The 283,880-nt window shown below is 34.7% G+C and overlaps 1 protein-coding gene and 1 pseudogene across 8 annotated transcripts; one reads left to right on the forward strand and one right to left on the reverse strand.

The window, feature by feature from the left end:
- Window positions 1-20,348: 20,348 nt before the first annotated feature.
- Window positions 20,349-227,432, reverse strand: GLRA3 (glycine receptor alpha 3). Of its 8 annotated transcripts, none has more exons than XM_077868608.1 (11): window positions 226,908-227,432; window positions 191,149-191,276; window positions 173,397-173,464; window positions 123,359-123,582; window positions 115,111-115,193; window positions 94,156-94,293; window positions 87,091-87,305; window positions 70,186-70,329; window positions 67,919-67,963; window positions 53,161-53,268; window positions 20,349-20,452 (listed from the first exon to the last, which is right to left on the reverse strand). In XM_077868608.1, exons 1-11 carry the CDS (start codon window positions 226,976-226,978, stop codon window positions 20,447-20,449), a joined length of 1,230 nt encoding a protein of 409 aa, XP_077724734.1. In that variant the 5' UTR covers window positions 226,979-227,432; the 3' UTR covers window positions 20,349-20,446. The 8 variants fall into 8 exon arrangements, with proteins under 8 accessions (XP_077724734.1, XP_077724735.1, XP_077724727.1 ...); XM_077868603.1 differs by lacking the exons at window positions 20,349-20,452; window positions 226,908-227,432 and adding exons at window positions 191,677-191,792; window positions 192,655-192,717 and having other exon boundaries at window positions 52,480-53,268; XM_077868604.1 differs by lacking the exons at window positions 20,349-20,452; window positions 226,908-227,432 and adding exons at window positions 191,677-191,792; window positions 192,382-192,646 and having other exon boundaries at window positions 52,480-53,268.
- Window positions 227,433-239,622: 12,190 nt separating this feature from the next.
- LOC144296621 (cytoskeleton-associated protein 2-like pseudogene) lies at window positions 239,623-250,215 on the forward strand (annotated as a pseudogene).
- Window positions 250,216-283,880: the final 33,665 nt, after the last annotated feature.

A 283,880-nucleotide genomic window follows, 5' to 3' on the forward strand; every position in this document is an offset into this window, starting at 1 on the left:
CTAAAGTGGAATCTTTCTGTCATTTCTTTTCTGTATTGCTAAGGTGGTATATGTGAGATGAAAAATGTTGGATCATTTTTGTTTGTTTGTTTTGTCTTAGCTGGTATGGCCAAAAAAAACCCCCAAAAAACAAATAAACAAAATATAAAACCCTTTATAGATATTGCCAAAAGTAAGAAGTGTAGTTATTTACAATCAGAGAAATTGATAATATCTGTTCGGGTCCTCTGCCCATTTTTATTTGCATTATTTGTGAGTTTTTTTTGATGGTGAGTTGTAAAAGTTCTTCAGATAGTTAAGATATTAACTCCTTATTGGATAAATCATTTGCAAATATCTTCTCCCATTCAGTAGGTTGCCTTTCAGTTTTGTTGATGGTTTCCTTTGCTCTGCAAAAGCTTTTTATTTTGATATACTCCCAACAGTTTAATTTTTATATTTGTTTCATGCCTGAGGAAATATATCTAGAAAAACATTTCTATGGCTGATGTTAGAGAAATTATGGCTTATGTTTTCATCTAGGAGGTTTATGGTTTCAGGTCTCACAGGTCTTTGAGTTTATTTTTGTGTGTGGTATAAGAAAGTGGTCCAGTTTCATACTTCTTTATGTTGCTGTTCAGTTTTCCCAACATCATTTACTGAAGAGACTGCCTTTCCCCCACTATACACTCTTGCTTCCTTTTTTGATATGGATTGCATTAAATCTGTAGATTTATCTGAATAGCATGAACATCTTAACAATATTGGTTCTTCCAATTCATGAGCATGGAATATCTTTCTATTTGTGTCATTCATCTTCAGTTACTTTTATCAATATTTTATAATTTCCAGAGTATAGGTCTTATAGCTCCTTGGTTAAATTTATTCCTAGGTATTTTATTCTTTTGGTGCAATTACAAATAGGATTGTTCACTTAATTTCTCTTTCTGCTACTTCATTATTGGTGAATAAAAATGCAACCGATTTCTATATATTAATTTTGTATCCTACAACTTTAATGAATTTATCAGTTCTAGTAGTTTTTTGTTGGGGTCTTTAGGGTTTTTTTTTATATATTATCATATCATATCATCTGCAAATAGTGAGTCTCACTTCTTCCTTATGGGACACATGAAAAGATGCCCAACATCATTAATTATCAGGTAAATGAAAATTAAGACCACAATGAAATACCACCTTACATCTGTCAGAATGGTTTGAATTAAAAAAAAAATACAAGGGATAACAAGTATTGGTGACAATGTAGGAAAAAAGGAACACTGTGCACTGTAGTAGGAATGCAAATTGGTACAGTCACTGTGGGAAACAGTATGGAAGTTTCTCAAAAAAATTAAAAATAGAAATATAAATAGCGAATGAACATACAGAAAAATGTTCACTCCATTAACAAATGTAAATTAAAACAATAATTTATCTCTGTAAAAATGTCAGCAAAAATTAAAAGATTGATTATCTATCTTATCGGTAATCTTGGTGAGGATGTTGGTCACTGGGTTTTCTCATACCATTGTTGCGAAGGTAGAGTGGTTGTGGTATTTCTGTTGGACATTTTGGCAATAGTTTCAAAAGTAAAAGTGTATGTTCCCTTTTATTCAGCAATCTCATTATTAGGTTTGTCTTTTTTTTTTTTTTTGCAATCCCTGGTTGCATCTTTATTTAGTTATTAATATTTAATAATAATTAATAATGGACATTTCTTTCTTTCATTGTTACAAACAATGTCAGGATGAACATTCTTATAAATACATCTTTGCATACTTAATGCTTATTTCCTTAGAAACAAATTACCCTAAGTGAAATTACTGAGTCTAATACTGATCAAAAAGCATATACATCTTAAAAGCTTTTGATGCACCCTAGAGCAAGAACATTTGTATTTAACAGTCTCCTATGTTTGTCAAAAAAAAAAAAAAAAAAAAGCCGGTAACCTGGCGACATAATCTATCTATAAAAATTCACATAAAGGACTGATTATATCTTGAAGGCTGGCTGTCTTCCTAACTATCTGCCAAAAACTCAATCAAAACTGAGATAGAGAGACTTGCTTCAGTTGGTCCAAATCAGACTTAGTGCTGTGTCTTTGGGCTTAGCTTTGCCTAGCACACTTTAGGTCTTTTTAAACACTATGAAATAAGAAGCAGCAAGAGATTAAAAGTTGAAAATTTAATTGAGAGACCCACTTGTCATTATTGCAGGATGATTGTGTTGATGAAATTGCCATCCAGAAAAGTTTTCAAACACACAAAGGCCTTTAATTTAATCTCTAGTGCTTAAGCTTTTAAGTTTACTATTAAGAATTTTTTTTGAGACAGAAAAAGGGCATCAGCAATTTGGTATGTCGGGGTTAGCATCACTGAAAAAAGTTGTGAATAGGCATTAAGCAATTTTTCCTGTGCTCATAAGTGGAGATGTCTTCCAGTGCACATGTAAACGATATTTGTTGAACAGAGTTTATTTAAAAATTAAAATGATAAGTAGAATTGTCCATCGGTGGTGAATGGGAAAATAAATTTAATCATTACATGTAGTAAGTAAAATGCTTTCCAGTCATTAAAAAGAAGGAAAAAAGTAGACCTAGATGTACTTATATATACACACATGTATGTAGATAAAATATATTCTCTTTCTGTATGGTGAGTGCTGGAACTATGCCTTAAGAATAAAAGATGTTGCAAATTGATGAGCATTGAACATCTCAGTCACCACTTTTCCAAGCCAATATTTGTAGGAAATAGCCTGGATGTTGTGAGCACCGCTGATATTCCACCCAGACTCCTTGGACATTCTTTCATATTTTCACTGAGGGGTGGCAGCGTGCCCTGAAATGTGCTGTTAGTGGCGGTGGCTCCTCTTCAGAGAACTGCCCTGGGACCATTGGGGCTGATGGGCCAGCAGATGCAGAGAGTGGAAGGGCCTGGAAGTTGACCACTCTGGTCCCTGATGCAGTCCGACAGTGACTGTGGGGTGAAAGAGTATGAATGCCCAGCTCCTCACCTCTTTCTTCCTTACCTTGGGGGTTGGAATATCTCTGAGGTGTAACTTACATCACAGTTTGTCAATGGGAGCAAGCTGAAGTTTATCCAGTTGTGGGACTCATGCCTGTGGTCACATCTTTGCTTGGTTTCCCCATTATGCTCTGACGCACCTCCTTCATTTCCTTACCCTCTCCCTTAGGAATCCTTCTTTACTAAATCATTCGCAAGTGAATCCTGATCTCAGCATCTACTTCTGGGGAAGCAGACTCTTATCCAACCACATGTTGTTACCGTACTTGTTGCTGTACTACCCTCCTTCAAATATGGCAGGGCCTTGGGCAATCTCAGATTTCTCAAATTATTTTATACGAGAAAACAGAAGTAGTTAATTCATTGGAGACAGAGCAATGTATTTAAAAAATACATGAACACTATTACCCTACTAAAACAAGTTACAACTTTAGACATGGGTTTTTTCATAAGGTAATGCCAAGTTCTCATGAAATGATGATATGATAGGGCTGTTCAAACCAGGATACTGGCTTCATTCCTTCCTTTCCAAACTGCTTAGGCAGTGTAGCGAAAACATAAATGCCTTAGGCTCTTTTTGTTTTTTTTTCTTTGGGGCTTTCTTGCCTTTCTCTGCCAATTACGGTTGGGTTTTGTACTACGCACCATTGTTCATCAGAAACAAGTTTAGGGCATTTAGTATCAAACAAGTGCCAACCAAACTGAAGTGGATAATGGAATTCTAGGCTCTGTCCCAGCTCCTCCCATTCTCTCCCCCTGCATGAGAGATGTGTAAGTAATAATCAATTTTGTAAGTAGCTCTTAAGCTCCGTCTGATAATTTTCGTAGTCACAACTTGAAATCATGAAATGAGACTGGATTTTAGGGAAATCACTTTTCGTTGCAGCAAGTTTGGTGGTCTCTGCTGACATTCCTTTAACTATTCCAACCAGGCTTATTGCAATCGTTTGATAGAATGCATGCTAGCACAAGAGCTTGCTGCATATAAAACACGCTTGAGACTAGGCCAAATATATAATTAAAGCATTTTTGGTGTTTTATGGTCAGTACACAAGCTGTAGTGTACACAAACTGTGCACTATAACACTTATTGCCAGTTCCCATCTATCCCTTCAGGAGAAGAAATTCCCAAAACATAAAAGCACACAATTTCATGAGTTTTGACAAATGTTTACACCCATGCAACCACCACCCCATCAAGCAATCCCAGCAACCTTATTGCTAGAAAATCCCCCCATACCTGTTCTCAGAGAGCTACCACCCTTCCTCACAAGCAGAGGCAACCACTGTTATGTTTTTGTTTCTGTTGTTGTTGTTAACCACAGATTAATTTTGCCTCTCCTGGAGCTACAAATGAATGGACTCATACACTGTGTACACTTTTTTTTTTTTTTTTTTTTTTTTTTTGCCTACCTTTCACTTAACATAATCGCTGGGAGAGTCTTCTATGCTAGTGACCATGCTAGTTCCTTTCTTTTTATTGTCGAAAAATTTTCCATTGAATGAACAGACCAAAATTTGTGCATTGTCTCATTGATGGGCATTGGGGTTGTTTACAGTTTTTGGCCATTATGACTAAAGCTGCTATGAACAGTCTTGTACCAGAGTTTGTGGTCATATGTTTTCATTTCTCTTGGGTAAACATGAGGGGGTGCAACAGCTCAATCATATCGTAAGTGTATATTTAATCATGTAAGAAACTGCCAAACCTTTTCCCAAGTTGATTGTACTGTTTTACATTCCTACCAGCAATGTATGTGTGCTCTGATTGCTCCTCAACATAGCATAAGGTAGTACCAATGTTTTATTTGAGCAATTCTTGTGTATATGTTACAGTATTTCACTGTGGTTTTAATTTGTAGTTCCCTGATAACTAATGATGTTGAATGCTTCTTAAAGTGCCTTTCAGACATTCATATATCCTTTCTGAAATATCTTTTGGCCTATTTTAAAAAACGGAACTGTCTTATTAATTATTGGGTTTTAAGATTTCTTTATATAGTCTGGATACAATTTTTTTTCCAGTTTGGGATGTTATGAACATGTTTACACATTCTGTGTCTTGCTTGATCATTTTTATCAACAGTCTTTTGTGAGAAGCTTTTCATTTTGATGAAGCCTTATTTTTTCTGTAATAATTGTTACTTTCTGTGTCATACTTAAACAATCTTTATCTACTTACAGATCAAGAAGATATTATCCTATGGTTTATTCCCAAATATTTATGGCTTTAGGCTTTATCTTAAGGTCTATGATCCACCCTGAATTAATATTTTGTGCATGGTATGAGGCAGGAGTTGAAGTTAATTCCTTTTCCTAGAGGATATCCTATTGTTTCAACACTGTTTGTTGATAAGAATTTCCTGGGATTTCAGGATAGCTGGAAATAACAGTAGCTGCTCTGGTTCCTGTCTCCCAATACTTCCTCCCTAATACTACAGAATAACAAGGAGGCTTAAAAAAAAAAAAAAAAAAACCTACCCCCAAATGATGGCCCCATGAAACTCAAAGACATAGAATGTTCAGATCTCAAAATAACTAGAAAATTTAAAAGCAAAGGCATAAAATGTTAGTGAACAATCCGTGACTCTCCTGTCTTGCTGTCAGGCTTTTGGGTGAGAAAAAGCAGGCTGAGAAATAATGTGAAGAGAGAAGAGAGAAAGTGGTGGCCCTAAAATTGATCCAAACTGCCACTGAAAGAAGTCTACCCTTCATCTAAAAACAGGAATAAAATCAACAACAATATAAAACAAAAAAAAAGTGCCCCAGTATACCAAAAAGAAGTGACATGTGGCAGTTCAGTGGTGGAAAAAAAAAAGAAAGGAAGAGATTTTAAAGAAATTCTGCAAGAAAAAAAAACTAACAAAATCAGTAAACAAATGATCCCTTTCTCCCTACCACCAGAAAAAATAACCCACTGAAGAATCTGGATTTTGCTATATTGAATGAAGTTCATGTCATTGAAGTGGGAATCTTTTAAAGCTCCCAATACCAAAAAACATGAGCAAAGAAAAAGAAATATATCCATACAGAGTTCTTCTAATTCCTATGAAAAATTAGAAAATGAATTTCAACATTCCTTAACCAGTGAAAAATCCTTCCCTCAGAAAGCGAAACCCAAAAAACATACCCATGAAGTAGACTCAGATGATGATCCCTAAAATACTTTATTGTATAATTTGCAGATTGAAAGGGTTTACTATTTAGTTCTGCTATGATCTGAATATTTGTCTCTTTCCCTCAAATTTATATGTTGAAATCCTAACTCCCAAAGGTAATGGTATTAGTAGATGAGGACTTTGGGGGGTGCCCTTCCCACTATGTGGGGGTACACACTGTCTGTGAACTGGCAGAGTGCCCTCATCCAGCCATGCTGATACTCTGGTCTTGGATTCCCATCTTCCAGAACTATGCAAAACAAATTTCTGTTGTTTATAAGCTGCCTGGTCTGTGGTATTTTGTTATAGCAATCTGGACAGACAAGAAAGGGTCTTCTTGGCTAGGACCAGCTCATAGTGATTCCAGAAGCCTCTGAGGGCCTACAGCCCACACAATGGCTAAAATATGGTATATTCTGGTAACTACTTACATTGGGTCAGGCTGGGCCACTAACCAAGACTGGTTATCCAAACTAATTGGAAGGTGGGAAATTGAGGCATGAGGCAGATACCTGGGTTTGGAGAGGAACAGATTTGACCCAGTCCCATATTAACCCTACCCCAAGTTGTGAAGCCTTCCTCTTGAAGGACTGAGGTGTGCAGTGGACAGAAGCCTAATGGCTTGGAGTGGGACATAGCTCATGCTCCTTTCAAGGTGTTTTTCCTCCCCCCATGTGTGAGGAGCCCCCTATGTTCTTTGGAGAACACTGTTCCAAGTAGTCAAGTCAATTGTTCCCATTCCACTGGCCTGGTTACATGGATTTTCATGGGGAAGGGGAGCCATACCCTACTCCTTTTTCATCTTTTTGAATTTGTAACTATTCTGTATTCTTAACAACTGCCAAGTTTGTCCATACTGGAAAGTTTTGGGGTTATTTTCTGAATTTTAATACTGCCCTTACTGTTTATTCTTTTAAGTACTTTTTACATACCTTATTTCTTAATTTTCCATTGGCTATTATGTCAAATTAATACAATATATGTTACATTATATATTCTGGGAAAGAATTATGTTTGACTATGTTGGTCTTTAGGGAAAGGTGAGAGGAACATGTCATTATCATTAGGCATTAAATGGTAAATATTTTAAAACAGTGATGTAATTTTAAGCCACTGGAAATCTGGTCCAAAGATTAGATTAAGGGTTGGAAAAGACGTTAATACTGGACCTGAAATCAAGGACTACAAGAGAAAATATGACACAAGTAAAGATAGGGTTTTACATAAAATAAACTGGGAAAATTTCTACCTCAGGGAATTTAGAGAATTGTGTAACTACTAGAATTTGAAAGATACTCATATTTCAAGAGGAAGATAAAAATTTAGGTTGAAAATAATAAGTAACTATGGATATAATATTGGAAATTTCAACATGGTATTTCCAAAGACAAAGAGTCATTTTCGTATGGTCTAGGAATACATAAATGTTTGCCAAGAATTTGTCAGTGTTACGTAATACTGACTCAACAACAGCCTTCTCCCTATATTTGGAGGACACAAATGCTCAAATCACTAAACAATGTACTCTTCAAGGAATAAGGACTATTTAATTCAGACTGTCATGTTGCCTAATTAATTATTACTCTTGCCTAAAAATTATACATTGTTTAAGACCACCCATCTTACTGTGCTGATTCAACATACACTTAACAACCAACACTGGGAACCTTCTAGAATGTAAGCACTTGGGGGTTGAATTTCTTTTATTTACCACTGTAACATCAGTGCCAAGACAATGTCTAGGAAACTAGGAGGCACTCAATAAAATTAGTTGAAGAAAACAAGGAAGACTTACATTTAAGTGCTATAGTTTACATCTTTCTAGCTCCATTACCTAGCACATACTAGGAAGTCAATGAAAGCTTATTGAATTAAGCTTCTGACCTACTTTCCTTGAAATGGTGAACCAGAAACTATAAAATTAAAATAGAAAGGTACCATCGAATGTCAGGGATTGCTGGACAAGGAAGTCATGTTTTTATGGGAGCCCTAGAATCTGACTTTATTTTGAATATTGCTCTAAAATCAACCTCCTGATTTTTAAAAATAATTATTGAATTTAATCTTTGTTTGTAAATGCATACTTAATCAGTATTCTGAAATTATTTTAGCAACATTTTCCCACCCTCACTTGTACACCTAGCAAAACTAATGTTTTTATACCTGATTTGCAAGATAATTTTAATAAGAAAAGAGATGTGGATTTTGAGAGATCCGTTCTACTCTCATGGCTTCACAGATTATCTACAAGCTAATTATTCTTCAATCTGTATCTTCAATTTCTTTTTTTTTTTGTATCTTCAATTTCCACATCTCTCAAGCTCCAGACTCATAAATAGACACATTCAGAAAAACACATGCAAAAAAAACACATTCAGAAAACACATTCAGACAGATGCAGAAAAAATAGACACATTCAGTTCCATCCTTGGGAAGACATAGCAGATGTGCCCCGTATGGAATTAGTGACCTTCCTGAACCTGCTCTCCAGGGTCTAGTGTCTCTATGCCAAGTCATGTTTCAAAAGTTTCCCCAAGTCAGCAATTTTCAGTGTCTTCTCAATGTTTCCCTCTGGATTCCCCTTCATTGGGCTTAGGGTAAAATATATTAACAAAGAATAATGTGGTATGAAGAAAGTAAAAAGACTCTTCCTGCTCCATCAATCACTATCTGCATAGCATAGCGCATATGCCCATCAGCTGCTCCTCAATTTATTTATCTGAAAATGTCAGGTGTTGGAATTAATGATTACGAGGACTCTTTCCAATTTAACATTGACTACTTCAATATCTCTCTGGGGAAGGATCAATATCTGACTTCCTGTAGCTGCCAAATGTAGTTGGTGGTGAAGACCCATGTTTAATAGTAAATTGTAAGATAGTTAACTTATTACCAAAGAGGACAATCTCTAAATTCTCTTCTGCTCTGTGGGTGTTGGATGATTTTTGCAGTTTCCTCTCATTTGAGTCCTCTCTTTTTGATGGCCACAACTTCTTTTCCCTAAGTATTGAAATCTGACCATTCCTGCAAGGCTTACTCAACCTCCATCACAAAGCCTTGCTTGATTATTCAAATCTTTCCCGGAACTTCTATGCCACAAGTCATCGCTATCATTTTAAAGGCACTGATCATATCCTGTTTTATATTAAAGTTATTTGTAAACATTCTTGGATGTTAGGCTTTTGAATACAAGGGTTATGAAGTATGTATCTGTGGATGTTCCACAGCAGCAGTAGAATAACTTACACAAAATGAGAATTTGTTCAATAAACAAATGACTGATTGCATAGTTTTTGTTTTTTGTTCTTTTCCAGGGATGGCTGGATGGTTTTGTTTTCTTGTGGTTATAACCATGTTTCCTAGGGGAAACATAAGGGGAATGGGACCCCTTATTCCTTTCTGCAAATCACAGCTTGGCTTGTTGGGGAACTTGCTGAGTGGTGTGTCACTTTGCTGCCGAATGGAGTGAAGCCTGCTGGTGAACATAGGATCTGAAACTGGACCTTAACCTAACTGATTTGTCCTCAAGCAGACGGAGCAATCATGTCATAGATAGAACTGTGACAAAGATTCTCTCCTTGACCAAACTCTAACATGGCTCCTAGAAGCCTAAGACTCTGTCCCTGTGATGGCCCAGCCCCCGTCGAGTTCCTGTCTGGAAAAGCTCAAAGCTGTCAAAAGAATTTACCATTTGTTCCAACTAACACCTGAAGATAGGGCCCCCGACCTCCCTGTCTTAGGGCACTTATGAACAAAAACAAACAAGCTTACTATTGTAAATTCTTCCTCTGTCCCTTTGAGATGTGTGTGTATCTTCCACAACGAAGTGGTCTCTTTTTCAAGAACTTGAAAGCCATTCTTTTGAAATGTAATCATCCGGAAGGATGGGGCCCCTGTCTTCAAGTCTACGTGGGAGAGTACAACCTAAGTTCAGTAAATGCTAGTTAGCAGGCACAGATGGCCTGAAGGCATTGACATTGACCTTTTCTCCCACTATTTATAATTTTTCACTTTCCTGACTCTGCAGGGGCCTCTGCTTACTGCCCCTCCCTACTCTCTCATTCTCCCTTTAAAACCAGTCATCTCTTTACATCTCCAGTCATCTCTTTACAAGTCTGAGAGCTCAGTTTACACTGAACTCTTCCCTACTGCAATAGGTATCACTAAAGAAAACGGGTCTTTGCAGCCTTTAGCTAGTACCCAGCTTTATCTTTGACAATAGTTATGTACCTCGTGGAAAACAACTTACTCTATTGCTCTTTAGGGTAAACTTTAAGATTTATTGAGAGATTATTTCATTTTTGCCCTCTTTTTCATTGTCCTTTGCACCTGCTAAGTGTCCATGATTATTATAGTTTTAGATCTGTCCTGTGGTCTAGACATTATTAGCTAGTTAACTGCCAGGTATGGATTTGCAGAACTTTGAAATATTGGATGTAAAAAATATTTTATCTCTCAATTAGAGATAATCAGGACCACCATCTGACATTAATTAACAAGTTGTTCTGTACCTGGTTTTAAGATCTGTAAATATTTCCTACCTTTGAAGTCAATTGCTTCCACGTTCATAAATGCAGGTCATTTGTTACAGTTATATGGTATTTAGGATTACTCATATCTATAATAGTAATATAGATAAAATATTAAAAATATTTCTACATCTAATAAACCTAGATTTGTTTTGTCAACATAAATATATGCATTTTTTCAATTTTTAATAGTATGGTCCAAGCAGAAAAGATATGTACATACTATATATTATACATATATACATATACATATATATGTATATATACATAGGTATATACTATTCATCTTAAAAATAAAACTACCAGTTACTTTTTACCACCAAAAATTATTTTATTCAGGAATAGCAAAGAATTGCAGTTCAGATCAAGCAAGCTTCAGCAAAACCATAAGCAAGTCCAACAAAAGAGAGGAATGTTATTTTGTGGAGAAGAAGGAGGACGTTAGGAGGGTTTGTTTTGAACAAAAGTCCATTAGAGAAAAACAAGAGTTCAGGGTGATACTACTCATTGACTGAGTTGCATGGGTGGTTGATTTCTCATAGGAGATGCAATATACATCTTTTCCTGTTGGGCCTTGCGGTTGATGATTCCTTCTTATTGAAGATGCTTCTGCTGGGGTGGGTGGTGGACACTTGTTGGGATCTGTAATTGACAATTTCCCCTATAATTGACATTGAGTGGTAGCCCTTTCTAACCTATCCACATTATTGACTATACCTCAGTGTGATTTCTCTTTATTCATTTTCACAATATATTTTGTTAATCATTTTTGTTTTGGCAAAGAAGTAAGCAGAATAGACTGTGTTGGAATTTACAATAATAACAGATACTATTTATTATTTACCAACTATGTGTCAAGGAGCTTTATGTACATTACATTTAAACCTTACAACAAAACTACAAGGTAGGCAATTACTTTCCCAATTGCGGAAAGAAGGAAATGAGACTCAGAAAGGCTTTGTAATATGGAGTTTCAACCTAAGTGTGTCATTCCTAAATCTGTACTCTTTTTACCATACCATGCATCATTTGGAAAGAAAAAATATTTTGCTGACCTATTCTCACAAATTTGCGAATAGAATCAGCAACAAATATAAAGGAAAACAAATGTAAAGGAAAATCTCCAACTCAAACTTAGAGACAAAATTTAAGTGCTTTCCTTAACAAACATAGCCAAAATAATTTCAAAAAAAACTTAACTAAATACTATGATGAATTTGTTTATTCCAAATTGAATTCCTTGGGACTATGGAGAAAGATGAAAACTTAGCTGTTTTGCACATAGAATGAATATATTGTATACTAGTTATTAAGGTTGCAAAGAGCTGCCCTAGGAGGTACATTAACATGACATAAACAAAGGAAAAGACAGCAGTACAAAAGGAAATTGGCAAGAAAACATAAAAAAAACAAAAATACCTTCCATAAAAGGAAGTTAACTATTCAATCTGTTAACTTATACCTTTTTTTATGGTTTGTAATTTGTTTTTATTTATCTTCTTGTCAGATTTACTGCTGAGGTAGAAATAACTGCCCTCTTTTTTCCCATCAGTGTGTTATTACTTATTTTGGTTTCTGCTACGTCTTCCAACTATTTGTAGTTAAACTGTACTAATCTATTGGAAATCACGAATATCCCACACTTAGTGAAACTATTTTGCCTATTTGGTAAAGTAATTTATCCCCATCCAAAGAACTTCTAGTCTTACAAATTAATGAAGTGTTGTATCAGGGTTTACTGTGTGGTCTATAAGGGTAACTGTGGCATAAGCATTTTTTCAAATCACAAACAGAATTTCATATTTTTGAGGGCTTCGGAAGAGCTTAATCTTGTAGATCAGATTACATTCAGAATCCATAGCTCTTTTCAACTTGGGAATTAAACATAATTCTGTGCAATTATGAAACCTTTCATTTTGCTTTTGTAGGGGAGGGAAAAAATTTTTTCCACTACACATTTTAGGATCATTGGCTGGGGTCCTATAAATCAGACTGGCAAAAGACAGATTACCAAGAGAAAAACAAACATTTTTATTAACATGTGCACCACACATGTACACATGGGAACACTCAGTGATGAGTAACCAGAAGGGTGGTGAGAACTTAGGTTTATCTACCATTTTTGGCTAAACAAAGGGAAAGGAGTTTGAGGGTTCTGAGTAGGGGACACAAGTTATGGGAAGGTGATTAGGAAAATTGTGGTAAAGAAGGGTAATTAAGTAATGTTTGTTATGTAGATTTATTTAAGTCAGTGCCTACTTCATAGGGCCTCAACCTGGAAAGAGTGTGGACTCTTGACCAAAAGGCAACTCTGAGGTTTCTATCTGGCCCCTGTGGTTTTGAAAGGGGTTTAGGGTAGTTAATCTGCAAAGGAAGTGCAGTGGCCTGCAACATTTCTTGATCACCTGCAGACTCCCCATGCCAGCTACAGACACTATCCCAGTGTGAGGAAGTCCTGCAAGGGAGTAAGGTTCTTGTTTCATAAAGTGTGTGAGTACTCCGTTCTTTCTGCAAAGGAAGGCCAGGTCTACAAATGCACAAAGAGAGGTCAGTAAAATCATTTGTGTGATCTAAAAAAGAAAAAAAACAATTTACTAAAAAAAAAATTTTCAGCCAATCGAAAGCTAAGGCAACTTCAAACTTGTTGGCTTCTGTGGCCTGGGAAAGTTCTGGTCCTTCACTCCTCAAGGCCCGTGGTCTGCAACCCTCAAAGAAAGTAAATTGGTTCTGTTACAGATCTAGGGAGTTAGGTCAACAAGTAAGGAATGTGTTAACCAGAAGTAAGTTAACCCTTAAGAGAAGCTGGAGTACTGTTACAGGAAGAGCCCTCTACCTGGTACTGGAGCAGAAGACATCTTTACAAATAGACATTCCCTTTATAAATAGAAGTTTCTTTTACTGAAGGAGAACTTGTGCCTTGTTTTTAGAGCTTGTCTCAGGTTTATTGGTCTTACTGACTTTTAGCTCAAAATAATCTGTATACTGAAGAGGCATATTTTGAGTTAGCATATCCTGGTAAATTTCAGTGTCTATTCTTTATGCTAATTTTTTAAAATCTATGATTTGTTTTTCAGCATTTGGTCCACAAAATGGTTTTAGTATCCCCAACTATGTAAGAATAAATCCCTAAATAGTTAAATTATTATTTTTTCCTTTGGACATAACAGAGTTTTATACTTTCAGAAACAAACAAAAAAAATTGTTAGGGAATAATCTTTTAAGATAATTCAGAAAATCAATTGTTGTATTGTCTTTCTGTGTATGGGGCCTAATGATGAGCCTTTTAGTACCTGTCAATGCTTCTTATTATAGTACTCATGGGGCTTTATTGTAGCTCAGATTTGGAATGTAGCTTTGATTTCAGACAAAAATACAACTGCATTTTTCCTTGTTATTTAAATATAATTTTAAAATTTTGTTGTTAATGACCTTCTGCTTAGTTTCAGAGATCTTCTTCTAAAGCTTTTTAATGTTTTTTATGCTTTTAATTTTAAAAATTTTAACATTTTGTATTTATAATTGAAGCATAGTTGACATATAATATTTGTTTCAGGTATACAGAATAATGATTTGACAATTATATATATTCTACAATGCTCACCATGGTAAGTGTAGTTACCATCTGTCACCATACAAAGTTATTACAATATTATTGACTAAATTCCTTATGCTGTATTTTCATCCCCATGATTTATTGATTTTATAACTGGAAGTTTGTGTATACTAATTCCCTTCACCTATTTTATCCATCCCCCATTCTCTTTCCTCACCTCTCCCTACCAGTCTCTGTATTAATGAGTCTGTTTTTCTGTTCATTTGTTTGTTTTTTAGATTCCACATACCTGACTTATGTTACTTAATATAATACCATCCAGGTCCAACCATGTAGTTGTGAATGGCAAGATTTTATACTTTTTTTTATAGCTAACATACCATGTGTGTATATATACAAACATGTATCTTCTTCATTCATCTATCAATAGACACTTAGGTTGCTTCCATATCTTGGCTGTTGTAAATAATGCTGCAATAAACATCGGGGTGCATATGTCTTTTTGAATCAGTGTTTTTATATTCCAGCAATGGAATTACTGGATTATATGGTATTTTTATTCTTAATTTTTAGAGGAACCTCCATACCATTTTCCACAAAGGCTGCACCAATTTGCATTCCCACCAACAGCACCTGAAGATCTCTTTTCTTCACATCTTCACCAACACTTGTTTTTTCTTTTCTTTTCTTTTTGATACTAGTCATTCTGATTGAAATGAGATGATATCTCATTGAGCTTCTGTTTGCATTTTCCTGATTAGTGATATTGAACATCTTTTCATGTGTGTTTTGGCCATCTGTGTATCTTCTTTGGAAAAATGTCTATACAGGTTCTCTGCCTGTTTTTAACATGTTAACAGATAATATGTTGTGTATGTGTTTGGTTGTTGTTGTTGTTTTGGTATTGAGTTGTATGAGTTCTTTATATATTTTGGATATTAACCCCTTATCAGATGTGTCATTTGCAAATATATTCTCCCATTTTTATTGTGCCGATGGTTTCCTTTGCTGTACGAAAGCTTTTTAGTTTGATATACTGCCAATTGTTTATTTTTGCTTTTTTTTCCTTTGCTGGTGGGACAGGTCTAGAAAACTATTACTAAAGCCAAAGTCTGAGAAATTACTACCATGCTTTCTGTTAGAAGTTTTATGATTTCAAGTGTTCTATTTGGGTCTTTAATCCATTTTGATTTGGTGCAAGAAAGTAGTCCAGTTTCATTCTTTTGCATGTAGCTGTCCAGTTTTCCCAACACCATTTATTAAAAAAAAAAATCTCTTTTCCTCGTTGTATATCCCGGCTTTCTTTGTTGTAGGTTAATAGTTCATATAAACATGAATTTATTTCTGGGGTCTCTATTCTGTTCCATTGATCTGTCTCTCTCTCTCTCTCTCTTTTAGCCAATATCATATGGCCAAAAATATTGTTTTGAATACTAAAGTTTTTAGTGTAGTTTGAAATCTGGGATTGTGACACCTTCAGTTATGTTCTATCCCAATATTCCTTTTGTTTTACAGGGTCTTTTGTTGTTCCATACGAATTTTACAATCATTTGTTCTAATATCGTGAAAAATACTATTGGTGTTTGGATAGGGATTGCATTAAATCTGTCAATTGCTTTGGATAGTATGAACATTTTAATGATATTAATTCTTTCAATCCACATGCATTGAATATCTCTCCATTTATTTGTTTTGTCTTTGATTTCTTTCATCAGTGTCTTATAGTTTTCATCATATAAGCCTTTCACATCCTTGGTTATATTTATTCTTAAATATTTTGTTCTTTTGATGTAATTGTAAATGGGTTTTCTCAATTTCTCTATCTTCTATTTCACAGAAACACAACAGAACTTTGTATATTAGTTTTGTATTCTGTAACTTTACTGAATTTATTAGTTCTAAATGTTTTTATGCTTTTTCTTTTCTTTTTTTATTCATGTCTAAAGTGAAATAAACCGTTCAAAATCTTTGGGATGCAGCAAAAGCAGTCCTAAGGGGGAAATACATCGCAATACAAGCATCCATTCAAAAACTGGAAAGAACTCAAATACAAAAGCTAACCTTACACATAAAGGAGCTAGAGAAAAAACAGCAAATAGATCCTACACCCAGGAGAAGAAAAGAGTTAATAAAGATTTGAGCAGAACTCAACGAAATCGAGACCAGAAGAACTGTGGAACAGATCAACAGAACCAGGAGTTGGTTCTTTGAAAGAATTAATAAGATAGATAAACCATTAGCCAGCCTTATTAAAAAGAAGAGAGAGAAGACTCAATAAAATCATGAATCAGAAAGGAGAGATCACTACCAACACCAAGGAAATACAAACGATTTTAAAAACGTATTATGAACAGCTATACGCCAATAAATTAAGCAATCTAGAAGAAATGGACGCATTCCTAGAAAGCCACAAACTACCAAAACTGGAACAGGAAGAAATAGAAAACCTTAACAGGCCAATAACCAGGGAGGAAATTGAAGCAGTCATCAAAAACCTCCCAAGACACAAGAGTCCAGGGCCAGATGGCTTCCCAGGGGAATTCTATCAAACGTTTAAAGAAGAAGTCATACCTATTCTACTAAAGCTGTTTGGAAAGATAGAAAGAGATGGAGTACTTCCAAATTCGTTCTATGAGGCCAGCATCACCTTAATTCCAAAACCAGACAAAGACCCCACCAAAAAGTAGAATTACAGACCAATATCCCTGATGAACATGGATGCAAAAATTCTCAACAAGATACTGGCCAATAGGAGTCAACAATACATTAAGAAAATTATTCACCATGACCAAGTAGGATTTATCCCTGGGACACAAGGCTGGTTCAACACCCGTAAAACAATCAATTTGATTCATCATATCAGCAAGAGAAAAACCAAGAACCATATGATCCTCTCATTAGATGCAGAGAAAGCATTTGACAAAATACAGCATCCATTCCTGATCAAAACTCTTCAGAGTGTAGGGATAGAGGGAACATTCCTCGACATCTTAAAAGCCATCTATGAAAAGCCCACAGCAAATATCATTCTCAATGGGGAAGCACTGGGAGCCTTTCCCCTAAGATCAGGAACAAGACAGGGATGTCCACTCTCACCACTGCTATTCAACATAGTACTGGAAGTCCTAGCCTCAGCAATCAGACAACAAAAAGACATTAAAGGCATTCAAATTGGCAAAGAAGAAGTCAAACTCTCCCTCTTCGCCGATGACATGATACTCTACATAGAAAACCCAAAAGTCTCCACCCCAAGATTGCTAGAACTCATACAGCAATTCGGTAGCGTGGCAGGATACAAAATCAATGCCCAGAAATCAGTGGCATTTCTATACACTAACAATGAGACTGAAGAAAGAGAAATTAAGGAGTCAATCCCATTTACAATTGCACCCAAAAGCATAAGATACCTAGGAATAAACCTAACCAAAGATGTAAAGGATCTATACCCTCAAAACTATAGAACACTTCTGAAAGAAATTGAGGAAAACACAAAGAGATGGAAAAATATTCCATGCTCATGGATTGGCAGAATTAATATTGTGAAAATGTCAATGTTACCCAGGGTAATACACACGTTTAATGCAATCCCTATCAAAATACCATGGGGAGGAGGGCGGGGGGTGGGAGTGAAAGGGTGACGGGCACTGGGGGTTATTCTGTATGTTAGTAAATTGAACACCAATAAAAAATAAATAAAAAAAAAAGAAAAAAAATACCATGGACTTTCTTCAGAGAGTTAGAACAAATTATTTTAAGATTTGTGTGGAATCAGAAAAGACCCCAAATAGCCAGGGGAATTGTAAAAAAGAAAACCAGAGCTGGGGACATCACAATGCCAGATTTCAGGTTGTACTACAAAGCTGTGGTCATCAAGACAGTGTGGTACTGGCACAAAAACAGACACATAGATCAATGGAACAGAATAGAGAATCCAGAAGTGGACCCTGAACTTTATGGGCAACTAATATTCGATAAAGGAGGAAAGACTATCCATTGGAAGAAAGACAGTCTCTTCAATAAATGGTGCTGGGAAAATTGGACATCCAGATGCAGAAGAATGAAACTAGACCACTCTCTTTCACCATACACAAAGATAAACTCAAAATGGATGAAAGATCTAAATGTGAGACAAGATTCCATCGCAATCCTAGAGGAGAACACAGGCAACACCCTTTTTGAACTCAGCCACAGTAACTTCTTGCAAGATACATCCACGAAGGCAAAAGAAACAAAAGCAAAAATGAACTATTGGGACTTCATCAAGATAAGAAGCTTTTGCACAGCAAAGGATACAGTCAACAAAACTAAAAGACAAACTACAGAATGGGAGAAGATATTTGCAAATGACGTATCAGATAAAGGGCTAGTTTCCAAGATCTATAAAGAACTTATTAAACTCAACACCAAAGAAACAAACAATCCAATCATGAAATGGGCAAAAGACATGAAGAGAAATCTCACAGAGGAAGACATAGACATGGCCAACACGCACATGAGAAAATGCTCTGCATCACTTGCCATCAGGGAAATACAAATCAAAACCACAATGAGATACCACCTCACACCAGTGAGAATGGGGAAAATCAACAAGGCAGGAAACAACAAATGTTGGAGAGGATGCGGAGAAAAGGGAACCCTCTTACACTGTTGGTGGGAATGTGAAGTGGTGCAGCCACTCTGGAAAACTGTGTGGAGGTTCCTCAGAGTTAAAAATAGACCTGCCCTATGACCCAGCAATTGCACTGTTGGGGATTTACCCCAAAGATACAGATGCAATGAAACGCCGGGACACCTGCACCCTGATGTTTATAGCAGCAATGGCCACGATAGCCAAACTCGGAAGGAGCCTTGGTGTCCATCGAAAGATGAGTGGATAAAGAAGATGTGTTTTATGTATACAATGGAATATTACTCAGCTATTAGAAACGACAAATACCCACCATTTGCTTCAACGTGGATGGAACTGGAGGGTATTATGCTGAGTGAAGTAAGTCAGTCGGAGAAGGACAAACATTATATGTTCTCATTCATTTGGGGAATATAAATAATAGTGAAAGGGAATATAAGGGAAGGGAGAAGAAATGTGTGGGAAATATCAGAAAGGGAGACAGAACGTAAAGACTGCTAACTCTGGGAAACGAACTAGGGGTGGTGGAAGGGGAGGGGGGGGTGGGAGAGAATGGGTGACGGGCACTGGGGGTTATTCTGTATGTTGGTAAATTGAACACCAATAAAAAATAAATAAAAATAAAAAATAAAAAAATAAATAAAATGAAATAAAATAGTTAATGCTTGAAAACTGAAAAGTTTAAATAATTTTTATTGCCAAGAAAATTGGTTTTCTTAGTCTTGTTTCTGCCTTCACTCTTTCTGTGTTTTCCTCTCTCTCCATCCTTCTTTTCATCCTCTTGTCCTCTTTCTTTCCATCCTTGATTCATTGTTTTCCACACCTTTTAAAATATATTTCAAATACATTAAATATTAGCAATTTTGGGCTTCTGATGCCTCCTAAAGGATCTAGTTTCATCCTGAAGACTTCTCCCTTTTCTTCTATTTCTTATCGTTCTGTTATTAAGCACACATTATAACTAAAAGAAATAAGAATTGGAATAGGAAAACAACAGAAATTGGCTCTTAGATACTTTGATATATATAAAAAGCTTAACTGATTAATGCTAATATGATTAGAAATTAGCTTGGCCCCCTAATTTGATATAAATATTCTCATTTATCTCTGCCTTGAAAAAATGTTCTCTTCTGACCTTTACCATATTCTACTTTTCTTGCTCTATAATGTTGAATATAAACATATTTAAATAATACAACCAGGTGTTATTGAAATCCAGATTATGAAACAATTATTTTAATGACCTTCCTCACTAGTGTGGTTTTTCAAACATGAAAACAAGTCCTGGTCCAAATGCCCACGTTTGACAGAATGAAGGCAGCAGATACCCAGGATTCTGGGGATACACAGAGGGAAAATGTTGTCAATCTGAAGAATCACCTTTCTTCTTTCTTTCTTCTTTCTTTTTCTTTCTTTCTTTCTTTCTTTCTTTCTTTCTTTCTTTCTTTCTTTCTTCTTTCTTTTTCTTTTTTTCTTCCTTTCTTCCTTTCTTCCTTCCTTTCTTCTTTTTCTTTTTTAGTTTCCATAGGAATATCTAATTAATTTCTACTCTATCCATTTCAGTTTGTGATGTCTTACACCTAATAGAACAGCAAAAAAAAAAAAAAGAATTAGACGTGAGGGAGACAGAAAGGAGAGTATTGATAAGAGTGATAAGGGGGTCAATTGAGTATTGAGAGGAGGATGTTGTGTGGAATTCAATAGTTTGAATGCTGTTTATCTAAATTCTATCGCTTACTTATTTCTTCTTTCTCAGACTTTGAGGAATGATGTTAATTTGTTTCCACTATGTTATATAAGGCTTCTTCAGGTACATATTTTATTTCTTATTTTCCCATTACTTGGTTTATTATTTCATTCAATGGGCCTTATTTGAATTTATAAGTTTACATATTTCATATAAGTATAGTTTTATAATCCACAAGGGAATAAATTAAATCAAATCAAGTTACTGTGCAGGAAGCAAATTCTTAGACACCTAACTGGGGCCTTTATGGACCTTCAAAATCTATTCAACACCAACCTGATCATCTTTTTGCCAAGTTACTTACGGAGAAACTTACTCTCTTTTTAAGGAGACGGATACAAATATAAGCAGAACATAGAGATTAATTTAACTCTGACGATAAAAAAGAAGTGATATATGAATTGGGCCTTAAAGGATGTCTAACATTTCAATAAATCTTGTTACCACATCAGATTCTTTTTTGTCATCATTAGAGCTACTAGCATACTAACTTAGGTACAACAGCTGTTCATACTTGTTGTGAGTTTGCCTGTGCTGTACTACTTTGTATTTAATCTTCCCTACATTTTATTATTTCAATATTACTTGAGAATCTACTCAGTTCAGGCACTAGAAATAAAACTAGGTAGAGAGAATATTTTTCCCCCATGAAATTTATGCTATTATAGAATAAGATTTCATTTTGCAACAACTTACTCCTACCACTAATGTAGTCACTTTGTACTATATACAAAAAAGAAAGAAAGAAGAAAATAAAGAAAGAAAGAAAGAAAGAAAGAAAGAAAAAGAAGAAAGAAAGAAAGAAGAAAGAAAGAAAGAAAGAGAAAGAAAGAAAGAAAGAAAGAAAGAAAGAAAGAAAGAAAGAAAGAAAGAAAGAAAGAAAAAAAGAAAAGAAATTCTGGAATGCATGCTATGAAATTCCAATAAACTTGAACCTTAACTGAGGTTTTTATATGAAGGACAATATAAGAGAGTTCGATTGTATTATTATTATTTTTAAAAATGTATTTCCTGCCTTCATTACGTAGATTTCAGATCTTTTAGGCTACTATACAAGTATTCAGTGATACTGCTTTTGCAATCTCATAGACATGGAATTCTTACGGCTTTTATTAACCAAGCCTTAAAATGATATAAACAAGAGTATTTGCCAGCTCTAATTCTGCGTTAAGTTCTCCTTATTCTAGATGCTACTTTAACATATATATGTTGCTTTTAAAGCATGTTTATATGAATTTATGCATATACATATATTATATTGCATCTTTATTATTTGCTATTTTATCTTTAAATTATAAGCTTCTTGAGAACAAGGATTCTGTTATAAAAAATTGAGTTTTCTGAATAATATCACATTTGAAGTGGATTGTTGCTTTCTCTAGTAGTTGATAAGGAAAGATAACAGAAAACTTATTTTGTCTTATTTTAGAATCTATATTTAGCTCTGTAGATTGGAGTAAGGAACATGAAGATGAGTATGAATGTTTATTCTAAAATATATATTTCTTGTCGTTCATTTGGATTCTAAAGTCTTAAGGTTACAAATCTCATTTATTGTATTATGTTTCTATATATTTGCAGAAATTCAAAGAGCAAATCAAAATTGTTTAAATTTGGGTAACAAGAAGGTGAACTCATTCTCTAATTTTTAATAAAAGAGGGAAAATTAATCTTTATCTTTTTTTTAACAGGTTGTGATACAGAGAACTGAACTTTGAAAAAAATCTCATTATATGGTTCTATTAATGTCTCTCTTTCCTCCACTTACCTCTACACGAATCCAAATCAGAGCAATATTTTGACACTTAAATTGTATTTTTTAATACAAGTATAATGAAAATCTCCAAGAAAGAATAGTGGTTAGTTGTTTTAAATGATAACAGGGTATATACATCTTCTGACACTTGGCATAAATACCAATTTTTCTGTAAGCAAGTTAACCTATGACTATATTTGAAAACTATTAAAATACCAAACACCTGTTTAAATACTTTGAAAAAAGAACATAATATTTTTAAAAAGAAACCTTTTAACTGAGCTTCCAAAATTATATATAAATGTACGTATGTATGTATCTATCTATATAATCTTTATATTTCTTTTGTGATCTGTTCTATGATTTTCACTGGAACCTGAAATAAATTCTAGAACCCTGATCTTAGGAGAAGTTACAAAAGTCATACAGATTAAGAAATTTGTAAAACTAATATTTAACATCCGTGATAACGAGCTCAAGATGGTTAATTGAAAAAAAATTGACTAGCAAGGAAGATGAAAGTAGATCAGGGGCACCTGAGTGGCTCAGTTGATTAAGCATCTGACTCTTGGTTTCATCTCAGGTCATGTCCTTGGGATCATGAGATAGAGCCCTGTGCTGGGCTCCATGTTCAGTGGGGAGTCTGCTTGAGCTTCTCTTTCCTCCTGCCCATCTCCACTTGCACACGGGCTCTCTCTCTTTCTCAAATAAATAAATAAATCTTTAAAGAAAGAAAGTAGGTAAATATTTTGAATATTCAATTATTATCTTCTTGATTTTTCTATTTTGCTTGGGAAAGAAAGAAAAGAAGCATGGAATTATAGGACAGAAAAGCCATATAAAACAGAAATCTCTAAACTTATATGAAAAAGCCCTTTTTTATCAAACAGATTTCTATAAATCCAACTATATCTGAAAGGCTTAAGGCAGCAAAATGTATTTTCAATAGTGGAGATGGATAAAATTTATCAGACCTATTTGTAATAAGAAGAAATGAAGTTTTTTCCCCCCAGTGAGTAGGACAGACGCCTGAATTATACTAAACACATCAGTAAGTAATTATTTTTGAAAAGACACTAACTTATTCTTGGATGTTAAGGTAGCTATAAACCACATGTATTATATAACACAGTTTCAAACAAAAAGTGGATATTTAGAAACTTTTAATTTTATGTTACTAAAAAGAATTACAAATAAAAAATTTAGAGCTCTAAGACCTATTTTCCACCTCCACTTCCCAAGAAAAAATCTACTCTCATTTCCATATTATTGCCATAATATGGCAATAATAATTCAGCTGGCTTGCTTACTTCCTTGTGTGCCTTCTTTTATTCTTCCTTCAAGAAGTAATTATTGAGTGTAACTGAGTGCCAGGCAGTATGTTAGATGCTAGTACTTAGAGATAAAAGATTCTTCCATTCAGGGAGATCAATCCAGGGCAGACAGACAAGAAAACATGCAATGACAATGCACGAACATAAGTTCTAGAAGTACTGAGGATATTTGCAGGAATTTGAAAAACCCAGGTGAGAGAAATACAGTCTTTAGGTTGAGGATGCAGACTGCGTGTGGGTGTGTTGTGGCAGTCATCTGGTAGGAGGTGGTGCCTGAGCAGAGTTTAAAGAATGAGAATGTCTGGCTGGATGAGAAAGGGTATGAATTTTCAGAAAATGGAGAGACATACAAATACAAGGTGGCATGAAGAGTATGGCGCATTCAAAAATTGTTAAGAACGACTAGAGCCAAAGGCACCTGAGTGGCTCAGTAAGTGTCTGCAACCAGACACTTGGTTGCAAGTGCTAGGTGACCCCACGTCATAGATGACAATATCCCACTCAGAATTTTTTGTCAAGAATAGGACTAACACCCTTTTAATTGCAGCTCTCCCTCTAACCTTTACATCCTCTTTGAGAATTCATTCCAGAGGGGACATGAATCTTTCACTCTGTGTCTGTCCCTATCTCTCTGCCTCCCCAAAACTTTCATACTTCCCTGATTGAGGAAGGGATGACTTTTTCCCTTTTCCCTTATGGCAAGGATTTCCCTTCTGTCATATCTTTGTTTTTATATATCCCTGGTTTATTGAAATCTTAACAGTCGATTTGACCAGATACTGGGCCTTATTGTATTATTTAGCAAATCCTGTTGGTAAAGTTTTTTATTTAAGTCTATAGGCTTATTTCAGTCTTAAAAATGTTATTTTGTATCTCAAAATCTGAATATTGACTCTTTATCTTTAAATTCTTTATTAGCAATTCTAGACCATCTTGAGGCAAAGCACACCTTTGGTAGAATAGAGATGAGGTGGGTAAAAGGAAATGCAAAGGAGAAAAGGCACGTTCAAATCATTCTACAAATAATGCCATGCTCCATTGGTGAGGCTTGGATTCTGGAAGGAACAAAGCAATGTCTCAGGAGCCTAATCTTTTGATAATAGAGATCGAAATTCACAGAGAACAATGGAGTAGAATTTTGGCGGGAAACCTTCAAAACCAGTAAGTGTTTGGTGGTGCTACCATAAAGCAGAGTAACAAAACCCACTACAAAAATGGAAACACTAAATAGAGCATAGAAAGAAAGGAAGTATGTTAAACAGAAGTATTGTAGGAAGCCCACAACTTCTCTGAATATTTTAGCTTCCATTTTAAACTATGACATTACTCGTTGATTCTCTAGATTTCATCTGAGAAGTGATTAATCAGAGAAAGTAATTAGATAATATGGCATTCCTTCCATATGGTAGAATGCAAGGTATACCTTGTTAATTTGGATGATATTTCTTGAGGTCTTTTCTTTTCTTTTCTTTTTTTCTTTTCTTTTTCTAGATTCTATTCATTTGAGAGAGAGAGAGAGAGAGAGTACAAGCAGGGGGAGCTGCAGCAGGAGAGGGAGAAGCAGACTTCCCACTGAGCAGGGAGCCTGACTCAGGGTTCATCCCGAGGGTCATGACCTGAGCCGAAGACAGATGCCCAACTGATTGAGCCACCCAGGAGACCCTCATGTGGGTTTTTCTATAAAAAGGAGGCATATCTAGAAAATTGAATTTAGATCTTGACCATATTAAGCAAATGATATAGAATGAAAGCAAAACCAATCATATAACCCAAGGTCCACAAGGTTAGATCTATGGAGAGAAGGTACAATGACGATTGCTTTGCAAACTTTAAGTTGAATATGTATCACCTGGAGATTTTGTTAAAATGTAGATTCTGATTTGGTAGGTCTGGGACACAGTGTGAGATTCTGCATTAAATCCACAAGCCCTTGGGTCACTCCAAGACCCCAGTCACAGATCCTTCTTTGAGCAAGATACTAGAAAAGAACACTCTGACTTGATTGGCTTACCTAGGTTTCATAATTATCTTTTTTTTTTGGATTTTTATTTTTCCAAATGAATTTTAGAATTAATTTATGTAGTGAAAGGTGAGGGACTATGCCATCTCCAAATATACCATTTAGCATAAACTGTATTTTTATCCAGAGGTACCTGACAGACACAGAAAGGATACCCATGATCTCCTCTTTTCTTCCTAAAAGCAGGAAAAAAAATTCCCATATGAAATATACTCTCTCTGTACCAGAAAAAAAGGAGCATTCTACTACCAGAGACAGGGAATTGAGGCCAGAAAAATCCATACAAATAGACCTTGTTAAAATAACTCTGATCTTCCTTTAATCTCCCTATACATTTTAGTTACTTCTTTTTTTACAACTGTCTTTCTGTCTGTTGAGTGTAGCACTGGGGTCTTGCTACTTCTTTGGGTCTTCATTTTCCTATGGAGGCTCCCATGTAAGAATAAATTTCTGTATGCTTTTCCCCTGTTAATCTGTTTTATGTCAACTTGATTCTCATGCCTAGTCATGGACTCTAAGAGGGTAGTGGTAAAGTTTTATCTTTCTTATAGTAGCTTCATAAAAAATTCCCTGAGTGTTTTAATTGCAATTACATTAGACTTGTAGATAAATTTGAGGAGAATTTGAAATATATATAATGTTGAACTTCCTTCAATTCTCCAAATGGTATTTTATGTCCATCTATAATAAATTTGCAATTTTTCTGTGTTGCAGTTTCGCTTATCTTTTATTAATTTTGTTCATAGAAACACAATGTTTATGCTGCTATCACAAATAGAATATTTTTATATTATTACATTTTCTAATAGGTTATTGCTGATGTATATAAACATCACTCACTTCTTTGTATTGATCTTTTCCTCATGATTCCTGCAGAACTCTCTTATTTGTTCTAACAGGGTGTATGTGTGTGTATTTTAAAATTTTCTATAAAGACATATATTTACAGATGTCTCCTCCTTTCTTATCCCATAATACTTTATTTCTGTTACTTCCTTCTTTTATTGGCAAGGCACTCCAGTAAGATGTTGATTTATATCAATGATGGTAGGTATTATTGTATTATCTTCTCTTACTAGGTGATAAAACTATTAGCTTCTAGAACATGCTATAGAATTATTTCCTTTCTTAGGAAGTTTTCACATCCTGTTTTCTCTCTGCCTGTGATGCTGCTCCATATTCTTCACAATTGTTTCATTTATATCATTCATGCCAAAGCTTAAATCTCACCTATGAATAATTAATTCATGGACCTTTCATGAATAATGGTATAGGAATCAATGACAATCCAACAAGCAACTTAGGAGGAACTTATTGGCCCCAGACTGAAATATGCCAAGGTGGATTGTGGCTTTAGTCACAACTCTGTTTGTTAAGCTCTCCCTCTCTCTTTCTCTTTCGTTTCTTAGACAGATTCCCTCTAAGTTGTCACTATGATGCAGCTAACTTCTCACAAGCTTAGCACCTCCACTGTAGTGGTAATGTTTTCCTTATTAAAGTATCAGATTCTGGTTGTCCTCCGTTGAGTTATGTGCTTGTCCCCAAACAAATCACTGTTGGGAGGGAAAGAAGCCATGATTCTACCTCTATGGTAGGTGGAGCAGGCACCTTGGCCGATGGTCTGTTCACAATTTCTCAATGCTGAGAACAAATAGTTCACTAATCACTGAGATACAGGCTGGATAGACCAGAACATCTGAAGTCCACTAAACTTGATCCCAGATAACCTTTCTAACACCTCCAACCCTTTTGTTCTCTATGTCAGCTGTCAGTAACTTTATATCACTGATCCCGATTGGAAATTATTTCATTTATCTGTGTTTCCTGAACTAGAATGTCAGCTCGGCTACAGAAGGGATGCTGGCTTCCTCGCTTACTGTTGCAGCTCCAGGGTATGTGATGATGTATGCCACATGGGTGGAATTCAATATATGGTTAAAAAGAATAAATAAGCAAAACTGTAAATATCAGGAATCCATAATTGTAAAAGTTAACATTCTAATATTTATTAAGAGATGATTATACTCAATATTATTGTTCTCTTAACTTTTTTTGAGAAAAGTTGGCGAGAACATTGGCTTTTTTACTTCTCTTTTTAAAGAAAGTCTTTGTCAGAGTCCTACTTACTGCCATGCAGATCTATTAATCTCACCCTGAAGTGGAATGAATGAAATATTTAGGCTGATGTATATGCATAATTTAAAAATTTTCCTTTTTTCATAACTATCCCTTGCCTTGTACATATGTGATTATTAATGTATTTTCATATATGTCCTTGCTATGTTATCTTAGGCATTTTAATTTTCTAAAAGTTTTCATTTTCTTCTCAGTAAAATTGGAGTCTTAATATCTACCTCATAGTGTAACATGAAGATTAAATAATGTATTTTTAAAAGCTAGCACAATACTGGGGTGCCTGGGTGATTCAGTCAGTTAGGCATCTGACTCTTGGTTTCGGCTCAGGTCATGATCTCAGCTGAGGTCGGGAGATTGAGCCCCAGTTCAGACTCCACGCTTAGCGGGGAGTCTGCTTGTCACCCTCTCCCTGTGCCCCTCCCCTCACCATGCACATTCTCTCTCTCAACTAGGGGTGGTGGAAGGGGAGGAGGACGGGGGTGGGGGTGAATGGGTGATGGGCACTGAGGGGGGCACTTGACGGGATGAGCACTGGGTGTTATTCTGTATGTTGGCAAATTGAACACCAATAAAAAATAAATTTAAAATAAATAAATAAATAAATAAATAAATAAATAAATCTTTAAAAAAACAAACCTAGCACATTGTTTGCAATAGTAAGAATTAAAAATGATAATTATTATTTCAATTGTTTTTTGCCTTTAGGTGTAGGATATCTTTTTTGGCAGAATATATGTCAACCATAATAGAGGTATCTGAATCCCCTTATAAACCATCCCTCATAAAGTCATGTTTGATAACTAGAGAATATGTACATATACATATGTACATATAAAATTCCTGGCAACTTCTGTCTTTAGGTTAGTAGTTTCATTTTTTTTTTCAGTTCTCTAAAAATCATATTTCAGAGGCCAAAGTGAATAAAGAGAAAGAAAATAAAATTGGTTGGGGCCATTTTCTCATAAGATGTCAGTGTCCATGGCAGGCAGCTAGGTCTTACAAATTCACTGATGTTCACATCATTGGTAGAATGGTGTAAGCAAGGAACACTGAGATTTGAACTTCATTCATGTTTTCTGCTATCTTCAAGTCATTCCTTTCAACTGGCTTATGAAATATTTTCTAGGGTTATTATACATCAATATATCAGATGGGTTTACCATTAAAGACATAGATTTACATGTAAAGTAGTCTAAAGTATACCAACTAAACAAACAAGCAAAAAAGGAAATAAGTGCACATTATCCCAGGCAGCAGGGTCTGAGCTGTCTAGATCTGTTTGATGGAAGTTTTCCTTTTGGCAGGTACACTCCTTCATCTGAGCCAGGTGTCTCACAGTCTTGCTCCCAAATTCATGACTTAGATTTGTCTCTCTAGAACTTTCCAAGTGAAGATATTAGAAGCGGGGTAAAAGGCTGAGCTCAGCCAGTGGGGGGCTGCAGGAACTCACTCTTGCTGGGAGAACTTCATGCCAAGTCAAAGATCAGTAAAGGTGAAAGACAGCTGGAACCAAAGAGCGGGGAGAAGCAAATATTGAAAGCTTGGGTTCAGAGCCAAGAATTGCAGGGCAAAAGAAACAATAAGAGAGGCAAATTAAGGTGTTCCAGTCTATTTCTTGGAACAGGTTTTGTTGTTTTATTACTTCCTTTTATGTGTAAGCCATCATAGGGTGTGTGTATGTGTGGAGGGGGTATTAAGCGTGGGTGTGTGCATTAGAACCATGGAGGAGATAGACACTTATCCCAGCAGAAATCAAATAGGGCAAGTGAGATCAAAGCAGACAGCCATCTCAATCATTAAGCTCTCAATACTGGTGCTATGTGCTTATTTGCTTTTCCACATTTTGTGGATTTCCTATTTTTCTTTTTATGCATTTAGTTTTTATTTCTATCTGCTTAGATACTTTACTACTGCATGTCTGCATGTTTGACGTATCTTCCAGGGATCAGTTTCACTTCACATTTTCTCTTGGCCTATCCTTATCCATTCATACTCTTGCCTACTTTTCTGTTTAGTAGGTTTTCTCAGTTTCTTTTGTTCCCGTGTTTATCCAGGTGTTGATTTCCTGTTCATCCTGACTTTAGATGCTGGTTTCAGCCTGTAAGTTTTGCCTGAGCAATGACTCACTTCCTGGATCATGGGACAGGATTGGGTGGATTTTTCAAACCCTGCAGTGGGCAGCCCTAAAAAGTTAAGAAGTAGTATATGTCTAGTCTATGAGTGGGAAGAAGGGAGAAGGTCCCTAAATGAGTACCACCTCTACACATCTTTGGTTCTGGTATAGTTTTATTCAAATCCAGCCCAACTGAGTATAGTTTGTTTTAACATCTATAATTTCTTTTTAAGTGGCCTCTGTGTTATCACTGTTTCCAGTTCACCTATATTTCACAAATAAGCTTTGATTATCTTTCTTAAAGGAAAGCAAGTTATGGTGCTCTGCTACTAATGAGTTCTCCTTGATTCCCATTACCTAAAAGAAAACCTTATAGCCAAGTTTGATTAGTAGGAGTTTCACAATTTTACAAAAACACCACTGTCTTTCAAGCCTTATCTCCCACTACCTTTCACTCTTCTCTCTACACCAGGAACCAATCCTCTATTCCAGCAGTACTTCGTCAAATCATTGGTGTCATCTTATGATTTTTCTTTTTTTAAAAATATTTGATTTATTTATTTGAGAGAGAGAGCAAGGGAGACGACAAGCAGGGAGGAGAGGGAGAAGATTTGTCTCTGAGCAGGGAGCCCGATGTGGTCCTTGATCCCAGGACCCTGGGATCATGACCAGAGATGAAGGCAGACACTTAACCAACTGAGCCACCCAGGTACCCCATGTCATGATTTTTCAACGTTATACATATTCCTTCCCCTGAAATAATATGCTTCCATTTATTTACCTCCTTTTTTAAAACTCACTTTCAAATATCATCTCTTCTTTTCAGGCTGACTCTTTGAAATGTTCATTCATTTTTAATGCATTTTCTTTATATCTGTGTTACGTATATTTAGTCTGTCTTTATAGCTACCACACAAACAAAAACGTGAACAGCACTACCATTTGGGCACTGGACAAAACTCAGCATGTGCAGGATATCATTTATGCTTCACAACTCCCTCAGAAAGTTCCTCTGTCCCTGTTTTGAAGCCAAAGAAACTAAGGCGTGGAAGGGTTACTCACAGAGCTACTACACAAGAGGTACAGCTCAGACCTGTACCAATCTTGATGAACTTTAACACCTGAGTTCTTAATCATTTAAGAACTTAATCATCCTCTCCTCTGTCTCCAGTTCCAATCTTCTGGTCTCTGTTAACCATTGGAAATGTAATAAAAGGAGTGTTGTCATTTTGATTTTAGTTATCTATATACAGTAAAACTCAAGTGGCTTAATGTTCATTCAGTATATCAGCATTTTTATGAAAGAGAAGGTGTCCTATCTCAAAACCAAAAACAAAAAAAGGAGAATGGGAAGTTATAGTACCGAACATACACATTTAATTTTAAATACTGAAAATAAGAGCATGCCCTAGGTTCCTCTAAGGTATACACCAAAGTGATTGTTTGCTTAAGACTTTCTTAACTTGGTACATAATATTTCTACTTTATTTATTTATTTATTTTTTAAATATTTCTACTTTAAAATTCAAACAGGATCGCAAGGAATTTCACAATCAGTTGTCAGTGTGCTTAAAATAATGAGCTTCTGGAGGTTTACCCCATAGGCCATGTCCTAATGACAACAAAATGACTAATGAAAATAAAATAGAATTCTACCAAGAGAGATTGGGTGTTGTAGACATTCCGTCATGGAGAGATTGATTTTATAATTCATTTTGTTATTATTTTCTCTTTAGATTTGGTCTCCATTTTGCTAGACAGGCAAATAGAGGCATTTTTCCCCCTCAATCATAGAATTTCATTGAAGTTGCTAGTTGTGTTTCTTGTTGAGTTCAGCCCTTGTTTATCTCCATGAAATATTCAACTGAGAGCCATAACTGTGTTGAAGCCTTAAATTAACTTATGCTGTTCATTTTTTTCTGATTTTGTAATCCTTTAGTGTCAAGCATATATTTTCTTAATTGCCTTTAACTTGCTGTTTTCATGCAAATTCTAATATTCTCATTCAATGTCCAATACATTTAGACTCTTTCATCACTTATTTGTCCTACCTTTTCTGATTTTGAACATTATCCCTGAGCAGTTACATAAAACATATATCTCACAGAAAAAAAAAACCTTTATAGTTGCTATATTATGAGTAGCATGGCAAGAAAAGTCAAGGAGATTAAAAACAAACTGAAAGATCCCATCCAAAAAACTTAAATTATAAAGTTCATAAATACATTAATCTATATTAACAATATTAACATAATGTAAAACCTAAATTAACCAATAACCAAGTAATAAGAAGGCTTAATTAATGGGGTATATGGATTTACTTTCCTGATTTAAAATTCAAAAGGAAACATAAATTAATCATGTGTTTGCTAACTATGTACTTCTGTATCTCTATTTTCATACAATTTAAGTTGTTGATAAATGATTATCTTTTGACAAATTTTCATCTTTTCAGACAACACAATGTTGCACTCTGACTGGATTATACTTACTATAGCTGAAAAGCAAAGTACCGAGTCTTTGAAAAAATTTCTATAGCAGTGCTCAAATTACATAGGTTCTTATAGAGCAGGCTGGGTTGCTCAGTGGTTTAGCACCACCTTCAGCCCAGGGCGTGATCCTGGAGACCCTGAATCTCATCCCACATCAGGCTCCCTACATGGAAACTGCTTCTCCCTCTGCCTGTGTCTCTGCTTCTCTCTCTCTCTCTCTCTCTCTCTCTCTCTCTCTCTGTCTCTCATGAATAAATAAATAAAATCTTTTAAAAAAATAAATAGGTTCTTATATTAATACTCAATTTAATAAAGAATACCCATTCTCCAAGCATATAGGTTCACTGCAGGTAAACTACATCATGTTTATAGAGTACTTAGTAAATTATGTCATAATTCTAATACATGGCAATCATATGTTACTGCCTTAGAATGGTCTTACTAAGTAGCAGAAATGTATTTACATCATGGACAATGTTTAGGACATCTCTGGTATATGATAAATATATTTTAAAATATATATTACAATCCTGTGATTTGACTAATAATGCAGATATGACTCAATCCCAAAGAATCTGAAGAGCATGATGCCTGGATTCTTTCCATATTACAGTTGGTAACAATGTGTGATCTACAATATCTTACATTATCTTCTTATCAACTAAAAGATTCTGTTTAACAAGGAAAACAAAATAGGATATAATTCTCAAAGATATGAAGGGATAAAAAATCAACTATTATTTTTTACATTTGAATACTTGTATTGAGTACTTTTCTGAGATAAGTGTTCAGTTAAATCAAATTTTGAGTTGATACTTTTAGATTCTTATAAAATGAATTGATTGACCATTTTAGCCCAAACAGTTGAAGCATATTTGCTTGTTGATAGCATTTTTACCTATCTTTTCTTGCCCAGAAGGGTGCTCTGCACAATGTTATCTCAGCAATTCTGTTCATTGTATTTCTAAATGCTATAACAAAACTCTACAAGATCTGTTATGTTCATACAGTGGGCTATTATTCTGCTGTGAAAATGAATAAAATATTGATTCATGCTACAACATGGATGAACCTTGAAAATAGTATGCTAAGTGAAAAAAGCCAGAAACAAAAGCCACATACTGTAGAATTTAATTTACGTCAAGTATTCAGTATAAGCAAATCCATAGAAATAGTGGTTGCCAATGGATAGGAGAAAGATAGGAGGAAATGGGAGAGTAAGTGATAATGGGTAGAGAGTTTCTTTTCAAGGTGATAGAATGTTCTGGAATTAGTGATGGTGGTTACATAACTATGATTAACTAAAAACTACTGAGTTGCACATTTTAATTATGATATGTGAGTGACATCTCAAAGATGTTATAAAATTTAGTTAGAGCTTTAAATCTTCAACTTTTATTAAGCACTGATTAATACAATGTGTATCTTTTACCTTTTCTGCAATTTATTCATTTTTTAAATGCTTTTTATTTTAAGATTTTATTTATTTATTCATGAGAGACACAGAGAGGCTGAGACATAGGCAGAGGAAGAAGTAGGCTCCCCGCAGGGATCCTGATGTGGGACCCAATCCAGGACCCCAAGTTCATGACTTGAGTCAAAGGCAGAGGCTCAACCTCTGAGCCACCCAGGTGCCCCAGCAATTTTTTCTTAAGAATGTGTTTTATGTATTCAATAGGATATTGCTCAGCCATTAGAAATGACAAATACCCATCATTTGCTTCAATGTGGATAGAACTGGAGGGTATTAGGCTGAATGAAGTAAGTCAATCAGAGGACAAACATTATATGGTCTCATTCATTTGGGGAATTTAAAATAGTGAAAGGAAATAAAGGGGAAAGGAGAGAAAATGGGTGGGAAATATCAGAAAGGGAGACAGAACATGAGAGACTCCTAACTCTGGGAAATGAACAAGGGGTGGTGGCAAGGGAGGTGGGTGGGAGGTTGGAGTGACTGGGTGACGGACACTGAGGGGGCCACCTGACGGGATGCACTTGGTGTTTTGCTATATGTTGGCAAATTGAACTCCAATAAAAAATATACGAAAAAATGAAAAAAAAAGAATGTGTTTTTCTTAGAGGAAAATATGTGACATGGTACATGAGTTAATTAACTTGATTGTGGGAATCATTTCACAATGAAATGATTATATCAAATCAGTACATTGTACACACCACATTGTACCTCTTTTTTTTTTTTTTTTTTTTTTTGCTGCTGCAGGCCTTTATTCACATTATATACTTTATTTTTTTTTTTAAGATTTCATTTATCTATTCATGAGAGACACACACACAGAGAGGCAGAGAGAGAAGCAGGCTCCGTGTAAGGAGCCCGGTGTGGGACTCGATCCTGGGACTCCAGGATCATGCCCTGAGTCAAAGACAGATGCTCAACCACTGAGTTACCCAGGCACCTCCACATTATATACTTTAAATGTTAAATATATCTCTAAGACAAGAAGAAAAATGAAAGGCTTAGAAAACTGCAGTTGGAGAAGAGAGCATTGGCAAAGTACAGATACATGGCTAGGAAACAGCTTAGTAAGAAGGAGTATGAAGGCAAGAGGAAGATTTTGGGGGAATTTCTCCATGCCTCTAAAATGCCATCTTAGCTTTTGGAACATAGACATCTTTTCTCATGTTAGAACCTCTCTGCTCAAATAAGAAAGGTCCAGGGCACAATAAAAACAAACCAAAACAAAACCAAAAAATGTGTTTTCTTGTGCCAATCATTGTGCTAAAGAGTTATCAACTGAAAACACTTTAATAAGCTATAATTGAAGTAGTTGGAGAAAAAACTTGAACTTCAGATATATCCCAGCAATGATAGTGGTGGTAGTTTTGAGTTATAATGACCTGTTTTAATAAATTAAAGATATGATGTTTTGTAAAGTAATTTATGGGCATGTGCAAAATAAAATAGATGTGCTATATTTAAATAGCCATGGGAGGAGTTGTAATAGATGAATATATGCCCTAGTGGGACCTAGTTTGTGTTCAATGTCTACAGAAATACAACCCCTCATACTGCAACTGGCTTTGTTTCAAGGATCTTCATATGTACAAGAATGGATTGGCAAAAGGACAGGCAGCCCTTGACATCTAAAGCTCTTTCCATATTTTTTTACCCAGTCCCATTGTGTTTTGGTGGCATGACTGGTGAATAAAGGGATAAGTCCTTCTGCATCCCTCCTACAATTACTCCTGCTGGATGAGCTATTCATAAACTATTCCTTTGCATATAAGTGGTCGCATCTCACCGATAACATTATTATTTAATATACCTGTGGGTTTTCCTTCTTTCCCAAATGAAAACATAACATTTTATGAATTTGCTTGGATAGGACAAGTAAACGTTTTTACTGTTTACATAGTCCCTTTCTTGGAAACCTCTAAATGAGTGCTCTTCTACCAGTCTTCTTGATAGTTTCTCACACAGATTGCATGCCATACCGATACTAGCTCTGTACTAGATGATTCTCTTATCTTATCACAGCTCATGAAACCAGTATTGGTTGCCTAAACCAAATCAGGACCACTTATAAAGTGGCTAACAGAGTAAGAGGTAACCTAAATGTAAAAGTCTCTCCAATAGAAGCAGACTATAGTGGCTGAACCTATTAAATTCTTGCTTTGGAGGGTTGACTAGAGGACTCATGGGGAGATTAGCAGTTGGTAATGGGAGTCGGAGCTGAAAGACAGTAGGAAATGACAAGTCCAGAGAAGTCATTATACTTAGAAAAAGCTAGGGAAGACTCAGGTGTTATTCATAGGAGCAGTTGGAAGTAAAGACACAATATGTTTGAGGCCGGCAGCCATGAAACCATGAGCCGTGGTGCATAGGAAGAAGTATATGCCTGCTGCGAGCATATGACCAAATAGTTAGTTATTGCTAGTGTTTTGGCATATACTGTGAATAACTTTCCAATGTCTATAAATATTGGCTTTGTGATGTTATTCATTCCACAAATACTTATCAAGTGTCTATGTACCAAGTGAATATTCTAAGTGGGGGATTCATTAATGAACAGGAGAGCTCTCATCGTGTGGAGTTTATATTCCAGTGCCCAAGATTATTTTCATAATTTTCTCTATCTCTTTATAATAAACCTGTATTACCTAAATTAATACAAGTGTTCCTTTGTTCCTTGCAGCCTGAAGAAGTCTAATAAAAATGCTGTTCCTATATCTTTCTGCAGGCATTATATATATATATATATATATATATATATATATATATATATATAATTTATGAATTTAAATATCAATTCATTAAATTTTCACAATTCTGGAATTTTACAGAAGATGGAATGAAGGCAAAAAAAAAAAGACAAAAAACAATTTGCCTAAGTAGATGGTGCTGTTAGTAGCATCTACTACTAGTAGATGGTGCAATGAAGTTTTTAAGTCAGGTAGCCTGGTTTCAATGTTCATGTTCTTCATCACTTTTATATGCTGCCTTTTAAATACTTGTAGAATTCCCTTTGTGTTCTGTGGAGTTACATTTATATGGATATGATTCTTCTAATCTAGGACTCCTCTTGCATCTCCTAATTAATTGTATTTTTCTTAAGGACAGAGTTTCTATTCAATGTTTAATACATATCATTACAAGGATCTATGGCGAAGGGACTATAAATATTATGGATGATGAAGTGATAATGCTACTGGTTATGTTGGTCACCACTTATATCAGAAAACAATCATTGTTCTTCCTTGAAATCTTCCCAGAATCATCAATCATGAGTAAAGCACATATTATCACATACAGTAACATCATGGTGAATCACGGTGATTCTCAGAGGGATGTGTATATTAACATATCGCTTATATATATATAAGGTCTGAGTCACAGGGGTGACCTCACTTAACATAACTAGCCTCCAGGTACTATGGTAATTCTTCTGAAAGGTGACTTATGTTGTTTGTTATATAACATCAGTGGGAAAGCTTTCCATATTATACTTGCCTCTGTTACATGGTAAATCTGTATTGGTTTAGGGACTTTTTTTTTTTTTTGCATTTTCTTTAGGTTATTTTATTATGTGGAATTGTGTGATATAGTTGAAAATGGTAGATACTTAAAATCCATTCACAGCATCCAGTTGACCTTACTCTGGTTTCCTCAATTTATTAATAGTGGTAGATACCAAGCACAAAGTATTATATTCACACTAAATTACTTACACACATATATTGAATATGACCTATCTCCTGATTTTTGTTTCAACATATTGAATTTTGATGTAATTCATAAAGATCCCCAAATCTACCACAGATGTTTTTTATATTTACCAAATAGCACCATCGGAGCAGCTTGTTAAAATTCACAGTTGAACATACTTCATTGAAATTCCCTAGTGCAAAAGGATCAAAATGTTCAAGATGCTGCAGGTGGCTTTCAAATTTATTCCCTGAGGTATGAATCTGTTACCAAGGAAACATTTTGCAAATGTTAGTAAAGCTCTCACTTATTTTGACTTTTCACACATCCCTGTAGTTTGTGTGTGTGCTGAGCCCATTTCACAGAGTGCTGCTGGCATCTACCATCCTCACTATAAATACATTATAGCCCCACAAAGAACTAAGCAGAATTATCTGGGAGAAAATTCTTCTGTTTTTTTTTTTTTTTCCAGTGGGAAAGCAAAAAATAGAGGATAATACTGATTAGAGATGGTTTTACCAACTCAAAAAATCCTGAGTGATATGGTTGGAGAGAATTTGGAGAAAACAAAAACAAAAACAAACAAACAAACAAAAACCCTCAGCAAATGTAATGGTCATAGTAATTTTTTAAAAAGATTTTATTTATTCAGAAGAGACACAGAGAGGCAGAAACACAGGCAGAGAGACAAGGCTGCCTGTGGGGAACCCAGTGTGGGACTCAATACCAGGACCCTGGGATCACTTCCTCAGCTGAAGGCAGTTGCTAAAACACTGAACCCCCAGGTGTCCCATAGTTCACAATATTTAAATGAAATCATACTAAATAATCTGGATAATTGTAAATTTGAATGCTGATAATTCTAGGAACAGGATAGATACAAAGTTTGGCTTATAATAATATCATTTTCTGGGACAAATAAAATACCATTTGATATTTTTAAATGATCTTCTTAACCACATTAATTGTTCACTAAAAAAAGTACTAATTACCTTGTGATCCAAATTTTATTCTACTCTCAAATTCTCAACTTCATTGCATGAACAGACATACATTCTGAATATTAGAGGTCTCTGGTGTACTAAATGCATTGTTTTGTCTATTTTGAAAAGGTAATTTAACTCCATCTAATAAAGTCTGATAAAGCAAATTTTTAAGGAAGCTAAGCTATGGGCACACTAACAATCCATTATATGACTCAATTTCTACAATAGCCAATATTTGGTAATTTTCTATAATTCAATAATTTATAAAACAACAATGCATTAATTGATCACTTGCCAGGTAAGTGTTTGATGTCAAACTTATAAAACTAACATATATCTTCTACCCTCAAAAATGCATCTAGTTCTAATATTAACATGATGAATGATAGTCATGTGGTATTAGGGATGAATTAGGGAGAACACGTGGGTCTTTTATTGATCCTGATACTTATTACTAAACTTTTAACTCTATCAATAGGGAGATTGTATAAAATATGAATCTTGGTGCATATGAAGAACAGCTTATTCATGATTTCATGCCTGGAGTGATATTTATATGCTTTAAGAAAAGGTCTAGTGACTGAACAGGTCTAGTACTAGGTAGAAGGCTATGACTTTCAGCATTTATAACAAAGGAGAATGCACTTAGTTTTGGCCTTGAGCCCTCTTTTTTCACTCTTGAATTTTTCCCCACAGATGACCAGAGAAAATTAATCTGCCACAGAGGTCATTGAACTACTCTTAGGTCATCTCCAAGGTTTAGATTGATTTTACATGGACAATTTGCCTCATTTAGTGATGAGACACACTAATGATACACATTGAGTAGAGACTCTGAACTAAATTAATATCCCTTAAATTCTAAAATATGACGATGACATAGGGCAGGTATGAATTTAAAAGTGGTACAAGAAGATAACATATTTATCTTGGAACATTCCAATTAAACTCTACTGGATGTTATTGTAATAGTTTCTAAATTTCCAGAGTCATATAAGAATTATTTTATTCATTGAAAAATCCTTGGGATTTATTTCAACGATGATTATCCCTTGATTTATGTACTTGCTTCTCAGTTTTTAAAAATGTCCACTTAAGAAGAGTTTATAAACTACACAAACATCTTAAGGAAATTTTATTATTAATAAATATCCAGAAACTGAATGTAAACTCATAGTTTCAACATTTATACTCTACATTAAACAAGCAACAAAAATATCATAAATTTATTGAAGAATAAATACACACTTAAAGAACTTAAAGAGATAAGGGTGAATAATGAAGAGCACAGAGGTATCCAAAGAACTTTAAACAGTTTAATTCAAAAAATTTCATGTTAACTTTCTCTAATACATGTTTCTCTGTATTACAATTTTAGCAGATTCAGCATAATTTTCAGGGCTGATGCCAATTCCTGTGTTTTTCAATTATTATGATAGGAGGGATGGATTATTGATGATTTTTCTTCCTAGATTATAATTTTGCCATGCACAAAAAATGTTGGTTCAGAATATATTTTATTTTCCTTTGAATGACATAGGACAGAGATGAATCAAATAATTTTATACAAATGTTTTCAAAATTAGAGATTCAAGCATAAAAGTTTTTAATGTCTAATTAATTAAAATATTCTTTTTTATTATTAAATAGAAATGGAGTAATAGTCCATTGTATATATACACCACATGATAAAGAAGATGTGGGGTGTGTGTATATATGAATATTTCTCAGCCATAAAGAAGAAGGAAATCCTGCCATTCACAATGACATGGATGGAGCTAGAGAGTATTATACTAAGTGAAATAAGTCAGTCAGAGAGAGACAAATACCATATGATTTCACTCACATATAGAATTTAAGAAACAAGACAAAGTAGCAAAGAAAAGAAAAAAAGAGGGGGAGAGAGAGAGAGAGAGACAAACCAAGAAACAGGTTCTTAACGATAGAGAGCAAACTGATGGTCTCCAGAGGGGAGGTTGGTGGGTAGATGGGTGAAATAGGTGATGGGGATTAAGGAGGCTACTTGTGATGAGCACCAGGTGTCATCTGGAATTGTTGAATCACTATATTGTACACTTAACACTGATATAACACTGTATGTTAACTAACTGGAATTTAAATAAAAAAACAAAACAAAAAAGAATATTGTTTATTCCTTTAGCTTCAAAATTATTCAATTTTTATGTGATTGGGAATTTGTGAATTTATGCAAATGACATCATTGAGGTGAATTTATTCAGTTGACTAAAAAAGCTAGAAAATGATAATGTTAAGAAATATCTGAAAGTAGCAATTTGAGTTCTCTTACCATGCTATAGCTGAGTGATTATGATATTGTGGTTGTAAATAAATATTATAATATCACAGTGTTCAGATTATCCCAATGCTGGCTAGTGTTATTTCATTTTAAAAATCCCAAATTTTGTTTCGTGGAATATACATAATTTCTTAAATTTGATGAAAAACATGGTGCTAATTTGAAGCTGTTCTGTCTCTGAATAGAAGTTGTCAAGTTTATTAAATTTGAATTAATTGGAAATTCTGTGGCTTTGTAGCGAGATAAGGCACTAATTAGACCCCTACATTTAATTTGGAAACATGTATGTGTTTTGGCCTTGGAGAAGAGAAACAAGAAAGGAGATAACAAAAAAAGTAATATGATAGAAAATAGAGCGAGAGAGAGAAAAAGAGAGAGAGAGACAGGAAGAAAGAGAGTGGTGTGGAGAGAAAAAGCACTGATAGCATTCCTTATTTTTTAATTCTATTTTTTTTAGCATGTTATTGTGATTGTGTACTAGTACGTTGCCTGAAGAGGACATTTAAACAAGGTTTACAATGTTGTGTGTTTCCATTCCTGGATATTTTGTGTACTGAATTTTTTTTTCGTATTAAAGATTTTGATGAACTCTTTAAAAAATAAATAGAAATTGAAATTAAAATGAAATAGCCATATACTGAAAGACAGAAAGAATAGTAAAAGGAAACATCTGAGGCAACAAACTTTGCTGTCATGGTTTAAATAACACAATTAACAGAATTGCTACTTTGAAGGTAGAGATTTTAAACCATATGTTGAAATAGGCAAACTATAGGGTACAATTGAACTTGGTCATCCTGACAACATATTTTAATTTCCCATGGATTATTTTCCCTTAAATATTTGACGTGCTGGGGCCATGTCTTCTACAGTATTATTGGCCAGTTAACTCAGTCAAGAAATTAAGCTTAGTTATTTCATTGTTTTAAGATGGAGGACTTTTATGTGCTCAGAAGAAAGAGACACTAAGTAAGAACGTTTCTTATCTCTTCTCCTTTCCTTTCATGAAAAGTTGTCTCTACATCTTGCCTTCCCAGCCTTTGACATCCATTTAGGTGGGGAAGAGTATGTTGACATAAAATGAAGCACAGGGAGGAGGAACATGAACTTAGTGTTAGGAGGTAAATAGTGATGAGAATCCCTGGATGTTTTCTTGACTTCAAAATTAATACCTATCCTCTGTAGTGGCGACCCTATATTTATACTTTTTATATTAGCTCAAAGAAGGACTGCATGATTCCCAGTGATGGCTAAACATTTCCAACAAAAACCCTTCATGAAATTGGAATGGAATTGGAAAACAAAATGGTACCTGTAGCAGATTTTCTTCTAGAATATCAAAATTTCTTTTCTATTTCTGCTTCATATTTTACAATCATTTTCATTTTAGATTTATTTCATCATATAGGTTTCTTGAAATGTTATAGTAAAGTTGTCAATCTAGGAAGACACTAATGTTTTGCTTGTAGCTTCTGATCACAGCAATCTAGGGCCCTCTTACCTTAGCTTAAAGATCAAGAACAAGGATCACCTGGGATGGTAGTAGTAGCTCTGGCTTCGATAGTTACTAGCTCTACAATACCAGAGCTTCAATAGTAGTAGCTCTGACTTCAGTAGTGGTGTTGGCTTCCATAGTTCAACAGTGACATTAAGCACAATTGCCTTATATTTTTAGGCTCCATTTTATCACTGGTATAATAATGGTTAGGAGGAGGTTATCCCTCAAAACCCTATTTAAAGATGTTAAACAGAAGAATTACACTGACTTGTATAATTTCTTAAAACTGTAATATACTTCTTATGCCTAAATATTGCCCTCAATCATTAGTGAAATCAGCCTTATCATTTTAAATGACATTTGAAATATTCTGACCAATGAGAGGGAGCCATCTTGTGGTTTAGGCCCAGAGTGGCTTACATTTATTAGAAAAGAATGTATAATCTGTGAAAATATAATAGCCTTAGATACCTTATGAATGTGATCTAAAATTTTAACTTATAGGTAATTGAAAAAACTCCAATTATGAGTATGAATAATGGTTCTTTAGGCAATTTGAGGGATTTGCTGGAAACTAAGGGTATGTAGCGTATAGCATATTACTGCTTGTGATTTATTTTGTGAAAATCTTTCAGTATGTACTGAGTTAGTAGTTAAAATGCTTACTGAAGGTACCAAAGGGATTTGTGCCGTCTCACTTAGGAAATAACAGAATAATTATATTAAAATAGATAATTGTATATTACTTTTTATATTTTGTAATTATATTTCTGAGTCATAAGATCTAACTTTTTAATAATTTAGGGATTTAAACATGCTAATAATGGCATATGAGCTCATCAGACTTTGTTGCTTAAGAATGTAAAATATAACACATACTAAAATGTATGCACGTTTAACATAAAAATACCAATGTAACAGTCCATGAAAATATGCTCACAATGTTAAATGCTATCACATTAATATTACTTTTTAAAGTTTTAGAAAATAAATTACATTTTCTATTAGGTAAATAAGTCATATGAACACAGCATCTCTAGATGTATTTCTTTATGATATAAAGTAACATCTTTTTTCATTAGTTAACTTTCACAGACAATATGGAAACATGATCTCGAACATAACCAATTCAGTTGGGTTCTGATTATAGAGATTCAAATTAGATTATAAAGAATATACAATCCTTTTCTCATTATTTTTTTTTCATTCAAAAAGGCATAAAGACAAATAGCTGGAACTGGAAAAAATATTTTAATTTGCTATATGCAACATTTGAATCTAAACTCCATAATTTTATACAAGAATGAGTCTTATTTAGAGATTATTGATTACCTAGAAATAGTATAAACTATATATGAAATAAGCCTCTTGTCCATGACACATGGTTCCTGCAGATGTTATTTCCTTCCTTGCTTTGCTCCTGAACTTGGAAGAAGCTTTCCTGTTTGCCACCCCTTGAGATTTTCATGGCCTAATCAGTAAAGACTCAAAAAGATCTGCTGATGATGATTAGGAGAACAAAGGGACCAGCCAGAGATAACAGCTTCCAGTCAACCATGTGCCCCAGTGAATTTTTTAGAGCAGTCCACTGTTGCGTAAAGAACATCTACTAAGGTAACTTAATAAGACAACACATGGACTCAAAAATTAGGAAACAGAAAAGCAAAGTATCTGCTATTTAGTATACTATCGTTCAGTAATGATGGCTCCATTTCTGTTTAAGACTTCCGAGGACGGGTAATTAAAAATGTAACTGTACAAAATTACAAAAAATATATTTAGAAAATAAGCTTCTCAAAGAAGAAAGCCACAGTCAGCAAGAATAAATTGTGATGAAATACCTGGAGAAAAACAACCAATTTAGTGGTATCGAAAATGGTAGATATAATGAGAATAATGAAAATATTTTAAAACGTGGTAGTACACATTGGTTTTTTAAAAAATCAGTTTACCGATAAACTATAGTCACACTATGCTTATTCATGTTCATTTTGTTGAGCATCTATCACTTGTACTTACAGAGGTCATTGCCTTGATTCTATGGAAGCATTTCAGTAAAAAATCTGCTAACGTTATATGACTATTCAAGAACAACTCAAGTGTGTAGTGAAGGTCAACCCATCAAGGAAAATCATAATATCAATTGAGCAAGGACTTTTCAATCTATCAATGTTCCTCAACCTTGTGCAGCTAATAAACATATGAGATTCTATAAAATACAGTTACATATAAATTATAGGTGCTCCAAAAATGAGACTAGTTATAAACTAGTTATAAACCATACTGCAATATTTTCTTGGATTTTTTTATACATTAATTTTCCTCATTTCTTTACTATCATATTATCACTAAATTTCAGTCTTCTATGTAGAGGAAAAAATTTCTGGATTAAAAAAAGAAAAACAAAACACCAATGTTCTATTCTGAAATGGTCCTTTTGGAGTAGTGAGGTATAAGTGGTTTATTCAATAAACATATTTAGAGGAAAAGGCTTTCAAATAAACAAAAGTTATAAATATGGTAATGTCAAATCATTTTTCTAGATAGTAACACATCTCTCTATTCTGAGTAGAAAAGCTCCATTCACCGTTACCTTTATCATATTTTTCCTGTAATGGAAGGCATATATTAAAGCTTCACTGAATGATATATCACTGGGCTTGTGACCTAGATGTGATAGTTTCATTCAGAACAGGAATCTAGTATGACTTTTATCAGGAAGACAACGTGACCCTTTGATAAAATTTGATCTTCATAAAAATGGAACAAAAGAGGTATCCACATTCTTGAAAAGTGTTAACTTTTATTGTTTTTGATCAAATTATCTACAGTTACATGATAAATACCACACACCGTACATGAGTTAATGACTCTGACTGAAGAATTTTAGTTGCAAAATTGAACTAAAGACAGTATCATGAGAAACAAGTTGATAAAATCATGCATACATTTTTAAATATATTTTCAGCATAATTTTCTGAAAAAAATATGACATCATCTGGACAGGAAGACAGACAGACATCAGACCTAGGAAGACATGTTTTGAATCTACAGAAAAATAGTTAACACCATAAAATAGCAATACTGTTTTTTTTTGGTAGTCTTTTAAACATGTTGGCTCACTAATAATAAAGTCACTGTATGTGATATTAAGATGGCACATTGAAAATATATGGCACATTTTCTTTTTCTTTTGTTTTCCACAGCATATTCTATAATATTCATAAAATGGTGGGCTACTTCACTCTATTCCCCCCAGTATTATCATCTGTCATACTCTAAAATATAAATTTAAGGAATTAAGGAATGACTATTGCATAATTCATAGAGATGAAAGTGAAGGAGTGCAAAATTATTTAAGCATGTTTAAACGCAGTCTTATATCTGAATCGTTTTCTGGCCTTTAACCCACAACTCCTTTCTCTTTGTTCACATTAGCAAGCCAGGCTGGATAATGTGTGTGCTAGTGGGGCTGCCTGAAGGCACCATCGCAAAAGCTGCCTCAAGAGAAAAATCAACTATTGAAATGAAACAACTTAATCCATTATATTTTTATTATAGCTTTACACTAAAAATATGATTTACATTTGGCTGATAGTTTTTTTAAATTCAGGTCATTTTGGAGAGTTTTATGTAATATCTTTGTATGATGAAATATATTTTTAGGGACTTAATAGGATTGCTGTGTTCAGTGAGATGTTTACAGTTGCTGCAAATAATTTCCATAGAAATTTGGGTCAATTTCTACTTATCTATATAGACAATTAACTTTAACTTTATATTTCATTATGTTATAAACCTGAAAATGTCTCATCATTGTTTAATAAATAGTGTTTATAAATGGCTTAAAAAAGAATAAAGCCAGTTATAAGGGGTTGAGAAAATGGTACTGACTGAGCCTAACTGTAGACAAAAGATATGAAAAAATAAACGAATCCCTGTCTCTAGGGAATGGAGTAGACTTATTTGCAATTTACAAAGTAAAGTCATTTCTTAACAAATATAAGCTTTCTTTTATCATTTAGATCTATGTCACAATGGGACAGGCTGCTTTTAGAGTAATGAGCTACGTGTTACTGAAGAATTTTGGAAGAATGTGAATAAATTTGTATCAGGAATGTAATGGTGGGAAGATTCAGACATTGGGAGGGAAGTTGATCTGAAACACTTTACAGGTTTATTTTTTAACTTTAAGGATGTAATTGAGAGTGAAAATGAATTTGAAGAAAGAAAAATTAAAGAAATTTAGATTTAAATCTAGTCTTAGAACAATAGGTTTATGTATGTTCACATCAATTGTTCTCATTTGTGGAACTTTACCAATAATTCAGATTTTCATGTCTTACTCCAAACACACTGAATTCAGCACTTAGAACAATGGCAGGTACATAGAAGTGCTTGACAAATATTTGTTTAGTCAGTGATTGAATTATAATCTTCTGTGTTGAGCCTCAGCCTGTATATATTTTTAAAAATGCATAAGGGAATTTTGATGTACAGAATCAGAGTCTAATCAGAATCATTAGTTTTTTAAAACAGTACACTATCACATCTAAAATTCTCCTTTTATTTTGCTTATGACTGAACCATGAAAAATACTGAGAAAAATGTTTAAGACATTATGAAATCATCCAGCATTACTGATTATTACTAGTTGTCTTTTGGAAAAACGGTTTGACAAATACTTGGTCATTCTTCAAAGATAGTCCAAGTAGTGTTTTAGACTTCTCTTGTTAATAATTGGAGAAAATTTTAACCCATATAGCTTTATTCATGTTCTGCTGAGGCAAAGTATTATGCTTCCATCTTTAAGAGATGGACAAATCAAATGACTGCACTGCTCATAATTCCCACCAAGAATCATTTATATTGAAAACATATCACAAAATTATTAACTTTTGTCCAGAAATGTTGACTTCCTTTGCATTTCTAATTCAAAGGAATTTATTCCACTAACAATCTATAAGAGTGTGTGTATATATATGCTTGTATATGAATGCATTTGTGCATAAGAGATGGAAAGTGAAAGAAATGAAGGCAGCGTTAACATGGAAAGTATCAAAGAAAAAGAATGAGTAAGAGGATCTTTGCTACTAGCTCAAGATTTCTCTTTCATCTGGTCTGATTTCTGAGAGATGCTTCTTCAGAATATTTTCCCGGCCCTTGTTATTTTCAAGTTCTAGGGAGTTATATTTTATGCACAGGCCTAAGCATCTTTATAATGGAAAAAATAAGCATCACTTTGCTTTTTTTTAAGTAAGTAGAATAGCAGCCCTCTCCCTTTGGAAGTTCACTTCTAATATCAGTATGTTTCTAAAGAGGAATAGGGGCTGGGATAAGAGTTTAATTTTAAAGTTAATTATATCAATACAACTCATAGTGTACACTGTTTATTAATGAAGAGTTTATATAGCAATGAGAAAATGGGACTGCTATATTTTACCACTCCCTGGTATACCTGAACAAGAAAATGAAAGCCAATGTATCTGCTGAGGAAGACATCTCTTAGAAAGGATTAAAAGTGCAACTGGTATAATGGATATTTCATTCAATCAGTAGGGATCCTGTGTGTCCATGTATGTTGTAATTTTTAAAATATTGTGTTAAAAATCACCAGATTGTCTTGTTAGCCAAGCAGTAATTCTTCTTTCAGCATCTCTTTAAAATCTCAAAGTGAATGAATTGATACACTTTGAGGCCTAAGTATGTCAGGGAAACTAGAGTTGACTGTGTGCTTAAAGATTATTTGATGATTATAGAGATGGATATGATTATTCCTACACTGCTCAGAATGGCATTGTGACCCAAAACAGAGAATGCAGTCAGGACTTATGAAGGCATTGTGGAGAGCAATACTTGGTTATCATTATATTCAAAATTTTAGTCTTTTATAGAATTCTAATCTTCAAGTCAGACCTTTGCATTGCCCATTATTCAGGTAAGTCCAGTTAAATAAAGTGGTCTTGACAAAATTATTTGAAAAACTATACTAGAGAGTCCTTTAATTTTGCTTGAGAAGATAAGGTAATTGGGGTACAGTTTAAAGAGACATTAAAATTTGTCACTTAAAAAAATGTGCAGTCTTTGCAACTAAATTCTTCTCTGTAATGCCCATGAAGCCAGTAAGTTTATAATCTGTCAGAACTGAGTGTACTGTGTCAATACTCTACAATAGCAAGTAACAGTTTAGAAGTCAAGCATTGGCAATAAAATTATCTAGTTCCCAAACTGAATACCTAAATTAACCAAAAACAGTAGTTATCATAATTGTGCTTAATGGGATGCCTGGATAGCTCATTTGGTTAAGCACCTGTCTTCAGTTCAGGTCATGATCCCAGAGTTCAGGCTCCCTGTTCAGTGGGAAGTCTGCTTCTCCCTCTGCCTCTTACCCTGCTCATACTCTCTCTCTCTTTCAAAAATCTTCAAAAAAATCACTGTGCTTAATAGTGAGTGCATTTGAAAGACAAGCTTGCAATTATGAGATACAAAAAAATATTCTCTGAGTCACTAGATAATTTTCGACCAATCTCAGTGAACTAAGATTACTATTAGTTTATAGGCTATTTTCTATTGATTATATTTGCTTTGGCTAGATCATAAAAATGCAAATCTTTGTGGTAGAAACCATATTTATTCTTTTAATTTGTTTTAACCCATCTAATTATTTTATAGCCTTTGCTTTCTCAGTATCAGTGAATACTGATAGACTAAATGTGCTGTATACATGGAATGGCTTGCTTTTTTTTACTAGTTCAGCATCAACTAGGTGAGAAACACAGATCATTTGTGCTGATAAATTTTGAGAGGTTTTGCTATTACCTTTATTACAAAGTATGTGAAATCTGTCTTGGAGTAAGATACATGACCTCAAAGATTGTTAAGGATTGATTGGTTTAAGGACTGTGGCACATTTTCAATCTAAGAGTTTCAGTTTTAGAGTGCTCTAAGCATCTTTATAGTTGTTGTTAGAGACATCTATGAATATCAGTATTGTCAATTTCCTACTTTTAATATGATAATATTTTCTACTTTTAATATTGGCAACTTCCATATTCCCTGGAGTCCATGTCATGGAATGTGAACTTTATACATGAAAAGAAAATTTAACTGCCAATGTAATATTCAATCCTCTGAAGTGACTAGCAGGTTGAGTTATATCATGCTAAGAATAGATGAATAGATGAATAAATATATATATTTAAATGGGATGTATAGTGTGAAATATATACCTGTCTTTCTCTTAAAATCACAGCAATGTCAGTCATACAGAATGCTAACGTAGTTAACAACTTTCTTCTGTTAAATATGTTGGCTTACTTTTTCACATTTTCTTTCTAAAATTTCCATGGTCTTCTGTAAGATCCTGGGAATTCATAAGCCCATTGTATTAATATTTTAGGGATAAGTAGATATTTTAAAGCATTTATACTTCGAAATTAAGGTAAATGTTATTAGAATATATGCATAGAATAAGAGTTAATTATAGAATAAGATAAGTAGTCATACAATCTTTTAAACACAGCAACTGGGAGTTGGTTGGTTCTGCAGGTGAGTAACTGACATGAAGAAAAATGTGGAAAGGTTAGAGATAAAGATCCTTGGCTTTCTTGCTTCTACCGTTTCTTCTGGAATCTATTTTAAGTAGTAAAAAAAAGTTCTAGATCCCCACAATAGTTAAGCTTCAATTCTAATGTTTGGGGAAGAAAGAAGTATGTCATATACATGCTAAGGTATAGGGTTTCCTAAAAATTCATATGCTATGGAACCATAAATTTCAATGATTGCGATACATAACACTAAGAAAAATTGCAATAAACTGCATACAAAAGTTACAAACTTTCCAATGTGGTCATTTCAAAGCATTTATGTATGTTTTGTATGAATGTCTGTATTAGAATTCCAACTTGCATGTGGGTAATTAGTGATATGTACACATTTGAATTTTCTCACAATGAATAGTTTTTCGTTGGTTTAATGTGTAATATTAGGGTTTGACCTAGGGCTTATTCAAACAACTACTACCTTGAGATGCTAATTGCAATGTAATTTTCCAGTTTTAAACAATCTTCATTGTTCAAGTGTTCATTCAAGGGGATGCATTCCTTTAAACATTTTGGTTTCAGCCATACAAATACTATCATTGTTGCCATATGAATCACAACCATCAGAGTATTTCCTTAGTATAGTAATACAATAATAAACATATATACCTCAGCAAAGTATAATACTTTTAAGGTAGGGATTTTTACCATACCAATGTTCCTGCTGACAAATTGTCTTGTGGCTAGTATTTTTACATTCCAAGTCTCAGGTATAAAAGAGACATTTTTTAACATTCTCAAATATGAAAATGAGAAATATCTGTGAATTTCTTTTGGGGGAATAAGTCCATTACATTTCTGTTTGCTCCTGGCAAGAATTCACTTAATTGAAACAATGATGGAGAACTTTTGAAATAAGATGTGTAAAGTACAGAAAAATGTATTCAAGTATTTCAGAGACATATTGAGACAATATAGTTTATCATAACTTCAAACCACCCAGCTTATCCTCAGGGAACACAAACACACATCTTGCTCTAATTTATCTTTAGTACAAGAATACATTTTCATGGTTTTGATTCATACACACCAAGTGACGTAGACTTTGTCCAACTTTTGGGCTCACAGTCCTCAAAATAAGTAAAGAGTAACAATTTCTTCCATTTGTGACATTTTCATTTAATACTGAACATGATTTTTTTCCCTAGTAGTATTTTAATTTTTTATAAAGGAGAACAGTTTGCTCCTTCACTAGCAAAAAATGCTGACTAATTCTTTTTTCAAAAGTTATTTTTAAAAACTATAATTGGATGGACCAAAATTCAGTAACATTGAGAAACTTTTAACTTTAAATGGCAGTTCTTGCTTTTAGTTCGAGAATGATTAAAGTTCAGAAAATAATACCATATGATTCAAAGACTGGCTTATTTTTTCCTCTTAAATCTGAGTTGTTTTCTTAATGTTTAAACCTTTCTCTGTCAATCATTTGGCACATTGAGTTTCCATTTAGCAAATCTGACCAATAATTAAACTTACTAAAACGCATTCTAGAGCTTTTTAAAAATACAACAATAATGACAAAAATAATGCAAAATTTGCAAAACTGAAAAAGAATCGGAGTCTGGTTTAATTTCACCAAGAACTCTATCATATATTTGTATTTAATCACACTGCATGGAATGAGCCATTGCAGTTAAAATAATTCCATTGGGGTTGCTGATAAATTTTAAGTAAAAATTTTATTTAAAATTATTCACAACCAGTGAATGGCACAGATATTGAAATCACTAATTCAGAAATATAAAAACAATCCATCCTTACTTTATAGAAACGACTTATTTATATAGGTTAGAATTAAAATATTCCCTTGTTACATTGGGAGCTAAGAGTTTGAACCCATATAACTTTGATGGGAAAACTTTTATTAAAAAAATCTTTCATAAATCCAGTTTTGTTTTAATTAAATTCATTTTTATCAAAATGTATATACTATAATCCCATTGAATTTTAAAGTCTCATTCTAAGCTAAAATATAAAAATCGTACTGAACTTTGTTCAGTTATATCAAAACATTAAACATAATTACGTACAGACAATTAAGCAGCTATTAAAAATCTAACAAAACAAGGGTGCTGGCTTGCATTTTGCAGTGTTTGGCAATAATTCAAAATATGCAGCTTTAACACTTATTTAAAAACAATGCTGTTGTTTTCAGTACTTCCATCTTCGTTCGTAGAGATATAAAGTTAACAAAGTAGATTTTGTGTATAATAGGATCTCTTAAACCATTTGTTTTAAATTTCCGAAGAGGGAAATTTTGTATTCTAAACAATTAAATTTAGTTTGTAAATACTAAAATTTTTTAATTTTAATTTTAATTTTTTTGGTAGTACATAAGTTTTAATTCTATAATTTGAATTTTTTGGAATTACATAAGTTTATTCATAGTATTTGTATGTACAATCCTTTATTACTGAGTTTTCTACTGAATTAATTTATTATTTTTCTATTTTGTAGCTACAGCATAAGAAAATATTTTAAAACCTCAAGCTACTGATTTTTAAAATCTTCAACATTTCCACTTTTCTCCATTTATAAAGTTAATTGTGCAAATTTTACTTTTGTAAGATTTAATGTTATTGAACTGAAAACCAAAGATTTTCAAAGTAGTCTTCACATGTACTATTATGTGATATTATATAACAACACAAACACGTTGGCAATAATATTTCCACTTACATGATATACTATGAAAGGACAGATAATCTTAAATTAATAGGAAATAGAATCCTCATAATACATATTTTTGTATTCAGTAAAAGATTCTTAATCTACCTTGTGACTCTGCATAGCAAATCATAGTACCTTCCGATACACCATTTTAATATGATGGTCATCATTTGTATGCCACACACACACACACACACACTCACACACACACACACACACACACACCTATGGCAAAGAAACTTTCTTTTGAATTGATCATTTGCACTTGCATGCCCCTAGAGGCTTAATCTTGTTGCTGATGAATATCCTCATGTCTAAGAATTTTATAGATAACCCAGTAGAAAATATTAAAAATCAAAAAGGCTAATGGGAAACAGGCTCGAGAGATGGTGTCAATCTTCTTGGCTCTGTCGATAAAAACCTTCCTCATTTCATCAGGGCTTTTCGGCATTACCTGGACAGGATGATTTGGGCCCTTTGGGGTCACACCATCTTTTGCTTGCAGACAGGGTCCCATTCCATAGGCTGTGAAGCTGAATCGACTTTCCCTTACCTCATCATCCTAAGAAAAACATGAGAAAATACTTTAGTCATAGAATAGATCATGTATTTCAGAATCATAACTTAAACTTTATCGTGATAAATGTTACCATTATTGTATTGGAAAGGTAACTGAAGCATATAAAGATTGAGTTGCTTTTTTTTCCCCCCATTGAAGTTTTACTGATTTATCCTGCTCTATCATATTAATGTGTCCATTAAGAAATCTGAAGCTCTCAAATAATATGTTTTGTTGGAAAAGCAGAACATTTTGGTATTGTCTACATATTGCTAGAACATCAAAATAAATTCAACGAGAAAAAGAATCTATTGGGATATTTTATATTTTCATAGACTAGGTTTTTTATGTGTTTAAATGTATAAATATATGTTGTCAGAGGGGAAAATATCAAGATCATTGACTGGATTTTTCTTTTTCATAACAGCAAATTTTAATGTTTATTTCCTATGATTTTAATGTTACTTAATTGGAAAATACAGTCTAGCTCAAGAACACTGCCTGGTTTTTGTTATCCTCACTTAATAATACTCTGTTTTACAGTAACCCATTTGAAAGACTATAAGGTAGTCACACATTCTAGTTTACATGCAATTACTTTTCAGGTACACTGATTGAGTTGAAATTATGAATGAAATTCAGCAGGAATTTATTTCAAGTTAAAGAAAATTGTTTAACCTATTATGTTCTGAAAAGGTATTGTTACTTTTCTCTTAAAAGTTGTAAATTAAAGAATCCTCCAGATATGCATTATATGTACATGAAAAGAAAACCAAAATTTAAAAGAAAAATCATTTAATAAAAATATGATAAATGAAATGTGCTCATTATAGGAAAATATGGTATTTAGAAATTTATGAAATTCATTAATGAGCAATTTAATTTAATGCACTTATTTAGAATGTAACAGTAGATGATTGCCAATTAATTGGATTTTTTTGTTCCTAAAACTGAGAGTTTAAAAGATGACATTTTATAAAGTTGTTACAGCTCTCCTTTATGTAAGTATTTTTAATGGTAATATAGGAGACAAAAGGAATTGACTCAAACTCTTGAAAAATAATTCTGGGTCTGTGAAAGTAGAGGCTCAATAAACAGTATATTGCAAAATATGAAAATGAGAAATGGAAATTAAAATGGGTTCTAAACATGAAAAGATGATCAAAGTTGATGTAATAATGTGTAAAATAGTTTTTTGGGGGAATTATAGAGTAAGGCAATTTCACATGACACACAAAAACAAATAACTATTGGAAAATACCTTACCTGCATAAGCAATTGAATTTTGAGGAAACAAGTCTGAAATAAAAGCTGATGATCCTAATTACATAACTACTATTGTAATCTTATAAAAGTTAGAAATTGATTTTTCAGTACTCTTTAATAAGGATGTTGATTTATACTGGCAATTTTTTTATCTACCATGGAAATTTTAAAGCTAAATTATTATTTGCCTTGAATTTTCCATTCTTAGGGAAAAGTGTATATACAAGAAATTAAAGTTTTTATGTAAGTGCTAAAGTAGCATCCTTATGGTTTAGAAAATCATGCTGGTGCTTATATTCCAGAAAGAACGTGTAGTTTGTTTGGATAATTTGTATAATTTTTGTGTGTAAATCAGCTGAATGCTAAAGTACAAAATAATTTCTTAACTTATATAGACCCATGTGTTGAAAAAAATCCGTCTCAAAATGTAAAAAAAGTAATTTCTCAGTGAACATTTACAATGAAGGCTGCTTGTTAGTTGAGGTAATGAATAGATAAATTACAAAAATACTAGAATTTTAGGATTCTAGCTGCTGTGTTTAATAAAGTAGAATCTACTTTGTTTTTCCCTCTGGTTTTACTAAGAAACAATTGACATATATCACTGTGTAAGTGTAAAGTATACAGCATGATGGTTTGATTTACAAATATGGTGAAATGATTATCACAATAGGTTTAGTTAATACCTATCATCTCACATAGATACAAGAAAAAAGGAAAAAAATCTCTTGTGATGAAAACTCTTAGGAACTACTCTCCTCCCAACTTTTCTGTAGATCATGTACCAGTCATAGCTCTAGAGGTCATATACGTTATAGTCCTAGTACTTATCCTATAACTGGACGTTTCTTCGTTTCTTTTTTTTTAACCCCCTACCCCCACTGACTACCTTTCTAACTCTTCTGAAGAACTTATTTTCAAACTTTTGGAGACACATCCCCTCCCCGCCCCCGCCGTTGCTCATCTCAAAAAAATCTTTTTAAGATTTAAGATATTCAGTGATCACCTACACTATTTTCAACTGCATCTTTCCACAGAACTGCGAGTAGAGGGTTAACATCAGGTCCGGGCTGATGAATGGCTGCTGATCCTTTCAGCATCATTTCCTTGAAAACAATAGTTAAGCTAAATGGGGAACGTGGAATTTTCTACATTTACTGCACAGGGGTTGCTGTGTGGGGCCTGAAGGCCTCTGGCCTACGTGACCAGAATGTATACAAGCTTGGTAAGAAATCAAGGCTGTGGCTTTTCTGTGTCAGTGTGATAATATGTGCCTTGACGTTTGTCCCTGGCAGTGCAACTCCTGGCACCTGTGGATGAGGGTAAAAGCAGCTGTGCTCTTCAGCCAATGCCCTGCCTCCTGATGAGATGAAGATGCTGTGTCTGATGTGTCGGCTGTCTCACATGCTCCTGCAGGACTGAGCAAATTTTACAATAGGTTAAAGCCTGTGTCGAGGGTTTGATTGACGATTATAACCCTGAATTTCAGTGGTGGTGACAGAAGTTGGCTGGGCTTTCCAATCGTTTCAGACTCAGTATGGCCCAAAGTTCTGGGAGGAAGTTTGAAGAGAGTGTGATCCTGATTCACCCCTGGGTTTGAGGTAGCTAGAGCGCTGCAGAAAATAACTGGGATAAATCTTACGATTGTAATGTGAATGACACAGAATTCTCCCTGGTTGTGTTGGCAGATGGGTGATTAATGAAATAAAACTGAAGGAGACCGGGGTAACAGAACTGAAGGGAAAGTGGCTCAGAATACAATTAATTTCTTATATCCTATTTAGTTGATTGTCTGTGAAACTGAAACCACTTGGCAGAAAGAGAAATTAGAGCAAGTAAAGCAAGCAGCTTCATGCCTGTTCTTGAAGTCCACTTGGTACTTGGAAGGATGTTGCATGAAAGTCCACTTGTGATGTGGAAGGACATTGCATTTAATCCTGATAGTACTTCTTTGCAACCCCAAGCAAGCAACACTGGAAAAGACTGAGTATCCTGCATCCCTGTCCAATAGAAATGTAATAATGTAGGATGGCTCAGTGGTTGAGCATCCGCCTTTGACTCAGGGTTCTGGGATCAAGTCCTATATCAGGCTCCCCGGAGAGAGCCTGCTTCTCCCTCTGCCTATGTCTCTGCCTCCCTCTCTGTGTCTCTCATGAATAAATAAATAAAATCTTTAAAAATTTATATATAAAAGAAATCTAATGTGAACCACAGATGAAAGCCACCTGTATAATTCTCAGTTTAAATTTTAGCTACATTTTAACAAGTTAAAAGAAACAAGTGAAGTTAATTTTACTATTATATTTTCTTTTTTAACTTACTATGTCCTAAATATGATTTATACATTAGTCAAAGTAACAATTAAAGAGATAATTTACATCCTAAGTCTTTGAAATCAGTATATATTTTTAATACGTCTCAGTTCACACTCTACGTTTCTAGTGCTCAATAGCCACATTTGGCTTATGTCTACCATTTTGGATAAAGCAATTTTAACAGAAAGAAGCTGGTGCTCTTTACTGTGAAGTACCAGACAATAACTGGGGAATCTATGCCTTCTAGCACCCTTAGGTTAGTGGACATAGGAATGAAAAACATGAAAACAATGTTGTCTGTGAATGCTAACTTCTAATTTGCTGCAGTTCCTGGCAGGCATGTAATCAGTGACACTTTTGGAGTGGGGAAGGCCTAGGATGGTATGAATCTGCGCTGAGGAACCAGCTGCCTGCTTCTCTCACTGCTGTGAAATTGAACAGCCCTTTGGAAGAAGTAGCTATGTTAAGGGTAGTAGCAAACCTGGGCTGGCCACATGATCAATAAAAATAAGCCTACCCAAACCACATTCTCTGATTCAACTCTGGTAGACAGGACAATTAGGGGAGTCCCCCAGGGCATGGGTTTCCCATGTGGCTCTCCTTTTGGAAAGGCAGGAGGTTAGATGCGATTCACAGGGACACTTTTATAGTTGCCATGCTGGGTTTCACTGATGGGAAAACTATCTGGGCTATTTAGAAGAAAGATCATGGCCAGAGGTAAATCTATTAGCTCTCTTTAGGTAGCTTTTAAGACACAGAATGAATATTAACAGGAGTCCTATGAAAGATTTCCTGGCACATTATTGCCAGCTGAAAGGAAGGAAATCTTGCAGTTCCGGCAGCTGCTTCCCTTAAGGAACCCTGTTAAATCTGCTGCTTTCATCTCAGAAGTTAAATCAATGATGCTGATAGGGAATGGAAACAAAAGGCACTGATATGGACTGCTGAATTTACTCCATCCATTAAGGCATTTGAAACAAAGAAGACTGGCTTGAAGGCCAGGCTCTCCTTGCCCAGTCCTGAATTTGGTATCAGTGGATGGTACCTCCTTCGGCTCAATGCAATTTGGAAAGGACATGACACGTGATGAAGTATCTTGTCCTTTCTGGATTGAACTTGATCTTGGCTGTCATTTCTTAGCCTAGTTGTAATTGGATGGATGTACTAAAACAAGAAGCCCTAAGAATGGCCTAAACCTTCCTCTATGGGAACTATCAAACAGTACAAGACCCCAGGAAGGTAAATGAAACTCTTAGTTCTGATTAAGAATATAGTGGAAGCAGGGGTGCTAGTCCTTCATTAATTTTCTCTAGTCTAGCTCTATCTGGCCTGTGATAATGCCAAATGGGGCCTTCAGTCTGATCGCTGACCACCTGGGGTCACTAAAGAAGTCACCGACCAGCTTCTACCATGATAAATGGTAAAACCCAAAGAGTTTCAAGAGAAAGGAGGCTGGTATGCTGTTTTTGTTTTGTTGTTGTTGTTGTTGTTTGTTTGTTTTTTTAAGATTTTAAGTTCTCTTTACATGGCCAACGTGTGGCTCAAACTTACAACCCCAAGATGAAGAGTGGCATGTTCCACCCACTGAACTAGTCAGGCACCCCAAGGCTGGTATGCTTTGACAGACTTGAACAGGGCTTCCCTTTTAAGGTCGATAAAAAGGAAAAAGTCTGACACTGTGTGTCTTCAAATGGGGTAGACCCAATTAACAAAACCTGAGTTCTCCAGGATATTATCACAAGCTGGTTGGAAATAGTTTGGTCCAGGCCACTGTCAAAAGAAAGTTAGTGATAAATGGTACTCTGCTCTCTGAGCAGAAAGTCAAGAGAGAGTTTGGAAACTAGTGACCCATGTGACTAGGTGAAGGAGGCTAACTAATCCAGCTGAAATTCAGGGCTCAGCCCCATCAGTCAGTTTCTGGAAACAATCTGGATAAAGCACTAGAAACAATTTACAAATGATAAAGGACAAACTGTTATGTCTTCTGCATCCCATTGTAAGAAAAATTACTGTAGCACTATTTGAAATTTGGCAGATACATCTTTATTTCTGTTGGCCCTCTTGCATAAAGTGACTAGAAGACAGACTGAACAGGGTAAGCTATGAGAGGTCTGAGGCAGGCAATAACCCATGGAGCCTCTCTGAGGCCTTACATTCATCCACTCTATGGAAATCTGCTATTAAAACCCATGTAGGGATCCCTGGGTGGCGCAGCGGTTTGGCACCTGCCTTTGGCCCAGGGCGCGATCCTGGAGACCCAGGATTGAATCCCACGTCGGGCTCCTGGTGCATGGAGCCTGCTTCTCCCTCTGCCTGTCTCTCTTTCTCTCCCTCTCTCTGTGACTATCATAAATAATAAATAAAAATTAAAAAAAAAACATGTAGACTGGAATTTCTGCAAAAGGCTCAATAATGGTACCTTAAGATTGCTACCAGGATTCTAGACAGGAAAACTCTGGATACTCTGAGTAGATATAATCTATTTGAATGATGACTACTGACATTCTCCTGGGCTCTGGTAGAAACAGTCCCCAAACTGAAGGAAACTGGGGGCATCTTAGGTATATTTAGGCTTCAAATATCTAAATATTATGATGGGTAATACCAAAAAGGTATTTCAATCGAAGTAAAAATTATATCATTTAGGAACAAGCTAAGGGGAATTACTTATGAATTACTTCAGGTGAAGTAAATAATACCCATGAGAAGGTGGCCTATATGACAGTGGACTGGAGATTCCATGTGAGCCACTCAGAGTGGTACAGACCTCCTGATTCTCTTCTCACTGAGACAAAGAAGGTCACCTGGCCCACCGAATGAAACGTATATGGAAGGTCAGGACTCCTACCATATCTGCAATCAAATAAAAAATTGTAGTTGAAGAAAGCAAGGTAAGTCTACAAAATAGGCTAACTTGAAAACCAATATGCATGGCAGTATCAGAAGAACTGGTTCTCGCTCTGGGAGCAATATCTGGATATTCAAAGACCCCTGGCCCTAGCCAATGGCATTGCCTTGTGGTCAGGCAAATGGGCCAGTTTAAATGGACAACTAAGAACAACAACCGGGTGGGTGATGAAATTCCTTATAAACATTCCAGGGTAGAATTAAATTAGGTCAAGTAATCCCTGCCTAGTCACTGACTCAGAAGGGGACTAGAATGCCAAAGCAGATGTCTTGGACTGGCCGTGGATGCAGCCATGGTGGTGTCCAAGCCATGCAGCAATGGACAAAACCATGACACATTTCTCTGTTGTGCAATACAGCCACTGGTGTAGTGAGAGCTTGACCTGAATATTAATGAAAGAATATATTGCTTGAAAATTGCCTCCGAGCTAAATCTCCTGAGGACGAGTATTAACACATAGCTGGCAAATGGAATCCTAAAGTCTTTGATTATGGTTCCTGGAGGATTCAATGGATTTTGGCAGATATAAGACAGTCTATCTTGGGCTTTGTTTGTACTGTAACAAGCCAAAGCTGAAAATACTGTTAATGGCTCGGAACAAAGCATTTTTTATATCAGTTTGGGCTCCTGGAACAGATCTGATTGGACAAAGGAATACATTTAAACATGACCAGTGTATAAAATGGCCCAAGAGAACAACATAGCAAAGGCATTTAAATAGAAGTTGAAATGAGCAATTGAAACACTTACTATTAATGACAGGGTGACAAGGACATAAAGAGCTGGCTGGTTCCCTGGATGAGTGTGCAGATCATGTGGGTATGAGTTACAGTGATGAGGAATTCCTTCAATAAGTTTCTAGTTTCTGGTGGTTCAACTAGTTTCTAGTTTCTGGGTCAGGAGCAATGCTGGGATACAGTTCTGTTCTTTCTGCCTCACAGGTACTTTTGTGTTATAATGGTTCTGATGCAATATATCAGATACATATTATATGCTTGATATAATGGTTCTGGGTTCATGATTGCATTTTCTAGCTCTAGGAATCATTGCTTCTTATGATACTATATCTCTTTCTTTAACTAGGAAGACATCTGTGTTCTCTGTGGGTGAGGGGACAAAGCATCTTGTGCACTTGAGTCCTGTGAAGCCTCCCAATTAGTGGAAGATTGGGAACTTTCTCTGCTGTTTCTCCTGCCTTTTATCCTTCTGTAAAGTTAAGTAAATGACATATGAACTGAAAGCTTATTTCTGTCTTGTAAGCATGATTGCTTCCTCAAACCTGTAATCAGAGCTATAGTGCTATAATGAACAAAGCTACTTGACATTTGGATGTTGGTTTTAATAGAAAATATGACACATTTGAACAATTTAAACTTAATTGTCTTTATGTATCATTTGTCCCCTGTACAATTTGGCAACAGCTTGTAAGATTGCCATCATTCTATGTTTATGCAATAATGAGAGGCTAGGGGAAGGCATTGTTTCTCATACAAGTCTAACACCTGTCTTGGAATCACTGGGAGGGGTTGTGAGATCCAGTTTTCCGGATGGGCAATTGTGGAAGTTTGTACTCCTTAGCCTTTAGGTTGTTCCAATAACTCCATCTCCACCAAGCTCTCTAGGTGATTAGAATGCACAGCCAAGTGTAGAAACAAGGGTTTCCAAGAGGCACAATGTGTCTATCCTGGTAGGCTTGAATTTTTAGTGAGGTCACACTGTTTGGATTCCTCTCTTACTCTAATTTACATTTTAAGTGGCAGTTTATGAAAACATACTCTGGGATGACTTTTGTGTTAGCATTTAACTATTATTATTTAATAATTTCTGCTTTTCAGTAAGGCTGTTTCTAGATAGGGCTATATGTCAGGTAATCTAATGATTTGTATCTTTACCCATTTTTAAATCTATGGGGCCTAAGGATATCCTCAGCAATAGGTTTCAGATAATTATATGTTACAGTGTGATTTAGTGCTTCAAAGCAACTGGAATATGATTTCACTAATATATCATATTTCCAATTAGTTGTAGAATTGGAAAAGTAGAAACTTTTAATTTCAAAGAAAACATTTCCCTTATGAAAATGTCTTGTTCAAATACATATTCCTTGGCAATGGCAATAACAAGATGTTGAGGAGACCTTAGGTTCTAAAAACATGAAAATAGCTTGGGTATTTGCATTATTAAAAATACATGTTATGGGAAGTAATTTTCAATTATTTCCTATGTCACAAAAACATTAAATGGTCCAAGTTCAAAATCTGACTCAAGATTGACATTCAAAATGCAAATGTAAAATTAAGGAATTCCACGGCTTTATCATCTATTGCCAGGAGTCTGGATCATCTTAATTATTTAACTCTCAGATTCTTGGTTTCTTATTCCAGGGAAAGATGACAGGCACTTTCTAGCAGGGTTTTTTTTTAGGGTGAGGGAAAGAATATAAAATCTGTGATAAAGTACTCAAATTATAGCTATAACATTTTTAAAAATATTTTCTTTATTATAATTATATTATTATGGAAATTGCATAATGCACACTCTGAAAGGAAAATACTAATAACAACCTGAATCACTGTCCGGTTAGATATTTTAAAAACCGAACTAGCAACAAAGTACCATGTAAAATAGGCCAGTGCAATTGCTTACTCTGCAGACTGTCTTGTACTCTTGTACTGTTGTCCTAAAAGTTAACCAACCTCTTTAAACTGAAAAGACCACCTTGTTGCCTGCCATACCCTCCACTGTAGAATTGTTATAATAGATGGGTTCTGCTCTCTGGCTGCTAAGGTTCTTTGCAAATCTAGTTTCTGGAATCAAGAATCATTAGTGTTTTGAATATGTTCTATGAAACAGCACAAGTATTTTTGGGGTGTGCCCTTGAGATAGGGCACATGGAGACATCTCACTTCTTCAGAAATAGAGTCTCAGCTCTGTTGGGCCAGACTTTGATCTGCAGTCCAGGAAGCCATAGAAGGAGAAAGAGGAAGGACCCTTGGACTGTAAAAAGTCATGTGATTTTGTCATGGTTGTTAAATGACTGGCTTATAGCAGTGTTTTTCAAAGGCTGCACTTAAAATAATAATTTTAAGCATGGGGCAGCCCTGGTGGCTCAGCGGTTTAGCACCTCCTTCAGCCCAGGGCCTGATCCTGGAGACCCAGGATCAAGTCCCACGTCAGGCTCCCTGTATGGAGCCTGCTTCTCCCTCTGTCTGTGCCTCTGCCTCTCTCTCTCTCTCTCTCTCTCTCTCCTGTGTCTCTGCCTCTCTCTCTCTTATGAATAAATAAATAAAGTCCTTAAAAAAAATTTAAAAAATAAAAAAATATTAAAAAAATAATTTTAAGCATGGATGAAACATTTCTAATAGTTCACTATTAGTATTAGATTACTATATTATAAGGTGCATTAAACTATTTTATGACTAAACTAATTTCTTTGTTTTGTAAAACTCAGTCATAAAATTATCATGTGTTTATGTATGTTTAGATGTGCAGAGAGTGATATTCTTTATTCCAATTAGTACTCAAATATTTCTTGAAAATATTTCAGTTTTCTGCAGGTATCTTCAGCTTGAGTTTCTGATTGACTAAAGGCCACCCAAGCAAATATTTAGACAAACTTTTAAAATTTTTGACTCTGATGCTATGTGTTAGCCAATATTTAATATTCATAAAATTAAGCACTTTCCAACTCAAAATATAAGCAGTAATAAAGATTAAATAGAATAAACTAAAAATGAGCAAAAGAACGTGGCTGATTAAAAAGGTAAAATTGAAGAGATAGCTTAATTTATTTACAAGTAAAACCTCCTAGGTATGCTTTAAACAAGTTAGAAGGGTAGGCAATGAAAAATGTAAAAACCTATTTAGTTAGTATATAATTCTTTCTACAGGAGGACCTGTTTTTACTGTTTGAAAGAAAAATGTTTTGGTAATTAAGCATCAGTACTGCATTGTGAAATATTCTATATGGTTTCTCATTTTATTAGAGAATTAGGCTAAGACTGACTCATGCTAACATGCATATTTATAACTAGAAATATTAAAAATAGAAAATTCAAGGGTAGGCTTAGTCATTCAGTTGAATGGTTTCATTTCCACCACAAAAAAATATATATTAACATACATGTAAGATAAGATTTAATTTCCTATCCTCAAAATGACCAAAAAGAAGAACAAATCATATTTTTGAGTGTAGATTGGTGAAAGCATGAAGCTTGCTAGTGAGTGGTAATAAAACATGAAGCCTCTAAGACAGCATGAGTGATGATTTATTGTGTGAACTGCTGTGAGATACAATAGCATTAAATATATTATTTTCATCCTAATGTTTCTCCCCTGGTAGGTGCCTTTGAGTGTTCTATATATGATAAACATTTTTTATTATTTATTATTTAAATAATTTATTATTTATTATATTATTTACACAGAAAGACCTGTTTAAATAGTTTTCTGTAACTTCTAATCGCCAAATAGGAAAGTGACAAAGGAAGGAAAAGTGAATTGCTATTAATTTCCACTTGCATGATTTCAAAGTGTGTGGATTTTGAAAAAAGTTACTAATAAACATAACAGCGGCTTATTTTTGTTGGGAAAAATTGCCATCACTTAGAAAATTCTGAGGTAAGATGAAATATGTGAATAAATTGAAAATGCTTTTCTAAAATAAATGCCAGCTTAAAATAAAATATTCAGTTTAATACATCTGTATACATTTCATTACTTTAAAATGGAAAGCTAAGAGTATAATTATAGATGAGGTTAAAAATACTTTATAGTTGCACATCAATTGTCAATATAAAATTCTTTGAAATCTAGTTTCTAGGAGAATTCTGCATATCTTTGGTGACATATAAATTAGTTATGAATTAGCCAAATTTATGTTTGGCATATTGAATTGAGATTCAGAAATGGTTTGGAAATTATTAAATGGTAAAATGTAAGCTTGAAAAGATGAATGCTTAAAATAAGATAATATAAAAATGGAATACATACAAAAGGATTGATGAGAAATCAATGAAATAACTTTTTAAAATACCTATATATTTATTTCTAGCACAATATGCTAGATTCATTCAGTGCCAACACAGAATTATGGAGTGACATAAATAATACATTATAATAGACAACATGTGTAAAAAGCACTATATGTATTTTAGTTAATTTTGAGATGTAATTCACTAAAACACATATGAAATTAGATTAAGTAGAGATTAGTTTGAGTACTATTTTCCTAAACACATATTTCAGAGGGAATATAGCTCTAAGAATTAGCTCTGTTTATTTTTTTATTTTTATTTTATTTATTTTTTTATTGGAGTTCAATTTGCCAACATATAGCATAACACCCAGTGCTCGTCCCGCCAAGTGCCCCCCTCAGTTCTGTTTAACACAAACTCTGAATATTTGTTTGCAGGAAGTCATTAAATTCTTAACTATTTTTGTTTTCCTTGAGAGGATGAAATTCTGAATCCTTATATATCAGAGTCATTCAAATATACTTTAGTTTGAAATTATTGGAAAACTGCTTTTCCTTAGACATGTCAGAAATTTATAGGAAACATTTTCCTACTAAAATAATATCTTATACCCCATAATATTCCTAGGATGGAAATGTTATGAAGTAATTTAGAATATATGGGTGCCACATTGCTTTCAACTATGTAGAGCCTCATTCCTTCAAAAGAGTTTCCATATATATGTTTGTTTGCCCTAAGACTATAGGGCTAAAAAACTGTAGAGGGCAGAAAAAAACAATTATTTCTTATTCTTAGAAGTTACCTTGAGTTATTTTTGAAGTAAGACAGCATGTAAATATGTAAGGCAATAAATAATGACAAGTTTTTTGTACAGGTAGTCAAAATGTAGTCAATGATATCTTAATCTTAAAAAGATAACCATCGTGCCTTGCAGAATAGAAACTTGATCATTGTTTCTCAAATCTAGAACTCAGAGTCCTTTTTTATTTTATTTGAGTATGTAAATAATAATTAAATATACAATAAATCAGGAAGATAAAAGTGTTAGAATACCATGTGAATGTTTTATCTCTGCAAACCATTGCATCATTACCTCGTGATGCAGAAGAAGCTACGTGAAATGCAACCCTAAATCATCCATTTATCTCAACAAATAACATATATTCAGAAACATTATGGCACGTCTGTATAATCCTGCAGGCTAAAGTAATTATATCACATGTGGGAAGAGCAAATTCTCACCAAAATACTTTCATATCATGCACACACCCACACATACACAGCACTGGGAATAAGCGTCTATGACATGGTGCAGTGGGTAACCAACACATAACAGGCTATGACAGTGTGGGGTGGGGAAATTTGGATACAAGAGCAAACTTGTATTCTTTCACAATAGACCAAAGATTCACCAGCTTGTACCTTAATAGAAAAAAAGTAAGATATGAGAGATTCCATATGAATGCTAAGCCAATGCTGAACCAAGTTTAAACTTTCCTAGGAATAACATTTATATCAACGTACGGTCCTTTGTTGTGACAAACTTTTTATACTGAAGTTCTCTTATTTACTTCATCTATTCTGCCAACTTAAAGTGCTTGGGAAAACTATATAAACCCATACTCATGAAAATAAAGGGCTTTGGGTCAATGTTTAGACTCATTTAGACTATTTTGTTTTAAAGATTTAGATTGCTCGTACTGTTTCTAAGAAAAATACATACTTTTTTTTAAATGATGAATTCAGTCAGCCCAGAGAGTTGTTAGGTTGAGAAAAACAGTTTTCAAAAACTTGAAATGATCAACCCCAAATCTACACAAAGATGGGAATATTACAAAATAAATGGAATGCGTATAATTTCTAACAAATCTATTTGCATTACCATATTGTTTCTTCTTAAAAAAATAAGTATGTATTGATTGTTGCTGAGATAAACCTAATTTTTCATCAGACTTCTTCGTGCATTGTTTTGTAAAGCAATATTTAGTAAATATATATTTTTTATACTAAAGCTCCTATAGGCATTAACTGCTTAGTTACCAGAAATTTAAATATATTCTTTCTCAAAGAGGCCATTTGTGTTATGCAAATACAAAGCAATTAAAAATTTTTCAAAGTTATAGTTACGATAATTAAGTAAAACTAATCATATCAAATGAATTTTTTCCCCCAGGGATGAAAAAAATAGAGTGGCTAGCTAGGTTGGGAACAAATATGCAATTTAGTAGAAAAATATTAGTTGAATGATTACATATTATTATATAAGAAAACTTAGTAAGTGCTTATAAATAACACTGGCTCTAGATACCTGCTATGAAATTGAGAATCCTTCTATTAGATGAATATAACATGTTTCCGGTCTGTTCATCTAACATTATTTCTTCTTAACCAAGATGTGCAACAGAATTATCTGGGGAGGTATTTTTAAATGCACTTTATTCCAGAAATTTTAGTTTAATAGACTGGACTGTTTGTGATTCCCCAGCTTGAATTCTTGGCTTGTGTATGTTTAAATCCAACATTGAATGCTATATTATGGTGGCCAAGTCCAACGATCAATATGCTGTAATATAGACTACTTTTCTAACTATTTAGCTACTATACTTGGACATGTGACCTTGTGATTGCTCTGTAATCAACATTTCAAAGGATGCTGCTATCAAAACCAAAATTATTAATTTATTATAAAGAATCTCAACTTATCTTAACATTAAAAAAGGATTCTAAAAATACATAGGTTGGACAAAGTACTTTATTTTTGACTTATTTTTAGGCCTCTATTTTCTGACCAGAAAGGATGCATTTAGAACTTCTTTGTACAAATAAATTTTCTATTAATTTTGGAACTAATTTTGTCAAAACAAATGACTATTTCTTTCATGGAGACTATTATGAAATTATATATGTTATTTTTGCTTGATATATATTTAAAAATCACTTTGACCAATCAAATAGCTCAGTTGATTAGGTGAAGGATAATATTTAAATATCTTTTTACTGAGTGAAGGAAGACAACTGGAGTTTGAAAAAGAGAATATCCTTGGTTGAAGGGAGATGGTGGTTGTTTGGCTTTAAATATGCAAGGGGCTGTGTTTCCCCACCAAACACTGCCTAGGTGCAGAATATGCTGTCTGCTTTTTTCACTGATGACCACATTCCTCTACTTAGAGTTAAGAAAGTGAATTTACCGTGTCTGAGAAACGGTAAAACTTCTCCAATGCAAAAGCTTCTGTCTGTGGGAAGGTAGAGTGGACCAAGAGGGATTGAGAAACCAGAGAATCAAGTCATATATGAGTAAATATAATTGCACAATTGGTTTAAATTGCATATATCATTTTCACATATATGTGTGTCAATTATTCGATTTTCACATATGCAAAGTATCCAACCCTCAAAGTATAAATTTAAAAAGACCCAAACCCCCCAAAAAAACCCAAAAACCAAAAAACTATTTTTCCCCACATTAAATCTCAATTACAATATTTGCTCCTTGAATATTCAACTGGTCTTTAGAAAATAATAAGATGTTAGTATTTTTGCATTTCTATATTTTCCTGGAGAGCCACTCATTAGAAAATGAATCTTGCCATCTTCCTGTGAGCTAAAGAAGAAGGGGCTTCGCTATTTACCCTGATATTCTTACAGGTAGTAAAACTAAAGAGCTGCTTTGGTAGGATAATTTTTTTTTAAAAGGAGAACCAAAATTGAGCCTCTACACTTACACTCTATCCTGTTTCTCTTGGGCACTGTGGCTGTTGGATGCATGGTGGGTGTGGAAAGAGTGAGCTCTCAGCCCCCATTTGGACACCACATACCTAATACTTCCCAGCACCTGGTTGATACATTCTAAATTGTATAGGAAGGGGGAGAGGTAGAGAAGTGAAAAATAAAAGTGAAAAAGCAAATCAAAATGAGGAGGAGAGATAAGTATTACTTTACTTTGGATTCATGATATTAGAAGGGAAAACTTGTCTTCATCAGTCATTTAATGGGAAAGGAAAACAGGAAATTTCCTCTTGTGATACAGAATTTTTTTGTCCTGTGATAGTGTTACAGTCAGTGCCAAGTGTCACGAGAGAAAGGGGAACAGATAGGCAGCAGGGAGGGAGAAAGGAGAGGAAAGAGACAAAGAATGAGAAACCAGTAGATGGGGGTATGGTGGGGAGAAAAATTATTAAATTATGTTTCCATATACAAATGGTGTGCTTTTATTTTCATAACAAGTTGATCAAATAGCAGCTTGGGCACTGTTTTTGTCTCATGTGTCACTCGGAGTATCATAGTCCCAAAGTTCCTTCCACACTACTGTGAATTGGGTATTTATTATGATTTGGGAGAGTCAGTTAGACATGACCGAATCTGTTATAACTTTATAATATGTTAAATGCTCAGTACTGAGAGATCATGGGCTTAGGGCTTTAAAAAAATCTTACGAATATATAAATCACAGTAAATAATTCAGAAACCAAAGGAAACCTTTAAAAAAATTAAATTCTTTCAAAATCCTTTAAAATGTACCTCTATGAACAAGACTATTATTTTTAAGATTTGAGTATGTTTTAACTTAAATATTCCAGTATATTGGATTCTGGCCATAATTTCTCCTATTGTATAAACTTTGACATTTCTCTGTTGCAGTCCATCTGCTTTTAAATGTCAGTTCTCACATTCACATTAACAGCAGTAAACTCCAAGATATGCTGATCAATAGAAACTCTCCCTTCCAGAAGAGGAAAGGGAGTTGATGGAGCTTATGTGCACAAAATGAGAGATGACATTACAAGTCTTAATAGAGGGGAGCAAATCCATTCTGTCCATCCAAATTCAATTTTGAGATTACTTCTACAACTTCCTGTGGTCTCCTAATGATGTTATCAATACAATTTCTTCTGGGTTTCATTTAACAGGTACAGCAAGGCACCAATAGCCTTTCTTGTGTTTCCCATAGGGATTCAGAATAAATATCTTAACAACATGAAAGTATGCATGAATGAGAGACCACATAGTTTTACACGAACATCATAGCATTAACAAATAGGTAACCTTTTATGGAAACAATGAAAGGGATTACCTTGATAAAAGGAACAACTTTAATAGCTATATTTGATGAGATGTTAAGTAAGACCATCAGGAACACTCTCACGTTGCAGGTAAGAAATTATATATTTTGTTAATTGAAGCAAAAAATGGTGTTGTTTCAGGGAGTACATTAGAAAGAGGTTGATAAAGCTCTCATGTCACCAGATATGCTGTGTAAGGTAGAACTGGATGTCACCATTTTATTCCTGAAGCTATTTTTGACAATTTCAGTTTCTACTGGACAAAACCACCGGAATATTCATATCCTTTGGTTCCCAGACTCCATTTCCTCTCTGCATCACTGTATTAAATTTAACAAATTTACTTTCTGGTGAAAATCAGTATCCCTCCGAACCCAATGCATTTAATCATGTACCTTATTCTTTCTCTTCCGTCGAAATCGCAGAAGTTCTTTGTGTTGTCTTGATACAAAATTTACAGCTGCGTATTCCAGAAGTGCTGAAAACACAAAAAGGAGGCATACTGCCATCCAAATGTCAATCGCTTTGACATAAGAAACCTAGAAAAGAGAGAGAGAGTGAGCAAATTGAGTTGTATTATTGTTTCCATTGAGAACAAAACTGAATGTCTGATTCTAAATTGTACCATTTATATCAGCTTGAAAAAGAAAGCAGAAAGACCAAGACTTTTTTAACCTAATAAGTGATTTTTTAGAAATCAATTATGCAAGTTTGTATATTAGTCATACATTACAAACTGGGTATGTTTTGCTAAAAATTGTTGTCCAATGAGGCACAAGACCAAACATCTGATGAAGAAAAATAAATTGAAGTGTGACTTTACCTTCAGTGTAGCATAGAATAATGCTCAAAAAATTATAAATTTTGTACTTTGAAATACAGATAATGCCATTTACCTTTTAGTTCCATATTTTATTCACTATTTTTTTCATTTTGAAATAATTTTAGCATTGACAAACATGTTGCAAGAATAGTCCAAAATAATAATAATAAAAATAAAAAACAAACCATAAAAACCCTCCCAAGTCCTCCAGTTGTTAACATTTGACCAAATGTTATATTTGTCTCTATCTCTTGAACTATTTGAGCATAATTTACAGACATCATGCCCTGTTACCCCAAAATACCTATGTGTATTTTCTAAAAGAAAAAGACAATCTCCTCCTACATAACTCTAGTACACCCAACAAAATCAGATTGAAAGATGATTAATAAACCCTACCATCTAATAAATAAAACCCTACCATCTAATCCTAAAAAAGCCCATTCTTATTTCAGCAATTGTCCCAACAATGGCATTTTTAGCAGAAAAACATTTTTCCATCCAGTCCAGGATTTTAATTTTTTTTTTTTTTTAATTATAGGCACACAGTGAGAGAGAGAGAGGCAGAGACACAGGCAGAGGGAGAAGCAGGCTCCATGCACCGGGAGCCCGACGTGGGATTCGATCCTAGGTCTCCAGGATCGCGCCCTGGGCCAAAGGCAGGCGCCAAACCGCTACGCCACCCAGGGATCCCCCAGTCCAGGATTTAATATAGAAGTATGTGTTGCGTTTTGGCATCGTATCTCTTTAGGCTTCAGTGTCTTCAGTTTAGAATACTTGGGTCCGTCTTTTCTCGCCTACTGTGACCTTGATATTTTGAATGAGCGCAGACTAGATATTTTTTGAGTGTCTCCTATTTTTGGTTTATCTGATGTTTCCTCATTTTAGACTCAGGTTAGGGGATTTTAGTAGGAACAGGGATGCCCTGTTCTTCACAGTATACCATATCCGACTGCACTCAACATTGATCAGTTGGTCAAAGTGTTGCCTACCAGGTTTCTCTATTATAAATTTACCCATTACCCTTGGGTGGAGGTTATTTGAAACTACATAATATCTTCTTACTCCTTAAACTTTCATCTTTTAGACTCTGATGATTTTTGTCTGAATCAATTATTACAATGATGATTTCCAAATGCGAGCTTTCTGATTCCATCATCCCATCCACATTTATTAGGTAGCATTCTACAGTAAGGAAAGTTTCTGTCTCCCACATTCCTTTATCTATATCAGTAGAGACTAATAAATAACGATTTTGTTCAATTAGTTATAAAACATTAGCATCACTATTTTGATGCTCACATTATACAGATTGGATCAGTAGGAGCCCCTAGAAACATCCTTTTGGCAAGTCTCCATCATAATTTCGGTACTTTCTTACTTTCTGGCACAAGGCCTTCCTGACTCATCTGTATTTTTGTATTCCAGTCCTTGATTAAGACCTTTCACCTAGAATCTTTTTCTTAGAAATATTTCTTTAGCTTTTAGAAACTGAGGATCTGGGCATTGGGTGTGCTCGTTGTTTCCTAGGTATTACTATTTCTAGGCCCTCTTAACAGACAGAGTTAGGGATTACACACACACACACACACACAACTAATATATCTCAAGACCCTGAGATCATGACCTGAGCCAAAATCAAGAGTCAAATGCTTACCAACTGGGCCACCCAGGTGCCCCTTTTGTGTATCTAGCTATCATCTATTTATCTGTATTTAAAAACATGAGTTCACACTGGCATCTCTAACTCCAATGTAATTCCACAGGGTTAATTCTAGCTTTCACCTTTTTTTATGCATGTAACACTTTCTCAGTGACAAGTTTGTCTTTGATTATCTTTAACATATATTTGAAGAGTCTTCCTGTATGGAACTAATATCTTAATTCTGCTGGCCACTTCCAGCCTGAGCCCCATTAGCTCCCCTTAGCCCATCATTGGCTCTGGCCTCACACCCAAAGACTCCACTGGCCACCTTGGTCCTGACCATCTCCTCAACCCATGGATCCAGGTCCTGCCAGCCCCAGGTGACCTCCTTCACCCTGACTACCTCCTCAAAGATAAGGAAGAGAAGATAAAGAAAGGAAAAAACAGAAAGAACAAAGAATTATTATTATAACTATTTTTAAGGGGGAAAATACACAAAGAAGTGAAACAAAGGGAAACATAAAAGGAAGAAATATGTTCCTATTTCCTAGAAATAGATTCATATATATTGAAGACCTTTGGAGGGAACAATTTAATAACATTTAAGAAACTGCTTTCATTTTTCTCTCAGCTTAAGGGGGCAGTCATTTGAGGATCTAATTAGACAAATATTGCTGTATACGTCAGTTGCTTAAGGATGAAAATTTTCTGTAAGCTTCAGCATCCTTTCTTATTGTATATGTGTCTGTATCACACATGGTGTTATATCATGAAAGTGATATTGGTAAAATCACCACCTTTTGTACTATAAGCCAGTTCATTTTGTTGGGTACGTTAAGAATGTCAATTAGACATAGGGGAAAAAAAATTCTCTCATTTGCCAGGAATCAGGTTAAGAATAAGATACATTTATGTGAAGTGTTTTTCCCCCCACTTTTTCCTGGGAAATAGACAATTACCTAAAACTTTGCTTCCCCAGTGATAGAATTAAATGTCTCTTCCTCAAGATGGTGTATATCCAGCAGAGCAGAACTCTAGATTAGATGTAAGCAAAGACCCCTAACTACTTCTTTGACTCAAAGTATAGTTTTCTTTAGGATCAAAACCTTACACTTTGGAAATCTGATCATTTCTGTAGTTGTTTGTATATTCTGCATTTTTTTCTTTTTTCATTCTTAATATTTAGTGGTGTTTTTGTCAATGTCAACCTGTGGAAATCTTGATCAAATTTAGGTTCTGGTGAGGAAAAGTGGCTCACTATTCAGGGGTAATCTATGTTTGGGGGAGCAATAAATAAAGTAAGGACAAACCTCTCTCTCCCTCTTCTCATTTGGCTTTTTCAGTCTCAGGCTTGACTGCCCAAGTCTGGTTCAGAATCCCATGGCACTTGTGTGCTAACTTGACCACAGTGCATTGTAATTGCTTATGCTTGTTTTCTTTCTGTTTAGACTGTGAACTCTTTGAGGGCAGATGTCATCTCTGAGTTGATTGCCACCACAATAGTGTTTAGTAAATGTGTACATATTTGCTAAATAAATGGACAGATAAATGAAAGTGTAAAATATTAAAATACGAGGGAAGAATGAATCACAGATGATGATTCATGTGGAGATTCACTTTTTGAAGTGATGGTCTGTTAATACCCTGGATTGGATTAATTCTCTTTTAAAAAGAGGCCATTTCTTGACATTTCCAATGGTGTCAATTTACATATGAAATATGTAAACAAAAGAGTCCTCTGCATGTCCTCTTTTTTTTTTTTTTTTTTTTTTTTTTTTTTTTTTTTTTAATGATAGTCACAGAGAGAGAGAGAGAAAGGCAGAGAGACAGGCAGAGGGAGAAGCAGGCTCCATGCACCGGGAGCCCGATGTGGGACTCGATCCCGGATCTCCAGAATCGCGCCCTGGGCCAAAGGCAGGCGCCAAACCGCTGTGCCACCCAGGGTTCCCTGTCCTCCTTTTTTAAGTGTAATTTCTGTTGATCAGAATGACCTTTACTGAGCAAAGACAGGTATGCCCTCATTTAATTCCAGTGCTGTGCTAAGTGTCCAGTTGTTTATAAAATATAGATTTAAACCTCATAAGTTCTGCAGTTATGCCAGAAATCTTTGGCTGCCCTCAAATACATACTGTCCTGAAAGATATAATACAGATTTCAAAAGTGCTGTCTCAAGCCACACCATTCCTGGAAGAATATGACTCATAAAGTATGTGCTCATTCTTCAACAACCTGAATCTATAATGACATGAACCAGAGATAAATCAGAAATTTAATTTCCATATTAATCCAATGAATATTTTCAATGAGATCAGAGATATGCAAACATCTTTTATGACTGCCAGGATTCTGCTGACTGTGAATAACTCCCAAGTGTTCAGTCCAAAGGGTCTACTGTCTTCATCCTTTCCTCTGACCTCCTTCAATTTCAACTTTTTTCTCCTCCTTCACCCTCACTACCCATCCAAATACAGCAAACTTGGGACCTGGGAAGTTTGGAACTCTAAGATTCAAAACTAAAATAAGGACAGCAGTCCTTACTCCGACACATGCCCAATGTACTCATGACATACAACATACCCCATGTGATTCAGAATTATCACCTTCTTTCCAGCCCCTTCTGGTTGCTGTCCTTTGGGACCACCTTGTCAACAGTACCATTGTCCAGTGTGCTGTTGAAACCCTGATTCAATTTTAAGGAACACTCTCTCCTCAATATTACTCCTTGAATATAAAAATATTAGAAAATAAAACCTAAATCTTTACTAATTAGATGCACCAGTCAGGAAGACCTTTGTCCTAGAGACCTGTTCAAAGCCACCATATTGAAGACTGCTTCCTTCTTGGAGCACTCTTCCCATGGATCCCATGACCCATGTTTTTCAGGTTTCCCTCCCTCAGCTCCACCCCACTGTGCTGTGTAGGCCATCCTCCTCGTCCTGGGTTCCTCAGGGATAGAGTCCAGGCAGTCTTCTATTCTGACTCTGAAGCTCTTCACTAGTCAACCTCATCTATTACCACAGGTTCAATTTCTCCTCTGTGCTTATGGCTGCCAAATCTCTCTTAGCTGACTGGATCCTTCTCTAGCCTGGTTCTCACTTGATTGCACCTTTTGGAAGTCTTTGGCACATCAAATTTACTCTGACTAAAACCAAAATTTATGAATCTCTACCAGACTCCACCAAACAAAGAGCAAACAGACACAATCGCCTCTTCCTCCTCATTGAAAGGTTACCCTATGTCTACTGTTGTTCACCTTCACATTAGGAGTCGTCTCCTTCTCTCATTTCAGATTCAGCCCTGTAAATGATACTTTCTTGCTACTTCTCAAATTTATCCTTTTCCATCCTTCCTACTGTTGTCCCATTGACCTCAACCACAATAATCTGTTCTTCAGTCCCTCAAATCTATCCATGACATAATAATAAATGATTATTTTAAAATGCAAATCTCACTCCTTCTCCTTAAAATTCTTCATTTGCTTTCAATTAAATTGAGAGTCTCGAATCTGTTTTATGGTGTCTAAAGCCCTTCATGATTTGCCACCAGCTTACTTTTCTTACCATAGGCATTCAGTCATTTTTTTTTTCATTCAACATTTATTGAACACCATTGAGGTACCCAGGTTTGGTTTTCAGTGTTGCAGTTATGGAGATGGGGAATATAAATAAGATCCATCTTCAATGGAACTTATATTTAATTTGGGAAAAACATACAATAGAAATACAAAGATAATGTTAAAAAGTGCAGTAGAGAAGTAATGGGGTAATGGGAAGAGAGGGACAGGGCGAAGGGGACTATGTTAGGTGGGGATGGTCAGGCCTCTGAGGATATGATAATTACCATCTTATGCCACTTTCTTACTTGCTTATTATGGTAATTATTCTTCCCTTCTTTTATTTTTTTGGAAACTGGAAGCAATTGACAATCAATTGACAGCAGCTTTTATTTCTGTGATTTTTGTCTAAAATACTCCTTCTTTTGGGTAACTGCCCTTTGTCCATCAGGTCTCAGCTTAGACAACACATTATTAAGGAGCTTTTTCCAAATGCCAGGACAGCCTTTCTTAGCTTCCTACCTCCCCTTTCCTCATAGAAACCTTTTCTCAGTTCACTCACTACAGTTGTAATTATATTTATTTGTAAGCAGGTCTTACAAGGTGACTGCTGTCACTTGCATGTCCCACCTTCAGTTAATTATTCTATTCCACAATCCCTAAGTGCTTTCTATTTTTCAAAAATGTTGACTAAGAGGATATAAAAATGAACATGTTCTTGAAGATTTCAAAGTGGAATATCTATACTGATATTTTAACAAACTGTGTCTAAGCAAACACCAAATAACTCATCTTATAATTGACCTTGCTCCACTGGACTGACCTTATCCACTTATGTACCTTTCTCTTTTTAGGCTAATATATCCCTTGAGCTAAGACAAAGGCCAAGTCTTATTCATCTTTGTGTTTCTAGGACCTTTAGATGTACTCATCATACTGTGTGCTCTCAGGTCATGTTGAACTGATGGAGTCATGTGGAATCACATCAAATCACTGGCCATTTGTTATTAGAGAAGTAATTATAATAATTCACATGCCAGGAAATGTTCCTGAGAGTGCCCACCATAGAACTACTGAGTCTTCTTAGTGGTTTTCTAAAACTGACATCCTTAGTCCTCACAACCACGGAGGAAAGTATTCCCATTTTAAAGATTTAGGCACAATAAAATAACTTGCTTAAGTGAAATAACTTATCACATAGCGACTATTATGGACTGAATATGTTCTTCCAAAATTCAGATGTTGAAATCTAACCCTCAAGGGGATGGTATTAGGAGATGGGGCCTTTGGAAGATGATCGGGTTGTGAGGGTAGAGTCATGAATGAGGTTAGTGCTCTTGGAGAAAGGGTCCCAGGGAACTCCTTTGTCACTCTACCATGAGGAGACATGGCCAGGGGATCACCATTTATAAGTCAGGAGGGAAGTTCCCCCTAGACACTGAATTTGCCAGTGTCTTGATCTTGGACTTCTCAGATTCCAGAATTGTGAGATTAAATGTCTGTGGTCTTTAAGTCACCTACTCTATGGTCTTCAGTTACAGGAGCCTGAATTGATTAAGACAGCTACCAAGTTGCATAGCTAGATTTGAATACAACTCATCTGGCTCCAAAGCCCATAAAATTAACTATTCTTTTTTGTCATCCAGTTTTTAGGCTGCTTCCTTTTAGGCTATGGCTACATATCAACAACTGTAAACACACTAAGTAGGAATACTCTCTGCACTTTAATATTGTAGTCTCTAACTTTTATCTGATAGTTAAGACTAAAATCAGCATGCAGAATACATATTGTAAGGTCCTCTTTATTTGCCGGTTCTAAAATCTGACAAACAACTCTAGTGGAGAATGTTGAAAAGGGGACATGAGCATTGTATTTACCATATAAAAACAAACTAGCTGCTCTAAGGAAGCAAAACTAGATCAGGAAAACATTTTATCCTCTGAAATATAATGAAAGTCCCCTCGACAACACTCTTCCATTAATTATAATGAAGTGTTTTTGTGAGCCAGGAAACCACTGCCTACCTGCCATGTGATAATCTAAGAAGAGATCAGCTCGATGAATTATCATTTGTGTATGCAGAACTAGTTACTGCAAGGCCTTGTCTTTTTCACTCTAAAAATGTTTTATAATATAGGGAAAGGAATATAAGCATTATTATGTTCTATAGAGTTCTTATGCCATTTTTTTCCAGAAAAAGTATGCATTCATTCTACTCTTAATATTAACATTAGAAAATAGAGACAGTCTATTTTTGGAGTCCCAATTATTTATATATATGGATTTTATCATTATCAGTCATCCTGGTTATAAAGGCTAGAATCAAATCACTTTGACCTAGGGGGCAGGCATGTTCCGGGAGCTCATCTAAGTATGAATTTCTCTACACCTACCCTTCCAGTGATGCAAGGAAGTGGGAACAAGAGGGATTTGAGCTAGAATAGGATACAGTAACCAACAATCCTGAAATCTCACTGGCCTAAAGCAAAGAACAATAAAAGACACTGCATGTCCACTTGAATTAAATAGTGACTTGTCACTATCATTATCACCGTGACAGCTGACAAGGCAATCACATCTGGAACATTGGCAGTGGCAACAGTACAGGAAAACTGGGCACTGATGGCTCTCATGTTTGCTAACAAATACTCCAGGCTAGAAGTGGCACAGGTCACTGTGCTGAAGACTCATGAACCAGCACTACTTACAGCAAGTCCCTACCATAGAATTAAGAGGTACAACCCTACCATGTGCCTGGGATGAAGAGAAAGCCAGCATGAGTGGTAGAGGACTAGGGGTGGAACGGTTTCCACTATTTTTATTTTTGAAACAGAAACAAGGATTCCTGGGGTGCCTGAGTGGCTTAGCCATTTAAGTGTCTTCCTTCAGCTCAGATCATGATCTCTGGGTCCTGAGAACAAGCCCCAGGCTCCACGCTCAGGAGGGAGCCTGCTTCTTTCTCTCTCTCTCTCTCTCTCTCTTTCTCTCCTCCTCCCCATCACTTGTTCCCTCTCTCTCAAATAAACAAATAAAATCTTTGAAAAAAGAAATGGATTCCTACAGGTACAGGATTGAGGACACTGTGGATTATGATCTGATCACTGTGATATCTTCATAGAGAACTACAGCAGGTGTGTTAAAGAGCAGAACTGACTGCCTTATTGAAAAAAAAAAGCTGTTAATTAATTAAAGTGTGGCACAGAAATGCCAAGTTCCCTTGATCTTCTGCCAAAAATTTCTTCAAACCCTAATGTCAGGTCAAATTTCAGTACAATCAATTGTAACGGGGCATGAAAAATGGAGTTCAGGTAGCATTCTAAAACACAAACTTAATCTAGGATAGATAACAGATTGACTAGCTCGTGGAGAGTAAAGACAGGCAGGCTACAAGCCAAACTTAGGCATAGAAACGAGTTTGAATGAGCTGCATAGAATGCACCTTACCACTTAACCATAATGCTCATCCCCACCCTTTCATAACTATACCAGAACACTTTGCTGTGTGACTTATATGTGCCTATGCCCTCTGAAGCCATTTGATTTTGTGTTCTCTAATTCAGAAGAATAGATGAGTTGCATTTATCTCATACAATCCATTGTAAATACACTTCCTTTATGCTAGCTTTTGGTAAGATTATTGAGTAGTAACAGTTTTAGAATACATTCCTCTACAAGTATATTGGGTGAGCTGTACCACAAGTATGGCACCAGACGGTGTAGGCAAGATGCCTGCCAAGATACATGGCTTTACCTTACTCTGCATAGGTAAAGTTTCAAAAGATTACCTGTAATGCTCCTGGCCACAACTCATAAATGACAATGCATTAGTGGGTATTTATTAGATTATAACCCAGACTACTTATTTATTGTAAATTATGCTTGTTAAATTATAAAAAAATATAATCCAAACTATTCTTAGTCAATGGTTTACAGAAGTAGAATTTTAAAATGCCTTTACAAACAGCACAACTTAAATTTAAGAATAAGAAATGGGTTAAACCAGAACCAGGAGGTGGAATCACAAAATCTCATAATGTCAGCTTTATTTTAACCATATACTTTCCTGTTCACTTTATCTCTGAGGTTCAGCTCTTCATTCACAACTTCAAACAGGAATTGCAAAGACAGAAAAAGGCTGTTAGTTGCTTAACAATGCTGATGTTGGGACTCTGTTCTTTATTTCACTGGTGAGGGAGTTTTATATCCTTTTTTATCTGTTTGTAGGATTTGTGGTATGATTCTGGGATATATGTGAATACAGTAAAGGGAATTTCAGACATTACTTATGTAAAGTTGTCTCAAAGTGGCACCTACTTGTTTTGTTTTTAAATTTAGTTTGATGACAAAGCCATTGTATTACATCCTTTTAAAAAATATTTAAACTTTGTGACTTAATATATGCTTTTCCCCAATTTTTCCGTCGGATTTAAGAGTTTATGCAATGGCTCTGCCTCTATGTTACCTACAAAGGAATGCTTGATAACTGTTAGTTTTCAGCTTAGTGAAATCTCAGTAAGCCTAGTAAATGTAGGTTCTAACGTTAAATGTAGAACCGAGATATCTATCAATTTCTACCCTTGCTATTATAAGACCTTCCTTACGTTTAGGAATTATCTTTTTACAGATAATAGATAAAACAGTAACAAAATTGAATGACATTCACATGCATTATGGTCTGTGATTTTTAACAAAAAGGGAATGAACAAATAATTTTTTCATTTTCTAAACTTTTTTCTTTTTCTCTCTTTTCCCTAAGTGAATCTAACATGAAACCAAATTCTTAGTATATTCAATAATTTTTTTAAAAAAATAAATATATTGCTCACATCAAATATGATATTGTAGGTTAAGTATAATTATTAAAATTCTGTAACATTAAGAAATTAAAAATGAACCTACTCGCACCATATTTGCACTGAACTGAAATAATCTTAGTTAATTATATTTTGAATAAATATTAGGGTGTTGCATTTAAATGGCAAGGACCAAAACATTACTGACAGTAACAGTTATTGCTATATTAATAGGATTATTATGCAGCCCCTCTCTCTCATTTATATTATTGTTGGCATTTACAGCTTACTGTCTCTCCTTTAAAACTGCAGGGTACTTTTTTTCTTTTTTGAGAATGAGAACTAATTACATAAGAAAACAATAGTGAGTATAGATCCTCAATTTCCTTCACATCCTTGTCTTTTCATTCAATGTAATCTCACATATAGATCTTTGTATGCCCATACAACCATAGCATCCAAATAAAAATATAAGAGTTCAATTGATATTTTCTAACAGTTGTAATCATTTCTATAGCCGATGTCTTTAGAAAGAGTAAAACCTTAATATAAAAGCTATCTTTGTTACATCTTCTAAAACCAATGTTTTTATTACACTGTAAGGTAGATATATTGAACGTTTATTTTTTGTTCATTAATTTGGTATTCTCGGGGGAAAAATGATACTATACAAGAGTAACTCAATTTAGCTTTTACATTGTCTTTAGAAAGACATGAAAAGAATAGCAGACTCTCTTGTTACTCAAGATTCAAGTACTAAATAAATGTTTAAAATTTCTTATCTTTAAATATCTGCGTGATATTTACTCAGGTGACATATATCCTGTACTGATTTAGACTTTGAGGATAGAAATATATAAAAGATCTTTTGTTCTCTCAAAAAAATACTCCTGATGGGTTTCACAAACTGAAGGGGGAAAAAATTAAAATAAATTATTCAAGATAAACAACTTTTTGTGCAGAATTTGAGATTTTCATAGGCTACAGGCTTCTGAGCTTCTGTGAAATATTTAATTGATTATTCACATTTGAAATTTCAAGTGTTTCTTATTTTCTAACATTTAGTAGCTCTGCTCCAAATGAGATGACCATAGTGGTGGGGGCAGAGTGGGAGAAATTTACATAGAACTTTCCAGTAATCTCTCCCTCTTTCCTCTCTCCATCTTATTTTTTCCTCTTGTTTTCTTGAGTATTTACTAAAATGGCAGAGTCCAATCTAGGAATGGAGACAGAAAGGTTTTATTTTTTTTTAAGATTTTATTTACTTATTCATGAGAGACCCAGAGAGAGAGAGGCAGAGACACAGGCAGAGGGAGAAGTAGGCTCCATGCAGGGAGCCTGATGTGGGACTCCATCCTGGGACTCCAGGATCACGCCTTGAGCCGAAGGCAGATGCTCAACCACTGAGCCACCCAGGTGTCCCAGAGACAGAAAGTTTTAACAAATCATTGTCCTTGAGGTAGACAAGATTATTTGTTGACAATCTTGTTTTTCTCTTTCCCTCTCCAATGCTACCCTGTGGGTAGAGTACACTCCCCCCAACCCCTTGATTTCGGGTTGGCTGTGAGATCTGGGAAGACTTACAAACTAACAGTAGTGACTGTGCCAATTCTGAACAAGAGCATTGCATGCCTCTGTTTGCCTTCCTGTTTTCCTATATTTCATGAAAAAGCATTCTACCTGCACCTACAGTCCCACAATGGGAGACATAGGAAGGAGATGTGAGCCTACTCCACAGCCTAGATCTAAGTCCACCCAAGTCAGCCAATCTCAGACAAACCTAGAAGAATCACAGGCAACTCACAAGCCTGTGAGCAAGAATAGATGTGGTAAACCATTGAGACTTGGGATTATTTGTTATATAGAATAATTGCAACCTAACTATACAGAAATAATCTTGGGCCCCAATACTATATTGTGGTAAGAGCTAGGGTTTGGGGGCATCTGGATGGCTCTGTTAGTTAAGTGCCTGAGTCTTGGCTTCAGCTCAGTTCATGATCTCAAGTCCTGAGACTGAGCCCTCATAGGGCTCCACACTTAGCATTGAGTCTGTTTGCCCCTCTCCCTCTGCTTTACCCCTGCTACCAGCTCAGGCGAGCACCCACTCTCTCTGTCAAATCAATCTATCAATCTTTATCCCCACCCCCCAAAAAAGAGCTAGGGCTTGGATGAACTTGGAGTCTAGAGATTCTCTGGCCCCTGCCAAGCTTGTGTCTGGGTGTGTGTGGGGGTTGATGGCATGCACACACGTCTATCTGTTTAACATGTTATGTTCAAAGATCTCTGGTATGACAATAGTTTAGAAACTCATTTTTAAAATACTAATCTAGTGTGTAATGGTGATATTTGTGTACTTCTGCAGATGATGTGAAATTGAAAACATATAACAAAGCTGCACCTTGGTTGGTCCCTAAAAGAGAATGAAAAAGAGGTGGGAATAGGTCCCCAATAAGAAATAACTGTTCTTTGGGAGCAGGAAAGAAAGGATAAAGTGTATATGATATTGCTGTATAATGTAGATCTACCCAAAATTCCCTGGTGTGGAGTCTTGCTAGAACCTATAGTTTCTAAATTAAAATTATATTTTATCCCTTCTACTGATTTTCTCTCTTCTGACCCATTTCTATACTTTTTATTTTTTGACCCATTTCTATACTTAATAGAAAATATAATTCTCTTAATGCCAATATCTTAACTAGGTATTAGTATAAATGAAATGTATACTCAAAAATAATTAACTGATTGTTATTATCTTCTCTTTGACCCCCCGATTAACCCTAAGTCTGCTGGGGAGGATTGCTTTTCCACATTTGAAAAGAAAAAAAAAAAAAAACACAGAATGTTGAAATCTCAATGAGTTTGAGAGTAAAGTTTTAGAGTGGGTCTTGCCTTTAAAAACTGTCTAACCTATTCTGTGGGGGAGGGGTTGGGGGTGGAGAAATGGCCCTGGGAAAAGAAAGGAGAGAGAAGACTGAATATTCAGGTTCATTTCCAATTGGAGGAGGACGGCCAACCACAAATACATCTTTTCTATTCTTTCTGGGCTTTCTTTCATTCTTAGAAAAATTATCCCTATTCTGCTTCCTTATCCATCTATAGTTTTATTTCCTGAAGTCTGAGGCATGAGTGTCCCTGTCAAAACTTCTCAAGTTCTGACTTTTTGACCATTCCACGGAGCTGTTTTATAAACATCTCAGAGTTAATATGTTCAACCATAGATCAGTTACCTCCCCCAACCTTCCTCATTAATTATTACCATTACTTGCCCAGTAGTTACCTGAATGCCACCATTGACTCCTGCCTTTTCCCTTACTCCTCAAGGTCCAGTTCATGAGCAAATCATGTCTATTTCACTTCCAAATACATTTTCTTTAAAATGCCCATCTCTTTCTAAATCCATCTGCTACTCTCCACCTCTACTGCTACCAATCTAGCCAGCCTTCATCTGCTCTAGATTACAATCGTTTGCTTGGCAGTTTCTATACTTCCATTTCTACTCTACCCCTTATATCTAATCTTCAAATAAAAGTCAGAATGATTAATCCTCTCATTAAAATCCATCTAAAATCCACTCAGAATAAATCTAATCTTTATAAAAGTTTATAAAACCCTCCATTGACATGGCTCATGATCATCACCATTTTTTCTCAATCATTCTGCTTCAAGAACACAGTGTTAGGGGATGTCCCTAACATTACACAACTTTGAAAAATTGCTGGTGATAGAATGTACTGTCATCCCTTTCTGGTCACCTAATGCAGGCACTGCAAAAATGCCAAATAGCTTCATGTTCCAAGAAATGAATCACATAAGTCTTCTTGATTTGGGCCATTACATGCTTGATTTATTATGACACTGTAGAGGGCAATGCAATAGGAAATATCTGAGTGGAATCTCAGCACTAGTTCTTAAGGTGCTGGTTAAGTAAGGTATATTCTTTGAAATTTTCTACCCTGAGTCTTATTTGACGATTTCCAAACTCCTTTGTATCCTACAGGAGATGTATTGGCAAATAGCTTGGACAAAACACTGAGCGATTATCATAAATTAATGATTTATTGTTTCTTCCTCCCCTGTCTGATAATCCTCTATTGGTTTCTTGAATTTAATTTTGTTTCCCTACTTCCTAGATTTTGTTAGTAGGAAAATGGTGGATATTTCAGTGGCAAGACTTTTAGACATCTGAGGGTTCTTTTGTGAGATTGAGAATATAGCAAGTTCTAAGGTATATGATTTAGCCACCTGTTCTTAAAGGCAAGTGTGGGCCTTCCCTCTTGCCTTTCTAGCCTTCCCAAATCACAGAATCAGAATCATATTTTTCAAGAGATTTTCTACTTTTTTGGAGTGGTCTCTTCCAATAGATTAATTCTTGTTATTTATCCTGGGTCTTCAGTGTCTACCTTCCCAAATACTGATGTACATAACTGAATATTCTCAACCTCCCATTCCTTAACTATCGCAAAACCTAAAATATAGTTACTTTCTCTTAAGATATCATTTTGTTAGTCAATTATTTTTGCGGGTCAGAAATAAATCTCTTATCACATTTCCAGTGGTCATTGTTTCTATGATCTGAGAGATGTAGAGGCTTTGTGTGCATCTGTGTATATAATTGAGCACATGGTCGGAAATCTATTCTTTCCCTGAGATCACAGTGAAATTAATGATTTCTGAAAAATCTTTCCTAGGTCTTAAGAAAAAGTATGAAAAAAAAAGAAAAATAAAAAGTATGAAGCCACCTCAATATTGTCTTTCCTTTAAAAAACAAACTTGTGTCTCCACTCTGATATGTTTTTTTAAATGTGTTGCTTTATTTCTGCTTCTTCCACTCTGATCTCTATGCTCTTCTGATAATGCCTTAATGTTTGTATTTAAAAATTGTCTTTATACTGTGTATCATAGAAGCTGTAGCTTTCTGAAATGGAGCATTTTGTTCTCTTCTTTGGTTGACAACTTACAGAATGAATGAGCTTTTATTTCCATTTAGCATTTGAGGAAAATGAATGAGTAAACTGGCAATTTTCTTTACAAATTGACTATGGGACTTCAACTATTACTCAGAGTCCTTGAAACATTTACACATATAAATAAGCATTGAGACTTATTAGTTTAATCTTATAAGCAGATTTATAATTTCCATTTGAACAGTATTTTATAAAGCAGTCGTTGATATGGATCATTTTGAAAATTCAATTAAATGTTAATAAAAGTAGACCTTATTTTGCAAGACAACCATTAAATTTTATTTAGGCAGTGTGAGCATTAACTTGAGTTAAATATCAAGCTCTTCCTTTGTGAAGTAACTTTTTTAGTGATAAAATGTCCTGCCATCAACTTGTATTTATTTAGGTATTTTAATCTAATAAATTGAATTATACAATGCAATTCATGGTAAGAGTTAAGGAAGCCATGAAAATAGATTTATAATTTGCTTGGCATTGCAAGTAGATAGCATCAAATGCACAAGAAAAGTTAATATAATTTTATGACATCTACATCATTGTAATGAAAATAATAGTGAAGCCTGTTGGAAGCTGGACAGGATTACTTAATTTAGATAGTAGAAATTTTTCTTAGATGTCATTTAGGAGAGGAAAATAATTTTCTATTGTTATTTGCTAAATGGATTAAGAAAGAGCTTCCTATGCTTTATTTCAGCATATGCTGTAAAAAGAAATACCGTGTTGTGTTTTTTTGTTTGTTTGTTTGTTGTTTGTTTGTTTGTTTGTTTGTTTGTTTTACAATGTCACAGAGAGAACAGTTTATTTTAATTCTGGCAGCTCACGTGGACTAAAATCATATTAGATAAACTTTCTTTTTTGTTGACCTATGACAGCCTAAAAGCCAGGAGGGACACACACACACACACACACACACACACACACAAATAGTAAGTGCTATATACATCAATATGGGCTCCCTCATACTATACCTTGGACACGTAACTGCTGTAAATTTTTCTGGAGGGACATTTGGCAATTCACACCAATATATACAGCCATCAGTGCAATGATTCCACTTCTAAGTGTTTATACTAAGAAAAAATGCAAAATATGTGTAAAGCTATGCATATCCACACCCACATATATTCATGAATATACCATGCATCATATAAATGTTCATTATTGTGTTAGTCCTAATAGTAAGTAGATTACCATAGCACACCCATACAATATGATACAAGTTGATGATTATATATGTATGTGAGTTTTCTATGTAAAAATATTCTTTATTTTTAAAAAAGATTTTATTTATTCATGAGAGACACACACAGAGAGAGGCAGAGACACAGGCAGAGGGAGAAGCAGCTCCCCGCAGGAAGCCGGACGTGGGACTCGATCCTGGGACTCCGGGACCACGCCCGAGCCAAAGGCAGACGCTCAACCGCCGAGTCATCCAGGCGTCCCATATACTTTATCGATAAGTATTTGCACAAATATATGTATAGGCACTAATACATGTGTATGTCCATTTGGCACGCTTACCTTTGGTAAGGAAGCTCGTGATCCTGAGCTCTGGGTGGTCATAGTCAGCACAGTAGTTATCCCCAAGGCTACCCTGGCGGGTGCAGCATCCATATTGATCCAAAACGAAACCCATGATAGAATAACAATCAGGAGGCTGGGAATGTACATCTGGATCAGATAGTATCCCATTTGTCGTTCCAGATGGAATCGCACTTCTATACACGTAAATTTTCCTAATTGATTGTGAAACAAATGCAGCAGTTGGTAAAAACAGGTCTTTGTTATGACATCAAATGTCACATTTCTTCCCATATTTTGCCCTAAAATTTTCCATTCCGATGAAAAGGGATCCTAGAGCATGTATGCAAATTGATTTCTGAAAAATATTTTTCTTATTTTTCTGTTAGCATCTGGAAGCAACATGAGGGTACACTTTCCAGGAAATAGTATGTAATCTTGTTGCTTCACATTTGGTTAGCACTTCATACTTTGAAAGTACTCAGAGATCTATCATTTCACTTGCTTCTAGCAATTGTTTCTGAGTCAGACCGGAGAAATGTCTATCCCTTACTCATTGGTTCTGTCTGATACTTTTTAGTACTTATTGACAGCCAGGTGCTATTTGTTCCAGAGGCCTTTACATTTATTTATCTAAAGGATAAATTCAATTGAAGATGAATAGTTCCTTAAATGTAATTTATGTAAGCTATCTTATGCATTAATAATTTGGAAACTGTTAATGCAAAAATAAGCAAAATATGTTATCTCTATTAATAAATTTGAACATAATTTAAAAGCACACTTACTAAAAAAACCTGAGATATATTTGTTCTATATATTTATGCCCGGTGTCTCTATTATGGTAAGTAATTAATAGAGGAATAAATTATGTCTTAATTAACCATTTTGTTGATATCTCTGCTTATCCTCTGGTTAAACTCCCTAATACCATGACCATGTTGTCTTTCCTTAAAATAATTGTTTATGTGAATAACCAAATTCTTGGTTTTATTTTCTCCTTATTCTAAGTATTTTAAGAAGGATAAGTTCAGTGAATTAGCATGCTAATCTTTTTCTAAGTGGCATTCTCTGATCTAATTGTAAATCAAAGAGCACATCTAGGGAAATTGCTAGTGTATTTTTAGATAAGTTTCAGTGCAAAACTTCCAGGATTGTGACTTGAGCCATGTGCTACGTGATTCACAGACACAACCACTGGCTGAAGGAATGGATGAGATTCTAGGGCTTAAAATTCCTAATAAAGTTTCAGAAACTCTGGGAAAGTCAGATCCCACTCCTAGATGTTTAGTGATCAGAAACACACATGCAAGTTCACTGTGATTCTTTTATCAACTACATATGAAATGCCTAAAAATTCTTGAAATACATGAATATACTTTAGATTTTTAAGATTCTATTAAAATACAAAATTTTTTAAAAAATAGGACAGGAATAATTTAAACATTTTCAAGATATCACTGTTAAATTATCGAAGTAATCTCAGGGCATCTGAGTCTCACAGTTGGTTGGCATCCACATTCTTAGTCTCAGACTGTGCCCTCAGGATCATGGGATTGAGCTGCCCATCAGACTCTACACTTGTTGTGGAGTCTGCTTAAGTTTCTCACTGTCTCCCCCTCTGCCTCTACCCCCACTAACCATCCCCACCATCCCCTCTGGCTGGCTCATGGGCATGTGTGCATTCTCCCTCTCTCTCTCTTTCTCAAGTAAATAAATACATAAAGCTTTAAAAAATTATTTACAAATTATTCAAGTAATCCCAAGATGAAATTAGTAATAATTACTGACCATTTGAGTACTTAAAAATTCTCATTTTGACTTATAAAGAGTGTTTTCATAGCTAACACTGGGAAGAAAAATAATGGCAATATATATATACACACACACACCATATGCATATGAGTGGCTCTAGAGAGAAAAATGAACAAGTTATACAAGTTCTGACATGGTAACACTAGTAAAATAAGACTGGAGCTTCTTTAAGCACATTTATATTTTGACTCTCATTTTATTTTTATTTATTTATTTAATTATTTATTTTACTTTTCAGACTTAAAGTTTATTTCTTTTAGGTGATTCAAAATTTATTTTGATTAATTTATTCATCTTTATACAAAAAAGAAAAAAAACAAAAACAAATCTATTCTAGTCTCAATTCTCCTTCAAACAAGAGACAATATAAGGAATATTACAATTCACTGATAAAAAGACAAATAATCAAATATAAAAATGGGCACATGATTGACTATTTTATGGCATTTCAGCTACTTATTTTTGGTTGTCCATGATTTGCAATTAAAAGTATCCTGGCTGTGGAGTGACTGGGTGGCTCAATTGGTCAAGCTTTGGACTCTTGGTTTCAGCTCAGGTCATGATCTCAGGGTCATGATATCCAGCCACAAGTCCAGCTCCTTGCTTAGCACAGAGTCCCCTTAAGATTCTCTCTCTTTCTCTTTCTATCTCTACCTCTCCCTCCCCCTCCTTCTTTGTCTTTCTCTAAAATAAAAAAATAAATAAAATAAATAAATAAATAAATAAATAAATAATAAATAAATAAATAAAATCATTAAGAAAAAAGTATTCTGGCTGAGATAGATGAAGCAAGAAAGAAAGGAGAATCAAATTATTAAAATTAGGTATGAAAGAGGACATCACTACTCAGAGAAATAAAAGGATTATAAGGAAATATTATGAAAAACTGTATACCAACAAGTGGAATGTCTTAGATGAAATGGACAAATATATAGAATGATACATATTACTAAAACTGACTCCAGAAGAAATAGAGAATCTGAATATGTGTAGAATGATACATATACTAAAACTGACTCAAGAAGAAATAGAGAAAAGTAAAGAGATTAGATTATCAATTTTAAAACTTTACACAAGGGACAACTAAAGACCACAAAGCTTCACTTGTGAATTCTGTTAAACTTTTTTAAAAGAATTAATAACAATCCTTCATAAACTCTTCCAGGAACTAGAGAGCAAGGAATAATTCCTAAGCCATTCAATGAACTCAATATTACCCTGATAGTAAAACCAGACAAAGATATCATAGGAAGAAAAAAGTATATAGACAATTTCTCTTACAAATATAAATATAAAAACTTCAGAAAAATACTAGCAAACTGAATACAGCAACATATGAAAAGAGCTATATATCATAACCAACTAGAATTTATCATGGAATGCAAGTAAGTTGGGCTTAACCTCCCAAGTCAATGTAATATACTGTATAAATAGAACAAAGACATATAAAAACTATATGATCATCTCAATAGAAGTAAAACTGTCAAAAATCCAACAGTCTTTCATAACAAACACATGCAACAAACTAGAAACAGAAAGTAATTTCCCCAACTTGATACAGGGCATTTATAAAAAAAACTTATAGCTGATAATGTACTCAATGGTGAAAAGCTGAATGCTTTCCAAATAAATTCTGGAATGAGGCAAGAATGTCTTTTCTTACCACAACTATTAAATATTATACTGAGAAGGTCTAGCTGGGATAATTAGGGCAACAATATAAGTAAAAGGTTTAGATTAAGAAGGAAGTAGTAAAACTATCTACAGGCGGAACATCACCTCACATATAGAAAATCCTAAGGATTCACTAAGAATATCTTAGAACTGCTGAGCTCAGCAAGGTTATAGGGTATACTATCAGTATACAAAAATCAACCTTGTTTCTATACACTAGCAATAAGCAATCAAAAAAATTAAATTGAGCAAACAAATCCATTTACAATAGAACCAAATGAAATAAAATGCTTACAAATAAATTTGACAAAAGAAATGTAAGACTTCTACACTAAAAAATGCAAAACACAGCTGAGCAAAATTAAAGAAAATTGAAACAAATGGGAAATCATTCTGTAGTTATTAATTAGAAGACTAAATATGGCCAGATCAAAATATTTCCCATATTGCTCTACAAATTCATTGTAATTTCTATCAAAATTTCAACTTGCTTTAAAAAAAAAAGATTTTATGTATTCATGAGAGACACAGAGAGAGAGAGAGAGAGAGAGACAGAGGCAGAGAGAGAGGCAGAAGGAGAAGCAGACTCCATACAGGAAGCCCAATGTGGGACTTGATCCCGGGACCGCAGGATCACGACCTAGGCTGAAGGCAGGTGCTCAACCATTGAGCACCCAGGGGTCCCAAGTTCTTGTACTTCAAATAACATCATTAAGAAAATGAAAAGACAACATATTAAGTGGAAAAAGCATATGTAAATCAAAAATAGAAATAACTGACTTAGAAAATGGACAAGGGAGTCTAATGAACATTTGTTTTCCAGGAAGACATGCAAATATTAATAAACACATGAAAAGGTGTTCAGCATTACTCATTAGGGAAATACAAATCAAAACCACAATGAGATATTACTTCACTCACTAAAATGACTATAATAAAGAAGACGAACAATAACAAGGGTTGGTTATGATGTGGAGAAACTGGAATCCTCATTCATTGCTGGAAAGATTGTAAAAAGATGTGAGTACTTTGAAAAACAGTTTGGCTGCATAGATTTACCTTATGATCCAACTTCCCAGTCCTAAATCTATACGCAAGATATATGACATATATCCACCCCAAAACTTGTATGTGAGTGTTCATAAGTGGTCCAGAAGTTGGAAATACCCCAATGTCTAGCAACTGGTGAATGAATAAACAGAATGAGGATTACTCATACAATAGAGTACTACTTGGCAATAATGAAGTATTGAAGTATGCTACCATAGGGATGAATCTCAAAAACATTTTTCTAAGTGAAAGAAAACTATCAAAAAGACCACATATGGTTTCATTTATATAAAACATCCAGAAAATATAAAGCTATAGATACAGAAAGTCGATTAGAGATTGCCTGGAGCTGCTAGTTGTGAAGGACTGCTAAAGGATATAAGGTTTATTTTTGCAGGTGATAAAAGATTTCAAGATTATGGTGATGATTGCACACACATGCAAATATACTAAAAATCATTGAGCTGTATTCCTTAAACAAGTGAATTTTATAGTATGTAAATTATATCTCAATAGAGTTGTTTAAAAAAATTCTTCAGTTACAAGATGAACAAGGTCTGAGGATCTAATATAACACAGTGACTGTAATTGATAATGCTATACTCAGATTTGCTAATAGAGTAGAACATAAATACTATCTCACACACAAAAGGTAAATATGTCAGGTGATGGATGTGTTAACTAACTTGATAGGTATCCTTTCACAGGGTGTACATATATTAAATCATCAGGTTGTACACTGATTATCCTATTAATTTATGTAAGTTACACCTCAAAAAAACTGGAGGACCAAAAAGCCTTCTTGCTGATACAGATCTAAAGGAAAAGTTTCCTTCCTGTTTAGAGTAAATCTGCTCCTCCCAAGGAGGCAAGTTGTAATAGTCTCACATGTACAGACAAATTTTCCAGGTTCAAATCCACTTTTTACTTATTATTTTACTTAAGAATTTATTGAGCATCCACGTACTTCAACAGAGTGCGGAAACAGAAACAGAAAGAATATATATAATCCTTGGCTTTAAAAACTTTTGGTAATAAGGGAAACAATCAATAAGTAAGCATATAAATTAAAGATAAAATTTCAGACAGTGAAAGCAGTAAGTGGAAGGTGGGATGTTGAGTGTTTAACATATACTTGTTATAGAGACTCATTTGAGGGCTGGCATTTGAGCAGTCTTGAAGTATGTGAGAATATTTGGTTTAGGGTAATTTGGGGATAGAGTATGTATGTAGTATAGAAGTACTTATGTATAGGAGAGTATAAACAGGAAGAAGAGAGAGTACAAAGGCCCTGAAGCAGGAATCAGTGTGGCATATGTAAGAAAGCAAATCATGGTGGCCAAAATATAGCGTAAGGGGATGAGATAGAAGAGGATCTTGGGGAGACAGTCAAGGGATACCACCAAGTTTGTGGTACTTTGTTACAGCAGCCCTAGGAAACTAATCCACCAACTTAAGCCAACTCTTGAGGCCTCTTAGCATCTAAAACTTGCTTGTCATTGTAACTGCCCCTAGGGAGTTGGGCAGGATACTGACTGATATTGACCTGTTCTCCCTTTATCTTTGTGTTCAGAAGTTAACTTTGAACTCGCCATTAAATATCAGCCTCATCCCTGGGTTAAGAAAATGACAGTGACTTTTTCACCAGATCAAGTGAATTGATTAAAGAGATAAAAAAGATTAAAGACCTTGTATAGTGAAAGGTCAGGTCAGAATCCTGGAAAATGATGAGCCAAAGAGGAATCATAGTTACTGTAATGAAATAATAAGAGCTGCAGTTGATGACAGTGGGAGGCTGTGGACTAGCCACATTGAAGTGATGGCCCATTTATAGGTGATTGTTAACGGAATTTGTAGGAATAGGCTGGGCAGCAAGACTAGATATTATGAGAATAGCCCATGCTGGTTGAGAGAAGTGAACAGGTCTCATGAATGTGCAAATGTCACATTAAGTCTATCAATCCTTAATAACAATATCTTATCTCTATCCACAAAAGCAAAAGGCTACTGTGTCAATGTGAGTAGTAGGTACCTAAGTAACAATAACTTGAAATGCATGAAGTTGTAGCCAAAGAGAGATTTAGACAAATGAAGCCTTAAAAACAACAACAACAACAACAACAACAACAAAAACCAGTTTCTTTCATTTTGTTATCAAACACAATGCATATTGCCCTAGAAAAGCTAAACAGTACATTTTACTGCTCACACAGAAATGAAAGGAACTTGTTTTGGAAACATTATTCGTATATAACTATGAGCTTTTCACACACACACAAAAGAACCCCCAAAAGATATAATTGAATATGAAGCATTTCTTTGAGCCTATACGAATCAATTATAGAACAGTATGCATTGAGTCTAAGCATATGTAAGTTTCATATGAATTCATTTTCTGCTCTCTGACCATGAAAAACACTGAGCTATAAATAGTTAAAAAATAATTAACCTACCACTATAATTAAGAAGCACTGAATATCATAAAACCAAAAGTCGCAAGTGTAATAAATGATGCTCAACCCCTACCTGTGTTGTAATGTTTAGTGCAGTATCGTAAATCTTTCTCTTCTTTTAGCAGAAACTGGGGCAAAGTGAGTCCTTCGGCCACTTGTACAGGTGCCTCATCTTGCCATTCAAAAATGAGATCATTCATTGTGTACCCAACTAGGCAAAACATAATAAAAATATTTATAATATAAAAGGGCATTCAAAGAAATAAATTTTTAAAAAGAGCTTGTACATTCCCAAGGGTGGAAAGACCAGTGTCATCTTAACTCAAAAGGCTGAGTTATGCGTCACACAATCCCATTTCACCAAATTCTGTTGAAGTTTATTCACATAGAATATTCATCAAATAATGTAAGAAAATGTAGCAGGCTAATAAAAACCATAGCACGGCATATATAAACTTCAAAGGACATGCATATACAATCTTTCTTTGGAATGGGCAGCTACTGGATTAGTTCAAGAATTCATTTTGGTTCCATTCCATTGCTCACCTACTCTGAAATTATTCAGGGCTCTTAATAACAAAAACTGAAATTGTTACTGGTTAGGAAAAGACCTAAATTATAATATCTGTGGGGAAAGTACCAAGGCTTTTATCTTTCTCGATTTAATCATTAACTATTTTAGTTCATGGCATCTGCTTCTTTGTTCCAAATCCCAAATGAACAAAATGATATTTTAGATAGAAATGTCAGCTATTCAGAGAAAATCAGAGGACAAAGAAAAATCCATGTGGAACAGTTTGTGGAGGAGGAAACCCTTGCATGTGCTATCAGTGAATTCAGGATAGAATTAGCTAACATATTTTGTAATAATAAATCAGCATCTTTTAGTAAACGGAAAAAATTTGTATTTATATAGGAGAGGTATCTAAGAAAAGCAGGATCTCCCCCCCGCCCCCTGCATTAGAAGCTGCTGAAATGTACACTTAAAGTGTGCTGTAGAGAGGGAATCAAAAGTGAATGGAGCTTGTGGGGGGAGATTTTTGTTACAGGTAAAGACAGAGAGAACATAGGATCTGGTGTTTGTTTTAAGATTTTATTTATTAGAGAGAGAGAGAGAGCACACGCAGGGGAAGCAGCAGGCAGAGGGAGAGGGAGAAGGAGGGGCCCCACTGAGCAGGGAACCCAATTCAGGGCTCCATCCCAGGATTCCAGGATCATGACCTGAGCTAAAGGCAGATGCTTAACCGACTGAGCCACCCAGGAACCCCAGGATCTGGCTTTTGAACTCAGTCAAGTGGACAGATCAAGGAAGCAGAAGCTCTAGATTCATGAAGCAGCAAACAAAGGAAATTGTCCCAAACAAGTTATCCTGGAGGCAAGCTGGTATTGTAGGGAAGAGGCTGCTGAGTGATTAAAAACAGCTGGCACAAGCAGAATTGGCTGGACACAGCAATGTGTAGGGAAGGGAACTGATCATCCTCCCTTCTCCCACAATACCTGGCAAGGAATCTTCTAGAAAGAGCAGAATCAGAAGTAGCTGTGATAGTAGTGACTAGAGTCAGAGACTCAACTGCACCCACCTAAGATTTCAGCAGAATCTACTCCATTGACAATGGGGAGGGATGGTGGTAGTAAAGGCATCAGTGATCAAAGCATCTCTTCATAGTCTCTAGGAGTCAGCTGTTGAAGTTGCAGCACAGTACCATCAGAGTGATGGCTCCTTATGGTGCAATGACTATTTGGTAGATGTAAAGTCATCCAGATTGAAGGGGCATGTCTGAATTCTGGTTTCAGAATAGATATGGGAACCTATGGGGCTATGTTTGACTCGCTTCTAGTGGAATACATTTCACTGAACCTTGCAATTAATGATTTGGTTGCTAATAATCAGAAGGATTTTCCTTGTATTCATAAGCCCTTTGATAAATCCATTATAAATGCCATTTTACCTAGGGAGAAAATAGATGCAATTTCTTAGGGATCTAAGGATGGTAAAATAGGCATCAATACTTATCTGCTTCCAGGTAAGACATGTACCTATTCTTCCATACAATCACTAAGACAAAATATGTGAAATTTTGCCCCAATTTAGGCAGACCAATAGAGAAATTCCATTTTGTTTTTATATCCTGTTTTTTTTTTTATTTTATTTTTTTTTTAGGGACTTCTGTGAAAAGAAACAAACTCTCTGAGATTCTCTCAAAGACAAGCTTTAGTCTCTAATGCCAATTTTAGGCAGTGTATTTAGCTTCCTGTGTTAAATACTCAACCACACCAGTTATTTAGATATGGGAAACTCTTAATCAAAATATGCTACTTCCTTATGGCCCCTAAAATAGTTGTTTGAAGCCAGAAAGTATATAGTGAGATGGCATGTGTAAGGGGTACTTCTTTTGTTCTGAGTAATTTACATGGATGTTCAAGGAAAATAACTAAATGGTAATTTTGTCTCCGTAAACCTTCAAACTAACCTAAAAAAAAAAATCAATACTCTTTTACACAGTTCAAAGTGTTTTAACATCCTTATGCTTTTGGTTGGCAGATCTTTATACAAGTCTGAGAATGTGAAGGAGAACAGATCAGCTAATGAGATCAAGGTGGTGAGTTGAACTGCCTTATACCATAATACATTTCACAACAAGAAATACTTTATTTGGGGAAGAAAGACAAACCCTAATTTCATCCAACAATCCCATATGGTAATTGCAGTGAAACACATTAAACAAATGACTCCATGCAACCAAACATTTGTTTCTTCAAGTATTTATTGAGTACCAACCGCATATAATATATCCTACTAGGCTGCAGGGCCCGAGAAATGTTATTACAGGGTAGAAAATAAGTGGCATGGGAGGAGTACAAAGTGTTATGTGCATTGGGAAGAAAGAACTATGATACCCACTTACGCCTCATTTGAAATGGACCTTGATGAAAGACAGTGGCTTCTTACAATGAATGTGAGAAAAGATAAGGTACTCAGGCAAAGAGAACAGTATAATTAGTTGAAAGAAACTGCAAATCCCCAGGGTATATAGTAGGAATAGAAATAGCTTCATTTGTCTAGGGTCAATTGGCATGAAGGAACATATGGAATGAGAAGATAAATTAATATAAGGTTGCATGAATTTTAAATTCCAGGTTGAAAACTTTTATTTTTTAAAATTCCTTGTGGGCAATGATGAACAACTGGAGTCTTGAGCAGGGGAGTGACGTGACAGAAATTATGCTTTAGAAACTGTAGCATGAGATTCGCAAGGTCCAAACCACTTCCATAATCAGAATGAGACATTTGCTTTTCTCATCATGTTGACATTTGCCCAGATGGTCAAACAACAATGGAAGGGTAAAACTTCAAGTGCTTTATCATAATTACAGACAGTGGCAACAAACTGTGTTGGTGCTTATTGTGTTCTTTACTGGCATATCTTGTAGTGCAGGAATAACAATGCGAATTTTAAGGAATGCCCATGATCCCTGATGAAGCACTAAGAATTATAATTTTATTAAATTTTGACCTTATATAAATGCTCTTTTAATATTCACTTTGTTAGGACACCCGGGTGGCTCAGCGGTTGAGCATCTGCTTTGGCTCAGGTTGTGATCCTGGGGTCATGGGATCAAGTCCCGCCTCAGGCTCCCCACAGGGAGCCTGCTTCTCCCTCTTCCTATATCTCTGCCTCTCTCTGTGTGTCTCTATTGAATAAATACATAAAACCTAAAAAAAAAAAAAAAAAAAAAAATTTCGGTCTTAAAGTGTACATGTAAAGTACTTCAGCTGCATATTTTATTATGATGATTCTTTTAAGGAAGAGAACTAGGGATGATCGATTTGCAAGTTAAATCAGTTTTTTTTAATGAAACACTATTTTTACTTGAAAAAAAAGATTAGCAAATTATGGTTATTATATATGGCAGACCATTTCTCAAAAATAAAGGAAATGAGCCTAGCATATTGAGGGAAACAACTGAGAATATTTATCAGCAATGATAGATTTTGAACTTTCAAGTCAAAATTAGAGTTTTGAAAAAAATTATTTGCCCAATAATTAATGATTTTTTGAGGAGCTTAATGGTGATATTAACAAAAGTAACCTTTCAATATATGGTCAATGACATGCATTAGTGTTTGGAGGATCTAAATAACTCTTCAAAGTAACATTTTCCAAATGTCCGAACCATGATGTTAAAAATTTTACATAGGCAAATATCCATTCAAAGGGCAAAATAGACAAATGGACTTTAACTTACAAGAGTATTAAGAATTTGTTGATACAGTTTCCAAAACACATTGCAACTAACCTTTAGGAAACTATCACCTTAGAAACTAAAGTTAAAAAAAAAAAAGAAACTAAAGTTTTTTTGCATAGTGCAGATTTTTTTCTAAGGCTGAGTAGTATTCCATTGTATATCTATACCACATTTTCTTTACCCATTATCTGTCAGTGGGTATTTACATTGTTTCCACATTTTGGTTATTGTGACTAGTACTGCACTAAACATAGTAGTGCCAATATTTTTTTGAGATACTGATTTTATTTCTTTTGGAAAAATACATGTAAGATTACTGGACCATTTGGTAGTCCTATTTTTAATTTTTTAAATTAAGATTTTATTTAAATTCAATTTGCCAACATATAACACCCAATGCTCACCTCATCATATGCCCTCCTTAATGCCCATCACCCAGTTACCCCATCCCCTTCCTCCCCTTCTGTAACCCTTTGTTTCCCAGAGTTAGGAGTCTCTCATGATTTGTCTTCTTCTCTAATTTTTCCCTATCCAGTTTAACATGGATAAACCTTGAAGACATTATGCTAAGTGAATTAAGCTAGTCATAGAATAACACATACTGTATGATTTCACTTATTTAAGGTGTGTGAAATACTCAAATCAATAGAATCAAAGAGTAGAATAGCAGTTGTCAGGAGCTGGGGAGAAGGCAAAATGAGAATTACTAATCCACAGGCCTAAAGTTGTAATCAAGCAAGATGAATAAGTTCTAGAGATCTTCTGTAAAACAGATCTGTTGTACCTACAGTCAACAATTATGTATTGTATACTTAAAAATTGAAGAGGGTAGAGACACCTAGGTTGATTCAGTAGGTTAAGCGTCTGACTCCTGGTTTCCACTTGGATCATGATCTCGGGGTGGTAAGATCGAGCTCCAAGTTGGTTTAGTGGGGAGTCTACTTGAGATTCCCTCCCGCTGCCCCTCCCACTGCCCCTCTCACTGCTCTTTCTCTCTCTAAAATTAATAAATTTTAAAAATTTAAGATGGTAGATATCATGCTAAGTGTAATCACAATACATACAGTAAATTAAATTTTTTAAAAAGTCATTTGCATTCTTGAGATGCCAAAGGAGAAAACTCTCATTCTTTTCCAGTGGTTGTTCAGAAATATAAGTCAGAGGCAAATTTCAGTAGCTCATCTTGTCAAAACTGGTGATTAAATATATATTTAAGGAAGAATAAGAAGTTGGAGCAACTTCAAAGTTTCAAGTCTAAGTCACTGACAGGTAGCTATGCCAGTCTATAGCTCATATCTCATGTCAATAGAGCAGCCTTCTCTGTCTTATAAAATACCTTTCCTCCAGTCAGCATTAGTTTTTTTTTATTCTCTTTTCCTGTAGAACTTATCTTCACTTGACATTGTATATATTTGTCGTTTTTTTAATTTTAATTTTAATTTTTTAAAATTTATTCATGACACAGAGAGAGAGAGAGAGAGAGAGAGAGAGGCAGAGACAGAGGCAGAGAGAGAAGCAGGCTCCATGCAGGAAGCCTGACGTGGGCCTCGATTCTGGGTCTCCAGGATCAGGCCCTGGGCTGAAGGTGGCGCTAAACTGCTGAGCCACCCAGGCTGCCCTTCATCAAGTTTTGAAGTATTTTTCTACCTAGATTCTAGGACTGAAACTTCATAAAAGCTGAGATTATTCCATTTTAGTCACTGGAATATTTTTCAGTACATAAAATATTTGCCCTCTAGTAGGCTGTTTGAATATCTGAATTAGAAATAGAGAAGGAAGGAATACCTGCGTGGCTCAGTGGTTGAGTGTCTGTCTTTGGCTCAGGTCATGATTCTGGGGTCCTTGGATGGAGTCCCGCATCAGCCTTCCACAGGAAGCCTGCTTCTCCTCTGCCTATGTCTCTGCCCCTCTCTTTGTCTCTCATGAATAAATAAATAAAATCTTAAAAAAGAAAAAAAAGAAATAGAGAAGGGAAAAGGAAGAAAGGGAGGGTGTGTGTGTGTGGGGGGGGTTGTATACGATGATCTTATTTTGGGGTATCTTGATCTTAAGATGCCAACAGGATGGTCATAAATCTGAGCATTGATATATGTTGAAAATAGTTGAAATCACACATATATATTGGAAGTGAGGTCAAGATTATTGAAGATAAAGGTTTGAGAGTCACCTATTTATAGGTTATATTAAAATTACACATCTTGGTTTGCCAAGACAGCCCTACATTACTTGTTGTTTTTTTCTTCATATCCTCTTTGGTTTAGCACTTGTTCTAGATTTTTCATTTTTAGATTAGATATTATTAATTACTGTGTTAAAATACTTCATTTTTGGTTCAATAGATCCTTCAATTTTATTTCTAGATTCTCCTATGGCAGAAGAGTATGAGACTATTTTAGTATCTTAATATTAGGTTAAATCTGTACAAAAGCAAACCAGGAATGGTCCATCTATCTTTACTGGACCCTTTCAGTAACAAGAAACTAGCATCTCCCCTTCAGAGGCAGCTGAGTTTTGATCTGAGTAGTAGCAGAAGTGTTCAACTTTTCTCCCCCACTGCTCCACGTGGTGTACAAACCAATGACGTCTGTAAGGTGTCAGTTAAGGTATCCAAGTGTCATGGAAAATTAGAAGTTACTTGTAAGTAAAAGCGGAGAAGTGCTGCTATGGACCATATAGAACACGATCTGAATGCTTTGAAACCTAGACATTTATTTTATTACTTGGCAACACTCATATATCTTTCAATAAATCTTTCTAGCAGCAATGGGCTAAAAGAAATGAAAGTTCAACACTGAAAAATTAAGCACCAAATTTCCATTTTACAAGAGAATTGATGATGAATGTGCAACTTAAATAAGACAGTGTTTATATTTAACATTCATGAAATCTTACACCTACATAAAAGCCACGAGACACACAGCATTGATTTCAAAAGTTACAGTCTTTTCAAAAATAAAACAAAAGATGGTCATTGATATGTGTATTTGTAAGGGCAGCATTTACACATTACTCTATAAAAAATGAGTTTTTATTTAGATCAAATCATTACTTTTCTGAATTAATTTCACTTTTTTTTACTTTCATTTTTTCTTGGAAGAGTGCATGACAGGAAATTTGCAAGCAATTAAATGTTGTTAGGCTTGTTTCAGTATCATTTCCTGCTTTATAGAGAAAATTGGTCAAATTAATTTTAAATTAATTTTTAAATCTAATTCTGTAATCAAGGTAAAGCTTTTGGAATTACATTTGTCAAAGATGAACTATGTAATGCTATCATAAATTCTATTGTGAAGTCATTCTTACATTCATTTAAAAAGTTCAACATTGAGAATAAATGTCACTTACTCATGACAGATCTGAATAAAATATTTGTTGGAATTCATCATTGTTGTAAAAAAGCCAGTAAGCCGGGAATGAAAGTACAGCATAGGAAATACAGTCAATGGTATTGTAGTAGTGTTGTATGGTGACAGATGGTAGCTACGCTTGTGGTAAACACAGCATAACTTAAAAAGAAGAAATCTGTGGAGCTGCAGTGTTCTTGGAATTATTTGTGATGCATACATGATTTATTTCATTTTATTTTTTATTTATCTTTCTTTAGAGAAGGAGCAGGGGTAGTAGGGGGAGTGGCAGGTGAAGATGGAGAGACAGAATTTTAAGTCAGTAGACTCCATGACCAGCAGGGAGCCTGACCCAGGGCTCAATCTCACAATCCTGAGATCATGACCTGAGCTAAGAGTCAGATGCTTAACTGACTGAGCCACCCAGGCACCCCATATATAATTTATTTTACATCCATAAACTCTTGTATTCTATCAATGAAAGAGAAGCTGTAGTTGTTAACATTCATAACGTTTTTATTGGAACAGAGTACCTGAAATACAAATTTTTTGTGTGTGTAGGAGAAAGCTAATGTTGAATTACAAATTATATTTCATTATGCCACAACATGCTTTTTCTATTTACTGCTTGTTGTCAGTTAAATTTTTTAAGAATTATAAACATTTGAAGAAGCATTTTGAAAACCAATTTATATGTTTTGAAATGTTATTGAATTTTCTGTCAATAGATTCTCTAAATTTTGGTTGCATTTGTTCAAAATCAGTTGGAAATATTTAATTACATTATTTTATGAATGGAACACTAACATTTTGGATTCTGACGGTTTTAGCAAACAACAACTATAAAAATAAAGTTTCTAAACAGGAACACTTTGAGATTAATCTCTACAATATAAGGGAGAAAGGTCTCCTATTATAATTCGATAACTATGTTTTGGAATGGGAAGACTATATTGACTGCTTGTTTATAATTGGATAACTTAAATAGAAATGGAAATGGAATTAAGAAGACACATTTTCCAGCATCTAAATTACACAAAGAAATAAAAAAAGATTCTTAAGAAGAAACAACTACTTTGACTGGGTTTTGTCCTAAAAGCGTGTTTATTGATAAAAGGTACTCTTATTCAAGAAAAAGACAACATCTGTAAAAATGTGGCTGAAACAGTTACCTGTATCAATATAAAATACGTAAAACCAACCTCTGAAATTATCAAGTATTGATAATTGAGTTGAGCTACCTCAACGACAGGGACTATTTTCTTATTAAAAAAATTATAGGCTATATAGCAGAGTCCAGTGACAGTGTTAACAACTTCAAATTCAGTACCAAAATTGCAACTTTTAAGATGATTCCAATTATTTTGATTTTTTAATATATGTGCATATATTCCTTTAGAAAGGACATATTTTATTTGTCTGCTTGTTTGTTTGTTTATTTGTTTATTTATGACAGGAGGTGGACTAATGGAGAGAATGTGTACTGCCACTCGGGCACTTAATCATGTTCATGGTGAGGAGAGAGGCATCTTGAAGTGGTCCTCAAGGTAGAAAGGATATTTTTAAAAAAGAAACAGTTTGGAACTATTGAATTCACCCACTAATATTAAAAAAAAAAACTATCAGCTAATAGACATTATAAAATATAATAATTGAAATATCTTTGGTGCCTTTCTTTTAGTCTCAAAAGTGTCCCCATATTTGGATGACCGGGTGGGTCAGTGGTTGAGCGTCTGCTCGGGTCACGATCCAGAGGTTCTGGGATCGAGTCTCGCATCAGGTTCCCCACAGGAAGCCTGCTTCTCCCTCTGCCTAGGTTTCTGCCTCTCTCTGTGTCTCTCATGAATAAATAAATAAATAAATAAAATCTTTTAAAAAAAACCCACACACACAGAAGAAAAAAAGAGGTTACTGTTTAATACTTCATTCCATGAGTAGTATGCAAAAGAAATACTGGAAGGGAGAATATGATTGAGAATACATTTAAGGTGAAATCAGTTTTAAGAACTGTAAATCAACTATAGATTCACAGTTTTAGGAGGTTAAGAATGACATTTGGCCAGCTTTCTCAATCGAAAGAAGAAGAGAGAGAGAGAGAGGCTGAGACTTCTGGGTTTGACACAGCTTACAGATGCTAATGTCCTTAACTAGCAGCTGGAATTAAAAAAAGAAAAAAAAAAGGAAGAAAATCCTCACACTTGGCACATGCTTACTGATTATTGCCAGGAGGAATATCACTCAAGTAAATTTTATTGACCTGACAAGGAACAACGGCTATGTCAAAATGTATTTAACTAAAACATTTTTATGTGTAATTTGTGCATTTAATTTGAATAATCCTACCATTAGCAGCTTGTTATGTGGTTTCCTTTAAGTTATAGGCCTGCTCAATTGTCTTCTTAGTAATTATACTCTCCCTAAAACTCTCTGGTATAACTAACCTCTAACCATTATTCTATACTAGTGGTTCTAACTTTGGTTACTGAAGGTTTGTGAGCTATTAATTTACAGACGTTTGGTCTGTCCACTTCATCGTTAGGTGACTTTGGGAAACTCACTTAATCTTTCTTGACCTTAATTTGCTGATATTTACGATGGAGATAGGACCCATCTCATTAAGTTGCATTTAAGATTAAATCATAACATATGTAAAACATAAGAAAATGAGTGTGACATCACCTTTTTGTAGACTTGTAACTACATTGTTTTTATAATACCACCGTACGTTTAGAATATCTGATAATCAGCAAAAAGTCCAAAGATGAGAACAAACTAGGGAAGAATAGTCACGGGGTTAAGTAGGATGGAATAATGTTTAAGTGGGGAGTAATTTTAGAAGTAGCTAGTTCATTAATGAATATTTGTGTCTTGGGAAAACTTGCTTTCTAATTAACATTGTAACTGCAGAAGCTTCAGGAAAATAAGAACAGTTTGTATCTCTGACTAGCCCCGCAAAAGGTATAGTATTATTCTGAATACTATCTACACTGTTCTAAATTATGAAAGAGCTTGGAAACAGCAAAGATTATTAGGAAATAATTGTGAAAAATCTTCATTCCTAAATTCCTAATTCCTAAATAGCCTTGGCATAAATTCCAGAGTAATGGTCTGAATCATATCAGATGCGGTTTTGAAATTCAGCTGAAAATAAAATAGGAAAAACTTCTCATCTATCATTAGATATTCCTATCCAAAAACCCCATTAAAACATATTTTGAAGGCTTCTTACAATTTTTTTGGTAATTTAATTGACCTTAAAAGGATCTTTTTCTATAGTTTTAGGGATTTAGGCTGTTCTTTGTGGAAAAGAGTCCTTTCTTCCCTGAATTATTTCCTCATATTTTCTTTTCTAATCTGATAAATTAAAATTTCTTTAACTTTCTCACATTGGTGGGGTTTTCCTGTGTTGTTACCTACGTTCCTCTTTAGATATGAGATGAGGAATTGGACCTTTTATAGATACAGTGATAGTTTATATACCCATGCCATCGTTGTCTATTTATAAATAAAAAAGCTTTATTATGACATTAGGAAATTATTATTCAATGTTCTTCCAAGATTAAAAATATCTTCAGTCCTTGGGAAAAAATGGTCAATTTAGATAATTTTGCTATGGTATATATTAAAGGCTGAAAATTAAATCTTTAGTTTGATTCTCATCTTTCTTCCTGCATAGCAATTCCACTGTCAATCCCTTAGGGACATAGTTTAACTCATAACATAGTTGTGTTTCCTTCTCTTATAGATTAATCATTTGTGAAGCAAAGAAACAAGATGCATTTATAAATAAAATTATTATATCAATGGAAAATTGTCTTTTGAAAAGATAGCTTTAGGGGCACCTGAGTAGCTCAAATGGTTGAGCATTCAGCTCAGGTCATGATCTCCAGGTCCTGGCATCGAGTCCCACGTCTGGCTCCCAGCTCAGTGGGGAGTCTGCTCCTCCCTCTCTCTGTGTGCTCTTCCTCCCTCTCTCACACTCTCTCTCAATAAATAAGTAAAATCTTTTAATAAAAGAAAAAGAAAAGACAGATTTATGCTTTACTTCATACAGTCAATTAAAAAAAGATTATGTAGTAGATCTTGAACTTCAGTAAATTAATACAATCTAATCCTAAGAACGATTCAATATTTAGTTTATCTTCTGTAGAAATGTCACTTAACCTTACCCATTACCAGCAATGACACACAAAAATTGGGACACACACTCTTAAAAATCACACACTACTCTTTAAATAAAACATATAATGACAAGTAGGGCTTCATTACAGAATTCTCTCTGCAGCATATCTGAGTTGATATTTTTATTGATATTTTAATAGGTTTCTACTGGTGTGAATTTTGAAGATGCAAATTGTCATGGTAATTGGCCTGTATTTTCTGACTGAACTTGACACTAAAAAAAAAAAAAAAAAAAAAAAAATGAGTACTAGAAAGATAAATGAAACTAATACAATTTCTATATACCAAACAGCAAGCACTCACAGTATTTCTTCTAGAATTCCCTCATGAGGGTGAATGAGGATGTTGTAGACTGGAAGAATAACAGTATATTGCTTTTATAAAAGCAATGAGGTAAAACTCTGGAGATTTGACAAATAAGCACACTATGGGGTAGACCTTTAGATTTGATAAAGGAAATGTTTGAATTTTGAACCTACAGGCATCCTTAGAGATACATTGCAGGTTCAGTTCTAGAATACTGCAATGAAGCAAATATTGCAATAAAGTGAGTCAAATAATTTTTTGGCTTCCCAGGGCATACAAAAGTTATGTTTACACTATACTATAGTCTATTAAGTGGGCAATAGCATTAAGCCCCCAAAAAGGAAAACCTATGCAGTGTACATACTTTAATTTAAAAATATTTTATTGCTAAAAAATGCTAACTATCAAGCTAACCTCGTGGAGGGTCTCGCCTTGATGCTGGTGGCTACTGACTGATCAGGGTGGTGGATGCTGATGGTTGAGGTGGCTGTGGCAATTTCTTAAAACAAGGCAAAATGGAGTTTGCTGCATCAACTGACTCTTCCTTTCACCTATGATTTCTGTGTAGCATGTGATGATGTTTGATAGCATTTTCCCCACAGAAGAACATTTTTCAAAACTGGAGTCAATCCCCACAAACTCTGCTGCTTTTTTATTGACTAAATTTGTGTAATGTTCTAAATCATTTCAACATTCTTCATAGCATTTTCACCAGGAGCAGATTCCACCTCAAAAAAACACTCCATAAGAAAGAGTTCCTCAGCCGTTCAAGTTTTATCATGAGATTGTAGCAAGTCAGTCCCATAGTCAGGCTTCACTTCTAATTATGCCTCTCTTGCTATTGCTGCCACATCTGCAGTTACTGCCTCTTCTGAAGTCTTGAAGTCATCCATGAGGGAATGGAGTCAGCTTCTTCCTGACTCCTCTTGTTATTGATATTTTGATCTCTTCCCAAAAATCACAAATGTTCCTAATGGCACCTAGAATGGTGAATCATTTCCAGAAGGTCTTCAATTTGCTTTGCCCAGATCCATCAGAGGAATCACTATGTATGGCAGCTAGAGCCTTACAGAATGTATTTCTCAAATAATAAGACCTGAAAGTCAAAATTACTCCTTGATGCCTGGGCTGCAGAATGAATATTGTATTCTCAGCCTTATTAATTTCATTGTCCATCTCCATCGGGACTCTTGGGTGACCAAGTGCATCGTCAATGAGTGGTCATATTTTGAAAGGAATCTTTTTTTTCTGAACAGTGGGTCTCATGATGCGCTCAAAATATTCAGTAAACCATGTTGTAAACAGATGTGTTGTAACCAGGCTTTGTTGTTTGATTTAAAGCACAGGCAGAGTAGATTTAGCATTAATTCTTAAGGATCCTAGGATTTCTGGCATGGTTAATGAGCATTGGCTTCAACTTAAAGTCACCAGCTGCTTTAGCCCCTAACAAGAGTCAATCTGTCCTTTAAGCTTTGAAGCCAGGCATTGACTTCTCTTTTCTAGTTATAAAAACCCTAGATGGCATATTCTTCCAATAAAAATTGTTTCATCTACATTGAAAATCTGTTATTTAGTGTAGCCACTTTCATTAATGATCTGAGCCAGATCTTCTGGATAACTTTCTGTAGCTTCTACATGAGCACTTGCTGCTTCACCTTCCATTTTTATGTTAAACCTCATGAACCAACTTCCACTAGCTTCAGATTTTTCTTTTTTAGCTTCATCACCTCTCCCAGGCTTCCTAGAATTGAAGAGAGGGCCTTGATCTGGATCAGGTTCTGGCTTAAGGAAATGTTGTGACTGGTTTGATCTTCTATCAGACCACTCAGACTTTCTCCATATCAGCATTAAGGTTGTTTTGCCTTATTATCATTTGCCTTCTTATCACTCCAGTGAACACATCATTTGTGTTCACTGGAGTAGCATTTTTAAGTTCCTTCAAAAATTTTTCTTTGGTTTTCAAAACTTGGCAAACCAGCACAAGAGGCCTACTTTTCGGCTTATCTCAGCTTTTGACATGGCTTCCTCGCTAAATGTAATCATTTCTAGCTTTGATTTAAAGTGGGAGCTGGGTGAGTCTTCCTTTCACTTGAACACTTGGAGGTCACTGTAGGGTTCTTACCTGGCCTAATTTCAATATTATGTCTCAGAGAATAGGAGGCCCAAAAAGAGGGAAGGAGATGGGGCAATAGCTGGTCAATAGGGGCAGTCAGAACACATACAATTATCCATTGAGTTTGTCATCTTATATGGGTGCCATTTATGGAGCCCCAAAACAATTACAGTAGTAACATCAAGGATCACTGATCACAGATCACTGTAACAAATATGATAATAATGAAAAAGTTTGAAATATTGTGAGAATTCTCAAAATGACCCAGAGACACAAAGCGAGCAAATGCTGCTGAAAAAATGGTGCCAAAAGACTTGCTGGATGCAGAGTTGCCAGGAACTGTCAATATGTAAAAAAACCCATAATATCTGCAAAGCACAATAAAGCAAAGTGCAATACAATGAAGAGTGCCTGTACACATGGAGACTCATTCTTTCCTTTGGCTGCAAAGGAATTCTTGGTGATGAGATTTAGCATTCTAGGTTAATCTAAGGGCAAAGTTTCAGTTTTACTGTGGTTATTTCATTTTGATTTTAAATGGCAGCAGAATGAATCACTACAATAAACATAATTTTGTATCTAATACATTTCTATTTATAGTTAAATATTGAAAAAAGTAATGTTGGTTTTCTGATTTTTTTAAGTTCAGTGAAAGTGCTATATGAATGTACACTCCATGAATAAAGTAGATAATAATATTTGAAAAACAGTCTCTAGGAAATATGTTAAAATGTCACAGGAGTTTTCATTGTCTTTCTCTGCTTTACTTTTTCCATTTGTCACTCAACATTCCTTAAACTCAATGATGTGGTCTTCCTTGTCCTCTCTTTTGCTCTTTATTTTAAAGACTATCTTCAGAAATCTCATTTATCTTCATGTCTCCAAGCAACACTGCCAACTTTATTTCTCTATATTTCCACAACCATTCCTTATTCAAGTTGTATCACAAAACCCCCAGTAATCTAAAATACATTTCTAGTGAAATCTGTAGTTTTACAAGAAAACACAGCATATTTAAGCAGAAGTCAGCTTCTGCACTATTTTTTCCATTAATCACTGATTTTTTTCTAATTCATGTAACTGAAGCAACATTTAGTTTTGTGATTAAGAGAAAACTTGAGAGAATTATCCTTATGTTTAATTCTTATGCAAATCACAGAAAAAGTCTTCTAAATGTTCTCTGTTTTCCCCATTATTGTCTCAGCTCTTTGAATTTCTCATTAATTTGTGATGAAATTAGCTATCTGCAGTGTGTCAATTTCTTTTCATTCCCTTTTTCAAATAAAGCTGTTGCCTGAGGTTCTTTTATAATGTCAGATCAGTAAATGGAACTGGAAAAGATGGAGTGCTCAGGATTTTTCTTTATTGTTTTCAATCTAGTATATTTACCGTAATTTCCTTCTCTTCACTTTGTATCTGTTATATGTAACCTAATTTCTGTTTTCCTTGAAGAGTTTCTCCAGGGGTGCATCTAGTTTTTGGACTTATCAAAGTACCAGTTTGCGTTTTTTATGTGATTCTTTGAATGTGCTGTTATTCCTTGTCAGTCTTCTTGAATAAAAGGCCTAGCTCAGGGCACCTGACTTAGTTGGTTAAGCATTTGCCTTCTGCTCAGGTCATGACCTCTGGTCCTGGAATCAAGTCCCACATAGGGCTCCCCACTTAGTGGGGATCTGCTTCTCCCTCTCCCTCTGTTCCTCCCCCTGCTCATGCTCTCCCTTGCTCTCTCAAATAATATAAAAAAAGGCTTAGCTCAGTAGTTTTTAGTAGAGAAAACTACTCTATGTCTCAAGATTTTGATAATTAATGCTTTCAATATCATTTAGTATAGAGTTTTCCTTTATTTCTTCTTTAAACAAGGAGTAATTTATTATACTATTAGTTTCCAGATCTACCCTTGTATAGTAATAGGTAATAATTTATGTTAATATATAGTAATTTATAGTAACTTTATATTGTTACTAGTCATATTGCATTTTAGTGAGAAATCACATTCTATCATGTGCTGATTTTTAGGAATTTATTAAAGCTTCCTTTGTAGCTTACTACATAATTTTTAAACTGTTCTTATAAGCTAAAAACAAACCATGAGTGTTCTCTTTACCTATAATTACTTTTGTTCCAATATTTGTACCACTATTTTCTTTTTTTTTTTTTTAAGATTTTATTTATTTATTCATAGACACAGAGAGAGAGGCAGAGACACAGGCAGAGGGAGAGGGAGAAGCAGGCACCATGCAGGGAGCCCGATGCGGAACTCGATCCCAGGTCTCCATGATCACACCCCAGGCTGCAGGTGGCGCCAAACCGCTGCGCCACCGGAGCTGCCCTGTACCACTATTTTCAAGTAAATTACTCATTTATCTATTTTTTAAAGATTTTATTTATTCATAAGAGACACAGAGAGAGGCAGAGGGAGAAGCAGGCTCCCTGCGGGGAGCCTAATGCAGGACTCGATCCCAGGACCCTGGGATCACAACCTGAGCCGAAGGCAGACACTCAACCACTGAACCACCCAAGCGCCCCTCTATTTTTTTTAACTTTAGTTTTACATGCTTTTTTTGCTTTATGTATTTGGAAGTTATATGGAAGATATTTCTATAATTATTATAGGTTATTTACATACTTAAGCATTTCTGTCTTATAATTTTTTTCTATACTTTTTTTCTGATATTGAAATTATCATCCTGGAGTTTTTTAGATACATTTCTCTGATACACATTTTTCTGGCTTTTCTTCCCAAATGTTTTCGAAAAGTGTTTTTTAAAAGTGTTTAGTTGACAAGATATTGTTGAGTCTTAATATTTGTTAATGACTAGGTGGAGAATCTCTTTATTTTGCTATGTTAATATAATTTTCGCATTTATTTTAAGTTTTTTTGTTTTGTTTTGTTTTGTTTTGTTTGAAGTAGGCTCCATGCTTCAATTTGAGGCTTGACCGCATGATCCTGAGATTGAGATCTGAGCTGAGATCAAAAGTAAGATGCTCAATTGACTGAGCCACCCAGGTACCCCACATTTATTGTAATTATGGTAATAGTGAGCTAACCCAGGGTTTTAAGTCCAAGTCACGAATATACACTTTTGGAGGTGTGGGGTCATGGCTAGCTTAGACAAAATATGCTTCTCTGAGTTATTTATTGACTCTTAGCACTATTCTTAGCCTTTTTCACTCTTCCTTTTGTACTAACAGTATCCATTAATATATACTTATCTTTAATGCAAGTCTGCATAAAGAACTTCTCAACTGTCCTCCAAGTTCTTAAAAAGAGGGACTGCTGTGCTTTATGAATTATTAGGTCACCTGAGATATTATGTGGAATATATTAGATACCTGATAGATATTTTTCAATCGATTCTTAGATGAATGAACATTCCTCGGGCCACTGAGAACAGTCTTGACCATTGACAGACATCATGGAACACTCATTGAATTTAAGAAAGTTGGATCGTGACAGGCCATTAAAAGCTTTGCCTTTAAATTATGTGCCTTTTTTGCTTGTTTCTACACCTCTCAACCCAATTTGTTTTCTTTTTCCCCTCTGCAGTCAGAATTTCATCAAAATACTAGGTTCCTTACAGCTCTTGCTTTCTAGTAGGTTAACTTGTTTTCCAGCAGGTTCACTTGTCATTTTAAGCCATTATTTAAAAAAAAAAAAAAAAAAAAGTGAGTGATTGCTCTAAAAGAGTTTATGAAAAATATCTTGAAGGATTTGACTTCAGTAGCTTCCACTTTGACAAGATTTTCTTAGCATCTGCTAAAGACGTTTGATAAACAGTATCTCTATTGTGAGCTCAGTTAATTTTTAATAAGAGAGCTGGAAGTATCTAATGCCTGAAATAGTAAAGAGATGTGAGGCAATCTATTCATCCCTGATTCATTCCTGATAAGGAAATAAGAAACAAGAGGGAGGAGGCAGTAGGCTCTGTTTTCCCATGTGGAGATTTTGATTGATTTGGGAATGTTCTGGGAAAAGCAGACACCATGAAAGGTCTTGTTATGTCAGCTTTTTGTCCTGCAAAATAGCTCAGTATGCTTTCCTTATTCTAGAAAAGAAGTCCAGTGACCCAGTTATCCCTCAGGCACTATATTCTTTCCCATCTTTCTTCAGTAACTAACATTCATGGAGTAATAGATTTTACTCACTGCTCCCACTTTCTCATAAAACTCTTAAAATTTTTTTGGGGGGGAGAGAATCCAGATTTGACCCTCATCATTCTAATCACATTTGTCTTTGTTACCAATAATGATGGCTCTTTTTTTCAATCACCTTAAAAAAAATTTTTTTTTTGGTAGCATTTGATACTGTTAAAGAGATCTCAGATGTTTCTTTTGGAATTGAATGATACTGACTTTAGTTTGCTATCCATGACCATCCCTTGCCTGGAAGTCCTTCCAATAATCTCCAAATGCAGGCATTTCTAAAGGGTCTGCTCCTCTTTGTTTCCCTCTATATTCTCTCCTTCAGAAATGTTATCTAGTTGTTTGAATCACTTTCTTTATGGCTTTCAATAGTGTATCCCCAATTCTAATTTCTCCTTTTTGCTTGATACCTAAATCCCATAACTCAGATATATTAAGATGGAACTTATCAATATTCCCTTCCACATTTACTTCTCATCCTATGTCTTCTTTCTCTGTTAATATTTCAAGTTTGACTCTATTCACCTAAGCTCTGAATTCATCTGCTCCCAGAGACTTCACATGCATTTTGTACTGAAGTAAATGAAAGGTGGTAGATTTTACCATAAAATATGACCCTTTAAAAATAAATATGACCCTTTAGCATAAGGATTATTTTGAGCTAAAGGCCCTTGAAAAACAGCAGATGCCAGAAAAGCATCTACTGTTTAGCTTTTTTTTTTCTTTCTGAAAACAGGAGATAACAACTCCTGTGGAAAACATGAGATAGAAACCCCCTTTCTATAGCAGGAAAAAAGAAACATCTTCAATGGGGAATGGAAGCTGAGAGAATTCGGTACAGACCTTGTTAAAACAATTTTTTAGCTTCCTTTAGCTTCCTTGCATAGTTTAGTTACCTTTTCATATTTGCCTCTCCTTGTTCAATCTGTTATAAAAACATTTAGGTTTTGCCACTTCTCAGAGTCTTCATTTCATTATGAAGAATCTCATGTTATGTAAAACTTACATTAAATAAATTTGTATGCTTTTCTCCTGTTAGCCTGTCTTATGTCTTTAATTTTCAAGCCCAGTTGAAAAAAGGTAAAAGGGTAAAGATAAAATGTTACTTCCTCTATGGTACCAACCTCTATGTTTCTACTTTCCACATCATTCCCCTTTGACCCTACTTCTATTCTTTGTTTTGAAATATTATGAAACCTTAAATAACCTTGGTTCATTTGGCTAAAAGAATCTTTAAAGGCATAATATTGAGCAAATCATTCTCTTGCTCTTATATCTTGAACAGTTGTTCCCTGCCTATTGGATAATATCAGCACATCTGGTTTGGTAATTAGGGTAGCTTTTTGTCTTATACTATTTTGCATATGATTTTTTGCTTGACACCCTTCCATGTACCCAATTTTGCATCCAAGATATAGAATCGGCCTGTCCTCAAAATGCCTTCATGATGTGGCTAAAAAATCTTCACTGTTTGGAATCTTTTGTTGCCTCTCCCCATTTATATTTCTAAATAGCTCCCCCAACTAAAACTACATTATTTTATTTTATTTTCCTTTGCTCAGTACTTTATTCATGTGTGTGCTTAACATTTAGGAACTACTATAAAAGTAATGCATTTAAATTTAACAAGAAGGAGTTATTGTGAGAGACATATTTCCACTTCCTTATCTTAAGAGAAACCAGAGGCATGGCCGCATTCCCCCATGAAGTAGGCTCGCCATCTAGTGACAGCTCCATCTCACTACAAACTTTGCCTCTGAGGCCTGCAAATCTGAAGACCTACCTTTAAATTTTCCTCAAGGGATATGTCAACAGACTTTTTTTTTCCCCTGATAGAACACTGTACCACAAGAAAAAGACTGCCCAGTGCTTACTTTTTTTATGCCACTAAACATTTAAAAACAATTAACTTTGGGTTGATTCTATAGATAAGTTCAAAGAAACAGAAAGACCTGAAATGTTTGTGTTAATGTTAATCAGTGATGCACACGGATCCACACTTTGAAAGATGAAATTTAAAAGAATGCTTCGAAGCTTGGAAAGATCTCTGATAAAGTGTGAGAAGTTTCTCTTCTCCTGAGATAACATGCACAGCATACCCAGCAGAGTACACTCTGAATAAACATTAGCAAAATGGTTCAAAGTAAGCATAAGTTTTGGAACCAGATGAGCTGTTGTCACCGCCTCCATAAGTTGGATCACAGTATCCAGGTATTCAAAATGACCGTTTTGACATGTAGAAACATGAGGACAATAATATCTTTTTTTGAGTATTGAAAATAACATGTAAAATGGTTGGTCTACAGCCAGCACTCGAAAAAAAATGATGGTTTGTTTTTAATGATTATTATCTTTTTTTAGCTTCAGTAATTTGTATAGAGATATATAGCTGTTTGTCAAGCTTAAAAACTGTTATTCCTAGGTCTTCAATTTATTTATCATAGTATAGACTATAAGTGTTGCCTAGGTTCTCAATTTATTTATCATAGTATAGACTATATGTGTTGATAGAGATTACTTTCATTACACGATGAAAGATAACATGCCTATTTAGTAAATATCTGACAGAAAGAGATCACAAATTATCTACATTTATCTACAGATAAATTATAAATTATCTACATAATCCATTAAAATTTATATTGACTACACTTTTTAAAGTATTCAGAAAAAGTAAGTTGTCTGTACTTACAACTTTCCAGTTGCATTATACATGTTTGTACATCCATTGGAAAATTCTTGAGATCCATTGGACAAGAAAGTGTTAATGTCAATCTGAAAGAATTCAAAGTAATTATTTTTAAAAATAATTTATGATATCATACTAATATTCTATTGTTCAGGGTACAACTGGAAAACAAGCTTTGATTAGTGACTAACAACTCTTCAAATAAAATTTACTTCGGCTTGGATATGTTTTTAACTATGAAACAGCTGTATCTTTATACATAAATTTTCAGGGAGGAGAAAAGCTGTATATTTAAACATCCAATCACATTTATTTATTTTACTCAACTTTTCATTCCTTCATGGAGGGCTGTAGATGTCTACAAGAGGTCTATATTTCCAGAAAAGACCCTCAGAAAGAAATTTGTGAGTAGGTCTATAAAATTAATGCCAAATGCTAAAGGGCACAGTTCTCCAAGATCACATGTACATCATGTTAGAGGAGGTATGTATATCCAGGGAACTGGGAGAGCAGGGTACAGGAATCAATCCTGCATGACAATGTTCAGTAATCTTGAAACATTGAAGAAGTCAGTGAATCAGAGGGGAAAAAAAATGGAATCTGAGGGACTTGAAAATTATAGCTGTTAGAGTGAGGTCCTCTGCTATAGGACTAGGGCATTTCACCAGATTTTACCAGGGTTAAGAAAGAGCCCTCTGGAATATGTGTAACATAATCCTATGCTCACCAAACTTCTAATTTAGCTCTACACAAAATAGAATGACCTGGATGGTATGCACCAGCATTATGTCCATTTTTCCCTTTCCAGGAAGTATTTGTATGTTGGCATTCCAAATAATTCATAACCCAAATTCATTACTTCATTACTCATAATGCATAACTCATGAAAAAATATTTTTCATTGGAGAAGTATATTACTACCTTGAAAGATTGGCAAGAATTTGTAGTTCTTGAACCTGAGAAAAAGAGGCGCACATCCAAACAAACCCAAGTTTCTTAAAATAAATTTCTTATCTTAGAACTCTCCAGCCAGCCCCTCTATTTAAAATATTCCTATTGAAATTCAGCATATCAGTGAGCACCTTAGGTGGGTTTGTTTACCTAGGCTTTGTGACCATAGGTAAATTACTTCACTTCAGTATATTTCAGGTTTCTCATCTCCAAAATGAATACAATAATAGTACTTGCTCCAGAGAAATGTGGTGAACAATATGGGTTAATACATGTAAAGTGCTTAGACAAGTGTCTGACACATGGTAAACACTCAATAAATATTACTTATTAAGGATTACTAACATCCTACCCCCCATCTTCCCCACGCCAGAATTACATGGGATGGGCACAAAGATGACTGAACTAGATCACATACAAAGCTGAAGCACCTGGGAGGCTCAGTTGGTTAAGCATCAGATTCTTGGTTTCGGTTCAGGTCATAATCTTACGGGTCATGGGATTAAGATCTGCGTTGAGCTCCCAACTCAGTGGGGAGACTACTTGAAGATTCTCTTCCTCTGGGCAGCCCGGGTGGCTCAGCGGTTTAGTGCCGTCCTCAGCCCAGGGCATGATCCTGGAGACCTGGGATTGAGTCCCACGTCAGGCTCCCTGCATGGAGCCTGCTTCTCCCTTTGCCTATGTCTCTGTCTCTCTCTCCTCTCTGTTTCTCATGACTAAATAAATAAAATCTCAAAAAAAAAAAAAAAAAAAGATTCTCTCCCTCTGCCCCACTCATGCTCTCTCTCTCTCTCTCTCTCTCTCTTCCTCTCTCTCAAAAATCAATAAATAAATCTTTAAAAAATATTTTTAAAAAATCACATACAAAGCCTATTTAGTGTTAACAAAAAATAATCAGCACTGCTAAATGTAATCACATTCTCCAAAATAACATTTTTGTGTAGGCCATAGACATAAAGTTATAATTCCTGTTTTACAGTGAATACTCTTGGTGAGGTCCAATTAACATAATTTGAGAGATATAAATGGACAGACATGTGAAGCTGCAGTGTTTTTTAGAGTCCCAGGAGGATCACTTGACAATTCCTTCAATTCAGAGTCCATAACACACTAAAATAATTCATATAGTTCATTCTTCAAGAGCAATTTTCTCTTGGCTCAGCTAGCTTAAGTGATTCTGTGAGTATGATCTTGTAGATTTACAAAGTTCTCTCTTAAAAAGGCAACTGTAAAATCAGGTGGACACAATGTTCTCTGTCTTGTGAAAGGGTTTTTTAGAAGTGTATGCACAAGTATATTTTGAACATACGCACATTAATTTTCCAAACATCCAAGGCTCTTGGGACAGCCAGTTTCAAATATTGGCTTGGAGAATTAATTCTGTGACCTTTTGTATGGAAGTGAATAGCATTCTCAGAATCTTTTCCAAGCTCTCACCATGCATGTGATGTCAAATTCATATCCCGGCTATTTTTTTGGCATTAAATGAGAGGCATTACATAATTCTTTTAAAAAGAAGGGCTTGAAAGGAATTATTTGGCAAAGAAAAACACTGTTTGTAGAACTTCTGTCATAAATCATATCCTGAAAAACATCTGTTTATTGACATTCTTTCTTTTGTTTAAAGTACTATACAATTACCTCTTTAACAACATATGGATGAAAAAATACTGTCAACCTGGTGGGTGTGATACTGAATTTCTTCATCAAAACATTACATACAAATTAAAGATATGTTTTGACCACATCAAAGGAAACTAAATCAAAAGACAATTAATCACATTCTACTGTTTTGGAAATGAATATCTTCTTGTGTAAGAGAGGACACTAAGTTCTCTTTCTGAGACAAGACACATAAACAGGATATGGTGTTTTTTATTTTCTCTTAAAAAGTCTTGGCTCAGTGAAGTAGTAATGTTAAAAAAAAAATGACTATAATCCATGACAAACAGTTGACCTGATTAAAATGGAGGTATTGCCCATTTTTGAACAAGCATTGCCTAGAGTACAGTGGCTGTCTCAACCATTAATTAAGTATATTATATATATATATATAATATACACACACTTTTCGGACTGCATTTTTGGCTCTTTATGAAACTGGTAAGTATCTTTATTAGTTCCTAATATTTCTGTATTTAATGTCATAAGAACAATTACCCCTTTTTTTTTTTTAAGATTCATTTATTTACTTGAGAGAAGGAGCGAGAGCATGAGTGGGAGGGCAGAGAGAATCTCCAGAGGACCTTGAGCTAAGCAGAAGCCCAATGTGAGTCAGGATCCTATGACCCCAAGATTATGACCGAGCCAAAACCAAGAGTCAGATGCTCAATGGACTCTAGCACCCAGGCACTCGGAACAGTGACCACTTGACTAATTATCAGCTTTGCAATATTATCTGTAATATCATAATTGGGGTAATACATCCATTGTACTTGTTATGTAGTAGATGCCATTTTAAAACCTTACATATTTCTCAACTCATTTATTCCTTACTACAAATTTATAAGACAGGTAAACTGTATTACCCTATTTTAGAGATGAGGAAACTAAGAGGTCAACTCACCTGGCATTACAAAGCAGAGATTGGTAGAGCTTAATTTGCAATTCTGGGAGTCCAGTTCTAGATTACATACCTTAACCTGTAAGTATACTGCCTTTCAAAGGCATTAAAACATTTTTCATGAAAATGGGTTTTTTAATTAATATGACTTTTCAAATTTTGTATTTATATAATGTAAGAAATCATATATTTCATTCAGTATTATTACATTTAAAATAAAAGATAGATAAGTGATTCTTCCAAAAAAAATCAGAGAAATGTAACTAAATTTTAGAAAATATAAGGAGTTTCTTCATGGATTTTATATATTTTCTCAAGTGATATGGCATTTTATTAAGATTCTATATTGATCAAAAAACTCAGGAGAGATTAGATTATTGAAGCACTAGAAGGAAGATTGTAACTAATGTTCTAATCTGGAATTTTGTTGTCATCTGGTTTTAGAGATGATTTTAAAGAATATCAACCCATCACTAGTGGAATCTTAGTATTGTTGATGGTTCCTTCAAGAAGCTGATGTAAGCTAAGGACCTCTTCAGAAAAATATGCATAATCACTCACATGCAAAATTCTCCTTATAACATGTATTTTATGATACTGTAAATCGATTGCCCCTGAATGAACAACATTTTAAAAAGCATCTGTTGATAAGCTTGCTTTTCCTATTAAAAATTAACGTTCAAAAAATAAACACATATTGTATAAGTAAGCTTTAATTCTTTTCACAACTGAATTTCAAAGAGTGATTATATTTAGTTTAAAAAAAAGTTGAAATTGTTTTATGATCTTTGACAAGTCACTGTGCATAGCATTTCTGATATAAAATTTCTTCCTGTTATTTGGTTTTTAATGCAATAATGCTCCTGTAATATAAATAGTAAAGTTGGATATATTAGTAAGTATTAGTAGTAGTAGTAAAGTAAGTAGTAGATAATATTAAGCTGCCTCTGATGTGTTCGCATTATCTTGTGATGAGGATTTTGCCATCCTCACTTTACAAGTGACAAAATGGAGACTTAAGTTGATAACTTGCAAGCATCATACAGTGGTAATTTAAGGATTCTGGAAAATATCAGCACTAATACTTTTTGAGGGATTTTGTTTTCTTTTGAGGAAAATGCAGATAACAACTTTACTGTCTATTATATGCGTGGCACTATGCTGGGTGCTTTTTATACATTATTTCAGGCTCAAAGTAATTAGCATTTTCACTATCATGCATATAAGAAAAATGAGCCTTTCACAAGTAGAGACTTGCCCAAATCACAGCTGGTAAACTGTAGAGCCTAAATCTGACTTGGAAAACACAGTGGTCCATGGTCCGCTGTGCATTTTGGTACACATCTTGCTGGGCGGTGCCAAGACTGTAAGTCCCAAGCTATTTTTTATCTGAGTCATTTCTCAGAGATGTTTATGGAACTGTTAGTTTTGAGAGATGAGATAATGTTGTTCTTCTGAACAAAAAGAAGGTTTGCTTATAGTTTGCTATAAAGGCAGTGGATTCCCCAAACTCAATGTTCCACAGCTGTGACGCAGATCCCCAGTGTATGTTACATCCATCAGGGCCTGATGCATTGTTCCAATGAAACTGGAGGGCATGGTAGGCAAATTCACTGATGCTTGTGTTGCTTGTTTACAGTAAGTAATACATTCCTTCATCTCTGACCCAGAGTCTTGTATCTTCTGTTAGCATCCATAAAATAAATGAGGCTGATTTTATAAGTAGAGTAAAATGAAATCCCAACTTAGACAATCTAAAAGTCATGTGTCTAGCTCCAAAGCCATAACTTGAAATAGACTGCACTTAAAAATTATGAATATAATTCAAAATATTTTAAAGGTTATTAATATAATTCTAAGTTCAATCACTATAGAAAGTATTATAAAAAACAGTCGTATTTTTGCCCTACCCATTCTACCTCCAATTCAGTTCTAGCATCTCAGAGGCAGCCTTCTTTAGACACTTGTCTAAGATTTACAGTCATGTATCTCAATTGCTATTATATTATGTTTGATTTTTTAAGTTTGCAAAATTGACTGTTAATTTCCTACAAGGAAAATGTTTCTTTTATACCACACTCCATGTACTTAACTCTCCTGTAACACTCAAAATTTAGTCACATAAATATTTACAGTTAAATTAATATTCAGCATTTACATGTTACGAATAAGTAATTACTGTTTGTGGTTAAGCATAATAGTTTGCTATAATTATAACTCTCATGTAGCATTTTGTTTTCACTAATAGTACTAATAATTGTTTCATTTTCAGAGTCAACAAATTCCCTACCAGAGCCACAAATTCAACAAACGCCCTTTCAGAGCTACAAAGTCCCTCTCAATGATCAATATAGCAGGTAATCTATCAATTCCTTGTTTTTCATGGACACCTCTTTATTTTTCTGTTCTTTCTTTCTAATAAGATATTAAACCTCTGTTTTGATGTTCTTATTTTCATATTCTTTCTCTTCTATTTCTTTGTATCTTGATTCTGCTTCTTGGGAGATGTCTTTACTTCATCTTCCAAATATTCTACTGATTCTTTTTTTTTTTTTTTTTTTTTTTACTTCGGTTTACTATTTGCTTCTGTTATGCTCTGAATGATTTCTTTTGTTCTTTTTTTTTTTTTTTTTTTGATTTCTTTTGTTCTTTTCTTATTTTGCACATGCAGTTGTCTCATCTGTCCAGAGATTTTTTTTTTTTTTTTTTTATGGTCTCTTCTCTCTGCATTTTCTCAAGTCAATCCTTTTCTCTTTCGTGAAATTTTTCCTCTTTTTTCTTCATTTCTGCTTCTTTTTTGGTTGTTGATATTATAGAATGTTCTTGAATGTCTGATTTTATTTAAGAATGAGGCAAGAAAAACTATTTGGAATGCAGTTAGTAGCAGATGGTTCACTGAGTAATGGTTTTAACTGTAGGATAATAACACTGCTGTGCCGATTTTTCCTTGGTGGTTCCTCAATTGTCAGTATCTGTAGATCTTTTCCCAGAGGTATACTCTTCTGACTGCTACTGCTCAATGGAAGAAGTTGAGGACTGGTTTTCTGCAGTTTAGGGAAAACAAGGGTTTCACCACACAGTATGCAAACCTCATGTAATCACCATTTTCTTAGTAAAATGATGCATGACAGATGCCAGCTGTGCCGGGAGCCACTACTCCTGAAGCTTGTGGTACAACCTCTTCCAGATTTTCTGTCCTTTCTTCTGCTCATTTCAGAAGGCAAAAAAAGTACATGGACAAGAAAATCAGGAATAGAAAGCTCAGTCTTGTTTCTATAAATTTTAAATCAATTATTGTCCCTTTCTTTTCCAGCTCCCACTTTCTGAAGTCCTAGCAGCCTTAAATTTCTAAAAGATTGAGGATATTATTTTCTTACTTCTGAGTTCCCCTGCTGTAGCTTGGATTTCAGCTGTGCCTGTTAAATCAGTTTTCACAAGTGCATTCATTTTCCAGCGTCCTAAAATATGTCATCATCACTCATCGGTCACTGTCTTCTTTCCCATTACTTTCATCCCCTGTGTGCTAATGCCATTTTTATTCATTATTCAGCTTATTTCTTTGTTTTAGGAGGTTTAAGAAGGAAATATGGATAAATGGATAGGTTCAATAGTCAGGTTTGCCAGGACAGTCTTTAAACAAGCAGGAAAGCCAGGTCCCTCATGAAACATCACAAATGTTCCTTTGTAAATTGAATGAGATTTTTTTCTAAAACAACTTTTGTTAACAAGAAACTGTTTACCATTTGAAGATTTTAAAGTTCTATGAGATTTCTAAGAACAACTCACAAAAAAAATGAATTTAGTTTGATTAAGTGAACCAGACTATAACAAACAAAAGCTAGGAGCTGAGACACATCCTCTGTTTCATCTGAACTCATACTGAAAAACAAAGATGAAATTCAGAATCATTCCATAACTTTTCTCAAAAATATTCAAAGATACATAAGCAATTCATAATGCATGGCACCATTTTCCAAATCCAGTAAGACTTGATATAAACAATGAAATATCCATAATCTATTCATAAACTATTCATAATGTTTTAAGATAATCATTTTATTTTAGAATATTTTTCAGATGTGACACAAATCAATAAATATATCCTCTCAAGTTATTTATTGAATTTTCACCTTTTTGATATTTAGTAAACAAAGTTGAATGAGCTCTAAATTTCAACAGTCAGGAAATTTCAATATTAGTGTTTATATTTTGGTATTATTGTTATGTTTTGGTACTAGTTTTTAAAAGCTACATAGTCTTCTTAGAAAAGCGTAATATATAACTAAAATGTAAATGGGATCTTTTCTAAAGAATGACCAAAGAAGCCCAAGGAGAGAAAAAAAAATACAAATACCTGAAAAATAACTTATGGAAAATGAATCCCAGACAAGGAAATTCAAATATTCCTCCACTTACAAATATTTAAAGGAAGTATGCATTCATAAAAATATAATCACAGTGTATGAATCAGGTCTCATTCAATTTGTCTTTAAACTGTCTACCAATTTGGCTGATATTTAGAAACTAAGCCATTTGTTTAAAAAAAGTGGATTTTCAAAAATTATTCATACAGTTCCTAGATCTGGAACTTGGGTCTATTATTGGTGATTAGACATATTTGGTAAATGGTATATTATAAGAACTCTGGTGGAACAGTAAAAACACTCAAAAATCTCAAAATACTCATTAAAAAAATCACAGTATTTCACTGAAATCAGGAATTTATCTGTGACTCACCTTATTGAATAAAGAACATTACCATTCTTGAAAATTCTTAACAATTTATTATCTGTAGTAACTTCATGAAAGTTGGCACCCTTTTCGTTGGCAAAGAACAAATCAGGTTTCCAAATGGAGTCCAACATGGAAGGGTCTAGGTCTAAAGAGTCATCAGGATATTCACTATATGCAAGGCGAGGATCATTCCATTTCTGACGCAGAAAGATATTCACTCTGTAATCCTGTGATAAAAAAAAGGGGGAAATCTGCTTTAAAAAGTTTAGAATCTTACGTGCTATTCTCTGGTGCCTTTGAATTTCAGCAAAAGCCACTGATATCTTTATGCTTTTCATACCCTACAATCCTCACTCATTACTACTGACAAGAATCACTTTAGTTACAAGGCTTTGCCCACATTTTTAGTGATATATATGTCTCTAAAGAAAAGGTCACAGAAGAGTACAATTTTATTATGCTTATATTATGCCATTTCATGAAAATTTCACTTTCCTTGTTTGTCAGAATAAAATGTTGGATTGCTATTAGTTGAAGTAAAATCTCTTCAGCTTTGCATTTATTTCTAGAACCATTTATCTTAGTAGATATCCAACAGAATCCAGAATGCATTTAATGAAATTTTCTTGAAAGCTATCTATTTTATAAAAGTGATTATATATACTTCTTTACAATGAAAACACATTTCCTCATGTTTAATATAGCATGTCAGTTCCATGAAACAGATGACTTAAAAAAATAAAAGGTGATTTTGAAATAATTAAAGACTAATAAAGGAACATTATTACCAGTAATCCTTTAAGAAGATTTAGCTAAAGAGTTTTCCCAATTAGACTATTCATAGTCAAACTAAAAAGGGAAGAGTCAAGATTTCAATCAAATTCTTGCTCACAGGGATCCCTGGGTGGCGCAGCGGTTTGGCGCCTGCCTTTGGCCCAGGGCACGATCCTGGAGACCCAGGATCGAATCCCACGTCGGGCTCCGGGTGCATGGAGCCTGCTTCTCCCTCTGCCTGTGTCTCAGCCTCTCTCCTCTCTCTGTATGACTATCATAAATAAATAAAAATTTAAAAAAAAAAATTCTTGCTCACAATTTCTTGACTAACGTATATAATGACATAGATTCATAGTTGGGTGTACGTGTGGGTTTTGTACATAGTATATGAATATAAGCATTACCTATGACTGTATAAATACAATTTTCCCCTTAGATTTTCAAAATGAGTGAATAAATTAAACATGCAGACTTCATTATAAGCATGAATAAAGTGAATATTTTAGGAAGATTTTATTTCTATGGAAAATACTCAAGGCTGGACATACTCAAAGAAACTGAACAACAATTTTCATCTATTTTTTATTCCTTGAAAACCAAATTACCAGTTAACAGAATATAATGACCAACCAATCACAAAGAATGTTTCCATAGTATCAGGTCTGGTAGACTGCTTCTCTTGCAGGGAGGTCAAATTCAGAGCAGTGAATGTTACAAATCTACATGTTGCCTTGATTACTATTTATGCACTGAGATCCTTATCTTTTTTTTAAAGATTTATTTATTTATTTATGATAGACAGGGGGGGGGGGCGGAGCAGAGACACAGGCAGAGGGAGAAGCAGGCTCCACGCCAGGAGCCCCATGTGGGACTTGACCCTGGGGCTCCAGGATCGTGCCTTGGGCCAAAGGCAGGCACCAAACTGCTGAGCCACCCAGGGATCCCCAGATCCTTATCTTCTAACTGTAACTGAGATTACATACCAGACAACATTTTTTTTCTGCTTGCTTAGGTGCCCCATGTATCTTCCAAAGTGACAATGGAACAGAGTTCACTTCAGCTTTTTACCACAAAGTTCACGATAATGTGGATATCTCACCAGCCACAAGGATCTGCAGAACCTGTAAATGGGGATGTGTGAACAAGCTTCTACCAGCCAGACAGGTCAGCCTCTCTGAGCCTAGAGTTCAGAATGCCAAGAAGCATAGCTCCGTGGTTGGTGGCCAGTTCTTGCATTCCTTACTGATCTGTGCTGTAGGCCTAACTACCACCAAAGGGATAGATGACTCTCTCTACCTTAACTATAGGAGAAGATGGAAGCAACTCCAGTTATAATGATGCCTGCCAGGAAACATAACTGACAAGTAAGGAATTTCCTTTGGATTGATTCTTAAGATATTATGTATATAATTGAGAACATTCTGCAAGTGTTGACCACTGTGAGGTTGAAATAAAAGTACTTTTAAGCTGCAACATATGTAATAAAATTTGGTTGAACCTCCTTATCCTATGCTATTGGTTTAATGTAAACTTTATAGACAGAATGTCAGATCTTCCAGGAATACTTTTTGCTCCAGGAATGAGCTAAAAAACAAAAACAAAAACAAAAACAAAAACTACCCAGGTACCTTTCAGTTTCTGTTTCTAAATCATACAAGGCAGAAATCAACTATCACCTGTCACCAAGGCCAAATGTTATCTTATATCCATTGAGCTCTTTCTGTGAATAATGAGAATTATCTTTGCTTACTAACACATTTAGGTCTTTGGTTTAGGGCCAAAGTCCAAAGGAAAACTCAAAAATGACCATATCCTAAAAACCTAGACACTTAGGTTTTAACAGTTCTCACAGTTTGGGTTTTGGTCTGCCTGCAAATGAACATTGTGCTGGGAAGTTTCCCTATTAAACAACCAAATTCAGCATTTTGAAAATAAATTTTTAGAGCTAATTCCTCATAGCCAATGTGTCCCATTTACACTAGGCAACCAATATTATTTGTGAGTCCTGATCATTTGTGAAAATGTGCAAAGAAAAGGGTAAATAAAATGACATAGACAATACCACCTAAAAGAAGTCCTTGTAACTTGATTTGAAATAACTTGCCTATACTAAAAGGCCATGAACTAAAGCAGGAAACAGTTTTGTAAAATAGATAATGGATGTGTATGCAGCACATTACAAAAAATATAAAATAGACTTATTAAAGCCAGTTTAAAATGTAATCATTTCTTGACTATACATAAAATAGAGACTAATATTTTTATTAAAGGAAAGTTCCCTATTCACCTGGGCTATGCTCCTATAAGGGTGAAAATTTAGAAAGGTTATATGTAGTAAAAAAAAAAAAAAAAAAAAGACAATAATAAATGTGAGATAAGATATATGAAAATGAAATAAATAATTATATTTCACATTTCTAAAATCTAGACTTGTATTGAACTCATTCATAAGTCTTATAAGGCAACTGAATTGACTTTTATATGGAATCATAAAATTTTAGGACAGAAACATTTAATGATTCTTTTACCCACAAACTCCTTTTGCAGTAAAGCCTTCAAAAGGTAATCTTATTTTTTCATCATTTTTTCACATTACAAAATAAACTGATTTGTAAGTATATGTTATGCCATATATCATATTGTACAGTAACAGTAATGAAATATAGCTATTATTTCATAATATAGAAAGACTAATTTTGACATTTCAGAAGTCAAAATTTATTGTTATTATTAAAACAGAATGATACATTTTATTCTAATTACTTTAAATTAGTTTTGTAAGACAATATTTTGTTGACAGAGTAAAGTTATATATCATGTTTGGTTTTGAAAGTAAGTATCCAAAAAAAAAAGTAAATATCCATTACTATGTAGTTTAAGTTCCATCTTTTTGGCACACTGTAAATAATAGACCTTATATTTGAAGTTTTTACATTGTGAGTGCAAAAAATAATAATTCAATTAGCCAACTTTCATAATGATTCTAATACTAGACTCAGAAGTAAGTCTTCTTGGGATCAAATCTCAGCTCTTCAAGTGAGACAGCTTTCCAATCTCCCTATGTCTTGTTTTTTTCTTCTGTAAAATAGGGATAGTATAATAGTACTTCCTTTCATGGGGGTACTGTGAACATTGGATTGATCCACACAAAGCACTTAGAACTACACTCATTAAATATTAGCTTTTAGATCCTCAAAATTAAAATTCATATCAAATGGAAATTTGGTTGTACTTTCTGTTTATAAATTCATTTTTTAAATAATGGAGCATTTTGATATGCCATGTAAGAATTTGGGACAGATAATTGTAATGTTGAACCTGATGAATAATATCTTATGGAAAATTTTCAAGCCAGTATGATAAACTTATTATTAACTTTTTGTAATGACTTTTGCGTTTCAACATTTATGTATTTTTGTATTTCTGGTCTTAATCCAACTGCCCCTCTTCCCCTTCTCACTATAGAATGGGTTTGCTTTATAAAGCCCTTTTCCATAATGGTGAAGATAGTTGCTTATATTTCACTTTGTGCCAGATGTTATACTAGTTGCTTCATGGATTATTCCTCATAGCAAATTCATGAGGTAGGTGTTATTATTTACCCAGGTTTACAGATGTGGACTATGGGACGAAGATAGGCCAAGTAACTTCAACATGATTACAAAGCTAATAGGTGGCAGAGTTGTAATCAAGACCCATCAATTCTGGTTTCAGGGTTTTAAAAGATAGATACATTGCTAGTAGATCACCTACTGCCACATATCACCAGTCATTATTGCTTTGTATGCAAAACAAATGTTTGTAAACTAATGCAAAGATTCTAGGTTTATATGGTTTATGTTTGTAAGGTTTTTTTTTTCTTTTTTGTTTTTTGTAAGGAATTTGGGGGTTTACTGATCAACATGCTTACTGACGGGAAATTATACACCTTATGCCTAAATGTTATCCAGTTAAATCTAATAGATGCCAGGTTGCCATTTCTTCATAATAGGTATCCTGGGGAAAGACCAAATTTAGTAAAAATCACAGCCCAATGTAGCTCCTAAAATGACATAGAATATAATATTCATCTTTAGCTGTATAGGGAGTATAGGATTGCTAGAATCTAACTAAAATGACTGATTAAGAAAAAACTATGGAAAAACAATCATCTAATGTTAATAAAAGTTGTTAAGTGCTTCTCATCCCTCTAGTCTATAATCTAGTTAAATTTGAAGTTTCCTAGTGCTTTCAGGTCATTTCCAATCCAGCAGACATCTCCCACTTCTTCCTTTTCTCCCTGCCTTCTTACTTGTTTCTGCCCTGTCCTCTCTTTGCTTCTGTTTCTTTCTGTCTCTGTGTCTGTCTCTCTTTCTCTTCCACCCATTCTCCCACTTCAATACATGTGCACATGCACTGCCTCTGTAGAACTAGCTGCCACATTTCAATACCGGTGATGTATGCAAGTGGTTTTCAACTGTGTCATTACAGAGTAAAGGAAGCAGGTCTCTACAACACTATTACTATTGGTATCTTGATGCCTTTTTCTTTTCTTTTTCTTTTCTTTTCTTTTCTTTTCTTTTCTTTTCTTTTCTTTTCTTTCTTTCTTTTCTTTTCCCTACACATTTAATGTAGCTGAAATTATATTGCGCATGTCTTTTTACATCTTTCATTTTCATTTAATGAATTTTATGCATTTTCTGGTATTCTTAATTATCATTCTATTATATCAATAGCTATCTGATGCATCTTTCTTTCTTCTTTCTTTCTTCTTTCTTTCTTTCTTTCTTTCTTTCTTTCTTTCTTTCTTTCTCTCTTTCTTTTAGATTTTTATTTAAATTCCAGTTAGTTAGCATAGGTTGTAATATTAGGTGTACAATATAGTGATTCAACACTTCCATACAACACCCAGTGCTCATCATCAGTGCTCTCCTTAATGCCCATCACCTCCTTCATCCATTTCCCACCTACCTCCCCCATGGTAACCATCAGTTTGTTCTCTGTAGTAAGAGTCTGTTTCTCGTTTTGCTTTTCTTTCTTTATTACCCTCCCTTTTCTCCTTTGCTTTGTTGACGCATTTTTTCTTATATAAATAATTTATCATTTGATTTATTAGGGTCTAGCCCATATGGAATCATGCAACTGGCAAAAAAATGTGATTTGTTTATTATAATTAGAAATATTTTTGCATCATGTCTCAGTAAATTTAAGCAAAAGTTAGGCATATAAAGTACTCTTGAAAATGAACATGCTAGGCATATCTTCAGAAGATAATATTTCTAAAAAAATACTTTATTTATAAAAATAATCATCACAAAATAGCACAAAAATAAATATTATCACCAAGTAGAGTATTTTTTCTAAATAACCTGAATGCCAAATGATTGTAAACATTTTCATCTAATATTTTTATAGCAGAAACTATCACTGCCTTTCTTATTTATAAAATGACTTAATAAAAATGGTTTTACAAATTCAACATTTAGGATACTAATCTTTTGAGGTTTTTCAGGTTAAATAATTCAGTTTCAATTATTGTTTTTAAAATTGTTGATGATGTTGATGCTGTTATTAGGAAATGGTATTTAACCTTATTAAGCTATTAGAAATTTAATTGAAAGTTATGTGATTTTTAATTTGCTATGAATTTTGCCATGTTACATCATTCTTCAATTACTTCCTGTAAAAGTAGAGTATATATGCTTAAAGGCACTTGCATATATTTGAGCACAAGATGGATAATTTATTTTTCCTAAAAATTCAATAGAATTTATTTAAATTAAAAATATTAAAAGACCAATGTTAATCACAAATTTATTTAGATTCATGCGACAAATGTTTGTCATATATTGCCAACCTGGAATTTAGTTAAGTGCTGATGATACAATATTGAGAGATGATCTCTGCTGTCAAATTATTCATTATATTGTGGAAGATAGATTGTAAACAGACAGCTATCTTTCCACATTATAAGTGCTGTGTTGGAGGCACACACAGCATGCTATGGAAACATAAGGTAAGTATAGCTAATAGGGACAAAGGTGGAAGAATCAGAGAAGGTTTTCTGAGGAAAATCTAATTGGGCTTGGTCTTCAAAAAAAAAAAAAAAAAAAAAAACAGTTACGAGGCAAACATTGGGAACATAATAAAATGTTTCCTGTATTTTGACACAAAATCCATAATCACTGTGTTTTTGTATGATTAATACAGGAATTTGGCTGAATTTTAATATTATAATTTATTTTTTTATTCGCTATCTATTGAGCACCTTCTGTGTAGCAGGCAATGTGTGGAGGGTTATAAAGTTGAATTATGCATAATGCCTGTCACCTCCAGGCGAACAGTCTAGAGGAAAGAGAATAGAACACAACATGAATAAAAGCAGAGGATATGGAAGGAATATATCATGAAAATAAGAACTAAGAACTTTACTGATTTTTACCTGGTGTTAGTCTTCTTTAAAAAAAATAAAATAGAATGAAGAGTATGAGAAAACAAGACTTGATGGATGAGAAATATAGACATAGATATGAATATAGGTGAAAAACATATTTATAAAGGACTTATATTTCCAATATAATGGTAGACTAGACACATAGAGGGCCTTTCTCCTGCACGTTATTTTCTGGATAAAAGAAAAATATATATATATATTAAAAATTTGCTGTCTTACAAGAAAATGAAGGTATTCTTAAAGACAAAAATGGTAACAAAAATAAGAGTGAGCAAAAGCTAAAGTGAAAGCAGTGGTGGTAAGTAAATACAAATGCCTAGATTGGTAAATCAAGTTTTAAACCACCACAAGGTGGAAAAAGTGAACCTGTAACTAAGGATTCCTTAATTAGACCCTCAAGAATATCATAGATTAAGTTCAACCAAATAGATGTTTATAACTGCAAAAATAATTTACTACAGACAAAAGAAAGTAGACATGAGCAGATGGGGACTTCAATGGAAATTCCACGTCAAAAATACAAGATAAACAGGTAAAATGTATTTAAAGAAATAAAAGAAAAATTCTGCAATTGAAGCTGATCATGACCAAGAATATTTGAAAAATAATGGAATAAAAATACAATTGTTGAAATTAATGACTTAATGGATATGTTAAAGCATACAAGAAATATCTGAATAAAGAATTTGATGGGCACTGAGGGGGGTACTTGATGGATGAGCACTAAGTGTTATACTATATGTTGGCAAATTGAACTCCAATAATATATATATATAATATATATAAGTATATATTTATAAATATATATATATATATATATAAAGAATTTGACCAAATTATAGAGCTGGAAAAATGTCCCAGGCATAAATAGTGGGAGAAAAGGAAAGAGAAAATGAATGTTTTTTTTTCTTTTTTTCTAAAGGGTTAAGAGACTTTCAAGATAAAATAGGAAAGTCTAAAGTAATCTACATCTAACTGAGGTCCCAAAAGGATGAAATATAATAGTGAAAGCCAAGAGTCAGAGAAAATGACAATAATTTTGCAGAACAGACAAAAGAAGCCAATGCACAGATAAAGGGAACTCAAACATCCTGATAATGGCAAATAAAAAGTCAATATGAAGACATTATGTATGAAAACTGTAGAATATCAAAGGCAAAGAAAATGTGTTTAAAAGAATCATCTTTCTACTGACAAACATCACATTTTATTTACCCATGCATCAAAATAAATGGAGTAATAATACATGCTGCAACCTGGATAAGTCTTGCAAATATTATGCTTAAATAGCCAGTCACAAAAGATCCTGTATTGTAGGATTCCATATAAAATGTCCACATTAGACAAACCTATGGGAACAGAAAGTAAATTAGTAGTTGGAGAGAGATGGGGAAGGACTGCTGAAGTATACATGGTTTCTTTTGGGGCGATAAATGTTCAAAAATGGTTGTGGTGATGGTTATAAAGATCATTTAATTATAGACTTAAAAGGATGAATTGTATGATATGCATATAGTACATATATAATTACCTTTAAAAAATATTTATTTATTTAAGTGGGGTGGGGGAGAGGCAGAGGGAGAGAGAGAGAATCTCCAGATTCCCTTGTTAGCGTGGAACCCAATGTGGGGCTTGATGTCATGACCCATGAGACCCCTGAGCCAAAACCAAGAGTTGGATGATTACCCTACTGAGCCACCAGGTGCCCCTATAATTACTTTTATGGGAAAATATTGAGACTGGTGGCAGACTTGGCATCAATAATGAAACCCAGAATATAGTGGGTTAACATGCTCAAAATATTAAGACAATATTATAGTTAATTTGCTTAGTGTACTCAGTAATAATGTTTCCAAGTTGAAAGTTAAAGTCATTAAAGAAAAATAGTTTTCTCTTGAACATTTATAAAATGGACTTTTAATTAATGCACTTCAGAAGGACAGAATTAAAAAAAAACCCACATAATGCTGTTCTTAAATGCAAACAGAAATGAAGAATAAGAAACTGGTGAACTTTGATATAAATTTGATTAGACTTCCATATAAAAAAATGCTATGAATGCATAATTTATGGGGTTGAAATGAACTGAAATACAGAAAAACCAATATATGCTATGACAGATTACATCAGATATGTAGAAATAAATCTTTAAAACTTTGAAAGACTTCTATCTAGAACATTTTTCTAATTTCTCAAAAACTTAAGTAAATAATTAAATAGGGGGAGATGCCATGATTATGCAAAGAAAGAGTAAGTGTTATAAAGGTAACAATTATTTACAAACTAGTTACTAGAGTCAATGTCATTTTTGTGAAACAAAACACTTTTTGGGGGGAAGAAATTGATGAGCTCATTCCATATAACCTCTATAGAATACCACTGAAGATGTAGGGTAGTCAAGGCACTCTTATAGAACAAGAAAAAAGTAGAAGAACTTCCTGTAATAGGTATTTAAAATGATTATCAAGCTGTAAAACATTATGGTTGGTGCAAAGACAAACTAGCTAATGAGACAAAATGAGGAGTCTAAAAACAATTTTATTTAATACATAAAGGAAGTAGCATTTCAGATTAGTGGTGCACACATGGATTACTTAATAAATGATTTTGCTTATTACAAAATGGGTAAATTCTTTCACAACAATAACACTCAAAAAAGCCAGTTTGGATGAATTAAATGCTCAAATAAGATGGGTTAAAAAAATAGAAAAAAACATAACAGAGTATTATAACCTTGAGGTAGGGCATATTTTTTTTAAAAGACAATAGTAATGATCATAAAATAAAGATGAACACATTCTATGATGCCAAAGTAAGAAATTCTACTCATTAAAAGGTCCCTTAAGGATAATGAAAAGCCAACCCATACTGGAAGTAGATATTTGCCACACAGGTAAAACTGACAACTCGCTGTTGCCAAACTATAAAGGATCTCATACTAACCATCAAGAAAAAGACAAAAAACTGAGTAGAAAAGTAGTCAAAAGACACATTTCACTGGTAAAGAACACAAATGTCCAAGAAATATGTGAAAAACATTTCAGATTCACTGATAAGCAAAGAAGTGCAAAATTAAGACATTATTAAGATACCATTTATACCCATAGGCTTGTTAAAAATAAAACGTTCAATGATATCAGAATTTGACATGAATTTGGAGAAAAGTGATACCATATACATTACCATTGAAAGTATTAAAAAGCAGAAAAGATTGACATTGTACTGTAAATTAGATTTGTAAATACTCGAGAGACCAATATCTTATTCTAAGTATAATTCTTTTTTTTAAAGAATTTATTTATTTATTCATGAGAGACGAGAGAGAGAGAGAGAGAGAGAGAGAGAGAGAGGCAGAGACACAGGCAGAGGGAGAAGCGGGCTCCAAGCAGGGAGCCTGATTCGGGACTTGATTCCAGGACTCCAGGGTCACAGCCTGGGCTGAAGGCAGGCACTAAACCACTGAGCAATCCAGGGATCTCCAGTTCTAAATGTAATTCTTAAAGAAACTCTTGCAGGTGCACACCAGAAGACCTAACACAAAAATATTTATAGTAGGACTGTTAGCTATAGTAAAAAACAAAACAAAACTGGGAACCAACCCAAATATCCATTGGCAGGAAAATGGATAATAAATTATGATATGTCAACAAAATTAGATATTACATAGCAGTGACATGAGTTGATGCTATGATTTACAATAATGAGGATAAATCTTAGCAATGTTAAATTTAGTGAAAACAAAGAAAGTGTCATAAATACGCTATGGCATTTTACCATTGTTTTGGTAAAACTCAAAATCAGACAATCTCTTTCTCTCTCTCTCCATCTATTTATCTGTCAAAACTGTGAGGGCAAACAAGGGAAGAATTAGAAACACAAAATTCATGATTGTGATTACCTAGGTAGATACTTGGGGAATGGGTTTAGGGTGGATTATACAGGTATGTTTAATATTGGTAGTGTTTTTGTTCTGAAGTTAGGTGGTGGTTTCAATAGTTTTTGTTTTATTAAACTATATAACTTGTCACTTATATATATTGCTTATGTAATTATACACCAAAATATTGATATCTGAAGATGAAATGAATCATTGGAAATGCTTATTGGAACTGTCTATTCATTTATGGGAATTACACTACACATTGCAATGTTTTGCCATTGATATACTTTTGGTAATATATATTTTAATTTTAGCACATCTTATTAATATATTTTTATTGAACCTCTTATACGTTGTGGCGGGTGGAGTGATTGCCCAAAGATATACACATCATAATCCCCAGAATGTGCTTCTAATTTAGCAAAAGATATTTTGCAGATGTGATTATGAACCTAGAAATGTAGTTGCCTAGGTGGGGCCAATGCCATTACAAGGATCTTTATAAGTGCAAGAGAAGCAGAGTTAGCATCAGAGTAATGTCATATGTGACTGACGTGGGTTACCATAAAGGAAGAGGGCGATGAGCCAAAGAATATGGGCAGCCTCTAGAAGCTGTACAAGGCAAGGAAATGGATTCACTCCTAGAGGTCCCCAAAGGAGCATAGCTCTGCTGACACCCTGATTTTTGCTCTGTAAAACCCTTTTGTACCTCTAACCTTCAGAATTGTAGCAGAATGCATTGGTGTTGCTAATCCACTAATTTGGTAACACTTTCTTAAAACAGCAATAAAAAGCCCTGACATATATTTCCAGATTGATCTGCATGCATTATCATTCTCATGTTTTGAAGAAGTTTCTAGAACAATGGAATTTTTTTAGCCAATCACTTAAGAAGATAGACCATTTCAGGAAAAAAAAAAAAAATCACTGAATTCCTAACCAAATGGAAGAATAATCCAGAATTCTTCATCTTCTCAGGAGTTCTAGTGAGAGACCCTGGATAATTTAAAAATGATCAGAAAATAATATTCCTTTCTCAAATAAATGAAGATAAAGTGCAAACTCCCTCACAATGTCTTGCTGGTTTCATTTTATATGATTTTCTAATTCTGAAGTACTGCACACAAAGGTTCCCATGCATCACAAAATGTAGAACACGAATACTCAATGGAGGAATAATTGCTGCTAATGTCATCTCCATAATATTCCCCATGTTGCCTGCACCATCTGCTCTATAAAACCCCACCACAGGGAGGGTGATCATCTGGGGCCACTGATTCTGAAAATAGTGGCCCATTGGGAGAGTGCCTTTCTATTGTCAGTTAGTAAACCAACAGGGAAAAAAGCCATTTTCTAAGAACTGTTTAGAGTCTCAGAAAGGTTATTTAAAATCTCCCCTTGACTTCTTCATTATCCATATGTTTAATTATTCTCTAGAAAAGGGTAGAATTGTTTGAGAATTATGAAAACATGTTTTAAGCAACCCTAATTATGTAATGATTCTGGAAGCGTAAAGTTAAGAATTCCCAGGAATTAGACTCAAAAACATGTAGTTGACAGAATAAAACAAAACCAATCCCTATTTTTTTCACAATTGGAGGGTTTTTTTTCTTGTAATGATAGTATTTAAAGGAAATATTAGTTATTGTCATTTAACAGAATCGATCATAAGCATGTGGAGTCCATGAAATAACACCTGTCCCATTCAGTGAACTCTGATTTATCTTAGTCTCTTCAAACTGCTATAACAAAATACCATAAACTGGGTGGCTTATAAACAATGAACATTTATTTATTTATTTATTTTAATTTATTTTTTATTGGTGTTCAATTTACTAACAACAATGAACATTTATTTTTCAGTTTTGGAAGCTGGAAGTCTGAGATCAGGGTAGCAACATAGGGACCAGGGTTCTCTTCCAGGTTGTGGATTTCTCATTATATCTTCACATGGGGAAGGGGGGTGCGGGGGTGCTGGGCGGCTCTAGGATATCTGTATAAGATCACTAATCCCATTCTTGGGGGTTCCTTCATGATTTACAGACTTTTCCAAGTCCTACCTACTACCTTAATCAGGATTAGGATTTCAGTATACAAATCTTGGAAGGACATAAATGTTCAGACAAAATGACAAAATTGAAAACTAAACCACTGGCAAAACCAAGAAAGAGCTATATTCCACGGCCCAGTGTTTCACACTCCAAGGTAAGAACTTCTGGGGAGGTAAACTTAGTCCATGGGAACATTCTTGCAGAAGTTGATAGACATTTAGTCCACCTAATATTCATTCAGTTTGGACATGCTTGGTTTAAGAGGTAAAGATCTGGAATGAGCCAGAACTTCCAATGGCTGCTTCCTTTCAATGAAAACCAGTAACCTATGTTCCTCTCTGGTAGTAAGGTAACAAATTATTCTGTTTTAATATGCTCATAGCAGTGTCATTTAACTAGGGACACCCTTCTGATTCCAGCACTCGCTTGCATTCCTATTCAATTCCCCTTTGTCTGCAAATTGTATGCCCAGTCCTCAACCTTCTCACAGCCAGGTAGAATGCATTCTTTCCTACACAGCAATCTGCCAACAAATCTAAAAAACAAAAGACAAAAAAAAAAAAAAAAAAAGCCAAAAAAACCAAACTGGCACAATCTTATTTCCCTCCAAATCAGTGTCTAAACCTCAGTTTACTCCATTTGGTATTATACAAAGTAGGAACAGGAAGCTTGTATGTTTCTCCTGGTTTAAGCAACAAAGACATGGAAATTCTGTGACTGCTACTTTCACTCATGACAGAAAATTTTTATCAAAATTTATATACAAAATAGTACATGCTCACCTGTTTGACTTTATTTCTACTTAATGTTACTCTCATAATCTGTATATTCAAATGAACATAACCATTTACACATAGTGCTTACCAATTTGCAATGTGACATAGCACTTACTAATTTACAATTTGTATATTTAATGACATGTGGGCAGTGATCTGCTTATGATTATTTGTTTTTGGAACTTCCATTAAATAATTGGTGCTCCAGGGGCAGCTGGGTGGCTCAGTCTCTTAAGCCTCTGACTCTTGATTTTGGCTCAGGTCAAGATCTCAGGGTTGTACTCCATGCTTGGAATTCTTTTTCCCTCTTCCTCTCCCTCCCCTATTCTCTTTCTCTCTCTCTGAAATGAATAAATGAAATTGTATATTTATAATAAATAAATAAATAAATAAATAAATAAATAAATAAATAAATTTGTTTCAGTATTGGAATATATGACTTGGATCATAAAAGGATAAAAGCCTTTTTGACAGTCAACTATTATTTGGTCTTTAGGACACCCTACCATCAGTCAACAATATAAAAGCTCTTTAAATCAAACAAGAAATTCTGAGAACTCATTAACAGGAAGAAAACTTTACTGAGGACAGCTAAGAGATACTCCACACTAAAAGGTGGATAGTAAAAAAATAAAAAATTAAAAAAATTAAAAAAAATAAATAAATAAAAGGTGGATAGTAGTGCTCTAAAATAATGCTTTTTTGAAGATCTTTTACCTAGTATGTTTCCATGAATGTCTGATGTAAACTATATTTTATTATATGTGGTTTTTTTCTTTAAACTGTCATCAGATATATACATATAACGTCCACCATTAGTGGCATTTAGTACATTCACAATATTTTGTAACCATCACTAGTATCTACTTTCCAGATGATTTTCATCACTTCAAAGGAAAATCCTGTGCTTATTGGGCAGTCACTTGTTTCCAGTTTAAATATATTTAGATTTTTAGTTATACACTTACATATTTCTAAAATTTAATCTATTATTTTGGGATTATTCTCACACTTCCCTTCATAGTTTTAATTAACTATTAATACTTAGCAATATGATTTTTGGAAAAAGACATGACTTAATAAAACAAAAACAAAACAAAGGAATAGCTATTATTGGCAAAAGATTTTTGTTTTATTTTTTTACATTTGTCTTCAGTTAGAAAATTGGTCTTATAAATCAATGATTTCAATAAATATTTTCAATATTTTCAAGTTGTTCTCCACATTAAGGCTTGTTATCACAATTTTACATTTTAATTGATATTTAAAAATTCAGTGCTTTTCCTGAAAAATCCCTATGTCTTTTGGGAATCTTTCAGTTCATTAGGGCTTATGTTATATATGATTTTCTATGAAGTGAGAAAGGGTAAATATTAACAGAAGTTAACTTTAGAAAAAGATTTTGTGAGTTATATATTCTATGTTTCAGATGCAATTAAATTTTATTTGGATTGATTCCCTTCTGAGAAATCCAGATACTTCTTATCTAGCTGTTTGTTGATGCGAGGAGAGGCCAAAGAGCTGTGTGGAGGTTATTAACTGCACTTTAGAGCTATAGGAGAATTAATTCTTTTAGGAACAATTATTGAATATTATAGTAATGCTGCCCCTGTCCCTCTGGCCAATCTAGTATTTCTTTAAGCTTTAGCAGTCATTCTTAGCCTGTGTGATTGATTCACTAACTGTTCTTTGTATACCTGTAGATCATATATTCTTACCAAGAAAGAACAGAGCACGTCTGTACATCATGAAACAGGAACTAGATGTCTTTGGATAACTCCCTTGCACAAGCTCCAAGCATCCAAGATAACACCTGTAGCTGGTACCATTGAGTCTGCATGTAATCAAGAAAATGTTTATGAACCAATATACACCCTTTACTGTATGACTGCCTTAAACTCCTGTAGAAACCCCTGAGCCAAGCAGAAACCTCGGAGTTGGCCTTTGGACAAGAGTCCACCTTCTTCCAGGGTGACCAGCCTCTTGAGCAAAACTCATATTCCTTTCCATTCAAAACTCATCTCTTGAGTACTGGTTTGTTGAACAATGGGCAGCCCAACTTGGGTGTCGGTAACAAATTTTGTCAAGCCAGACTGGAGGCAATAATACTGTGGCATCCAGTTCCCCTGGGAACCTCAAGGCAGCCCAGGCTGGTAATTTGGATGGCCACAGGAGTTTAACAGATGGGGATTAGTTGGTCTCATGGAGGGAATCTGGGGGATCTGTCCCTGCAGCTGCCAAGACTATTTTTGTCTCAGGAAAACTCCCTGCTGATTCTCCATTGATGCTAGCTGCCGATTTCACTTTTAGGTTTGATTATAAAGGAAAGGAGCATTTGGGGAAGGTGACCAGCTTCTGGACTGGGTAAACCTATCAGAGTGCATATCTATCCCAGTGTGTCATCTGTGAAGCAACTGCATGCATTCTCTTGTTGTTTGTGCTTTTCTCATTAGAAAGGTTTGACTTTTGGCAGAAACTAAAAGGGACTTGAATAATGGTTACTGGATTTGGAATTTGAAACAGCTCTGTTTTGGTATAGGTGGGGGTTGTGCGGTCTTGTGCCTAATTTGTGTGTAATAAGAGGGTACACTTCTTTGCCACCAAGTAGCCCACCGGGCTGAATCCTCAATCCGTAGAAGGAAAGTGGCCAGGAACCTATAAATATATATATATATATCATAACACACCTTGTCATGCAGACTAGACTCAGAGGAAAGATGGTCACAAAATGGTTCTCTTGAATATCTTCCTTCCTTTGGATTGCTTCAAAACATGGAGTTTCTGTTTGGCTCTCATATCTTGTCTAGGGAGCCATTTGGTTTAGTTAGTGGAACTCTGACTTTTTGGGAAGTAACCAGAAACTAGGAAGCCATTTGGTTTAGTTGGTAAAGCCCTCAACCTTTGGGGGGAAAGTGAATGCCAACAGAAGTGCTCTGAGCTTCATGTAGTCATGGTTTTGTTTCTTCTGTTCCCAAATAAAGTCCATTAGGACATGTTTTCAATAAATCGTGCAGAGGACTAAAAAGAAATCAGAAAAACGAAACAAAACAAACACATAACACAACACCTAGTTTGCAACAGGGACAGGCAGGTGACAGAGAACTGGCTGCACCCTCGAGCCTCTGCCTCTTCTTCGTCCTATTGCACCACCATAGGCCAGACTCACATACCAGACTCCTAGACCCTTTTCGGTACCTTAGGCACCATTCACTCCTGTTCTTCCTATCCTCACTGTCAGGGAATGAAAAGCACCTCAAACTGTGAGGCTGCCTTCTAAAGAGGTTCAAACTGAAGCATCTGCCAAAGCAACAAGAAATGGGAGTTGGGGGGCGGGTGGCAGAGGTTCCCTTGGGACTTAAATGGCCCACTTCAGATCTCCCCACAGGAGCCCCAGGTAAAAAATTGACAGTGTGGAACAAACTGATGGAATTTTAATGGACTCAGGTGCAATGTATTCAGTATTGAAGCTAGTTTAAGTGTATTGAATTAAAACAGACACATTTTTAGAGTTATCCACATTAAATATTATCTCAGTGCTTGGGGTTCATGCAAGGAGGTTGCCTGAAGGGGTCTGGTTCCTGTTTTGTGATGTACAGATGTGCTCTGTTCTTTCTAGGAAAGAATGCAGAATCTACAGATATGTGAAGAAAGGTGAATTAATCACATGGGCTAAGGGTAATTACTAAAGCTTAAAGACTACTAGGTTGGCTGGAGGGGGCAGAGGTGGCTTTGATGCTCTTCTGTCAATTTCATTATTCTGTATCTATGGGATTAGGGCAAAGGACTGTCTTCTGTGTAATTACCTCCTGCTGACTGGAGGCTATGTAAGGGATTTTAGAGTGGAAGATTTTTAGAGAGTGGGAGACTCTGGTTTCTTGCACAAGAATCATAATCATCTTCCTCCATTCAGTCAGTCCCATGTTACTAATTCTTGTACTTTTGAAGACAGCTTTTCCATTATTTCTGGAAATTCTTACCCAAGTTAGTTTTATGGTCTTAAAGATCAGAAACCTATACGGTCAAGTCCTTTTCAGCAACCTCCTTAAAGACTTAACACATTTGCAAGAGCATCAGAACAATAACTGTAAATGGCAAATAACCAAAAATGGACATGACTAAAGATCTTGTGAGAGTTCATTATAGTGCAGTTGACAAGGAAAACTAGTTTTTTTTTGACACCAAACATTTCAATAATTAGAATGTCAAATGCTGGCCTTAAGCTAGGATCTCTTAAAACTTCAGGAATTTATGTATTTTCTAGAACAGCTAAAGCATTTACCCATAAAATACCACCTAAAGTTTATCATCATTTGTTTTACAATGCTTCCCAAGAATTGGGATGTACCAAATAAACAAGCTTAAGTAGTCAAAAAGATTGTTTAAGATTATTAAGTAGTCAAAATCCTTCGTTTAGGGTTTCAGTGTTGGGAAATTGTTAAAAAACCTCAGCAAGTTTTAAAGTACATGCTGAAGTAGGATTACAGGTCATTACAAAACTTAATATTTAATTATTCATTTAAGCAAGGTGACAATAAGAGATTTTACACAAGTTATGACAATCATTAGCAAAATTAAACTCCTTTAATATTGAGATGTTTTAGTTTCCTTAAATAATCAAACACCTGAAAAAAAAAATCAAAGACCTGATAAAGGCAAATCAGAAACTTTGGTTCTTTGGGCAAGAATAAACACCTTTGTTTACAATTTCTTATCAAGTGAAAGCCAACAACCCAAGAAACCTTTGTCTTTTTAAAAGAGAGTAAAGCAAAATTTCAGTCTTACATAGCAGTGTAGCTCTATAATCCATTCATTTCAATCTGAGTTAGTCCTGACCGCACACAAAATTATTTTCCAAAGCTTTTCCTTCTCAAACGTTCTACAACTTATTATTTCATTCAGATTTTATCCTAAACGTTCTCTCTCTAAATGACTAGTCTCATTTCAGAACAAATCTATATCCTTTTGCCTCAACAAAAATGAATTCTCTTTTCTTATGCCTTTCTTGCATATCTCCTACTTTCCTACATACTCAGTTACCTTCCTATTATTTCTGTCAGATTTAAATATATTTAGCAGAATTTTAACTCTAGAAAATTCAGTCTTGAGAAAACATCAAATTGTAATCAATTGTGAACTGTTACACCAGAATTCTTTAGATGAGAAATTCATGAATACATTTCATAATTTCTAGGAATATGAGCTTTTCCACAGTATAGTCTTTTAATAAATCATAAAGCACATTTACCCACAGACCAAGTAGACCAAGTATCCTCAGTTTCTCTGTAATAAGAAGCCAAAGTGGACAAACCTATGTTCAGTAATCAATGCTTTACTATTCTATCTCATTTGGAAAAGACCTACCTATCCAATGAATTTAGTCCATTGATCATTTAACCTAGCAAAACTGTAAAGTTCCATATTATCAGTGATTTTGAAAGCTATCTTAGGAATTTGCATGATAAATATTTCTTCATTCCCTCACTGGTGTCTGAGTCTAAATGTGTATTTTGCAGGCAGTATGTGTATGAGTCTTGTATTTTTTATTCATTCTTAATACCGTATGTCTTTTGATTGGAGTGTTTAGTACATTTTCATTCAGAGTGACTATTGGTAGGCATGTATTTAGTGTCATTTTATTACTCGTCTTGTCATTGTTTCTGGAGATTTTCTTCTGTTCCCTTCCTGTGTCACTTTGGTCTTTCCTTTACACTCAGTCCCCTTTCTTTCAGGGCTGGTTTAGTGGTCATGAACTCCTTTTTGTTTTTTGTTTTTCTGGTAAACTCTTTATCTCTTCTTCTGTTCTGAATGATGGACTTGCTGGATAGAGTATTCTTGGCTAAAGATTTTTCCCTTTCGGGATCCCTGGGTGGCGCAGTGGTTTGGCGCCTGCCTTTGGCCCAGGGCGCGATCCTGGAGACCCAGGATCGAATCCCACATCGGGCTCCCGGTGCATGGAGCCTGCTTCTCCCTCTGCCTATGTCTCTGCCTCTCTCTCTCTCTCTCTCTCTCTCTCTGTGACTATCATAAATAAATAAAAATTATAAAAAAAAAAAAAAGATTTTTCCCTTTCAACACTTTGAATATATCATGCCACTCCTTCTGACTTGCCAAGTTTCTGTTGAGAAATCTGCACTAGATGGATGAGTCTTCCCTTGTAAGCTTAGGACTTCTTTTGGTGCTTATGTTTTTTTCTTTATCACTATATTTTGCAAATTTAATTAAAATATGTCTTGGTATTGACCTGCTTTTGTTGATTTTGATGGGAGTTATTTGTGTCTACTGCATCACGGTGTCTGTTTCCTTCTCCAGATTATAAAGTTTTCAGTTATGATTTCCTCAAATACATGTTCTGCCTCCTTTTCTCTCCTTTTTCTTTGACTTTATAATACAAATGTTCTTACTTTTGATGGAGTCATCAAGTTCCTTAAATCTATCTTTGTGTTCCATAATTTGTCTTTCTCTCTCTTGTTCAGCTTTATTATTTTCCATTATTTTGTCTTCTATATCACACATTTGTTTTTCTGATTTTTCAGCCTTACATTCATTGCATGAATCTTGTTTCCAATCTAAGTTATTGCATTTTTCATTTCCACCTGATTCTTTTTTAACTTTTTTTAAAAAGGATTTTATTTATTCATGAGAGACACACACAGAGAGAGAGGCAAAAACATAGGCAGAAGGAGAAGCAGGCTCCCTGTGGAGAACCCAATGTGGAAGTTGATCCCAGGACTCTGGGATCATGATCTGAGCCAAAGGCAGACACTCAACCACTAAGCCACTCAAGGGCCCCTCTTTTTAAACTCTTTTATCTCTGTGGTAAATATCATCATAATAAAGGAGGCAATACAACAAGAAAATCTAACAATTGTAAATATTTATACGCCCAACCTTGGAGCATACAAATATATAATATGACTAATAACAAACATAAAGGAACTAATTGCTAATAATAAAATAACAGTAGGAGACTCTAATACTCTTTTACATCAATGGATAGATCATATAAACAGAAAATCAACCACAAAACAATAGCTTTGAATAACACACTGGACCAAATGGACTTAGACATATTCAGAACACTCCATCCTAAAGCAGCAGAATACACATTCTTTTCAAGTGTACACAGGGCATTCTCCAGAGTAAAACACATACTAGGTCACAAACCAGTACTCAAAAAATACCAAAAAATGAGGTTATACCACGCATATTTTCTGACCACAATGCTATGAAACTTGAAGGTCAACCACAAGAAGAAATTTGGGAAGACCATAGATCCATGAAAGTTAAACAACTGGCTACTATCTACAGTAGCCAAATTATGGAAAGAGCCCAAATGTCCATTGACTTATGAATGGGTAAATAAATGTGATATATATATATATAAACATCAAATATATATATATCAAATATATATATTTCATACACAATGAAATCTCACTCACACATCAAAAAAATGAAATTTTTCCATTTGTAATGATGTGGTGGAGCTAGAGAGTGAAATAAGTCTGTCAGAGAAAAACAAATATATATGATTTTACTCATATAGAGAATTTAAGAAACAAAACAAATAATTATAGGGGAAGAAAAAGAGAGGCAAACCAAGAAATAGACTCTTAATTATAGAGAACAAACTGATAGCTACTATAGTGGAGGTAGGTAGAGGGATGGGTTAAATAGGTGATGGGGATTAAGAAGTGCACTTGTTATGAGCACTAGATGTTGTATAGAAGTGTTGAATCATGGAATTGTACACATGTAACTAATATTAAACTGCATGTTAATTAACTGGAATTTAAATAAAAATTTTTTAAAAAAAGAAAGAAATGTTACAGACCAGTGTATTTCCATTACTGATCAACTGCCCTAAACTCCTTTAAAAATCCCTGGGCCAAGCAGAAACTTTGGAGTTGGCCTTTGGACAAGAGTCCACCTTCTCTGTGGGTGGCCAGCCTTCTGAATAAAGTTCATATTCCTTTCCAGTCAAAACTCATGTCCTGAGTGTTGGCTTTTTGAGTGATGGGCAGCCAATCTTGGGTTTCAGCAACAGCAGCCTCATTTAGGATACTTTTAAGGGAATAGATGAAATATTTGCTTCTTCTACATGAATTGAAATAACCACTTAAAACATCCAAAATTGGGACACCTAAGAATTTCAGTCGGTCAAGCATCTAAGTTTTGGTTTGGATCAGGTCATGATCTTGAGGTTGTAGGATCAAGCTTTTTTGGGCTCTGTGCTGAGTGTGGAGTCTGCTTCAGCTCTCTTTCCCTCTCTTTCTCCCTCACTCTTTCCCTCTCTCTTTTTTTTTCTCTTTCCCTCTCAAATAAATAAATGAAATCTTTTTTAAAAAACATAATTTTCTCTTAAAGCAATCACCTAATAATATATGTACAACCCATCAAAAATAGTTCAAAGAAAATGTAATCAATAATTAGGTATTTTGTTTGGTAGACTACATCACACACATTTTAATATTTCTACATTTCTAGATGTTTGAAATTTTGCTTACATCCTCAAAAATATTTGGGTATAGGATATAACCTTAAGCAAAAGAAAAATAGCCAAATTTCCATGAGTTTTCACTTTTCATAAAATATTTGACAATCTGAAAGTGTGCTCTTTTTATGAATTTGTTAACTTGAGGAGATCATATTTTATCAAATGCAAATTCTAGAGTAGGTTTAGCACAGTGTATTTGCTAAGAGTTTCAAAAGTACTTAAAAATGATTATTTTATTTCCACATTATAGTTTTGTTTTGGCCCATTTCTGAATCTATTGGTATATTATTTTCTCTATGAAATTAGCTTGCTATTTATACTCAAGTACTTTCATGGCAGGAAAATTATTGTTTTTATTTCAGGAGGTTGAAAAAGTTGCCTCATAAATTTTCTGAGCTAGATTAAAAGGTTTCTAAGAATCTTGAGAGCATTCTCCCACAGCGTCTTGATTCCCAGTCCAAAGTAGGGAAACCTAGGAACCCCACAAAAGTAGTAAGAAAATTCAATGAGTAGAAGTACCATCAGCCTCTATTAAAATGGATAAGTACAGTTCGAAGTGCAGACAGCTTCAAAAATTCTCAAATTTCTATTGGCAGGATGTGGAATGAATGTCTATTTAGCAGCAAACATGGTTCATTTTTTATAGCAAAGAAAGATGACTCAGAAAGCAAAACCAGGAGCCCAAATTGTGAAGTCAAAATCCACAAAGAATCATTTGCAGGGAATAGAGCTGGGTTCCAATCATGTGACTAGAAGAAAGTGCTTGCCTAGACTTAAGAACTGCTATGGGGATTCCTGGGTGGCTCAGCACTTTAGTGCCTGCCTTTGGCCCGGGGCATGATCCTGGAGCACCAGGATCGAGTCCCACATCCGGCTCCCTGCATGGAACCTGCTTCTCCCTCTGCCTGTGTCTCTGCCTCTGTGTGTGTGTGTGTGTGTGTGTGTGTGTGTGTGTGTGTGACTAATGAATAAATAAATAAAATCTTAAAAAAAAAAAAAAAACTGCCATGAACCAGTGACTAAAGGAGAGTGGTACTCCCCAGCCCTCCCCTACCTTTGAATGAGAGTGTCTATTTCAGTTACCCTATTCCCGTAGCACCTTTGCATGTTGACTAGATGAAATGGAGAACTTCCTCTTGAATCCTTGATCTTTTGATAAAGAGGAAACAGAATCAAGATTGGCCCTTGAGGAGCCTAAAATTTACCCTTGGACCTTATTTAGATGGCAGCATCCCAGACCTTAGGACAATGTCATAATGGGACAAGGAAGTTGGGGTTTTTAGGAAGGCGTGTGTATATTTTACATGTTGGAAGAATGTGAATAATTGTCACTAGAAGGAAGATTGCCTCAGATTAAAGACGGCCAAGAAGCCTTACAGTTTTTACCCTGTCTTTTGAAACTCTGGGGCAAGCCAGATACTTGACTTATACTCCAGATACCCCTAATAAGCCATGTGAGGTGAGCCACATGCAGGTCCTTTTTAATTTTTTTTTAATTCAGAGAGAACTTACAAATACAGTTTTAACAACTGTGCATATTATCAGAATGCAGAACAGATCCTTTACCCACAAGTGTTCCCTTATGCTACCCTTTATAATTAAGCCATTCTGCACCTAACCCTTTAAAACCAGTGACCTAGTCTTCATCCCTGTCATTTTGCTTTTTTTAGAAGGTTATAGAAATGGAATCATACAATATTTAATTTTTTGAGTCTGGCTCTTTAACTTAGTGTAAGTTTTTGCATGTATCAGTTTATTGTTTTCAGTTGCTGAGTAGAATTCCATTGTATGGACAAACCACAGCGTTTATTTGCCCACTAATGGACTTTTGGTGTGTTTCCAGTATTTTGTGATTATTGAAAATTTTTCTGTAAGCATTTGTGCACTGTTTTTTTTTAATAATAAATTTATTTTTTATTGGTGTTCAATTTGCCAACATACAGAATAACACCCAGTGCTCATCCCGTCAAGTGCCCCCCTCAGTGCCCACCACCAAGTCACCCCCACCCCCCACCCTCCTCCCCTTCCACCACCCCTAGTTCGTTTCCCAGAGTTAGGAGTCTCTCATGTTCTGTCTCCCTTTCTGATATTTCCCACCCATTTCTTCTCCCTTCCCCTCTATTCCCTTTCACTATTATTTATATTCCCCAAATGAATGAGACCATATAATGGTTGTCCTTCTCCGACTGACTTATTTCACTCAGCATAATACCCTCCAGTTTCATCCACATGGAAGCAAATGCTGGGTACTAGTCGTTTCTAATGGCTGAGTAATATTCCATTGTATACATAGAACACATCTTCTTTATCCATTCATCTGTCGATGGACTCCGAAGCTCCTTCCACAGTTTGGCTATTGTGGACATTGCTGCTAGAAATATCGGGGTGCAGGTTGTGCACTGGTTTTTAAATGAACATGAGTTCTTGTCTCTTCAGTCTCACCTAGGAGTAGGATTACTGGCTCATATGCTAAGATATATTTACATTTAAAAGAAAATAAACTGTTTTCTAGATTGGCTGTGTAATTTGCACTCTCACCAATAATACATGAGATTTACAGCTGTTTCTGTATCCTTACCAATACTTGGTATTCTTGACTTACCTAAAATTTAATTTTAGCTATTCTAATATGTGTGTACTGGTAACTCATTGTAATTTTAATTTGAATTTTGCTAATGACTAATTATGTTAAACAGATTTTTGTGAGCATATTTGCAAATTATATAAATATGAATAAATATATATTATAAATAAATATATATTACATTTATTTAGTGAAGCATCTGTATAAATCATTTTCCCATTAAAATATTTTTCTTAACCATTTTGAGGATTCTTTATATATTTTAAGGTATGTGACCTTTGCCAGATATGAGATTTGCAAACATTTTCTCCACAGCATATAGATTGTCTTCTCCTTCTATTAACAGCATCTTTTACAGAAGTTTTTCATTATGATAAAGTTCACTTTATCAACTTATTTTATAATTTGTGTTTTTGGTTTTATATCTAAGAACTCTGCCTAACCTAAGGTCACCAAAATTTTCTCTCATGTTTTTGTTTTCTTCTAAATGTTTCAGAATATTAGGTTTAATATTTAGGATTATGATTCATCATGGGTTAATTTTTGTATAATGTATGAGTTGCGTTGAAGATAATTGTTTTTATTTTGTATAGTTGACGAATTGCTCTACCACTATTTGTTGAAAAGTCTATACTTTCTTATTGAGTTGCCTGTACAGCTTTTTCAAAACTCTCAGTCATGTATGTGGGGGTCCATTTCTAGGCTCTATTCTATGTCATTGATCTATGTTACTTGCCTTCACTAATACCTGATTCTCTTGACTCATGTCACTCACTATAAGTGAGTTTTAATACTGAGTGATGCAAGTAGTCTAACTTGGTTCATTCTTTTCAAAATTATATTGTCAATTTAAATTTCATTTCTTTATGGATTTGAGAATTAGCTTCTTACACTTGAAAAAATTCCTGTTAGTATTTTAGTTGAAATTGCATTAAAACCATAGATCAGTTTGAAGAGAACTGACATCTAAACCATGTGTTGAGACTTCTGATTTATACACAATGCACATCTATTTCTCTGATTTCTTTTATCAGCATTTTATAGTTTTCAGTCAGCCCATAGATCCAGTATATGTTTTGTTAGATGTACATAATTATTGCATTTTATTTGAAAAATCTATTTCTGTACTAACGTGGGACAAAATTGAGTATGCTTATGATTTTATATTTTCTTAATTTGGAGAAACAAGTAAGTAAATTTTAAGTACAGACAATATATTTGACAAGTTGTGCTGTGAAACTATTTCTCAAATAAAGGCATTAAATGAATATAAGTACAACATCTAAGTATATTTGGGCTGAAATATTTATGCATTTTAATTCAAAGAAATTATAAATTGGAAATATCTTTCATTTAGCAGAATTTTTTTTCACCTTACCAAGTACTATGGAGCAAATATTTTATCAATGAAAAATACTGTTCTATTATGAGTCATTTGAAGGTTTCAATGTTTTCTAATTTAGTGATCATAATTCAATTTTAAAGATTTCAGGTAATTTTATTTAAAAAAACCTTAAAACTAAAAGTAATAAGACTGTATCGGAAAAAGAACTCATTTTTCAGAAAAACATCAGTGATACAGTAATAGAAGCATGCATATTTGAGGAACTAAGAAATATGACTGTTTGCCAAGATACTTATTCTGCCTCTGTTCTATTTTAGTGGTCAGATAATTTACATAAAAAGGTTTGATTTTTTTTGTTTGAATACATACATACATACATATATATAGGCATACATTATTTTTATTATTTATTTTTTTAAGATTTTATTTATCTATTTGACTGAGAGAGAGCACAAGTAGGGGGAGCAGGAAGAGGGTGAGGGAGAAACAGATTTCCTGCTAAGCAAGGAGCCAGATGAGGGGCTCGATCCCAGGACGCTGGGATCAACACCTGAACCAAAGGCAGATGCTTAACCAACTGAGCCACCCAGGCACCCCTATTTTTATTATCTTATAATGAATTTTATTAGTTGAAATAGGTTTGAACAAATATTTTGTAAATTCTCAATATAGTAAAACTAATTTGTTAGGCAATAAATAATTATCAAAAATGAATCTATTTTAGTTCATTTATTCTCAAATTTTTCCTATTTGACAGATATGTTCACCTTAACCTAAAGCATAGTAACAAGCTCATTATATTATAATGACCCTTATAAAGCCAGCTGTCCAAACACCTAAATACCCATAGGATCGATTGTAATTTATGGGTATATATAGACTCTGTTCTAAATGTAAAAGTAGTGTGAATGTCTGCATTCAGAGTTCAAACATTGAATCAATTATCTTTTGCTGTGTAACAAAGCACTCAAAACTTCGTGGCATAACACAGCACTTTTATTTGCTCACAATTCTGTGGATCTGCAAAATGAACTATGATCAGATGGGATAGGGTGGAGTTTATTGGGTCTGCCTGTGATCACTCATGCAACTCTTGTCATTGGGTTGCTTGATTGGGGTGGAATGACCTGAGATGCCTCAATCATATGTCTAACATTTACTTGCTGGCTGTTGACTGAGGCACCATGGTTCTGTATCACATGGTTTCTTATTGCCCATTGGTCTAGAGATGTCTTTACATGTCAGTCTTGGGGTTCTAAGATAGTAAAAGCAGAAACTGCAATGTCTCTCCAGCTTTAGGTTCAGCTCAGCAAATTGTACAGTGTCACTTTTACTACACTGTTGATTTAAATATATATATTTATTCATGAAAGACACAGAGGGAGAGGCAGAGACATAGGTTGAGGGAGAAGTAGGCTTCCTTTGGGGAAGCCGATGCCGGACTGGATCCCAGGACCCCGCGATCACAACCCAAGCAGAAGGCAAACGCTCAGTCACTGAGCCACCCAGGTGCCCTTACCGCACTGTTTTTGATTAAACCAAGTACCAAAACTGTCCATGTTCAAAGAGAGGGGAAATAAAATAGATTCCTCCTCTTGATGAGAGGAAGAGAAAATTCACATTTATTTTTTAAGATTTAATTCATTTCTTTGAGGGAAAGGTGAGCAAGTGAGAGAGAGAGAGCATGAGCAGAGGGAGAGAGAGAAGCAGACTCCCCACTGAGCAGGAGGCCTGACGTGGGGCTCCATTCCAGAATCCTGGGAACATGACCTGAGACTAAGGCAGACGCTTAACTGACTGAGCCACCCAGGTGCCCAGAGAAAAGTCACATTTCAAAGAGGTATAGGAGGATATCTTTGCAAATAATTTACCATGAGTCATTAGGACAATGGATGGAAAAGACTGTAAAAGATCAGGAATTGGTGCATGAGAAAAGTTGACCTGTATTTTCCTCCAATAAGCATATCTCCTAGAGATATCATTACTTTGTTATAGCATTTCTTAGTAGTAAAATAATTTTTAAATAGTATTAGAGAAAATTACAAATCAGTCAGACATACTTTAGAAAACAATAGGTTGGCAACTTTCTTCTGACCAGACACCTTGCTCACAAGAAGGATCACAAAGTATTTTAAAAACAAGGACTTCCTGTTTCCATTTATATCCTCAAAATCACAAATACTTTATTATTAAGGACTATATGGGAAAAAAATGAAGGAGGGCAATTTAATAAGGGTATTCTGTATTTTGAATCAGGTAGGTATTATTTTAAAACTACAAGATTGATATCACTTTATGGTGCAGACCAGGAAAAACAGATCTAAAAAATTTTAAAGTAAGAGATTATTTGTTCATCTCTGAGTTTTGTTTAGTTTTGAATCCAAATAAGTAAAATTGTCCAGTTCTCAGTATAAAGCATTATTGGCATTAGCTAGAAATTCCCTTAGCGTAGTTTTTGTAAGAGTAAGAAAAAAGAGAAAGTATGACAAAACATAACTCAAAAATTATGTTTTTAAATGAGAGAATTTGGAAGAAAATACCTTCAAGTTTTAACAAATGTTATTCATTACGAAGCTGATAGGCCCCAGATTGAGTCAGTGGCTCAGTATTTGCAAGCATAGTAATCAGGAGCACATCTAAATCATTTGGGGTTAAGAGGATCTATTGTCCAATGTTTTAAATATGAGCTATTTTGAGAAATATGATTTGAAGAATAAGAGCACTAAAGTTTGCTTCAAGTACTGAATTGGTCAGAATGAATTAAGTTTTATAACATATTCCACGGTAACTGTAGTACTAAAAATTGTTGAGGGCAAACAATTTAGCCCTAGTGAGTAATAAGAAATAGAAGCCTCAGCAAAGAAAGAGGATTACAAAAACATTGCATTCTGAATCTAACGGCCAATAGGCTTTTATAGGGCAAGATACTCCTAAACTCATACAGAAATTTAAGAAAGTAAAATAATCTCCCTCTCCTGTTTGAAATATTTGCTTTTTCTTTTCTGCTCAAGAGTAAAAGGAGTGTAGACAGAAATTCAGATTTGTAATGTAAGTCATTTGCAATTGTGAAGTCTCCATGATCACAGCAGACAAATGACAGCTCTTAAAGCCAGTCTGCTGGCATTTTATCACTTTTCCCAGAAGGACAAAAATTACCAGAAGAGAATTTCTATGAATACATCCCTCCTTTTGTCAAGATACTCTGATCCTTGTGAAACTCAGTTTGCATCCTAAGGAGCAGAGTGGAAGGGAAGGGATGATGCCATATAAAAGAGATGCTAGATTATTGGAAGTTCATTCTTTTGGTTCTTTTGTTTTACCTTACCCTTACCCTTCACAGTGGCAAGAAAGAACAACCTATTTGATTGTATGAAGCCCCATATATGTTGTGGGCCTAAAAATATTTCTTTAGGAAACCCAGGTATATGGTATTTCCTCCATTTTTAATTTAGATTTCAGAAAAGCTGCACAAATAGCACAAATTGTTTCTGTAAACCTTTCACCCACCTTTCCCTGATGTAATATCTAACAATAGCATAATTTTGAAACCAGAAAATTAACATTGATACAATCCTATTAACCTGTCTACAGACTTACTGTGAATTTCATGCATTTTCTCTCTAATGTCCCTTTTTTTTCTTTTCATTTTTCTGGCCTAGGATCCAATCCAAGATCTCACATTGCATTTAGCTGGCCACAGTCTCTTCCAATTTGTGACAGTCTCTCAGCCTTCTTTTTGTCTTTCATGCCCTCAATGCTTTCAAAGCCCGTCATTTTGTAAAATGCCCTTCAGTTTATCTGATGTTTTCTCACAATTAGATAGATATTATTCATTTTTAACAAGAATATCCAGAAAGGACATTCTTCCTTTCTCATTGCATCTTATCAATGGCATTCTATGTTAACATGTCTCATTATGGGTGATGTTAAGCTTGATTACTTTGGTAAGGTGGTATTTACCACATTTATTCATGACAAAGTCATAGTGAAATTTATTTGTCACTGTTTGCATTGGATCTTGGGTCTCCCAACCCAAATCCTGGCTGATTTCAATATTTATTTGTTTCCAGTGAGGTGAAAAATTGCCATGCTTCTATAAGTGAGAGCCATACAAAATTATTCTCATAGATGACAAGGGCATTTACATTTTGTCATTTCTGAAATTTGAATGTGACATCAAAGAGATGTTTATACGTAAGTCAGTGTTGCTATAATTTTCAAAAAGCTGTTGTTAAAATAATGGTGTGTCTTAAAAGTGGCAACACCTTAGAATGACATGTCAACCACAGAAAGAACGAAACCTTAAAGTTGAAGAATTTAAGTTCTACCTGAGTTACATTTAGAATTTATATTTTACATAATTGCAACCAAACCTGATGGACCCTGCTGGGATATGTTCTATTATTAGTCATTAAATATTCTGGTTTTCCTCTCCATGGTTCTTTCTTTGAAGATGAAATATAAATTGTATGTTTTTTAAGATGTACAATATAATGATCTGTTACACATATACACAGAGAAATGATTATTACAGTTGAGCCAATTAACATATCTCCTCACAGAGTTATATTTAGTGTGTGTGATAAGAATACCTAAAATCAATTCTCTTAGCATATATCACTGTTCAGTTCAGTACTATTAACTCTAGTCATCATGCTGTACCAGAGATCTTTAGACTTATTCATCCAATATTATTACAACCTTGTGCCCTTTGATGAATAGCTTCCCATTTTTGGGATTATGGTTATATTGAGTTTTTCTGCAGCAGAGTTAGGAATTCCCATTTCCTATCACCAGCTTCATGTTTGTTGAAAGAATAAATATAGAATATTTAGTAAATAATGCATATCTAGCACTTTATGGTGGCCCAATTGCTGTGATGAATTCTTAATTCCTACATTTCAGCAGTGTGTCTTCCTGGAGCCTCCTGCTTTCCCATCCTCCTGAATCAGGCAGGGGATAGCTTTGCTGATAAGCAAACTCTGTAGTATAATTCTTCTTTAGTTTTCTAGTAATTTTATGCATGTCTAATTCCCAATGTTGAGTCCTTTTATTTATGTGTGTGTGTGTGTGTGTGTGTGTGTGTGTGTGTGTGAAGTGGTTTCTGCTATAGCTGCTGAACACCAACTAGATTAGTATTTGTCACCAGAGGTAAGTTACAGGAATGGAAACCATGGACTATTTATTGGCCTGTTTTTATTTGAAGGCCAGGCATATTTCAACCCCTGTAAGGAGAGAACACATGGAAATCAGTGGTAAAATTATTTTTTTTTATTTTTTTTTATTTATTTATGATAGTCACACAGAGAGAGAGAGAGAGAGAGGCAGAGACATAGGCAGAAGGAGAAGCAGGCTCCATGCACCGGGAGCCCGATGTGGGATTCGATCCCGGGTCTCCAGGATCGCGCCCTGGGCCAAAGGCAGGCGCCAAACCGCTGCGCCACCCAGGGATCCCTCAGTGGTAAAATTAACTGAAATTTTTACCTATGACCATCCAAAATGAAGTGTATGATTTTGCAGACCAAGTGTTAAAAGCCATAGCAAAATATAATGCCTCAGGCCTGAAGGACTCAAGAAATGAGAAGTGGGATGTTTGCTTCTAATTGTGAGTTCAAAGAACAAGTATCCAGCCCAGAAATTTAAATTCTTGGGTTAAGGCATGACTGGAGAACAGGGATTTTTTTCATGGTTTTCCTCAAAGACTATCTTATCTTCTATATCTTTATGGTAAAGGACTCTATGGCTGAGAATCGGATGCAAATGATGAATCTGTGGGTTATTCAACCAGAAAACACATTATATTCATACTCTTGCAATGTTAGGACTTTGATCAGAAAGAAGGAAACTTCAACTATTAGAATGGTAAAAAATGGGAGGATTTGGAAAGCTCCTGAGCAACAAAACTCTACTGCCCCTGTGTTTGCAGAGCAGGTCCTCATCTCCAGTGTGACGAGGGATATGCTTATTCTCATTTTATTCCATCTCTAGCAAGCATCATCGCTCTTGCACCTGTACCTAAGATTAGATCTCTAACAGCAGCCAGGAAGTCAATTATATCTAGTTTATATGTGCATAAATACTTACATGGGGTAATAGATTCTGAGAGTATTAGACCATGGAGTGTTGAAATAAACTTTTAGGAGAGACTAAATTTATTGATAAGGGTGTATCAATAGAGATTCTGGATTCAGTGTGTTAGAGAGCTAAGAGTGGTTCTAATTATTTGCTCATTTGGTTAACAGAAGGCTGGAGACAGCAGTGACCTATGCTGATAAAGTTGATATACTCATACATGTGTTAGTCAATTATAGAAGAAGATATTCAAAGACTTAGGAAATAAGAGATATAGAAATGGATTTTAAATGTGTGACTAATTCATTCATTCCCCACAGCTATGTACCCCAAGAGGACCCATTTATCAGGGCTTTGAAAAATATGCTGGTGGGCAGCCCTGGTGGCGCAGCGGTTTAGTGCTGCCTGCAGCCCAGGGTGTGATCCTGGAGACCCGGGATTGAGTCCCACATCGGGCTCCCTGCGTGGAGCCTGTTTCTCCCTCTGCCTGTGTCTCTGCCTCTGACTCTCTCTCTCTCTCTCTCTCTGTGTGTCTCCATGAATTAAAAAAAAAAAAAGAAAAGAAAAATACGCTGGTAAAGGAAGGGACATTTTTAAAACAGCACTATGATAGCTGTCCTCTTAAGCTAGAAATATTGCCACTGAAATGTGCTCCCAGATTTCAATAAGTAATGAAAATTGTCAGAGTGACAGATATCACTTAGCATTATTTACTTAATCCCCAAGGCAAAATAGACATGATTGCAAAACTGGAGGAGAGTTGAAGTGGGTATTCAGAACATGTGAATATCCTAGTGATCTTTGATTATAAATGGTTGATTAATAAGACTTGAAATATAGAGGTAGTTCATTAAGGAAGATTCTACTTGTTCTGAATAAATAACTTGAGAACTGACAAACAGGATTTATTTGAGTTACCAAGAAAGGCACAAAACTTCATTAAATTAGAAAACATGAATGAGTTCACAGATTCAAACTCCTCTGGAGTTGAACATCACAAATGCGTGCCATGATTCTTCCTACAGAGACCCACAGCAATTTATTTTGACTGTATGTTGAGGAACAGGAGCTATGAGGAACAATGTTTCTGAGAACACTGGACCATTGTTCTGAGTTAATTCCAGTTCCTAGGCATACAAAATTCTACTCTTGTCAACTGGTCAGAGTAACAGGGTATGAGAGGCAGATAATAATGGAATTTTGATAAGAGTTTATCTGACATTGGTTCCAATGTTTCTGTAAATCCATTGTTTTATTTTCTCCTTTCCTAAGTGAATGGCATATATATAGGTATATATATAGCCAACTGCAGAATTCTTATATAATGTCTTGGACCTGTGGAGCAAGAATTTTGTAGGTGGAAAGACCCACATGGAATTCGCTAAAGCCTTTTTCTTCCCAATAGAGTTAGTGATGAGCAGTGGTGGATCCTGAGGGAGCCAAAGAAATTAATGACTCTTTCAAGTGACTTACATGATATGGAGTAGTGATTTCTTTAATACTCCCATTTAACTTTCCTTTTTTGGCCTACGCAGAAGATACTTTAATCTTGGGAAACTACAATGGATTTTCTTAACTTTATCCAGCTGATTACTACAATTTGAGCTGTTGTTTCCATGTATATACTCTCTTTGTTGGAGTAAACCAATAGAACCATTGGCACCTGGTTTATAACTAATGTGTTAAATACACTTCTAAATTTTTAAGCAGAGGACATCAGAAGCATTAGCTTTTATCTGGTAGAAATATCTTTGCTGTTTTGCAAAGAAGGGGTAGATCCATCTCTGCAGCCCAGTTGCCATCAAGTCTAGGAGGAACACTGATCATCCCACATCACAAGACATCCCGATGGTGTACTATATTGACAATATCATGCTGCTAGAGTAAATAGGTGAGTAGAAAATAACAGATATCCTTATAAGAGCCAGAGAATAGGAGATAAACCCTAATAAATTTTAACAATGTTTTAGAGCATCAAGGTGGACAAATTAAGGAGGGAGAGAGAAAGTGGGAGATGCATCATAGGTGAGAAAAGAATGCCCCAGAATGTTTTACTTCAAGTGCTATGCAGGAAAATACAATGGTATGTGAAACATGACATCTGCAACCAGCAATAAGTTTTTGAAAAAATAACTCCCAAAGCACATCCTGGTTAATGGACGTGGGAGGAAGAGCAGGATAGAGGCCTGGAATCTGGGGTCTGGGCATCGCTCTGTTGGAAGCTTAACTAATAGAGGAATTGACCTTCAAGTACTTACGGAAATTTTCAGGCAATTCTTTAAAAATGCCTCATGAAGAACTTTCCCCTCAGAAGTCTAAGACAGTTTCTTCTATTTTTGAGTAAATTATACCTTAATAAAAACTTCTTCTGCCATAGCCATGACAGTAATATCATATGTACCTTGGGTATCTTGCAAAGATTTGTTGCCACTGGAACAGAGCTTGAGGAATGCACTATGTGGGAAATATTTTCAGATCAATTTTATTAAATAGTGAGAGATATGATGCAATGACAGTTATATGAGTAAAAGCAAAACATAAAAAGGAAACAAATCTGGCCCTCATGTCAGACATGGAAAATAAATCTGAAACAAATCTGAATATATTTACAATTAGTCTAGGGATGTGTGTGTGTGTGTGTGTGTGTGTGCGTGTGTGTGTGTGTGTGTTTATATGGAGGCATGCCTATAAAGTTTGAAAATAACATCTAAAAAAGAAATGAACACATTAATAAGACAAAGAATATAGCTTGGACTCCAGTTCATATGAATTACGAGTTTTGCAAATAGCTAAGGGCATAAAAATGTATCCCTTCCCCCTCAGAATGCACAGCGCTTTTGTCCCATTTTCTCCTGTTGTTAGGTATGCTACCAAGCAACGAGGATAAAAATATTAGCCTTGCACAACTGGACTCCTGAATACCCCTGTAAATATATACTTTGAAGTACACATTCTCAGCAACAATAGTCATCTCGAGGGAGTAAAACTTGGTTCTTGGTAAATTACAAAAGAATATTACTCCTTTTACACATAATTCAGAGATATGCATAGAGTATATAAACAGATACATGGTATATCTGAAGTATGAAAATTTCATAAGGAGGGCAATTAGGGAAATCAGTGCCTAAAAAGGCTCATTTGGGAGGCATATGGGGGGAAAAATGGCTGAGGAACATTACCTTACAGAAAACTAAAGAAAAAAATGTGAAGCAGAGCTTATTCATTTCTTTTTTGATCAGCTGTCATATTTTGATTAATCATATTTAATTTTATAGCACATGAGTGAGGAATAAAATTATCTTTAAAGCAAGTTAAAATATGATAAAGAGTAAAATATACCTAGAATCAGAATTTTTAACCATTTTAGTAGCTAAATTTAGTGGGGTTAAATTTCATCCCATTAGCCCAGAGGGATCAACCCTTTTCTTACTACCTCGGAGGAAGAGTCATGTGCCAGGCCAGAGGCTTCCTGGAGGTCTGGAAGTGATACATAACCTCCTAACACCATTAAGGTATGGAGGCAACTCTCCCTCAGTGGGAGAGAGCAAGATGAGAGTTCAGATAGGGAAATGTAGAGAGGATTCTTCACTAATTCCAAAAATCTGTAGAAAGAAGAGTCCTAGTAGGGCTGGAAACGTAATGGAGGAGAAAGCACTCCCAAACTTACCCTAAGGGGAAAAATAAGACTTCATTATCATCTAAGAGATAATTGATTGGGTTTTAGATGAAGGTTGCCCAAGACTAATCCGTGAATATTTGCAGTCTATCTACTTCATGTTGATATATGTTACAAGCTCATTTTTGTTAATTAAGCTTCTTAATGTACCTTTATGAAAGGATTATTTGTCCTATGCTTTAGCTAGTTTCTAGAGTATTGGCAACATTCCAAGAAACTACTAAGGAGAATTTTTAAAAGATGATACAGATCATAGATTTATTACGAACATATATATATTCAAATATATATGAATATATATTATTTAAAATATATAATATTTATTTTAATATATATATAATATATATATAATAAATCTATATGCCTTCATGCTCTCCCATAGAACAAATAGTTTGTTATTTCAGGTCTTCTTTTTTGAGATGGAGGATAAAATTACTTTCCTTATATATTTAAAACCAAATCTTGAAGTATTAAACTCATTTGATACACACACACACACCGTCATTGTTATGTAGAAGTTTTCCATTTCCCAACTGACTCCCTAAACAACTCAAACTGCTTAACTAGATGCCTACATCTGTTCTATTTGACAGGGCACTTGTGGCACAGCCCCAGGTCCCTGTCGTCTGGCTTGTTTGAGCCCTTGTGAGGCATAGTTGGCTTGTTTTGTAGATAGGCTGCTAGTTTCATCACAGCAATTGAAACGTGTCATCTAACTGGTCTAGAGAGTGTCAGTGCTAACTTTAACTCATTCATCTGTCAGAGATTCAGCATCACAGCTGAAAAGCTATTTGGAATTTAAATTGATTGCCAAGTACTTAACATTAATTGACATGCTAAATTCATGACTAAGTAACAAATTATGACTAGTGCCAATCATCTTAGAGAACACAATTCCCTATCTCGATGCCCATTTTATCTTTAGAGGTTGAAATGACATTTTGGAGTGTATTCTTTTAGAAAATCAAATTCTCTTAGAAAAAGGTACATGATAATAAATACCTTGAAGATGAATACCATTGCTGTGAACTGTTCATGAGAATCAGATCTTTTCTATGCCATGTGAGGTGGCCAACAAGTGCCTAACTGCTCTGGTAGCAGGTGAATTCTATACAACATTGTCCTCTAGAGAGGACCACGTGCAGATAATAGTCACTTTCCATTATAAATTAGCTTTACTAGGCTGAGAGGAGACTTAAATTGACACTATATTTACCCCTATAATCTTCCTCATTTTTACTTAACCCAAATATTTCAAATGCAGAAACAAAATACAATTAACCTTTCAATATGCTAGCCAGAGTAACAGAAAATTCTACAAAATTCTACAAAAATGTGTGGTCCAATAAAAGAAAGAAATTGAAGTGTGTGCCTGACAACTCCCTTCACATAAGCTTTCTTTCTGTGGTTATTAGTTTCTTTGGCACTTCCCCCCATAGAATTGGAAATATACTTGTAAATATCATGTTTGTTTTAACAACAGTGCAGCATAATTAGGCAATTGTATTCTTTGTGATATTCTTTATGAGAAACTTTACCTGTGTGAACAGGATCAGCAAACAGGATCAGCAAATCACATTGCTGTGAATGTAAGGATGGTCCTGTGAATGACTACATCGGGCAGAGATTTATTTGAATTTCAGATGGGGTCACCAGGATGTGTAACCTTCATGCATACTTCTCTTTCTGCAATGTTTTCCATAAATATGCCCTATTTCCAATTCATTCTTATAAATGATGGTTCAGAACACATTCATGCTGCCACTCACTGGTTACTCATGCTTGAAATTAAAAATCTTTCAGACTAATGCCATTGCTATATTTGGTTAGGCTTTACCCATTACTCAAAGTAGGAAAAATAAGATAGGATAAGATGTTAACAGACATAATATTAATGTTAAATGGATAGCAGGATGCTTTCAGGCTATCCTAAAAGGAAATGAAATAGCGTCCATCTAATCATATGCTACATTAATATTATTAAATCTAGAAATATGATTTACATAGGAATAGTCATTGAATACTATTATGACATTCATTAAATGAATCTTTACAAGAACTTTAGTCTTTGACAATAGATACAAAGGACCAATAACTCAGTTTTGGAAAAGTTTACCAAAAGAAAAAATGGACTTTCCTTCAAATTACACACATTGCCTTCTAATTGTCATTTTAAAAATATTGTTAAACCTAGTTGATATCTGAAATATTTGCATCTTGATGTTTTAAATTTTTAAAAATTATTCTTGATTACCATAAGCACAAATGGTAGGAGCTCTAATTTATCATAGAAAACTCTCCATACAATTTTTTTTTTTAATTGAGCAAAAGAGAGAGTGCATGTGTATGTCCGTATCTGTGCTCTTCAGTGAGGTAAGGGTAAGGGCAGAGGTAGAGGAGAGAGAATCTTAAGCAGGCTCCGGGCTCATCACAGGGAGCATCATGGGACTTGATCTCACAAAGTTGAAATCATGACCTGAGCCAAAATCAAGTCATATGCTTAATAACTGAGCCACTCAGGCTCCCCCATATAAAATTTTAATGTTTTAATGAAATTGTTTCTTTTCTGAAAAAGCAAATGCTTTTTGAGGAAAGATAAAATTGCAAGGAAATTTTTTTAATAAAAAAGCTAGGGATCCCTGGGTGGCGCAGCGGTTTGGCGCCTGCCTTTGGCCCAGGGCGCAATCCTGGAGACCCAGGATCGAATCCCACATCGGGCTCCCGGTGCATGGAGCCTGCTTCTCCCTCTGCCTGTGTCTCTGCCTCATTCTCTCTCTCTGTGACTATCACAAATAAATAAAAATTAAAAAAAAAATTTTAAAAAGCTACATTTATTTTAGCAAAATTAGCGAACAGTAGCTTCATTGTACACTTAATCACTTAGCTCATATTTAAGAGACTGTAGCACCAATTTAAAACAGTGACCAGGACCAGAACTGCAAAAATAGGTTATATTGGGGAGCCTGGATGGCTCCATCAGCTTAGCATCTGATTTCTGCTCAGGTCATGATTGCAGGGTCCTCAGATCAAGCCCCATGTCTGGTTCTGTGGGGAGTCTGCTTCTCCCTCTCCCTCTCTCTCTGCCCCTCCCCTCATTCCTGTGCACTTGTAGGCAAGCATTTGTGCATGCACACACACACACACACACTCTCTCTATATATATATCAAATAAATACAAATCTTAAAAAAAGAGATCATATTGCAAAGCAGTATAAATAACAAAGTGTTTATATGCTATGACAAGGACATAGTAGCAAAGTTTTCTTTTTGGAAAAAAATATTCTCTGTTAGCTAGAATACATGTATAAATATATTCAACAATAGATATTCAAGAGTTACTTTGTGCTAAGAATTATCCTAGTTGTTAATGGCATAATAATGAATATTGCAGAGTAGACTGATGTTCTATGGAGCCTATAATAAAAAAATTCTTTAAAAAATGTCTGTGGATTTAAACAAAATATTAAAAAGATAAAGAGCTGGGCAGCCTGGGTGGCTCAGCGGTTTAGTGCCTCTTTCAGCCCAGGGTCTGACCCTGGAGACCCGGGATGGAGTCCCACTTCAGGCTCCCTGCATGGAGCCTGCTTCTCCCTCTGCCTGTATCTCTCTCTCTCTCTCTCTCTCTCTCTGTCTCTCATGAATAAATAAATAAAGAAAATCTTTTAAAAAAATAAAAGGATAAAGAGCACTTTAAATTGAATAAAACAATAGGATGTAAATGAAGTCTAAATTGAATCAACACAAGGAATTAAATGCCATCCTTAAAGTCAAATAAAGTAGTATAAGAAAAATTTGCCACCATCATAGTGCATGAATGAATTGAGGTATTTGCTATGAAGGAGTCTAAAATGGACTGACAGGAAAGTGCAGCTTTGGGGGGATTTTTGTGGATTTCCAATAATTTACCAATGATAATTCCTAAATATAAGGAATGTACATCACAGAAACGGAAAGAGATAGAAATTCTGATGGAGAGAATGAGGTGCTGAATATTCAGTGTAATAGATTTTACAGAAAGAACAGATGGAAAGATAAAATTTGAGTATTATTATTCTTAAAAGATTAACATTAATTATAGGTTCAGAAAGCAGCAAAAATTCCTAGCAGATAAAGGAAATCCATATATAAACTAAGAAGAAAGGGAGGATTGAAAATGGAGGCATTAAGATCCCCTCAGATGAAGTGCTATGGTATTATAAATAACTTTATGTCAATAATTTGAAATGTTTAGGGAAATGGACAAATTTCATAAAAAACAAAAACTTTTGCTAAGTGTACACTACAGAAAAAGTGACTAGTCTTCTATCTGTTCAAGAATGGAATCTATAATTTTAATCATTCCCCAAGTAGAATGGCCAGCATAGATGGCATTACTACAAAATTTTATCATACTTATTTAAGAAATGATGACAATTTTACACAAATTATCTTACAGAGTAGAGGAAGAATGAATATTTCCCAACTAATTTTTTGAAAATAGTATAATACTAATACCAGACACTGCTCTTGACAATGCAAGAAGAGAAAATTATAGTTAAATAATCTGAAATGAACATAGAAACAAAAATCCTAAACCATATCAGATAATTAAATAATCAGCAATATATAAAAAGATGAATATATTATGATCAATTGGAGTTTATACCAGAACTGCAAAGATGATTTTATATTTGAAAATCAATATATACTTGATTGATTAAATATAATCCATAATACTAACAGAATGATGGAGAAGTCAATCATTTCCATGAATGCTGAGATATCATTGAGTAAAATTTAATGCCTATTCATGATTTAAAAAAAAAACCTCAGTGTACAAGTAATGGAAAAAACTTCCTCAATCTGATAAAGAGCACTTAAGAGAAATCTACAGTTAACACCATTCTTAATTGCAAAATATTGCATGCTTTCTCACAGACATCAGAAAAAAAGACAAAGTTGGTAATTCTCCATCCATTTTATTTATCATTGTACAGGACTTGTGAACCAGTACAATAAAATAAGAGGGAAAAAAAGGGAAAAAGGGAAGAAAAGAAAGAGAGATTTAAAGCATAAATACTGGGATCCCTGGATGGCGCAGCGGTTTGGCGCCTGCCTTTGGCCCAGGGCGTGATCCTGGAGACCCGGGATCGAATCCCACATCGGGCTCCCGGTGCATGGAGCCTGCTTCTCCCTCTGCCTGTGTCTCTGCCTCTCTCTCTCTCTGTGACTATCATAAATAAATAAATAAATACCTTTAAAAAAAATAAATAAATAAAGCATAAATACTGGAAAAGAAGATGTACAAATGTCTTAACCGTTTGTATGGACATCTTCATAGAAAATACAAAGAAATTGGCAAACTACTACTAGAACTACCTAAGTTATCAAGTTCTTAGGATGTATGTTAATATTCCAAGATATAATTGTCTGTCTACATGTTCATAGAAACAATTGGGAAATATAATTTAAATTATAACATTTGCACACACACACATTTCCAAGCTCTGTCTGCTGGGAGGGCACAGAAACAATGACACTGTGTTAGCAATGACCATACCTAGTAACCAGATCTGGGTTTCTAATACTGTTCTCCAATAAAAGGGACCAGGGATCCTTGGAGAAATTGCTGATTCTAGGGCTGGAGCAGGGAATATACAAGATGAGTCTGGAACATCTTTAAGTGGCAGGATGCAAGAAAGTGCTCCAAAAACAGAACTATGGGAATATGTGGAAAGGACACAGGACTCAACTGAATGGGCACCCAATGGCCAAAACTGTAATGACTTGAACATCATAGATAATATAGTACTGAATTACAACCCAAAGTGTAAAATAAATATCTATGAATCCATACTGGTATAAATAAATCATCGGACAAATATTTAAATGGGGAAGAGTAGATAAATGTTCTATATAGAAGAATGCCAAATAATATGCAGACATGATCCTTGCAAGGGCATGGAGAATAATCCTCCCCTATCCTTAAGTAAGGTCTGTACACTGCTTTTCAACAGAGGTGAAAAAAGGATTAATATTACAGTGGTGAAGTCTGACGAGTCATTATTAATGAGAGTGTATACTGTCCTAAGTGATAGTACATACCCTTGATATAAAGTAAGGAGAATGGCACTTTACCTCCATGGTCTTCCTTCCCAAATTACATGATTCCAGTCTACTCATTAAAAAAAGTCAATTGAGAGACATTCTACAAAGTACCTGACCCATATTCAAAATTGTTAAGGCCATAAAATACAAGGAAAGTATAAGGAGATAGGACACCTAAATATAATGTAGTATCCTGGATCAGTCCTGGGACAGTAAAAGACATTAGAAGTAATAAGTAAATACTAAAAATATATATATATTTCAGTTAATAATAATGTGTCAAACACTTGTTCATTAGCTGTGACAAATATATTAATTCAAGATGTTAATAATAGAGGACACTGGGAAGGAGGTATGGGGGAACTCTATGCTATCTTTGCAATTCGTCTGTAGATCTGAAACTACTCTAAGATAAAACTATTTTTAAAAATTAAAAAATGTAATATTTATGACCATACATCAACACTTGGGAACAAATAAAATATATGACAAGCTCTGAAAAACGTAACTGAGAATAACGGAAGAAGATAAATAAATTGATATACTAGCTCATGGTTTAGAAGACTTACTACTTGTTTTGGGGATTGTTTTGTATTTAATGATTTCTGTGTTCTGTAGAAAGAGGGCCCTAACTCTGGTAAAGGAGATCTATACCAAACTGAAGCAAACATTTATTTTAGAAATACTATAAATTTCCCCTTTAAAGCCAGGAACAATATATATTTCACTCAATACTGTTTTTGCTAAAACAGCAAGATGAGTAAAACATGGACAGTATATAAGGACCAGGAGGAATAAATTAATATATTATTCACAGATAAAATGATTGCATGAAGGAACTAGAAAATCTTAGGACTAAAATGAAAGCATATTAAAACAATGTATAAAACAATCATATTCCAACATACCAGCAATAAAGATTTAGAAAATATGACTAAAATGTTGCAATTTAAAAATATATATTTTTAAAATAAAGGAGAAATTAACATTAAAATATATGCAAGAAATTCATGAGAGATTTGTGTCTGTTGAATAATAGTAAACAATATTTCAATAAAGAAGAGATATATTCATGGATGGGAAACTCAATATTTTAAGGTGACCATTCTCTCAACACTCGTCCATATATTCAAGTTTATTTTGTGGAACTTGACAAGATAATACAAAAATGATACGAAAAAACAAACTTCCAAGAAGAGTCAAGAATACTTTGAAAAAGAATAAACTGTGTATTAGGAAAGATGTCCTATTAAATATCAAATCCAATTTAAAACTACATTAAATAAAACTATAATATTGGTGCAGGCATAGAAAGATTGACCATTGGCACAAAATTAAGAATTTTGAAACAGATTCATTTAATATATATAATATAATATATATTATATAATATATAGGTATATATGTATATAATTACATATGAAAGAGGTACAATTGCAGATTTGTAGAAGTAATTATTCTATTGTGAAATAAATAAAAGTAAATGCCTACTGCGCATCATATATAAATATACCACAACACAAAATTCCAGGTGAACTAAAACCTAAATAGGAAAATCAAAAATGCTTTTAGAAGAAAATGTCTTTATGAACTTAGATGAGAGAAGGATTTCTTCAGACAATGAAGCACAAACCAATGAGTAAAACAAGGGTAGATTTTGTAAATTAAAATGAAATAATTTATACATCAAAAGACATCATGAATACACTGAAAAAAAAGCAAAATTGGTATTTCAAATGCATGTAACTGAGCATTCATCTTCAGAATAATATATGTGTGTGTGTAGTGTATGTTGGTGTATACATTATAAAAACAAACAAGCATAAATGTACAAAAGATATAAAAGTCATTTTGCACCAAGGACACCAGAATGACAAAAAAAAAAAAAAAAAAAGAAATCAAGAAAAACACGTAACCACACTATTTAATCAAGGAAGTAGGTAATAACAGAAATTATATCCAAAGTGAGTAAACATTAGCTGTGGGAGATGTAAAACAATAAAAAATCTCATAAAATTAATAGCAGGTGTTTAAGACAGAATGGCCACTTTGGAGCACAATTTAGTAATATTTGAGCCAAATAATTTCACTTCTGAGAATACAGCCTTTGACCAAATAATTCCACTCCTGGGTATATATCCTATAGAATATTCTGCATATGCATAGTAGAAGAAAATGTGCAACAATTTTCAATCCAGGGTTTTCATAGTGGTAAAAACATTAAAAACAATCAAAATGTCCATCAAATGTAGAATGGATAAATACAATACAAATACAATATGGAATACTTCCTGAAATGAAAATGAATGGAAGAGCCTAAGGCTTATCTCAAAAAACATAAATTTGAGCCCAAAAATCAAATTACATGTGGACACTACAGTATGACCATTTTATTCATGTTTTCATGATTGTAGAATGGAATTTATGTCTTAATATCAAATTCAGGGAAAAAGCTTCTTTTGGAAAGTAGGGAAACAGTGTCTGGGGCAAGAGTATATGGTCAGCTTCAATTTATTTTTGATGTTTACTTTGTTAAGATGATAGGCACATTAGTGTTACTTTTCTATGCAAAGTGTATTTTGCATAGGTAATAACTCTATTTGATTAAAACAACTAAGATATACTTCAAAAAAAAGAATGTGTAGGATTTTCCATTAAGAATCTGTAATGGACACTGTAAATCTTTTATGGTATACTAGTTTTGGATTTCTTCGGAGATTATAATCATCCAGTGATTCAAAGTAGCATCTACATATGCATGATTATTGTGCAACTAAAATGTGAACCCATCATTTATGTGAAAAATAAAGAAAATGTACAGTTTGACAATTCTGTGAGATCACAGCAGATCTTCAGATGCTCTTACCCAAACCTCCCATATATTTCTGTCTACAAACACCTGAAAACCTATTATATCAAAACTATCCAACCTTTTTTGTTTTTATTTTGTAAGAACAATTTATTCTTTCAGCACTAGTGAAAAGTAATGGTTCAATGAGTAAATATTGACTTAAGGCAGATAGCCGAGTACTTCTCTAACTCTAACATATGTGTAACAAGATGGAGAGCCATCTGTTTTCTGAAGATAGGAGGTTAAGCTAGTATATTCAGTTTGAGAAAGTGCTATACATACACACCCAAATTACTACATTCAGATATGTTTGTTTTTTTTTTTAAAGTCCAACTTACAAATGCTTTCATCCTAGCATTTAAGCCTTATCCACAACTCATAACAGGTTTTTCAAGAGTCACGTTAATGTGATCTTGAGCTTCCTTCATAGAAGCAATAAAAACAATCATGAACCTCTTTCATTACCACATGTTTAGAAGGTAGGACAGACATACCTCCCTTACCAAGGTCATATCACAAAAGGAGAACAAGAATGACTCTAATGATGGTAAACCACTTTTATCTTTAATTAAAAAAATTTTTTTAAAGAACTGTGGCTTCCAATAGTTGTTAAATCACTGCCTGCTTAAGAATGTGAACTTGGAATAATGGAGGCTGAACATGTCCTTAGAGAATCTCATTATATATGACACATAACTCAAATGTAAAACAAATAGGGAAGTTTAAAAATTTCAGGATATTTATAGAAAAGCATTCACCATTATGTGTCAAGAATAATAAAATTGAAAAAAAAAAAAGAATAATAAAATTGTACTCAAATGAGAATGGTTGGAACTATATTAGGTTAATTAGACAAATAAATATTGGGGAATAACAAGTTCCACAGTTAAAAATAAATTAGAATTTATGTTATTGGAAAGATGCACATATAATTTTTTTAAAAGATTTATTTATTTATGTGAGAGAGGAGGGGAGAAAGAGCACAAATGGAGGAGTGGCAGAAAGAGAAAGAATTCCAAGCACACTCCCTGCTAAGCATGGAGCCTGATGATGCCAGGAGCTTGATCCCAGGACCCTGAGATCATGATTTGAGCTGAAATCAAAAGTTAAACTCTTAACCAACCAAGAGACCCAGGTGCCCCAACACACAAAAATATTAAAAAAAAAAAAAAAAAATTCGTGCAGGAAGAAAATGCAAAATACATTAAAATTTTGAATAACTTATTTTTTAAAACAAATGGGTAAATATATAGAATATCTACTAGAGAGATTTTCTCAAGAATCAAATAATTATCTCAAATGGAACTAAAGATGAATTTAAAAAAGAGGAGAGATACAATGGTGAGAAACTAGACCAGCAGTGGGAGCTTAATTATTTGGTCAGTAAACAGACATTGAAGACAGTTAAGGTCTTTGTTAAGCAAAGATTGGGAGAATTATTTGGATTTATTTTAGATATGAGATCTCAGGTGCAACAATATCCATTAATGATTATAGGTAATTTGAAATTCCATCCTCACAATTTTAATACATTGTCATAGTTGAATTAGGCTATTTGTGTTGTAAAAAAACAAAAATAAACTATATTAGTATAAGAAGTGTAAATATTTTTAAATATATATAAATGGTTTTATATAAATAAATTAATTTGAACAATATTATAACAACTACAATAACAAGACAAAGTTTAGTTGCAGAGCTGTGATGGCAGAAACTGAATAAAATATACCAATCTAAACAAGTTGTAGGAAAATATTCTATGAATCTTAAGATATAAATATAACAGTAAGTCTTAATTCTCTCCATTCCTATGCACATGGACACCATATTGCAGCTCTTCTATATGATATCATTAAAATTCTTTTAAATATTAAATCTGACTATATGCATAGAAATAATATCACCTGTTTAAAAGTTTAGAAGACTAAAAAGAATGATAACCAACATAGACATAGTAAATTTTATAATACTTAACCTCTGAGATGCCTGATTAATGTTCATTGATGTTGCTTAATTCTGAAGAGGAAGATGATAGATGCTAAAAATGATTTCCAGAAAAATACATTATGATAGAATATATATAGATGGAAAGAATTCCTATGTTAGAGAAGGGAAATTAAACCAAGAAGAGTCACTGCAAGAGTATATTTGCAATATTCTGCAAGCTTTTTGTGTAAGATTATTTTAATAATATTAATATTACACAAAATAAAGGGAATCTAAAATTATTAAAGGTAAGAAATTTAATTTTTTAAAAAGATTTTATTTTATTTATTCATGAAAGACACACACAGAGAGGCAAAGACACAGGCAGAGGGAGAGGCAGGCTCCATCCAGAGAACCCAATAGGGAGTTCCCTCCATCCAGAGAACTCAATCTGGGGACCGGGATCACACCCTGAGCCTAAGGCAGAGGCTCAACCACTGAGTCATCCAGGCATTCCATAAAGGTAAGAAATTTTAGCTGGTGAAGTCATCCTCTATATAGTGCGCCACAACCATTTAGCAGTAGACTGATGAATTACATTATAAAAAGCAAAGACCTTCCGGAACCTGACAATCTTTCTGGTTTTAATGAGAAGGAAATTTGGTGACGTCTTCTCTTTTTTCCCAAGACTCTTCCTTCACCCCAGAAAGATAAGTAAGGCTGTAAATCTTTCCAACTATTGCTGCCCAAAGTATTTTGTGAAAGAGATCTTGCTAAAGAGAAAGTATAAACATATTTTTAGGTTTTCAAGATTTTACAGTGTGTATAGCAGCTATTCAAATGAGAAAGTTACCAGAGCTCGAAATACAATTTGAAAAGTCTAAGTAGAAAAAAGCCAACAGAGATTCTTTCATCTTTAAACACAATTCGGACTAGGAATGTATGGTAGAGGAAAAAATTTTCCACCCCAAAATGTGTCTCTTTGGCATATGGATTGTTTTAGGTTGATTATTTTTAAGAAACAGAAAACTCAAGAAGTTTTTCTTTTACTAACTGCTTAAAAGGATTTAGATAGAGGACCTGTTCCAGGAAGGGAGCTAGCACCATAGTTAACTATAGTTATAATATGAAGTAGGACGGGTAGATAGGTAGGAACCAGCAAGACCTGTTTGATCAAAGTCCTCTCAATATCCCACTGTTTCTGAGTTGGCCAGCAAACATTTGTTTACCAAACATTTACTCTTTTTCATCTTCCTGTAAATTGCTTTCCTTAGCTTTGAGGTCCCAGACTTCTCTCCCCTTCTGTTCAGCATGACCTATGTACCGCATCTTGCCTGTCTTTGGAATCTTTTCTGTTTATGTGAATTCTTCTGATGTATGTTATTAAATTTGATTTTCTTCTGTTACCTGTCTCATGTCAATTTAATTCTTAAACCAGCCAAGAGAATCTTGAGGGTAGAAGAAAATTTTTCTCCCCAATAGTACAAATGCAGGATATAAATCACAGCCAGATATTCAATGAGAATCTAGAATACATCAGAGTCTAAAACAGCATTATAGTCATTTTGGAATCAGAATTGCACCAGAACAACACTATGCTTATGTAAGCAAATTATTTGCATTTTCTCTGTGTTTACACAAACACACACATTCATATTATTTTTTTAAGGATTTTTCTAAAATTTACTTATTAATGAGAGATAGGTAGGAAGAGAGAGAGAGAGAGAGAGAGAGGTAGAGACACAGGCAGAGGGAGAAGCAGGCTCCAGGCAGGGAGCCCCACGCGGAACTCGATCCCGGGACTCCAGGATCATGCCCTGGGCTGAATGTGGCGCCAAACCGCCGAGCCACAAGGGCTGCCCACACATTCATATTAATTTATACACTGTATTTAAGATAATTCTATATAATGCAAATATGTGAGCTCAGTTCTTCTTCACTGATGTTTTTACTATAATTGTATTATATTGAGTTTGATAAAACCACAAAGATGCCACTAAGTGACTAAATATTGCATACATGAGAAAAAGAGAATTAAAAAAAAAAAGATGCCTAAGTCTCTTCCTATTGAGATAGATCCTGTACGCACATGCACATCTCTACATCCACCCATAATAATTTACATATTAGATTATTTTTCCTTAGAAAATTTTCTATCAAGTCGTTCTGAGGTATGTACAATAACATAGCTCTCTACTTAATAATGGTTTTGGAAGCTAATAAATCTTTAAGTATTTTACATCCTATTTTAGCTAAAATCAACTTTGAAAATTAATGCAAATTATACTCACTAAATTTAGGAATGGAGTATAATTCTAGGTAATTTAAGAACCACCATACAGTTTCAATTTAAAAAAAAAAAAAGTTGCCTGCTAGCTGATTTTACAGATATCCAGTGATTCATGAGTCTATCTCTGCATTTTATTTCAGCTAAAATGCACAATAAAGGCTGCAGTGCAAAGTAGAGACACAACATGATCTTTAGAGAAAGCTATAAAATTCAAATTAGAATAAATTTGCTCTGTAATGATAATTTTTCGGCCTTAATAACTTCATTATATAAAATGTTCTCGATTACATAGTAATGAAGTCTCTGTTCAATGAATTTCAGTAAAGTAAGGCATATACCACAATTCACAAAATACTTATGATATTTTAGCAAATATTATATTCATTTGGAAAAGAAACAAAATAAAATACTTAAAATAATATTATAAACATATTATAAATATACAGAATTATTGAACATGAAATTATTTACTCCTATGTTTATGTCTGGTTATTAAAAAGCATAGAAAAGAAATAAGTTATATGGTAAAATTTTAGTTTTAATTTGAGGTAATATTTAAATACCAAAATGGGAAAAATCAATCTTGTTTTCACTTATATTTATTTCTCTAATATACCATCACCAAATGAAACATTATTATTTGCAGTTGATTATAATTTAATTATACCATTAATTTTATTTTTAAAAATCTCATTATATTAATTTTGGCTTTAAATTACATAACACAGCAGAAAATTTGTCATTCATGTAATTACAAATGACTTTAGTGTGAAACTTGTTACAAAGTAAACATGCCTACCATTGTTGTCTCAGCGATGGAGCCAAAGCTGTTTATGAATATGTTGCATGTGACATTAACAGGAGGACCTGAAAGAGAGATGAAAACATAAGGGCTCTTTATTTTCAAATAATTCCATGCTTTTCATTATTAATTTTTTATTTTAATTATTTTTTAAAAAAGAAAATATGTATGTTTATATTTGTATACGCCCCGATTCTGTGAATAATCTGAATTGGAAATCACAAATTCATAGTCTCCTTTGAACACTGATGCTGGCCCTTATGCAAGTCATTAATCTCATTTAGTCTCAGTTTCCTTGATTTGATATCTCTAGTAACTTTGTAAATGCCTGATTTGGTAAATCTAACATCTGAACACCTTCAGGCTGTTTCTATTTTTTTCCCCCCCTTATTTATGGGCCCTATTTTGCTGCATATTTTTTGTCACATAATTTTTGTGAAGTTAAAAACTGGATACATTAGATAATACAATGTGGCAACTCTGGAAACCAGACCTCCACTTGCATCCCACAAATGGTCTCTGCTGGTGTTCTTTGCTGGTGTTCTTTGCTATTTAGTGACTTATCCAGGTACGTCACTAATCACACTAAATAATCACTTTACCTAAAAAATGTCTGCATTTCCCTATGGTGTGCAGCCACTGAGGTCTCTGCTCAGTGACCTTAGTGGTCAACTAGTGATTGGTCAGATTACCTTATTGCCCTGAGTCAATACATCTTCCACCCTTTGCCAGGGACTTCATGTTTGTTTGGAGGGATGCCTTTAGTGTTCAGGCCTTTACCTTCACTTCCTTTCTTGCACAGGGTTTGAGGTCAGCCAGAGGTGAGAGGTTGGGGACCTCCCAGGTCTTTCCTAGGCAGGGACACAGCCTTACACTTGTGTGTACTCTCTAGATCTACAAGAGGATATTAGAGCTTTTCAAAGCTGCCTACGAGCATCTCATTCTTCAGATCTTTTAAAAATTTTTGTTCAGGCTCTTGTTTGCCCAACTGGTATCCCAGCCTTAGGCAGCTGCAGTGTTAAACCTTTTCTTGTAATCATTTTCAACAAATGCCCAAGGATAGGATTGCCCTACTGGGAGAGTTCCCAGTCATTGCCCAATAATGATAAGCCCTCTGACTGGGACTCCTCTAAGGAGTAGGCCAGGTTAAAGTAACATAGCTGTGGAGATGGACTTTCTGAGGGGCCGGCCTTTGATACATGCTGGGCTCCTGGACTGTACAGCTTCTGTGGTTGAGAGGCTTCTGGTTTTCAAGGCTACCAAGAGCTCAGGAGTGGAACCTATTTAAATACTCTGTTTCTAGAGAAGCCTATTGGTTTGTTAATTACACATTCCTTAGTGTGTTACAAGCTTTTCAGAGCCTTTTAAGGTTCATTTTGACCATTTTTTCCAGTATTTCTGTTGCTTTTTTTTGGAGGAGTGAATTTACAGAGAACATTGCTCCACCATTCCAGAAGTCCCTATAAGTGCCTGATTTAGCATTCATCATAAAACCAACAAATTTTGTTTTTATGAGATCCATTTATTCACTCCTTTACTAAATATTTAAAACTGTGTACACCAAATTAAAGAAGACCCAATGAGATTATTACTTAGCAGAGTAGAAGGAATAAGATCTTATAAATTGGTGAGTACTTCTCATTACCAGGTGTTGTGCAGATTCATAGATACCATTTAACCCATATCACATTGACAGTGGGTAATATTACCATTTTAAAAATAGTGAATTAAAGCTCAGAGAGGATGACATAAGGTGCTAATAAATAGTACATTTAGAATTTGAATCACCAGTCTGATTCTAGGAATCATTCTTTTTCCCCATCATATCAGGTTGTCCCACGATCTTCACATAACATTACATCCAAAGGATTCCATTATCTGGCTACTGACTTTGTTATGAAGCTGAAATAGTGTGTGGTAGGGATTAAAATAACTCTATGAGTTAAACTCACCTAATAGATAATGCCACACACAAAAACCTTATCTAAGATAGCAGCCCCTTGCCCTGTATCTCTATGTCCCTGCTCACTAGAGATAATCCCTTCAATTTATTTAATGGATTCTTTGGGGATTTACCTAATTTTCTTTAAATAATGAGTTTATTTTGCTACTCTTAAGTGCTCCAGTTTTGGATGCCTCCACAGCAGAAGAGGATTTAGCTTTCTATCAAACATTATCACCATCCCTATTAACATAAACCTTTTTTTTCTGTCCTCCTAGGACACAGATACTGTTGCATTGTCATGTTGTTAGATTCGTATATACATTTTATATCATGACAAGGTGAATAATACCTCCAACTAAGTCATACAATAAATTATGACTACTTTTCCTGTCCTGAAAAACATTTTCTGGAGGTTGATAATTGCTTTACGTATTTTACATAGTTTCCTCCATATGTATCATTAACTTACCCACAAGTTCTAAAATGTCTAAATTATGTTTCAATGTCAGATTCATCACATATTTTATTAGCTTTATTGTCCTTTGCATTTACTCCAAAATGAGACTTTTTTGTTTTGGAACCTAGCAGTGATCTTATGATCTCACATGATCATTATACTGGGAATTACTTCTATCTTCTCTTTGGTGGGATCTCCTTTCTTGGCCCGCATATTTTCGTTTTTCTTCGTTTAATTCTTCATTGTATTTTTTTAAAGATTTTATTTATTTATTTGAGAGTGAGTGAGAGAACAAGCACACAGAGGGAGAGGGAGAGGCAGACTCCCCACTGAGCAGAAAGCCCAACGTGACGTTCCATCTTGAGACCCTCGGATCATTCATTACTGAATGAGCCACCCAGGCACCCCTATTTCTTCATTTTAGTAGAGCATGTACTTTAGTAATTTTTGGAGAAATGGTGCATATGGATATGAAGCTTTGGAGAATTTGCTTGTTCACAATTTGTTTAAACATCCTCTCAATTAACACCTAATTTTGGTATACAATTTTAGGCTGAAAGGTTTTTTTTCTGAATTTTAAAGATATTTCTCATTATTTTTTTTATTTTTTGTATTGCTATTAAAAATATACAAAGCCATTCTAATTCTCAATCCTTTGTAAAGATAAAAAATATTTGTGCCAATATTTAAAAATAAATTAAAAAAATAAAAACATAACAATGCCTCATTAGTTAGAATAGTTGAAAATTATTTGTGGTTTCAATTTTCATTTTCTTGATTGCTGGTGCACAATTTTCATCTTTGCTTTTGTACTCATTTTCTCATTTCCATTTGTCTTGCTTGAATATGACAGGGGGAAAAACAAAATTATTCAAAAATGAAGCTCATGATCCATAAGCCAATGAATTCTATGCACATTGAAATAATCTTTAAAATAAATCTGTACCTGATTTTAACCTAGATGATATGGCATGGAACCAAAACACCAATATTTGTAAAAGTTCCCCAGGTGATTCAGATGTACAACAATGCTGGAAACCACTGGCCTAACGAACTTCAGAGTAGGAACCTCTGTGCCCATTATACTATAGGGCTAAAAATGAAAGATTTTCTTAGAAGTGAAGAAATAGGGAAGAGTCAGAACTTAGAGTTAGGCCTTGAAGATGCAAGGCCATTAATTTTGATTAGAGACTGGCCTATTATAAGTTTGATCAACAATGCTAATAAAACAAGTAAATGCTGCACAGTTAGAAAGAGCCCAAAATCTATTGACCATCAAGATGCATAGAATGTAAAATTAAACAGAAATAGAAAATAAATTATTTTAAATATGAAGGATGGACATTAAAGAACAAGAAAATCTCATGAAAGTCCTGAATCCAAGAGGTGCTATAATTATTTGACTACTAGTAGACAGATTTTTAAAAAATATTTCTTTCTTATTTCTAAATATTTACAAATGTTTAAAATTTTTAAGACAATAAGGGTGTCTTATACATCAATATGTGACAGAGAAGAAAGCATGAATCTTACATCCTGATTATTTTATCCCATTACAAGAGAAGTATTAAGTCACAATTAACTGTTAGATTCCTTTGACTTAGTATAAGTCTAAAGTACTGAACCCTAAAATATGTACAAGTATCTGGCAATTTTGAAAAGCTAAAATCAATCATTCATATTTTCAAAGTTATTGTTTTCTAAAGAATGCTCAAACTTTGCTATTTTCTTTTGCTGCTAACAGTAATATGAATATAGGGAATATTGCTTAGCTTGAGACAAATTCTTCTGCACTCTATTGACACACAGCCTTTGGAAAAGGAAAAACACAAGGACATTGGTATTTGGGTTAATTCATCTTTCAAAAAAAATCATCTTTCGATAAAATGTTGATGGAAGTGCATCCATGTTGGGAAACATGGCCCAGTATATTGTTGTCACTATAAAACTGCCTGCTTCATCTGACTGTGAACTCATTGGGTGAAATTGGAATTAATAAAACAATGAGGGGGGTGGGCAGTTGATTTTTCTTATTTTAATTTAGCAAGAGGCAGGGGCTTTATTTTAGGGACTTTAATTTCTTTGTGGACATTGAATAAAAAATGAGGCATTTTTTATTATGTTTTTTCATCTCACCCTTTAAATTTAATTATTACTTTATAATTTTACATGGTGGTGGTGAAAATAGAATGAAAGTGGAAATTCAGTATAGGCTTTGGGAGCCTGAAGTGAGTGCTATTTGTTTGGATACATTTCAGTGTCTCTTGGGCTTCATGGCACTTCCTAATGATTCCAGGAAGATTCTGAAAGTAGCAGTATTAAGTTCGGTGGAAGGCTCCTCTGAGGAATTTGCCTTCTCTCTAAAATGCTCTGGCATCCCAAGTTGATCAGAGGCTTGCATCCAAGGTCAATGAGTAAAATAAGGAAAATAATGCATTTCCATAGAAGAACAAAGGGTCATAGGAGGAGTGGCTAATTGAAGTCTACTTCTAATTGGGAATATGTTTTATAATATAGGAAATAGACTCACAGCCCTTGCCTCTTCAATATGCCTCCAAACCAATGCAAAAAGCTCCTCCTAATGGCAGAAAGCCAGTCTGGTATCAGAGTCTAAATTTCATGTAGCAGTACAGTAAGTCACTGAGGTATAAGCCTTTGGTTCATTCCATTGGTTGTCACATGTGTTCTTTGCCTGATTATTAGAATACACAAAAGTGCCATACAGTTCCCATTTGACTACTTATGTGTATATTCTCTTCTTCAGCAGAAAGAAAGGTGAATGAATTCAGGCACTAAACCTTAATTCCAAATTTCAAAAATAGAGTAGACATGCCCTTTAAATATGTGTTTATGTATATATGTGTGTGTGTATACATATATATATGTACATATATACATATATATGTATAGATATAATTTTATTTAAAAAATTTTTTAAAACATTCTAAAAGTGTAAAGCAACTTGAAAGTGAAAGTCATGTTTTTAAAGGTAGTCTTGGGCTATAACATGGAATGTCTTTGATGTGATACAAAGTACTTGGAATTCACTTTGTGATGATGAGGGAGCCATTACAGATTTCTAATCATGGTTGTATAGTGAATCAACACAACACAGCGAGTTGTTAAATAGATGGCAAAAGCTTAGAGACAGAGAACACATGAATTTATTGTTTTAGTCTAGGTGGGAGATAGGATGGCCTTGACCAAGGCAGTGACAGTGGAGATGGATTACAAAGAAGGAAGTGGATACAGTACCATAATGTTTATCAAGCCTTATATTTATAATTTAAGCTTCTGGTCTATGGCAAATCAGAGCACCAATCTTAGAGTAATCTTTCTACCTTAGCTATTAATATGTATACTCAAAAATTTTACAGAGAATGAAGCTCAGAGAAGACGAGATATTCTATTGCCATTACAGAGAGCACCTGTTTAGCAGTCTTTGGCCAATCTGCTACTTCTCAGTGCCAGTGCAAAAGCTGTTACATCCATCTAATACACTGCTATGTTTAGCAGCAGAGCAAAGAATTGCTTTAGCATCCATATGGCAAATTGTGCCTTTAAATTGTTCATTACATTAGCCATCATTGGCCCGAAAAGTAAATGACAGTACTTGCAGATGTTTTCAGCGGTATGTTTTCTTTTAGATGTCCCTTGAAGAAGTAGAACATGCCTTTCAAATTCAGATATAGATAAAGGCAAAATGGCAAAGTACATCGCAAAGCCTTGGCAATTAGATTATTGCTATTCATACTAGGGAAAAACTATTCACAAGGCAAATCTCAAGCAAACAAACAGAGAAACCAACAAAAAATAGCCCAAGATTTCATAAAAATAATTCCAAGAAAATTTTAACATAATGTTGTATTAAAACCTCACCCTTTTCAAAGACATAGAATTCAACTGAAAGACTCAATCTCAAAAAAAGGTTGTATTTACATCTATACACGTGAACTTACATGTGTACATGTCACATGTATGTATGTAGTCATGTCACAAGGAGAGACATTATTTATTTATTTGCTTATATTAAAGATTTTATTTATTTATTTGTGACAGAGAGTGGGGGGAGGGGCAAAGAGAGAAGAAGAGGGAGAATTCTCAGGCAGACTCACCGCTGAGCATGAAGCCCTATGTGGGGCTCGATCTCAGGACACTGAGGTAATGAACTGAGCTGAAATCAAGAGTCAGATGTTTGACTGAGCCATCCAAGTGCCCTTTATTTTATTTTTTGATTGACAAAAATAAACTTGATGACTTTAGATCCAGATTTAAATTATTTGTTAGATACTCGAAAAAAGTTTGAAATTTATGGCATAAAAATAGGATCCAGTTTCTTCTTTCTGTTCCCTTTCCTTCCATTTCCTTCCTGCAAATGCAGTCTTAAAGCCATTCAATCAGGCAACACAAGATGGGCATCCATGCTGGGATGGCTATAGGAGCGTGGTAGACCAGACCGGATGAGAAGGACATCTGGGGAGAAGGGGTATATACACAGCACACACAGGATATTACAGCTAGAGGATGTTCCTATAGGGAGACAGCTGGTGTGGAGTATTAGAACCAGAGAAGGGTGAGGAGAGTGTCCACCTGGGGGCATCTGGGCATGATCTGTCAGAGTCTAAATAGGAGGGACTCTAGGGCATTTGTGCAGGAGAGAGAGTGGCCAGTGACTGCAGACAGGGAGAACTATTACATATTGATCAAATAAATCATTACTTTAATGATATAGGGAGCCAGGTTTCTTACTGTCAGATGAGGAAGTTAAAATACGAAAACTCAGAAACTAGAATAAACCTATGGTATCAGAGATATTAGTATGACTCATAGTTTTCAGAGAGAAGTAAAGATAGAGATGTAAATTAGTATACATATGAATATAAACATGTGTGTATTTATGCAAATGTGTGTATGTATATAGATAAATCCTAGAATATATCAACTTAATCAGTTAATCAAAGTGAACACTAACAGTGATAGCAAAATTTAACATGGTCCATCATCTGATAAAATATAATCAGAACAAAGCACCACTTCTGTGATACTCTTATTAAGATGCATTACCTAAAATGAATCATGAAGAAAATTACTAATGCAGATACGTTCGTTAGATTACTCCTTTCTGCCCCTGGACGCCGCCGAGTAAGCATCGTTAAAGTCTCCCCTCCCACCGCGGTCACGTCTAAGTCAGAGTCTCCCAAAGAGCCCGAGCAGCTGTGGAAGCTCTTCATCGGAGGTTTGAGCTTCGAAACAACCCATGAGAGTCTGAGGACCCATTTTGAGCAATGGGGGACGCTTATGGACTGTGTGGTAATGAGAGAGCCCAACACCAAGTGCTCCAGAGGCTTTGGGTTCTCACCTATGCCACCGTGGAGGAGGCGGACGGGCCATGAAGGCCCAGCCACTCGAGGTGGCCGGAAGAGTCGTGGAACCAAAGAGGGCTGTCTCCCGAGAAGATTCTCAAAGACCCGGTGCCCACTTAACTGTGAAAAAGATTTTTGTCGGTGGCATTAAAGAAGACACTGAAGAACATCATCTAAGAGATTATTTTGAACAGTATGGGAAAATTGAAGTGATTGAGATCATGACTGACCGAGGCAGTGGCAAAAAGAGAGGTTTTGCTTCTGTGACCTTTGATGACCACGACTCTGTAGACAAGATTGTCATTCAAAAATCCCATACTCATCCCTGGGTGGCGCAGCGGTTTGGTGCCTGCCTGCCTTTGGCCCAGGGCAAGATCCTGGAGACCCAGGATCGAATCCCACGTCGGGCTCTGGGTGCATGGAGCCTGCTTCTCCCTCTGCCTGTGTCTCTGCCTCTCTCTCTCTCTGTAACTATAATAAATAAATAAAAAAAATTAAAAAAAACAAAACAAAAATCCCATACTCTGAATGGCCACAACTGTGAAGTAAGGAAAGCCCTATCGAAGCAAGAGATGGCTAGTGCTTCGTCCAGCCAAAGAGGCCAAAGTGGTTCTGGAAACTTTGGTGGTGGTCGTGGAGGTGGTTTTGGTGGGAATGACAACTTTGGTCGTGGAGGGAACTTCAGTGGTCGAGGTGGCTTCGGTGGCAGTCGAGGTGGTGGTGGATACGGTGGCAGTGGGGATGGCTATAACGGATTTGGTAATAACGGAAGCAACTTTGGAGGTGGCGAAAGCTATAACGATTTTGGCAATTACAACAATCAATCCTCAAATTTTGGACCCATGAAAGGAGGAAATTTTGGAGGCAGAAGCTCTGGCCCCTATGGTGGTGGAGGCCAATACTTTGCCAAACCATGAAACCAAGGTGGCTATGGTGGTTCCAGCAGCAGCAGCAGCTATGGCAGTGGCAGAAGGTTTTAATTACTGCCAGGAAACAAAGCTTAGCAGGAGAGGAGAGCCAGAGAAGTGACAGGGAAGCTACAGGTTACAACAGATTTGTGAACTCAGCCAAGCACAGTGGTGGCAGGGCCTAGCTACTACAAAGAAGACATGTTTTAGACAATACTCATGTGTATGGGCAAAAAACTCGAGGACTGTATTTGTGACTAATTGTATAACAGGTTATTTTAGTTTCTGTTCTGTGGAAAGTGTAAAGCATTCCAACAAAGGGTTTTAATGTAGATTTTTTTTTTTTGCACCCATGCTGTTGATTGCTAAATGTAATAGTCTGATCATGACGCTGAATAAATGTATCTTTACATTAAGATCTAGGGCATACCAGTCTAAGTTTGTGAGCATTTCATGTGAACATTTATAGTTTTAGAAAGACTTATCATTAAAAAGATTCTTCCGTTAAAATGACCTTGCATTATGTAAAACTGCAGGAGGAAACCTATATTTTTCAAAAAATAAGTGTGAACTTTAATCAAGAATAATGTCTGGATAAATATAAATAGTTAAAATGGATAAAGAATATGCTAATACTTTTCCCTGAAAAAGAAGCCAGGTAGGAATTAAGTAATAGGTATACATGCCATCCTGGGGGATAGAATGTGTTTTAGCAGAATAAACTATTTGAAACCTGGATTTGTGATGTGAGAGAAAGGGATTAATATAGAGAAATATTAAAAATGAAAAATCAGAAACCATAAAGACATTGTGAAGGCAAACAATGGTATTTCTAGATAAAGAAAATAACCATTGGAGATTGAATTTTTTTAAAATGGCAAAAAGCAATAAATGTTTGGGAAGGATATGTAATTGGGTGATTCCTGAGAGAACACTTTCTGCCTGAATCCAAATTAGATGTAAGGGTTATCAAACAATAAGGTCAAAAGAAAGAAGTAGAATCCAGAAAAAGTTGGTAAAATGGCCTAGTAAAATAGAATTTTATTGTCTATGGATGTACATTTATTTGTTATCTGATTGTTTTTCATCCACTATCTTGCTTCTAGTTTCAAATGACTCCTAGATGCTTCTATTTCAAGATGGAAAGTTAAACATAGTTTTCTTTCTCTCTGAGGACATAAAATGATGTTAGCAAATAAAAATGAGACTAAACACATCACACAAAAGAAAATGGGAGGAAAGTCATAATTAGTTTGATGACACAAAATATAGAAGGCAGGAAAAAACAAAACAAAACAGTTGATCAATGAAACAGAGCAGAACCTAAAATAAATGTGCGTTAGGACAGCATGAAGAAGGGAGCTAATGTGGTAGGACTGACCCAGGGAGGCACAGAGCTTAGGGTCCTTCTCTTCAAAAAAGGAGGTGGGAAGTTAAAAGGGGTCTGCGGGGAGAAACCAAAGGTACCTGTCTTAGAAGTTCCTTGCATCCCATCCATATTCCTACAGAGCAGGAATGGCTTGGGGTTTAGCCTGAAGACATTTTTGAAGGCATGGAAATAGCTTTTTTTTTTTTTTTTTTTTTTTTAGTTTTTGCAAACATAGTTCATTAAGGTGATAGGGAATAATATGGTTCTCTGAATCAATGCGGACTTTTAAAATACTTTATTTTCCCAGCTATACTGAGATATCATTGACATACAACATTGTTTAAGTTTATGGTGCCTTGTATTGATCTGATACAGTTGCATATTGAAATATGATCACCATCTTACATTTACACATCTCCACCATGCCACATAATTACTATTTCTTTTCTACAGTGAAAACATCAATGATATACCCATTTAGCGACTTTGAAATAGCAACTTAGCAATTTTTTAAAAAGATTTTATTTATGTATTCATGAGAGTCACAGAGAGAGAGAGAGAGAGAGGCAGAGACTTAGACAGAGAGAGAAGCCAGCTCCATGCAGGAAGCCCTATGTGGGACTCCATCCTGGGACTCCAGGATTACACCCTGAACTGAAGGTAGACACTCAACTGCTGAACCACCCAGGCATCCAAACAACTTAGCAATTGTTAATCATCCAGTATTAACTATAATCACAATGCTGTGCATTAGATTCTTAGACTTTATTCAACTTCTCTTTGCAAAAAGTTAAAAAAAAATATGGTTGGAGAAAACAGAGTTCTGATACTACATTAAAACTAAAGCTGTCTGTATTTTGGCTTCTGAAGGACTGAAGGACGCCAGACCATAGCCTAGTTGACACTCAACACTCATCTAAAGCACAGTTCTGTTCAGGGCAGGAATGTCTCTGTCAGATTTCCTTTTCTAGTGAGAAAAATAGCAGCAAATCATCTCCTCACACACACACACACACACACACACACACACACTGCCACCACCAGACAAAACCTGTTATCGGCACCCAAATCAACTCAATCTTTCCTGAACTACAGAGTATTTCTATCACATGTAAGAAAAGTAGCAGCCTAAAGAGAGGGAACAAGATGAATAAACATAACTATTCCTGCAGGAAGAGAAGAAGGATCATCGGGCAGAAAAGAATAACAGAAGAGGTGAAATGCATGAATTAAGGCATTAAATAAAAAGTTGAGTTAGTGCAATGGAATCTTATCATGTCATTTTTGTAAAAGGCAATTTTTTTGGAGAGTTTGCTTTAAAGAAGTACAAGTGTACATAAGAGCTGTTGAGGCAAGGAAGTGCTGCTTTTCATCACTAATATATTTAGACAATTGAATTTTTTTCCCAGTTCAGGCACCTGTTTCTTACTACTGTTGTAAACAAAACAGCTAAACATACAAAATAGCACCTGCCTAGCAACCTGTAACACAACGTCTGAGATGTCACATTCAAGGAAAATAGTTTAGGATAAAGAGGACTGTGAAGATACCAAGACATAATCGCAGAGTTAACATCTTCTGACACACTCCAAATGACGCCAGGTATAATATCAGAGTCATTTACAGAACAAATCTGAACAATCCTCCCTAAATATAGAGGAAAAAGACAAAAGGGTAAAGGGTATGAGTGGGAGTATGTTAGACACAGATGAAAAAAGATCAGATTTTTTTTTTTAAATAAAGAGAGCTGTTTTGGAGAATAACACAGAGCCATACTTTAAAAAAATAAGAAAAATATGAATAGTTAGAAAAAAATAGTCTACATATAAGGAAGCAAAAATCAAAATAGGATTTTCAGTTTTTTTATAATAGTAAATGTCAGTAGGCAATGGCACAATATCTACAGACTTTGCAGTTAGAATTCTGTAGCTTGATAATTGCATAATGTTACTTTCATGTCAAATGTATAAACAAGAGATTATTGTATAATACTATTCAGTGATAAAAAGAAATGAGCTATCAAACCACAAGGAGACATGGAGGATCCTTAAAAGTATACTGTCATTCTGAAAAGTCTTCACACTATAGGATTCTACCTATATGACATTCTGAAAAAGACAAAACTCTACAGACAGTAAAAAGATCAGCGGTTGCCAGAGATTTGGGTGGAGACAGAGAGTGACATTCATAGCTAAAGCACAGAGGATTTTTAGGGCATTGAAACTTCTGTAAGATACAATAATGATGGTTATATGTGGGTTATTCATTTGTAAAAACCCACATAAAGGGATGCCTGGGTGGTTCAGTGGTTGAGCATCTGCCTTTGGCTTGGGGCCTGATCCGAGTGTCCTGGGATCTAGTCCCACATTGAGCTCTTTGCAGAGAGTCTGCTTCTCCCTCTGCTTATGTCTCTGCCGCTCTCTATGTCTATCATGAATAAATAAATAAAATCTTTTTTAAAAACCCACATAAAATGTATAACATAAAATGTATAACACAAAGCGTGAACTCTAATGTAAACAATGGACTTTAGTTAATAATAACACATCATTATTAACTGTTGATGAATAATTAATAGTTCATGTTAATTCATCAGTTCTAACTAATGTACCATACTAATGCAAGACCTAAACAATAGGGAAAACTGTGGTGGGTGAGAGAGATGTGGAAATTCTCTGTACTTCCCAATTGATTTTTCTGTAAACTTAAAACTGCTGTTTAAAAAGTCTAGAAATTTAAAAAAGGAAAATAAAAAAAGATAGAAAAACCAGAGCTCAAAAAGTGTATCTATCAACTTACTTCTGTTCTGAAAATGAAGGAAAAAAAAGGGTGTTTTATTCTATCTCTGTGTGTGGAGAGAGAGGAATAAAACTTGAAGAAAAAAGAAAGAAAACTTGAAAACTAAAAGAAGTGTGAGATAAAAATATGAATTCAAGAAACTTCTGGGGGTCCTCCCTTAAATCATTTGGCCCTCCAAGTCGGTGGTAACATGATAGGATCGTGTGTTGACCACTGGCTCTACAGGCTGTGTGGTCCAGGCTATAGTGAGGTGTGCTCTCTCTCCCAAATGGAAGTGCCTCTTCCATTTCTGCTTTCCCCAGATAGGAAGAATTCTAAAAAGAAAGGATTTCAAATTCCAGGGAAGAAATAGTGTTGCCTGACTATTATTTTCATCTTTCAAAGTGGAAATAACTATTTCTACACATGTCATTCCTGCTAAGACCAAATTTTTGAAATAATGATTTGTGCAAAACTCTAATATTTGTCGAAGGATTAACAAGTTTTGTGACATTTGGAGCTTTACTTGCTAATTCTTTTTAGCAGACTCTCAGATTATTTATTTATTTATTTATTTGTTTATTTGTTTATTTATTTATTATAGGGAGGTGGGCAGAAGGAGAGGGAGAGAGAATCTTAAGCAGGCTCCATGCTCAGTGAGGAGCGCAAAGCAGGGCTCCCTTTTACCACCCTGACAACATGACCTTGAGATTATTTATGACCTGGGCTGAAATTGAGAGTTGGATGCTTAACCAAATAAGCCACCCAGCTGCCCCTACTCAGATTATTTCTAGATCTTATTGTTATTATTAAGTGTATTCTTTATAATAGTTCAAGAAATCATTATATTAAGCAGAACTAAGATATGACCTAGATTTGGAATTGTTTTTGTACTTAAATTATACTAAAGGCAAAGAGATTTCTTTTTTTGAGAAACCTGATTCTTATCAAAATTTAATATAAGTTATAAGCATTCTGAAGAGGAAGAGAACAATTGAATAATACTGAACAAGAAAGATAATGTTTAGTGAGTTAGGCATTTAAATGTTTTAATTTCTATCAATATTTATTATTATAAGTAGCTAATAGTTATATTTAATTTAATTACTAAGATAATTTTTGATGGAAGAGGCTGTCCTATCTATGCTTGGTGCCAATTTAAGGAGTTTTAAGATAACTATTTATTCCTACTTTTGTGTGTTATATTTTAATAATTTATTTAAAATATTTAATCTTAAACAGGTCAGATTTGTTTTAAAGGTATAGGTTGTTTTAGAAAAAATGTGACAAAAAAATACAAATTGGGGGATCCCTAAGTGGCTCAGCGTTTTAGCATCTGCCTTCAGCCCAGGGGGTGATCCTGGAGTCCCGGAATCGAGTCCCGTGTTGGGCTCCCTGAGTGGAGCCTGCTTCTCTCTCTGCCTGCATCTCTGCCTTTCTCTCTCTCTCTCTCTCTGTGTCTCTCATGAATAAATAAATAGAATCTTTAAAAATATATATAAATAGTATCATAATTTACCTTAAAGAAAAATGTCTACATCTAGATTTTTTTGTTTGCAGTATATAAAAGAACAAAGTCAAAGTAACATTTTAATAAAGTCAATTTATATTGTTTCATAGTTGTTCTCCACTATACATCATCAAGATACCTTGATGTATATGTACTTGTAAAAACAATCATAAATTTGAAATCAGTATTCCAGAAATAAATTTCATAATAATTCATTTGAGCTGGAATAGTTAACATAATTTCAAATGTTGATATTTTGAAAGGTGAAAATACTATCACATTAGTAATATACTTTGTATTTCACTGAGATTGAAGCTAATGAAATTGAACATTCTCACTTATTCTCTGTAAATTGTCTGAGAGGATCAATACTGAGATTTTGTTTTTCTCTCACAAAATTTGTAAATCCCTGAGAGAATAAACCCCCGAGAGGTTTTTTCCAATGCTTTTATATTCTGAATACACTTGCCCATTGCCTGAGCAATTATCCAGGTAAATCATCTTCTACTTACAGAAATAATAGAAATAGAATAGAAATAGAAATAATTTCTAGTAACAAAAATGTTATTTTTATTAACATTTAATCTAGATGAGAGGACTAAATCAATTAAGTTATTGTAATACATTGTTACATCTGTTTTGGCGAATTCCCACCCCTATTGTTTTTTTTTTTTAAATAAAATTACTTAATTTTGCTTATTAAGGAAAAAAACAAGAGCAGACTAGTGGAATATCTGCTACTGATATTCATGTCTCTAAAGCTTTAGAGTATTAATTTCTTGTCTTTGACAAATTGAGAGGTGGAGTATATATATAATACCCAGTTTAAATTAGTTTATTTGATTAGCTAGGTAAATTCCTTTAAAAAAAGATAAACAATGGGAAAAACAATCAATATGGCAGGTGAGGGAGACATGTATTTTTAGTCTTGTGAGCTACTACACAGAAAAACTGAGTGGAATGCTACTAGAACAGTTTCTCCACACTTTTTATGAGCTTCTTCCTTAAAGAGGGGTAGTGGGTCCCTAGGTACCTGACAATAGAAGGGCTGACCTTCCTTTCTGTCTAATCATCTTCTGACAGATCTTGGATTTAGTTTGTTAGTATATAAAACCTCAAAAAATATTTAAATATATTTTATTTATCTCCAATATTAGGCAATGAAATGATGGTCAGATTATCATTTATTTTATTCAATGAAATGACACTGTTGAATGTGCCTAATTTGGGGAGGAGGCTGTGAACTACCCCAGAGACAACAACATTTGACTCTAGCGAGAGGTGAAAAAACAAGAGTGTTAGATAAGAATTAATCCATTAAGGTATCCTTTTTAAAGACTGACATGATTTATGGTAATCAAATGAGCATCCACTTGCTTTTCTGATACTCAGAGTATAAGATATCTTGAAAAATCTTAAAGGAGAGAAATCCCCCCTCCCCTTTCTTTTCTATTCCTTTAAAGGCACTGGGAAGTAAAAATTGATTCTCTATACACAATTAAAAAAATATATTAACTTCTAAACTGGGTTTGGTTATCAGCTAGTTTTTAGAAGTATATTTTTATTTAAAAAAATCAGCACTTATTTTAAGAAAGACCAAATCTTTTCAGTCCTTTCCCAGCCTCACACATAAATAGAAATATTAATCACATTTAAGATGATTTAAAATTTCCTTTGTTAAATAATTGAAATGATAAAATAAAAGTAAATTTTCCAAGAGAGTAGCAAAGGCACAGGTGCTATTTTGTGGTAACTCACCTGCATTTTTATTAAGATATCCATTGAGTCTGTTTATGTGATTTTTAAAAATGTTCACATACATTTAAAAACTGAGTACATTTTCCTCATTAGTTTTCAGTGAAAACAAAGCAATACTTCTGAATCACTGAATAGAATCACCATAATGAATCCAATAATTACTGATTATGTTTCTTGCTGTTTACTGATATGACAACTGAATATTTTTCAAGATCCATTCAAAGTTAGTTTTCTACCTAATGTCAGGGATACTGCTTTTCCTCATTTTGTAGAAGATCCTCATAATGCCAAAAACTCATTTCATTTGTGTATTATATCTCTTAAGCTGTACTATTTTCTCACAGCTTACATTTAGTGTTTTCCTCTCATGCAGTTAAAAATATTTATGGTTGGGGCACCTGGGTGGCTCAGTTGATTAAGCATCAGACTCTTGCCTTCAGCTCGGGTCATGATCTCAAGGTCATGAGATGGAGTACCCCCCTACAGCCTGGCACTGAGTATGGAGCCTGCTTCGGATTCTCCCACTCCTTCTCCCTCTCCCTCTGCCACTCCCACTGCTCATGCTCTCTCTATCTTTCTAAAATAAATAAATAAACAAAATCCTAAAAAAATATATTTATGTTCAAAAAATATAAAAATAAAATAAAAATATTACAGTCAAAATGCTTAAAGACAAATCAAAGCATGCAATCTATGGGTCAAAATCATTTTGAAATTGAAGCAATTCATAATTTTTACTTAAGAATTATCAACATCTTTTACTCTTATTTTTTTTCTCCTGCTACCCATTCTTGGCTTTTATTAGTTTTTCTAAACAATCCTTAAACAACTGCTAAGCAATTCTTTTTCTTTTTTCTCCCATAAAAACAAATTCAGGGAAAATAATTATAGACTACATTGTATTTCCTTTCTCTTTTAAGAATGAAAATAGCTTAACTGAATCTCATGGAAACGGTAGGTATTCTTATAATTTGGATCATTTTCTTTTTTGAAATAGAATAATATCCCAGAGATATTAAAGAAGTATGAGCATGGAAGTAGCTTTCCAATCTTTTACCCTAGGACATATCATGGTTCTGAATAATCTACATAGGACCTGTATAAAAATGTTGCTTATCACTATATTAAACAGAAGATTAAAAAAGAGTACATATGCATTGGCAATTACACTCTTTCCTTTAAATTTAGGTAAAACATTTGGTAGATGGAATAATTTTTTAAATGTTATCAGTCGTTTTTAGTTATCCAGACCCTTCCCAGTACAAAAATTCAACAACTGTTTGATTCCCCACAACATAGAGTCTTGCTGTGGGGAACTTAAAATATGGTTATTACCAGATTTAAAGAAGCTTCCTTTCCGGTGACTAGGAGTTATTGTAGAAATATCTACAAAAAAATAATTTCCTAAAATGAAGCATCATGACAACAAGTATTATAACAAAGAAAGACAAAGAAACACTATTGGTCCAAAGAAGATAAATTCAGAGAGCTATTAACATGAGAATAGATTTTTTTCTCTCAAGACATATCTATGATACCACAGTACTTGGAAGATTACTGGAAATTAGCATGAGAATTTTTGGTGGAATTAATCTGAAGATTTATCTTGTTAAAGCATATTCAAAACACATTTCACATAGAATAGTAAACAGAACAATTACCTTTAAAGTTGGGTCTAATTCTTGCATCATATCCTGATGTTCTCCCCATTAATTTATCCAGAAAGTCAGAAGGTGACATTGGAGCACTTCGAGATCTTGCACTGTCTGTTTCCTTTGTTGCAACCAAGCTATAAATGAGAACATTCAGATTTTACCAAAAAACGATAACAAAGTCTTCCTAATAATTGTCACCATAAATAGCAAATAAAAATGGTAAGCAAAAATACCTTTTAAAACAAAAAGGAAAACTTTCTCTACTATATACAGTGAATGTTATCATAATGACAGATAGGTCTTTATAGATCTACAGTCAGTATTTATTAGGTTTCACATGTATTCAGCCCAAAGATCAGAGGTGACATTATTTTGTGGTAAATCTGGAAATAAAGGCATTTCCAAATTAGTAGGCTTTCAAAATTTGTATTTACCCAAGTTTGACTTCTAATTGTAATTTTTAGTTAAAAGTGTCTTAGAGATTCAGGCATAAGAAAAAAAAAAGAAAATTAAGCTATGAGATATAATTCTTACTGCTCTTATTGAAGGAAAAGCATCATCTTTCAAGTTTTGCGAAATCTTCTCAATGGTAATAAAACTTCTGTCCTACAGATTAAGCAGTAATGTTCTTTTCTTCAATTAGAGGCTTCCTATATTAGTAACATACCCAGTTAAATTCATTCTGCTTTCACTTTGTATCATTCATCTACAGCACCTTTTATTCGGATCTAAAATTTGTGCATTAAGATTGAGAAATAAAAAAAAAAAAAGATTGAGAAATCGCCATCAGTGTGATCAGTGCACCTGGTTATTATACAATAAGAATGTGTGTCCAGGAAAGTAAAGAGTACTGTACATTTTTTTCATTCAGACATTTTCTGCTTCATGCAGCTGCTCATCCTAGAAGCACAAAAGTGTCGCTGCACCCCATCCAGCTCCTCATTTACCTAGGCTGGTCCACAGAAGGCCAGGGTCTGCTTGTTAAGATCAAATAATTCTTTTTATCCATAGAGCTTTGCTCAGGGAAGTGCAACAGACTTCCTGAGCACACATGTGTTTGAAACTGATATATTCTAGCTGATGTTACTTCCTGGAGATTGTCAGTCATCAGATCCTCCCAGCTCTGTCACTCAACTCAGAGCATTGCCAGGCCCTGAGCCTCTGTGGTCACAGCTTGAACTCAGCAGTATCAAATTCCTCCTGCCAGAATTTTTAATAAGTAGTGAAAATGGGTCTTACAGCCATCACTGTTGAATTGTCTACCACACACAGAGGCACAATTTTAAAATCCAATATCAATCATAATGTGAGATTGATGTTTCTGAAAGTGGAGGATCACAGCTAACAGCATCCATTAACTATTGTGCAGCTCCAAAGTTTCTATCTAGTTCTGGACATTCTAAGCCACTTATCAGCCCAGCGGCTCTCTTTCTGACTCTCATGCTTTTTGCCTGACAAGAAGTTTCTCTTCTCCCTATTATTTTGGCTCCACATTATTTTGTAACCTTTTACCTCTGATTATTACTGGTCAGTTGAACTCCCTGTCACCCAGATCTCTGAAAAGTTTATTCCAATGTAATAATAATGGTGATGACAATGATGCTGATGATATCATAAAAAGACCATTACATTCTCAATAACTCTAGAACTTCTTTCTTCTACCATCTGGTTTTAAGTAACTTTCACCTGTCCTCTTAAGTAGCATTTCCTCATTTCCCATAGCCCAAGAACTCTCATAACTACAGATTTCTGCTTCTAAACCATTCCCCACATTTCTTTTACAAAATCCTTCCTTTTGGTTATCAGAAAATAAACTTCTACATTCTCCTAACAACAAATAAACCAATTTACTTTGACCTGAACGAATTATACCCTTTGCTTCACCTTTTAAAAAACAATAGAATACTATGTATGCTAAACTGACAATCCCTCACATTTTGCACTGCATGGGGAAGATAATTCTAGATTATCCAAATTAGCCCTGTGTGCAATGACCTGTATTTTTATAAAAGAGGCAGAGGCATATTTGACTACACACAGGAGGGGGAAGGCACTGTGACCAGAGAAGCAAAGAGTATTAGAGTGATGTGCATAGCCAAGAAATACCAGCAGTCAACAGAGCCAGGAAAAGGAACACATTCTCTCTTCTAGAGCCTCTGGAGGGCACTCGGTTCCTACTCACACCTTGTTTTGGTCCCAGTGAACTGACTTTAGACTTCTGGCTTCCGGAACTGTGGAAGAATAAATCACTGTTGTTCGTTGTAATTGTTAATAGCAGTCATAGGAAGTAAGCACTAGCCTTCAACTAAATGAAAATGAGTTTTTCATTTAATTATTCCACTTTTTTTAAATTTTTATTATATACGATAGTCACATAGAGAGAGAGAGAGAAAGAGAGAGAGAGAGAGGCAGAGACATAGGCAGAGGGAGAAGCAGGCTCCATGCAGGGAGCCCGATGTGGACTTGATTCCAGGACCCCAGGATCATGACCTGAGCCAAAGGCAGGCGCTAAACCAATGCGCCACCCAGGGATCCCTATTCCACTTTTTTGTTGTTGTTGTTATTCCAGTTTTCAACTCGAGAATTGCTCTTTTGTTCTTCTTTGTATTTTCTATCTCTTTGTTGGTATTTTGCATTGCAGAGATAATTATTATCATACTTTATTTTTAGTTCTTTGGACAGAGGGCTCTAGTTTTTTAAAAATGTATTTAAAATAACTGGTTTAAAGTCTGGGGCACCTGGGTGGCTCAGTGAGTTAAGCAATTGACTCTTGATTTTGGCTCAGGTCATGATCTCAGGGTTGTGGGATTGAGCCCTGTATCAGGCTCCAAACCCAATGAGGGGTCTGCTTCTCTCTCTCCCTCTGCTATTCCCCATCCTCTCTAACATAAATAAATAAATCTTTAAAACAAACTAGTTTAAAGTCTTGTTTAGTAATTCCACTCTCTTTGCTTTCTCAGGGAAGATTCTGTTGATTGCCCTTTTTTCCCTTGTGTATGAACCATACTTTATTTTCTTTAAATATCTCATAATATTTTTACTGAAAATGGGACATTTTAAATAATATAGTATGGTTACTCTCTAAATCATATTCTCCCTCCTTCCTAGGGTTTGTTGCCACTGTCTGTTTTTTTGTTTTTGCTTTTTTTCTTTAATTGGCTTTTCTGAACTAATTCTGTAAAGTCTACATTCTTTATTGTGTATGACTATAGAAATATCTGTGTGAGTGGCTTAGAAATCACCTAAAAATTGGACAGGGATTTTCTTAAATTCCTAAAACCAATAAATCCCCCAGTATTTTCTGGAGGCTCTGTGTTTATGGGGTCACACCTTCAACACTGAGTCAGCAGTTGACAACTCTGCCTTCACCTTGATTTGCCATTTGCACAGGGGTTCAAGGCCAGCCAGTGTTCAGAACTTAACGTCCTCTCAGGTCTTTCCTGAGTATGCACACAACTAACTCTATGTATATTAGTTTGCTAGGGCAGTCTTAACAAAGTACCACAGACCGAGTGGCTTAAATGATGGAAATTAATTTTCTCACAATTCTGGGAGCTAGAGGACCAAGACCACATTGTTGGCAGGGCTAATTTCCTCTGACAGGTCCCCTCCATGGCTTGCAGATGGTCCTCTTCGATTTCTTCCTCTCTGTGTGTCTGTGTCCTAATCTCCTCTTCTTAGAAGGACACCAGTCCTTGATTAGGACCAACCCATAGAACCTAGTTTTATCTTAATTATCTCCAAATAAAGGCACATTCTTAGGCATCAGGAGTTAGGATTTCAACATATGAATTTTGAAAGGATTCAGTTAGGCCCATAATGCTGGGCATGCTCACAGCCCCATACATATATGTAGTCTTCTAGATACCTAGAAATGTGTGGGCTTTTCCAAACCCCTATGGGCATATCAATTCCATTGCTTTTCCTTTTAAGCTTTTTGGTTAGTCTATTGTTTGCTCCCACTGTTACTGCCTCAGGCACCTGTGAAATTAGAACATTGCCTCTAAATGCTTTTGACAAATATTCCCAGGAAAAAGACTTATGCTGAGTGAGCTCCAAGTTAGGTCTAAAGGAGTCTTGCTAATGGAGTCTTCCAGAGAACCTCCAGGCAGGTCAAATAGTGACAGTTCTTCAACAATGAGGCTTTAAATGAATTCAAACTCCTTCCTATCCACTCTACTAGCTTCCAGGTTGTTGGTTTTTACTGTAATTAGAGGCCATTGGTTTACAATGCTACCATGCTAAGTAAGGAGGACAAGAATAGGATAAGTTATAGCCACAAATCCCACTATTCTTACCAAGATTCAGCTATTTTTCTTGATTAAACTACTTCATATATTGCTGCAAATCTCTGGTGAAATGCCAGAGTTCTGAAAAAAATTGGTTGTCACATTTTTTGGTAGTTTCTCACTGCTTTTATGGTGGAAAAGATTTAAAGATGTCTGTAAAACTGAGAGAACTTTTTATTTTATTTATTTCTATTTATTTATTTTGAATCTAAAGTTATAGTGCATTTTTATTATGTAAAAATATCCTTTCTCATGTCAAATGCACTTAAATATCTGTTAAATATTGAAACAATGAATTTTGAGTTCTCATAATTTATTAGGTGCAAAGCACTGTGCTAAAAAGCTAACATACATAGAACACAAATTTGAAGTTTTACAGTATTCATAGTTCAATAGATTACTCTGTTTTGGCCCATCTGAAGTCTACAGAGAATCCCTGAGAAGTATTAGTGAGCAGGAGCTGAAAAGTGAGGTTATAGTGAAGAGAATGATTGGCTCCCTTCTTCCTACCACTGAGAGCAAAATCGTCATGCTTTGTAACAGGGATTCACAACCAAGTTTTGCAGAATGATGCTTGTAAAAAATGAGAAAATTCTGAGCAGAGAAATTTTCCAATTTTATTAGTTATGTTCCTTTCAATGACATAAGAACTATCCAAGCGCTTAGAGACAACTGATTTTATTACTAAAGATTCACAATTTTAACTCAGAAGGAATTATTGCCCACAAAACAACATGGAGTAATTGGCTGAAAAGCACCTTTCCATCATCTATCCCTTTTTTCTGAAAGGCATAGAGGCTATGGATCTGGGAGATCATGACCTGACGCTTAACTGACTGGACGCTTAACTGACTGAGCCACCCAGAAGTCTCTCTTTCTCTAACTTTTAGTCAATATTGTCATCTGTACAAACATGTTTTAAACCTTTTTTTTTTTTTGAGTTGTTAAAATCCAGGACAGGAGGAGGCAGTGAGAAGACTTATAAGATTAATGTAGAATGAATTTGGGATAAGAAACTGTTTATTAAGAAATTCATTATTTTTGTCCAAATATCTATCAATAAAATAACCATAGTTATAGCAAGTTACTAAGGTTCTTAGTAAATTACTAATGATCAATACTTTAGAAAGAAGCAGCTTTGAAATTGTTGGAAGTCTTCTATTTATGAACGTCTCAAATCTGTTCATTCGTCTGCCTCCCACACTTGGCTCTTCTTTCCTCTACTGCACCAAGTACTGTATTTATTATCTTTACTATTTATTATATTTACTACTTATTCTTACCTCTTCTTAACTATTTACTATTAACTCTTCTTGGCAACTGTGTGTGGACTCATATACAGTCCCATCAATAAATATTTGTTCCAGCTAAGTATTTTATGTATTCTTATTTGTATAAAGACAGGCTACTTGAAAGTTCAGAGACTTCAATTTCTGAGATACTTGCAGAAACCTGCTTTCTTAAGATTTGAAATAAAATATCAAAATTTGGGGCATACGGGCAGCTCAGTTGGTTATGCTTCTGACTCTTGGTTTCAGCTCAGGTCATGCTCTCCTGGTCAAAAGATTGGCTCTATAATGGGCATGGAGCTTATTTAGGATTCTCTCTCTCCTCTCCCTGTACTCCTCCCTGCCCTGCTCATGCTCTCTCTCTCTCTCTCTCTCTCTCTCTCTATATATATATATATATGATTATATATATCATATATATTAAATATATATAATTGTATAAATATATATGATTACATATTAAATATATAATCATATAAAAACAAAATATATCATATAAAATCATATGATGATGATATATATGATTATATATTAAAAATTGTAATTTAAAAAATCACAATTCATCAAAAACATGTCCCTTTCTCTCCTCTTCTCTTCCCTTTGTCCTCCTCAATGAGATAAGAAAATAAAACATCTACTTTTGTAGGACAGAAATAAAAATTAAATATGGATGCTTTTAAGATGAATTTAGGATAATTTTCAATATCTATTTACCTCTGCTAAATGCACCTTAAAATTGAGAAAAAATATGAAAAACATAGGTGGGCAACATAAAGAGAGTTTGAGATAAGTCTTGCTCACAAATCTCCATGCATCTATTTTTGTGAATTGATTTGCACAGAAAGGGTGACTTGTGGGGAATAAATCAATGCCCAGACTCCTCAGGCTCAGGGTATGATGGAGAAAAAAGAGCTTATCCTCTATTTTATGGCTCCACAACCACTCTCATGGGGCTATAGTTCTTTGTGAAAAAAAAAATTTCAGTTACTATTAGGAACTTTGTGAGTTTTAAAAATATAAGCAATTGATATCTGTTCAAAAAAAGCAGAATGGAAAAGATGTGCATTCTAACCATTTATTTATGGCTTCAGTCTCATTAAGAGAATTAAAGAGAAACTGGGACATCTGGGAATATGTGAAGTTTTGAGCATTTCACATGAAAGGATTCTGCCTTATAAAAGGAATCATTTTTTGCCATGAAGACACATGCAGTGAAGCAGGCTTTAAGTTGATAGTTTGATGGTACTAATTATTTTAAAAGGAGACCATAGTGAAGGAATATAAAAGGACTATTGTAGCATACCTCTGGAGACTCTGAAAAATAACTAAAAATTAACAAGGCACTAGGATCTTGATTCTTGCTACTGTGAGCAATATGCCAGTCAAATACGATTATCATTTTAAAGTTATCTCATTTCTGAACTCATATCTGCAGTTTGGTGGGACCTAGGCTATTTTAATTTATAATAAATATGATAAGTATTATAGTTGCTTCCTGATCTCTCAAGCATATATACATGATATCATTTAATTCTCATAACAATGTTGCAGGTTAGATATAACAATCCATGTATTACAGGCGAAGAAACAAAGGTATAAAAAGTTTTATTGCCAAGCCACTTAAACATTAAATGTATAAAGCAATATTTTAAACAAATGGAACTTTACACTGAAAACAACTAGTTTAAAACAAATCTACATTGAAGAGCTAAAAATACAGTAGAAAAAAACATGGCTGTGACCTAAGATAAAAGAAATTCACAGAAAGGAGCCAAGTATCCAAGAGCTGCATTTCTCAGGGGTGAGAATAAACTTGAGTGGTGCCTGAGTAGTTTACAATCTGTGTAAAAGTTCTGAAAGCTTTATGGATTTATGGGGACAAACACTGTATTCCAGGACTCATTCAAAGGATGAGCTCTTATAAGTGGCTTTAAGATCTCAAAGACATTCTTTGAGTAAGAATGAACCAGAAATGTAGAGGCCTTAGCAGGAGAGTAGGCATAGCTTAGAATCATCTCAATTTCTGAAACTAGAATAAATTGATCACAGATTGCTGGCAACCCAGCTCCCTAATAAGAGCAAACATAAATCAAACTTACATTCCCATACACACTTGTTCTTTTTTCATTTTTTTTCAAACTTGGGTAATGGCAACTCCATTTCTCTTTCCATTTCTTGGGGTAAAAATCTTTGGTAACCTTGCCTCCTCTTCTTATTTCACATCATATCAATCAACTTGGCTCTACCTTCTAATTTAGATCTGTAATACAACTACTTCTCACCATGTTCTCTTCAATGCCTCTGGTACAACCTAACTTCTAATTACCTTTATGATCTAAGCTTAAGTATCATTTTCTCAAGAAATCCTAACTATTCGCTCTGATTTTGTAAAACCTTGCTAAAATATTTCCTACATTTGTGCTTCTTGATTAGTAGCACTTAATACAATTGCAATTGTCATTTTAATAGAATTAATCAATCAATGTCTATCTCCTACTTTTTTGGATCTATTACTTAAGCAAATCATGACTGTTCCAAATGTTTTAATAGACCCAGAAGAAATCCAGATCATCCAAAGTAATAACTGAACAAATATTTTTGAAACAAATTAACTAAATATAATGATGGAGAGGTCAAACATTAGACTATGACCCTCCAAGTCTAGCAGTAATCATGCCTAGAGTATGTGCTTAACACGAGAGAGGGTCCAACTTTCCTTCTATCCAAGTTAGGAGTAATGCTAACAAATAACCAAAGACAATCTTAGAACAAGTATTTAGAAATAGAAAAAAATCAAGATATAGAAATCTGCAAGACAAACTTAAATCATCAAATCATGAAATCATCACTTAATAGTAGAACTGGAAGGTTGTAAATTGGAATATCATGGTGATATTGCAGTTATGTCTACATTCAGTGTTTACATAAATTAGTGCTTTTTAGAGTCTATGGTGTCTCTGTTCAATACTTGCTAGTTGTTAGTGATAATTACATGTTGTTTGTGCATAGAAGGAGGATTCCATTTAATAGTAAAAATACAAACAGAGGATTAGATAATGTAATCATTTGAAATGTCTTAACTCTAATCTTTAAACAATCTTTTTTATCTACAAAATTTATTTTTGTCATGAACTTATTTTTACTAGACACTTGTAGAATGTTGTGCTCAAAATTTATGCTAATTGTTATAACTTCTATGAAAACTTCTGCTATAACTTCTATACACTGTTTATCCTCATGAGTAATATTTTATTTCTTTATAATTTTGGCATTAGCTTATTTCAACTGAAAGAACTAAAAGGCCATAACACAGTTAATTAACTCACTGATTTGTAGCTCCTTAATGACTTATTTATTTTAAAGAAAACTAATTAAGTGCTTCAGAAACATTGGAAATTACTTAGAATAGACTTAATAGTTTTTGTTATGTGTTCAGTACACAGGATAATTAAATGGAAATCATCATGGTACAATGGCTGAGGTTCCAGATGGATAGTCAGGAAGCTTTTATTCCAGTTTTGTCATTAACTAATTGTTTTGTATTGGGCAAGACAGATATTCTTTTACCAGTATTGAAACAGAGACTTTAAGTGGCACACATTTTTCATAGATAAGTTTAGTAAAGCGAATGACACAATCTATATATATGTTTCAAAAAATGGCCAAGTCTTTATGCTAAATTTTGGACTTTGCATTTGATACCATGACTCTTTTGGTAAGGGATATTTTTAAGTGAAATAAGAGAAATTCACTCAAGCTAATACATAAAAAGGCCCTGAATTTTGTTATAATAGTATTCCATGATACTCAAGTGTAGAAAAATACAGGGAATCTTCAGGAAAGATTGAGCAGCATAAAAGAAAAAGATATGATTGACCCATCATAGTTCATGGATTCAACTTATGGTTGAAACTACTTTAGCTGAAGAGGTTCAAAGTCACATTGCAAATGTATAGTTGTAAGGGATTCAACTGACACACTAGTTTGCTCTTAAATAATTAAATTCTCATTCAGAACATTAAGTCTTTCAGAATTAAACTATTGAGTGAATAAAGTAATTTTTAGTTTATGCCATTTCTTGTTTAGCAGTTTGGTTTAAGTTTTGGTATTCTAGCCAAACTTTAAATAATTCAAAAGAAGTCTATCAAGTTATGTAAAAGTCAGTGAAAATTTCTAGGAGGAGGGGCAGTTGACATGGTAGTCCAGAATTTCACACAGGAAAAGACTGAATGGATAGATACAAGAGATAATATCTCAGAATTCATGGTGTCAATAAAAGTACCAGAGACTAAAAGAATATTAATGTGTCTGGAATAGGGTCAAAGAGTGTCAATATTAATAACAAATGAGGCTGGAGAGTTGTAGGTATCAGATCATGAACCCTCTTATAGATCACACATTGACTTTTGCTTAAAGCCCCATTTGGAAACGATTCTGGTGGTAAAGGTGAAAGCTGAGGATAGTTTGAGTAATTTATTTTTTTTTAAAAGATTTTATTTATTTATTCATAGAGACACACAGAGAGAGAGAGAGAGAGAGGCAGAGACACAGGCAGAGGGAGAAGCAGGCTCCATGCAGAGAGCCGGACGTGGGACTCAATCCAGGGTCTCCAGGATCACGCCCTGGGCTGCAGGCGGCGCTAAACCGCTGCGCCACTGGGGCTGCCCTAGTTTGAGTAATTTAGATAGCAACAGAGTTGGAGAAGAGTAGAAGAATCTAATAGATATACACAAAATCCACAAGTTTTATGATGGTTTGGTACCAAATGTGAACAAAAAGAACATCTCAAGCATAACTGTGATGATTTTAAAAATATTTAATCAAGACTTTCTTTGACACTCCTCCCTTCCAAGGGTAGAGCCCAATTTTTCTCCTGTTGAATATTCCCTATACAAAGTGACTTCATGATGGCACATGAATTCTGTAGTTAGGTCATACATAAAACATTGCTCTTGCCATCTAGCTCTCTTTTGGATCACTCACTTCTCCCAGCCACTCAAGTAGCTACATGGGAGAAATTGAGGGCTTCCAACAAATAATTCACCAAATTGTTAGTTATTTGACTGAGCCACTTTGAAATCAGATTCTCTAGCCCAGTCAAGCCTTCATATGACTGTAGCCATGGCTCACATCTTGACAGTAACCTAATAAAAGATCCAACTTAAGCTGTTCCCAAAATTTTGATCCACTGAAAATTTGAGGCTAATAAGTATTTGTTGTTGCTTTAAGTCATTAAATTTTAGAATACTGTGTTATGCAGTTAATAGATAAGTGATATATTGAGTCACCTTTTTGGCTTGAGCAACTATATATATGGACATATCATTCATTGATACAGGACAGAGTGAAAAGGGGAACTAAATTTGAAAGTTATAATAATGAGCTCAATTTTGGATCTGTTGAATTAAAGATGTTATGAAATATCTAAGAGAAACTTATCTCCTATGATATGTTCTCTATATTGAGAAACAAAAAATTGCAATGGTATTTTACTGGATGGTTTCTTTGAAAAATTTTAATAAGCATGCTGGCTTTTAAGGGCTTTCATACTAGCCATTCCCTCTGCCTAAAACAGTCTTTTCTGGATAGCCACATTAATTGCTACCTCACCACCTTTAAGCCCTCACTCAAATGACACTTTCTCCAAAGGTCTAACTTACTTAGCTAAAAATGTCTTCCATGTCACATTTTCTCTTTTCTTTCTGCTTTACTCTTCTCCATAAAACTTATTATCTAACATATTATTTATTTTACTTTATTTTGATGCTTTTCTCTACTAGATGATAACTTCATAAAAACAGGTATTTTGCTGTTTGCTGCTGTATTCCTGATACTTGGAATATTGATTGGCAAATAGGAGACCTTAAGTAAATATTTTTGAGATAAATAAATAAATAAATAAATAAATAAATAAATAGTACTTGAAGTATGTCACTAGAGGGAAAAATACTATATATTTCAAACCAAGAAAATCCTGTGTAATAATTAAAATAGGTTGATATGGAACTCAGAAAACTAACAATAAATCATATAATTATAATATTATCTTATTTTCATAGAAGTTGGATATTCAAGAGAGTAGTTCAAATAGGGTTATATTTTTCCAGTGATGCTATCTGATAAAGTTAGTGTTCAACTCTTTCAATTTTAGTGTAGCTCCAGAGAGCAATAAAAGTACCCTTTATTTGATTTAGAATATCACTCTTTGGAAAGTAGAGCACATAGAATCTTTGTCTGGATAAAACTTCATATTTCCTCTCTGAGTAAAAATGTCTTCCTTAAAAAGATTAAGTGAAAACATAGCAAAGACTTTCCCTGAAGTTCATAATTCATGTTCTTCTTCCATTGTAAACATTTTTGATAAGTCATTTTTTAATCTGACAAGTTTAATGTTATTTAGGCATTTATAATAATTAAGTTTAAAATTATAAACTTAAAGCTTGTAGCTGTATACAGATATATCATTACACTAACAGTTGCATGCATAAGCCTTTCAGCAAAACTATGTTTAATTCCCCCAAATGACAATAAAAGCAAGTTTTTAAGATCTCAGAATAAACTAAACAAAAAAAAAAAAATCAAAATTTTGATGGAAGAGTAAAATAAGCAAATTGTCAAGATAAGACAAAAAAAGAATTTGTTCCTCAATATTTTATTTTATATATATAACCATATGTACGTATATGTTAAGTATATGTGCATATACATGTATATGTACATTTATATACATTAATATATACATATTTATATATACATATATTTATATAGGCACATATATACATACAAAAAACATATTCTTGTATTCATTTAATTGCTTATGTGCAGTAAAAAGCAGTTACCTAAAACTCTGGATGCAGATAGAGGAGAGTACCAATAAAATCTATACCCAAGGAGTTCATGTTATGATAGAAGAAACACAATAAACAAACAAAAAAATGTAAGTAATAATGATAATTAGAAATTGTTCTATATTCTTAGAAGATAGTCAATATGATGAAACAGAAAATAATGAAAGAGGACATATGGAATGGATAGTCAGTAAAGACTTGCTAAGGACTTGAGATGTGAGTTGAGTGTGAAGCAGAAGGACGAATATTCAAGTAGAGGGAATTGCTACTTCAGACTAATGGTCAATAATCAGTCAATAATCTTGGCAAATAACCTAAACTTGATCTCCTATTTTATAATATAAATATAAACAAATTTCAGATGAATTAAAGCTATAAATGTAAATATGTAAATAATTAAAATATTTTAGCATAGTTTAATAGCATTTATTTCCCCCTTTTGCAAAGTCCAATTAAACTAATACCAAATGACAAAAGAAGTATATACTGAAACTAAAATACAACAGAAAAGGAGATTCAGCAAATTAGAAATTCCTACAAATTTTGGAAGGTGAAAAGAGGAAAGAATAGAGAGGTAGGTGAAGAGGGTGGGAAATTTTTCAAAAATGGATAAAAACAAGTATTTTCAAAGTGAGTGAGCTGTCTGAATTCAACAGAGACAACTATGCCTAGAGCCATTGTTGTAAAACTGCCAAATATTAAGAATTAAGAGCAGATTCTGAAAGATTCTGAAAGAAAAAGTAAAATGCAAGATTAGACTGGCTTTAGGCTTTGAGGCTTTAGGCAAAGCCTAGTATTTAGTATTTATATATGTTATAAAACATCAAGAAAAAACTTTCAAAGCTCTGGGTAAAAATTATTTTTATTTTGGGCAGCCCAGGTGGCTCAGTGGTTTAGTGCTGCCTTCAGCCCAGGCTGTAGTCCTGGAGACCTGGAATTGAGTCCCACATCAGATTCCCTGCATGGAGCCTGCTTCTCCCTCTGTCTGTGTCTGTGCCTCTTTCTCTCTGTGTCTCTCATGAATAAATGAATAAAATCTTAAAAAAATATTTTTATTTCATATTTTCAACCTAGCATTTAAGCCAATATGTGAACCAAGTTAGCAGTAATGAAGCGCCACAATACAAGGAATTGAATAGTCTACCTGCATTAATGCTTTCTTCGGAAAATCATTGAGACTATACTGCAGCAAAATGAGGGAGTAAACCAAGAAACAGAATCCTAGAAGGAGCTGATAGAACTTAGAAAGTAGTAATGTGATTTATTCAGATAACATCTGTGCAGAAGGCCTCAACAAACCAACAATATAGTTTTGATCAGAAGAAGAAAAAACTCTAGGAAGGCCATTTTGGTGTGGGGTGAGTGAGGTTTGGAAAATAGTGTGTAAACAAAGCCGTAAGATTAAGAGGGAAAAAAAAATGAGTCTTTAAAGAAATATTTAATGTAAGTAAAGACAAAAAAAAAAGAAATTAGAAAATTGAGGGGAAACAAAATGTAAAACAATGACATAAGGATATTATTTAGATGTATGGGTATGGAAATAATCATCAGAATAAGGAAAATACATGAGCATTTAAAAGTGGTTGCTCTCCAGAAAGAAAACTAGGTATGAGGAAGATGGGATTGAGAATGCTATGAACACATCTGAGCTCTCTGCACTACATAATTTCAAAAATTCATATGAAAATTCTACCTTGAAAATAATCTAAAAGATTGGAAATATGTAAAAAATTGTTTAAAACTTATCATAAATCAGACAAAATGAAATCCTTAAGGGAAAGGCAGATTTATTTAGTACTCACACTCACTCTTTTTCTTTATTAAATACCTCCTGAAAATGTACAACATACATTGTTATGAGGGTTTTGGATTCAGCAACAAACAAAACAAAACAAACTCACTGATTCCAGTGAGTTTACATTCTAGCAGAATGGAATATAACAAGAAACATAATGGATTAGTAAATTACATGCTATTTTAAAGTAATGAAAAATTTAGAGCACCGCAAATGATATTCTAGAATGATAGGATATGGGGTGGAGGGAGCTGTTAAAATTTTAAATATTCATTGAGAATGTGAAACTTTATCAAGACATTAAAGAAAGTCAGGGAGTTGGCTACCTGAGTATCTGAGGCAAGGGTATGTATTCCAAGCAGAGAGAACAGTGATGACAAAGGCTAAAGCCAGGAACAGGATTCACAGAACAAAAAAGAACTAGAACAGAGTTAGCAGGCAGGATAATAGTGAGAAATTAGATCAAAGGGTTGGATGGAACATCAAATCATGTAGGGGCACAAAAACCTTTATATGGAATTTGGCTTTTATTCTGAGTGAAGTGGATGATTTTAAGACATTGAGTAGACATTGGTTTGCCTTTCTTTCATAAAGAATCACCATGCATAATTAATCTGTTCAATATGTACTAGGGTGGGGCTAAGGATGGTTGACAGACACTAGTTAGATTATTGTTACAGACCAAGTGATGATGGCTCAGACCAAGCTGCCACACTGGAGGTAAGATGTGATCATATTTTGGATGCATTTGGAAGCTTGAAACAACATGATTTTCTGACAGATAGGAGGGAAAAAGAGAGTGGTTAAGGATGGGTCCATGTTTTTTGGCCTAAGTAACTGGAAAGATACATTTGATATTAACCAAAAAGGGGGAAATTGTGAGTAGATTAGGTTTGGGGCAAGAAACTGGAGATTGGGAGCACGTGCAATTTGAGATGTCTATTTGACATCCAAGATGCTAAATAGGTCTGCAGCTAGTTTAATGGGTCTAGAGCCTGAGGAAGGACATCTATTTATTGGTTAAGGCACAAATTTGAAAAGTATTGTAGATAATTAGATAGCATTTAAGGTATTGAGCCTAGAGGAGGTCACCAAAGCATACATATAGATAGAAAAGAAAAGAGATGGAGAAGGAGAGAAGAAAACAGCAAAGCCATGTGGGAAGAATAGCCAAGGGAGCCATAGGAAAAATTCAGTGTGGTCCTAGAAGCCAGTTGGAATAAGCATGTCAAGGAGGAGGGAAGCATGGCACATTAAATGCTGTTAACTGACCAAATAAGATGAAGACTGGGAATTAGCCATTTAATTCTGCTAGGTGGATATCAACAGTGATTTTGACAAATGCAGTTTTGGGGAATTGGTGGAGGTAAAAACATAGATGGATGAGTTCAAGAAAACATTACAGAGAAATTGTAGCAGTGAGAATGGTACTCATGTGAAAATCATTGAAGTAATGCATCAACATTAAACATTCATGAATGAACCTTTGTGCATGGTTGGTGGGAGTACAAATTGCTGCAGCCAAAACAGTATGGAAGTTCCTTGAAAAATTAAAGAATTATTTTATGATCCAGTAATCCCATTAATGAATACTTAGTCCTCCCAAATAAAAACCCTAATTCAAGAAGATATATGCATCCCTGTGTTATTGTAGCATTATTCACAATACCAAAATACGGAAGAAACCCAAATGTCTATCAATAGATGGACTATCACTCAGCCATAAAAAATAATGATTTTGCCATTTGCTAAGATGTGGATGGACCTAGAGGATGTAATGCTATGTGAAATAAGTCAGACAGAAAAAGACAAATACCATTTGACTTCACTCATATACAGAATTTAAGAAACAAAATAAATGAACAAATAAAAAGAAAGAAAGAAACAACCACCAGACTCTTTGATACAGAAAACAAACTGGTGTTTGTCAGAGGAAAGGTGGAGGGGAAAAATGGTGAAATAGATAAAGGGTATTAGGAGTACATTTATCGTGATGAACACTGAAAAATGTATAGAAATGTTGAATTATTATTTTGTACCCTGAAACTAATATAATTCTGTAAGTTAACTATAAATAAATAAATTAAGTAATTAATTAATTAAATAAATAAACTGAAGGGAAAAATTATGCATGACAAGGAGCACCACAACAAATTAAACAAGCAAATTAAATAGTAGATATCTAACAAAGCACTAATATCTTGAACATATAAAAGAGTCCAACAAATCATTTAGGAAAAGATAATCTAAGGGCACCAGTTTGGCTCAGTTGGTAGAGCATGTGACTCTTAATCTCAGGGTTATAAATTCAAGCTCCATGTTGGGTGTATAGATTACTTGGAAAAAATTGAAAAAGATAATCCAATGGAAGAATGAGCAAAGTATATAAGTAAGCAATTCACAGAAAAAGAAATAGAAATGCATATTTAGTATAAAAGAGAATGCTCAAAATCAGAAGTAATCAGGTAATGTCTGTTTATTTATTTGTTTAGAGAGGGAGAGAGATGAGGGAAGTGGGGTGAAGGGAGAGGGAGAGAGAGAATTCTAAGTAGGCTTCATACCCAGTGCAGAGCTTGATATGGGGCCCAATCTCATGGCCTTGTGAGATTATGACATAAGCCAAAATCAAGAGTTGGACACTTAGTTGAGTCAACCAGGCACCTCACAATGTCCATTTAAATAGAGACTAAATACCATTACAACTGGCCAAATTTAAAACTTTAACAATATCAAAAATTGATGAGTATATGGTAAAAGTTACTTTTATAAGCAATTGATACACCGAAGGATAGCATATATAGATAGCCATCTTAACGGGGAACTTCAAGGTCTATATTTAAGTTAAGGCATCCTCCTTATGACCCAGCATTATTTAATGCAAATTTAGTTGTATTAATAAAAATAGAAAATGACCTAAATTGCTATAGATGTGCCTCTAAAAATCTCTAATATGATTGTACTTTAGATTTATACAGCTATAAACAAAATAAGGTATTCTGTGTGTTCTAAAATAGAAAGCACTTAAAGAAATACCTTTGGATGAAAGAAATAGCAAGTGCAAAATAACATTTTTAGTATAATCTTGAGATCCAAGGGGATTCAAACTAGCATTCAACCTTCCCCCACCTTTAAATGTGGAACAATTTGAGAATTTTTTTCAAGGGAATAAAGGATTTGGGACCATAACATGACATTATGACTAATAAAACTGATACTATCTGAGGACACATTGGCTTTCTAACGAAAATCAAAGATAATGTTTATATATTCACACATTACTAAAGGTTCCAAGTGGAAAGGGGAAAGAAAAGCACTGGGCTATGCTTGCCCAGATTTTCCTTTCAAATCCCTCAAACAGAAGACCCACTTTTCTCTTTTAGGGTAGTAAAATGAGTGAGAGAATGGAGAGAGGCCAGAACAAGACAGCAGTTATGACCAACAGGAAGTTTCAATTTATCTGAAATATTTGGATTTTTTATACTGAAAACATAATCATGTATTATTTAAGTAATTATTAATAAATATAGTTAAATTTACATAAATATTTTGAAATGGATTTTAATTAAGTGCCTATAATGATTAAACTCAAATTATAAAAACAGATTTATGATCATTAAACCTCAATTATAGCAGTTGCATAAATAAGCTTTTTGAAAAATGCTAGTTACATTCCAAATCTCTCTAGCAAATACAACAGAAATGTGTTGCCAATATTACTTTTTCTTTTTTTTTTAAAGACATTTATTTTAGAAAAAGAGAGTGTGTCTGAGTTGGGAGGAGGGGCAGAGGGAGAGGAAGAGATAAAGAATCTCAAGCAGACTCCTCACTGAGTAGGGAGCCCAATGTGGGGCTCAATCTCATGACCCTGAGATCACAACCTGAGCCGAAACCAAGAGTCAGTCATTTAACTGACTTGAGTCACTCAGGCACCCCCTATATCACTTTTCTTTCACAAATCAGTGAAATAACACTCAATTTCTCAAAATGAATCACCAAACATCAAAATGTTTCTCATAAATACTGTTTCCCCTGTCTTCCCTCTGAGAATGGGTATTCTTTATTTTTTTTTCTGATTTATCCAAAAAGATTTCCTCTGTTAGCCTGATTCTAGACCATAATCTCTATGGAAGGAGCATCTTTTGAAATTCTCTTATTCTAGTTATGCTCACACACCAACACGCCCACACTCATACCTCATATGCACAAAGTTCACTACCTCTAACATTTTTTTCAATTGAAAAATGATAAGAATTTTGCTCTGACTCTGAAATACAGTGTATTCTTGGGTAATAAACAATAAAAATGCTGGATTGGGGGGTGCTTGGGTGATTCAGTCGGTTAACTGTCTGTCTTTGGCTCAGGTCATGATCTCAGGTTCCAGGGATCCAGCCCTGCATCAGGCTCCCAGTTCAGCAGAGAGTTTCTGCTTCTCACTCTTCCTCTGTCCCTCACTCTGCTCATTCTCTCTCTCTTTCTCTGTCTCTCAAATAAATAAATAAAATCTTTAAAAAAAACATAAGAATGCTGCAGTATCAACAAAATCAAAATTAGCAGGGTAAGGGGATCCCTGGGTGGCTTAGCAGTTTGGCGCCTGCCTTTGTCCCAGGGTGCGATCCTGGAGTCCCGGGATCAAGTCCCACATTGGGCTCCCAGCATGGAGCCTGCTTCTCCCTCTGCCTGTGTCTCTGCCTCTCTCTCTCTCTATCATAAATAAATAAATAAATAAATAAATAAATAAATAAATAAATAAATAATCAATCAATCTTTAAAAAAATTAGCAAGGTAAAATGTCCTTGGAATAGTAGACTTTACATTTCCTTCAGTCAGAAAATGGTCAGGGGACTCTAGCAGTCATAATATTTATCTTTCAAAATCCAGGATGTGCCCTGATCACATGTTTGCCTGCCTTATGGAATTTTATCAATTATTTTGCTTAAATGGCACATCCTCTACATTGCTTTTCTTTGCTTATCTGACCTGAAAATGATCCCTCCACTAAATTCTTACAGACCATTGGTTCTATTAGTCACTGGTTTCCATTGTTGATGGGTGATGCTTACCTGCCAAGATCCCTCTTCACTAGCTCATCTCTGCCCGTGTCGTATAACTCATGTCATTGGAACTCATCTCTTAGCACTAATATACTACTTCACCATAATTTCTAGAGTCCTTCTAGAGTTCAGTTTGACAGAATTCAATTTGATAAATTTGTTCCTTATATTCCAAATACACTTCAATCAGTTTAACCTATCAAAAGATCACTGGTTTCAGAGCATTTTTCCAGCCTTTTCAGATAATTTGAAAGTGATTACATCAAATCGATGGAGGAAATGTTGATCAAGAATTGTCCCTTTCCTACATGGCGCCTGGTTGGCTCAGTCAGTTGTGCATCTGACTCATGGTTTCAGCTCAGGTCAGGATTTCAGGGTTCTGAGATTAAGGCCCCCAAGATCAAGCCTGGTGTTGGGCTCCCTGCTCAGCTTGCTTGTCTACTTGAGATTCTTTCCCCCCTTTCTCACCCTCCCTCTCTGCTACTCCTCCTACTTGTGCTATCTCTCTAAAATAAAAAAAAAAAAGAATGATTTATCTTCTGAATCTTATTTGCCAAAAAACCTATTAGACTTAAAATATGCACAACTTTGTTTCAGAAAAAAACACTATAAATTTTATTTAATCTATGTTTACTGTATTAAAAATTTCATAAAAAGTATAAAAAGAAAAAGACATCTTATAAGGGCACCTGGGTGGCTCAGTCAGTTATACCTCTGACTCTTCATTTCTACTCAGGGCATGATTTCAGAGTCATAAAATGAAGCCTGGCATAGGGCCTGCTTAAGATTCTCTCTCCCTTTCTGTCTGCCCCTCTCACCCATCCCCACTCCACTTGGATGCACACATACACACACATGCTCTCTCTCTTTCTATAAAAAATTAGAAAAAGATCTTACCACCCAGAGATGAATGATACAGAAATCATGCCCTTACCTGAGATTTTAACTGAGTTTATAAAGGTAAATATTTATAAAGAAACAATATAGCAGAAATAGTACTGCTTTATTTTGAGCTCTCCACTTTCTATTTTTAGCTAATTGTGCTTGTATCAGTGCCTACTAATGAAACACATTTTTGTAAATCCCCAAATCAATAAGATTCAGGACATAAAAGCATGATATTTTAAATCACCAATCTCTGGAGTCTCTGAATCTGAAAGAGTTGTACAGTGAATAATGAAATGGAATCATAGTAAGTTTCTTTTCCTGAATAATACTGAATCAGCAGAGCATGGACTTATTCAGATTTTGGTCGATATTCCCATTTATGTGACTGCAGATATTTATGTAAATGTCACCTTTCAATGGAAGGTATTCTGACTTAAGCAGATTGGACCTTTCTCTTCCTGTGATGCAAGAAACCTCATATTTGTCTAACCATTACATCTCCCTAAGGAGAGAGAAATAGCACAGAATGAAGGAAGGAATCAAACAATAAGGCAAAAAAAAGAGTTTATAATTGGAAATGGTAAGGAAAGGTGAATACTACAATGAATATGATGGTATTCAATTTCCCTCAGAAATTCTAACTACCAAGGGTTTTTTGTTGTTGCTGTTGTCTTCACCAAGGTTTTTATTGGATGTTGTTGTGCTTTTTAAAAATCAAGAGATGAGATGAGAAAGATACAACATGATCTTAAAGCTGTTGTGTTAACATGATACTTAAAGCCCATGCATAGCTGACTCTCCTCTTGTCTGCTCCCCCTGCCTCACCTCTGTCTCCTCCTCCCCACTTCCTCCCTTCTTTGTATATGCCTAAGCTATTTTGGGAAACATGTTTATGGTTTCCCAGGAAACAAAAGGATTTTAAAGCCCTCTAGATTATAGAAGTTATTTCCTGTGGCAGTAAGAGCATATGTTTTCTTTAATCAAGCATGACAAAATCCACAGAGACGATGTTTTATAGGAAAAGGCTGGTCACATTTGGAGACGCAAAAGAAACAGCTCAGAGTTGTGAGCATAAAATGTATGCCAATGTTGCTAAACTTGGTGCTCATTTGTAGAACTATAAGAACAAAGAGTAAAATCTTGAAAGTGGCTTCTTTCTTGTATTTTTTGATGAAAATGTCAAAAAACAAACCTCCCTATCATTCTAAGTGATGGAGTCGCACTTCACCTTTTAAGGAGTGATGTGATCATTTCTTTTTCTACTTTAGAATAGCCTTGGAAAAATAATCAGTTAATCTGAATTAGATGAGACAATGCCTCTAGCTTTGTCACGTAAATTCGTGTGGTCTGAATAATGATCATGGTCTCTAGACTTCATCCCCTCCGCTGCAGAGCGATAGGGCATCTGCTGTGAGGGGGCTGAATGGAATCCTCTGACACAACTTGGAACACAGCGCTACCAGGGTACCAGAAGTAATGGAGGCTCAGCTCTATTCTCTTTGGTAACTGGGAAGTCAGCCTAAACTTGTTCACTTCATTATTTATCTCAGCTGATGACCTTGCCTCCTCTTCAAAGAGATAATTGAGCATTCAGCTGCTGAATTATGAAATCACAATTCCCATATCGACAGCTTGCCATATTCTGCATCTATTTTAACCTTCTATCTAGCCACAGAGAGAGACCTGGTACTCCTCTGGTTCAAAAGCTATCCTTCAACTACGGCTCTTAAAACTCTTCTTTTTCATTTTTTTCAGTGACTACCCCTCCTCTTTTGTATCCCTCTCGTCTCTTTCTAAAGCATTTCCTAATGTCTTGGCTTCTTTCTTCTTGATAAAAACAAGCTTAAAAATCCTGCTATTTTAAAAACAAAACTAAACAAATCAACAAGCATGTGTCTCAACTGAATCTACTCTTAGTTTCTAGTAGCCTTTCAGAAAAAAATAATTTGTATTTATCTTTTCTTTAATTCATCAACATTGTGCTATCATATTTGTACACGTATATTTGTACCAAAAATTCACTTGAAAAGGCTACCAGTAATCTTCCATATTTCTTTTGTTTCTCTGGCATTTGATGTTATTGATCATTCTTTGTAGGACTCTTCTGTTAGATTCTGTGACATACTCTGTTCATTCTCCTTTTCTCTTACCATATCTGCTTTTTTTTTTTTTTTTGACAGTACTTCTCTTTCTGCCCATCCCATAGAAGATGTTGTTCTTAAGATAGTGCTTTCTCAAACCTAAATATGGTTATGAATCATCTGGAGGGTATGATAAAATGCAGATTCAGATTCAGTAAGTCTGTGGTGGAATTCAGACCCTACAGGTCTAACAAGCTCTCAGGTGACAGTTATCATGCTGGCTAAAGGACTACATTTTGAGTAGCGATGCCCTAGGCAGAGAAGGACTTTTTCATATCTGCATGCCCAGGTGATTACAGCTGTGCTATCCACAGCTCAGCCTGGAGTATGTGAGATGGCATCTGGGGCAGCTAGAGCCAGGCTTAATGACTCTGTGTCATCCATTGGGGTGAGTTCATAAGCAAACAAGTTTTACCCCAATGGGATGAAACATCCGTGTGTGCTCAAGTAGAAAAAGCCCTGACCCAGAATGCTAGTCATCCAATCTGATCTATTCCCATGTCTTACACTCCCTCCTCCAAGCTGAAGCGTTTCACTAACTGGCTATCTTACGGGTATGACTTTCACTACACCTATCAGGAACTTAAACTAGGATACTTTTCTACATGATTGTTCCTGTTTTCTTATGTTTTATTTGTGTCCAGGCACTACTGTTCACCTCGTTACTAATATGATTACAAGTATTATCCTATACTCTTCTCTCTGTTTCCTCATTGCCAATTAGTGGATAAGTCTTTTTTTTCTTCCTCCTTTTCTTTGTGTTACTTCTTACATCTGCTCCTTTCTCTCCATTTTTAGGATGGTCTGTTGCATTGACCATGATCTAATTTCCTTGATGTTAGCTTTGCCCCTCCCCACCATCACCATACTTTTTTTCAGAGTTCTCCACATTACTTCTTTGGTGAGATTTCTGAAACACAATGTGTTTATGCTCCTTTCCTACTTATAATAGTTCCCTTTTGCTTTGGTTAAAGACTGAGTTCCATAGGGCAGAATGCAACATATGGTCTGGAGCTTCTGGATTGCCCTCCAACAGCACCTTACACAACTTAAATATGCCACTTCTATTTACAATTTAGTGGCCAGAACCTAGTCAAAAGGACACACAAAGCTGCCAAGAAAGCTGGGAAATCTGTAACTTCTTAGAAGTGTCTTTAAATAGAAGCCTCTTTCTCTTTTCTGATAACTGGGAAATACCTGTGTTGACTGGATCAGAGCATCTATCTTGGATCTCAAGGAAGAAACCCCATGTTAGGGATGACAAACAACAAGGTAGAAGGAAGGATTGGTAAACGGCCATTCCAGACTTGGCCTGCCCACTTCCAGAGCTGTTCTTTTCTTTTTTGATTCTTGGAAAAAATAAAATCTTTATTAAGCCAATATTATTGTGTACTTTCTGTCGCTTACAGAGGTGAGACTAAGCTAAACTAACACCAGTAAAGGATGGGTCTGTTCATCACGTGTTTATTTTCCTACCACTCAGCAGGTCTCACATCTATAGCAACAATGGATTTTAGGGGAAAAAATAGATTTGGAAAATAAAAGCCATTAATATTAAATTAGGTCAGAAACTATAGCTATAATGCTTGGTACATATTTTCTGTTAAAGAGAAATGATCACATTTCTACTTTACTGAAAAAAAAAATTGTACTCTTTAGATGGATACAGCTCTACACATTACATTTTTAACATAGCATATGAAATACAATCACTTAGTCTATGGAAAGGTCACCCAGCCCTTCAAAGACAGGACTGAACCTGACCCTGAGTCCTCTTTCTCCAAATTTCTTCTTGTTTTTGCAAGTACACACAAATGCATGCACAGAGAAGACAAAATGCAAGAAAAATTAAGTTAGAAAACATCTAAAATAGACTAGCTCTTTCCTACAGAGGTATACATTTTATATTCTTTTTATTTTTTTTTTAGTTTGAATTTTTATTTGCTTTAGGAATTTGAATTATTTTTTTCTATCAATCAAGCTTTTCCAATGTAATCTTTGCTGTAAATTGACATATATGATAACTGTACATGTACACACAAAGAATGGTATACACTTTGGCTTTTTTAAGTAGAGCAAAATTTTAAGTTCACATGTTATTATTTAGAAGGACATATTAAGGCTACACATAAAGCCTAATTCTCTACTATAGTCTCAGGAGGTATCAAGTGAGGCGTCTGCAGCAGAGTCAGTGTCTTTGATGGTTCTCATCCTATTTAAGATTCACATGAAGAAAGAGATACCCTAAATTTCAGGGATTTAAAGGAGGAAAAAAAAGGATTTCACAATCTTTTAAAGTGGTTTAAAACTGTTACAAAGAAACATCATAAAGCAGATGCGAGATACCTGATAATTTTATCCATATAATGCCCTGCCATTTGTATTATTCCCAATAAATAAAACAAGAGGTTAGTTAAGGACACAGAAGGTTCATTTATTCTTACCATGCAGTGGAATATACTGTACAATGTTTTAATAAGGGTCAGTGTTTTAATACAGGTAAGTCTCTTCCTAAAAAGGAATAATTTAAGAACTGGTGGAAAATATTGTATAATGCATATTAGAGTGTTTTATAATTTTTAGTAGAAAAAAATGCATAGAGATAGTCTGTTTTTTTAAGTTTTCAAAGTCAAGATTTCATTACATATGTCATTCTTCCTTCCCTTGTCAGGAATGTAACCTTTTGTTTACAAAACTATGAAGTCATAAATCTCTTCTTTTCCTGGATTTTTGCTTTATTTATTCTAATAATTAAGTTTCAATCCTTAGACTTCTGATACACAGAATAAACACATTTAAGTAATACAAATTAGTAAAAGTAGATGTATACTGATGTCAACAAAACAGCGGATATAAAATAGCTTATTCAAATATTTTCTTCCTTCATAATCAAATGAAGACAATGAAACATTTTGTTTAGAAATGGTGAAACATGTTATCTGAGTAAACATTTGTTGATGCTTTTCTAATACCCTGTGATAGTCATATAGATACTCCCTATGAAGTTAGTCCTGAAACAACTTAAGCATGGATTTATAAGAAAAGAGAACTTAAGGCTCTCCTGGTAGAATTGTCTCTATGGAGTTTATAATATCATCCATTTCACATGGAAGTTGGTTTGTTGCCTTTGCTAACAATGCTTTTCCTGCCTGATATGATCCCTCTTTTCTGCCTGTCCAAACTCTGTCAACTGTTTAAGGTCCATTTAAATTCCTTCCCTTTTCACGAAGAATCTCTACCCCTTTCCATGCCAAACAAGATGTTTTCCTTTCTCAGTATTTAAAATAGATACTTTTAGGTAGTTGTTCATGACTATCTTTTTTATAACTGCCAGGAAAGAAAGGAACCATTGTTCAATTACCCTTTATAGGGTAATTTACCCTTGGGCCTAAAACATTAAAAGAATGTAAATAAACAGGGCAGCCCCTGGTGGCTGGGTGATTTAGCCCAGGGCATGATCCTGGGGTCCCAGGATCGAGTCCGGCATCAGGGTCCCTGCATGGAGCCTGCGTCTCCCTCTGCCTGTGTCTCTGCCTCTCTCTCTGTGTGGCTCTCATCAATAAATAAATAAAATCTTTTTAAAATGCGAATAAACAGATTAAAAAGCAAAAACAAATATTATGTGCTATCAATGATCTCAGTTTATCCAGGGAATTGGAATATTGTCAGTGATTCTGAATCCAGAACTGTGATAGATATAGGTATAATAATAGAAAAGTAAATATGATACCTTGAGAATATGCATTTGATTACTATTTAGGATGTTCCTTTAATTATGTCTTCTCTTTCCAGTGCAGAGATCTTATAAAAAGTAAATAATTAAAAGTTATATATTGATTAAAAAATATGTATATTTTATATGTGTATATATATGAATATTTTATACATATATTTAATAGTTATTTTAATAACTATTATTATGTTAACCATTATATACAATCATTATTATATGAAGTGTTATTTCTGTTTTTTTCAATTTTTAAAAAAGAAGGAGCTATGGCAACATGAAAACTCAGTACATAGTATCGCAACATACTAACTGCTTTATTTAGTAGAGGTGGGGACAGATCCAAATAGTAACAAGTGAGGCATAAATGAGTAGTGAGAAAACAAAAATGTGTAGATGATTTTTTTTGTAAAACTTTTTCTGTAAAAGAGAGATAAGAGATGAGTGGGTAAATATATTACCACAAAAAAAATTAAGTTAGGAATACAGAAAAAGCAAAGCATCATATCACTCACCAAATTTTCTCCTGAGTGCTAGAAGCAAAGAAAGTAAACACAGTACTTTTAGTTGTGTCAAGAAAGAGTTATTTATTTGGAATTGTCAATCCGCTTTTAGAAATAAAAGCCTCATTTGAGAAATGAGTGAGTACTTTTAGTGTGCTAGACACTCTTTCAAGCCCTGAAAATAGAAGTGGACATACGTTATTTTCTTGCCCTGATGGACTTCACAGTTCGAACTAGAGGTAATATTAAAGCAATGACCACCCCCACCCAACCTCCCCAGGATATGTGGGATATATCCACATGCCAGGATATGCCAGGATATCCAGGCATTGGATGCTTGGGAGCACAGAGGTATCCCCACCCTAGACTTGAGGAAGATCAGAGAAGGATTTTTAGAGAAATTAAGTGAGTTGAGGAGACATTAGCCAGACAAATTGAACTCACTTGAGTCCCAGTCATTTGATGAAGCACCTTTGAGTGGTCATTTTATTGAGATTCAAATCACTTATCTTCTCCCAGGTCTCCACCCTAAAGTATTGTATGGACAGTCTGAACCCCCAAACAACAAAAACAATACCAACAACAATAACAACAGGACAAACTGTTTTCTGGTGATTTATGCACACTCACTGACCATTAATAACAACTTACTTTCTTTTCTGTTAGTAGCATTTTACATGTAAATACAATTTCTGCCATTAGTTTTTATTTTTAGTAGTAACATATTCTCAGCTTTTTATACATATCCCTAACCCCTGCATTGGAGAATATCCAGAGCTAACATAGGTACTAACTGTTGATACCCTGTTTTATGGCAAGTAGAAATTTAACTTTAAAAAGAAATGTAAAAAAAAAAAAAGAAATGTGAACTTTTTCATTTATCTAACATCAATAACAAAAGAAAGTCAACAGAGTCTAAATCAAAGAAAAATAAATAAACCTCACATGATAATAATGCTAAGATTCTTTTTAAAATATAGTTATATGAAATTATGACGGCCATCTAACGATGGCATTAGTAGGGGCAGTAGTGATTTGAAATTTATTGCTGAAATCCTAATGGTTTTAGGAAGCCATATATATTTATGGAAAAAAAGATGTTGCTAAAGTTCTCTAATGCCTTTAGGATTAACTTATCTTACTGTGTGTCAATGGAAAAATGACTTCAACTATGTGTTCATTTTACAAGATTGCAAAGCCCTAATAAGATCCAAATAAGTAAATTCTTCCTCTATTGCTTTATTTCTAGGTCATGACTCAAAATGGTAAAACTATACAACTCTAGTCTAAGCAGCATCATGAAAAAGTAGCATTCTCAGTAAGGATGAGTGGAATGGGTCGAAGTTTTATATTGGACTAAAAATCATATTCTTTTATGTATAAACCTTTATACACATATACCATATATGAGCAAACATTTAGTATGCTGTGGTATTATAGTTTCATGAAGACAATTAGAAAGGAAGTCTAAAAATATATTTAATGGCTCCTTAGAAGGCAATAATGGAAAAAGAAAAGTTGAAAATTAATGAATTATACAATATAAATTTTGATTTCTCGTGGTAATAATGAGAAGCAAATCCATTATTTTTCCACTAAATGCTGTCAGAGTAATATCTGAGATTTGTTTGATCATATATCTTTTGTGAGTTCTTGAACATAGACTCCCTTTTTGCTCCAAGTAATAACATATTTAAGTAGAATTCAAATCTAAAGTCATAGGTAGGCAGAGAGATGTGACAGGCAAATTTTATCTCTGTGGTTAGTTGCTGTTTATTGAGCATCTACTTCATGCATGCATGACATTGAATTAACAATTATAGAGGTACAATAAACATCAGAAACAATGCTATCATCATGAGACTTACAATTAAGAGGGAGAGAGAAGACTTGTATGAACATCTAAAATACACATGTACCCTCTATAGTGGTATATTGTTAAAAGTTGAAGTTCTGTTTCCCCAGTACCTCACACACTGCCTAAAATGGAATCAATGCTCTATAAATTTTTATAAAATTATAGAGAAATTAAGGCAGACTGCCACAGTCACTCTGAAACTGGAGAATCCAAGCTTCATTCATAGAACAACTGTACAGAAAAGGTTATCAATTCAAACCATGCCTCAATAAAAGCACACTTTTTGTGAGCAGTAAGGTCATTTTATTTTATTTTTTTTAAGATTTTTTTTGTTTATTCTTGAGAGACACAGAGAGAGAGAGAGAGAGAGACACAGGCAGAGGGAGGAGCAGGATCCATGTAGGGAGCCTGATGTGGGACTCAATCCGGAGTCTCCAGGATCATGCCCTGGGCTGAAAGCAGGTGCTAAAGCCCTGAGCCACCTGGGCTGCCCAGTAGGGTCATTTTAAATGGAGAAAAGGTATAAAACACAAGTAGAAAATACAGAGACAAATATTTTTAGAGACACGAATAAGGGGAAAAAAAAAAGTTTACTTTGGCCAGGAGAAAATACAATGGCATTTTAGTAAAAACTAATCAATAAAAATTTATTAAAATTATTTGATAAATATTTTCCTTTTGAGGTAAAGGCATCGTTATTGCGAGAAATGTTAAGGTCTAGAGGATGACTACATGTCAGAGATATTTTTGAGAGATTCTTAAATTTAAGTAAGATATTAGATGCACCAGTTACCTTTAATGTAAGCCCAATCACTCTACTATGGTGATGGTTGTATAAAAGTATCAGAAATATCTGTGTTTAGACATAATTTCTATTTGGTTATGGCAAATGTTGGACGCACTCATAGAGATTTCATCATTGTTTGCCTTGAAAGTTATTCCACTCAATAAACTATTTCTAGAGGATGTTAATAACCTTTAGATTTTATGCTATTCTTATTTGTACCACTAAAGTTACTGCGATTTCACTCTAGGACAATTTCATGTGTCCTAGAGGTACTCCTAATACTTCCTCCTAAAAGCGTCTCTAGTATGAAGATTATGAAAGAATTTCAGAAATGCAATATAATGAAGCTGCTTTTTTTTTTTTTTTTGCCATTGTTTACATACATTCTGACATCTGAGAATTCCAAACTTAGTTTCCTTAAAATGCCTTAAGTGGTTGCCTGCAGTTGTTAGAATAGCTTTGCCTTCTATAGCTGAATAGCTCATTCTATTCACATACCTCTGTTTGTTGCCAAACAGTTGGCTCTGTCTTGGAATTCCTGCCTTCATTCCAGAACCAGTTCTCTGAAGATGATTCATATATCTCTGTTCCTGACCCACTTCCCCAAGCAAAACAAAGCTACTGCTGTACTATTCTCCTAGTGGGGAAAGACAAATAACCCACGTTTCCACATAGACATTTACCCACACATAAATTTATTTTCAATAAATTCCATTAATCCACTGTGAAGATAAACATATGGAGAAGGATAAGAGACACGTTTATTGAAAGAATCAAGAATGATCCACTCTATATCATTCATGAAGTAAGGAAAAGTAAAAGATGTAGTTATTCAAAATAATTCCCTAAAAGGCTCCTGAGAAAACTAAGTGGATAGTATGTATCATCTGTGATTGTGAAATTATGAGATTAGTTGAAATTAGAACATTGAAAAGTTCTATAGAAAAGTTTCAGAAAGATATATACTGTTGATATGAGCAGGTCTTTTGGATCTACTGTATAAAACTGATAAATCTGTGACTTTGTCACTTAGTTATAATCAGTCTTACCTCCAGTTTAACATGGGGCTCTCTGTTTTCTTCTCTGTGCCTTGCTTTACAATGTTCTACTCTTACTGCCTATAAATATTTTCTCTATTCTTTCTTCTTTGCAGACAATATTATCACCTTCATAACATTTTGACTGTTAAATCTACAGTTCAAGCATCATCTCTGCATCCCCAGCTGATGGCAGGATACCAAGATCTACAGCTAGCATCTCGAACTCAAATATCCCAAACCAAGTTCAGTGCCTTCTTTTCTTCCAACAACCCAAATCCTCTACTTGGTTTTCTTTCTTTAAGACCATATTTTGATGAAAAGTTCAAATACAATTTATAAGTTTTAAAATTCTTGTAGTTTTGCTATTATTGTTTGTTTATATAGTTCTTACTATTACTATCTATTTACTTGTTTGTTTGTTTGTTTGAGAAGAGAGAGCGAGCACGACACGGGAGGGGTAGAGGCAGAAGCAGACTCCCTACACAATGCAGGTCTAGATCCCAGGATCCTGGGATCATGACCTGAGTTGAAGGCAGAGGCTTAACTGACTGAGCCACCCAGGTGTCCCTACTACTAGTAATTATTATTAGCAATCTTATCGAGATGTTATGAGCCAAGTTAAAAGATCATTCCCATAATAACAACTATCCAATTATAATTAAATTATTTCTTCTAAATTTTACCCATGTCTATTGCTTCTAAATTTTATCCATATTCTACTGTTGCTTCTTCATATTTCTGCAGGTTTATTGTTGCAGCCAGCTCAGTAGTTGTTGTAGGTACAATATGAATGCACACTATGAATCAGAATTTCTTCAGTGACTTCGACCATCACCACTCCCTAAGCATGCTATAAACTTATTATCATTTCATTTATGTCTCATTTCTGCCCAGTGAACAAGCATATTAAGATCCAACACAAGTACAAAGCCTTCTAGATAGCTATCCTACCTCACGTTTCTAAAACATTGCTATTTGTGCTTTTCTTTTGTTAACTTGGTTCTTTGTACTTTCTTCCCTGCTGTGTTTTAAGTTCCATCATGGGAAAAGTGGTAATTCCCAATCAGCCAAAGTGTACCTAGGACAAAAATTTGTGCACAGAATTTGGTAATTTTGTTGAATTGCTTAACATTACACATTAAATACATATTTGTTGATTGACTTGCCTCTGTACATAATTATAGTTAAGGGAAGAAAAAAAATAGTAGCATAAGAAATATTTTGCAAGCTGTTGTCTGAATCTGCAGGGCAAATTGCCTCAGGCACTGACCAGAAAACTGGGCCATGATCCTTCTATACTTCGGACATATGAGTATTTATAGACATAAAGGTAAGAAGCATATATTATGTGCAGCATAATTTTAAAAACTACATGGAATCCTGTTACTGTACCTGCATATAAGAAATCATTATGGTAAAAAAGTTTATTCATTGAAGTACATTTTTCTTAGTATCTTACATAAGAAAATAGACCCAACATTAAAAAGGATTTTCCCCATGCTCCAAAACATACCAAAAGCAAAAATAAGTTCTATGCCAAAATGTGTTTTTTGAGGCTTCAAAATAAACCAGGAAAGCATTTTATTTGTGATTATCATGAAGTCTGAAATTCACACATTTAGTTTTTGACAGAGTGTACTATAATTTATTCAAGTAGCAAGTCAGTGTTGGTATCAAATTGTAAAGATGAAAAATAAAATTGTATCTTATGAAAATAATCAATTTAAATGAAGTATTTTTGGCAGTTCTCCTGTTTTTAGAATTTGTTCTGCAAGCTCCTCATAATCATCACTTTATCTGCATTTCAAAGAAAGCTGAACACTGGTATTTTGTTCTTTATTTTATTGATATGAGGACTAGAACCCAAAAGCCTAGAAGGATTATTTCAAAAAGCAGCAATATCTGAGCAAAGTGTGAAACTTTAAAAAAAACTCTACTACTAGGAAATTCAGATTACTTGAGTCTGTTTACACAATTTTCTTACTTGTATTTTTAAAATTATTATCTTTTTAAATAATTCCCCTTCAAAAATTGTATTTTTTAAATATCTGATATATTCTGTTAATGAATACTTCTAATTATATTATAGAAGTAAATAATTTTGTTCCACTATTTTTGCCTTAGTAAAACTCATTTACTAAAAAGTAGAAATTATGCCAAAATAAAAGAATTAAAATATCATCTGTGGGCCTGCAATAATAGTTTAAGAAAATGCTAGAAATGCTTATAATAATATGCACTTACCAAATTTTGTAATAGTAAAAACAGAAACCCTCATACATTGCTGATAGAAGTATCAATAGGTACAACTACCTTGGAAAATTTGCAATCTCTAATAAAGCCAAACATATTCATGCCCATCCTATGACCCAGAAATTCCTCTCATAGAGAAGTCGTAGGTTCAACCCATACTATCCCCAAAATGCATATATTCACATGCATTAACATGTATTCACAAAAAGACATGTTCAAAGATGTTCATAGCAGCACTAGCCAAAGCTTAAGATAATACCCAAATATCCTTCATAGGACACTGGATAAATTGTAATATCTTCATGTAATGGAATACTATACAACAATGAGAAAAACAAACTATTGCTACATGCACTAATATGGACAAATCATATAAACATAATGCTCATAAAAATAAAGCAGACTTAAATAAGTATTTATATAAAGTTCCAAAGGAGAAAAGCATATTTATAGTTGTAATAGGTCAAAATAGGGATTATTTGGGGTCAAGTAGTGCCTGGAAAAGGTATGGCAGTGGGAGGGTGAGTGTGTTTGTGATATTGGCAATTCTACTCCCCCCCCCCCTTATGGAGTACTTATCTTTATATGCCTAGCTTATTTTACTAAGGATAATGTCTTCAAAATCCATCCATGTCATTGCATATTGCAGAATTTCCTTCTTTTTAAAGGCTGAATAGTATTGCCTTGTATCTATATACCACATTTTTTATCCATCACCTGTCAGCAGACATTTATGTGTTTTCACACCTTAGCTATTGTGAATAGCACTGCAATAAATGTGAAATTACTAATGTCTCTTCAAGATCCTGACTTTGATTCTTTTACATAAATAACCATAATTGGGACTACCAGATCATATGATAGTTCACTTTTAGTTTTTTAGGGAAATTCCACTTCTTGATCCATAGTCTCTTCACATGACTGTGTTACCCTTGTGAAACTTTACATAGAAACTTATTATTTGTATAATTTTCTGTGTGCATCTCTCAATAAGATTTTTTAAAATCCTTAAAACTTGTCAAAAGAAGCTTGTACTAGTAGATTATTTAATTAAAAATATCTAGTTTTCAGTTGTAGTTCTTGCCTCCAAATTACCCTAAAAGAATATTTCCAAATTTAAAAGATAGATTTATAAATTAGCACTAAATACTTTTTGTCTTTATTTTTTTCCTTTATGTTTCCTTTTTCCTCGATACATGAGAATAGACTTAGTGAATAAAGAATAGTTTTCATAAAGGCATTTCTTTTACAAAATATTACCAGTAGAGGGAGCTTCACTTTTTTTTTCTTTTTTTTTTTTTAACTATAGGAAATTTTCTTTTAAGATCCATCCCTAAAAATAAATATATTAAAATTTTAAAATATAATTAAAGTTTTTAATAGAGTGATGAGTTACTCTCATCGAAGGGAAAAATTTTATCCAATTTATAAAAGAAGAAAAACCTGATAATAAACCACACAAATTTCTATACTGGGTATGTATTATTCAAGAGATTACATTTTTGGATTATGCATAAAAAGCATTCTTATTATTTAATATTAATGAAGGTAAAGTCTTATAATTATGATCATCATTTTGAAATAAAATTTTGTAAATAAAACTAGACAAAAATCAAAGGATGTGCTGATTAAAACTATATACCTAAAAATATATTATAATGAATATCATGGCAAATTACCATTATACAAATTTATTTTAGAATTTACTATTTATTTTACAAAATACTTCCAGTAGAGGGTGCCTCACTTTTTTTTTGAACTATAGAAAATTTTAAAGGCCATTAGTGAAAATAAATATATTTAAATTTTTTAATATAATTAAAGTTTTTCATATGAATTACTCTCATTCAAGGGAAAAATTGTATTCAATTTATGAAAGAAGAAAAAAAACTGATAATAAAGAATATATATATACCGCACAAACTTCTATACTGGGTATATGTTATTCAAGGGATTACATTTTAGACAAAAATCAAAGGATGTACTAATGAAGATTATATATCTAAAAACATATTATAACAAATATCATGGTGAATTACCATTATACAAATTTAACCTTATTGACCAAAATGGTTTAGTTACTGACATTAAACTTTCTAAATCTAAGTGTCTGCAAATATTTTTATTTCTTTGAAAAAAATATGCATATCATCATCTAAGATACTAAGAAATAATTGTAGTAAAATGAACCATTTCACTTATAACATGAATTTTGTGCTCCTTTCCATGAAGTTTTTATAAATATAAAAGCTCAACACTATTTGTTTTAATCACTATATATAAAATTTGTGACAATTGTAGTTACAAAAGTTTACAGTCATATTAAAATATTTTTCACTGAAAATATCCTAGTTTACAGTGGTTCAACATTGTACTTGAGAAAAAAAAATATTTTATTTCAATCCTCTTGTAAAGCTTGTGGGCCATAAAAATGGAAATTTTAGGGTAATTATAAGAGTAAAGTAACATTTATATTGGTGGTTGAGAAGTCTATTCTGAGCATAATCATGCTTATATATTGTTTGATTAAGATTAGGGGCTAAACTATCTGATCTTTTGACTAAACTCTCTTTTTTAAAAAAATAAAAATTACAAAAAAAGAAAGCCCAACAAATATGACTGGACATGATAAGAAAATTACATATCATAGAACAATTTTATTCTTCAGTAGGTTTCTTGTAATATCACTTTCTCCAAAAGGATTATTCTTGACATAGAATATATCTAATGATTTATGTATGATTTTTCCTTCGTGTATTACCTGAACTAAGCTCTTTAGAAATGGTACTTGCAAGGCCCTAAATGTCATTGATGTAACTTGACCTCTGGATATACCAACAATCTTCAGAATTTCTCTAATCAGCAAATGCTTACGTTCTAGATTTTTTTTTTGCCACTTAAAAAATATTATTTCTAATCACTAAATGTTTTGTAACTTCCAAAAAGAGAGTAACACTCAGAATTCATATTTCACTTAGAAAAAAAAAGAAACTCTAAAAGCAATTTGAGAAAGAAAATCTAGGTTTTGGAAATAATTTTTCTAAGGTAATCTCAGCTGCAAATAATATGAGAGCAGTTACTATAAAGCAGTAATTAGTGAAAATAGAGCAAAGTTATATGTTTTTAGAGGTCTCAGAAGACTGCTAGACAGCTTTAAATAGAAAACAATGAGATTTAAGGGATACTTTCAACAAGTCAATTTCGAATTGCATTCTTGACTTCATCAATAACAAGTGGTTGCAACATAGTGCACAAGCTTAGATAGTTCTCCCGATGATAAATACAAGCGGACTCACCTGAGTAACAGTGCTGCTTCCCAGAAGTAAAATCCCGAAACTAATGTCCGAAAGTGTCTCACGTGGGCCATGATACGGAGAGATTTTCACGATCCTGAAATTAGTCTTAGCCAAGGCATGGGGGAAGAGAAAGCCAGGAATGAAAATGTGCAACCTAACTCTGTGTGGTGTTGCAGGAGACGAACGCAGGAAAGCTTCAGCACCTTAGACAGCTCTCCGCAGTCAGGAAAGCCCGTCTCGTTCGGAACACTTGAAATTCCCTTTTGACCCCTGCTCTGAGCATCGAGCAGAAGGAAGATTCACAGGGTACAAATGTGCAGGTGATTTATACAGTGAACGCGGAATAAGGGGTGAGATGAAATGTCAGAAGTGCCTAGGTTCTGGGCAACAGTTCACTGAAGCTCTAGCGGTAAAGAATGCTTGTCCTTCCCTGACTCAGAGACCGGAGAAGGAATAGCCCCAGCAGCGGAAACAAGGATGCTTCTGCACCTGCTCCAAGCGCTGCCCGCCGAGTCCCATTCTCCACCTTTGAGTAAAACCCGACACAGCCAGCGCGGCAAAGGGAAGCGGGGGAGGAGCCAGACGACACTGTTCTGTCTGCCAATCACGACCGCACAGCGGGACGGAGGGACAGACCACTCACGACCGTAGGCGGTGCGTAACACTTTACCCTTTAAAAAAAGCGGTGAATAACTGGTGCAGAGCCTTAACTGTGACTGGAGGGAGTTGGGGGAAGAAAGACTCAGGAGTCAGCTTTGGGAGAGTCAGAGGTTTTTGTGAATCGGGTAGCAGAACCGCGCTGGGGAGACCCTTTACTGTTCCCTTCCGGGAAAAGGGACAATTTAGGAAGGGATGTGACCCTATGTCTTTGACCTTCTATCGAGATGCAGGAGTGAACAGTAAACCCAGACCCCTAGAAAGGGCCAGGGAAGAGCAGAAAATTTGGTGCATGAATACCAACGGAACAGGAGAAGCAGCTGCTCTAGAATTCTCATAACCCTGGTCAGCTTCCTTCTGGCTAGGAAGCATTGTTGACTAGAGTGACTTGAGCTTCAGTTGTAATAAGGGTTCTAAAAAGATGAAGGTGGGAAATCTGAAGAAATGGCTACTTGAGATGCAATGCTACCCACCATTTTTCCCCCTTACACGTTTTCCATATCTTAAGAGTAAGTTCAAGTGAGGAGTACACATAGGTCATATGATACATCTTCTATCATCCCTATTCTCCCTCCCCTCTCTCAGCCTCTCTATCTCCCAGCACCCACCCCCAACCATTTACATGGAAATTTGAAGATCAGAAAGGAAAAGTGTGTGTATGTTGTGTGCATGCTTATTCATGTATCTCAAAATGGAATTTAGAAAGATTAGAACCTATGCTATTAGATCTTTAAAGTGGTTTTTATTTACTATCAACCAAGATTAGAACCTTCACTACTTGAATTTTAGCTTCTCCCTAAAACTCCCATAGATATTTATTCGGAAAGCCCTACTTTAATCACTAAACTTTTTCAGTGACTAAACTATATGCCAAGAATATCTTCTCAGTCTTTCACACAAACATTTTCTTGTTAATTAAATTCCAGCACCAATTGACATATTGACTATCCTGTAATTCTTTATTTAACTAGAAAGGCATAAGTCATTACCATCTCACCCTCTCGAATGAGGACACGGTGAAAAATATCTATTTTTATTTTTTAGTAGACAAGCTTATTTGCATTCAGTGAGAATAAAGATTTTTTATTTACTTTTATATTTATTACTATATCTGTCTATTTTTGCACCTTAATTTTCTGATTTAAATTACAAACTTCCGGAAGTCTCCAAGAAATATCACTAGTTCTACCCACAAATATTTGCACCCAGAGAAAGTTCATACAATTTTAATCAACTCAATTTTTCAATGAACCTTCTGAAAGCTATGAACAAATGCTTTTTAGTTGGTCATTCTTTGAATGGCAATAATTCTTTTAGAAACCACACATAATAAATGAAACAACACTTACTGTATTTCAAGAAGGCCTGGACTCCTTGCCTGCTTCACCACTACTTAATTGGGTATCTTTGGAAAAGTAATCTACTTTTAAAAATATCTTTATTTAATATATCTTTAAAAATATATTTATTAAGGGAAGTGAGTTAAATTACCTTTGAGATTCATTCTCTGGCCCAAAGGAAACAACCAAATGGATGTTTAGGTAACTGAGAAAATTAATCCACTATATTTAAAATTCTGTTTCCATTAATCTAGAGAGTTAGGTTACGTGACAGCTTAAAAGACAGAATAATTTTAGCTATTTCATCTCATTATTAACATGAAAGCAAAGAAATATTATACTTTATCAAATTAATATATCTAGCCAATCAATCAGTTTTTTGTCATAAAAGAGGTTGGTAATATAGAATCTCCATATTACTGGTTTTTCATAGCACCATTATTATTTCCTTCAATTTATTTATGAAAAGTTATTATCCTTCTCATTTATTTATTTGACTTTTCCACTGCAGTGAGGATAATGGCCATTATTTAGCATAAAACCCAACAAATAATAGATACTCAATAATTGTGAATGAATTAATAATCATATTAGAAATGCAATACATATATATATATATATATATATTAAGATTTTATTTATTTATTAATGAGAGATATAGAGAGAGGCAGGGAGAGAGAGAAGCAGGCTCCATGCAGGGAACCTGACGCAGGACTCGATCCCAGGTCTCCAGGATCATGCCCTGGGCTGAAGGCAGGTGCCAAACCGCTGAGCCACTCCGGCATCTCTATTTTTTGCATTAGATTTGTGTAATTGGGGACACCTGGGTGGCTCAGAGGTTAAGCGTCTGCCTTCAACCCAGGGCATGATCCCAGAGTCCTAGAATCAAGTCCCACATTGGGCTCCCTGCATGCTGCCTGCTTCTCTCTCAGCCTATGTCTTTGCCTTTCTCTCTCTGTGTCTCTCATGAAAAAATAAAATCTTTAAAAAAATTTATTGTGTAATTGTTACAATACAGTGGGTACTAGGTTAATTTTGATTAAAAAATTAGAAATTAATCAAAGAGTAGGTTTTAGTGTCTTGTTTCCTTTAATCAATATTTAATGATTAATTTTCTGGGGCTTCTTGTCTGAATTTTTATGTTATTTGCCTTTCATTTCTATAGTATCAAAACAAAGTTCATCCATCTACATATTTGTGACAGCTATTCTCATATATTTCATCCTTTTGGGAATGATAGTCCTGATTGGATGGGTAGGTGAATGAATGGGTTTTTAGAAAAAGGACCATTCCATGGCTGATGACTAACTGACTAGCCCATTTATATAGAATTAAGCTGAATTCTGATTTGGTCAAATCTCTGCTTTTCTCCTCATTGCCTTTATTATTTCTTTATTGAACTAATGGATTATATTTTATATTATATAAGACATTAGATTTCAGAGCTGAATGGAATATTAATCTTTATCAGATTTAATACTTTCCTTTTACAAAGGAAGTAATTGTAGCCTGAAGTGGTTAACTGATGGTTACAAACTCACATTCAGCAAGTTGAAAATATCAAGCCTGAATTTGGTGTCACTGGCTCAATGTTTAGCATTTTGTCTACTTCCCCTGCTCTATTTTTAATATTTCTACTATTGTCTCAAGCCAAATGCATATTGACTAGCCTATAGATAAATAAATCAATTTCAATCTAGTGATAAAGCTTTTTTTCTATCTTAGTTGTTAATATCTATGTTCTAAAACATATAATATTTTGTATATATTGATAAAATGATTTGCAATTTAGTGAAAGACTTATTTACTTTTTGAAGTCAATGTCATATGGGGTTAGAAATAGTTTACTAAAAGTTGATCAGATTCAGTAGTATTTGGTCATTTTAATCATCACATCAAAAGCTTATGTATAAGTCAAAATGCCAGTTTAAAAAGTTACAAAAAATAATGTTATTTTTAGAATAATTAGAATATTTATATTTTTGAATATGAGTATATATAACACTTTGGGAAAGTTGAAAGAAAGATTTAATTTAGTAGTCAATCAGAAATTTGCTTGTTCAATACAAATCAGAGAGGAGAATTAATCTTATTGCAGAAGTAGACAATGTCACCAAGTATGTGAATCTAGTGAATTTATCTTTTGTATAGGGATCTATCTACCTACTACTAAACAAGCTACAATAATAATGATATGTTAGCTGATCAGGTGCTTTTTTTTTTTAGAATAGTGGTAAAAATATCTAATAATTTATCTCCAATTTCTTGTACAGAATACAACATTTCTCACAAAAGTTTCAATAACACCCTCCAAATTGTTTCTCCTGCTTGCTCTGTTATTCCCCTTAATTAATCCTCCCATGTGAATATTAAGGGGCTTTTGTTTGTTTTCTTTTGATTGTTTATTTTAGTAAATCAGAAGATGCCACTTCTATTCGTAAAACCCTTTAATGCCTTTCTGTTGCAATAGGTTAAAATCCATAATACTCTTCACAGATGAAAACACTCTGAATGATTTTCTATCAGCAAGCTCTTCAACTTCATTTTTTACTATTCTCCCTTTTCCTCACTATGCACGAGTAACATAAGCCGTTTTTATCTCATGATTTCTCTACTCCAGACACCCTTCCTCTTGGACTTCTTATGTCTAGTCTTTTTTTCAGCTTTAATTAACAGTCTTTCCCTCTCTCTCTCTCTCTCTCTCTCTCTCTCTTTTATTCCTGCTAGCACAGTGCCTGGCACATAGTAGGTGACCAGAATATAACTGCTGAATAAATGAATGAATGCATAAACATTCTCTGCTCTTGGTTCTCCCTTTTCTAGAATCCATTCTTATTAATCTCTTCTAACCAATTCTTTCTTCAAAATTATTTAAGATATCAACATTATAATGTTCTTTCCAGCCAAATATATTCCTTTGCCATCTAAACAACCTTCAAGTTTATATGTGTACCCTCAGTTCACTCTGAGAGTGCCTTCTTTATAAGTAAGATTAGTATTATCCAGTATTGTCATTTTTACTATTTTAGCACTCTGACCGTCATCTTTTTTTTTTTTAAGATTTTATGTATTTATTCATGAGAGACATGGAGAGAGAGAGAGAGAGAGGCAGAGACACAGGCAGAGGGAGAAGCAGGTTCCTCACAGGGAGCCGGATGTGGGACTCAATTCTGGGACTCTGGGATCACACCCTGAACCGAAGGCAGACACTCAACTGCTGAGCCACCCAGGAGTTCCCCAGACTGTCATCTTCTCGAAATTGTAGTGGTAATTTGCCATAATTCTCTAGATGACTTTAAATAGTGGGATATTTGAAGTAGTTAGTTCACTGAATATTTCATTCTTTCCCTGAATACTTGGTATTAAGTAGGCACAACTTGTAAAAGTACCTCCAAATTACTTCTTTTAAACAATCTATTTACCAACAAATATAGAGTTTATAATATGCATCATCTTAGGTATTTTCTGAGATATACATGGGAATGAAAACACATCTTGTCCCAGAGAAACTGAAATCTGTATAATATGTAAGATATATGTGAATATTCATTGTCTCTCATAGAATGTAAGTATTGAAGGATGCAAAGAGAAATGCTATGGAAATTCAATTGAAGCACTTTAAAATGGAAAGCTGAGAACAATAGAAAATTTTCAAAAAGTAGGGGATATTTAATAAAACTTTGAAATCAGTTCACAGTTCATTTTTAGAATTTTTGTGGAAATTATATTAAAAAAATCTTTGTAAGAGGAGGGCAAAAATCTTCAAAGACACAGAAGCAGGAAAAAGTGGGGTGAATATTATTATTATATTTGCGTAGTTAATGACTGTATTGGATACTTTGCTTATTATCTTAATTTCTGCTTTTAAGACCCTAAGGTGTACATAATCTGATCCATGTTTTAATGGTAAAGAAATTGAGGTCCAAAACTTTTAAGCAGCTTTTCTAATATCACAATTTACATTATTGATGTATAAAAAAGGGGAGTGACTGAAGGAAAGTTGTGAAAAAGAAGCTTGACATGTAGCAGAGAGGGTCATAGATACTGGGTTAAATAATGCACAAAGTTAAAAATTGTCGTATATATTCTGGATGATTAATAATATGTAAACATGGTTATAATGTCAAGAGATACCTCCATCCACTCATTAATGAACCAATCAATAAAACTCCCATCTCATATTTATGTTCCTGAAGAGATTTTCTCATTGTGTAGATTTTTCCATCACAGGCTCTTTTATATTGAAATATACAAACTTTCAAACAAATAAAACATAAAACACCACAACTTTAACTGGCATCCTTTTCATTTTTGATCTGAGGTGGCTTATGAGCATAATTTTCTTTCTCAGTGTCATATACATGTCATCATACACTGAATTGCTTGTGGCAGTGAACTACAGATTGGAGATTATAGCAATACCTTATTTCTCAAAATGGTATAATACCAAAGTGGTAATAATACCACTTTATAAGAAATTCAATAAAGAATTTTCTTCAAAAGTCTGACTTAATTTGAGAATGATGAATACTGACATATATTGTTAAATTTCCAGGCTAGGAAAAAAAAAAAATACACCCTGAGAAGTTTAGCAATCCATTTACATACCCACTTATTTCTAAGATAATTATTATTTATTTCATTAACTAAAAGATCAGACACAGATGTGAACTACTACTGAACTTTAATTATTAGACAATAGCTAACCACTTGATATTTGAAGGTTAAATATTACAACTTTACTACTTTTAGGATAATAAATTAATGATAGATATATTAATCTCCAAGAGCTTTGTCAAGAACATTAAGAACTTACCTATTGTGAAATATTAACTAAGTAACAATTAGACTGCATAAAATGTTATCATAATATGTAATGATATGCTATAATTAATAATTTACCTCTATAGAAACAATTATAATCCATCAATTTATATAGCTAATAAATACTGTATGATTTTAACTATTAATTTCTAATTTATGAAAATTTATATGTATTTTATAGTAATACTATTGCTCCCAACTTTCTTCCAAATTTCTTTAAGATTTCCTAAACAATTTATTACAGGTATTTTTGACAGAATAGATATCTATGTATATATTTTGTGTGTATATAATTTCATAAATACCTAAAGTACTGGGAAAATATTTGCTTAAAAAGCCTAAATGCTTAGCTGAGATTGCACAGAAATCAGCCCAAACCAATGAAAAAGCAAGAAGCTAAAAAAGCAAGGAAGGACTAATGCTGCACGAATTCCAACCATAACCAGGTGATCTCTCTTGGACTACAGTTTCAGTTTTTACCAGATATTCCCTGACTTGGAGACAAGAACTATTGCTCAAACAAAGGCCTAAAAGACTTATGACTTTTAAACCAAAAATCCCAAGACTTTATAATCTTTTTTCCCCCAGTACTTATTTTATTGCAAAAATCAGTTCGTTACAAATACCACTTTGTAAACAGCTTATCAACATCTGGAGAACTGGGTTCTGTGCAGAGAACAAGAATGAACCATCGTTTAGGGGCTGGCGGTCCTGGCTAGATGCCCTGCTGCCCTCTGGCCAAGGGGATTCAGGCTCCCACATGCAGTCTCGCGGTCACATCTGTCCTTGTCTGCGTCCCTTACCTGGGAAGTGCCCACACTGTGTGCTCTTGTGCAGAGAAGGGGCCCAGGATGGGAAAACTATCCATATTCCAAAGGATTCTGAGAAGAAACTTGTCTGTCTCAGCTTTAACTCTTAACGGAGGCAGAAAAATCTCACTGAAGATTATTTGCCAAAACAAAGTCTTTGAGCTAGAATTAACACCACCTAAGGGCACATAAATGCCAAGTTACAAATATGTATTTAACTGGTGCTGTGATTGTAAAGTTTTAGAAATGTGGCAGAAACAACTATAGATACTCACTGGAGGAATATATTTTAAGATCAAGTTTGAAAGAATTCCCATAGATAAAGTTCCAAAGAACATATGGTCAATATCAAAAAAACAAAATGCATGAGTAGACAGGCTACCATGAGTTAGTCAGCAAAGCACTTAAAAAAGACATAGAAGAGCAAAGACTATAGATGTTGAGCAAAGACTGTAGACTAGAGAATATAAAGTGTGCTGATTATGTGAAAAGAATAAAAATATGGCTAGCACGACAAACTGGCCAGGTGGATCTGAAAAATAACCAAAGGAGTAGCTAGAATAAAAATTATAAAAGCTCAGGACGCCTGAGTGACTCAGTGGTTGAGCGTCTGCCTTCGGCTCAGGGTGTTATCCTGGAGTCCTAGGATGGAGTTCCATATCGGGCTCCCTGCATAGAGCCTGCTTCTCCCTCTGTCTGTTCTCTGCCTCTCTCTCTCTGTGTCTCTCATGAACAAATAAATAGAATTTAAAAAAAAATTATAAAAGCTAAAATTAAAATGTATTGAGTAGTTGAAGCAGCAGATTAAATATGCTGAAAGAGAATCAGTGGGTTGGAAGATAGCTCTGAAAAATTATATAATGTGAGCCAACAGAGTGAAAGGTATTCAAAACAGTTTTAAGAACATGGAAAAGAGATTCACAATTTCCAGCAAACATTGGATTTGTATTTCTCCTACTCCCCTCAAAAGAAGTATAAATTAAATGGGTATAAGGAAAATATGAAGGAATAATAACTGAGATTTTTATCAAAATGATTAAAGGCATGGTTCTTACGTTTTAGGAGTGCGAAGTGTCCCAGGAAGGCAAGTGGACAGACAACTACAACTAGACTCAAAGCATTCAATGACAACCCATGGTGAGAAAGGCTTTATTCAAGGAGACGGGGGATGATCAGCACACAAACATGTCCACTGAGATGGAGTTTTGTAGTGGGGGAGAGATATTAAGCTCAACTCCAATATCGCCTGGGCAAGTAGAAATTAATAACCAAGGAGCAGGGTGCAGGTCAGTCAATAGAAGTTACTAAGGTAAAACAGGGGCAAGGGGGTGTGTGTGGGGGTTCTGGCTAAACTGACCTAAGAGGATTTTTGCTGTAGACTAGCCACCCAACCTGGGACTTGGTGGAGGATAAGGAACATGATCAGTCACCAGTTATTGAGGTTGTGGGGTCCTGATTAAAAGGAGTTAGCAGAATTCTTGTTAAAATTGGGCAAAGCAGAGATAAACTCAAAAGTCCAACAGTCAGGCCTACTTGGAGTAAAGGACAGGGGAAGCTGAATCGAGTTTGGCCAATGAGAAAACTTTTGTCAATACAATACCTAAGGAGAAGAAATGTGTGGGAAATATCAGAAAGGGAGACAGAACGTAAAGACTGCTAACTCTGGGAAACGAACTAGGGGTGGTAGAAGGGGAGGACGGCAGGGGGTGGGAGTGAATGGGTGACGGGCACTAGGGGTTATTCTGTATGTTGGTAAATTGAATACCAATAAAAAATAAATTAAAAAAAAAATACAACTACCTAATACTAAAGTCAAAGACAAGTTCTCAAAATCCTCTACAGAGAAAAGGTAGATTATTTTTAAAAATGAAAATAAGGACTAACAGCTATATGCAGTTTGTAAGAATCAGAAGTAAACTAAAGGATATCTGGAAAGATAAAAAAGTAAAAGGTGGGGGAAGTACATCAGTTACTGTTAACCAATAAATAAATAAATAAAAGCCAGTGTAGCCACACTAATATTAAACAAAATTGGAGAAAATTGCATATTTGCACAAAAAAAGAATTTTTATATAATGAAAAAAGTTTAACCAGAAATATATGAGGCTTCTAAATATGTATGCACTTAATAACATAGCTTTAAAACATGCAATGCAGAGCAGCCTGGGTGGCTCAGTGGTTTAACGTTGCCTTCAGCCCAGGGCGTGATCCTGGAGACCCGGGATTGAGTCCCACGTCAGGCTCCCTGCATGGAGCCTGCTTCTCCCTCTGCCTGTGTCTCTGCCTCTCTCTCTCTCTCTCTCTCTCTGTTTCTCATGAATAAATAAATAAAATCTTTAAAAAAAAACATGTAATGCATAAAAAAGGCATGTTAATATACTATTCAATAGCTGTCATATAAAGCTTATAAAAAATCAGGATATGAATCTTGAAAAAAATATATTTGGTGTTATGTTTTATATATATTATATGTGTGTTATATGAACATACAAACATAGCTAACAAATTTTATCTAACGAATGTACAATGGTACATCCTCAAGTTTTATCATAATTATTCTGTTTAGGACTGTGTTGAACATCTGTAAAAATTGAACATAATAGTGTGTGCTATAAATTTTAACTAATTTAAAGAAGTACTATAATTTCTTAGAATGCATTTATGACTGAAAATTACAAATTAAAATTACTGCATTACGAAACTTGTGGTGGAGGAGGGCACCTGGGTGGCTCAGTCTATTAAGCATCCAACTTGGTTTTGGCTCAGGTCTTGATTTCAGAGTCATGGGATTGAGCTCTGTGTAGGGCTCTGTGCTCAGTGCGGCATCTGCTTAGATTTTCTCTCTCCCTCTACTTCTGCCTCCACCCTGTGCTCTCTCTCTCTCTCTCTCTAAAATAAATAAATAAATCTTTTTTTTTTTTTTAAAGAAACTTGGTGCAACAAATGTATAAGTATATATCAATATATATGGCAAAGAAAGATAATAAAAATAGATATTAAAAGTAGATAAAAAGGTGATTAATTAGAAATGTGTAGCCTTAAATGATCATAAAATAAAGGCGAAAATTAGTATGTGATACCTCTTTGGATGTTGGAATAAACAACTGGATGCTCATAAATGTAGAAAGAAGAAATAAATGTAAGCAAAAATAGAGTAGAAAACAAACATAAAAGAAGAAAAAAAAGAAAACAAACATAATATAGGTGACCACAAAAGCCAAATTTTTTTTAATTTAATACTTGATAAATTTAATAATAATATAATTAGTATATTATTATAATAAAGTATTTATAAGCAGAATATTTCCTTGTAATATAATAATATAATAGTTGAAGCATTGGTTAGCAGAGTATTTCTTTAAAAATCAAGAAGAATAAAGACTGACAACCCAATAGAAAACAAACATGGAAAGATTTCATGAACAGGAATTAAAAAAGAAAAAAGAAATAGGTCACTTATGCAATTTAAGATATGACACTTTGTAGGTAAGGATTTCAAATTAAATTATGAGTCAAAATTTTAGAGCCAACAGATTGATGAAGTTAAGTTTAATCAATAATACCAATTGTTCCGGGAATGTGGGATCAACATAGAACTTATATAAAGCTAATGAAGATATACATGATATAAGACCTATTAATATAATGGCTGTCAGCCCAATTGGTGTGCATTTGATTGCAATAGAAAATTGCCTTTTCTCCCCTTTTAAATTACAAAACCCTCCAAAAATTCTTTTCAGTCTCATATTTAAAGATATTTAAAGAGTCCATTTAGTTAGGTATAGACTGTTTATCCTATTTAACAAAAAATGACATTTAATGTGATTTATTAATTTTTACTTTTGAATTTGCAAACTAAATCTTTTCTTTTCTCTTCAATTTTCTTCCCTCCACTTTTCACTAAACTTAAATGAAATGCAGACTGAGTTGTTTTACCAGAGAGCTCCCACTTGACACTTAAATGATGACGACTTTTAAACCAGGTAGTTCTTTTTCTTTTCTTTTTTCAAATGTATTGGAAAGGCTATATTTTATGCCTTACCTTTCACTCAGGTGAAAAATGCAAAGAAATAACTCAAAGAGTGGTCTATAGATAAAATTAAAAACTTTTGTAGTAGCAATATTACTTTTGAGATTTAAAAAATTCTCCTCCATTTTCAGCTGGTAACGTGTGAGATGTACATGTGAAATTCTAGGGTTGCTTATTTTAGTGCTTTCTTGGTTTTCATGATCCCTTCAGGTCCTCTGGATGAGAATCTTTTTATTATTCTAGCTCCCTCCAGATTCTATGTTGCAATTTGCCTACATTTATGATATGTGGGATCAGGACCAATTTAGGCTTAGTTAATATATTCAATAAAGTATCATGGATAAACAACCTAAATATGGCTGTTGTGAGTTGAATCATATATCCTGAATGGAGGTATGTTTGGAGTTCGAATCTTCTGTACCTCAAAGTGTGACCTTATTTGGAGATAGAATCTTTATAGAGATGATCAAGTTAAGACAAATCATTAGGAGGGGTCCTAATGCAGTATGACTAGTATCTTTATCAAAAGAGCAATTTGGACATAGAGATAGATATTCATAGAAAGAAGATGAAAGAGGCACAGAAGGAAGATGTCCATCTACCAGTTAAGGAGAGGGGCCTGGAACAGGTCTTTCTTTCATAGCCTTCAGAGAGAAACAACTGCTAAAACCTTAATTTTGGACTCCTAGCCTCCATACCTGTGAAACAATACATTCCTGTTGTTTAAGCAACCCCATTTGTGGTACCTCTTAAATGGCAGACCTGCCAAGCTAATACATGGGACTCTCTATACCTTTTCTCCAAACTCCTGCCTACTTTCTTTTCCAAGTCAGTATGCTGTTGAAATCATTCCATTGATTGGAACAGGAGAAGCGCTAGGCTTGAAGGAGATCTTGACAGAAAAAATGAATGAGGATTCTTTCTTCCTTGGGCTAAGATAGAATCCCCACATTCTCGGCAAAAACCTGGCACACAGAGATTCCTAGAGGAAAATTTGACATCGGCGAAAGTTTATCCAATGTGTGTCACCTTAGAAATAAAGAAAGAACTGGACTATGTCTTCTCTTGAAATTGGGAATATGCCTGGAGACTTGGGAACAGCAAAGGCTTCATCCTGCTACTCAGCAGGGGACTGGCAGCCTTTCTACCCCTGTACCACTAGCTCAGGGTTGTAAAAACTAACCAAGCTGCCCCCACTTGTTTACTCCTACCAACAGATCTAAAGGCTGATAGAGAAAATAACAAATCATCTAAGAGATTCTAACCGCCAGAGAAAGGAAGATCCAGTCAGCACAAACACATTTCATGCCAACAAAATAGAGTTGCTGCAAGACACGGAAAGCCACTTGAACAATTAAGAAAAACCTTTAGGAAAACTCAAGTGAATCCCAATCACAAATGCTTTCTGGAGCTAAGCTAACAGGACTTCCCAAGTAAATACTTTAGTAAGTAAACTGAAAGATAGTGTGAACCCACTCACAGATTTAGAAAATCTAGCAGAAGAAATGTCTCAAAGGACAGAGTGAAGATATAAAGCTACACAAGTTATGGTAGGGAAAAAAAAAAAAAACTTCAAGCAACACGCCATTTAGAGAGTAGATACAATAAAAATAACAAAAAAGATTGGAATTCCTTAATAAAAATATGATAGAGCTTATGAGATAATAACAAATATAAAAAGAAATCTCTTAATGAGTTGAATAAAGAATTAAATTATCAGATTGATGAGACTCATTGAGCTTTAAGCAGGTTGGGAAAGAAAAAAAAAGCTAAGCATAATTTAAGTTAACGAGTAATTGATAAATTTAAAATCGAGAAAAATACCACAAGCCTTCAGCTAGATTCTAATGCAAAAATCTAAATTAACAATTAGAAAAAAAGAAGAATCCAGCAATTTAGCTAAGGGGGAAAAAGTACTCTGTAACTAAGTGGAGTTTGTAGCAAGAAGACAAGAATCTTTTGATATAAGAAAATATGCTTAAAAAAAGAAAATATGCTAACATAATCAAGTATTAACAAATTTAAGAAATAAAACATGATTACTAATGGAGTTTGTCAAATTTGATAAAATTTCTAAATTTCAAAAATAAAAATAGTGTGAGTGTATAAAATTTGAATGCAATAAATATTGTCAAACATACTGCCCAAAATATTATGGTAAATGTTAAAGCATTACAGCATTTTAATAATATTCAGAAATTAAGCCATTATTATTCTACAGTGCTTTGCAGACTTTTGTAATTGTAGTAAAGCATTTGGAATAATGAAATGACTCATATGAAACTCAAAACTTAGAAAGCTCATAGAAATAAGAATATTTAGTCTATTCTAAATATAAGAAAATATAGTCTATTTGGTCTATTTATATAATGTCAAGGAGGGAAAATTCCTGTCCCCTTCACGGTGCTTCTAGCTGGACTAAGACCCAAGTTGACATAAGACAGATTAACAGGAGAAAATAAAATTTAATAGCATATAGGAATGTACATAGTAATGGAAATTCCAAAGCCAGGCAAAACGAGATATATATGTCATTCTAAACTAAGCAGAAGGAGGTAGGGATCTGGGTCTTCAAAACAAAGGAATGCAATCCTCAGCAAGAATGAAAAAGTGTAAATGTTTAGTACGCAAATGTTTGCTGGGCTACTCAGAAACCATGAGACAGAGAGGACTTGGATCAAACTGGCCTTGCTTGGTTCCTCCCTGCCTGCTATATCTAATTTATATCCTAAGGTAGCTATCTATCTATAGTGCTAGCTCTCTTCCCAGAGCAGGTCCTCTATCTAAATCCTTTTAGGCAATTGAGGGATGGCAAAGAGCTTTTCCTGAATCTACTGGGTCTTGATTGCTTTAATCTCAAAATAATCATTATGCTAAAGCAGTATATTTTGGGGATACCTGTCTTGAACCACTTCCCTAAGATAAATATATTTAGGTTTAAATGGAGAGAGGGAAATGGCGACATATAAGTGGGAAAAAAATGCACTTAATGCTTCCCTAATTTATGTATTTTTTATGGAATTATATTTGATGTGCACAAGGTAGAGAAATAAATAATTTGGCAAGCTTTTCCATAATGACTAGGGCTTAGAAATCCTGGCACACACTGTTTGGGAGATGGTCTTGGCAAATTATAACTGAATTAAACATTTTTAGGCCAGGTTTTCTGTGGGCTACCAACACAAGAGTTTTTCTCATATTCTTTGAATTACGTAAAAAGTGCTGACATGAATCAAAGTAGTTTTTACTATATGTACAATTTTGTCAGAATTTCGTTCCCTCATATTTATTGCTATTTAAAAATTTAAGACTTATTATGTTAGATAGGCAATATTTATGAGTGAATTCTATGACTAATGAACAATACATTTTGTTTTATGGGTTACCGTCAGAAATTTTGATTTGTAAATAATGACTTAGCCTCATTCTGTGTAGTGTTTAGGAAAATAAAGAAGAGCTATAAAAAATAAAATTATTAATTGATGTAATGTGTTCTTTCATTTTTGAAGTTAAAGAACATCTATTACAAATTTAACTTTTTAGCCCCTATTATCAAAATTATCCTCAGAATATTATGTTTTTTATCTGTAATACTAACATAAAACACAGAAGTATCTTATCTAAAGATACTATTTAAAGTCTATCTGAATAAGTTATGTACATTGTGTATTTTCTTTTGAACTGATTTTTCTATGAATTACATAAATTTGCTTCCAAAGCATTTAATCATATTTTTATTACAAAAGATTTTCCCTAGTCAGATTACAAATTAGTATAGTTGGTTTCTTTCTCTTCTTTTTTCTTCTTTCTTTCTTTCCTTCTTTTTTTTCTTTTTTTAGAGAGAGAGAATGAACATGTGCAGAGTGTAGGGATGGGCAGAAGGAGAGGGAGAGAGAGAATCTTAAGCAGGCTGTATGCCCAATGTGGAACCCGACTTTGGGCAAGATCCCATGAGCTTGAGATCATGACTTGAGCTGAAATCAAGGGGTGGATTTAACCGACTGAGCTGCCCAGGTGCCCCTATTCATCCTTTTATTTGTCTTATAATAGAATGTTCCAGATACTAATGTCCTCAAAGGTATTAATCAGTATATTAATTGAAAAGTACTATAATATCAGAAAAATTATGATACTTTGCATTACAAACACTTAAATGAATCTCATACTCTTAAATGTTCTGTTTTGTATATGGTACATGATCTAGTTGGGGGATAATGTGATTCGTTAAATTTATGTATAATTTTGTGTCTAATTTGTCTAAAACTACACTCATTTCTTTTTCTCTAAGCATGGAAGTTAGGGTGGCTGATTTTTTTCTTTTAGTCACCACACTCTACAATACATTCACAGGACTCATTTATAACTGGAAGTTTGTACCTTTTGACCACCTATCCGTATTTTGCCCATCCCCTAACCCTAACTCCTGGCAACCACCAATCTATTCTCTGTATCTATGAGTTTTGTTTTGTTTTTAGTTTCCTAAAGAGATCAGAGGATTAGTCTTTCTCTGTCTCACTTATTTTACTTAGTATAATGCCCTCAAGATCCATTCATGCTAGTAATGGAAGATTTCCTTCTATTTTTATGATATTCTTGTATTTCTATTTCTATTATATTTCTAAATATTTCATATTTTTTCTTTACATGTCCATTTATCAGTGGACACTTAAGTTGTTTCTCTAACTTGGCTATTTACTATGGTAAATAGTCCTGCTATGAACATGGGGAGTGCAGATATCTCTTTGACATGGTGTTTTCATTTCCTTTGGGTAAATATCCAGAAGTGGAATTGCTAGGTCATAGAATAGTTCTACTTTTAATTTTTTTGAGGAACCTCCACACCGTTTTCCATACTGGCTGCATCAGTTTACATTCCCACCAACAGCACAGCACAAATGTTCCCTCTCTTGCACATCCTTGTCAACACTTGTCACTTCTTGTCTTTTTAATGGTAGTCATTTAATAGGAGTGAGGTGATTACTCACTGTGGTTCTGATTTGCATTTTCCTGATAATAAGTAGTGGTGAGCCCCTTTTCATGTATTGGGGATTACTTTTTACTTGAAACTGGAACAGTTGCAGTTTCAATAGCCTTCACAAATTTTTTATTTTGAAAAAAGAAATTCTTAGCTGTTTAATTGATAAATTTTATTTCGACACCACCATTCATCTATCCACTCAATATATTTGTGTGTCCCTTCTCTATACCGTATGCTTGCATCAACTTTAAAATTGTTGTATTTCAAATTTTTTTTATTTTCATGCTTGTTTCTTCAACTAAACCAGGAAGACCTTTAAAGATATCTTCTGTTGGTCTATATCACAGTCTTAAAACTTACTAAAGTACTTGACACAGAACATGGACTAGAGGGCCATTTAGAATTGATAAATTAATTAAATATATATTTTAATAACAATTGATGTAGCATCTTTTTTGTTAAGTTGGGATTTTTATCCAGGGAGATTGACTTGCCTTCATTTAATTGTGACAGGACTGATGAATGGCCTATTTTCATGCCAAAAGATATTTTTCATACTAAACAGATACCAACAAAAAAGATGTTTCAGAATTCAGTACCCAAAATAAATGAAACAGCTTTCATGCCATGTATACAAACAAATGTTTCTTAGGAGCAGTTTCAAATCTGTGGTCACAATGATTAGAATTCTGTTTGTTTACAAAGCATTTTTATTAGTCATTTTCTGGATGTTTTTGAAATTTTACCTATCTGGAGTATTTAATATGCATTTTTACTTTCTTTTGCCCTGAAGGAAAAAACTTAGAAGTGTAAATATTTTAAAAGTATGAATTTTTAACACCTTATAGATTCTTTATTTGTGTCCTAGAAATATGATTTAATATGAGAAAGAAATTTATTTGCTAAGATGCAAGAATTTTAGGACAACTTCAAGAGGAAAAATATATTTTTGAGATTGGCTAAAACTGGCCTGAATTCAGGTACCAGCATGGGCACCTACTCTCCTTGTTACCTTGGCAAAAGTCCTGGCTCTTACTTATTAGCTTTGGTGACTTATCTATACAATAAACATCATAATTTGTTTCATACATTCTTCTTTACTCTTTAGTCCCTCTAAAAACAGTCTGACTTCTTTTGAGTTCCTTTTGAAAATTCCATTGTTTTTATCTGAAAAATTTGTAAGTCTATACTATTTGATTTTATCCACTTATAAAACAACATTCTAATATTTGAAGATATTTATATTTTACTAACTTTTAAAATAACAGCTTTATTGGGATATAATTTACATTTGTACCATAAAAATTTGTCTCTTTAAAAATGTACATTTCAGTGTTTTTTTTAAGTGTATTCAAATAACTATGCAATTATTATTGGTATCTGGTTTTAGAAGATTTTAATTATGAAAAAAAAATCCATTAACAGCCATGTCTCATTACTCTCCTGTCTCCAGCCCCTGAGTATGACTAATAGACTTTCTATCTTCATCGACCACCCTATTCTAAACAGTTCATATAAATGGAATCATACAGCAGGTGGTCTTGTATGACTATTTCTTTCATTAACATAATGTGTTTCAGATTTGTTGTCATACATTGATCTTGATTACTTAAATTAGTTTGATGCCTAATAAACATAAGTACTTACAGTTCTATTTGTTCTTTAATTCATTAGATTTTTTTTAGAGCTTTTAGGTTCACAGCAAAATTGAGCAAAGGTACAAATATTTCTCATATGCCTCCAGGCCTACACACACACTGCCTCCTCCATCATCAATATTGTCAGTTTGGTACATTTGTTACAATTGATGTGCCTACATTTGAACATTATCACCCCAAGTCCATAGTTTACATTAGGGTTCACCCTTAGTGTTTACATTCTATGGTTTATACAAATGTAAAGGGCATGCTTCCACTAATAAAGTATCATATGGAATAGTTTTGCTGCCCTAAAAATATTCTGTGCTCTACTCGTTCACCCCTATCTCCCCAACTAACCCAAGACAACTGCTGATCTTTTTACTGTCTCATAGTTTTAGCCTGGACTAGAATGTCAAATAGAATCATGCAGTTTGTAGCCTTTTCAGATTGGTCTTTTTCACTTAGTAATATACATTTAAGGTTGCTTCCTGGCTTAGTAGCATAGTTCTTTTTAGCACTGAGTAATATTCCATTCTCTGGAAGTACATAGTATATTTACCCCTTCACCTGCTGTTTCAATTTCATTGATTTCTGCTCCAGTTTTTATTATTGCTTTTGTTTTGTTTTACTTGGGATTTAAATTATTCTTCTTTCATAAAGTGAAAGCTTAGATAATTGATTTTACATCTTGTTTCTTTCCTGATATATTCATTCAATGCTGCAATTTTCCTTATAAGTACTACTTTTGCTACATCCCACAAATTTTAATAAAGTATGTTTCAATTTTTATTTAGTTCAAAATATTTTAATTTTTCTTGAGATTTCTTCTTTGAGCCATATGCTATTTAAAAGTATGTTGTTTAATCTCCACATATTTGGGGATTTTCCAGCTGTCTTTTTGTTACTCGTTTCTAGTTTAATTCCCTTGGGATATGAGAGTAGACATTGCATAATTCCTATAATTTTAAATTTATTAAGACGTGTTTTATGGCCCAGAATGTGTTCTATCTTCATTCTCGCTTCGGCAGCACATACACAGAATGTGTTCTATCTTAGAAATTGCTTCATGAGAAACTTGAGAAGAATGTGTATTCTACTGATGTTGGATCAGTACATTGTACAATGGAGGTATACATTATATCCAGTTGATTCATGATGATATTGAATTCAGTTATGTCCTTACTTATTTTCTCCCTGATCTATCCATTTCTGATAGGGGTGTGTTGAAGCCTCCAATCCAAAAATATTTGGTTGAATTGAAATGATGAAACAACTGTAAATAGGCCTTTAGTAATGTGATGGTAAGGTATGAGCCTCTGGACTGCAATCTTCACAAGTGTTTCCCCATTTTTTTTCTTTTTACCCGTTTGGTGGTATAGGATGGCTAGAAAGGACCAGAGTTGGGTATTTCTCTTTCATCAGGTCATTTTTAAAAATATTTAAGTAATCTCTACACCCAATGTGGGGCTCAAACTCATGACCCTGAGATAAGAGGAACACACTCTTCTGACTAAGTGAGCCAAGCACACTTCCTCTCAGGTTATTTAGGCTCTGATAAAACACAGAAGCTTAGGCTTTGCTTAAATAGTTTCTCCTAGGGCATATATTAGAATAGAATGCTTTGGTGTATTTCAAAATGGTTCCTTTTCCTCTCCCCCTGCAGTAAGCAGGAAGAGATTTTTCTCTGATACTTATTGTAATAAACTGGTAGAGCTCCAGGTCGTAAAACTCACAAAAGCATGGGGCCCCTCCTAGGACTCTGAGCCCCCTGAAGTTTTTACCTCTCAGACTTATTCACCCAGAGCCTTCAGCAATTCATTATTTATAGTGCAGGATTTGCTTCCCTGTGATGATTTCTGCTCATGAGTTCCTACTCTAGTGACTAGTGAACTAAGATTCTTTATATTTGTCTGTTGGTTTCTCCAGCTTGAGGGGTATTGGCTTGCTCTGTGGCATCACTTCTCTCTTTCAGGTCTAAGAAAAATTATTAGTAGTTCAGCTTCCTACTTGTTAGCATGAAGTGACAACTTCCAAGTTTCTTACCTGCTGGACCAGAAACCTCATTTCTTATAGTTTCATTTAAAAAGCCTAATCTGTTTTGTTTTGTTTTTAATTTTTTAGGTTTTCACAGCTTTGGGGATTTCTTGGCCTTTTTAACTCCCACATATTTTGACCTATAGAGAGGACTTCAATTGAGCCTAAACTGTATTCATTTTAATATAGGCATATTTAAAACATTTTAGAAAACAGTAGGGTCTATGTACATGTATAAGTGAATACTAAGAAAAAAAGTTATTAAAAGTTATATAAATTAAATGATGAATTAGCTTCATTTCAGTTCTTTAATATACTTAGCTCTGTCTTGCCTAAAGAATATAAATTTGCTCTTGCCTTAAATGGAATATTCAATGCTCTGCGTGGTTAACTTTTCTTATTCTTTATGTTTCAAGTTAAATAATCCCCAAAAAAGGCTTCCCTAACATATGTAAAGCAGTCCACCATACCTATTATTTTCTATCACATTACTCACTTCATTCACTTAATAGGTAATGATTATCTACTTACTAACTTTTTTTTATATTTCTTCCCCTAAGATAATTTCCAAGGGGTAAATATCCCTTTTGACTTTCCACTTGCATTTCTCTGTGTCCTAAGACACAAAAACAAGACAACTAAAAATATAGGAAGAAAAATTGTCACAGAGGAGTCATGGCAAGGAAAAAGAGTGGCAGAGGAAGCTCCAGGAGACCTAGCAGCCAAGGGAAAACTTAAGTACCAAAAAATCAAGCCTTATCTAAAACCAAGAGTAGTTGCCTGAATCCTCCACCTTTTTATTGAAAAAGAGATTTACTTTTTTAGAAAGAGAGAGAGAGCACAGAGGGGAGGAGAAGCAGAAGAAGAGGGAGAGAGAGAATCCCAAGCAGAATCCCCACTGAAAGTGGATCCCCCAATGCAGAGCTTGAGCCCAGAACCATGAGATCATGACCCAAGCCAAAATCAGGAGTTGGACACCTAACCAACTGAGTCATCCTGGTGTCCCTGAATCTTCCAATTCCTAAATCTACTGTTATACCCAAAAAGGATGTTACCAATCATGTTGCTTTGCCTATTAAAGCTATAGGACCCATCATTTTTAAACTCTAGCCTGGACCTGCCTATATCACAGGATCCCAGAGGCCAATGTTGGAGCCACCAAAGCTTTTGGGCAAAAGGCTGCCTTCAGGATATACTTTTTTCTTTTAAATCAAACTGTAAGCCTTCTAGCAATAGTTAACAACAGCATGAAGATAGATCATCCACTACTGGAAAACTGTCTAGAAAAACCATGGGGTTACTTAAAATATAGAAATTGAAAACTGAAAAGAAGCAGGTAGCAGATCAAGGAAATGCTAAATGTGCAGACTTTGTGGACAAAAACTATGTTGACAATGAATCCTTGGATAGCTTTCCAAACTATATGAACAAAGAGAACTCACCCAAATCTTACCAGACTCTGAAAGGAAGCCAAATCCTAAATTGTGGACAATAGGTAAGCTGAATACTAACTCTTATCATCAAACCAAGAGCAGTTTGGCTCATAAACAGGCCCTGGAGAATAGAGCTGTTCTGAAAGACAGAGCTAATAAACAATTTATTGGAGAAACACAAATTAGGATTCCACTAGTGGTCACAGCAACTCTCTAGAGGAACAAATCTTTCAAGACTGGGAGAAAAACTCCCAAAAGCAATTCCTTCTCAATATGTTCAGACCCTTAGTAGACCTTAAGCATCAAAGAAATCAGTGGTCAAGGACATAAAGGATATAAAGGTTAATAAAGATAAATATGAAAAACCAAATGAAACTAAATTATAGTCATACACTCTTACTAAGCAGAATGTAAAACGAACCCCTGTGTGTTTCTGAAAAGCTATAACAGACATCCAAACACAGCAAGATCAGAAATCCACTCAATCTTGTTTTACATCTTGGACATCATATGCACTTCAAGAATCAAAAGCCATAAGCCAAAGGCCTAATTTGATGGTTGGCAGTTTTAATTCAGTCATTTCAAGCACCCCTAACACAACAACAAATGGAACCAATGGGAACAAATGCAGTAACAACTATCAACAAAAAGCATGAACTTTGGACTCCATGTTGAAGACAGCTCCCAAAAGCAAGCTGGTAACACAACCATAAATGGAAGTAGAGTCCCAAATGGGACACAAACTAATCCAAATATTAAGAATATCACAGCAGAAGATCGAAGGAAACAACTGGAAGACTTGTAGAAATCTAAGGGGAAAATCTATAAACGGCCTCCTGTGGAATTTAAAACAAAAAAGGAAAAATAAAGCAAATGTTTATTTCATTATGGAAAAGAATGGAAAAAATGAAGAAAAGAAAGTACACTTGCTTGAACTGTCCAATAAAATTAACAACACACTCACAGAATGTCTGTAGCACATTGAAGAGTATGTACTTTCCAATGAAATATTTACCACATTGTCCGGTATTCCTGAGGCCAAGATATTTGCGAAATTCTGGAACTCCAAAGCAAAGTTGTTGGCAAGTCAAGTCACTTTGGTTTTATTGGGCTGTACAAAGAGGCCATTGGAAACAGGGCAATACCAATACAAGAGTTGTAAAAAAGTTGTTCTTAATATTCTGCAAGACCCAAACAGAATCACGGAAGGATGATTCTGTTACCTCTGACTCTTTAGTTGTGGAAATGGATATAGCATCAATAGAGCTGAACAATAAGACAGAATTTGAAAAATGTTGTCTTTAAAAGAGAGAGAACAGGTTATAGCAACACCCCAAATAACTAAGGCAGAAAAGGATAATCATCCTGGTATCAGGTTACAGATCATCCCAATCTCTAGAGTCCAAAACCTGAAGCTCATCACTCCTATATGGTGTTGGTAAAGGACTGAGCAAATTATGTCCCTGCTCTCCAAAAATGCTGTAGGAACACGATTTAGTAGTGGCTTCTCTTAATGAACTATTAGAAGTGGGAGAAACACTTTTACAGTTTTATATTCTGTAAAAATAAGGCTTTGCCTTAAAATCCTTGAGTCATAATTTCTCAGTGTCTTTTTTAAAGGTGTTTCAGAGCATCCATAAAATAAGAAATCCCCTTGTCCAGGTGACCTGGGGAAAACTATATGGATGGGCAGATTATAGGCTCTCAGAATTTAGTAATTCACTGGGCTTACTCAAATTTAATAACACCATGAGACTGTCTTTGGTTTATTTAAGACTATAGTTTGCCATAGTTTTATAGCATACATAAACTTTAAACTATTGAGTATTAATTTATCCCACAAGTATGACAAAAATTTTCACTTTGTTGATCTACTTTACTCTCAATATAGTTCTTTTTTTATATCAGAAATTTGGTGCCACAGTACAATAGACTTTCCTTCCAGAATCTTCCTTAGAGAGAGGGCAAGTCCTTCCAGTCTGGAGGAACTGTGCTTAGAAGCTAGCCTTTCCCTACTAGATGTCATGTGACAGACCATCTGGTTAAATGCCCTCATTTTACCCAGTTGATGCTAGCTGTGCCTTTACTCAGAGATTGCAAATGACTTTTACATGTGACTTTGACTTCTGTCACAGTGTCTCTGTAGATGAGAGGCAATTCATGAGCTGTCTATGCTAGGGCTCCTCTAATGAAACACAGTTCTGAATTGGGATAGTCATCTAGCTTTTTATATCCAATTCTGATTTTGCATTTGTTATATTTATAATTATAAATTATGTAAATTATGCATTTGTTATATATTTATAATTATACATTCCCTAAAACAAAAGGAAGCAAACGAGAAAGGAGAAGAGGGGACACTTACTTCTTCACTTTAATTCTTTGCTCTGCTATGGGACACCTGGCCTGAGAAGACAGTACAAGCCTCAGAGATTATTACAGGCTGCCTTTCCTTCATCCTGGGCAACTGCTCTTGGAAAGGTAAAATCAGAATCATTATATAAATACAGTATATAGAAAAACCTAGTCAACGTATTTTGAATTTTAAATTTTTAGCTTTTTAAATATTGAAGTATTATCTAAAACAAAATAAATTTTGTTTAAAAAAAAGACAGTGAAAAATACAGAGACAGAGAGGATGAGGAATAAACAGAGAAGGGAAATAGATGTTTTTCCATAATGTGAGATCTTAAAAATTTGAGAGCATGGATCAGAGATGACATTTATGCTAATGGATGGAGACAGGATGGCATATTTGGCAGCATTCCTGGTCTAGTCAATGAGGTCCTCAACATTAGCAGTCAGTAATAATTGGTATAGACCTTAGCACCAAGGTCAGGCCCCAGGGCAGATGTTTAAATCTGTGGTGGTCGCCGATGGAGTTGTCTTTCTGGTAGGTACTGATGGCATAGTTGACACTTTAGCGATAGCAATAACTGGCATATTCAGAGAGCAAAAAAAAGAAAGACAAAATGCTAAAAATCATGCTGTAGTCATGGTGACAACTAACTTCTTGGAGCATCGACACTTCCAGGAACCTCTCAAAATTAGGTAGGAGGAAATTGAGGAAGACTGGATTTCCTGAAGAGTAAATAGGAACACGCAGTGTCAGAGAAATTTTATTTTGTGGACTTGTTTTTTATCTTCTTTTATTGCTAGACTAAAGAAGTCTAACAAATAAAGGTTTCCTTCTGTAAATAATCTTATTTGCTCATTTAAGAAAGAAAACAGGAGACAAAAAGAAAAATCATCACCTTGATCTAAGGAATTTCTGTATACAAGAAAATACAAAAATCTGAAACAAGTAGCTGTATCTCTCTCTTTTTTCTGCCATATAAATTGGGAAAAAGAATATAGATGTTCAGAATAATTAAATTGTTTACAATGCACGTTGAGTTCAAAACCAAATTCCTCAGTGCTCAATATAAAAAAAAAACTATTGTGGAAAATATTATTCTCCCACCTTTCCAAATGTTCATATTCTAGTCATGCTACATAAACTTGTCCCCCAGTAAAAAGAACATATAGACACTTGACTTGAGTGTCTTAATTTTTCTGCAGCATAAAATGAAATTTATAATAATCCAAAATCAACCTTGACATTTTTCTTGTTGTCTCCTCTGCTAAACAATGGCCTATTGGTGGTTACTCATGTTTGCTATACCAGTTTTCCATATTTGTGACAAAGAGGTCTTAGCTTGGTCACAGACTTTCAAAAATAGGTTCATATTGGCTATTGCTCTTTTTTTTGTTTGTTTTTCTCTTTTCCTTACTTTGCTTAAATACCCGTGGTGAATAATGATATGGGGAGTTTGCTTGTGTCTTACTGTAATCTATAGCACAATGGCTTTAATACAGTTAGCATGATCTGCCATTTCTCCCTACAAATAATTACTTCAACATTATTTGATGCTCATACATTATCTTTGAGGCTTTGAATCCCATGATTTGAACCATGTGTTTCATCCATGGCTGTGGGTCTAGGTTGTGTTAAAATTGTATAACTTCTTAGAAGCTGGAAAAACCTTAGGACAATATCAAATAAAATTACATTTTCTCTTTATAAATGGACATTAAAAATCAAATTTATTGTTAAAATTTGACATTTAACCAAAAGGAAATTCAATTTGGAAGTAGTTACAGGGCATTTCTCAAATGAAATATGAGATTTGAGGTCAAAAGTGAAGACTATGCCTTTTATTTTTTCAGTCATTTTCTTTTTCCCAATGCTTCTCTGGGTAAATCAGGTGCTTATTATAGTCATTATTGAATTCTCTCCAATTTATGGTATTATGTATTTCTTATTCTCATAAAACTGTCTGTAAAAATAGGTTTTTCTATATCTAGAAAATAAGAAATTTACAAATCTGCAAACCAGGACCTATAAAATAATATTTCTTATTTAAAAAGATCTCATAAATTGTATATGTGACAGATATTTTATTTATTTTCTTTCCTCTCAGGTACACTCACATATAAATATGAATCTTACAACTTTTTCCCTCAAAAGCTTTAGTATGATATTAATATATAAATGATTTCAAATTTTAGAGAAAATATAGCAGCATTAATATTATGAATGTGAGGACAAGGCAACATAAATATGAAAAGAAATAAATAAATGACTATTTATGTGTTTAACCACATCTTTTAGGATAATAGGTTTAGTCACAATAAAATTTAAATAAGTAATCATATATTATTTCAGAGCTGTTTTAGTCTGAGAATTGTGGTGTATTCCATTTACAGTAAGCTGTTTTCTTAATAAACTGAAAGAAATATTATATGTTTTTTCTTCTCAATCAAAAGAAAATGATGGATCTTAAGAGAAATATAAAACACAAACTGTAAAACATGACCTGTAAGCCTTGCTCCTGGAGTTCAAAGTTGAGAAAATTACGTTCGTACAGTAACAGTACTATCTGCCTGAGATGACTTGCCTCAAGTGGAGATTTGTTTGTTTCTTTCTTTTTTTAACATTAAAAAAAGATTTATTTATTTATTTCATAGAGATAGAGAGAGCATGACTGGGTAAGAAGCAGAGGGAGAGGGATGGAGAAACCCAAGCAGACTCCATGCTGAGTGCAGAGACTGATACAAGTCTTCATTCCCAGACCCATGAGATCATGACCTGAGCTGAAACCAAGAGTCGGATACTTAACTGACTGCATCACCCAAGCACCCCCTCAAGTGAAGATTTCCACATATCTAATCTACAAACTGGTTAGGACACTGCATGGCAGCAAGCCAGGGTCTCCCACCCCTTAATGGACCACTGCTGATAAAAGTCTCCCACTCCCATGACCTGTGTTTGGGATAACTTAGTCTGAAAATGTGTTCACACAATTACTGGGCTTTGTTTGTTATACCTAAGTTACTCAGTAAGTTTTCTGTCTGTTTGATAAACCTTTTTCCTTAACCCTTTGATCTTTGTTCCCAGTGCTGCTCTTTGTGAAAACAACTTGATCATAAACTTCAAACCAGTTAAATTGCCTCAAATCATTTGAAATACAATGCATACTTCCAGATTTTTACCCAACTCTCTGAGCAAGTCTTTTTCTAGATTTTTTTTTCATGTTTTCAGACAACATTTATTGACAAGAAAAAATGTTCATGACAATTCGTTAAATAGAGACTGTAAGTCATAAGAGTATATGTTTGGACTGAATATTTGTATCCCCCACCCCCTAACCAAAATTCATATGCCGAAGCCCAGACCCACAATGTGGTGGTTTTGGAAGTGAGGTTTTGGGAGGCAATTAGGTTTAGATGAAGTCATGAGGCTAGGCCCCCATGATGGGACTTGTGTCCTTATAAGAAGAGAAAGAGACACCAGAGCTCTGTTTCTGACATGTAGAAATACAGCAAGAAGGTGACCATCTACAAAGCAGGAAAAGGGTTCTCACCAGGAATTGAATTTGCCAGCACCTAGATCTTGGACTTCTTAGTCCTTAGAATTGTGAGAAATAAGTGTTGTTTAGGTTACCTGATCTGTGTTATTTTGTCACAGTAGTCTAAGCTAACTTAGAATGCATAGTGAGTTCCCATGTTCTCCCATTGTTTTTTTACATGAATCTTCATCTAGGATGTCTAGATTAGAATCGCCTCTGAATTCCAACAGTTTAATCCACTGGTTCCTTGTATGACTGATTCAACCTCTTCTCCAAAATGTTTTTAAAAACTAGGAAATCTATGCTTTTTTAGGACTTATTTCAAAGACATATGCACCTAGCTAATATAAAATCAGGATATTTACATCATGGTGGGAAGCACCTTAATCTTAGCAGGTACTGGATAAGCTATAAAAATATGAACCGACATTGACTGTGTATGTTTCAGGCACTGAGTTAAAATTTCACATACCTTATATAATTCAATCAATAACCCTCAAGGGAGTCACCAATATTATTTCCATAATATAGAAGAGGAAATTGCAACTTGGAGAAGTTAAGGGCAAGACAACAGACCCCAAATGGGGTTGCTAATACTAAGCCCCATATCACTAAACTAATACTTAATTACAGTTTTGGTTGTAATGGAATCTTAAGCCAGTCAATCAGGTATTGTCTGATCAGTATTAGTTAGAAAATCTGCCTGTTATACACCTGCCATCATCTAAGGAAAAGTAACCTTGCAATAACCAACCACTTTTTTTTGCCTAATATAACTTCTTTGTTCCTGCTCCCTTCTGCCTATAAAAGATTTTCATTTTGTATCGATCTTTGGAGTTTCTTTCTATCAGCTAGATTGGATGCTTCCTGATTTGTGTATCATTGAATAAAGTCAATAATATCTTTCAAATTTACTTAGTTGAATTTTGTTTTTTTAAGACAGAGGTTATGTTACTTATTTATGGTCAAACAGCAGAGAGCAGATCTGACTCAGCCCCAATGCCTATCTGATTCCAAAGGCAATATTCTTGCCTATATCATGTTGACTTTTGTGTATTGAATGTTAATTATTAATTTTATCCACCTCTGAAAGTGGTGAGGTAAAGAATATGACCTCATTTCTTATTTCTTTGGACATGGTGTATTCCCTATATCTGAGTATATTTTAGAGTCATTTGAGGTTAATTTTTCTTTTTTTGTTTTAAAATTATATTGAATGTTCATGACAGTCTAGAGCTTATTAGTCAGGCCGTAAGAACTATGGTGCTAATGAGTTTCAGTTTCAGGTAGGTATTTTGCTAGCCTTGGCTAGCCATTCACAGACACATTTAATTGCTTTTAAGGAGCTTTGAGGATTGAGTCCGTCACCAAAAATAGAAACAAAACAAAACAAAAACAAAAGCTAGTGCTGTAGTGTATGATTGGTGGTTCACATGACTTCATGAATCAAATTTAATTTTATTTTAAATAATAAATACTTGAATTGCAGTAATATGTAGTAAGTTATTTATGTTTATCATAAGGTTTTAAAATAAATAGTATCTCAACATAATCTTTGTATGACACATCATGAAATATTAATAATAAATTGAGACTATAAAGACACGAATATTGTCACAATTTTGCAAGTGATTTTTAAAACTTAAAAATCTGAAAGTTAATTGGTTAGGAGTAGAACATGCCATTTCACTGGCCGAGTGCCTTGAGAAAATTTCTTCATGTTGGAAAGGTAATTTGAAAGCCCAAATTTGCTTACTATACTTTATTGATTTTAATTTTTATATAAAATTTTACAATCCATAATTTGTCTATAAGACTTAAGAAACCAAGGCTACCTGCTTAAGAGAATTCATGATTTTAATCCTTAGGTTATAAATGGGAATAAACTATGCAGCCAGAGACTAGATTATTCCCAGGTCTACTCTCATCTAGGTGAGGCCTTGGAACCAGTACTTATCAATAAAATGTGAGTTAAAGTGTGATAGCAGATAGTTCTTCATGTTTCTCTTACATTTCTGTGAGTCTTGTGAACAGAGGCATTGACTACATTCTGTTTAGGGCAACATTTTTAAGGATACTTGCATAGTAAAATGGCCCCAGAAAATAGAAATAATGTGTCCTTCTGGAGAAAGTGGCAAGCTCACTTACAGCCTTGGAAAATGAAGACAGTGTCTACCTGTGGAGCATAGGGCATAGAAGTACTAAAATAATAATAAAAATAATAATAACAATATTTCCTTGGAAGCAGAGGATGGACATGATTATACCTATTACCAAAAATTCTAGTTCTGTAAGCTCAGAGATTTTCTATTATAAAATAACCCACTGTGTGTTCAGGTATCTGCCCTTCTTTATGTTGCCCTGTAGAGTTCAAGGCTTGGACACAGGCAAAAAAAAAAAAAAAAAAAGCTGACACTGCCTTGTATACTACTGCGTAACTAATAAATTGTCTTTTGTGTCTGACTTCAGAGTCTTGTGTTTTCCAAAAGCATTCGGAAATGCTGACCATGAAGCTGTGGTCAGTGCAGGGAAGGGAAAGAACAAAACAAAACAAACCTCTTTAGCTATCCTCCTAAGTTCAAAGTCTGGGGCCCTGAGATCAAACTGATAAAAGAGAGTTTAACAGGAGGAAAAAAAACACATTTAATAATTTATGTGCAGATGGGAGTTCACAAAGAAATATGACTCCAGAAGGTGGCCTGAATTTGGTGCCTTGTATACTATCCCAAAGGGTGACAAAGTGTGAGGAGGATGTTAGACAAAGCAATAGAGGATTGAAGCCTCTTGAGGAGGGAGTAAATTATGGAAAGGTGATGAGGAACATATGGTAAACAAGAGTTTTCCAGTAAGGTTTGTTATGCAGAGTCTGAACTAATAGGAGGCCAGTCATCTCAGATGATTAAGTGTCCCTCTGGTAAGAGTTGTTCTCCTCTTCCTGGTACAGGAGAAGATGCATTTACAAATTTGAATTTACTTTATAAATGCAAAATTCCTTTACGAAAAATATTGCTCTGTTTAGAGCTTTTCCTGTGTCTGCTTTTCAATTGCCTTCAGCTGAAAATAAGTCTTATGTGAAAGTTGTATATTTTAGGGTTGCATATTCTGGTCCCCTTCACAGGTTAGCTGGCAAGTAGGGTAAAAACTCAAACTCTTCACAGTTCTTGATGGTTTTGGCTCTGAAGATGGGATGCTGACAGAGACATGGATTTTTGGAAGAGGAAAGACAAAAGCCCCGCGTTCTGGGATCAGTGAAAAGAGAAAACTACCCAATGGGTGTTGTCATCCAAGTGTTGAATGGGGGAAGGGAATAATGGGCAGCACTTGCTCTGCCTGGTAATGGAAGTTAAAGGCTGACTAGTGAAAAATATGTTTGAAACAAATGGCACAAATGGTACCTTGGTCAAGCAAGCAGAGGAAGAGGTATTATCAGGGCAAGCAGAGGAAGAGGTATTATCAAGAAGATGGGGCCAGCCCGGGTGGCTCAATGGTTTAATGCTGCCGTCAGCCCAGGGCCTGATCCTGGAGACCGGGGATCAAGTCCCGCATCAGGATCCCTGCATGGAGCCTGCTTCTTCCTCTGCCTGTGTCTCTGCCCCTCTCTGTCTCTCATGAATAAATAAAATCTTAAAAAAAAAAAAAAAGAAGAAGAAGAAGATGGGGTAGCTTCTCCACAGCTTCATCTGAAAGGTCATTTATTATGGTTACTGATCCAGTTTCTCAGCTGAAATAATGTTGGCAATGAGTACCTTGCAATGCAATTTGGAACTTTACGTGTACTGAAAGCATTAGAATTTATTTGGTTGAGCCATGAGTGACTGCTGAAAGTGAAAACAAATGTGCTTTGGTCACTAATGAGGAACCACTCTCACCCTCTTCACTCATCTGACTCATTCTTCTATTCCAGTTTCATCTGCTTTAAGGATAAAGTGGTAGAGCCAAGATCTTTCTGATCCCAAGGAGGACTGAAGACCATAAACACTTTGAACTTTGGGATAGGGAGGATTTCAAACCTTTATCACTATGTTGGATCCAGTACCCAAAGAGATTATGTACTCACTTCCATGGGGAAAGGAGTACCCAAATATAGCTGGAACAGTTTAGCTAGGGTTCATAACAGGTGAGAGATGCCAATGTGACCTTGTATTTTTTTGTCTTCTTCTACCTCTAATGTAGCGGGAAGTGATATATTTTATGTTTCACTTTTTATCCCAGTAGTGTCAGGGAGATGCTCCCAGGAGTCAATGTAGAGAAGTGCTTCTGCCTTTAATGTACTGCAATCCCACCAACCTCTTTGAATTTCAGTGACTGATCATTTTGATAACTGGAACCTATAGTGGGTTGAACTGTATCCTTCCAAAAGATATGTTGAAATTCTAACTACCAGTACTAGTGAATGTTACCTTATTTGGAACTAGGAGCTTTGTAGATATAATCAATTTTAGATGAGATCATAGAGAATTAGGGTTGTCTTAATCCAATGGCTGGTGTCCTTCTAAGAAGTACATTTGGGCACAAACACATGGAGAGGGAAACACCACATGAAGTCCCAAGGCACATAAGGAAATGGGCCCTGTAATGGTAGAGGTTGAGGCTGGAGTGACACAGAAGCAAACCAAGGAATAAAAAGTCCTTCTGACGACCACCAGAAAGAAGGGAGAGGCAAGGAAGGAGCTTTCTCTAGAGCCTTCTGGGGGAGGTATAGCCCTGCTAAATATCTTGATTTCAGGCTACTAGGTTCTAGAACTATGAGAGAAGTAGTTTCTTTTGTTCTAAGCCACTCAGATTGTGGTACTTTGTTATGACAGTCCTAGGGAACTAATATATAGCCTTTGGTTTCCACCTAGAATTGCAACATGCAATTTTGAGTTCATCACCTCCCTGATATGACTATCAGGAACAGACCCTTTGAAAGGCAGCTACTACTTGCTACTGACTTTTTTCAAAACTAAATACCTGATTTATGGAGTCATTGTGACTGTCCTATCTGATATTTTCATTTTAGGGTGGTTCAACTCAGCCTTGGTGATCAAAAAGAGAGAAAGGACCTAACAGACCTTACTTGTTAAATAGAAATGGTACATTCTAGAACAAAGCCAGCCTTTTTTTTTTTTTTTTTTTTTTTCACTAGAATCTGTTTTACATTTAAAAAGTGGCAGCTGTTTCTTTGGGGAAAACATAATATCCCACTCTATGGCCTAAAGCAAAATTGCTAGCTCAGTGGGACTCACAGTTCTGAGAGATTTCCCTAAATGCCTGATCCTGGATCACTAAAGGTATCCACTGGGTTACTAGACTATTCAACTTTTCTAACTATGCAGAAACAAAAGCATTGATGGTCACTCCACTGAGTATGTAAAAATAAAGGCTCTTGTCTTATCTTTGACCAATACCCTCTTTAGTACATTTTTTAAATATATAATTTTTCTGAATCATTAACCACTACAAATAACCTAGCTATTTGGTATGCCATTTTAAACATTGCAACCTGATAGATTAAAGACATCCTTCTCTGGGATTATGAATGATAGAAACAAACTGCAGTTACTGTTTAGACTCCCTAGTTCACACATTTAAATATTTGTGAAAAGTGCTTGTTTTCTGATAATACCAACTAGAATCAATGATGGGCTTATTAGATAAAGTATTTAATGAACATACTATCCATAGCAACTGATATTACTAAACATTGGAATAACCTTTTCAAAAACTGACTCAAAACATTTCTGACTCTGCATCTTGTACCTCTTTCTGATTCCCATACCTTGGAAATATAAATTAGTCAACAAATGCAGCTATCTCAAGAAAGTCAATATGTCCTCTTGGGTGCTTCTTAGGTAATGACCAGGATGAAAATGGTGGAGGTTAGTAGACTTAACTTGAAAATTCAGTACTATGCCTTGACCATCTCAGGGTATGAAACTTCTTTCTTTCCCCCCAACAATAACTCCAGCCTGGCCTGGTTGGTGCAGTTTTCTGTTGGCCAGGTTGCCACAGAATGACCCATATGTGACCTTTTTGAGAATGTAATGGATTTCTTTCTTTTTTTTTTTTTAAGATTTTATTTATTTATTCATGAAAGACACACACACACAGAGAGAGAGAGAGAGAAGCAGAGACACAAGGCAGAGGGAGAAGCAGGCTCCATGCAGGGAGCCTGACGTGGGACTTGATCCCAGGTCTCCAGGATCACACCCTGGGCTGAAGGCAGCACTAAACCGCTGAGCCACCCGGGCTGCCCTGTAATGGATTTGTTTAAGTTTTACAAAAATTTCCTTGTACTTCTTGTATATGAATTTTCCAGACAAAAGGTTTGTGCTTAAGTAGAAGATGATTGAGAGAGGGAAAAAAATGCAGTTGTAGCTAACTGGGATTTGGGATGACCTCAAATGTAGGGTAGCTTCCCAGGATTCTCACCTTTCAATGTATATGGTGAAGAAAGTTCAGCAAAACTGTCTTCTGATGTCAGAGGAAAAGCAAAATTGTAAGTGATGAACTTGTTTGTTTAGGAAAAAGATTTCCAAGCACAGTAATGAAGGGTTACTTCTGCTTATAGTATATGGTTTTTTTCCTCTGCTTATAGTAAAATGCAGAAGAAAGAAACTGAGGCCAAAACTGCTAAACAAAAAGGAATCAGAACTTGATGAATTTGGAAATTCTCGCCATATAAAATGGCAAAAGATGCAAAATTCAGACATCACTTCAGAATTCTTGGCTTAGGGGAAAAAGTCAAGGATGGTAGCTGTATAAACATTTGCTAAAACTTCAGAAAAAATACAAAGAGCATTCATTCATACAAAGCACCCTTTCAAGAGATTAAGGGTGTGTCTCATTGATCCTCTTAATCAAACCACAGGGCCTCCAGGAGGCTTAGAGCATTGACCCTTATCTATCACAGCAGAAAACTAAAACATAGAAAGGATTAATTTGGAAAAATCTGTGGAGGTGAATTTTGTCAAATGAAGCTAACCCCATTGAAATCAAAGGGAGACCTAGAAAGTTTTGAGAAGTTTATTTAAAAAAAAAAAAAAAGAAAGAAAAGAAAAGCTCATAAGAAAACCCCTAAAACCTCTGCTTATTGGACTGAAAGTGACAGAGTATAAAATAAAAGGCAGTTGTCGGATCTCCAAAATTCTACTGGCAGGAAACAGACTGATAAAATTATTCAGCTTCAGAAGTGTCCTACCTTCCATAAAAAAAGGAGAAATCCAGAGAGTGCAGCTGACATGGAGGGTTATCCTCAGATCTTGAAAACTAATCAAGAAATGCCAAACATTGGTCCAGCTGTATTTCAGATCTGCTGTGCCAATGACCCCTTTCTGACTGGAACTGCTGAAAGGTAGCAAAATATCTCACAGCCCAAAATAATGCCTCTTGGCATAAGAATTAGTTTGAGCTGGTTATTTTGAGAAACTGCAGGCACAGAAGCTGTGAAAGGAGAGTAGATTTTGTAAATAAAGAAAATCTATATTTATATGAACAATTTACATTTAAAAAGGGGACCTGTGGTAGAGATAGAGCTATTATCAGCAATAACTTGTTCATCTGAGAGACTTGTACTTTGGAAAGAAATACCTTAGATCCCCAGATACAGGGAGAAGAAAGAACATTGATTTTTTTTTTTTTTCAGCTTTCTGACTACCCAAGAAGACTTCCTTATGGGAGAAAAATGACCCATTATATGCTATGTGATGGTTAATTTTATTTGTTAACCTGTGGCAAAAGGATGATCAGATAGCTGGTAATACATTCTTTCTGGGTGTGTCTGTCAGGATATCTATAAGAAATCATCATTTGAATCAGTAAATTGAGTAAAGAAGATTGCCCTCACCATGCAGGTGGACATCATCCAACCCACTGAGGGCCAGTAGAACAAAAGATGGATAAAGGGCAAGTTCACTCTCTCCAGTTGAACTAAATCATTCATTGTCTCTGCCCTCAGACATCAGTGCTCTTGATTCTGGCCCCACTATAAGACTGGAACTTACAGGATTGTCTTCCCTAGTTGTTAGGCTTTTGGGCTTGGACTGGATTTACATCCCCAGCTTTTCTGGGCTTCGAACTTGCAGATGATAGATCATGGGACAACTCAGCCTCCATAATCACAGAGGCCAATCTCTCATAATAAATCTCTTCTTATCGTTTCTGTTTTGAGTCTGTCTCTTTGGAGACCTTGACTAATATATTCTCTCACAAACAGTTTGAAGCTTCTTTAATTTTAATACTGCTGGATCAATAATTTATCACTACTAAATGGCTCAAACACAATTTGATCATCTATCTCATTGATAACTCTATTGGGACAGCAGAGGGTAGCTCTAGCTCCTCCACCTTCCATACAAGGCAAATATCATCACCTCCAAATATCTTTTCAATCTCCATTGCTACAGCTATAACTCATTCATTCCATGAGACAAATGATTGCATATGGATAGTGACATGGACAACAAGACAGGTTTGACTGACTGCTTTCAAGTAGTCCTTCCAAAAATCAATAACTGACTAAATTATTCAAGATGAATAGTAAATCCTAAGGTCATGTCAGAGGTCTCACAAGCCAGGCCCCCAGAAAGATGTAGGTACCTGAGAAAGGGCTACCAATAGTTGCAAACAAGCCTCTTATTCTAAAGCATAATTTGTAACCTATGACTACATTTTTTTGTATAGAAATTAGTTATTAACTTGCCTTTCACCCTAACTTATATTTACTTATACTTTAATGGTAATTATTAGGAAAATTCAAAGTGTTTTTGAGAACATTGCCACTAGATCAGGTAGTCATTGAATTAGGTCAATTTCCCTACAATGGGAATCAGACGTTTAGAAAAGGTCATACAGTATATGTGCTCACTTCAGCTGGCATGATGCCATTTGGGCTTTAGAAACATTCAAGTCAGTCTTAATTCACAAGCTAGAATTGCCTTAGACTTTATCCTTAAGAACCAGAGTAGTCTATATGATCACATAACCTACTGGATTGATGTCATGGGCCAATTTCAATGAAGAACTTTGAAAAAGCCACCTGGCTTTCTAAGGTAGATCTTATTGGTTCATGAGACTTATTCTGCTGGGACATTACAAGGCATGCTTGAGATTAATATTGTAGATAGACCACATCTGGCTTCTTGGAGTCCTATTGATAATAGCCTTAACTAAAGGCTATACAAGAAAAATGAAGGACTTTGCCATATTTTTTGAGTAGCTAATGGAATAGCATAATCTAATCAGAAATTTTATTAAAAACCAAGATGATGTCAAAAGGATGGATGGATATTTTGGTGAAACAATTCTCTTCAGGATCTCTTAGGTCTCCATGTCTTACAAGCAAAGACACTGAATATTGTTTCCTTGAGCAATCTTCAGGAATGTATGCATAGAAATAGTATCTCCCTCAGGACACAGTATGCATACTCACTGCCTCCTATAATAAAGTTAATATTCCCCTCAGAGCAAACAACAGGCATGTGTCTTGCCCATTGCTAAATATTCACATTCCCTAAACTTAGGGTTCCTCTCCAGTAGAATGTAACTCACTCTATGTGCAAATATTATCTGGTCCTCGTGGTATCACCATATTAATATGAGGACTCAAGAGTATAGGAGCAAAATATATATTGATACTCTGGTTACTGCTGTTGGGGTAAGTAATAAACTATCCTTTGTTTCGGAGTGAGAAATTTCATGTCTTCTGCATTATCCATGAAATTGAGGCAGTCTAACTTGTTAAATTGCAAGTAAGGTAAATTCTGACTTTTTATAGTTCTTGACAAAATCCTATGTACCACTTTTGGGCCAACACAAAGGAGAAAATCATATGTATGCTCTGTGCCCACTCAATGCACCCCCTACCTTTTTTACTTTTATTGACCAGAACCATACACTGAAATGAACTGTTTCTCTGATTTGCTTCATAGAAGACAGCCTTCTGCATAATAGAAAAAACTAGTAGTTCTGATAGATAAGAGAAAAAAATTCTTTTCAATATGCTAACTCACTGAAATGTTGGGGTTTATTTGTTAGAATGCTGGGATGTGTGGATTAATTTTATCAAGAATGACAGATTAACAAATATGAGTGGCCAGACAGGATACATATAAGGTCCTCTGAAAATGTTCATGAAAACCAGCTGTAGATGAGTGCCTAAAGCAGTTCATCTTAGTAGGCAGCAGAAGGGGTGATTCTGTTTACTCACCTGCCAAGTTATATAAGCTGCACTTTTAAGGCATAAAAATCCCATACCCCCAAAATTTCTTTTGAAGCTTAGCACCTTGCCTTTGCTAGATCCTGGAACATGATTCTAGAACCTAATGAGTAATGAAGGACTTGTCTAACATTGATTGAGTTCCCCCCAGAAAACTCTGTTTCCGCAGGTCTAGTTTATATGCTGTCTAGATATTCACCTTTTTTCATTTTTTATTTCACACATCCTTACAGTTACTCTATTTAACATAGAAATAATACTGGATGAGGGGTTCTACTGCAACTAATCATAGACATATATGGCAATTTATCAACAAACTAAGAAACAATATTTCAGGATAGAATTGTTGGATAACTATTATTATGTTACAAATATTTAGTCAAATCACTGCTTGCCATAATATGGAAAGTGGACCAAGATTTCACTGGATCTGTAGCTCTTGGGAAAATTGATTCTGAAAATTAAAAGCATTAGTATAGTTGGTAGTGTTATTATTATTATTATTATTATTATTATTATTATACATTTAGACTAGGATTCTAAGAAATAAGTTCATGCAAGAATTATCCATTTTGAGAGCTAAAATAAGAGGGAATAAAGAATTTATCATTTAGCAAGATTGGGAGAATCCAATCCAATTTTGCAAGGGGAAAATAAGACTAAAAACAAATTAAAGACAACAAAGGCCTAGTAAGATTATTTTAATACAAGTGACTCAATACTGAAGTAAAGATAATATATGGATTTAACTTTCCCTTTTAATTCTATTATTTTAGATGGCCTCAGGATAGCCACCGTTAAATGAGAGTAGAAGGTGTGGGAGAGAAAAACCAAGAGATAAGACAAACTGGGAAAGTATTCTTTTTAAACGTGACATTTTATTTATTTAATTAATTACTTTTTGAGAAAATGGAGTGAGGTAGGGGGAGAAGGAGAAAAAATCCCAACCAGGCTCCATGCCCAGTGCAGAGCCTGACATGTAGCTCAATTTCACGACCTTGAGACAATGCCTGAGTGGAAACCAAGAGTCTGATGCTTAACCGAATGTACCACCCAGAAGCCCCAGAAAATATTTCTGAAAAAAGATTTTGGTATGGCTCTATGTACCTACAACTGGCTAAAAGGAAAATGTGCCCAAGTTGCAGGTAAATTTATTGCCAAAGAAAACAAATCCCTGGCACAGAAAACTTTTGATATTTGTTAAAATGTCATTCCTTAAACCACCATCAGATCCCCAAACTTGCCTAAGCAGAAAGCAGACTGCCAAAACTCTACAACCATCCTGGACTGTATAACACTAACACCCACCTCACCTGTATCTAAGCAGGAACTCCAACTAGAAAAAACTATGCAGACTGCAGTCCAGGTTCATAAAGAACAATGTTCTGAGTTGTTGGCTTCAAAGAACAGAATAGGGGTCTAATCAAATAACTTCCACTGCTGCCAGAGCAGGTCTTCATGGTGCCCTCATACAGGATTACATCTTTCATGTGTTTTCCCATTCTTCCTTTTTCTGAATGTTCAGGTGTTTATGTTTTTTTATTTTGTTTTATTATTTTTTAAAAATTATTTATTTATTTATTTATTTATTTATTTATTTATTTATTTATTTATTCATGAGAGCCAGAGAGAGGCAAAGACAGGCAGAGAGAGAAACAGGCTCCCTAAGGAGACCACGATGTGGGACTCAATCCCAGGACCTGGGAGATATGACTGAGCCTAAGGCAGATGTTCGACCACTGAGCCATGAAACAAGTTATCCCATGTTTTTGTTTTTTTTTTTTAAGATTTTATTTATTTATTTTAGAGAGATGGAGAGAGAGAGTGCATGCGTGTGTGTGTGTGTGTGTGTGTGTGTATTTTGGGGTGGGTTGGGGGGAACAGAGGGAGAGAGACAAGCAGACTCTGTGCTGAGTGCAGAGCCCGACTAGGGGCTTGATCTCACATCCTAATGATCATCACTTGAGCCAAAACCAAGAGTCCGATGCCCAATCAACTGAGCCACCCAAGCACCCTTGTTCAAGTGTTTTTATTATGAATGTCTTGTTCTTGATCCTTAACTGTAAAATGAATGGGCATATACTGTCTTCTATATAATGGGACATAAAACCACATGTGTATCTGACAGCAAGGTCCTGGATTTTGAGCAGAGATCTCTGAGGCCTTGGGGACTGTGTGACCCAAAATTTAGAAGCAGTCTGAGTGAAGGAAAAAAAGGTACAGATGGATACATTAGTGAGAAAAAGAATTTTACTGTGCTAAGCCACCAAAATTGGAGATTTCTTATAGTGTTACCCTATTTGGTGATCTCAAGCTTGGGTTCATTTTCCTCACCTAAATAGTCTTTTTAGACATTTTTTTAAATTAGTCACTTCTCCCATTACATTTTAACATCATAAATGTACTGTATCTCTTTTTGTACTATATGCACATCTGGATTTTATATACATAGAGTAGGATTCACCCACCCTCTATTCACAGAAAACCAGTTTTTGTCCCCTTGGGGTCGCTATTGGCCCAATTGAGAACGCACCTCTCTTTTCGTCAAATTCCCCACCTATCTCTGCATACTAATCATTTCAGCCTTGTTTCAATGCCTTAACTCTTCTGAACTTTCTTAATTTCAGTCTTTGCATTACTGATTTCCTCTAATTTTTCAAAAATATTTAAAATTTCCTTAAATGTTACTTTCACAGAGAAATCAGATTTTATTTTATTTTATTTTATTTTATTTTATTTTATTTTATTATTTTATTTTATATTTTATTTTATTATTTTATTTTATTTTATTTTAGAACGTATATCAATTTTTTAATTTATTTTTTATTGGTGTTCAATTTGCCAACATATAGAATAACACCCAGTGCTCATCCCGTTAAGTGCCCCCCTCAGTGCCTGTCCCCCAGTCACCCTCACCCCCCACCCACCTCCCTTTCTACCACCCCTTGTTCGTTTCCCAGAGTTAGGAGTCTCTCATGTGCTGTCTCCCTTTCTGATATTTCCCACTCATTTTTTTCTCCTTTTCCCTTTATTCTCTTTCACTATTTTTTATATTCCTCAAATGAATGAGACCATATAATGTTTGTCCTTCCCTGATGAACATATTTCACTCAGCATAATACCCTCCATTTCCATCCACCTTAAAGCAAATGGTGGGTATTTATTGTTTCTAATGGCTGAATAATATTCCATTGTATACATAGACCACATCTTCTTTATCCATTCATCTTTCGAAGGACACCGAGGCTCCTTCCACAGTTTGGCTATTGTGGACATTGCTGCTATAAACATCAGGGTGCAGGTGTCCTGGCATTTCACTGCATCTGTATCTTTGGGGTAATCCCCAGCAGTTCAATTGCTGGGTCATAGGGCAGGTCTATTTTTAACTCTTTGAGGAACCTCCACAGTTTTCCAGAGTGTCTGCACCAGTTCACATTCCCATCAACGGTGCAAGAGGGATCTCCTTTCTCCACTTCCTCTCCAACATTTGTTGTTTCCTGCCTTGTTAATTTTCCCCATTCTCACTAGTGAGGTGGTATCTCATTGTGGTTTTGATTTGTATTTCCCTGATGGCAAGTGATGTGGAGCATTTTCTCATGTGCTTGTTGGCCATGTCTATGTCTTCCTCTGTGAGATTTCTGTTCATGTCTTTTGCCCTTTTCATGATTGGATTGTTTGTTTCTTTGCTGTTGAGTTTTGTAAGTTCTTTATAGATCTTGGATACTATACTATCTGATATGTCACTTGCAAATATCTTCTCCCATTCTGTAGGTTTTGTCTTTTAGTTTTGTCGACTGTTTCTTTTGCTGTGCAAAAAGTTCTTATCTTGATGAAGTCCCAATAGTTCATTTTTGCTTTTGTTTCTCTTGCCTTCATGGATGTATCTTGCAAGAAGTTACTGTGGCCAAGTTCAAAAAGGGTGTTGCCTGTGCACACAGCAAATATCATTCTCAATGGGGAAACACTGGGAGCCTTTCCCCTAAGATCAGGAACAAGACAGGGATGTCCACTCTCACCACTGCTATTCAATATAGTACTAGAAATCTTAGCCTTAGCAATCAGGCAACAAAAAGAAATAAAAGGCAATCAAATTGGCAAAGAAGAAGTGAAACTCTCCCTCTTCACCGATGACATGATACTCTACATAGAAAACCCAAAAGCCTCCACCCCAAGATTGATAGAACTCATACAGCAATTCGGCAGTGTGGCAGGATACAAAATCAATGCCCAGAAGTCAGTGGCATTTCTATACACTAACAATGAGACTGAAGAAAGAGAAATTAAGGAGTCAATCCCATTTACAATTGACCCCGAAAGCATAAGATACCTAGGAATAAACCCGACCAAAGAGGTAAAGGATCTATACCCTAAAAACTACAGAACACTTCTGAAAGAAAATGAGGAAGACACAAAGAGATGGAAAAATATTCCATGCTCATGGATTGGAAGAATTAATATTGTAAAACTGTCAATGTTACCCAGGGCAATTTACACATTTAATGCAATCCCTATCAAAATACCATGGACTTTCTTCAGAGAGTTGGAACAAATTATCTTAAGATTTGTGTGGAATCAGAAAAGACCCCGAATAGCCAGGGGAATATTAAAAAAGAAAACCATAGCTGGGGGCATCACAATGCCAGATTTCAGGTTGTACTACAAAGCTGTGGTCATCAAGACAGTGTGGTACTGGCACAAAAACAGACACACAGATCAATGGAACAGAATAGAGAATCCAGAAGTTGACCCTCAACTTCATGGTCAACTAATATTCGACAAAGGAGGAAAGACTATCCACTGGAAGAAAGACAGCCTCTTCAATAAATGGTGCTGGGAAAATTGGACATCCACATGCAGGAGAATGAAACTAGACCATTCTCTTACATCATACACAAATATAAACTCTAAATGGATGAAAGATCTAAATGTGAGACAAGATTCCATCAAAATCCTAGAGGAGAAACTGGATTTTAAAGTGGTTCTACCATTGTAATTCTTAGTACTCTGATTTTCTTTCTTAGCACTTATGACTTTTATAATAATATATTTGGCTCTTTTGATACTTGATGTTTGTTTCACTCACTATTGTGAGATACAGAAATGGAAAGGACCCATGAAGGGGTCTTTTGCTGTTTCTCCTCCTTCAATTCTTACTAGGACCTGCATCTCCTACCTTCTACACCCCTTATAGTAGTGATAATGCATGTTCTCCTTATAAAGTTCAAGGAGTTAAAGATTTCTTTGGAGTCTTCCAGCACAATCTAAAGAGTGGCTGGGAAAGGTCATCATGTATGTTTTCCAAGACCATTGATTCAAGACACCTTGATGCCTAGACTTCTGGCTCCAGGGCATAAGTGACTTATGGAAGACACCTGAGCACTCACCCTTATTTTGACCAGTTCCTGGATGCCTGAGAGGATACATACACTGGACCATAATCCTCAGTAAAAAACCCAGGCCCCAAGTAAAGATGCTATTGTCTCTCTCATTTCCTTCCCAAGTCTCTCAGACATTCCATCTGCTGTATTCTACCACTTATGCTATTCAATCAACTCTACCTTCACTTCCTCTCTGCTAGCATTTGATTTTTATCCTGCACAGAGCCAAGAACTCTTGACTGGTCCTCTCGGACCCCCTCTGGGTCTTCAGACTGAGCCAGTTTACATCAATAGAACATTCCTACATTCTTAGAACCTAGTATTGAAATAAAATGTCTACATCCAAGATGGAGCCACTCCAACCCAAAGTATCATGTCTGCAAAGAAAACCTTAGATAACTTTTATGCCCTTGTGAATACTCCACTTGACCAGATATGCAATTTATGCAGCCAACCAATCCCCACTGCCAAATATCTGTAATGATTTCCTTGTTCTAAAATAAGTCAGAAATGCAACCCCATACAAACGATTTAAGCCAAATTATCTTTCCTTATTCCCTGATTGACCTGCTAGTCTTGTATGGAAATCCATGACCTCCTAGCCAGTCATGTTTTTTTCTGCACTACTTCTTCCAATACTCTATAAAACTCACTCTTGTCCAAACATTCCTTGGGAAAAGAGTACTCTCCTGCTTTTAAGGAATGATATTCCTCCAATCCATGGATTGTTTTCTCTTGAATAAATGATGTCAAATTCATTACTCAAGTCCCTATTTTTGTCAGTTGATATTATCTAATATTGAAGAGTGATTACAAAAAAGTACAAGTGAGAAAAGAGAGAAGGAAGGAAGGAAGGGAGGGAAGAAGGAAGGAAGGAATCAATAGTAGGTCAATTCCACTCTTCTTTCTTTAACTTTCTTTTTCCCTCTACTTCCTCTTCTGTGCTCTAGAGTTCAAAGTTCATATCTAGTGTAGAGGAAGAAAAATAAATTTCCCTCAACCCTTCTGACTTCATGGCTGAGACCTCTTGTAATAAAAGACAAGATTAATTAACAAGAGAAAAAACTCAGAAGTTTATTAACATACATACCTCATACACATAGGAAATACCTGGGGAAACTGAGTAACTCTTTGAGATGGCCCAAGCCACCATCTTAAATACTATCCTCAACTAAAAACAAAAGAAAGAAAGATATATGTGTTTTGGGGCAGTTATGGAAGGTTACTAGGAAAAGTCAATAAGGATAAAGTTTATTATGCAGTTAAGTCAGTGCTTTCCCCATTGATAGAGTATTAGGTGATTTTGACTGATCCTTCTCTTTCTGGTATAGAAAGGGAGGCACTCAAAAATGGAGATTTCCTTTATGAATGTAATTTTCCTTTGTAGAAGGGCAACTTCTACCCTTGTTTTCAGAGCTTCTCTTGTATCTGTGGTTTTTCAAAAATAATCAGCTCAAGATAATCCTTGTGCCAAAAAGACATATTGGAAATGGTGCATTGTGCTACCTTTCACAACTCACGTGATTTGTTGCTATGTGGCATGAGCTTATGACATAATAGATCTAACAATAATCTATATATGCTGGACAGTTTTAATCACATAGTCATTTGATGCTTCACAATTAGACATGCAGTCTCCACTGAACCCCAAATCCAGAATTTGTACTGCAAGTAGTAAACAGTTCCTTACTGAAGATGGGGAGATCTCATACCAAAACCACAGTGGTCTGTGCTGTGACTCTCCCATTGGAGTATTCCAAGGACTCTACATAATATTAGTGTTTTGTTTGTTTGTTTGTTTTCTTCTTCTGTAACAGGGCTCAGAATACTATGGCATGTGGGCCAAATCTGAGTCATGGTCTGTTTTTGTAATTAAAATTTTATTGGAACACAGCCATATTCATTTGCTTATGTATTGTCTATGGCTCTATTTGCACTCTAAGTATGGAGTTAAGTAGTTATCTTATACTGGCAGAGTTGAATAGTTGCACTATATCAGCAGAGTTTAGTAGTTGCAATAGAGATCCTATGGCTCCCAAAGCCTAAAATATTTACCCTCTGGCCATTTGCAGGAACAGTTTGCTGACTCCTGCTCTACAACATTATTGGATCTGCTAGATTATATGACCCAACTGGCAGAATTGTTCGTACTGCAGGCTACATCTGCTGCTGAGCCTTTTTCTGCTCTAGGCCCCACTTTAAACTGGCAGCTTTGTAAGTCACCTGATAAATGAATCAGAGAAGCACTGTGACTCTTTCTTAGTGGCAGAAATTTCCAATACTTTGTCATGTACCAGGTCATTGTCATGTGCCATGTCATTGGACCTTTAAAAGTTTCATGAATTGGCAGACCCATTGTTTTAGCAGGCCCTTGATTAAAAAGGCATATAGTATTTGCTACTTCTGCTTACTAAGTCCTCAACAAAGAATCGGAGAGATGTTCTATAGAATGATCAGATAAGGGGATCCCTGGGTGGCTCAGCGGTTTGGCGCCTGTCTTTGGTCCAGGGCGGGATCCTTGAGTCCTGGGATCAGGTCCCGCCTCGGGCTCCCGGCATGGAGCCTGCTTCTCCCTCTGCCTCTCTCTCTCTCTCTCTGTCTATCATGAGTAAATAAATAAAATCTTAAAAAAAAAAAAAAGAATGATCAGATAAGCCAGACCCCTAGAAAACTACAAAGTGACAGAGTATAGCATAGTTAACACAATTCTTGGGCAAGATCATGTACTATTTACTGTCCATTTCAATGAATGTTTTTTATTTTCTCTCCTGACTGGGAAATGAAATGCATTTACTAAATTAACAGTTATTATATTCTTTTTCTATTGCTGCTGTAACTAATCATCACAAATTTAGTGGCTTAAGATAACACAAATTTCTTATCTTGCAGTTCTTTAGATCATAAGTCCAACACAGATCTCACTAGGTGAAGATTAATGGCAGGTGGGGACATTCCTTTCTGGAGGCACTAGAGAAGTTTCCTTTACCTTGCTTTTTCCAGTCTCTAGATTTTGCCTATTTTTCTTGGCCTCCTCCTTCCATATTTAGAGTCAGCAATGTTGAACTAAGTCTTCTCACACTGCCATCTTTCTGGTTCTCTTCCTCTTTATTCTCCTGCTTTTAAGGACTCTTTGGCCCACCTGAATAACCTGGGATAATCTCCCTATTTAAAGGTCTTCTGTTTAATTCCATCTACAACCTTAATTCTCCTTTGCTATATAACCTAACATATTTACAAGTCTTGGGGATCAAGACATATACATCTTTGTGGAGACTTTATTGTGCCTACCATAACTACAAACCAAGTACAGAATTTTTGTGGTTCTTTTCTAGAAAATATACCAGATATGGCACAGAAGCTGTGAGAATGGGTCTGATACATAGTTGAATGAATGAAACTTCATTGTCATCTACCATGACCTATCTGAACTTTCTTGCAGGTTCCTATTTGTGAATTAATTGAGGATATAAATGAAAATGACAAAACTTAATTTTTTTAAGGCTTTGAGTTGACACCAACTTCTACCATTTAACTTGAAATGCAGTAGCGTTTCTAATTTACTCTCCTTCCAGCAAGGAAGAAGCTGTGTCAGAGATTTCTTTTCTACCCAAATTATTCTAATTCTACACAGCAGGGAGCCAATGTAAGGGTTCTGTGAGCCACTAAGTATATTCATGATAACATACTTAGGAACTGTGAAAATGATCACAGAGGGTGTGGACAGACCTATTGAATCTGCTATCAATTGACTAAGTCTTGGAGTCTATCATATAGTTCTATACCCTCAACCCATTCTAAACAGTGGATTATGATGAGGTGTTGTTTTTATTTTGCCAAACTTAGCCCAGACTTTTTCCAACAGCTCTAGGAAGATCTGAAGTTTCTCTTTCTATAATATGTAATTAACTCGAATACTGGATACAGGTCATTTGGGGCAAGACCAGGGGATTAATCCCTGTATATATTTACTGTGGTACCAGGATCCTTCAAAATAAGGACCTGATTTGCCTTTTAACCTCCATTAATAAAGTTTCCAAAAAAGGATGTATATATGCTTTGTCAAGAGAGAGATTTCTCTGTATAGACATTAGTGATACAGAATATATTAACAATATACATTGTGGTAGAGCAGAATTCCAAGTTGGGCCCCAAGACTTCTGCCCTCTGGTATATTCATCTTTGTGTACTTCTCTCCTGCTTGAGCAGGGAATCTAATCTGTTGACTTTAATCTAAAGGGAGATTCGTCTGGGTGGGTGAGATCTATTTAGATGAACTCTCCTTAAAAGGGACTGAGACCTTCCTGAAGTCAGAGAGACTGGAAGTATTGGAAGGTACATGACAGCCTCTATGAACTAAGAGCATTGCCTGGCCAATAGCAAGTGAGAAAAGAGGATCTCAGTCCTACAACCACAGGCAACTAAATTCTGCTGGTACCTGAATGAGTTTGGGCAAAGATCCTAGATGCAACAAGAACCCATTCCTGACAAACACCTTGATTTATCTGATGAGACCTTCAACAGAAGACAGATCATCTGTGCCTAGACTCCTAACACAGAAAAATTGGGAGAAAATAAAATTGTGTTAAGAAACAAACTTTGTTATATTTTATGCAGAAATAGAAAACTACTGCACATTTTATAAATTTAGCAAGTATTAATAATTTTTCTACTAATGAACTAAGCAAAGTGTTACAAAAAAATTTCTGGTAAAATTAAACAAAATTGGTCTGGCACTCTTTCATTATTTATATATTAATCTTTTTAATTAATACAATAGTTATAGTCCAAATGTTTGTATCCCCTCTTCATACGTTGAAATCCTAATCCCCAAAGACACTTAGGAGGTAAGATCTTTGGGAGTTGCTTAAGTCATGAAGATAAAATACTCATGAAGAGGACTAGTGCCTTATAAAAGAGGCTCCAGAGGATTCTTAGACCAGTCCATCATGTGAGGACATAGTGAGAAGATGTTGGCCATGAACTCTTAATGAGCATATGAAATACTTGGTTTCTATTTTCATAGAAAAGTTTATTTTATTCCTATTTTATTCATATATAATTAGTAATAATGTTTCAAGATCTATTTTATATTTTAATTGCCAGCATTTTCCTGCATAATGGGTGCAGTTGTATTTTGTTTTGTTTTGTTTCCTGCTATGCTCACATGAGTCAAATAAATTTGTCTACTTGTTTTAAGGAAAATATTTTGCCTTCTCATTTGCTATAGTCATAGTTTAAAGAAAGCCTAGTATTTTATTTGTTCTAATTTTAGAAGTAGATATACAATAGTCTACTTATGTCAATTTAAATATATAATTTTCTATTTTATACTCTACTTAAATGTCTTTGTTTTATTTTGCTTTCTTTTAAATAAAATTTTACTTTTAGACTATCTTTTATCTTTAAAAATTCCTATTATCAACCAAAAACTACTATGAAAGGGACATTTAAAGCATCCATTGCCTTCATTGACTTTACCCCCTAAATCCCTTAACTGAAGATTATAGGAATAATAAGCCTTTTGAGTGACTTACCAAAGTAACACAACTAGTCAGTGGGAGAGCTAGATGGACTTAAAACTAATTTATTACTTTTGGACTGTATCAGTGGCTATTTCATATATATGCGTGTATATACATATATGTGTGTGTGCGTGTGTGTGTATAGGAATGAACCAAATGAAAGAAAAAATCACTTATATATCCCTGAAAGTCAGTGTGCTATATAAAAGACAACTACCTTTAGAAATTGCAGTGCTGATGCAAATCATAGTAAAATAAAACAGGGGCACCTGGGTGGCTCAATTGGTTAAGCATCTGCCTTCAGTTCAGGTCATGATCCTAGGGTCCTGGGATGGAGGCCACGTCAGGCTTTCTGCTTAGGGAGGAGCCATTTCTCTTTCTCCCTCTGCCTGCTGCTCCCCCAGCTTGTGTTCTTTCTCTCTATCAAATAAATAAATAAAATATTTTTGAAAAATAAAATAAAACAAAACTTAAAAAGGATTTTGAATTTTCAAGTAAGATCAATCAGACATCATTATGTAAAATATCTGAGGTGTCCTGGAAACTCAAAAATATTAAATATTGATTATATGAAATATCCTTTATAGCTTCTAATTCATTGTCCTACACATTTACTATATGCAGATATTTCTTACTTTATGGAGAGTAGAGTAGAATGCATTAGTGCTTTCCCTCTTCCAAATACAACTTAGACAGAAATACAGATTTTTTAAAAAAGATTTTATTTATTTGGGAGAGAAAAAGCTTGAGAGAGAGACAACACAAGTAGAGTGAGGGGCAGAGGGAGAAGCAGACTCTGCTGAGCGGGGAGCCTGATGTGGGGCTCAATCTCAGGACTTCAGGATCACGATCTGAGCTGAAGGCAGATGCTTAACCGATTGAGCCACCCAAGCACCCCCAGAAATACATAAGCAAGAATGTTTACATATACAAATTTGTTTTGCTTTGTTTAGGGAAAAAACTCCCGATTGAGATTTTATATATGCCATGACAGCCAGGGCAGAATTGAACTAGAAATGATTGAAGGAGAAGATATTCACAGTAGAAAATACATAATTTATGAAAGTATGGATGGGTTTATAAAGTTCAGAGAAAATAAACATCTTTGTTAACTTCTGTGAGAAACGAAGAAAAATCGGGGTTTAACAAGAGATGAAATTGTTTAATTAACAGTATATAGTGGAGTATGTCTTTGATAAAGGGCTTGGATAATTAGGCCATTTAAAGTTAATCCTCATGAATATAATGTAGATTATTACTCTAATTATCAGACAAATAGCTGAAAACTGGAAATGTGGGAAGAGAATTTAAAAGGTTTCTAAAAATTAGCTTTCATGAAAAAAAAAAAAGTTTCCCTCATTATTTATTCCAGTTTCCTGTCTCAGTTCTTTCTTTTTTTGGAGATGACTCAAACCTATATAAGTTAAACACGTCATGGATGGTGGGAGTGGGGTTTGCAGGCTGTGTGTGGCTCCCACATTATGCTCTGAGAGGCAGCATGGCAAACTGAGAGCATGGTCTCTAGAGCCAATCTCCTTGGTTTCTAATTCCAGTTTAAGTACCAGTTAATGTCTGATCTTGGAAAGTTCATTAACCTCTGATTCCGGATCTATAAAATATAGATTGTGGGATCTACCTCATAAGGTTATTATAAAGATTAAATGAGGTAACACTTTCAATGCATGTAAAAAACAGTGCTGGGTACATATTAAGATCCATATTCTTTTAAAAAAAGAAACAACAGACTCTAAATGCAATCACTTGTGCTAAGCCCACTCAGACTTAATTCCCAACCTAAATATAGTTATAACTTCCTCTCAGGAATGTAATCCTAACTGGTTGGCATGGAATCTTCTGGTCGGCACCAGTGAAGAAATCTGCCACTCACCTCCTATCTGCCATAAGTAGGTTACCTAAGTCTGAAATAATCCTTTTGTTTGTTTGTTCATGATTTCCTTTTTCAGGCTTTAAAAACCTTTTACTTTCTATAGCACTTTGGAGCTCTTTTCTATCTGCTAAATAAAATGCTCACTTTGTGAATCATTCAAAAAAGCCAATTAGATCTTCTAATTTCCTTGGGTGAATTTTTCTTACTTAACAGATTTGGTGGCAGCAGTGGGATGTGAAGTGAACTTCTGATAACATTAAGGACTTTGAGAAATACAAGCATGGTACCTACAAACTCCTTTTTGAGAGAAATCAGAACTCTCTGACCATTGCTGAAGGCTGTAGCTAAGTTCTTCTTAGTTTTCAGCTCTGCTCTCTTTGCATCAAGTTCCTGATCCAATTGGCTTTCTAGTCAGTTCTCTATTTTTGTGGAATCACTAGTTCCACATTAAGAACTTCCAGTGGTTTGGACCACAATTTCCCATTTGATTGGTGACCCCAGCCCTTGGTTCCATCCTCAGATTCCACTCTGGGAACTGCATGCTGTGGTTCTGCATTTTTTGGAGTTAGTCTGCAGATCTCATTTGTTTACGTCTGCTGGTTCAATCTGTTTCCAGTCTCATTATCCACATTTAGAATTGTTGGAGATGAAGAATTTAGTTAGAGTCATCGTTAGGGCCAAAGTCTGTGGGCTGCTTCTAATACTGACATCGGGAGAATAAAAACTGCAGAGTCTATAAATTTTCAGATAAATATGACCACATCCCACATCGTGTCCTAAATTGCTCAATATCCATTAAAGCCTGAGGCTACACAAGGTATCACTCCAATAACAAAAGATCTATTTGCCCAGGGGCTAACCATTCCCTGTTCCAGCTCCTATAATAGACCCATCTTGTCAGTTCAGAAACCTAATGTGAGGGGATGGCAATTTGTCCAGGACTTGAGTTATTAACAGCATAGTTATTCTCAATTTCCCAATTGTTCCAAACCCAAAACCCCTGTCCCAAGTCCCACTGGACTCAAAGTGGTTCATTTTTATAGACTTTTGTTCAGTTTTTTTAGCATCCTGTAGACCTCCACAGGCAATATCTATCTACCTTTACCTGAAACAATCAACAATATAGCTGGATAGCCACACCTCAAGGGTTCACTGGGACCTCTTCTGATTTCTTCTAAGTACTCCATCTTGATTTAAGTATCTTTCAGTTCCCTGGGAAACAGAACTTCTTGCAATATGTAGACAACCTCTTGCTATGCTCAGTTACTACAGAGGCATCCATAAAAGATTGCAATTATTTGCTGCAAAAGTTACTTGAAAAGGACAGAAAGTCTTTAAGGAAAAATTACAATTATCCCTGTTCATTACTTAAGTCATAATCTAAGCACTTAAGGGATCCAGCTACCTAAAAAGGATTAAACTAATCTGAAGATATCCTAGGCCCACCACCAAGTGGGAATTTCATGGATTTCTAGGCTTGGCTGGTTTTTGTAGACTATGGGTTCCTATTTTTTGCCCATTGGCTTCCCCACTCTAAGAACCTACTAAAATTTCAGTTCCTGAACTCCTTCCTCGGGAAAATAAACATAAAAAGGCCTTCAGAAGACTCGAACAGGCTGTGTAAGAACTGCTTGCCCAAGGGCTACCTAATTGTACAAAAACCTTTCACTTTGTTAATGCATGGAAGAGATAACCAAGCCCTGAGAAGGCTCACACCAGAACCTGGTAATTAACACAGGCCTGTTGCTTATTATAGCAAATAACTTGATGTAGTTGCTCATGCCCATCTATCCCAGCTGTTTTAAGGCTATAGCTGCAGCCACAAAATTAGTAGAAGCGTGAGCAGATTTAACCCTAAGAAATGACATTTAGAAATCATACACTGTTCAAAGTCTTAATTCTGAATTGGCTCAACATTTCTCTACAAGTGAACCAACCTCCTATGAGATTCTCCTGCTTCACCACCTAATCTGCATCTTAAATGTTGCAACATTCTTAATTCTGCAGTGGTTACTACCTCTGCATAATATAAGCAAGTCCCATAACTTTATATTAGTGGGACTAATATAAGTTAGTCCCACTAACATCCCATTTTGTGATACGATGTCCTGATTTACAAGACATTCCATTAACTAACCTGAATTTAATCTTATTTTTTGATGATTCATACTGTACATATGAAAAAGTATTTCTGAGCTAGTTATGTTATTACTACACGATATGAACTACTTGAAAGGAGAAGCCTCCCAAAGCTAAGTCAGCTTAACAAGCAGAGCTTCATGCCCTTACCAGAGACACCAGTAATCAAAAGGACAAACTGTTAATATCTATATTATTATTATCTATTTTTTTCTCTTTTTCCCTTTGCTCTAGCATTGGCCTGGAAAGATAATGCCTTTATTCATATTTCTCAGGCCATTGCTCAAGTGGATTACCTTTCATGTTGCTGCATTTGTCATAAAAAATTCTGATCTATTCATGATGCAAGAGATCCCCTGATCCTCCTTGTGATTAATATCTCTTCTAATCCCAATGTTACTGCAAACTACAATTGACCTCCCCTTAGAAGTGTCTTACTGAGTTTCACTTTTACAACCAGATTATCCAGTACCTTGTTTGTCTTTTCTCTGACTATATCTGTACAACCCCATTTAGACAATAACCTATGGAAATCTTAGTACATTTGTACCCCATGTTCCCACAATTATTTAGATCAGATCTGCCCCTATTCACTAAGATATCTGATTAGAAGCACCCATCCCTACAAGGTTATTTGGAATGACTCTATTTCAGGCTAGGAGATTTTCTTACCATATGTGCTAAAAATCTCACTGATCCTTGGCTAGAATGGATAAATGCAGCAATCTCTGTGAATGAATCTATTAACAGTATCTCCTTAACAGGAATGGTTTGTGTCCCAACAGGGTTTATCTTTGTCTATGGTGGTTATCTTTCTCTTTGGACTTATGAATGCCTAGATGACTGGTGCACATCCAGGCAATGCCTCGTATAGTATCAAATTGTGCCCCTAGGGGGATCCCTGAGTGGTTCAGCAGTTTGGTGCCTGCCTTTGGCCCAGGGTATGATCCTGGAGTCCCAGGATCGAATCCCGCATGAGGCTCCCTGCATGGAGCCTACTTCTCCCTTTGCCTGTGTCTCTGCCTCTCTCTCTGTCTCTCATGAATAAATAAATAAAATCTTTTAAAAAAAGGCTATAAAAAAACTGTGTATCTAATTTTTCACAAGTGAACTAAGACATATCATTGACAAACTCCTGAATTTACATTATTGAGTTAGAAAGGACCTACTGGGGGATTGACTCAGGATTTGCTTCCTTTGGCAAGTGTCATACCTCCCTGGTTGGGAGTAAATGCAAATGGAAATGTGTTCAGAGAACTGTCCTTAATTCTTGAAGAGATTTCAGATCCTATTGCTAATAATAGCTGCCCAACAAAGATCCTTAGACTCTGGCCACAATTGTCCCTCATAATATTATAGCCCTTAATTATCTCTTAGCTTAATAAGGAGGAGTCTGTGCTGTGGTCAACATCACCTGCTACATCTGGATTAACTCTTGAAGGTAACTTCAAACTCAATTCCAAATATAACTAAGTAAGCCATTTGGCTTAAAAAGGTGATTCCTTCAGCAGGGTCTTTCTTTGACTTATCTGATTTTGGTTGATTTGGGTCTCAGAAACCATAGCTCTAAAGTGCATACCAAACACTGGAAGTTATCCTGCTTATTATAATCATAATAATGCCCTGGAGCATTGTATTCTTTGGAAAGCTTCAACTTCATGCTTGTAGCCACTAACTGTCAAGCAAATGATTCCGTTAGGACTGTAACATTAAAAGAGTGAAGAGAATGATGATATTAAAGATTGTGAACTTGAAGCTATGACCTGTGAATATCACAGGGGTTAAGTGAAAACACCATAATTTACAGATATCACACAAAGGAACAACAGAACTGTGAGAATAGAAGAGGATTGTTGAGAGTGTGCTAATACCTTAATTTTGATTACATCTTTCAATTAAGCTGAGAGTCTGGTCCAAAAGGGTGAATCATTAAAAATAGAAATTAACAGGCCCCAGTGGAGTCACTTGTGCTAAGCCCATGATGACTCAATACCTAACCTAATCATAGTTACAATCTTCCTTAGGAATGTAATCTTAACTGGTCAATCTGGAATTCTCTGGTTAACATAATGAGATAATCTGCCCACATAGTCTCCTTCTATCCCTCCATAGGTAGGTTGCCTAAGCCTGAAATATGTATATTTCATTTATGACTTCCTTTTCTAGACTTTAAAAACCGTTCCCTTTCAGTAGTTCTTTGGACCTCATTTTCTATTTCTTAGATGGGATGCTGTGTGATTCATTAATCATTCAATAAAGCCAATTAGATCCTCAAATTTACTCAGTTAAATTTTTGCTATTTAATACATATAGGATGCATTAAGTGAGAATAAATACATTTGCTTCTTTTAAATTTAGTATACTGAATAATGTAACAATCACCATATCAACTTCCCAGAAAGGTAGTGATATGAAATTTGGTATGATGTGATTTGGGGAAAGGACACAGAATTTGAAATAACTCAGCATGAAATTAGCCAAATAAATTTGTGAAATGTGTCATTATATGGACAATAGTGAGTTTTCATTAAGATACTATAAAGAAAGGAAACGTAATTATAACAAACTTCATGGTACTAGTCTGGTTTACCATTATTTTACACTTGATCATAACTACCTCATATATGCACAGATAGAGACAGTGACCTCAGTCATGTTAGCAGAACCATTTATAATCACTATACCTAAGTGATATAGAATATCAGAAAAAACAAATACCCAAAATGAGGATGCTTACGTAGTTGTTTAAACTTCTTTATACCAAACATACAAATGGCATTAATATATTTGTGTATGTCTCTATTTGAAAGTCATCTCACATTTTTGACAAATCATAAAGACAAACATTGAGAACTTTGAAAGTTTACAGACATTTGGAAGTTAAGATTATTTCTGAAAAGTGTTCCTATTATGTAACAATGTCTTGGTAATAACACTAAACTCTACTTAGTATAAAACAAAGATTTAATGATTGCCTAAGCCTATTCTTTTCATTAAAGTTCCACTAATGAGCAATTGCTAAGGCAGTATTTCATTCTGAAAGAGGAAGATATTGCTTTCAAATTTAAATGAATTTAAATTAGCATTTAAATGTATCCTATAACACATGTATCAAGCAGAATTATTATTCAATAGTATGATCCATTGTTGTGATAATTATTATGTACCATTTAAGGAACACTCACTGTGTATTTGGAGCCTTGCTAAATAAAGTGTGCTTAATTCTGTGGAATTTGGATGACTTTTTTCCTATAAGAGCAGAATAAATCAGACACCTCACTTCAAGCATAGCACACAGTGATGAAAGGTTAAAGGACTCTGATATATTTTAAATTTTTGTTTCTTAACAGTTTTATCTATTTAGAATTTAAGAACTCAGGAGAAGTACATTTTAAAAGTTATAGGTCACTGGTTGGCTTGCTATTTTTTTGTGGATTTTGTAGGTTAATTCTGAAATTATATCTTTTCAAAAATAAAACATCTTTAATATTATTATATTTTATCTAGTTATTTGATTAGTATTCTTTTCATAAATGAGATTTCTGTTTTTATCTGATGTATTATATAATTTTAATTCAAGGGCATTCATATTAATTTGGAAAAAACACTGCAGTTGCTGATATTACATAATATAACTCTAAGAAGCAATATTGGATATCCTAATTGAAACAGTATTTTTTATATCAAAAATTGCTTTTTATTTTGGTTAGATTATCAAATATTTTGCTTGGTAATCTTTCAGTGCTTTCCTTCAGTTGTGTGACTTTGATATCAAGGCATTTTTTGAGACAAAACCTCATTGAAGAGCTGAAATAGCTACATTCAACCACTTCCCTTGTTCCCATGAAAGTCTATAAAAAAACAAATTGAGAAATAAACAAAAAGTCATCATAGAGGTAAGGTCATTGAACACTAAACACTGTTCAATATTAAATATTGTAGTTGGAAGTATGTTAACTTGGACATTTCTTCAAAGTGAAGAAATTTGCTAACGTCAAACCATTTGATTAGAATTATTATCTTTCAAAGGTTGTGGTTTAAAAAGAAAGAAATCTTTCTAAATCTTGCTATTTTAAATCATCTCAGTGAAGTAGGGATCACATAGTTTATGAATAAAATATTTTGTGGTACAAGATGTTAGGCTAAAAACCTACAAATTTAGCAATAAGACTGAATTGGTCATCTTGTAACTAAAAATCGTTTATCATTTCA

This window comes from Canis aureus, chromosome 24 (assembly GCF_053574225.1).
Source record: "Canis aureus isolate CA01 chromosome 24, VMU_Caureus_v.1.0, whole genome shotgun sequence".
Lineage (NCBI taxonomy): Eukaryota > Metazoa > Chordata > Mammalia > Carnivora > Canidae > Canis > Canis aureus.

What these genes read in the sequence shown, in the direction of transcription:
- GLRA3 (XM_077868601.1), bottom strand. Translation starts at nt 226,978, where the DNA reads ATGGCCCACGTGAGACACTTTCGGACATTAGTTTCGGGATTTTACTTC. An exon ending in AATTAGACCCAACTTTAAAG is followed by an intron (nt 173,465 to 191,148) that starts GTAATTGTTCTG and finishes TCTCTCTTTCAG; the next exon opens with GTCCTCCTGTTAATGTCACA. An exon ending in CCATCGCTGAGACAACAATG is followed by an intron (nt 123,583 to 173,396) that starts GTAGGCATGTTT and finishes TTTTTATCACAG; the next exon opens with GATTACAGAGTGAATATCTT.